This window comes from Pteronotus mesoamericanus, unplaced genomic scaffold, assembly GCF_021234165.1.
Source record: "Pteronotus mesoamericanus isolate MK-2021 breed Mesoamerican mustached bat unplaced genomic scaffold, CSHL_Meso_final contig_68, whole genome shotgun sequence".
Taxonomy (NCBI): Eukaryota; Metazoa; Chordata; class Mammalia; order Chiroptera; family Mormoopidae; genus Pteronotus; species Pteronotus mesoamericanus.
In genome coordinates, this window is record NW_026555234.1 from 24,664,740 (window position 1) to 24,908,532 (window position 243,793).

Here is a 243,793-nt window from a genome sequence, read left to right on the forward strand (position 1 = left end):
TGGTATAATTTGCCAAGTGTAGTTCTGGATGCACTATTTGAAGAAAATTTGGCTTCACACATATATGTACTTAGAACAAAGAGAAGTATTTTAATAGCCTTTTCAGATCATTATGGATATTTTTATTTGATAGTACTCCAAAAATTGATGTTATCGTTTCTTAAAGGTTAGTTGCAATGTGGAATTGAAACCCTATGAATAAACGTTTTTGAGCTCTGTACACTTGTAGAGAATGAGTGAAGTAGACAAATAAAGCCTTAGTATTATTAGAAAATAGTTTTGACCTCATGGTCCCCTGAAAGTGTCTTGGAGAGCTCCACTTTGAGAAAAGTCGCTGTGTTCCACAACATTCATTTTTTATGTCTTGTTCTCAGATTGTTTTATATTCATGCATTCAGCAAATATTTGTTGAGTGCTATGTGCCAGTCAGTGTTCTAAAATTTGGAGTTCTAAATGTAACTGATCCCACAACCAAATTATTGAAGATTGAAGCCCCAATTTCAGGGTTGCCTCTAGTTTCAGGGTTGCTGCGAGGTCATTTGGCACTTTCATGTAAATATAGAAATCACTTCCTCTGAAGAGAGGCATCTTATGGGCCCACGCTTCTGCAAGCACAGCCCCCTCCTTCAGGTGCACAGAAGCCTGCACTGACCACAGGGCTTGGTGAGAGCAGTGTGGGCAAAGTTGTGGCTACCACTCGCTCATTGGCTGAGCTACTTTTATGCAATAAGCAACTTATGCAACTGCTCATGGTAGCCTTATGTGGTTTCCATTTCTCTTCTTCTCTAAGTTGGTAAGTCTCAGAGCCAGAATTTGAAGGCAAGAAGTAAAGTTTCAGAAGGCTCCAGTAAGTCTATGATCTTAACCATAAGACTATGCAATTCCTGATGCATAGTGGACTCTCACCAAATGGCAGAAGTGTGGAATAGTAATTGATAATATTACATCCTCTTAGGATTAACAGATTTTTTAAAAACAGGTTTATACAGATTTGGTAAACTTGGTGTGTTCTAAAGGCAGGAGAAAAGCTAAGTTGGCTATTTTGTGACTACCAGTCATGAGGGTGTAAGGAACAGCATAGGAAAAATAGTCAATAATATTGTAATAATTATGTCCAGTGCCAGGTGGGTGCTTAAAATATCCAGGCACCACTCTGTGAGGTTTAAGATTACCTAACCACTATGTTGTACACCTGAAACTAACACAAAATAAAATTGAATGTGAACTGTAATTTTTTTAAAAAAGCTACATTGAGAAAAACTGAATTTATTTCATAGAGAGACCTATACAGAGTTAACTGAAGCACACATATATATTCAACAACTACAAAGAATGTTGGTCCTTTTTGGTGTTAACCGCCAAACCTTTGTCACTGGAGCATTGATGAAACTCTTAGCCAAGTAGCATTATTATTATGGTCACTGACCCTGTCTACAACTAGGTCAAATGCTACTGGTGTTCAAGTGGAAGAGAGCTAGTTGTCTGTTGGATTTTTAATGAAGTAGAGACCTTATCAAGAACAGTTTTAGCCAAAGGGTGATGGCGAAAGTTTGACTGAGGTGTGTGCCATTGAGGATTTTCAGTTTCGGTCTAACTGAAATGTTAAAGAATGGGGCCTTCATAAGCTGTATTTCCATAGATATCTTTATTTTATTTAGTTATATTTCATTTCTTTGCTGCTACATGAATCTGCCCAAAGACTGGAGATGTAGTTTTGCAGGTATCTCGGCCATGGCTGCCTTCAAATGGGGTAACACACTGTATAGTGGCGAATAGCTGGGGTCTGGGGGAAGTGTCTCACCGCTTAATCACGGTTCACATCTGCAGCCCTTCCTGCACCTGTGTGCAGATCTTTGTGACAGCGGGAGGCCCAGCCAGCACAGACAGATTGACCATGACCCAGGGGCCCAAGGATGTGGTTGGTGGAGGAGGGAGTGAAACAGGGAGGGAAAGGCAGGTGAGTTTTTCAATCTTCCAAGGACCATCTGAACAGAGATTAAAGCTCTGTGGAAGGGACCAGGAGGAAACTAAACGAGGTCTGGAAAAATCAGGCTTGGGGTGGAGCTGCGTGTGGCCTTGCCATGACCCTCTGCTCTCCCTGGCACAGTGTCTTCAATCATGAAAGGAAGTGACTGGTTTCTACGACCAGGGAGGTTCTTCTGGTGCCTTGAGCTGGTGTCACAGGACTGCAAGTTCCATGGATTGAGAGTAATTTGAAAAAAACCCCCCAAAACGAACACACCTTTTTTTGTTTTTCTTCTCAACAAGTAGGGAAGAGTGTTTTGGAAACAAAGTTTATTTTGGAATCCAATACTACATACCAAGAATAAGATAAAATTGCCCTTTTATTACTCTTCTAATATATGTCTTTCGGCCATATTAGATATTTAACATGCTTCCCTATGATGGTTTATAAATTTATATCAAGGACATATGGCATAAAAGTTAAAAGCCTTAGTTTTAGCATCATTGGATGGATCTGAGTTTAAGTTCTTTCACGGCTCTTTGTTAGCTGTGTGACTAAGTGCAAATTATGTAGCTTCTTCAAATGCTATTTTCTTAAATGTGATTTGGACATAATACACATACCTCTCCCATGGATTTTTGTGGAGGCTGAATGAGATAAGTGAGTGTTAGGAGCTCAGCAATGGGTCTGGCGCACAGCAGACGTTCATGAGCTGCAGTCACTGCCCTCGCCGCCACCACCACCACCTGTGGAAGTAGGAAAGGACAAAAAGAATCAGCCCATTTTACAGAAAGGAAAACCAGAGTCCATATCAACTGGCGAGATCCAGGAAGAGAGCAGAGTCTCATCTAGCTCACTAATTAAGCTGTCTGCAGTCACTAGCCCCCTTTTTCCATTGCTAATCTAAACCCCCAAAACATCCCAAATCTCTAGGAAGAATGTGGGAGTGTAGAGAGGGACTTTCGCTCAGTGGCAGCACCAGGAAGGAGGCAGACGTTCCATTCTACATGCAACCAGAGGTGTAGGTGCCCAAATTTGAGTGTGACTGTGACGTAACATGTTGTCCATCAGGCAACATGGAGCCGGGGGGGGGGGGGGGCCCTGGGACTGTTCTGTTCTCCTTGGTTGGCTGAACGCAGCAACATGCTCTCAGTGCAGAGTGATTCTGAGGATAAACCTCTGTTCATTTCCCCTAAAATCATCTGATCTGGAGTAGAAGTGTTGTAATTGTGTTTTGTTCTGTTTGGCTTTAACGACAAGGAGGGATGAATGCAGGTTGGGGAGCGGGAGTGAGGGAATGACTTTGAGTTGTAAGTATTCAGATTGCAAGTTTTAACGGAAGGAAATTCTTTGCTCATATAATAGCTCTTCCTTATGTCTACCAATAAAACATGGTAATACTCAATTAACTTGATTGATGAATACCAATAAAATGAGATATTGTGATTTACTTTGAGTAATGCCCTACAAATACCCTTTTTATGATAGTGGTGTATAACAATCTATATTTTCCAAATTTTAAAATTATAGTATATTTGTTAATAATTTTATTAAAATAGTATCAACTTGTAATGGCAATATTTGTATTATCTAATATTTTCTCCCAATCATTCTCAACATATAGTTTTATAGAAATGGAATTAATGTGTATATACTATTTTGTGTATATATTTTTTCATTTACCATTATTTTCTGAACAAATTTCCATGTTTCCCATGATGATACTGATTTTATGGTTAAATATTCCATTGTATGAATGGGTGCTGTAAATATCTGTGTGCCTTTTGCCTTTATACTATTTCTCTGGGATAGTTTCAGAAGGTGTTTATACCTTGATCAGTGGTATAAATATTTTATAATCATTATAAAAGCTATTAAATACTCAGAAATTTGACATTATTTTGGTCTGTCTCAGTACTTAGAATATTTCTAACGTAATAATCTCCTTTAGAGTTAGCTTTCATTGATAATAACTTACTAGAACAATATCAAGATGAGAAATAATTCTTCCGTGGATAAAAGACTAAAGGAGCTCTATTGAACATCTATTAGGGGCAGTTTGCATCCGCCTAGGCACTGTGCATGAACCTGGTTAGCGCATGGCCAATCTGGGACTTTAACTCTGGCTGTTAAGCTCCAGAGTCTGTGTGCTAAGCTGCTGTGCTGTCTGGCTGCACCTAACGGGATTCCTCTGAGGTGCTGTATTTAACACCACTTTACAGAGATAACTGAGGCTACGGGAGGATAAGTCAACAGCTCAAACTGAGGTATATAAAAATGGAGCCAGTGTAAGGAGATTATTTTTTCCCTCTACTTTCTCATTTTGCTTAAAATGTATTGCATAGCTATCTCAATCCTTATTGATAATCATGGTTATAAAAACTCTTTTTGTTTACTCTTAACCCAATGGTGAAAAAAAACAATGGCTCAAGAATGATATTAACGTCAGCTATTGCTCAGCTCCTTTGTCAGAGAGACAATAGGGAGCAGTGGCAGGAATGGTGGCAAGCTGCAAGATCCACACCTCTTCTCAAGAAGCTGCTCACCCAGCTAAGTGTTGCCTTGGGAACAGACAGCAGGCCCACCAGGGCCAGGTGTCTCAGTTTGCTATTGCTACGTAGCACATTGCTCCAAAACTCAGTGGCTTCAAACAATAAGCATTTACTATTGCCCACAGTCTGTGGATCAGGTGGTTGGTTCTACTAGTCTTGGCTGGATTCACTCATGCATGTGTGGTCAGCTGGCAGGTGAGGTTTTGCTGATCTTGGCTGTACAACAGAGACAACTAGTCTTTGCTTGATAAGACCTCTCGTCCTCTGGCAGGATAGTCCAAGCTTATTCACATGGGGTCCTGGCAAATTTCTAACAAGGAAAGAAAGATGTATAAAACCTCTTAGCTCCAGGCTAAAAACCAACATTCTGTCATTTCTGTCACATTTTATTGGCCCAGGCAAGTCACAAGGCTGATCCTGAGATAAAGGGTGGGGATACGAACTCTTACTCTTTACGGAAAGAACTGGGGAGTAACATTGCCAAGTGTGTGGACAAAGGGCAGGGGCAAGAATTGAGGCCATTTTTGCAACCTGTCCACCACATCAGGTCTTCCAAGTTTTCAGGATAAGCCAGAAATCCAGATCTTTCTGTGAAATCACCTGTTTTAAGTATTGTCAACTAATTTACAAACTTTTAACACTCTGTGGGCTAAACAGATTCTGTCTGTGTTGGATGTGGTTTGTGGACCATCTGTGTGCAACCTCTAGGTAAATAGTTTGTTCTCGTTTCCACAGTAATTGGCCAAGAAGGAGATCTGAACCTAGGCCTGTCTGGTCTCTGGGTCCATATTCAGTCTGCAGACATTTGCATGCTTTTCTAGTACAAGGCTTTGGCAAACAAAGATAAATAAAGTACAATTCCTTTCCTCAAAAAGTTTCCAGTCATAAGTGGGAGACAACATGTAAAGGGTTAATGTACGTGATTAAGTGCAGTAGATGTTTGTTAGTAGAAAAACACTTCTTTCTCACTCCTGATGCTGCCTTCCTGGGAAGGGAACTTGATTAATATAACTCTGGATCTCTCTCTCTCTCTCTCTCTGCCCTTTTATACATTCCCACCCTGGTGGTGAGGGGCCTGAACTCATTGGTAAGATTCAGGAGAATAATTGGGTATGTGCAGCTCAGTCCTTCTCTATATTCTCTCGGGGCTGGACCTGGCCAGAGAGAGCGTATGTTTGCCTCTGATCCATCAGGCCGGAGGTCCTCCCAGAGCAGGTACTTCAGTGCTGGCCCCTCTCCCACCCCTGCCCCTGATGAGCACTGCTGAGAATGGGCAGAAAATCTGCCTCTTCTGGGTTGAGGAAGCAAATTCATTTAGCTTTCACGCTAAGCCATGTCTTCCCACTAGCCTTGTCAGGAACGAAGGTGACATCTTGGCCTCCAGCTTTCTCTTCTATTTTATGTCTTAACTTGTTCAGGATCCAGATAGGGAAGAGAACTGTTATTTATTGGGGGGCATCTGCAAGGACCTCACTGGTGCTATATATTCTAATATAATTCTAATATATATATAATTAGAATATATATATGAGCCTTCTATATGTATGCCTATATATAGTCTCTCTCTCTCTCTCATACACACACACACACGCGCGCGCGCGCGCCACTGTGGGGGCTCTGACTGCTTGTACCCTTCAATAGGCTGCCTCCCATTACTCAACCTTCAGTTTGAGTGTACGAAGTAGGGATGTAAGTCTCACATTCAGGCAAAAGAAACAGTAATGTTCTTAACCCACATAAAAGCTGGCATTGAAGACATGGCGCCGTGCTTCCTATCACATTACAGAATTGCCCGTTACATTTTGGCTCATACCTTTCCTTTTAGGAGTCTCTCTCACAATCATCTGCTCTGGTCCCACTCTAGTTTCTGGTCCCACATTGCAGCCTGTACATTCATAAGCAAAGGGCCTATGTTTCCCAGGAGAAAATACGTTTGATTTCAAAGGACTCTTTAGGCTGCCTTCTCTGTCTCAGAATTTCATTAGTTTTTTCATTGAGAGGGTCCTGAGCACCCAATATCTGGTGGGTGCTGTGCTCAGTGCTGGGGAAATGATGGAACATGAAGCTACTACATTCTTTCCCATGGGAGGCTCCCACCTCAGAGGGAAACGTGAAGCCAAGAGTGGGCTGCAGAATCTTACGTAGATCCTGGGGTTTGTAGTAAGAGACTGAGAAAGAAAACTCAACGTGTGGCCAAAAGAAAACTCATTTCTTCTGACAAGATTCTTACCTCACAGTGTTTATTTTTCTCCTAGTAGCGCTCTGGGTCCGTTGTGTTGTGAAGACAGCTCGAGAGGAACCGTCCAATGCTTCATGTATTTTCCATCTGTCAAATGTGAGTGGAAGATTGTCAGGTTGTACAGCTGGGGTGCCCATCTTCCTTAAGAGCTGCAGCTAGAAGCTCACCCACATGCTCCCCTTAATTCTCTTTGCTTTCCTTCCTCCTTACATGCTGCAGCCAAGAAGTGTAGGAATTTAGTCCAATGGAAGGAATTTTATTTCTCTCTAGCTGTTTGGCGAGATGAGCTTGAGAGCAAAGCCACATCAAAGACGGAGGCTGCTGTCACCATTTAGTATCTGCAGTGCACATGAGTCAGTGAGGGCTCTGGTTTCCATGAGCACACGCGGCAAGCTTAGGGACAGTTAATAGTTTCCATTCACAAAGGCCTCTGTGACCATTTTACAGTACACGTGTAATAATCCCCATGACATAACATTACCCATGTCCCTTCACGTTGACAAATCCATTCTGGGCCCTAAGTAAACTTTGGTCTAAGCACCACTGTAATGATCGAGACCAGGAGACAGTATCTGGGGAAGTAAAAGCCATGGTCAGGTAACCTGAGTTTAAAACCCTGAGTGACCCTGGGCAGGTTATTAAACTTTCTAAATATCAAGGGCTTTTTTGTTCCATTAAATAATAATTTTTCATTGGCTGAGATAGTATACATTTTCTAATGTAATTAAGTTTATATGAGGTAATGCACTTAGTGCATAGGTATTCCATATGGAGAATCAGTAAAAAGTCCACCTCCGGTATTTCTGGGGCATCCTCAACCTTGTTGGTGCCGTGAAATAAAGGGAGTGGGAAGTTGCGCCACTGATCCACAGCAGGGTGCCCATCGCACAGAAGCACCTGGCCGCCAGGGTGCTGGAAGCTTCCCTCCCCAGTAGGGTCTTAGTGAATCGAGTCAGGGCACAGAGCTGCTGTTGCTTTTTCTTGTCCTGGACGCAGCAGCTGAAGGGAGGCTCCTACGGACCTGACACACCTGCAGGAAACAGGAGAAAGTGGGCAGGTATCCCCTGTGTTTTGAGTGTTCGCATTACGTTACCACTTTTACAAAAGACCTACATTAGGACTCGTTTGCACTAACTGAAAGAAACCAGAAGAGGATTTTCAGTTTTATGAAAAAAGGCAAAAAGCGAAAATAGTGTTCAGTGTGTTTGGCCGCAGCCATTCTACAAGCAGAGGCACCCCCAGCGGTGGGTATGGCCCCACCAAGCTCCTTCCCTGGGAACTACACTCAGCATCTCGGTGTCAAGCTGCCTGGGCTGTGAACTGTGTCTGTGAGCATCTGGCTTTCTCTCCTTTCATTTCTCACATCCCTCAGCAAGATGTGCCCTAAGGCAATTGCTTTTTTGCTTTACACCATTTCAGTCATGAAAGGCTTTGTAGGAACGCTCTACTTTTGGATAACACGGGAAACCGTGTTTCAAATACTTTAGGCCACAATGCCAACAGCAAGGAGATCCCCAGAGACATCTTGAGGGGAAGTCTCTGAGGTCAAGTTGTTGGAGAAATGGCGAAAGGGAGAGAAAACCAAAAGCAAGAAGTTTTGACCCCAATCCTCTCCCTGTACCCACTCTCCTCTTTCTCTCAAAGAAACTGGGCAGGAGACAGTATCTGGCTGGGATGGGGCTGCTTTAGGAAGGTGAGTACAGCATGCGCCTGACCCCTCACTTAGACCCTTACCTACCTGGGGAGAGAACCTTCTCTCAGAAAGGGAAGTGGGGCAAGAGTGCACGGAAGTGCTCACTGGTGCTTCTGCTCTCACAAAAAACAGGGAGCAGTTCGGAAGGCCAGCCTGCGGGGCATCGCGGAGCTGCTTGCAGCACCTCAGGGTGCTGGGGGAGGATGGAACCAGCTGTGCTTGAGAGAATGGAACATCTCTCCTCCTTACATTGATTTAGGCTGATTTTCACTGTTCACTCTTTAATAGAAGCCCTGAGAGCGGGTTGCCATGGTTCTGCTGCTTTTAACAGTTAGGGAATTAAGGCTAAATGGCTTTCCCTCAGGCCCTGCGGCTTTTAGCAGCTGTGTTTGGATTTTTTTCTTCTCCTGGGAGACTGAGAGGTGAGGGGTGGGGGGTGATGAGACTTGCAGATGAGTGTGTGGGGCGGGGAGGGGGGGGGCGGGGGCATTGGGAGGTGGGTGAATTCGATTTGAAAGAATTTATGCTTTGTCCATAGACAAGAGGAAGAAAAGGGTGAGGGTCAAGTGAAAGGGCTTTAGAGTCAGCATCTTCTGAAGCCCAGCTTTGTCATATACCACCTATGTGACCTTAAGCAAATGGCTTAACTGACCCCTTGGAGAAGTGTGTCCTAACTGCATGCCTTTCACAGTGCCCTCTCAGGGTTAACTGAGAAGATGGGTGGCCTTTGGGAGGCTCCCAGGTCCTTTCCCTCACGTTCTCTCAAGAGCTCCCAGCATAAAGACGGGGATATGGGGACCACCGCCATCCTAATTTGCCAGAGGAGGGAACGGGCGCGGGAGCTCAGGGACTTCCTACCGTGGCTTTTAAGACTGATGTGTGCCTGCTTCTCTGGCTTCCTCTCCCTTGGGTGGCAAGCCCAGGCCGGCCTTTTGCTGTTCCGTCTCTTCACCAACTTTCCCCTGGTTTCTCATTAGACCAGCTCCTTCTCTTCCTCTGGGTTTCAGCCAAACTTGGGAGGCCTTTTCCAATCACCTTAATCAACTACCCAAGCTATGGGTTAATGTCTATGACTTTATTTTTTTTAACGCTTCATTATTATCTGAAATTACTTTTTTAATGTCTTTAAACAACTCATCACAACCTGAATTATTATGTTTATTATCAGTCTTCCCCAACTAGAACATACGCGTCAGTGTTTCCTACAATATTCCCTGGGTTTAACTTGATCTTGGGGACCCTCTGGCGTCAGTGGATAGGATTTGGGCTCTATGAATTTGGTTGGAAAAGAATTAGGTATTTGTTTTCACTAACCACTAACTGAAATTTAGCATTTCCTTCCATCATGAATGTTGGCAACAAATCACAGTTGTACGAATTGTACAGTGTACTTTGTCACACTACCATTTTACAGATATATGGAAACGTCATTTATGCTGATCATTAATATGAAGTCACAGTATTTTTTAGAACCACTGCTGGATCTTGTTATTTAATGCAATTATTAAAAAACACACAGGGCGGTCCAAAGGTAGATTTACAGTTATTCCTGTCAAAAATAATACTTTAATTAATAAAAATATAAGAATAAACAGTTTCACGTACTCATAATAGTAAACTTCTTTTTGCCCCACCCTGTATGTTACAGTATCAAAATTTAAAAATATTTGGGTAGCTCTATCAGTGCATTTGGTTTTTAAATAATCCTCTGTATTTATTTTATGCATTTCAAAAGCGTTAACCTGGGACACAGTTCAACCCATAACAAGCCTCTCCCTCCATCCTCCAAGCCGGCAACGGTGGGCTGGGCCCTCCTCATGTTTCAATGTCTCCTGCCCCTCCTGCCATCTTCTCTCTCTCACCAGCTCTTCTGTGTCCCTTCCTCTTCCACTTCTAAGGGCTCGTGTGATTACATGGGTCTCACTTGGATAATCCAGCATAACCTGGACAATGGAGCTACCGATACTTGGTCCAGCGCACCCACGCGCCAGAGCCACACCCTCCCCCCACCTTCTCTCCTCAGGTCAAACCAGAAACATTTAAACGCATGACCTTGACAAAGGTGGTGGCTTTTCTCTAAGTCTTGAAAAATAGTTGGGGTCTCATATTAATATTATGATAGAATTAATAAATATTATTATTAACAATAAAAGCTACTCCATATTGATCCCTCATCATATGTCAAGTACTCTGTGTTATGTACACTATTCCTGTTAATTCTCTATGATAACAGTATGAAGTAGATATTGTTATTCTACCGAATTTGCAGATGAGGGTTTTTAAAAAATTTTTGTTGTATTTATTGGGGTGATGTTTGTCAATATAATTTAATAGGTTTCAAGCTTACAATTCTAAATATACCATCTGTATATTGTATTGTGTGTTCACACCCAAAGTCAAGTCTCTTTCTGTCACCATTTATATCCCCTTTACCCTCTTCTACCTGCCTCCAGCCCTCGCCACTCTGGCAATCACCATGCTGCTGTCTGTGTCTGTGAAGTTGTTTTTTTCCCTTAATCCTTTCATGTTTTTCACCCAGCCCCCCAGCCTCCCGCCCTTCTGACAGCAGTCAGTCCGCTCTCTGTATCTATGAGCCTGTTTCTATTTTGTGTGTTTGTTTATTTTGTTCATTAGATTTCACATACAAGTGAAACCATATAGTATTTGTTTTTCTCTCACTGGCTTATTTCAGTCAGCATAATACTCTCCAGGTCCATTCACACTGTCGCAAAAGGCAAGATTTCCTTCTTTTTTACAGCTGAGTAGTGTTCCACTGTGTAAATGCACCACAGCTTTTTTATCCACTCATCTACTGGTGGACGCCTGGGCTGCTTCAAAATCTTACCTGTTGTAAATAACACTGCAGTGAACATAGGGGTACTTGTATGTTTTCAAATTAGTGTTTTGGGTTTCTTCAGGTACATTTCTAGAAGTGGAATTGCTAGATAATAAGGCAGCTCCATTTTTAATTTTTTGAAGAAACTCCATATTGTTTTCAACAGTGACTGCACCAATTTGCATTTCTACCAACAGTGCAAAAGGGTTCCCCTTTCTCCACTTCATTGCCAGCACTTGTTGTTTGTTGATTTATTGATCATTTAAGTCTTTAATCTATTTTGAGTTTATTCTTGTATATCATATAAGAAGGTGATCTAGTTCCTTTTTTGTTGTATGTATCTGTCCAATATTTCCAACACCATTTATTGAATAGACTGTCTTTACCCCATTGTTATGTTCTTGTCTCCTTTGTCAAACATTAATTGACCATATAGGCATGGGTTTATTTCTGGGTTATTTTGTTCCGTTGATCCATGTGTCTGTTTTTATGCCAGTACCATTCTGGTTTCCATAATATGGCCTTGTAGGATAGTTTGATATCAGTCAGCATAATACCTCCAACTTTGTTCTTTTACCTCAAGATTGCTGAGGCTATTGGGGTCTTTTATGGTTCCATATACATTTTTGGAATACTTGTTCTAATTCTGTGACATATGCCATAAATCTAGGAGGAAACAATCTAGCAAAAGTGTTTATTTGGGATCAAAAGAATTGTAATTCTTGGAGTCCTGATTCAGACAGAAGCCCAAATAATGTCCCCCTTTGTAGGAGAGGGACTCAGGGTTTTTCAGGGAAAGAGGGAGGAAGCTGAAGTAAGTAATAATAAAGAGAAGTTCATTGGTGCTAGATGAGGTAAGGTTAGATTTGTGCTTCATAGATTGGCTTGAGATTCGGTCATCAGGCAAAAGGCTAGATTTGTACTTTAGTGATTTGGTCATCAACAGTCCAATTTCATCAGTTCTTATAAACAGGATATTCTCATTCTTACTGACTTCTTAGAATGTTGGTATTTTGATCTAGTTTGTAAGATAAATAGAACAAGACACGCAGGGCAGTCCCTCTGAAATGGCTCACTCAGCTCTGTTTTAATACGGCTCCGCTCCCATCGTTTCTCACAGGACCATCCTGCACGTGTTCTGTCTCCGATCTGTGATCAGTAGGCGCAGCTATGGACCCAGGTCTCTCCTTGATTTTTGCTACACTTCTCCCTCACACAGGCCTTTATATTTGTAACACATTTTGCGAAAAGTCAGAAGATGGAGAATTTACCGCACAGAAAAATACAAAATTAAAAAATTGAATAATAATTATCTCCGTTTTTCAAAAGCATGATGTGCCATTTTCTTCTTTAAGGTTTAGGCTAAGCTGCTGAAACGAGATCCTCCCCTCAGCCCCCCACCAAAAAACTACTGTGACTTTCTCTCTCAGTCCAGGCTGAATGGCAGCTTTGAATTTCGCTTCCTACCCACCACTCCAACCAGTGTTCCTTCTGTCTTTTTGCTGAGCCATCCCCTGGGAGTGCCTGTGTCCTCATGGTCACAGCTGGGTCAAAGCATATCCACAAAAGCCCTTTGAAAGGGTAGAAGAAGAGGGAATGGAGGCCAAGGATTTCCTTCTAAGCAATTGATTGCACACGTCATTTTCATTCTTATTCCACTGATGGGGACAGAGTCATGGGACCACCCTGGCTGCAATGAAGTATGGACAATGTAGTCTTTAGCAGGGCAGGCAGGTGCCCTGATGGAACTCTGTGATTATGCAGGAAATGGAGAACAGGATCTTGAAGAAGCCCTGGAGGTGTCTGCTACAACCAATCTGGTTTCCAGCCTCCTGCCCTTTGATTAATCTTTTGCTCTTCTTTCCCTCTTTCACTCCCCTTTAATGTCAGCTCTCTGGGCTCTCGCCCTCTGCCCCCTGCCTCTGCCCCCATTCTTATTTATTTCTAATGCAAAACAGTTTAGGCATCTCTCCCCCGCCCCTCCGCCTATTCTCCCCTGTCTTAGGGTCTTGCTTTCCATCACAAATGACCTATATAAACTGTTATCCTAAACAAAGACATTTTATATTAAGATTGGGAGTCTGGCACTAGCTATTAAGATATTTATTTTTCTACTCTGCTACATTGCAAAAATAAAACAAGACATTTTAAGATGCTTTCCCCAAAAACAGAGTTAAGAGTCAAAGAAATCCATTGGTCTGTAATGTAAACATCCTAAGTCATAAATGATTTCACAAACTCTCAATAAACACAGGCTCCTCATTGCTTAAAATGAAACAGTTTCACACTACAGCACAATATAAAATTTGGACTTCTAAGTAAAGGTTTCAGAAGAGCCAGGTGTTACTCTTATTACTTGGAAAGTAAAACAAGCTTCGTGAGAGAGTTCTGCTCTCTTCTTCCCCATCTTCCTAGATGTCACTTGCCCTCAGTCCAGCCAAACCACACACCATCTGAAGTTTCTGCGGGGATGAGTAGATTTCACATCTGATTATATTTCATCAAGCAAAGCAAGTTCTGTGCCCAAGCCCCAAGTCCACAAAGCAGGGATCTATTTCCTTCTTATGGGGGGGGACTGTAAGTCACAGACAATGGATATAGACACACAGCCTTATTAGCAGAGGGAGTGAATACTGGTGCGCAATAACCAATTTACCGGTTGTAAGGGGTAGGACTGGGAATAGACATTGAATCCAGGTCACAGAGAGGCCTGAACATTAGACCATGTAATTGGGGCTTTACTGGGGGGCCATAGAGAATCGCTGGAGATTTTGAGCAGGCTGCTGCTGTTATCAGAGCCCATGTGATAGGAATGCCAATTAAGAGCATGCATGACCTGCTTCTCCTTCTGAACTCACCATTGTGGGAGGAACTGTGGTGAAGTTGAAGTAATAAATTATTACGAAGTACCTTTTCCTCCTGCCTCTGTCCCTGGCTAGCTGGACAGTGGGGTACGCCGCTGTCTGCGTCAGAGTTCTCCAGAGAAACAGAACCTCTCCTCTTGCCAAAGCACTCACCTGAGCACACACATTTCCCCGACAAAAGCCCCTCCGCGGAGCTTCACTGCAGTCCTACAGGGGCGGAGCGCGTTAGACTGCCCGGGACCTGGCCCCAGCCCGCGGCGGCAGCAGGGTCTCCCGGCCTGTCCTCTGTGCAGCGGCATCTCCAGTCCTACCCCCAGCTGCAGCCTCGGAGCTCTAGGTCGTGCGAGGACATGCCTCAGGAGCCGCCCCTGTAGAGAGGTGTCCGTTGCTGCCCCCGACACAGCTAATTTATTGTTTTATCTACTGTTTTATCTGTTGTTTTAACATAGGATTGCCTGTTCAAGGAAAGGATTCTGTGGGGGGTAAACAGTTTGAAGAGTACTCTCTTGGTGATACCGAACTGCTCGTGGTTTGTTGCATACACCAAGTCATTTTATACTGCTGGTCCTGCTTCTGAGAACGCCATCCTTCTGTGCCTGGGTTTCACTCTTCCTTTGCTACAAACGGAATGGTTGTGCCCCGCTCCCAAATTTACCTATCAAAGCCATAGTTCCGCAGGTAATGGCATTAGAAGATGCGGGTTTTGGGGAGGTAATTGAGTGTAGATGAGCTAATAAGGGGTGTTTCCATGATGGGGTTAGTGCCCTCATAAGAAGAACAGACTGGAGCTCCCACATCTGCCTTCCACCAGGTAAGGATATAGGAAGAAGGCGGCCATGTGCGAGCTGAGACGAGGACTCTCACCAGACACTGCATTGGCCAGGATGTTGATCTTAGACTTCCCGGTCTCCAGAACTGAGAGGAATAAATGTCTGTTGTTTTAAGACACCCAGTCTATCTTCCTATAGCAACCCAAGCTGACTAAGATAGTCCTCCACCCTTAGCTCAAGAAACTCTGCTTCTAAGAAGCCAACCTGAACCCAAAGGTGTGTTAGTGTCCTTTGTCTATCTTCCCCTTGACACCTGCGCATGTAGCTATGTTGGTATTCACTATGTTAAATTGAAAGATTACTTGTTTACATGTAAACTTGAACCATTGGGCAGTAAACTCTCGAAGACAAAGATTGTTACCTTTAGTAACTGGTATAGTTGGAGCTCAAACTGTGTGTGTGTGTGTGTGTGAATGGAACCAGTCCCGGGGGAAAGACCCCCATTCTCCCGTGCCTACCTGAACCCACCCCGCCCCCCGAAGCCTCCGTGACCACTGCAGTCCTCACTGATCTCTATCTGAACATCTAACAAAATTCTACAACACGACGGCTCCTTGATTTCGTATTACATGGCTGAGTACAGGCTCAGCCTCCATCTTCACTTTGGTAGCCCTAAAAATTCTACTGATTAAGTCAATTTAAGAACATTAAAACACTAAAAAAGTAAACTTAAAACATTAAAAAAGTTATCCATAACCCTACTGTCTTTGCAGTAACCACCTCCATTTTTTAGGATTTCCTTACAGTTTGTACTGAAATAATGTTTTTTAAAAATGAATAAAAGAAAAGCTGACTGGGAGGTACCAATAAACCCAATAAAAACTGAAAAAAATTAATAAAAGAAATATAGGTTCATTATAGGGTGTTTTAAAAATATAAGATAGTATACAGAAGGAAATAAAAACCATCCATAATCCTTCCACCCAAATATAGCCACAGTAACTCTGGTGAAATTTATTTCAGTCTCTTTTTGTAATCACTAATATTTGTTGAGCATGCTTTATTCTACTGCTTTAATTCTAATATTCTAAACTCATTCACTCTTTAATAACCTATAAGGAAAGTATTATTATTATTAACTCCATTACACAGGGAAAAACAATGGAGAAGAAAGAGGTTAAGTAGTTTGTTCAAGACACACAATAGGCAAGACAGTGGGGACTTGGGTATGTACGAGTGTTTGTATTGATGTTCATAGAGATGCCCATTATTTTCTGGTAGCTACCAAGGACTGGAAGTTTTATACCCACCAGCGTAGAAGACAAAGTTCACTCCTAGAAAACACTTGGCAGTTGCTGATGGTCTGCAGAGAACCTCTGTGTTATTATTACTTCACAGCCTGATAGGCTGAGGCTGCCTATGGATCATGGCTTTGCTCGCCTATTAGCTCCAGTCCTGCGTCAGAGAGGAATGCAAAGCTCAAGTCATTCTAAAGCTTCCCCCATTTTTGATGGCTTATGGAGCTAAAAAATCCTTCTCAGGCTTATTCTAAGGAAAGGCTACCTAGCTGCTTTTCCCTCAGGAAAACATATTAAGTGACTCCCAGTTCCAGTTCTTATTATGCAATTTTTAAAAAGGTATTATTTATTTTTTAGAGAGAGGAAGGGAGAGAGAAAGAGAGGAGAGAAACACTCAAGTGTGAGAAAAACATCAATCCCAGCCTGGACCTGGACTGCAAACCAGGAATGTTCCCTGATGGAGACTCGAACTGATGATCTTTTGGTTTATGGGATGACGCCCAACCCACTGAGCCACACCAGTCAGGGTTTTGGAGATATTTTTAAATAAATTGATTAAAGTGCTTACTGTCGATCATAAAACTATTTGATAAGTACCCAACAAAAATTAATTATTATGCATCATGAAGATGTGCTAAACTGATAGTTTCTAGCAAACAACAACCAAGAGTAACATAAAACTCATGGTAGCAAATGGTGACCCATAGACAGGGCTTTGTGAAACACATTGTAGCATTCTAGTTATTTATTGCAGAATAACAAATTGCTCCAAATGTTATGACATATCTTAACACTCATGTATCTCTGTCTGCGTCCAGCAGATGGTCCTCATTTGGAGTTGCTCATGAGGTGGTGGTTAGATGTGACTGGGTCTAGAGTCAGCTAAAGGCTGTCTGTTCTCTAGGCCTTCACGTGGAGTGGAGGACCAGAGCGCCTACACTTGGCCTCTCCTTTGTCCTTTGGGCTTCCTCATGCATGGCAGCTGGGTGTGAAGAGCAAGAATCCCGAGGGAGTGTGGCAGGCTAAAATACCTCTTATAACCTCACCTGGAAGTCACACAGTGTTACTAGGTCCACTCCATATTCAAGAGTAAGAGAGTTAGACTCCACCTCTTGATGCGAAGAGTGTTAAAGAATTCACAGACATATTTAAACACCATCATAGGTAGGAATTCTACGCACTTTATGGTTCTCAAAGAATGGTCATCCTTCAGTTCCCTTCTTACAGTGGGCTCGTTCTCTCAAGTGTCCTGGGACACGCAAAGACCTTCGGCACCATTTGACTTGTTCTCAGAGGCTCCCATGTTAGGTACCTTACCTTCTATGACAAGCAGCTCTGTGGATTTTGTCCGTGCCTTGAAAAATCCTTGATGGCTCTGGAAGCGCTTGGTGGGGCCTGCCGTGGCTCCCTGCATGCAGCTCCAAAGGGAGAAGGAAAGCGGTGCGAGGACGATGGATGAGTTTCTCTTTGCCTTACGTCTTTCTCTCTCCAGGTTAGCCACGTGGGCTGGCTAGGTAAGGTGGGAGGCTCTGCTTCAGTCAGCAGCTGGGAGTACCTGGAAGGAAGACAGCTATTAGAGAAGTAAAGAGGAGGTGATCGATCCGAGGCACCATTATGTTGCTAATAATACTCAACATTTATTGAGATCATTAGCCTTAAGTGGCAGGCACTTTCTAGATAAGAAAACGGTGGTCAGAGTGGTTCAGTGACTTACTTGCCCAAAGTTGTACAGTGACTGGCAGATACAGCCTGGATGTGAACTCAGGTATATCTGACTCAAAAGGGAGCGTAGTGATTATGAGTTCAAACACTGGAGTCAGAGCACTTGGGCTTGAATCCTTGCTTTGGGTGAGCTTGGACAATTAACCTTCGTGTTTCGATTTTCTCATTAGCAGAGAGGGAACAATCGATCTATCAATCAATTAATCAATTTAATTAAACATTAAATTGGAAGAGGTCTTCAAGGTGTTTAGCGCTCAGCAAATGTTAATTATTCCACCTTCTCCTCTACAGCTTACATCTGCTGGGGATGGTGATTAATTCAAAAGAATAATATGCTAAAGATCCAGAAGTCTGAGGAAGTACAGGATGAGGAATCTGCCACAGAGTCACTGTCAGACTTCAGCATTCAGCCACTCGATTCAGCCTCTATTGACTCTGAGTTCCCATCTGCAGAGTGGACACAAGACTGGGACTTTGTGACAAAGAATGGGGGACTCAACACTCCTGGACTACAGGCATCCCAGTCCTTCCTCTGTTTCCAGGTCCAGCTAAATTTGCCAACCACTTTCCAAACCATATACAAATGGTACATAACGGAAATTGATCCAGGAACAGAGTCAGAAGGGAGGGCTGGCGACAAGCCCTTTTCACCTCATTGCTGGGTTCAGAGCACTAATTCACTGAGGGGCCAGATGCTGGGCTCTTCTTTACAGGATAAACCCTAGAGAGAGAAAGGCAGTATGATTTCCTGAAATGTGTTTACACTGCAGTGAGGCTGTGCAGCCTGTTACAGTGGGATCTCATCCGTTGTCTCTGTGAGTAAACAGTACATTGCTCTATGTTATGGATTGTTGGGCTCGAAAGGGCCCAGGGAGAGCCCAGCAGATGGTGTGGCCTGCCCTTTGCCCTCAATGTTGCTTAGCTCTGGGTCAGCACTGTCCTCCAAACCCGGGAGGTTTTTACACAGGCCCCGCTGCGTCGCTGTGTGGTTCGGCCCCTCCTAGGCAGGCTGATTTGTGAATGTGCTGAACTCCAGTGCGCTAGGCAGCCTAACCACAGAGCTGTGTTTTGTTTCTCTACCGGATACACCTGCCCAAAAAGCCGAGTTCACTCACGCTGCAGGCACCGGTTGTTTTACTTTTGAAAGATTGTACCCTCCAGATAAACCAGAGGGTACAATTGCGTGCACTGAGAACCTGAGAGAGCTGAAAAGTAATAAAATTAATTTCTTCTTTTGAGGGCAAGGGACAATTACATAAAATTGGTTTTTCTCCGCATTCCAAATGAGGATTCTCCACTTTCACATCAGTCATTATTTCCTGAAGCAAGTCACAGTTTTAGGGATCCATGGACACAGAGCATTGAGTCACAGATTGAGAAGGTTAGACCCTTTTTAAATTTTTTCAGTCTTCCCGGTTTTGTCAAGAAAAACAATCTTCATTTGAAGCAAGTACTTCTTTAACATCTAACACTTGTTTATTTCTCTTTAAAAAATAAAACTACAAAATGAGAGGAGACCTCAGATTTGATTTTTTTAGTTATAGTATTTATTTAAATGTTGTACTATTGTCTAGATAAAATTTGATAATATTGTTTTTATTGTGATTATTCTTAGGATAATCTTTAATTAATGGCTGGAGATAGCAATTTAGTACTTTTAGTACTAGGGATATTGTGTTTCTTTTTAAAATAAATATATTTAACTTTTTAAAATCAGTTAAAGAAAAATATTATGTAAATAATTGTACAGGAGCTATTCATAAATAATAGGTGTTGTGAGGGTGGTATGTAGTGATATTTCAATATGGTAGAAACTGGGAAGGGGTTACCAAATATATGACATATGAGCAATGGGGCCTTGGAGTAGGATGAACTTGGGTTTGAATCACTGTCTATAACCTACTAGCTGTATGACCTTGAGCAAGTTATTCAACCTCATGACACATCTGTAAAATCAAAACATTTTACTACGTACCTTAGAATTCTTGTGAAGACTACATGTAAAGCTGTAATGCATGGCCCTAGAATATAGTAAATGCTCAATAAAACTATTAGCATTGCCAGGGAATCTATTTCTACTCTTCAGAACTGTGCTTGTGTAAGCACAGTGTCTGGTACATAGCATGCAGTAAATTATAACTGCTCCTATAATCACTGTTGTTATCAGTGCCATGTGTTAGGGTTCGTGTCTGTTTTGAAGCAGATATCAAGGCAGGATTAGACAAGCAAGGGACTTCTAAGGAGGGAAGCCCGTGGAGGCAAAGAGAGGAGGGAGCGAGAGGGAGTGGGAGAGAAGTGCTGCCACCTGTGAAAGGAAGGGGGGTGGATTGGAGGGGCCCCCGATCGCAGTACAGGTACAAGGAAGGTTTGGCCAGGAGATGAGGAGCCCTGGAGCCAAAGTCAACCACTGGAGAAGCCCCTCTTCTGTGCTCAGTCATTGGTTGGAGCTCTCAGGAAGGTGGCCTTGAACATGGCGGTGGATCCAGAAGGCAGCATCTAGGGCGACAGCTAATTATGCTCCCCAAGCACAGCAGGAGCTCTGAGCAGCACACAGGGTGGGGTAAGAGCAGGTCTGCAGTTATCAGTATGCAAGTTTATTCTTGTATTATTATGTATTAATTATTGTGTTATTCTCCATACGAACAGCTGTAAGCCTACATTTGCCTCACCCTGTATTTGTGGCTGCTGCACATGTTAACTCCATCTTACCCATGAAAAACGGATCCTGAGCTTTTCCTCCCAACCATTTCTCTGGTTAACTAGCTACTTGATCATTACAACCCAGAGAGAGATTAAAATGATTTCACACCTATAAGTGAAATATGATATTCAGAGGATGAAAGAAAGTCATGGGTTGGCTCTGAGTTTGGCCAAGTCATGATTTTCTTGTCTCAATGCCCAACTAACAAGCCAAACATATCATTTACTTTAAAAGAGTTTATCTTGATCACAGCTCTTTATTAGCCTTATTTGCCTTTTAGCTCTAACGTTGGATTTCAAAAGTTTCGTGTTTAAGGCAGAATTAAGCACATTGACCCTTTCATGCAAATCCCAGGGCCCCAGATGCCAGTCCACAGATAAGTTTGACCCATGCAGTGTTTAGAAGAAATATTTTTAGTTAACATTTTAAAATTGTGATATACTTATTTATTTGAATGTTGATTTCTGATTTCTCTTGAAAACCAACAGATCTGGAACACTGAACACACATTTCTGCATGGCAGTATTACCTGGGTAAAAGTGGCTGCCCCTCAAAGTGGGGCTGTCCTGCCCACTTTATGCTCTACCACCCACACAAAATATGCATATGTCCTTATACCCAGCAGGCTTCACTGATTTATATTCCTATCTTATCCTTTGTTCAGAGAGTGCTAACTGTCCCCCAATATTACATTCTTCCCTTCTTTTATAGTTATGTTCCAGCTGGACTCAAGACTACATTTCCCAGCCTCCTTTGCAGCTAGGCATCATCATGTGACTATATTCTGGCTAATGGTATGAAAGTGGAATTGATGTTTGGAACTTCCAGACTGTGCTTTTGAAGTAAAGCAGGGTGCCCTCTCTTACTCCTTTTCTTCTTCTTGCCAGCTGGATTGGGACATGTTGGTGGGGGCTGGAGCAGCCATCTGACATCACCAGACGGAAGCTGTGTAATGAGAATAAGCAGAGCAAAAAAGAGGAGGAACCTGGGTCTCCCACAAGGAGCCCCATACCAGCTCCGGAAAGCTTATGCTCAGACTGTTACACCAGAAAAATAAACTTCCACTTTTGTTTTCCTTTTGCACAGTAGCATCAACTGTATCTTAACTAATATATCCCTATTTCGTAGTTTTTTCCCTTGTAAACGGGACTCCACGAAGAAACTATCAAGTCAAATTGCACTGAGAACTGACATAACACAGAAGCCTGTGTCTCACAGGCTTCGTTTGCAGGCGATAACATTTTTGGGCTGTGGATGAGTTTGTACACATGGCTCCTTAGGGGCCAATATTCCCCACAGCTACCATTCTCGGGTTCACAGGCCACATTTACATCTCTGCTTGTCTTTGACGGCCACGCTTGAGAAGATAGCCCTCCTACATTTTCTCAGTAGTGCCCTCTGAGTGGAAGAGAAGTAGGAAGTTTGTACAGTTCTGGCTCCCAAGGGGCCCACAGAGGCTTCCCAGTGCTAAGTGTGAAACCGCTGAGGATCCTCACAGTTTCAAACTGAGCAGACCCTGCTGTGTTCTGTGAGGCTCAAAGACCCGCTATGGAAATGACTTCTGACAAAGAAGATGTTACTACCTCCCCAGGGGCAGGCACCAAAACAACATTATCGTGTTCCTTGGAATGGTGAATGAAAGTACTGAATGAAGTTCAGGTGATAACGACCCCAAACTCTTTAGTGTAGGCTGTGACGATGAGTCCTCCACATCAGGACTACTTTAAGGGAACAGAAAGGGGAAGAAAAGAACTGCTGTTTAATGAGGACTTAATGTGCCATAAACGTTGTGTACATTTTCTCATTTAGTCATCTCAAAAACCCCATGAGGAAGTACTATAACTATTTTTTCTTAAAGCTGAAATGCTGAAAAGTAACTTGCCAAAGATAGCACAACTGGGAAATAAAAAGAGAGGATTTTGATGTCCTGGTGGTTTACGTCCCCTCCATATCACGCAGCCTTGTGGACTCTTAAAGGCTGGCCTAATCAGAAGGCGGAGGCAAGCGAGATCATGGACAAAACGGCCGGGGAAGGAAGTGTCGGGATGAGGGGGGTAGTTTGTAATGGATGAAGGAAAGCAAGAAAGGAAAGTGGCGGAGAGACACAGTGAAAAGGCTGGCTACCCACCTCGGATCACCCTAATGCCCCACAACTTAAAGAAGACATCAAATAAGTGCAACTCACTGGTCCCTGAGGGAGAAGGGGTTGTGGAAGAGGCAGGTGGCAGATACGCATAGGGAGAGCTGGCCTGGCAGCAAGATGAGATAAATCTGAAGTCTAAGTTATACTATGTGCTGTACATCGAAGGTTATTGCTGAGTAATTGGTTGGTAGGATAGGAAGTAGAGAAGGTATTACAATGTAATAGTTGGGCAGACAGAGGAGTTACTCTTTCTGCATATTTAAATACACGTGCTATTCTCTTTGCTGGAAAATTCTTTTGCCACATTTCCCCAGGTTATTCTTTGATATGGATGGCCTCTATGTCCACTCATACCGTTCTGCAAGATCAAAGGGGAAACAAGTTCCCAAAACACTGTTCTGGGACACCGAATGCCATCAAGCATCAGACAAAACTGTGTCAACATTCCTTTTGTTATTATTTCTTACCTTCTGCCTCTCCAGAGAGGCAGTTCATCTTTATTGTCATTTAGTGGTAAAATATTTTCTGACAGCAGCAGCGAAACCCCATTCAAAGTCAAAGGCCAGCTTTTTAGACATAAGACAAATGTGAGCTCTGTTTGACACAAAGTGGCTGCTAAGAGATCTTTTAATATATTTCTTTCTCTCTCAGCCATGGATGGGTGTCTGACACTCCAACTTCTTCAACATGAAGCCAATTTGTTAGATAAAATCTTCAGAAATGGAGACGCTGTCTACAATGCAGCAGTTCACACTTTAGTAGTGGTGGTGGTGGGGACAGGCTGGGGTCCCATTTATCACATTCCAGCTGTAGCAAGAATGATGTCCTCTGCCCTGGGTCAGTCGGGCTTTTCCTACAGAATGGGTCTCTGGTGATGGAATTACGTTCTCTGGACAAGAGCAGGAAAGGATATAACATAGAAACATTGATGAGGCAAAAGAAAGATGCTTCCAAGGCTCTCGGTGGTTTTTGAGCACTTAGGTTTCCGCAGCGTTTGAGCAGGGTGGGGGTGAGAGCCACAGGGAGCTCCAGGGGGCGCGTGGTCCGGAGAAGGACAGAGACATCAGGTGTTCAGAAGGCTCCTTGATGCTTTCATCGTGCACAAGCTTTCCAGAGCGAGCATGTGGCTCCATGATGCTGGGGACCCAGTTCCCTTCTCTCTTTCTTCTCCACTATTTGCATAGGTAGCTTACCTCTACGGAGGTCAGAGGATAGCGAGGTAGTAATCAAGGGTCGCATCACTCATCGTTCTTTACGAATGTTGCTTATAGGTGGCTTTTTAAATGAGAAACGGACAACTGCTAGAGTTGGGATAAGAAGACAAAGAAGTGCAATGAGATACTAGTGCAGTTGGCGGCTTAAAATTTATTGTATCACCAAGTTCTATGAGTTCAGTCCCTTGCTTGTCTGGCATTGATAAAATCAGAAATGCAGCCATTGGCACCATAGACAGTGGTTCTCCTCTGCTGTGACCTGGCCTGGCTGGGAGGAAGTGAAACTAATTTGAACAAAGACATGTCCTGTCTGCCTGGTCCACTCTTCCTGTGAGGCCCTGGCTCAGAAGCAAAGGCTTCCACATGCTGGGCTAGAACATTAGGGAAAGAGGTAACAATGTGTGAAGTTTGATGTGGTCAGAGACAGTTGAAAATGTAACAATTTCCTTTGGCTTTAAGAATTACTCTATCACCTCACTTTTTTTTTTTTTTTAAGTGAAGTTTCCAAGTGGAAAAGGCAGTATTTGTCAAGTACTGCAATTTACTTTAAGTCGATTGGGTTCACAAAATGAAGGCCCTTTTTATTCTCACAGTAGTTAAGAATAATAATAGTAGTAGCATGTTTTAGCGCCAACTTACAGGTTCCTCATTGAATGCTATGATAACCCTCTAAGACAGAGGATGGGGAAAGTGAAGCTCAGAGAGGGTAATGGCTGGTCCCACACTGTTGGTAAGTGGCAGGGTCCGGGGTTTCTCTCTCTACCATACCTGGTACCATAATTCTCAGGTATGAGCAGTCACTGCAGATAAATGTTCGGCTTTCTAGTCCCAGCAGTCGTCCGGGCTGAGTGTGATACATCCACTTTGCTGAGCTTCCCACAGGTACGTTGAGAGACTCCCCAGAAACCCCAGTTCTTCCTCTCTCCCGCTGCATCCAAAACCACAAGCAGCCGAATTTCTTTATGATCGTTTTGGAAGTGATAAAAATTCTCAAAGGGAATTTTATTTCCTATGTGGAGTCGGAAGCCTTTATTCGTAAGGACACATTCCAGAATGTTCTGTTTTGGTGAGAGGGAGACATTCTTAGGAATGGGAGACAAAGAAGAAACGGGAGGAAACAAGAGGGAGCTGAAGGGAGGATGTCACCTCACCCTGGGAGCCTGCTCTTCTTGAGCTTTAGGCGTCTCTGCCTGCCTCCTTGGGAGAAGCCGTGGGCCACACTGCCTTTCCGTCATTAAGACCTTGTTTCAAATCTCAGCTCTGGTGAAAACTCTTCAGGAAGCCATTTAACCTCTCTGAGCCTCAGTTTCCTCATCTATAAAATGAGAATATTATTAGTCCGTTCTTTATTAGGTCTTTGCGGGGGCTGAATGAAATAATGCGGTGTTTCTCCAAGCATGACATGCATGCCACTCGTGATAGCAAGACAATTTTCTGGTGATACAGACCTTTTTCAGTGTAATAATTATGGCACATATATATATCCAGCACACCAAACCTGGCATTTCACAGGTCTTATTGCTTAGGGCAAGGTGAAGCAAAGAAATTAACATTTTAATAAAATGTTAAACATGTGATACAGACATGACAAATCATGGACCAGAGGGAGACAACGACTGTTGTCAGGGAACCTTGATCTGATGTGTATGACAGCGCCTGGCCCAGCCTCCTCTGCTCAGGGAATAGACTCCTCCCCCACCCACGTCTGTGGGTTGAGGACGGTGACTTGGGACAAAGAAAAGCAGAGAGACCCAGGTTGGAAGGGAAGGCTGGTGTACACTGAGGACTGGAGTTAACCTCCCTGTGCGTGGTCCCGGGATTTTGTCTCCTGTTGCTGCCCTCTCGTGGTCATGGGTGGTCCCAGGGTCCTCAAGACACGTCAGACTCACCCACGGTGATCTGGCGCCCAGCACCTGTGCACTTCCCTTTCTGGCCCCTTTTCCACCCTCCGTCAGCCCCACCTGGCCTTCCCCGAAGTGTCACTTCCTCTTCCAGCCTCGTCCCACCGTCCCCCTTCCCCAAACTCCCTAAGTATCAGCAGAGCGTGTTCTGATTCTCAGGTGTGCACCGGCAATGGATGCTTTCCCAGGAGACATTTGATTTAGAAGAGGGACTGTTTTAATACCCAAATGGAGCCAAATGAGCAGGAAATGAGGTGGCTCTATTTTTGCACTTAGTGCCCACCTTGCTCTTCAGGCATCTAGGTCCCTGGAGTGAAATCATATATTTTTTTTCAGGAAAATTCTGCAAGAAAATTTCAAAATACTATACTTTTCACTGCTGGCATAAGTCAGTTACCTTATTTTGCTGAGGCTGAAAATCCCAGATTACAGTGGTGTAAGGAAGATAAACCTTTATCTCTCATATACAGAGAGGCTCCCGCGAGCTGGAGGCTCCCTGCTCTCCAGGTTCTTTGTTCCACTCTGGAGATCAAATTGGCTAACCTCGTTTTAGAGAAACTGAGTCCCTGCAATGTTAGACTTCAAGGCCTTGACACTGGCTGGCAGCAGGGCCAAAAGTAGAAGCCCAGTGTCCTGGCTGTGGGTCTAAAGCATTATCCGCCTGTGCCAGTGGCATTTTCACGATGGTAGAGAGAAAAGCGAGAGCCTGATTTGAGTCCTGAAAGCAGCTCAGGTCTGAACTTTTCCCACAAGTCCAGCAATAGGCTTGTGGAAGAGCCGCTAGTATTGTCTCCAAAAAGTCTCTAACTTGACTTTACATAACACTATTTTCACATCTAAAATCAAGCAGTTAAATAGGAAACAAATGCATTCTCTTTCTTTTCCATTGTGACCATTAAATGCTGTGGATCATTAAGAATAGATAACCAACTACTGGCCCCCAGTATCTTTTCAACTTCTTAGAAAATAGACACTGACATGTTTAGGAGTTAGCTCACAATATATGCCCTTATAGGTAGGTACCCGATAGAGAGAGAGAGAGAGAGAGAGAGAGAGAGAGAGAGAGACAGAGACAGAGACAGAGAGAAAGGGAGGGAGAGAGATATGGCAGAGGTAAAGAAATAAACAAATGGCAAATAACTATCAGAGGTCTGTCAAGAAGGTATCCAGCCATGGGATATGAAAAATTAAGACATTTATTGAAGAAGATACAAGATACAAGAAACTTTGTACATAGGACAATGATGCCTCAGTCCCCTTCAAAGTAAGCACCTTGGGATCTCACACAATTCTCCTACTAGCCATCAGCTGCCGTGTCATATTTCCCTGAATCTCATGAACGGTCTGAAATCTCTTCCCTTTCAAAGGTGATCTTAGTTTTGGGAAAAGCCAGAAGTCACAGGGCACCAAGTCTGAGCTGCAGAGGGGCTGAGACACCTGAGCAATTTGATGTTTCACAAAAAAAACTCTGTATGAGATATGATGCATGAGCAGGGACATTATTGTGATAAAGCTGCCAGTCACCAGTTGCCCAGAGCTGCAGGCTTCTGAATCATCCGAGTAGTTTCCATGGAGTAATGTTCAATCTTAAAGAAAAATCGGATGCAGATTCGTTGCTCTACTGGCTCAGTCATTTGAATGTGAGGGCCACACAGTATGCATGCTCACTCAATGGCATCTACTGTCCCCACTGACTAGAACAGTGAAGTCATCATTGTTCATGCAAGTGCATTCCAGTCCACTCTCCTTAGCTGCCAGGTTACATAGATGGCATGCAAACCATTCTCATTATATTAACAATGGCTGGACTTTTTCCAGACATACCTCCATAAGTATATACAGGGTAATAGAAAAGGGTGTTTTTAATACTCTTTTTATTCTTGCAACTTCTCCATAAAGTTTGAAATTTTTCCAAATTAAAAAAAATACAATTTTTAAAAGGCTCACACATATGATGATGCAGAGATTATGGAGGGGGAAGCACAGAGCAGAGCAAATGGTCAAGGTCACAAGAGAAGAGACAGGAAGGACCAGTTTCTGGATATGTCCTGAAGGTAAAACTAATAGAATTTGCTGACAAATTCCACATGAAGCTCAGAGAAGTAAAGGAGGTCAGGAAGAGACATAAAGTTACTGACGATCTACTGGCACGATGGAGAGGTCAGTGACTGAAACAAGGAAGATGGTAGGAGGAGGTGGTTTGAGGTAGAAGATTGAGAGTCTGGTTTTGGACAGGTACCTCGTGGATTTATGGAACAAATGATCTAATTTTAATGAAGCAAAAGCTTATAAAATGGGTAACTAGCTTTAAAAGCTATATCCAAAGTAACTGTGAATCAAAAAGTAATCTTAACAAGGCAAGCACAAGTAAATTTCCAAAACAACTTTGTATTTTTGGTGGGCAGGACTATAAATAGGGCCCGCAACGTGCTTCTTCCATTTGGATATTCATATATTTTTGAGGGGTCTCTTCCTGTGATGTCAGCCCTTCAACCATGGAAATAAGCTGAACTTAGAGTTAGATCCTAGAATAACTGTGATACAAGATGTTAAACCAATGTTTTTAAATATAATAACACATATTGGATCACATTGCTCTCATCAAAAAGAGTATGACTTTATTATTATTTATTTTTATGTAATTAATTATTTTATATTATATATTTATTTTGGGCATTACGTTAAGTGAAATAAGCCAAATAGAGAAAGATGAATACTGCATGGTATCTCTTGTATGTGCAGGAAATGGGGAGAGATTGGTAAAAGAATACAAACTTTCAGTTAAACAAAAAAAGGAAAAAGTTTGGAGACCTCTGTAGATCGTAATACTGGTGAATTCCAGCCAGGTAAGGCTGTCATTGCCTTTGCCAGCACCTGTCCCCTTTGTCAGCAAAGGTATGGGGTGGATGGAGCAGTGTAGATTCAGACCCACTGCGGGGAACCCAGCTCACTGAACATGTATTCAGGGCATCAAGAAGTTTTGTTTAGGGCAATAAATGATAGGATACCATTTAATGGAATACTGTGCAATTTCTAAAAATAATAGATCAGTTTAGATTGATGTAGAAAACTGTTCAAGATCCAGTAAGTGAAAAAAATGCAGGTGGGTTAGAACAATTATAGTATCAAATAAATAAACAACGTATGTGTTTCTATAGTCATAGAAAACTTCTGGTAGCAGTGGTTATCTATAGGAAATGATGCTAGATAGAAAAGGGAGAGAAATTTACTTTTTTTAAAATTGTATTTATTAGGGTGACATTGGTTAATAAAATTATACCAAGTTTCAGGGGTACAACTCTGTAATACATCATCTGTCTTTTGTATTGTATGTTCACCACCCCAAGTCAAATCTCTTTCCATCACCCCCTTTTCCTACAGCAATCACCACACTGTTGTCTATCTATGAGGTATGTGTGTGTGTGTGTGTGTGTGTGTGTATAGATAGATATATTTGCTTAATCTCTTAACCTTTTCCACCAAATTGTAAAAAAATCATAAACATGTATTAGTTCAATTTTTTTATTTCAATTTTTAAAACTGTCCAGGCTTCTTAGAATTCCTGTTATGACTTTATCTCAAGGAGATAGAGGTAAGTGAATATTTTCTACTAAAATGATCATGACATTTATTCAAATGTGTAAGGTTGGAAATAACCCAAATGTTTAGCATTAAGAGAATGGTTAAGTAAATGCAGGAAAATGGACTGTAATATAATGTAGTCATTGAAAAAAATCAGGTTTCTGAAAATTTTAGTTACATGAGAAATGCTGACAACATGCTAAAAGAAAAAAGACAATCTATGTAAATTCAGCATTAATATCAATGATATTAAAAATGCATAGAAAAAAAAACTTGGAAGAAATACCCTCAAACAACAATAGTGGCTGCCTTTGATAATGAGGTTATAGGGGATTTTTCTTTTTCTAACTTTTATTTTTTTTCTGTTCAATTTCTCTTTTCTTCAATGAACATGCATTATTTTATAATGTGAAAGAAAAAGAAAGCAAAAGACTACGAAAACTATGACACGCATTCCTGGCATGAGTCAGGAGCTGAATTTTCATGTTTAAAGCAGTTTCAGAAACACAGGAGTGGTTTCTAGGCAACCTGCTTGGGAAATCATGTTCATTTCCATTGTTGCTGGGAGTGTGCGTGAATGTCTCAAAGGAAATGTAACCGATGAACTCTTGGGAAAGCCCAAGCTTTGCCACCCAGTTTTGGTCATGGGCAACTGAGTTATCCTGATCTCAGGGGCCCAATGGCAGCCTGAGGGGTTTATTTACTAATTTCTTTATTGGCCAATGAGTTATTGATTTTAATGAAGATTGCTGTAAGTATCTAAAATCTGATAGATATTCAAGTTTCTGCTTATGGCTGTGGGAAACTGGGGAGCGGGGAACAAGAGCCCCAACCAATAACCCCAGCGGATGGTCCTGCTGAAAATTCAAGGCTGAAACTCAGACTGTGGCAAAGCTCAACAAGATGGATGGCAGCTCAAGATGTGAAAAGATTGCCTTATCATCATGCGAGCCATTTACTATCATTATAGATAATCCTGCTGAGCCCCAGGGCTTTAAATCAGGAGGCAATACTGAAAAATGGTATCGGAGTTAAGGCACCCTTGGCCCAGCCTGATGGGATGCGGAGAATGGGCTGAGCTAAGAATGCTTTTTAGCCTCCGGGAATCCTGTTCTTTAGAAAGAGGCTGCAGAATGTGCAGAAAGTACTGTTCTCAGCCCACCTGTATGTCTTCTTGACTTTGCTACAGTTTCCAGCAAGAAGGAAAGGCCCAATTAATGGGATCAGAGCCCAACTCTCATTCCTAAGTCCCCCAGGGGTTCTATTTTGCAGTTAAATAGATTAAATAGGAGGGTAAACAGCAGGCCTTTTGGGCAATGATAGCAGGTTACTGCCTTAGTCCTGGGCTCCCCACCCCAAGCCTCATCACAGCTCCAGGGAGAGGCTGCATTTCAGGAGCTCTGGCCTCCGGAACCACAGACCCACCCCCTAATGGAAGGTGGCACAGGAGGCAGGGATCCTTCAAAGGGGAGGGTGAAGAAGAGCTTATCCTGTCTCCAAATTTCTGACCCCACATCCTGCATTCCACTTATTTATGATCCACTGGGTCTGGTCACCCTTTGTTTGTTTATTTATTCTCACCCAAGGACATTTATTTATCCTCAGCCATGGAAGGGAGAGAAACATCGATGTGATAGAAAAGCATCAATCGGTTGCCTCCCGCATGTGCCCAGACCAGGTACCAAACCCACAACCTAGGTATATACCTGGCTGGGAATCAAACCCACAACCTTTTGGTTATGGGACAACCCTTCAACTGAACTGCACCCGCCAGGAATGCACCGCCCCCCCCCCCCCAGCCCCCGCCAGCTCCTTGAAAGCAACAGACACCTGGAGGGTAGAGAAAGAGGTGGGCCAATATTTACTGACCCCTTGTCATATGGTAGCTCTTGAGGGCTGAACACAACTATTTGTGCTGAGTGTTTGCCGCCTGGAGCCCATGAAGCAGGTAACATTATTCTTGTTTTTCCAATGAGGAACTGAGGTGCAGAGAGAGGTTTACAAATGCCTGACATCTCTAGCTAATAAATGACAGAAGACAACTCAAATCCAAGTTCCAAAGGACCTGTTCTTTTCTTTCTACCAAGATGCCCCGCCCCCAGTGGCCTCCCTCCTGCTGTCAAGCGGGAGTCACTTCATCTCTGTGTCCTTGAGTCAGTCTGCCCTGGAGGCTAACACCTTCTACCTCCTCAGAACCTCTCATTTGGCAGTGAGTCACCTCTTTGGGGCTTATTCTTCTAACATTGAGTGTTTAAATGTTTTTATATTATTACTCAACTTTTCTTAGAAGTATGTCTTTTTTCTTCAAATAGTTCATAAACACCTTGAAGGAAGAGACAATGTGTTAATTCTGTAAACTCTCTACCCAGCATTCAGTAAATATTTGCAGCAAGAGTGAATTCCCCAGCAGAGTTCTAGTCAGCACTTAACCTCCCAGGGCCTGTTGGTACTAGCAAACAGTTTTAATTTTTATTTGAAAACATGTATTCTCATCCAAAACACCTAATTAAGTGACTTTTTCCCCAGATGGGGGCCTTGCAACCTAACCAGTTAAATACAGATCTACTTCTCTAAAAGTTTAGAATCTTGATCACATACGTGGCTTGGCTATTATGACAAAGGATTTGGGCCAAAGGTGGACTCTAATTTCTTCTGTGCTATCAGCTCCTTCTGTTCTAACTGGAATTGGTCAGTTCCCAGGCCAAGCACAGCGCAACCCTTCTGACCCAGGGCTGTGCCCTGACAAGCTGGAGCCCTGAAGGACGCGGGACCAGGTAACTGGGTTGCCTGCCCGGAGCACTAACTGTGGGCTTGTTTCATCTTCCTGTGAAGGCTGCCCTCTAGGGAGCCATGCTTGGCACAGGTACATGCACAGAAAGATTAAGACCGAAAGGACTCAGCTGCCACCATCCTCTCCCAGGAGATAGCAGACAGTACCATTTCTCAGGGGACACCATCCGAGGTGGCCTGGAGAAGTGTGGCATGGGAAGGGGCCCACTGGCAAGCAAGAGACCACCCAACGAGCTCTTACCGCCACAGTCATGTATTTCATGAGCACCTATTAGGCACATAGCCTTTGGGAGGTGTTCAGTCGGGTTAGGGGACAAATATGTAAACAATCACACAATGAGATAGGCGTTAGAATAGAGAAGCACATATGAGAAACCTCAAGAACATGGGAAGGAGTGTAAGTGTAAGTTCTGCCCATGGAGGTGGGGAAAAGCTCCATAGATTAGGTGACTCTGCAGGGTAGGGTGAGTGTTTCAGGCTGAGGGAGCAACGCGTGTCTGGAGGCGAGAGGAAGTGCAGCCGATTCCACCTCGATAGTGAAGTGCTGTGGGCGCGGCAGGAAGTGAGTTGAGTGCGGAAGGCGGGGCTGAGAATAAGGGCCTGAGATGCTGGGTCTTAGAGTGCGACTCTGTCCCGTGGATGGTGAAGGAAGCGGAAGGACTTCAAACCGGGAGGGGGGAGGGAGGTGTGACGTGGTCAGATTTCAAAAGATCTGTGTGAGGACACTGTAAAGGAGGGACGAGCGGAGGAAGAGACTGAAGTAGAGGGACTAGAGGACGAAGGGACTGAGTAGAGGGACTGGCCGTGGGGTGATTTGCATTAGTCCAGGTCACGCTACCTTGTTTGGTGTCAGGGGAGATAAGAGAGGCAATGTAGAAGGTAGAACCGATCAAGGCTGGCGAGAGATGAGCTGCAGTGATGTGCGAGGGGAGTCGGGGACAACTCCCAGCTGTCCCGTGGGAGGTGGGAATGGTGGCTCCATTCAACATGCTTCAGGAATGAAGGGGGTGGGTAGGGGAGGCCCATGGAGCGGGGTGAGTTAAATTGTGGCCACGTCTACAGTGCGTGTGGGCTGTCCAAGTACAGCTCTCTGTCCAGTGAGTGCTTGGTGTATGGGAGTCTGAGCTGACAGAAGACTGTGGTTTCTGATAGAAGAAGGCTGAATCAGGCTTCTCACTCTGTAGCCGTTCAATAAACATTGTTTTGAGTAGCTAATTAATGATTACAAGGCACTGGGAAAACAGAACGATGTTGCAGTGTAAATGTGGATGCTCTCACAGTAATGGACTGATGGTTGCAGAAAAGCTCCAGCTAAATAACCCTAATTTTTTCGAGCTATAAATAACCTTCTCCTGCAGTCGGGTTTTCAATTACACAGTGAAAAGGAATGCCGCAGTGGAAACGAGGAAGAGGGGCGCGGGAGGGCACATCAGGGCTACAAGGTAAAAATATTGGCAAGTTCCAGCCAAAATGGAGAAGGCAGTGATCTGATCCCGTGGAAAAGAGATGGAATTCTAATGTCGTGGGTTCAAGAGATGATTCCTTAACTAACTATTTAGGTATAGTAAACATTTGCTACCATGTTTAGAGATACAGTAACAGTTTTAAGCTCTTTACATGCATTTGCTTGTTTAATCCTCAAAACAACCTCACGGTAAGTCCTTTAGAATGCCTGCGTTGATGATGAGTAAGCAGAACACAGAGGGTTTAAGTGACTTACCCAAGACCACTCAGCTAAAAAATGGCAGTTCCAAGATTTGAACCCAGACAGTCTGGGCCCAGAATCTTTTTAGAGGCAATTAACTACTGTGCTACTGTGCCTCTTCACATAAGAAAAGTTAGGCACGGAAACATGGAACAGACTGAAAGTGACCAGAGGGGAGGGGGCGGGGAAGGGTGGAAAGAAGGGGAAGAGACCAGACAAAGAACATGGATGAATGATCCATGGGCATGGACACAGTGTGAGAGTTAACTGCGGGAGGTGGGATGGGTGGAGGAGGGCAAGGGGGGAAAATTGGGACAACTGTAATAGAATTACAACTTAAAAAATGATTTAAAAAAAGTTAGGAAATATCACTTGCATGGCCTTCAATTTCTTATTAGTACATGGATTATAAAAGGTCAGGCGACATAATTTATATTAAGGCCTAAATTGTAGCATGTATTTTCATTACATTTTCCCCTAACTGGTCCTCCAAGGAGGCAGTGTTTAAAGATTTGTCTCAGCCTTTTCGGGGACAGCTCTGGGAGTTTCTGCAGTTTTGTGGCTGTGTGTTTGCAGACCACAGCAGACTACTGGGGCAGCGTTATCATTCGGCACTAGAGTCCTGTTTATTGGATTCAGGATAATAATAATGTCATGGCCTGGCGAGGAAGAGAAGCTTTGGTTCCTCCCCAGCTCTGTTACTTGGACATGTCACTTGAAACTCCCAAGCCTCCTTCCTCATCTGTACAGGGGATAATACACGCACCATTTTAGGACTATAAGGACTGCAGTGGCCCTGAGTTCATAGCCCAGGGTAAGAGAGTCACTAAGGATACAAAGACACAAATGGACGTGTGAACACTGGGGGAAGCGCTTTCTAGGAAGCAGGAATTACAGAAGTCTTGCTTTGGTGGGGAACTTGGAGTGTGGGATACACTAACAGGACAACAAGATGGTCTCATAAATTTATTAAGCAGTTAGCATTCTTTTACATATTTAATGATCAGCGTCTCTTTATATAGTATGTGTATACCTAATAAACAAAATTTATGATTTTAAGAAAATAACATTCTTGAAACATTTGAGCATTGATTGCAAGCCTAAATTAAGTTCTTCTATCCATTTAATTAAAACCACAACATGAACACATTGGATTTTCTTAAATACATACATCAAACACCTTAAAAAGCTGGCAAAACACACAATAATTACCACAATGATTACAGAAATTATGAAAAATTTATTTTAAAATTGCTACAATCATGGACTTAAGGTTGTTTGTTCACCATACCCATTGTTATCCATATTTTAATTCTTACTTTTATTTAAGGCCTTCCTGAGTTTCTTATTTCTACATTGATTTATGGCTGCAATAATCATACAGATCACTCTTCCTCCAAAAAAAGTTTCAGGTTAGCCAAAGCTCCAGGTTCTGAGTTACCAAGTCATTGATTCTTGGTGGGGATCCTGGGCCTAGCCATTCAAACCTGTACAATTAGTCTTCAGATTGAGCCTTTTTAAAAATAATCAAGCCTCATTGTAGGTGTCACAGAATGTTTAAGCCCCTTTTAAGTTCAAATACAAATGCATTTTGGGAATCAGAACCATGTATTCTCTAAATTTTTCACCATCTGTATTCCCCATCCCACAATTCAGCCATTATTATAATTGACCTGGTCCGTTGGTGGAGTTGACAACCTAGGTATGCCTTATGAGTACCTCATTATAACCAGAGAGCCTTCTAGAGCCTTGCTACTCAAAGTGTGGTCCACGGGCCAGCAGCGTCAGCATCATGTGGGATGAAGAATCTCAGCCTCGCTTCAGACAGATTGACTCAGAGCGTGCATTTTACCAAGACATTCTCATCCCCCATCTCCACGTGTGGTTAGACTGCGCTTTAAAGTTGAGAAGCACTAATGTAAAGATTTCATCTACTTGGAGATGAGGGATCAAGCCTGCAATGGGCACTCCTGTTCCAGACACGCAATTTATGTATTGAAACCCACTACAGCTTCCTCTTTCCTTAGTGTTTGAGACTTTGTTTTAAATTCTGACTTTTTTGCCACATTGACCAAGAGAAGAGGCGTGGGACTGAATCGGAGGACTCAATACCGAAGAAGAGGGTAGAGGAGGAGGAGTTGCCCAGAAAGCTAGGAGAAAACCGGGTGAGATTAACGGTCGTGGAAGCCCAGGGCAGAGGCCTTTCAAGGACATAACATTTGTCAGGTCCTCTTACCACACTGACGAGCACGCAGCGAGCGTGCCATAAATGTTAACTGTTGTTCCTGTTGTGACTACTGTCGGTAGTAATTTAAACACGAAGAGCCGAAGCCGTCCCGGGGCAAGCTGGGGAAACTCGTGGAACATCATCACAGAAGTTTCCCGCAAAGAGTCACTTTCCCGGACTCTTGGAGGAAGCATCTGTGGTCCCTCCTGGGTGTTGAATGAAGGAGGGCTGGTTCGCAGAATAAACAGAAAAAAAAAAAGGTCAGAGGAAGTAGTCTGTTCACTGTTTACATTTCCTTCTGAGGGCAGGGTGAGGTGGCGTGAAGGGAGAGGATGAGAACACGCCTAAATGGACTTATTTTAAAGAACGGTACAGCTTGCCCATCGTTTGGTTTTCTGGACCGTGACCATAGCACTTCCGGGTTTTTAAAAAAGATTTTATTTATTTATTTTTGGAGAGAGAGGAAAGGAGAGAGAAAGGGAGATAAACATCAATGGGTTGACTTTCACATGCCCCCAACTGGGGCCCCGGCCTGCAACCCAGGCACAGGACCTGACCGGGAACTGAACCAGTGACCTTTCAGTCCATAGGCCACCGTTCAATCCACTGAGCCACACCAGCCAGGGCCTTCATGAATTTTTTTTTAACATAAACAAATAGGTTGAATACTGTTTTCAAAATCCCCTGCCCTAAAGGAATGAGTAGAGAGATCTAGTCCTAAAACTAGGTGAAGATAGTTCTGGAATGCTCCTGGAATAGTCCGTTTTGGTCTTGCAAGGTTGCGTTCAGTTAGAAATTAATCTGGCAAAGGGGTAGGGGAAGAATAATGCGGAAACATTCTAGGAAGTATATTGACAAACTGACCTATCTCATAGCTTAAATCTGTTAAGAGTTATTAAAATAAGCATTTAGCTATTAGCGAGAAATCCTGGATAAATGGATGGATCTCTGTAGGTTTGGTATTTGAGCCTGTTATATTTCAATTTTTTTTTTCTTTTTTGGTTTGTTTGTTTGTTTTTTGTGTGTGCCATTTCTTAAGAGCTGGTTAAGACCTCCGATTTCACATGTGATGTATGCTCAGCATCCTGTGCAGGGGCCTGCAGGGAGTTTGCAGAGACACCTGGTGGCTGGCAAAGTGAAGTACCCGGGCCTTGTTAGAAAAGAGAGAATTGGGATTGTGTCTATAATTTGGTTTAGTTTTGTGGTGGAGAATTTCATTCTTTCCCCCATTTATTTTTGTAGGACTAAAATTGCATATTTAAAAATAGACTTTGGTTCCTTTAGATTATTTTTATAGCCTCCAGCCTTTCTTTCCTGAGGAAACTGTCAACCAGGTGACAGGCAACATCAGCTGGGAGAACTCTAACCAGGGCTAGGGCTAGGCCGAGGCAAGCGCACATTTAAGGATGTGCCAAATTCTCAGTGATGAGTATAAGCCATATTTAATGCACTATTTTAAAAAGTCAAAATTAGTGCAAAAAAAGTCATGATAAATAAAAACATCAAAATTGTAAATACAGGGTCAGTATTAGTGATTTTCCTGTGTATCTCAGGCTCCACTATGGCTCCGAAAGGCACTGGAAAGAGCAAATGTACCTGATGATCTAGTCCCTGGCCTGGCTCATTCATGATCAGTGAACATGTGTCCACCCCTAGACACACACCCACCACGGTTTCCCTTGTCCTCCCTGTGGCTTGCTCGGTCTCTTCTCATTTGGGTCAAGTGTATGGAGCCTAGGTCAATAGCATTGGCAGGTGAAAAAAGAATCAGAGAATAGAACATTTACAAGTGGCCTTGAGCCCTGGCTGGTGTTGCTCAGTGGATTGAGTACCAGCCCGTGAACCAAAGGGTTGGTGGTTCAATTCCTAGTCAGGGCACATGCCTGGGTTTTGAGCCAGGTCTCCATTAGGGGGCACGTGAAAGGCAACAATACATTGATGTTTCTTTCCTTCTCTTTCTCCCTCCTTTCCTCTCTCTCTAAGAATAAATAAGTAAAATCTTTAAAATACAATTAAAAAGTGGCCTTCAGGACCCTCCTTCTGCCTCCCTCCCAAACATGCTTTTCATTCCCACGGAGCTGTTGTACGCCAGGCGGGCCTGAGCCCGACACAGACACTGGGACAGGTGGGGATGGGAGATGGAGGGGCCTGCTGCTGCGGTGACAGAGCCCCTTCCTGCTTCTTTCCTGTCTGGGACCCCGGGCACGTGCCACTTTGTTGCATGGAGGGGACATCGGTGGGGGATGTTGACAGCTGGTATAGCCCCAAAGAGCCTGGGAAGGACATGTGTTCGGTCTGCCTGGTGCTGTCTCCGAACCTCCGCGTTCCTTTTCACGAGCTCAGCAACCTGGAAGTGTAACTACTGTTCATAGAAGAGGGGCCCCCTCCTGCCTCCTCCCTAAGTCTGCAGGGCTTGTTTTTCTCCTAACCCAGGCGTTGTCCTCAGCAGGATGGTGACTGCAAATAGCAGGAAAACATTGTGCAATTGTAACCACACAAGCTGCTATGAAAAGCGGAAGTAACAGATGGGGGTGAGAAAGGATCAGAAACTCAAGGACAAAGGAAAGTTTCATTATGGACATGGACAACAGGGCAGTGGGGGGCGGGCAGGGGGAATAAGAGGTAATGGAGAAGAATACAATATTTTAAAAAAGAAAATTTCAGAAAAGCTTCAAGAAGCAAGTGGCCTAACAAGGAGGCCAAAAGGGTCTCATGGATGGGGCTCCTCAGCATACGGTGAAGAAAGGACCCAGAAATAAGAGGAAGCCAGGAGGACTTGCCTATACAATTGTGTAAACTTTTATGGCTTTCAAATATATTCTCTTAGGGGATTTCAGGGAGAAGAGTAAGTGCCCTCTGACAAACCACAGACACCAGAGCCTGCCGCAGTCCCGGATCATTCACCTGGACACATCGGATACCCTGTATCATGTGTCAGCTCTTCTTCTGACCCAGAAAACTGCCTATCCTTTATCACCTCCTCATGACTCTTCATGAACTTGGCTCTTCTGTTGGCAACTAATGGGTCTCTTTCTACCTGTGGGGGTTTTGCTGGCTACTGGAGCCTGTGTGGTTCAGCAGGGGTGTCATATTCATTTTTACAGAGAGCCTGCTATATTTTAAGCAGGTACCTGGCATCTTCAACTTTCTCTTTAATCCTCACAATACCCTTTTAAGTAAATATTACAATTAACATTTTTTTTTTTACCGAGGAGAAAACTACAACCTGAAAAAATTAAGTGATCCCTCAAGCTCACCCAGCTCGTGAGTGGTGATTCCAGGACTGACACCCAGACCACAGGACAGCTGCTGTGTCTTTATGCTCTTCCTGTTGCATTAGGCATTAGGCCAGCAGGGACATAGGAGATGCCTCCAGACCCGCCTCCTATATCCATGGCAGATGCTGCTAATTGATCTTGGTGTTTATACCTCTTGAGCTAGGACTATGAGTAAAGCACAGGTTACATATAGAGAAGTAGAAATTATGATCCATGTTCTCAGGGAATTTTGCTTTGACATCAGTGAAAATATAATTCAGCAGTAGACTAGCACTGCAAGGCTATAAAAAACACCCTAGTCATAAGTGCTAAAAAGATTCTGATAAGCTTATAAATCATTGGAAATATATCCACCTTCTTTTGTCTGAAAGCTGGCCTTTCCCCCACTTTTTGATGCCTTAGATTTCTCTTCCTCGTTCTAGATATTACTCATTCATTCGATCAATAAATAATCTTCTCTGTATCTGAGAGTACAGCATGGAACAAGGCCAAGTTCCCACTCCCATGGAACTGGATTTCTAGTAGGGAGATTAGACAATAAACAAGCAAGGGCATGCACATGCACATACATCAGCTGGTCCTAAGTGTGGTGGGAAAGTGAAGCAGGGAAGACGGACAGAGGGGGGTGGAGTGTTACTTTACGTAGGGTCGTCAAGGAAGGGCCTTCTGAAAAGGTGGCACTTGAGTTAAACCAAGAAGGAAGAGAGAGGGGAAGCCAGCAGGATGTGACCAAGGGCAACCCAGGCAGAGGAAGCAGAAAGAGCAAAGGTCCTGAGCAGGAGTGGTATATATAGTGTGTCTGTGGACTAGCAAAGAGGCCAGTGTGGCTAGAGTGCAGTAAGCGAGACCGAGAGTGTTAGAGCCGGAAAGCCTGGGGCCTTGTCGTTACGGGCAAGGTCTTGGGTTTTACCCCGAGGAAGGTGAAAAGCCACTGGAGAGGGCTGAGCAGAGTGGTGACACAGTTAGACTCGTGCTCTAAAACAAGCACCTGGCCCTTATATGGAGACTTGAGTGAGGGCAGCGTTCGCTGTGAAGAGGCAAGCCCAACGGTGCGGGCGGGAGCGGGCCATGGCTTGGGCCAGGACGACAGCGGTGAAGCGGGGAGAGGTGGCTGGATCCCAGGCATGTCGTGAAGGCTGTGCAGCCAGGATTTGTGGACAGATTGAATGCAGAGCATTATGAGCTGAATTGTGTCCCCAAATATTCATATGTTGAAGTCTTAACCCCTGGTACCTCAGAATGTGATTTTATGTGGAGATACCAACTTAAAAGAGGTAACTGAAGTTAAGTGAAGTCATTGGGGTGGATCCTAATCCAATATGACTGGTGGCCTTATAAGAAGAGGAGATTAGGACACAGACACGCACAGAGGGAAGCTCGCATGAACACTCAGGGAGAAGGTGGCCATCTGCAAGCCGAGGAGAGAGGCCTTGGGAGAAACCAACCCTGCTGACCCCTGATCTCAGACTTCTAGCCTCTAAAACTGTAAAAAAATAAATTTCTGTTGTTTAAGTCACCCAGTGTGTGGTATTTTGCTAGGACAGCCCTAGAAAGCTAACACGTAGGGTATGTGAGAGAGAAAGGGGTCAGAGACGATGCCTGTTTTATGCCATGGTTAGAAAAGTCCAGAAGCTAGCACTTTCTTCACCCTGCTCCGAAGCACCAGGAGAGGTTGTGCTGCTGGGTTTTGCCACAAAGGGTTTTCTAGTGCACTGCACACCTCTAACGTTGGCAAGAGACCACGGGGAAAGAATGTGACCCAGACACATGCAGTTACAAGAGGAGGGATCGACCCACACCAGCGTGAACGCTTTTTGGTGCCAACGCCACACTGAGCCACGGAGCCCACTGTTCCTGTTTTCTAGGGGGTCCTGCAGGGCTGCTGCGTGCTCTCCAGTTCCCATGTGTTTCTGGCTCTCCCGCGGAAAGGCCCCTTTCAGGCGTGACAGCTCCCTCTCCCGAGGACTCTGGCACGGGGCCCCTGGGAGGCTGTGCGGGGACACCGTTTACGTGTGACTGGCTGAGCTTCAGTGCGGCCTCGCCATGAGTCTGCCCACTTCAGGCTGGGCTCCTGGCTCTCCCTCGGGCCGTACTCTGCCTTCTTCAGGAATGCTGAGCCCTCCTGCCGTTGTCTTGAGCCTGTTGAAGGGGATTTAAGGATTTGCAGACCTATATCAAGGACCAGCACACCATGGCCGGGCACCTATTTCTGCAAATAAAATTTTATCAGAGCCCAGCACACACACTCACTTTCATAGTGCCCGTGGCTGTTTTCCCAGCACCACATGGAGAAGGGTGGCTGCCGCAGAGACCATATGGCTTGCAAAGCTGAAAATATTTACTATCTGGTCCTTGGCAGAAGAAGCCTGCCAACCCCCATCATAGGTTTAGATGGGCTAACTCTCACACAGTGGGTAAGAGGAGAAAAACATGACTCCAAAGCTAAGTAAAGACTGTGGGTGGACAATAACATTAACATTGCGATAAAAAAGGACAGCAAAGAAGTGCCAGGACCGATATTCTCCCACCCATAGTACAAACTGCTTGTCGGGTAAAATTATTATCCTCTAACTCAGCGGTCCTCCACCGTTTTGGCACCAGGGACCAGTTTGCTCGCTCGCCCGCCGCTCACCTCCTGCTCTGCAGCCCAGGTCCTAACAGGCCATGGACCTGGACCAGTCCTGGCCTGGGGGCTGGGGACACCTGCTCTAACTGGTCTTCCAAGAAGTTAGAGAGACGGAGAGATAGGAGAGAGATAGGATGGAGTTGGAGGAGAGTGAGAAATGGATGGATAGATAGAGCGAGCTGTGGCTACAGGTTACATGTCCATTTTTTAAAAATGCTGATGTACATTTCCCGCTTTTTAAATATCACTTCTTTAGCATTTTTGGTGGCCAAGCGCTGTTCTTAGGGGTTCTCATATATTAACTCATTTAGTTCTCAAAACCACCCTAAGAGGCATGCAGTATTATAATTGTCCCCATTTTATAGATAAAGAAACAGAGGCACAGAGAGGTAAGTTATCTGCTCAAAATTACACAGCTAGGAAGAGGCAGGTGGGCTTGAATCCAAGCAGTTTGATTCCGGGGTTTTAAACTCGACATGATATTTGCTTTTCTTGGTTATGAAAACAGAGGCAGAAAGCAGCTCTGCCTTAGTGAGTCGCCCTTTGGACACAGCTTGGCATCCCAGCCACCAGCCCTTGCTCCAAACCTTGGCATATGGTGAAAGAATCGGGAGACCACTCCTTGAAAGAAACTTTGGCTTTTTAATTTCAAGGCACATGCCCAGCATGAATCCAGCAAACTTAGAAGGTAGCAGTGAAGTAGGTCATGGGGCACGGAGGCGCATGGGGCACAGACGCCTGTGGGGAACAGCTGAGACTTCAGCAAGCCGGGGAGCTGCGGTGAGCAGTTGTCACACCTCTGAGCTCCCAGAACAGCTCCCCTCTGCCGGGAGCTCGGCCTCGTAGGGGAGGCTGTGGGTCTCTGGCTGGGCTCTCAATAGGGAGTCAGAATTCTATATTTTTTTAATATTTTATTTATTTATTTTTAGAGAGAGGGAAGGGAGAGAGAGAAACATCAGTGTGTGGTTGCTTCTTGAGTGCAGGGGACCTGGGCTGCAACCCAGACATGTGCCCTGACTAGGGATCAAACCAGCAACTCTTTGGTTCACAGGCCGGCGCTCAATCCACTGAGCCACACCAGCCAGGGTGAGAGTCAGAATTCTTTCCCATCTATCCCTTCTCTGGGCCTCAGTTTTTCCATTTGTAAAATGAGGGAGCTCAACTAGATGGTCTCTAAGAGCGCTTCATGGGTTAAAAATATTCTGATTGTAGCCCTGACTAGAGTGGCTCAGTTGGCTGGGCATCGTCCTGCAAAGTGATAGGTTACAGGTTTGATTCCTGGTCGGGGGACGTGCCTGGGGACACGTAGGTTGCAGGTTCAGTCTCTGGTTGGGACATGTGCAAAAGGCAGCTGATTGATGTTTCTCTCCCTCTCTTTCCTTCTCCCTCTCTCCTCTCTAAAAAATAAGTTTAAAACTCTTTTTAAAAAATATTCTGATTCTAGATATAATGAGATGGAAAAAAATGTTCATACCGTATTAATTTGTGGGGGAGGGGATCATTTATAAAACACTATGCTTCACTTTGGCAATTTTTGTTAAAAAAATACAGGTAGCAGAACGAAAGTATTTGTCCTCTTCACCCCTTAGTCCTCCCCCTTCCTGCTCTGCTACTGGGAGAGGGTCTCTTAGCAAAAGAATTCATTAGGTTTCTTTGTCAGGCAGGGAGTCTCTTCCAAGGGCCTGGAACACTGCCATCAGCCTGCTGGGACGGAGCCAGCGGTGCTCTGGGGGTCGCGACCCCAATGGGCAAAGGGTTCTCAGCAGCTTCAACCAAAAAGTGCTGAGCAGGGACCCCCAAGGGGAGGAGAGAGGGCCAGGAAAAGAGTATTTAGAAGCATCCTCAATACTTCTATGTGCTCGTGATCCGTACAGAGCAAGACAGGTTCTGCTCAAGGTCTGTCTCTGTCCTTCCAGATCCGAAGGACATGACAACGCAGTCCTGTAAACAATTTTAAAAGATGTTTGCCATGTAAACCCTGGCTCTCCCTGCCTGGCTGGATTCTCCTGGGTGACCTTTCTTTTCCTGCATTGCGCCTTTCTGTACTTTCTAATATTTCTACACTGGACATGAATTGCTTATATAATAGAAACTGTGTTTAAAAAATAGTAAGATCTTATGAAATGTATCTGATACCCTAACATCATACTTAGCAATAGATAAGCGCCTTTCGATCCATAGGGGAAGATTTGGCTCTTTGCAAATCTGAAATGGTTGGACTGCCCTGTTGTGTCAAGGGACTGCTGCTCCTCAAAAGGCGTAGACCCTGGAAGGATTCTAGAAATTCTCTGAATTGTGGGTCTCTTTTTTCTGGCCAGAGTACACTCCCTCAGGGGACGGTTTTGCACAGCCTGCGGTGAAACGCTGTTCAGAAGTCCTACCCGCGAGCTGCTGGCACGTGGGGGAAGGGGGCTGCCGGCATGAGGGCCATGAACTTCCGAAGTGAAGCAGTTCAGTGCTCTGCGAACCTGAAGTAACACGCCAGTAGAGAGGACCAACCCTAAATTAATGGGTGCTCAGGAAACAGGGTGCACTTAGGAGGTTCCAGACTTCTGGATGGCTGAGGTTTATTCAGATTATTGTTATTTTTAAATTAAATTAAATTAAATTAATTTTTTTTCCATCACCATGTACCCCCCAGACCCTCTCCCATCTCCGCCCGCTGCCCCCCGCATCGCCACGCTGTTGTCCACGTCCATGAGTCCTTTCTCTTTTTTTTCTTTTTCGCTCAATTCTTCCACCCCCAGCCCCATCCCCGATACCAAGCTGACTGGGCCTACACTTTAGAAAAATCAGTCTAAAGCATACCTGCCTGATTTTTAGCCTTATTGAATTCTGAATAGTGAATTCAATGGATTTCTTCTTCCATTAGTGTCTTGCAAGCTACGGGACCACTATATTACAGGCCTCTCTCTCCCTCTCTCTCTTTGTCTCTCTCCGCTTTGGAGCCGAGGAAAAGCTAGTAACTGGGCATCTCTGGGCCTCAGTCTCCTCATGTGAAAAGGAGATGTTCAATTCAATTTCAAAAGCATCTTCGGTCTCTGAGATTCCAGAGTAGACAGTTTGCTGAAGGAGGCCTGAGCATGCGTGGGTGCTAGGAACTGTGTCATTTGATGGGTGAGTCAGCCTAGGGCGTTGGGAAGATAATGCTTTATAATCAGCACGAGGGCACAGGCAATTAAGAAACGCATTCAGCTGGCAGCTTGAGTGTCTGTTCCATTCGGCGGATATATTCCTGAAGAGGGACAGCGTGACTCATCTGCCAGCTGTAACCTGGCGAACTAGAGTTATCCACTTCCCTTGCTTGGATTCCAGGCCACTGAAAGAGCCTAATTTGGTTTTCCAAGGGAGACTCCCCAGGCATGAGGAGGGCAGGCTATGGCAATTGAAAACTGACATTCTTTTGTGGGAGCAAAATTGGATCGCATATGAGAAAAAGCTGTAAAATTATATGAAGTAACATTCAATGCAAAAGGATATCATCCTTGGTAATATTATCATTACTTATGCATCATTCTCATGCTGATTTGGTTAGTAGCTTTTGAACCATTTCTTAGAGCTACTAAACCCTGGGTGACTTGGTAAATATGAAAATTATGGATCTGCGAGGCTGATCAGAGGTGAAAATCACCATTTACCTAATGCTTTACAATTTTCAAAATGCTTTTGCAAGCAGTATGCCAGTACCTCTGAGAGAGAGGGCACAGCATCTTCTCAGTGTCGAGTCCAGGAAGGCTCAGTGTTACAGCAGAGCTCAGAAGGGCCGGGGCTGGCCGTCCAACGCGAGAAGAAAACACTGTGCTGCTCTCCCTGACGGGGTGGGTGCTGTTCTCCCTCCCCACACAGCTGTCACACATAGACTCACACGTACCCCACAGGATCTGTGCCCAGTGCGACAACTGAAGCAGGGGTGAGAAGCGGAAGGCAGAGAAGAAAGGCAGATGCCAATCTGTTCTTGAGATCACGGAACTGCTTCTCTTTTTCTCTTCAGTTGTTGCTCAAAGCCCGCATGGCCTTTCCAGATGGCTGCCCCGTGGCTGGGCCTGTTCAGTTTCCCTTAGCCTCAGGTTGAATGTGTTTGCTGCAGGTGTAGAAAGTATTCATCCTTTTAAGATGGAATCTCGAAGGTGTCAGGTGCCTACCTGTATTTCCTTGGCAGTTTGGTCTGGATATTCCTGCTGAGGGTGGCTAGGGACCCTCAGCTGTGATGGCCCGCCCTGGGCAGCACGGCCTGACCTGACCCCCCGGGGACTCCGGGCATCTCAGCTGCTGGAGCCGCCAGTCTCAGATTACAGGAGAGGAGGGATCTCAGGCCCTCAGGCCCTCTGCGCAGTGCAAGCCTGAACTCTCCCACTGGCTGCTCTAAGACGGCCCCAGAGTGGGATCTTTGTGCCCAGGCCCTTCCCATGCACTGAGGGAAGTGGAAGCTGCACTGGGAATTACAGAGGCTCAGCGAAAAGATGAACTGGCCCCGTTCCTGCATCTCCTTCTGTTGGATTTACTTCTCTGCCTTCAGACTGAGAGGTAAGGGACCAGTGGGTGGGTAACCATCTCTGCTCATTTGGGACCACTTCTTTTGTGGGAGGTGGGGTAGGCCAGCAAACAGAGCCAGTGATCAAAGTGTGAAGAAGTGTGCCCTGCTTCTAGCTGATCCCGGTGGATCATGCTAGAAGAATAACTCTTGCCCACCAAAAGCTTGTCCCTAGTGGATGCCGACTCATAACTGAGGATGAGTCCTCAGTCTGCTCTCCTTTGTCTTGGAACATACACGACATTCAAGGTTGATCCAGGACTCTCTTTTCGAGCAGTTGCAGAAACAGCAGACGGCAAATATGCTCAGAAGTTGTTTAATGACCTTTTTGAAGATTATTCCAGTGCTCTTCGTCCAGTAGAAGATACAGATGAGGTCCTGAATGTCACACTGCAGATTACACTTTCTCAGATTAAGGACATGGTGAGTACCATAAAGTAGTGACTCTTTGGCATATTGCTTAGAAGGAAACGAATAGTGTTTTCCAAAGGGATGTTTTAGCTGGGGATCTGAGAGAGAATGAGAACAGACAGCTCTGGGTTTAAGCTGGTGGTGGAAGAGGACACCAGGGGGAGGAAGCGTTCTACAAAATTAATTTCACTACCTGTCACCTGTCCTGGCCATTATCAGTACCAGCCTTAGATCAGCTAAGGAAAGATGGTCTTACATGTTGTGTGATTACATTTCTATGAAATGTCCAATATAGGCAAAAATCATAGAGACCGAAAGCAGAGCATGGGCGGCCGGGGGCGAGGGATGGTGGGGAAGGCGGTGAGTGACTGCTCGATGGTCTTAGGGGGTTTTTTGGAGAGGGGAGCGACAAAATGTTCTGGAATTAGATAGTGGTGATGGTTGCATAATATTATGAAGATACTGGAAGCCGCAGAATGGGTAAACTGTAAAGCCACTTTAAAATGGTTAAAATGTTGAGTTTTATGTTATATGAATTTTATTCCAACTAAAAAAAAGGAAGGTGGTATTTTAAGATGACATATCTTATTTAGTGCTTATATCTGTTTAATTACACAAAGCTATGGAACCTGAAAGACTTTTCTTCTGTCTATTGTAAATAACATATCCTGACTTTCTCATTCAAAATGAATCAGCAGTTGATCATTTTTGGAGAATTTTGGGCAGTTGATTCATTCATGCAAAGGTCTGATGACTTAATTATTTTCTCACTTTACATTTTGAACACTAAATGAAGCAGAAAAAAAAAATGGCCTTGGCAGTCAATCAAGGGCTTAAACCAAGAAAGCTCTCACTTATTTACTGAAAACAGAACAGTGCTCTTGGAATTCCTGTGTGAAGAACAAGTGTTCTAGAGATGAAGGGCATTCAGCTGAGGCGTCCACTGAACAAAATTATATCTGGGTTCATTGTGCAGGATGAAAGAAACCAAATTCTAACTGCCTATTTATGGATCCGCCAAATCTGGCATGATGCGTATCTCACGTGGGATCGAGACCAGTATGATGGACTGGACTCTATCAGGATCCCGAGTGACCTGGTGTGGAGGCCAGACATTGTCCTGTATAACAAGTAAGCACAAGTCAGTAGTTTCTCAGGAATGAACTTGTTGATTTAAAAGAATGTAAACATAATTTTAAAATGAATATTTAAAACATGTCTGGGTATCAATTCCTGTTTCTAGGCCCTGAAATGATGGTCATAAAATCTTAGATGACAAAATAATAGCTCATAAAACTTAGAGCTACATTCTCCTTTTCAGGTAAGAACTGTACTAGAGTTTTCTAATACAGTTTTATTTAATTAGAGTTTTCTAGGGCTACTGTAACAACGTGCCACACACTGGGGAGCTTAAACAACACAAATGTGTTAATTCACAGCTCTCAGGCTAGAAGTCCATGATCAAGGTGTCAGTCAGCATGGTTGGTTCCTTCTGAGGACTGTGTGGAAGACTCTGTCCCTGGCCTCTCCCCTGGCTTCTGGTGATTACTGACCGTCTTTGTTGTACCTTGACTTGTAGAAACATCACCCCAACCTCTGCCTTCATCTTCTCATGGCATTTTCTCTGTGTCGTCTGTGTCCCTATACTCCCTTTTATAAGGACACCAATTGTGTTGGATTAGGTGTCCACCCTACTGTACCAAGGTGACCTCATCTTCACTAATTACATCTTTAATGACTCTATTCTGAATAAAGTCATATTCTGAAGTGTGGGGGGCTAGGGTTTCAACATATGAATTGGGGTTGGGGAGCACAGTTCAACCCATAATAGTGGCGTTCCCTTCTCCAAGATCACATGCCCATAACAATGATACTACTAAGATTAAATCAGAATGGGCCGGCTAGAAGCTGGCCTCCGAATTGTGGACTTGCATGGAGTGGAGGATGAACTAGATTATAAGGTCACCAGCTGGCTGGTCTCAGAGCAAGGGGCCTTGAGTAAGTGCGTAGGTAAGGCTTACGTTTCTCAAACTGTAAAGTGCACATGAATCACCTGCAGAGCTGGTTAAAACACAGATTCTGGCTTAGTGGGCCTGGGTAGAGTTTTTTGTTCCGCGTTTTCATAAGCTCCAGATTTTAGCCCTGCTGGTTCATGGACCACATTTTGAGAAGGGACCAGGTTGGTCTGTCACAATTCATGCTCAGTCACTCCACTCATTGTGAAAGAGGCTCTGCCTCTTTTTATTCTGGAACTCACGTTTCTGTGGGTTGGGGAAGGTTTGTCTTTGGCTCAGAACAAGGTGAATGGCAGGTAGCTCCTGAGCTCCCCTAAGAGAGACACAGCCTGCTAGTGGGCATGAGCGTCCCTTCAGCAAGTGGCCCTGGGGAACTGCAGCCTGGATTATAGTCTTGCCCTTTACTCACAGAGATCATCTGAGGGTCATGACCTCTTGAATCATAGCCCTGATCCTGCTGACCATTCCCCACCTGAGTGGCCAGAAGAATCTTCCACATTCCTTCCCAAGCAAGATAACATCCAAGTGCTTGCGCTTTATCATCCCAGCTCATTGCCTGCCCATGATCCCGTGTGCATACACAGATAAGGTGAGAATAAGCCATGTAGTCCGTTACCTCCTCTCACCCACCGGGTGCAGGGGAGTGATCAGAGAATACAGTTTATGGAGCGCACTTACAGCATTCTGTAAGTTCTAACAGTTCCTCATGGAGAAAACCCAGGCTGGGTCTCCTTTCCTTCCTGCTTTGATTGGCTGAAGCAGTGACTGACTCGTATTGAAATGCTTTCATGCAAACTTGCATGGTGACCTGCGTTAGGCCTACCCCAGATCCCCCTTATCAGAGACAGCAGTTACATGCTCATGGGCTCCCACAAACCTACTGTGGCTTTGGTAGGTTCTGTCCCCATTCTCCTTCCCTTGAGATGTGTGGGTTCTGATCCCTGTCCTTTCACGCACAGAAACTTTCACCACGCAGGTTAATCAATGCGGTTCTGTTCCTCCAGGTTGACTCTTTAGTCTTCCCTGCCCTCCCGTCACAGGCAGTTCGGTTGTGTTCTCTTTCTCAGTAACACCAGAGTTTTACTATTTAGAGAAAACTCTAAATGTAGCTATGGCTGGATGTCATTTGTATTTTTTTTCAACCAGTGAAATGAGAATAGAAGAGAGTTACATGATTAGGTGAAGGAGGGACCCCCAATCATAACCATTTCCCCGACCCTGGTTGTTCTAGCAAAATCCCTGGACCTACAGAATCTTCTGATCCCAGGGGATAATATTACTCCTTTCCAGAAGCTGGTACAGAACCTTGTAGACCACAAAATGGGCTGTCTGAGCAGTTGTAGGGAGAGGAAAGAGGCATATAAGGCAGGTGATGCAGGCCGTGTGATAAAGATAGTTCAGGTAGGAAGACAGCTAACATCCAGATTCACGGTTAGTGCCTAAATCCGTGGAGCTAGACTTTTAGGGAGTGGTCAGGGTGCTCATAGGCCTGGAAGCTGCTGCATATGAGTTGAGGTTGAATTTATTGATGCTTAGTTTGGAGGAGAAAAGTCCTTGGGAAGACTTGATGGCTATCATAGGCAATCACAAAGGAAATAAGGCAGGGAAAAGAGAGAAAATTGCCCCAGAGGATAAAACCCAAGACAATGAAAAGAAATTAAAGGGAAGATAAGCAATTAAAAAACAATAACTAATAACTTGAGCAATAAATTTTCCCAAGAAGTAGTGAGCTCTTCAGGAAGATAATGGTTTGAACAGATACTGACTCTGTTACGATATCAGCAAAGGAATAAGTAAATTGGGGGGTCAAAGTTCTGGTATCATTGTAGTGTAAGTGTATGGCCAATATAATGGTTAGTGTAAGTGGCTACAAGAATTTCTGACATTTTTAGATTTGGGAAAGAATGGATTATAGAAATTCCAAATGGGCATTTATTATGAGAGAGTTCTAATTGTTGGGTTTAATAGGTAGTTTTAATACTTGAATTGTAGATCTAGTGAGGAATTGGATGCCCTATTGTATTCAGAAAAATTTTCTGCAGTTTAACCTTGAATCTCAGTTAAGTAGACTGGATAAGTGATTTTTAACTGGTGTCCTGCAAGAATTTCTAAAACATGCAATACCTGACTATTTAGTCAGGGGCACTGACTTCTTTTCCCTTAGATTGTCAAATAAAAAAAAATGACAACAGCCAACACAATAATAACTGTCTAGTGTGAATGAATCAAAATTATACCTATTTTTTGTCAGATCGGCAAAAAATATAATATAATTTTGGGCGTGCCACAGAACTTTAATAATTAGTTTACATGTGCTGCTAGATGAAAAAGGTTGAAAATCGCTGGCCTAGATGACTGAGGGGACAGTGAAGTTTTTAGAGGAGATTGCGAATAAGGGAGTAGGAAGAGGAATAAGTTTGGAAAAAAAGATGACGAGTTTGGTGTGAGACCGGTTCAGTTGCAGGGACCAAAGGAACATCCACATGGTGATGACCAATGAAGAAATTGCAAAGGCAAGACTTAAACCTGGAAAGGAGGTCAAGAGCAGAGATAGCAGAAGCTCTTTAACCCCTTGTAGAACTTCTCAAGGAAGGAAAGAAGATGGCTGAGGATAAAATTGGGGAAACTCTTCATTGAAGAATTTACAGAATACAGAAGAAATGGATAAAGGGAGGAGAAGGAGAACTGAGACAGAGCTGTCATAGAAACTAAGGGAGAAAGGATGTCTAGGAACAAACCACAGTGTGAAATGCTTGAGAAGAGTTGAACAGGATAGGGACTCAGAAGCTGTCCTTAGATTTGCCCGTTTGTAAGTCATGAATGACCTTTGAAAGAGATCCCGCTAGGAGGAAGCCAAGTGGCAAGAGAGTAAGCAAGATGGGGAAGTAGCGGCAGCAGGTATCCCTTACTCTTGAGAGCAGTCTGTGGAAAGAGAGAAAAGAGGTGGGAAGTATGGGAGGAAGAGAAGTTGGTAGTAGATACTTGGGAACAGAGTTGGGAAAGGACTAGAAGAGCCAGAGAGAGTAAGAGAGACCAAGAGAAGCGAAATCCTGAAGGAGACTTGGGAGGAGAGAAACCACAGCACCCAAGGGAAGTTAGCCTTGGAAGAAAAGGGGGTTTCTTTTTAATGTGGAAGAGGAAAAAAGGAGATTCTTGAAAGATGGAGACATTGGAGGTGGACAAGGGATGGGTTGTGGGCTGAAATGAATGTACCCGTCTGTGCTGAGGTTCCAGGCTCTCGGATGAGTGAAACCTTGCCGACCCTCACTGTTCTCTCCCATACAACCCCGCACCTCCAGCTCTGGGGATGGGATTCTTACAGCCCCCTCTGGGGGAGGCCCCCTCTTGTCTGCCTTTCTTATGTGCAAGGCATTCTGTAATGTGTTGAGGGATAAGTTAGGATTTAAAACTCACTCTGTGGACTCAAGGAGCAGTCTAACAAGAAATGTACGTAAAAACTATAATATAGGGTAAAAATGTAAGTTCCTTATAACATAGAAATGAAGTGCCATGGCCCTTCAAAGATGGAGATTTCATTTGACTGGAGAGAAAGGGAAGGCTTATCATAGGTGGGTCTTTTTAAAAATGCATTTTTATTTATTTTTAAATTTTGTTATTCAATTGCGGTTGACATTGAATAGCATGTTAGGGGGCGGGTCTTGAACAATGTATTAGATTTCTGCATGCAGAATATTATAGATGGAAGAAAGAGTTTGAGTAAAAGAGGGAAACACAGGATCTGTTATGGTTTCAGCCTTGGTTGGTGGAGTGTGAGACCATGGGAGACATGAGGCTGGAAAGGGGGATGGGAGTAGATCATGGAGCATCTAGAATAGGACATTGGTCATGAAGTGAATAAATAAGAATGTCTTTAAACTCCTTCTGAGATAGTGGGCTCCTTTGTCCTCTGGCTTTGGCAAATAGGGAGCACCAGTGGGCAAGTAAAGGGAGAAAAATTGAGGTCAGGATATGCATTCCCTTGCTCCCTTCCTAAAGAGTTACTCTTTGTCTGGCTGTTCCTGGACAGGAAGTCGTAACTCCTATTATGGCTTCATCAACAGTCCACCTGCCTTGCAGTGGTGGCACAGAAAGAGTAATTTTCTAAAGGGTAGTAAAAATTCTGTACCCCAAAATGCCAGGCATAAATGTCCACAAAGAAAATTTATCCAGAGTAAGTGATTATCTCTTCATCTATGGGTGAGTGAATTTTTTCTGTTTTCCAAACGTTCTATAATAGACACATACAAATCTTTCGACAGCAACAAAAATTTATTTTAATGTTCTTGTGCTCAAAGTTAACAAAATCAGGTAAGCAGAGCCTCCCTTTTAGATTTTGGCTTTGACAGGCTTACTTTTGTGTAAACATACACTGGTTGCGTAAATCACTGCACCTGGACGAAGAGAGTGGCACTGGGACTGGAGAGGAAGGGACATAGAACAGAGGGGCTTTAAAGGAAGAATCCAGACAACTTGCCCCTCGCTAGTCACAGGAGACAGAGGAGAAGAGCAAATTAGAGTTGATCTCAGATTTTCAAGACAAAGTGATAAGGAGAATGGTGGCCCATTGCCAAAGACATTAAAGTGATGGACTCAGGCGGCGAGCTGTCTGGAGTGGAAAGTTGGTGGGTTCCTCTAGCAAGCTGCTCTCATTTTCCTCCTCTAACCTCCAGGGCCGACGACGAATCTTCCGAGCCTGTGAATACCAACGTGGTCCTGCGATATGATGGGCTGATCACCTGGGATGCACCGGCCATCACCAAAAGCTCCTGTGTGGTGGATGTCACTTACTTCCCCTTTGATAATCAGCAGTGCAACCTGACCTTTGGCTCCTGGACCTACAATGGCAATCAGGTGGACATCTTCAACGCCCTGGACAGTGGCGACCTCTCCGACTTCATTGAAGACGTGGAGTGGGAGGTCCATGGCATGCCTGCCGTGAAGAATGTGATCTCCTATGGCTGCTGCTCGGAGCCATACCCTGACGTGACATTCACACTCCTTCTGAAGAGGAGGTCCTCCTTCTACATCGTCAACCTCCTCATCCCATGTGTCCTCATATCTTTTCTGGCTCCCTTGAGTTTTTATCTTCCTGCAGCCTCTGGGGAGAAGGTGTCCCTGGGAGTGACCATCCTGTTAGCCATGACTGTATTTCAGCTCATGGTGGCAGAGATCATGCCGGCCTCAGAAAATGTCCCTCTCATTGGTGAGTTCAAGCTTCTTACTCTTCGAGCCTAACTTCGTGGTGACTGGGGCTGTATCTGTGCCTTTAAACCTGTAAAAATTAGGCCAGCTTCACACTCCACACAGTGGAGTGTGTCCCATGCTTCATCTAGTGTCTTTGGTTGAGTTCTTTGAATACAGACGTGGCTGTTGGAAACAAAACTGGTCTGTGGTCTCCAGAGTGACCCAAAGGAAGACTGAGGGGCAATCTAGTATAAAGCAGTGGTTCTCAAAAGGGGGTCCCCAGACCCACAACATCAGCATAGGTTTAGAAAGGCAACTTCTCGGGGCCCACCCTAGACTTAGTGAATTAGAAGCTTTGGGAGTGAGGGCTGGCATCTGTTTTAATAAGACTCCTGGGTGATTTTGAGGTGCTTTGCATTCACATCTAAAACCACTGGTTTATAGTTTAAGGCCTTGATTTTGAAGTCAAAAAAATCTACATTTGAACTCTGACTTCCCTCATTCCTTGGTCAACCTTAGACAAGTTACTTAATCTTTGAGTCTCTGCTACATCGTAAGCAAAATTTATGTAACTGCTTTCTCATGTGTCTGTTGTCTAGTGCAAAACCTGGCATATGGTAAGTGTCAAGAAAACAGTGACTGTTTTTATCTTTTCACTTTGCAAGGGGTCTCTTCTTGGGAATAGTGGCAAACATAATAGAAATGATAAACTGGATTTTTAAGCCTACCATCTACTTTTAATGGCATATTTCTGTCGGGTCTAATAGGTGTGGAAGGGCTTGTTAAAATGCAGGTTCCTATACTGAAAGAGTTTAATAATCTTGGGCAAGATTTGAGAATCTGAGGTGATTCTAAAGTAGATCACATTTTTATCAATCTGCAATAATGAAATGTCCCTCTAAGGATGGAGTGTAAACAGGGGACTACTGTGGGGGTTTTTTCCCCCTCAGATTTTATTTATTTATTTTTAGAGAGAGGACAAGGAAGAAAGAAAGAGAAACATTGACATGTAAGAGAAACATAGATTGGTTGTCTCTCACATGCCTCCCAACTGAGGACCTGATCTGCAACCCAGACATATGCCCTAGCTGGGAATTGAACTGACGACCCTTTGGTTTGCAGGCTAGTGCTCAATCCACTGAGCCAACCAACTGGGGGTGGCTTTTTTTTTTTTTTTTTTTTTACTTACCTTGTTCTGAGATCTCCCTAACACTTCGATACCCATGCCCTGCCACCAACAATGCCACTCAGCTCCAATGCCTCTATGTCACTGCTGTGTTGTTGTAAAAGATGCTCACCTAAATCAAAAGGTAGACCTAATTTTTAGTTCCTTAGAGTAGGCAATGAGGAGACATTTCAGAACAAGAGACATAGAGATCGATATCAAAGGAATATTGCATTTCCCTTTTACCCTCTACTGAAACCTATATTATCTGATATTTAGGCATTACTACATTGGCTTCTCTGTTTGGAGGTTTGTTTCTTATGTCTCTCTAAGCAAAACACAGACACACATGCACCTTTTAAAAAAATAGACACAGAAGTTTCTCTACCCCCTACTCTACCAGTAATAAAGAGGAAGAGGTGTAATGGCATTTTTATTACCTCTTCTGAGAGGCAGAAATGATGGACAGTGATGGCATCCAATCATAACCCTATCTGAAGCAACATTAATTGGTAGATCCCTCTCTCTTCTTGAGCAGTGACATTCAACGGCAAGCTTGCTGTTCCTAAAGAGATGTCTCAGGACATGTCTGAGGAATTCTGCAGGCATTACCTTTGTTTCTGTGCTAATACAAAATGTATATTTTTTAGGAAAGGTGCACACAGATCTTGAGGATATGTATTAACAATCATAATTTATTTGTAACACCTATGAAATGTACTTCCAGTCTTATACAAATGTGTTTTCTTCATTAATTATGACATTTGATCTAGGTACCTGGCTCTTAGCCTTTACCAGACTAAGAAAAGTTCTATTGATTTTAGTTTTACTCAGAGCTTTTAACAAATAATAAACAAATGATGAATGTTATTAAATCCATTGTTTTTGTCTACTAAGATAATCACAAGAGTTTTTTCTTTCACTCCATTTATGTGGTGAATTAGGTTTTCTGATGTTGAACTAAACCCTCCTTTATCATGATGAATTAACTTTTTAAGACACCAATTGGTTTAGTTAGCTAATAATTGTTATAGGACTTACTCAAATATGTCTGCAAGTGAAATAGCCTTAATATTCCCTTTCTTATTATTTTTGGAATCAAGGTTAAATTGACTTCATAAAATAACCAGGCAGTTTTTCCTCTTTTTATTTTTCTGTGACAACTTGAATAAAAGGAATTACCTATGTCTTAAAAGTTTGGTAAGATTCACCTATTAAACCTTTTGGCCCTAGAGTATTTGAGGGGAGGGTCATTACAAGTATTTGATTAATTCTGTTCCTAGTTAAGTGTTCCTTCTTCTTACACTAAATTTGACATCTGATATATTTCTAGAAATTTCATCTAGGATTTTTCAAATGTATCATCGTACAGCTATTGATAAGATTATTATACTGTTTTCTAAATATTGATTTTGTTATTTCCTCTTTTGTATTGTCTCTCTTTCTTTCCCCACTACTACGTCCTTCTATTTTCTTAGTGGCCTTATCAATACTTTATCAATTTCATTACTTTTTCAAATAGCTTGCTTTTGATTTTGCTCATCTTCTTGGTTTTTTTTGTTTTGTTGTTGTTTTATATTTAAATATTTTTACCCTTATTTTTGCTGCTTCCTTCCTTAATTTTTTTTACAGGAATATTTGCTTTATGCAGTCACATACTAATGACTTAGTGACATAGTGTCTCTTCTTATCTAATAGCAATGACCTTTCACATTAATGAGGTCTGAAGACAATTCTGAAAACTGGCTGACATCACTTATTATTTGTTTGTTTGTTGAAAGTGAAAGTTTTTCAAGTCATGATCTAAGCAAACATTCATAAACCTTTTAACCTGGGACAAGGGACAGTGCTGAGGGCTTTACATGGATCGCCTTAATTGAGCCTCACCATATTCCTGTTAGTTAGATACTGTTGTTATACTCACTATTACAGAGAAAGAAGCTAAAGCTTAGTGGGGTTATGTGTACAACTTATATCAGGCCACAAGTCAAGTGAGCGATAGAGCTGGAATTTGAACCCAGGGAGTTTGATTCAAAAGTGTATAATGGTACCCATTAGTACATATAACTTCCTTAGAAAAAGTGTTTGTCTTTTGAGCCAAACATAGGACAGTTTTAAGCTGACATGGTTGCTGATGTTTTCCAGGAAAATACTATATAGCCACTATGGCCTTGATCACAGCTTCCACTGCCTTGACCATCATGGTGATGAATATTCACTTCTGTGGGGCCGAGGCCCGGCCAGTGCCACACTGGGCCAGGGTGGTTTTCCTGAAGTACATGTCCAGGATGTTGTTCGTCTACGACGTGGGTGAGAACTGCCTTAGCCCCCGCCGCGACAGGGAGCGGGACCACCTCACGAAGGTTTATGACAAATTTCCAGAGCCTAATCTGAAAACGGCCAGAAACAAAGGCTTCCCCAGAAAGAAGGAGATGAACAAGCTCGTAAAGAATGACTTGCGGTGTCAGGGAGAGAACCCACAGGATGCTGACAGTTATTGTGCGCGCTACAGAGTGCTGACGAGGAACATCGAATACATTGCCAAGTGCCTCAAAGACCACAAGGCCACCAATACCAAGGGGAGTGAGTGGAAGAAGGTTGCGAAAGTCATAGACCGATTCTTCATGTGGATATTTTTCATTATGGTGTTCGTGATGACTGTTTTGATCATAGCAAGAGCAGATTAGTAGGCATTTGGTGTGTGGAGGATAAATTAATAGAGTTCCCTGTGATCTACTTTAGTAATTCTTCCAAGTCATATATATCATATATACATGAATATGATATGTAATATAGACACAAATATATATAATTAATAATTTAGGTGTTATGTTGTCTTTTAATTTTTAACTTCAAATCAAGAAGAAAGAGAAAGAACTCATGGGCACGGACAACAGCACGGTGATTGCAGGGGGCTGGGGGATGGGTGGGAGTGGAGGAGGGTGTGGGGGATAAATGGAAAAGGGGGGAAATCGGGACAACTGTGACAGAAGAACAATTAAAAATGATTTAATAAAAAACAAATAAATAAAAATAGTAATGGAAAAAATACAATAAAAAATAATGTATAAAGAGAGAAAAAATCAAATAAATATTTTAGGAATCTGTCAGGTTAAATTAAGCAGGAGGGCCAAAATTTCACGGATAGGAATATGGAGGAAATAGGCAAGGACTCCTTCATAGCCTGCCACAGTGGGAAGTGGCTGGCGTCTGGGTTCCACAGCTAGTATCCCCTTTAGCAATACAAATAACGAGGTAAACGACATTGCTGTTTAAATAAAACTGATTTTCCCTTTATTCCCTATTAAAACATGCTTTTAAAAAAGAAAAATAGTCATATATTCCTTAATGTGGTTTAAGTCTTGATGTTATCTTTCTCAAGCATGGTGCATTTTAAGCCATATCTCATATAATGGAGTTAAAAGCATTGTCCCATGTAAAGAAAGTCTAAGGATCAGCATCTCGATGGGGAAGAGAGTTTTCTTCATAACGATGATGTTGTGTATATTGGTGGTGATGTTTTATACAAACTCTAACAATGAAGTTGTTCCTGTATTTAGTCTGATTTAAATAAGACTGTCAGCAAACTGAGCTCACTCATCCATCCATTCATTCATTCATTCACCAGGCATTTATTGGGTTTCTCCTACACATCAAAGCTACACGATTCACATTTACATTGTCATAGCAAATCTTATGCGTAAGGCTGATCCCTTTTGATCTTCACAACATTCTGTAAGTTAGGCAGGGGGGTGTTTCTAGACTTGTTTCTCAGAGGAAGAAACTATGTCAGAGGAAGGCGGACATCAGTAGCCTGCCTCCTCCGCATTCAGCCCGGTGGTGAGCGGAGCTGGGATTGCAGCCCTCAGCACCGTGACGTTGAGCTGGGGCCAAGCTTGCTAAAGCCGCGTTGCTTTTAGCCATGGCAGATCATGATTTAAGATAGGGGAGACAGAGAGATCCTCATTCTGAATTCTGAATTTCTGCCCTAAATTACTTCCTTTGCTTCTCAACTTTTTTCCTACTTTGAATAAAATGTGTTTTCAAAATTTCTCCCACTATCCACTTGATTAAAATGATCCAAGTGCTAATACCCACTTCCTGACTTCCCACTCGTCAACTATTCTTTTCCCAATTAAAAAAAAAAAGGAAGAGAAGTGGAGAGAAGTCAGGGGTTATCCCAGGAAACAGAGGATAGTAGTTGGTTTAAACATATAGACATTGTTTTTTTTATTCTTCTATTTATTTATTTATTTGCAAAACATTTACCGTGCACCTACCGTATACTGAGTGCTATGTCAGTCTTGGAGGGAACAAATACAAAACATGGTTTAACCCTCCAGTTGCTCACATGTTGCTCTCAATTAAAGAAGACAGTCAAGAAAACAGACAAATACAATGTAGTGTAAAAAGTGCTATCACAGAAACATGGACAAAATATCATGGAAATAACAATGACGAATGTGCATGAGGGAGAGCTTGGGAACAACTTTGTGGGGTTATAACATTTGAGCTGGGCTTTGAAAGACGAGTAGGAGTCTGTTAAGGAAACAAGCAGGGTAGGCACCAGAAGGCATTCAGGAAAAGGGTGGGAGCAGAGCTTAGGAGGCCAGAGGCCCTTAGTCTACTCGTGGAATAGACCACGAGCAATGTAACTTGGAATCTGACAATTTTTCTTCTCTATTTTAATTACAGAAGTACTTTTATCAGTTACAGTTGCATTTGGCTGCAAATAACAGAAAACCTAGTGGCCCATGTCTTAAACAGATGGAAATTATTCATCTACACAAAAATAAGTCCACAGTTACAAAGTCCAGGGATCTTTCCATTTTTTTCCTCTGTTGTTTTAAGGCATTAAATTTGTGATAATTTGTTACAACAGCAATAGAAAACTAATATAGGACCCAATGAACAATTCTGTATATATAACTTCTTCCATATTTTAGATTATTTGTTTGGGATAGATTTGTCTTAGCCAGACTGAAACAATTTTATTGAGGCATGCTAAATAAATTGAACTTTGTCTTGAAAACATTGGGAAACCATAAAAGGATTTAAAACTAGAGAATGATAGATAGTGTCAGATTCTTGTTTCAGAAGTGACTGTGGTGGCGACTACAAGATTGTAGAGAAAAACAGAGAAAAGGCAGAGGGATCTGTTGGAATGTTTTTGTTTTTGTTTTTACCAGTTCAGGGACAAGATAATGAAAGTTTCACCCCAAATGGTGGGAATCAGAAAACGAGTGACAAAGGATTTATAACCTAGAATACACAAAACTTGGTGACTAGTTGGAGAAGGGGTTAGGAAAAGAGTGGCATTGAAAATAATTCTGAGTTTTCTATCTCAGACAACAGAGGTGAAGAATAAAGGAAGACCAGCTTTTGGAGGAAAGAATTCTCCAAATGTTTAAGGCATCGTGAGCTGGACATGCTTCTAGGGCATCCTGGTGGGATATCTAATAAATAGTGAACATCTATTTGGAACTTTGGAGAAAAGTGAAAGTTTTTAAAAAAGATTTACTCTCAAGTTAATTGTTAAAGTATTTATTAAGTGATTTCAGTGAGTAGAACACAGTGCTGCAAACAGCGAGAAAATCAAGTGAATGGAAACACATTCTTTGCCAGAATTCCAGAAGCTCAGAACCATCACGCATCATTAAAGCGTTCACCTTGTTAAACTGTCATTTCTCCATTCACACAGCTGCTTCCCTAAGAATATTTAGTTCCTCTCCAGGCCTACGGCCCAGCAGCTCTGCCATTATTCTCTTCTTGTCCTTTGTCATAAGGATATTATTCTCTTTTCAGCCTTTGTGTGCAGTAACGGGCATAGCACGAGGTCATTAGTCATTAAGCAACTGTTGAATGGACGCGTCAGTGAAAGGACGGGCTGTAGGAGGGTCCAGCGAAGGGCCAGGGAGGTGCAGGCCGTGACAGGGAGCCTATCGCATGCAGGAGATTAAAGCGAGCGCCAGATGGATGAGAGTTAGATGTAAAAACAAACAAAGTCCGTAAGAAAATACCGGAGGCTTTCTAAATATATTCTTTACCTCACTAAATTTTAAGATGCGGCTGCTAGGAAAGAGGAGCTCAGGGCCCTTGAAAGGAGAGGAACGAAGGGGACTGGTTTGGACTGCTTAGTTGACTGAGGAGGAAGGGGTGCCCGCGGGAGGTCCGAGGGGGAGACGGAGTTGCCAGGATGAGTTGGGAGAGTGCCAGGTTGCAGGCAGCCGGAAGGACAGAGTTCAAGCTTAAGGGCAGAGCAGGGCTTATTATTACTGAGAAAGAGAAAGGAGGCCTGAGAGGCGGAGCGGTACGATGGAATCAGTGACCCAAAAAGACGCAAGAACAGGGCTGGGTCAGGCTGAGCCTTGCGACGTTTAAAAAGCACCCACGACTCTGTTTAGTCTGACTGTCGTGGTGCACCGAGGTGTGCCTGGGTTTGCTGAGGTCCTGACCTTCGTTCTTTTTCCTTCATTAAACTCTGCCTACTTTTCCATCAGCTCATTGCTCAAACCAGCACTTGCCAAACCGGCCATGGGCAAACCTGGCAAACGGACTGTCTTGGTCAAACTGGAAACACAGGTTTTGGAATGTCTTGAGCAACAGCGGTGAGGCCGCTTGCAACGTCGTCAATGCCTGAAGCTTGCGAAGAGCTCTCTGCCTATTTCTTCCTTCCTCTCAGATCACACCTTTGAAGTAGATCTTAGCTGTGAAGACTTTATAAGCCTGTCAATATATCCAAGCCTCTTTTAATCCTTAAAAAATAAACCCTGGGATAAAACCTCCCCCGTCTCTGCGTATTTCTCTCTCTTTACTCTCCCAGCCAAGGTTTCTCTCCGGATCATTCAGGGTTCCAGCAAGGCAGGGATGGTGTGTTCAAATTAGGATAATTCAAGAAAAGTTTAATAAAGAACTCTTTGTAAAGGTGTGGGCAAGATGTAAAGAAACACAAGGGGCGGTAGAAACACCAGAACTGGAAGAGCAGAGTTATCACCACTCCGAGGCCTGAAAGCAGGCAGAAGGGGGTGGTTACCTGAACCCAACTGTGATCTGGGGTTGAGTGAATGCAGTGGACTCTGTAAGAAAGGAATTGGGGGACTATACATCCCCAACTCACTCTCCGTCTTCCCTCCAATCTGGTACCAGGGCTTACCATTGGCCAAACTCAATGGAGTCATGGGAATTTTTTGACGTTGCCTTGTATCTGGGACAAAGAGAAGGGTGGCGAAGGAGAGAGTGTGGATCTGGAGGGACAAAGGAGAGACATCTGACACATTCCTTCACTCTGACTTAACTCTACATTTAAAACCTAATTTCTTTTCACCCCACCCAACTGAAACTGCTCTAGCCAAATTCACTATTTGGTGATTGCCAAATCCGCTGGATATCCTCTGAGGCCTCTCTGTTGACTTCAGTGCAACTGACTACTTCCTCCTTCTTAAACCTTTTCTTCTATTACCACTTTCTGCTTCTTAAAAAGCTCATTCTCAGAACCCATGGCTGGCTCCAGGTCCCCCTCTTCTGGTGAAGTTTGATGTCCCTCAGTGTCCCATCCTCAGCTCTCCTCCTTCATGCCTTTTACTACTACATGTATCCTGATGGTTCTCAAAAGGACTTGTGCAATCGTGGGCTCTGCTCAGCTCCAAACCCAATGCAATCTTCATGCCAACTGAGTACCACCACTTGAACATCTCACAAGCTTTCAAATTCAACATATTTCAAACAAAGCTCATTATCTACATTGCCACCCAAGTCTACTCTTCTTCCTGTGTTTCAGTGTTATTTAGCTGTACCAACACCAATTCTACCACTGAGGCTAAAACTCAGGCAGTCATTCTAGATTCTTACCTAATCTAACATGAAACCAGTCACTGATTTTGATCCTGCCTGGTAAGTGATTTTCAAATCTGTCCTCTTCTTGCTCTACCCCTGGCAATTGCCTTATTTCAGCTCTTTGTCATTTTTGCCTGGACTATTGCAGTAGGACCTTAACCAGGCCTCCTGTCTCCAGTTTCTTCCCTTTCTATTCCATCTTCTTCATCACTGCCAAACTGATCTTGTGACTCTACAACCTAAAACTTTTAAATGGCTAACTGAATACATATGAGTTGGATGAAGTCCAACTTCCTTAATATGACATAGCAGAGATTAAAAATGTGAATATATGTGTTTTCTTTTCTGCTGCTCTATTAAGAGGTGTTCCTTTGTTCACTCTGAGGGCATAAATTATCTTCTTGGCATAGAAAGTAACCATCTTACTATCTCTTGCAAGAGCAGTAATCAGACCTTTTCTATTGTGAGAGTCTGAGCAATTGGGGTCTTCATCATGCAAAGAGGGATAGAAACAAGACTTTTAGTGTTTGATGATTCAAAAAGGAGGAACAAGACTGGCTTTTCACCGTGGGCGTGTGACTCAGGCTGAACTAGACATACGCTGAGACCTGGAATCTTAAAGTTTACATGGAAGGATGAATTCTAAACACCAACAGCCAAGAAAAATCTGCAAAAGAAGACCTTGAGGGGTACTTGTCTGAGAAGGTATTGGAGGCCATGATAAGCACATAAAATTAGGGTTAGATGTGGTAGAAATAGACAAGAGCAAACAAAGAAACAAATAAAAGTCAGTAAAAATGAATTGAGAATTCAGAAATTCTCAGTATATGTGAGAATTTGATACATGATAATAAGGATAGTTCAATTCAGTGGGGAAAGGTTAGCTATTAAAAAAATAAATGGTATTCTATCTTAAATAAGATACAAATATTAATTTAAAATAGATTAAAGCCTTAAATGTAAAAAACAAAGCCAAACGATATGAATTCTGTAAGATAGGAGATCCCCTCCAAGGATCTCCCCTGAGCAACAGCAATTTTGGAGCCATTCACAGCCCGAAGTGCCTTTGTGGGAGCCTTGTGGGATCCAGATGAGACACTGTAAAACCCTGGAGGAGTCAAAGGCTGAGGAGAGCCATTTTGAAAAGACAGACACATGTCCAGGTGGCAAACTCACCAACTGCGCTCTTGGCTACAGACCTGGAAACAGGTCCAATGCACTTGGCCGTAGCCTCACTTGGCATTGGCCTTGGACTTGCCTACAGTACCATCTGCCAAAGGACCCTGCAGGACACACACCCATCTGGTAAGTATGGCCTATCAACCTCAGTCTAACTGCAGATCCTGCAATGGGCTTGTCACTGGGCTCCAGCCGCTCTTAGCCATGGGCCAGGGACCCACCAGGAGACATGCCTACCTGTGCCCCAGGAGGTAGGCCCACTTTCCTGAGTCTGACCACAATCCTGAAGCAGCTCCACGACTCTGTCTGGCCCCTCAACTTCAGTCCAGGAGCAGTCCTGCCTGCCCAAGGATCCTGCGGGAGACACGTTCCTCAAAGGCAGGTCCAGCAACCTTGGTCCAAATGCAGATTCTAAAACAGTCCTATGGTTTGGTTCCCGCTCTTCTTAGGCATGGTCTGGGCCACTCCTGTCTGCCCAGGGACCTGACACCCCAAGGAATTTAAAAGAACAAACCAAGCCCAAAGTTAGCAGAAGGAAAGAAATAGAGATTAGAGCAAAAGTAAATGAAATAGAGACTAGGAAGACAATAGAAAAGATCAACAAAACTAAAAATTGTTTTTTTAAGAAGATAAACAAAATCAACAGTCCTTTAGCTATGTTAACCAAGAAAAAAAGAGAATAAATAAAATTATAAATGAAGGAGGAGATATTACAAGTGATACCATAGAAATACAAAGGCTCATAAGAGACTACTATGAACAATTATGCACCAACAAATTGAACAACCGATAAGAAATTCCTCGAATACCAAGACAGAATCCTGAAGGAATAAATAAACTGAAATAACAATAACAAGTAAGGGGATTGAATCACTCGTAAAAAAACCCCAACAAAGAAAGGACAGGACCAGATGTCTTTACTGTGAATTCTACCAAACATTTAAATAAGAATTAATATTGATCTTTCTCAAAACTCTTTCAAAAAGCTGAAGAGAAGAGACCTTTGCCAAGTAGGCATTACCTTTATACCAAAGCCAGATAAGGACACTGCAAGAAAAGAAAAATCAGGCCAATATCCCTGATGAACATAGATGCAAAATTCCTCCACAAAATACTAGTAAACTGAATTCAGCAGTACATTTAAGAGATCATACATCATGAACAAGTGGGATTTATCCTTAGGATGCAAATCAATAAACATTATACACTGCATTAACAGAATGAGGGATTACAGTCTTCATATTGTGTTCTCACCACACACACGCACCCATGCTACTGGTAACTGTGTGAGGATGGATGTATTAACTTGATTGTGATAATCAGTTCACAAGGTTTACATATATTAAATCATCACATGATATACTAAAAAAATCATGAACTACCTAAATGTATATATAATTTTCACTAGTTAATTATATCTCAGTAAAGCTGTGGGAAAAGGAAAATTTATGAGGTTACATATAAATGTCACAGGAGACTTTTCTTAATCAAGGTGTAATTGACATATAGCATTATATTAGTTTCAGGTATACAACGGAATAATTCTATATTTGTATATATTGTGAAATGATCACCACACTGTCTAGTTCACATCTATCACCATAGTCATAAAATATTTTTTCTTGTGATGAGAACTTTTAAGATCTACTCTCTTACCAACTTTCAAACATGCCATGTAGTATTATTAACTATAGTCACCATAACATTTGTTGAGATCTTAACATCAGAAGTTATAAAATCTATTACAAAGCTAGAAATCAGGAGTTTAAAAAGACAGGCATATTTGGTTACATAAAAACTAAAAAAAAATATTTTTATTTTTAATTATACTTATTGGTTATGCTATTACAGTTGTCCCAATTTGTCCCCCTTTGCCTCCCACCACCCAGCTCCCTGCACCCCCGCAGGCAGTCCCCCCACCTTGTCCACGGGCCCTGTGTGTAGGTTCTTCGGCTCCTCCATTTCCTACACTGTACTTTACATCCCCATGACTATTTTGTAACTACCTATTGATCTTCTTAATCCCCTTACCTCTTCGCCCATTCCCCCATACCCTCCCCCCATATATGGCGACCATCAAAACGCTCTCTGTAGCCGTGATTCTGTCCCTGTTCTTCTTGTTTGCTTAGTTTGTAAAAACAAAAAATTTTATATGACAAAGGAATAATAAACATAGTAAATGGAAAAGTCAAATGATGCATAATGGACTTGGTTATACCATTAATACTGCTAATAGTCAAAACACACTTCAAGATTAATTAAAGAGTATAAACAACCCAATCAAAACAATGAAAAAACAATATAAAAGGGCAATTCACAGAAAAAGAAATTGATGTGGCTAAAAAAACATAGAAAAAGTTGCTAAAACACAGAAATAGCCCAGGAAATGCAAATTTAAGGAAAGCTATGTCAGTCTTTTCCCAGCTGGCAGCAAATATTAAAAAAGATCTTGACATCACAGGCTGGTGGGGTTGGGGGTGGGGAGGGAGAGCCGCTCTCACACATGGCAAGCAGAAATGTGAAACGTTATAATATTTCTGAAATACATCCTGGCAACACTTTTAAGTATTAAATATATGTCCTTTGCCACAAAACCCCCCTCCTGGGAATTTAGTGCGTAGAAATAAAAGCAGCAGCCAGCAAAAATATACGTCCAAAGATGCTTACAACATCCATCAACAGGGAAATGGCTGGGTAATATATGGTATACTTACAGGACTGAATATTATGGAATAATATCAATAAAAAGAATGATTTAGAGCTGCAGCAACTGAAATGGAAGGGTTTCTACAAGGTTTTATTGAGAAAAGGAAGGTACATAAAATATTTACAATATGATCACATTTTTGTAAAATGAACGATAACAACATATATATCTATATGAATGTGATTAATTAGCTAAACTTGGAGGAAAATATGGAAAAATAAATACCAGAGTATTAACAAGATTAACTGGGGTAAGAGGATGCTGATAGATATGGGTTGAAAGGGAAAAAGAAAAGGAGCTAAAAAAAAAAAAAAAAGGAGAAAAGAATTCACTAAAAAGGCCACTGCTTTTATATATAAAAAAAGAATTCTAAAGAATTCTTAAAATTCATAACCTCTCCTGTACTCCCAGTTTGTTAATTACTCCTTTTTTGTGTTGTCTTTATACGTGTGTACAGATTTCTATATTTACATTTATGACACGCTAAAAATTTGTAATTTTAAAAATGCCCCCAGCTGTGTCCTCTCTTATGTTGCAAAGACCTTGGTGGCAAAGCTGCATCTTATTTATCTTTATATCTTGTCATTATGTGGTGGTTGTATTCCTGTTCAAAGTACCACAAACTGGGTGGCTTAACATAACAGGGATGTACTGTCCATAGTGCTAAGAGGCTAGAAGTGAAAGATCAAGGTGTCTGCAGGGCCCCGTTCTCTGTGAAGTTTCTAGGGGAGACGCCTTCCTGGCCTCTCCCAGCTTCCAGTGGTTACCTACAATCCTTGGTGTTTCTTGGCTTGCAAAGCAACACCCCGATCTCTGCCTGTGTCTTCACATGGCAGTCTCTCTGTTTGTCTCTGTCTCTGTCTGCAAATCTCTCTTCTCATAAGCACACCAGTCTTTGGATTCAGGGCCCTAATTCATTATGACCTCATCTTAACTTGATCACATCTGCAAAGAAGACCCTATTTGCAAATTAGGTCACACTCATAAAATCTTTATATTAAAAGAAAAATTCATAGAATAAGCAATAAAATTTTAGTGATCTAAGGGAAAATGTAATAAAAGCAAAGTGTGCACTGATTTGTAGTCAATAGTTCATGCTAATTGGTGGGAGGAGAGCAATAATAATAAAATAGGTAAAGATGAAAGAAGTAAGGACGGAGGTAGGAATTATGAGAGAGGCAACAAAAGATCTCTTTCTTTCCTGCAAGTTTTCTTATCCAGGTCAGAGAAACCCAAATATAATAAAATTTCTACTTTACACAGTATGAACCTTAATCACATTGAGAAATAAATGACTCACCACAGGTTGAAAGTGCAAAGATTAGGATTATTCAAGGGTAGAAAATACATTTTCAAAGGGGGAAGGGGCCCTAAGTCTAGGGAACAGAATGGAGAAGTGTCTTTGGTTCAAAAAAGATTATTCCATATAGCTATTGTTTTCCTAAATCCAACCACAAGAAGCAAACCTGACTAAATCTTGGCTGATAGAGATATAAAAAATTCAATGTGAGAAAGATTTGAAGGGGGTCTGAGTGGGAAAAAAATGAGAAACACTAGGCAAAAAGAAGAGACAAGAAACATCATTCAGAATCATAAACTCTAGACAACTCTGTGGGCTCATGGAGACAATGAAAGTCTGGGTCCTTAAGTTCGAGGGGAATAGTACTTTGACAAACTCTTATCTATGAGGTCCCGTTTCTGACTATAAACCAAGAAAAGGTTTTGTTAGCCCTGGCCTGAAGGCTGTGGTTGGTATCTTCTGACTTCCGTCATTTACATAATAACAATTCCACTTGCAGGTCCCAAGGTTAGAAGATTGATATATAAACCCAAAGGCAACTGCCTTGTTTCTTGGAGATTTAAAGCACGGCTTTTTCCCGACACACAAACCCCTCTTCTCCCAACCCCTCCTCCCCAATCCCAGTCTTGGCTGGGTTTAAATGAATTCCAGGCCCAAATTGATGCTATATTCCATTTTTTCTTAAGTAATTCAATTAATAACTGGCACATAACTGTGCTGATAATCGAACAGTTCCAAGTATCTAGATGTAGCCTACAGGGGTCCCTGCAATCCAAAAAACATAGCTATATATAGAGATTTATCTTGTTCTGCATCAGCTACATTAAATGCTTAATGGTTGGGTATGTGGCAAGTTCTTCCAGCTGTAAGACTCTCTGAGCCTTCACATGTCATTTAGTGGTAGAACATATGGCAACTGAGATTCTCACATCAGATAACTGGGTCAAGACCTATGTGCCAGCTACTAGGCAGAGAGATGATACACATCCAGATGTTCCCTGTCCCTAGGAGCAGACCCTGAGCACTCCAATTTCTGCCCCATCTTGGATAATAATTGTAGGGTCAAAACTACAACACTCCAGGCATCCTATGTTTCTGTGGGGACTAGTTCTAACATTTGATTCAACTCTTACTGAGAGAATTAAGCAGCAATTTTTATTATTCTAAAAAAAAAATGTTCTGCAAATATAACAAAGGCTATATAAAGTTTGCCTTTTTTAGGCAAAAATGAGAAAGAATAAGTAGAATAGTTTTCTTTACTTTTATCAGGGAACAAAATGTTCCCCGGAAGCTCCAACAATGTTCTCTTATCTCTCATTGGCTAGAACTTGGTGACATGTACATCCCCAGGCCAATCACTGACAGCGGTTAGTCCATACTGCTGCATGGCTGGTTTCAGAAAAATCAGATTTATTCCCTGGGGCTGGGGAAGGGGTCCACCTTCTCTCACCACACCGCTGCACTCCCAATACCTGAGCAACAGTAGAGAAAGATTTGATTGGCCAGAAAGATTTTGGTTGGATAAACAACAGTGTGGACCACAACAGTAGAAAAAAATAGAAAATAAGGCACCAATTAACCCAGGTATCTATGTACAAATATAAACTTTTTTTACAGTACAAATAGAAACTTTTCCCGATCTCACCAAACTAGACAACAACCTTGAATGAGGAGCAGAAACTCTTCTTTGGTTCCATACATGTTACAAGCTGCTCAATTGCACACCCAACCATTCTGAGGTCAATCAGCCAATCATAAGAAGAAGTTGGTTCCTAGAGCCAACTGAAAGTCTGAAATTAAATCCCTGCCTAGTTTTTCGGAGAATTTGTCTGATTTGATAAATTGTGTAAGAACATAGAAGAGGGAAAAAAAACTTGAAAACAAAGGAAATATTATGTCAACATGAAAATTAGAAAAGAAAAAAGCAGCAAACTTAACAAATGTTGAACAAGACTTTGAACTACACCCATTAAGTCATCCTTAATGACTGTGAATGACCAAATACTACCCAGTTACAAGTGACAGAAATAGGACAATATGAAAGGCACTGCTGCAGAGGTAAAAATGTTAGGCTATAATCAGCATTGGGGATTCATACTGTTTTTAAACATAAAGATATACGTGTGTGTGAATTTGTGTATAGTTCTATTAATAGAAAATCTATTTCCACCATCTCCACTACAACAAACAACAGACAAATATCTACTGAATATTGCTGTGAAGAGGTGCCCAACTATCACCCAGCCTGGAACACCCCGTATAGCTCTGTCAGTGAGGCAGTGGGGTGTAAAAGACAAGGGCTTTGGCATTCAGAAAACTGCTCTTGAACACAGGCTGCAGCAGTTGCATTTCTGTGAACTAGAGCAGGTCCTTAATCTTGTCGATTCTTAAATACTCAGTTGTAAAATGGGCACAACCTCACATCATGTTCTTGTAAAGTGCTTGATTTATTGTAGATGTTCGCGGCACAGTAGTTTCCTTTAACTCCTTGTCCGGAGCAGTGCTTTTCAATGTGTGTTTCCCCGACCCGCAGCACAGCAAACTTAGGAACGTGTTAGAAAAGCGAATTCTGGAGTCCCACCTAAAAACTAAGTCAGTAGCTCTGGGTGGGCCCAGCCATCAGCGTTTGAACAAGCCCTCTGGGATGCTGGTGTGCACTCAGGTTTGAGAACCACTGGTGAGGAAGAAGAGCAAGGAGCAGAATTACCTAAGTTTGAAGCCAGCTCAGCTTCCTACCATCTGTGTGATCTTGAACAAGTTACCCAACTTCCCCGTGTCTCAGTTTTCTCATCTGCAAACGAGGATAATGGTCATATCTGCCTCATAGAGTTGCTGTGGGGATTGAATGAGTTAATGCACATAGAGTGCTAAAATGGGACCTAGCTCACAGTAGTTTGATAGTGTTTAATAGATAATAGCTGGTATGATTAATTATTGATAATCTTACTGTAGTTCTTGTTCTGCTGTGAGCAGTTGCAGGTCAAGGGTCATTTGAGGTGAGGTGACAGGCACACTGCGATGATGTTTTGACATCCTTAAACCTGTTCTGCAGCTTCTGCTCCACCTCCCCCCACCCCCAAAAAGGTTTGAGGAAACCTGAGATTGGCAGGAGTATACCGAAAATACGTCTCTGCCAAGAGATTGCAAAGTCTTGTCATGACAAGACATTTAGTGAGCTGATTAAATCATGTTTGAACTGTTTATTGTCGTGCATCATGGGATTTTAACCAAGTGGAACTGGTTCTTGAGTTCAGTTTATTTTGTAAATGTTAACAATCTTTTTAAACTTAAGAAGGGACTCATAAAAAAGACAAATACTGTGTGATTCCACTTATATGAGGTACCTAGCTAGAGTAGTCAAATTCATAGGGACAGAAAGGAGAATGGTGGTTGCCATGGGGCTGGAGGGAGCGGGGAGTGGCGGGGGAGTGTTTAACGATTTCAGAGACTCAATTTGGGAAGGTGAGAAAAGCTCTGGAGGTGGATGGCGGTGATGATTGCACAACAATGTGAATACACTTAATGCCACAGAACTGTGCACTTAAAAGTGGTTAAAATGGTAAATTTTATACTATGTGCATTTTACTCCAATAAAAGAAATGAAAACAAATTGATAGAAAAGTAATACATGGATTTGGGGGGAAATATCCAGACCAAAAGGTTTTGAAAATAAGCTCATGATTCTTGGGTGCAGGGAATATTCTATTCTTTCACCTAGTTACATAGGTGCTAATTTTGTAACAGTTTATCAAGCTGTTCATTTATGCAATTTTAGGCCTTTGTTTTATATTTCACAATAAGAAGGTGGGTCAAAGTGTGGGAATGATAAATACTTAACCACTGTCATCTCTTGTCTGGGTTGTTGTGATAACCTTCTAACTGATCTCCTGGCTTCTGCCCTTGAGAATCTATTCTCAACCTGACAGTGAAAATAATGCTGTTAAAATGTAAACCAGTTTTACAGGTGAAATGTGTCCCCTTCAAATTCATATGTTGAAGCCCTATCCCCCAACACCTCAGAAAGTGACTGTATTTGGAAATAGAGACTTTAAGTTAAAATGAGGCAGTAGAGTGGGCTCTCATCCAAAATGATTGATGTCCTTGTAAGACTAGGAAGGGCCCTGGTGGGGTGGCTCCATTGGCTGGAGCATTGTCCTGTGCACCAAAAGGTTGTGGGTTGGATCCCTGGTCCGGGCACATACCTAGGTTGTGGGTTTGGTCCCCGGTCGGGGCGTGTATGGGAGGCAACTGATCGAGGTTTCTCTGTCACATCAATGTTTCTCTCTCTCTTCCTCTCTCTCTAAAATCAATAAGCATATCCTCAAGTGAAAATAAAGAGGAAGAGACATGAGGGTACACACGCAGGGGAAAGATCATGTGAGGACCCAGCTAGAAGGCAGGCCAAGGAGAGAGGCCTCGGAAGAAACCAAGCCTGCTGACATCCTGATCCTGGTCTTCTAGCTTCTATAACTGTAAGAAAATAAATTTCTGTTGGGTCAGCCACTCAGTCTGTGGTATTTTGTTATGGCAACCCCAGCAAATATATCGGATTACACCATCCTCTCCCCAGATCTTCCCCAGCTTCCTGTTTTATTCCAAGTTACAGCTGAAGTCCTTACAGTGCCCAAAAGAGCCCTGTGTCATCTGAATCGCCACAGTAGACTAGTAACATCTGTCACCTCACATAGTTAAAGTTTTTTTCTTGTAATGAGAACTTTTAAGATCTACTCTTGAAGCAATTTTTCAGTATACAATGACTATGAATAAATGATTTGACAGGCAAATAATTTTTAATTAAAATTTATTTAGCTATCAGTGATGTAAAATATTTTTTCCATGTGTTTTTATCATTTATATTTACTCCTCTCTGTTTTATCTATTTGTCTTGTTTTCTCCGTATTATGACTGTCGCTCCTATAAACATTACAAATGTGTATGGTTACACATTAAAGAGATTAAACTCTTTGCTATATTTTGTAATATGTATTTTTAGTTTGTGGTTACCCTTTTAATGATTTTTTAAGCAAAATAATTTAGATTTTTTCTCTATAGTCAAATCTATTGTGAGTTCTTCCTCTTATGAAAACTTAAGTCTTAAAACAGCAGCTTTTAATTATTCTGTCTATTTTCCAGGAAATCTACCCTTATCTTACTTTCCGAGACCCCTCTGATGCTCATTCATCTAATACTCACTCACCTGGGACAGGTGACAGAAAGCTGTTTACCTTTAAGAAGTGACTATTATGGAGTTTTTATAGCCATAACCACAGGTAGATTGTGCCCTCATGAAATCGTAATTGTCAGCAAACAGTCATGTGAATTTAGGATTATTTGTGGTGTCATCCAGGGCCCAATCTAACCAGTTAGGCCTTGGGTTATATGGCTGGTGGTCTATCTCAGCAGGAAGGTACAGAGCTGTCTCATTTTCCAAATTTCTTCCTGTCCATCTTCAGATGCCAGTTACTGCAATAATTCCCTCACCTACTCCAAGCAAAGGGCTTTGCGATCTCTGGGGAAAAGATGAAGAAAGTGAAGCACAAAAATGCTTAAGTAACGGGCTAAAATTTACACATAGAGGGTGATATTCAAAATGTTTACCGGCATCCTGTTAATAGCAAATGCTCAAAAACTGACCAATCAGAACAGACGCCAGCCGGCATTCTAACCAATCAAAACAAGAGGCCACTGTGAACCATCCCAAAGGTCCCACTACTGACAGCACTTTGTTTTTAAAACATGGAAAATACTTGTATATTGTTTAAAAAACAAAACATTAACGCCAACATAGCTTTGTGTAATCAAACACATACATAAAATAGAGTAGGAGGAAACGCATTAGAATCCTAGCCATTCTACCATTGCCTACAGGTAAAATTATAAATACAGTAAGTTTTTTCTCCTTTTCCAAATTTCCTCTTAAGAAGACATTATTACTTTTATAATGGCAACATTTTATAGTTTTGGTAAGAGACAGTTATGAAACTTGAGAGTTCTTGAGAGGGGCAGCCTGTCCGAAGATGCGCGGCTTTTACTGCACGGCTGCGGCGGGGGTGGCGGGGGGACCGTCAGGGCGGCCACTCAAACATTCATTCTCAAAGCACGGGTCTCGGTTCGCCCCCGCTTTTGGGCAGGGCGACACCAACAGGAGTCAGCGGAGTATTCCCGAGAAGGTTACACAGAAGTCACTGTCCCTGGTTTCTCATAAAGAGGAAGCGCAGCAGCTGGCTCTTCAGACACTGGAGACAGCACGCACCCTATGTGAGTGTCCCCGGCAGTCACCCTCCTCTAGGGGCCCTTCTCAACACGAGCATTAAAAGCCATTCAACAAGCCACGGCCCAGGTACTGGCCTTGGGACCAGCTGGTCCTGGGACAATAGCGCACACCACACACACTGATCTTGCGCCATCCCTCTTCCTTTCTGAGTAAAGCACCGTTCCAACCAGGACGTCGTGCGCCAAGCCCTCCTTGGGGACCTGGAGCCCACAGGTGCTGCAGCGGGCTGACGTCTCCTTCTGGCGGTCGGCATTGTTCCGCTCTTGGCGGTTCTGCATGCGGTGGGACCCCTCCCCTAGGACCAGTAGGTGCGTCCTCCTTCAGGAGGCAGGCCTGATGCACCACGAGCCCTCCTGCCCCCAGCGCCTGGCTCCGCGCTGGCCCCGCGGCAGGACAGATCCAGTCCACATCGCCAAGGGGGCCAAACAAGGGGACCGAGGCGCAAGCAGCGTGGGTACAGGCCCCGTCGCCCATCCAGTCTGCTAACATTTGGGCTCCAGAGGCCCTGCTTTTGAATACACCCGACTGTACTGTCTCATCACCAGACTTCACAGGTGAAGTCTGATAACCTCAGGCCGTCCTGTTCCGTTCAGTAATAAACTTCTGTTTCGCCCACACATTCAGCCAAGTGGTCTATACCCAACTCAGGGTGTAGTGGTGTCACGGAAGGGGGAAGCAGAGGGAAGCTGTGGGTGCAATGGGACCCAAGGGGTGTGTGGGGTGCTGGGGGTGAACCGCAGCCTGGAGAAAAGCTCGGTGAAGGCCGCAGTGAGCCCCAGAACAGCCTGCAGCAGCCGTCTGCAGGGAGGAGACACCGTTCTCCGTTCCTCAAGATTCTGAGAAATCTTTGGAAGGGAAAGAGATTTCCTGCTAATATATAACATGTGATTTCAAGATGTGATGGTGATGGTGGTGATGATGATGATTTTATTAAAAGGATGGTTGAGTGAAAATGTTGGAATGCTTGACATGGATACACCGAAGACCTAGAGGAAGGTTTAGGAACATTATCTTCGGAGGCAGACATTGCTCTAGGTGTGGCTCTGCCCCTTACAGGTTAAGTGTCCCAAATCAAACCTCCTTCCCTAATCTCCTTATTCTATAAATGGTTATAATAATAATACTGCTGAGCACAGCGAGTGGAAGGTTCAGTCCCTGCCAGGGTCGCTGCAGAGAGTCGGTGTCATCACCACCATCACCATGATCCCTGAAAGACTTGGAATCCTTAAACACACACATACACACACACGAAAAACTCCAGGGTAGGGATGCTCCCATTTTTTCCCCTCATCTCCAAATGAAAAGGGAAGGGAAAGAAATGCTGTAGATCAGGAATGGAGGAGGCCAAACTGGAGACCTCGTGAGGGCACCGGGCTCTGAGCTCAGGATATTCCCGAAGACGTAAAGCAGGGGAATGAGAAAAAAGGAGAGCAATCCCACTGGAGGGAAGAAGAGAAGCCCTGGGGCAACGGCTGGTTGGCCGCAGACCCAGTAAGAGACCGGGGAGACGCGAATACAGGCTCTAAAAGGCCAAAGCAGATAATGAGAAGTGTTTTTTTTTTTAGACTAAGAGGGCAACTCAATCTATCAAATTTTATCCTTTGCCTTTTGATTGCCTCTCTGGGAAGTTTAAGGTGGTCGGAGGGTAATGCCAGTTGATTTCATCTTTTCACACTTTTTTTCTTTAAAATGATTTCATTTACAGTTGACATACACTATTATATTAGTTTCAGATGCACAACATTACACTATGTTGAGGATAAGGCAAAATAAAAATAAAAAACCTATCTGGGAGGTTTCAGGGAATGTTGGGAAATCCTTATGTATTTGTTTTCAACCATCTAAAGAAGTACTCACTTCCTACAAATCCCCTCTTACTTAGTTCTGGAAAATTCTTTCTTTCTGATTAAATTGACTTAAGAAAAAGAGTAGGCATTCAACTGGGAATGGTAAAAAGAGCATCAGCTCTTTTATAAATCTGTGTTTATGTTTACATATGTGTATGTACATATGTGTGTATATTCTCAAAAAGAAACACCAGAGAGACAAATCAGATATTACTAGAAGTCATTTATTAGGAAGTGAGGGGATGGGAAGAAGAGACAAGGATGGGGGTGGGCATTATAAAAATAAAATAAAATTTAAAAGAAGAGCACCAGATATAGAATCATATAAGCTTGGGTTCAGATTTCAATTTTGCAGCTATCAGTTGACCTTAGAAAAGTTACTTATGCTTTCTCAGCTTCAGTCCCATTAATAAAATGCATTGTGTTGTTAGGAATATAAAGTGAGCCAACACGAGCTAAAACCATTAGCCCAGTGCCTGGTGGGGGGTAACTCTAGATAGTATTGTCTTGGTTCAACATGCAAGAATCAGGACTATGGGAAGCTTGTCAAACTCTTAAGCTTTCTAACTATCCCTTTGTATTTTTGTTGCCCCCTGTTAGTTTTTCCTGAATGCTTAGGAAGAAAACCCTTGAAAGAATAAGAGCTTATATTTTTTTGGGGTGGGGGGCAGATGGAATGAGATGTTCTTACACTGTAGCTATTTTAGGGTGAGATGGAGGAGTGATAAGCAGATGGGAACAGGGTTAGAGAGGAAATGGAAATAGGCATTAAAAAAACCAACCAAACAAAATTAAACCAAGTAAATTTAAAGATGTAATTGGCTTTACTAAGTGATGGACGAATCGCGCAGCACCCCACCCGTCAACTAGAAGGGCCTTCCAAACAGTGGCACAACACAGACGGTTTTTATAAGAAGATGTATATGGAAGGGAATCATTAGCAAAATGAAAGTGGACTATTTTTAGATAAGAGCATCTTCTTTTTCTGGGGGGGAGGGGGGAAGGAAGTCAAGGATTTTACCATAGAGATTGCCTCTTTTTATGGGGAAGGGAGAGGGCCTATGTGAGGGAATATATTACTGGTGCCTGACCACAAAATTCCAGACTGGTTGATTAAGATTATGTTTCTGGGAGAGGCTGAAACTGCAATTAAATCAAGTATTAAATCTAGGTTTGATATCATGGGCTTTGGCATGAGTGATGTCATTCTGGGCCTGTGGTTTTCTTTTTAACACAAGGTAAATCCCTGGGACCTGTTGCAAAGAAGAAAAGGTGAGCCCAGGGCCCGGACCTCGAAAATGGAGCCTAATAGAAGATCAGAAGGTTATTTTTCCATCTCTCCCATGGATTTCTTCCTTCTTCTTCTTTTATGATCAGCGTGGAGAAGCCGGGACACAGTACGGCTATGTAACTTTCTCAGCGGGGCTTAAAAATCCTAGAGTTGTCTTCTTTGTTCCAATCAGGAAACAGCTCTCCACTCCCTCCCTCCTTCAATCAATGCTTCATTGTTTATGAAGCTTAGTAAGTCCTTGGTACGGAGTGTATAATCCAGACCAGACCTTTAGCATCTAATGCTTCTTTTTAAAAAGAACCAAAGCCTCCTTTCTTCCTGACATTTCAAAGCTCAATGGAACCCAACAGCTTTCAAGCACTCTGCCACTTGGCTACCTGTGTGACTCTGGGCAAGTGTCTAAACCTCCAGCTTGAATGTGGGTCTGTCCCTAAGGAGAGCAGCAGAGCCAGCACTGTCCAGCCCAATCTTTCCCCAATATCGTATACATGGTTTTAGCAAGTACGACAGATGGTTTTAAAATGGGTTTCCTCGGTGTGTGTTCTGCTGCGAAGCTTTTTTGCCTCCATCGCGCTCTGACATCTTCTGCCTTCATACGATTCACAGCTGAGATAGGCACGACCTTCTCAAAGCCCTTGGCTTCTCTTGGTGCAGGTGAGAAATGGTGCCTGCAGCCCATCCAGGTAGCTGTGGTTGGGTGTTGGCCAACAATGGCAGAAAAGAAATGAATAAAATGCAACGAGAATGCCACCATTATTGCCGACCACGATCACTACCCTTGGACATTGATTTTAATGCCAGACCCCCTCCGCTGCCGCTATGGATCCAGCATCACTGTTCCTTTGACTTTGCATAGTTCACAGCCTTCGGTGGTGGTGACCTAGGAACTGTGTGGTCTCTTTGGCAGTTGAGGGCAAGAAGGGCAAGGATTTCTGCCTTTTTGCTTCTCTACTATGTAGCCATTGGTTAACCATGAGAAGATAGAGGCATAGTTGCCCTGGGTTCATATCACCTGGTTAACTCTTGAGATGCAGGTGCAAGAAGACTGCTCTGACTCACAATGGGGGTTCCTCACAACTAGGATGGGGGACTTAGATATTGGGGAGCAAGAGGAGAAAGAAGGTGCATCACTAATGTGATACAATTATACAGTGTTGTAAAGGGAGATTTTCAGCCAAACCCTTTGTTCTACCCTCCTGCTGAGGTGAAGGGCTGCCCAAGTCCTGCTTTGCTTCGGCACCTGAACAGGTGCATTTGCTCCCTTCCGGTGCCTGGAGTCCTGCCATCCATTGCTCAGCTCCAACCTCTTGTTGTTTTAACATTGGGCCTCCATCCCCAAGGCCTCCTTCTGGCTGTAGTTCTTGGAGTCAAGTTTCCTTTCATGAAGCTGCTAGTTGCCAGCTAACCAATCATCGGTCTTGGGACTTGGATAGAAAAAGCCCTTTTTTCCCCTTTCTTTCTCGGCTGTTCTCTCTGAGGTTCTCCTCTCTATTCCCTGGATAAGGAAAGAGTGCTGCACAGAAGCCGGGAGACCCAGATTTGTTAACTGTGGACTTGGGCGAGTAATCTGACTTTAAGGGCCTCAATTTCCTTATCTGGAAAATCAGAGGCCTGCTGACTGTAAAGAGTCCTTCAGCTGCCGAATTACAGCGATTATGGTTCTAACTTGAGTGTCTTTATTTTTCTCGATTCTACTTCCTGGGTCCCTGAATTTCCCGGTTTTCTCGCCCCTGGTTCTGCATTATTTCTATCCCTTTTGTTCATTTTTAACTCACCAGTTAAGGAGCCCCAATAAAAATGGGAATTTTCCATTCTTCACTCAACCCAGATCCCTCCCACTCAGTATCAGGCATAGATTGCCCCAAATCACTCAGCCCTCAGGCTGACTTCCCAAGGGTCACGAGAGACAGTAGAGGGGCTGAGCTCTCAGCCTGTGATCCTCACCCTGCAGTGTGGGGTCAAATACCCTTGTCATATTTTTAGTAAAAACCCAGATGATACTGGTTACATTATGTTCATTTATGACATGGGCTGCAACCTCAGAATCACATCTTTGCTCCTTGGTTTTACCCTGAAGGAGGGGAAAAAAGTCATACAAAGCTCTCTTTTGTTTATTTTATATTCCAGAGGATCCTCTTGCAGGTTTTTCCAGTCTCCCTTCCCTGTATTGTTTTTTTCTGGGTTTCACTAAAAATAATGGCAGTTGTGAAACAGCTATCCTTTACTAACAACTTACGATATGTTAGGCCCTGTGCTGGGTGCTGGTTCTACGTTTTCTCCTGTAACCGGCTCAATCAGTCCAGGAGGCAGGCACCAATGATCTGTTTCTATGGATAAGGAGACTGAGGCTTGGAGAAGCCGAGTGATCTTGCTCTCTAGAGCCCTGCCTATCAGCCCCCAGAAAGTCACCAGGCAGGCCCTTTGATGGAGCTGGCCCACTCTCCCCGGGGTCCCGATCTCCAGGGGTAAAGGGATCTCTGTGGCTTTTCTAATTTTCTTCTTCCCCAAAGTCTCTAAGTCTCCTGAAGTTACCAAGCTTTAACCCCCTTGCTAAGAGGGATTTCACAGGCTCTCCTTAGAACCAAAAGCTTTTTGTCCCCATAGTATTCCCGCTCTCACAGAGGCCACCATGCTGACCCCTTTGACCACAGAAATACATTGGACTCTAAAAAATAAACAAACAAAAAGACTCTACCAGCAGCTCTGGGCCTTCTTAGGGCTGGAGAGCAGGGGTATGATCTAGAAGGGATTTGCCGAGGTCATGCCGTTCATCTCTTCATCTTTGGCGCGATGCACCTTCCTGACTCCAGTTCCCAAGTGCGGTTACATGCCCATCCTCTCTCAAACTGCTCAGAACAGCTTCTATTTCAATTTAGTCCAAATTTTCCTTGTTCTGTTCTATTAAAACAAGGCACAAGTAGTTACTACCTTCAAAATATTAATTTTATTCCTTCTTTTCTCTTCCATTTCCTAAAAAAACCCAACATTAAGCAAGTGTGTCGGGGAGTTTTCATTTCAGGTACACACACTACTACAGTGAGAGAGGAGATTAATGTGCTTTCCCTTTTTTCTTTCTCTCTACTGGCTGCAGGGCCCTTTTATCTGGAGAAGCGAATACAATGCTTCCTGAAGGAATTCAAAGAGAAAGAGAGTTAATATTCAGCTTCTGACATTCAAAATAGGGTTTCCCAGCATGACCATGACTTGAATGCTAGGCTTGGGGTGAGAGAAAATATTTTTCTAAATAACTTTAGCTCCCAGTTGGTCTGGATTATAGAATTTCTCTGATAAGACAGAGATGGTAACTGTTTATGATTTAGGCTTAGGTTAGAGCCAGGGAACAATAAAGCCGAGGAAGTAAATGAAATCACAGGGTCTCTTCTTGTCCCGGGGCATTGTGGGAAGAGGAGGCCATGGAGGCTGAGTCAGGAGGGGAAGTTGTGAGATACGTGCTGTGATGTCCCTTTGAAAGGCATGTCCAACAAACTGAGAGACACAGAGAAGACAGGTTTCTTCCCTGCTCCCTTTTTGTTTAAGACTGAGGAGAACTCTTGCAGCAGTTTCTGCCCTGGGACGAGTCAAGCATAGAGTGGGCAATCCTACGTGGTACATAAGACAGGCTGCATCATAGGTGGAGAGGGAGGTTTCACTTTACAGTCCCAAGCTCCCCTCTGCTGCCATTGGAGAGCCCGTGAGCCAGCCCTGGTATCCACTGCACCAGGCGGCGGGGGGAGGCTGGGGCAGAGCTCTGATGGCTGCACAGCTTCAGAAGGAGCTGAGGGGAGGTGAGGAGCCGGAGTACAAGTGACAGGAAGCCCAGACCAGGAGCTACATCAGTTGCAGGCATCAGTGGTGGGGCAAGCTGAACCCTAAGAGACAAGGATCCATCTAAGGGCTTGCATAAAACCAATGTGCCTTTTACCCCACAATGATGCCATGAGCCAAAGGCTCAGACACCGCCTTAGGGAGTATGGGGGAGAAGCCTGCAGAAATAGAAGACCCCAAGCAGGACCCCAAGGGGCCAATTAAATGATTGATTTAAACAAAGGTTGAAGCTGGGTTGGGCATTCAGTTATATTTCCCCCTTTCCCTAGCAAATAACAATAGATGGCAACACAAAGAAAGTATTTTCTCTGCACATCCAAGTTGTATAGTGAGCACACGAGGTCTAACCAGGAAAAGTCCAGCCATTGTTAATATAATGATAAGGGTTTTTGTGACATCAATGCAAACTGGCAGCCAAGGAGAGTGGACTGGAATGCGTATGCATGAACAATGACAACTTCACTGTACTAGTCACTGGGGGCAGTAGACACCACTGAGTGAGCATGTGTACTGTGTGGCTGTTGCATTCAAAATGACTGAGAGAGTAGAGCAACAAATCTGTGTCAAATTTTGCATTAAGCTTAAAGATTCTTCCACAGAAACTATTAGGATCATTCAGAAGGCCACAGCTATGGTCAGTTGGTGATTGGCAGCTTTATCACAACAACGTATCCACTCATGCACCATGTCTTGTGCAGAGTTTTTTGGAGAAACATCAAATTTCCCAGATGACTCAGACCCCCTATATTCCAGATTTGGTGCCCTGCAACTTGTGGCTTTCCCCAAAACTAAAATCACCTTTGAAAGGGAAGAGATTTCAGATCATTGATGAGATTCAGGAAAATATGACGGGGCAGCTGATGGTGATTGGGAGAACTGTGTGAAGTCCCAAGGTGCCTACTTTAAAGGGGACTGAGGCCTATGTACCATGTCCTATATGCAACGCTTCTTGTATTTTGTATCTTCTTCAATAAATGCCTCTATTTTTCATATTACATGGCTGGATACCTTCTGGACAGACCTCGTATTTGAGCCTGCCAAGTATATTTCAATAAAAGAAAAACAGCTTTTTCTATTTCAGGCCCAGTGATCTGAGAGCTTTTTTTGTATGTTTGTTTTTTTTACTTTTCTTATTTTACATTCTTGGTTCTAGCTACTGACCTCTGGATAGTTCCTGAATATTTATGTTCCTCTGAAATTTTAGAGTATGTTCTCCTTTTCCTCCTCTTTCTCCTCAAAAACAACAAAAAGGATGCAGGAAAGCTCACTGCTGTGGGCTAAAATGTGTCCCCTCAAAATTTATATGCTGAAGTCTTAGCCCTCAGTACCTCAGAATGTGACTGTATTTGGAGATTAGAGCCTTTAAAGAGGTGATTACGTCGAAGTGAGTCATTAGGAGGGCCTAAGCTCAATCCGATTGGTGTCCTTGTAAGAAGACAAACTTTGGACACACCAAGAAACATCGGGGCGCACGAGCACTGCGGAGAGGCCAAGCGAGGACACAGCCGGAAGAGAGCCACCTGCAAGCCGAGGAAAACGCCCTTAGGAGAAATCAAGTCAGCCAACGCCTTGATCATGAACTTCTCGCCTCAGAATTGTGAGAAATAAACTTTATTGTTTAAGCCAGTCAGTCTAGGGTGTTTTGTTATGGGTGACTTAGAAAACCAATACACTCACCTTTCTTGGTTTGTGCCCAGATAATAGAATAGTGCAAGTGAGAGTTCCATGGTAAAGAGAGCCCCCACCACCCCAGAGCTCGCTGTGGGCACTCTTTAAAAAAAATTTAATTTCTTGGGATAACATTGGTTACCATTATATAATTTTCAGGTTGGACACACTTTTTAAGGTGGAAGGACATTCAGTTAGACTGATCCTCCTGTTCGAGGGTATGCTGAATGCATTGCCATTACTTTGCACAACAGTGTGGCTGTGGTGTAACGGATCAGTGGACAGGCTGGTATTAAAGGTGAACACATAATCCCTAAGGTCTCTTGCAGCTCCCGCTCTTTTCAGTTTAGGCAGGAGACAGAGTGACAGAGGCAAACAAAGATGGCCACTGGATTGTGGCTGGGTGCAGGGGTGTCCCGTGCCCACTCAAGTCATTTTTTTTAATCCTCACTGAGGATATGTTTATTGATTTTTGAAAGCAAGAGAGAGAAAGGAAGAGAGAGAGAAACATGGATGTGAGAGAGGAACATCAATTGGTTTCCTCCCATATGTGCCCCAATGGGGGATCAAAACCGCAACCTAGGTATGTGCCCTGACCAGGAATCAAACCCACAACCTTTTGGTGTATGGGATGGCGCACTAACCACCTAAGCTACCCAGCCAAGGCTCAAGTCATTTTTCTGTGGCAGGTACTTCTTTCACACTGACGGGGACGTTTGGAGTTAGTGGCACAAAATGGGAGACAGTATAAAGAACTGAAACGTGACCTTCAAAGTTTATCTCAATACGACATGTAGGGAAAAACTCCAGGAAGCCTGCCATTCAGCAGAGCCCTTCCAGCTGGGAGGGTGACAGAAACCCTGTGAGTTATCATCCAAAGGCCTTGTGCACATTCTTAGTGAGCAATGCTTTCTGCCAGCTGGAACCCAGCTCCTTAACTGACATCTGGAAACCACTAATGGAAATTAGGGAAGGCCCCAAAGAAATGAGGCTCTAGGAAAACACAGATCGTAGAAAATCTGCCCTACATAGAATCATGCAGGGTTTTTTTTTTTTCCCTTTCCTCTCCTTCTCTATTATTATTATTTATTTTTTTTATGGAGATGGGGTTGAACCCAGGTATTCTGGAAAAAAGTCAGCTTGAACGCCTTAGAATCTTGAGTTAGAGACCCAGGTCTAAGGAAAATATTTTCCTTCTGTCCTGTATCCAAGGTATTCAGTCCTTGTCTCATTATGTACATTAGTTAAGGACATTGGGACAACTGGAAATATTAGGCAAGGTTAAGAGCATTACCAGGGTCCCATCTGCGTTCAGCCCAGCCCTCTGTTGCCTCCAACCCACAGATTCAGGCTTGACCTCATTCACCCATTTCTCTCTGTCTCAATTTATTTTAATCATTCATAGGCCTTCTTCATTTGGGGAAAAAAACCAAAACAAACAAACAAAAAAACCCTGTTGCCTCACTCAACCAAAGTCTAGAGGGGAGTTTTATTTTAAGAGAGGAGCGATGTCTCTTCCCCTCTGCGCCACCACTGCTGTGGGCGTAGAATCCCAGAAGATGATGCCGGTCCCGAGCAAGTGCTGACTTGTCTGTCCTGATGCCCCTCCAGAGAGCGTTTTGGGGGCATTGTCTTCACTGCATTCCCATGCGTCCTGCTGCTTGGCACCCCGCCTCCTCTCCTAATCCTGTGGTTAGAAAAACACCCTGGTCTGCTCTTTGTCCCAGAGCCTCGGAGCTCTGTTCAAGGGGAGGGGTAAACAAGCCTTCTGTCAAAGGTCTTTGCTACCTGAGCATTGCAACAGCAAAAGCAAATGGCCTAATCTCTTGCTGTAGACAGGCAGGGCCAGAACCACGGCAAAGGATCTTGTTTGTCATGAATAATAGAATGTTAGAACCAGGGACGCCTCTGAGATCATCTGGCGCACAGTACACACTTGAGGACACGAAGACCCAGAGACATGGAAGAACTGGTTGAGGTCACGCAGGCAGCAGTAATGCACTCCAATTTGTTAAGCACCTACTGCCACATTACCTACTATTGGTATTTTCTTGCATTATGTCACCCCACATTGATCTTGCAAGGTTATTATCTCTGACCAACAGAAAGGATACAGAGCCTAAAAAAAGCCATGTGCCTTGCCCACGGACCCCAAGCTGAGCACAAAGCCAGGCTTCCCAACACACTCTTGGCCACCATTCACTGAAGTAAGATGCTGTTTCGGTGGCATTGTCAAAATGCTGAATTTTCCATACCTAAAACATGATTGACAGGTTGCAACTGCTGTTTTGAAAGTGACCTGTGTTCGGCGGCAGGGGGGGGGGGGGGGGCGGGAACCACCTGGCCTCCCCCGGGTGAAAGGATTATACCTCTCACTCAGCTCATCTTTCCACAGGCCTGTCCAAAGAGGCTGCGAAATGTTGACAAACGAGTTGAAGGTGGATCAGGTGCCGACCACTGTATGGTTTACTTCCTGATTAACCATATCCCTGGCACTTGCAGGCGAGGACACAGGAAAGTGAAGAAGATGGTAGCTTTCTCACAGGGTGGTTCAAAATCAGAGGCTCCAGCAGCTCTGGGAGGTGGGGCAGAACTGGTTTTGTGTCTCATTTTGACCCTTCCCTCTCACTGCTGCTTGGTATCTTTTCCTTCCTTCATGCCCCAACAGCCCCCAGCAAAGCCCTGCTCCACGCCAGAACTTTTGACCCAGTCCTCCCTCCCCCTCCCATAACCACCTGCCTGCCCCACGTGACATTCCTCCCGGCCGGCTCCTGCCTTGCTGGCTGACTCATAGCTGATCTGTGATGCGCTTGGGGCAAACCTTCACTCCCTTTAGGTAGAACATTTGAAATTTAAAAGGTAGAATGGTCAAGTTTTTGAGCGTCTGTCACGAATATATTGGGAGACCCAGGAAAAGCTCATAGCGGGACACACGATCACAGTCTGATTATGTCACAACCCAATTTCTAAAGTTGCCAGGAGCCTGATACTTTGCTTCCTCTCCTCGCAAACTCCTGGGGGCAAGATTTTCAAGGCTCTGCCCATGCACAGTGTGTAGAGAGTGAAACTTACTTGCGTGTGTCCTCACACAGGAGATATACCTACTGCTGGCCTTGGTAACTCCCATTTGAACCCTGGGTGACTCTCAAGTCTCTCTGTGTACAACAAAAAATTGAAGCTCTGCTTAAAGCTATGGAAAAATCTTATTAAACTAGCATTTTTGAAGACCTTTTAGGGATCAGACTCTGTATTCATTTTTAATTTTTACAACAACCTTGAGGGAAAAACATTATCACCCATTTAATTGATGAAGAAACTGGGATTCAGTGACTTGCCTAAATGTCTCAGAAGAAGGCAGCCTGAGAGAAGTCTGCCTGTCTGACCTCATCGCCCACGCTCTCCTGTTGGCGCAAGGACCCGTGTCCCTTCGCTCAGAGGATGCCTCTAGGCCAGGCTGAAGCTGACTTGGGCTAGCCTGTGAGCGCTGATAGCTTAATTTTCAGAAATTTTGTGAGCCCAAATGTTAAACATAGCCATTATTAAAAGTCATCTTCTATTACCTTATAATAAAATAAATCACATTAAAAGCAAAGGTAAAAATATTCAAAACTTGCCACTATTATTTATGTTTCTATATACGCCCATTTCGTCTGTATGGTGGAAATACTGAAGAAAGCTGGACTCTTCACTCTCTTCCGAACTCTGCATCCAGTGATGGCGCCTTGGTGTCTTGAAATCAGTCACAGTGGGGCTGTTTATTCCAGAGAAATTGGCAAAGGCTACAAAACAGGGCCTTTTCCTTCTGCAGAGCCAGTTTTTAACATTTACTAGCAAACCACTGCCCTATCCCAATACCTCCTCATCACAGATACCAAACCTTTAAGTCTTTGGATTAAAACAGCACATCAACCTAATTTAATGATCTCCAGACTTATTTTATATTGGGCAAAACTATGTTGTCTTCCCACAGGGGAAAGCAGACATGGCTTAGTTGTTGTTTTAAACCTTTAAGCGGCGGTGAATTCTGACACAGCAATAAATAATGAAACACATCATTTCCCTCCTATTTTCTGACTGTAGTTTCTCCGGACCCTGCACAGTGACTCTTCTTTCAACTGCCCCCTAATCACTGGTGTTCACCAAAGTTCTATTCTTCACACCTCCTTTGTCCTTGTACATGCTCTTCCTGTCTGATCTTCATTCCACGTCTTAGCCTACCAAACATATGTGTATAGTTGTTGGTTTCTGAAAGGGTCCCAATAAATAGCGCCTCTTTTTCCCTGCCATGTTCTGTATGAACTAAGAAATTAAACAAAGAGGACAACAGAGTGGGAATTGACTATGGGAGTAGGGGGCGGGGGGTGGGATGGGTGGAGGGGGGATAAAAGGGTAAAAATTGAGACAACTGTAATAGAATAAACATCATTTATAAATTTAAAAAAGAAATTAAACAAGGAGTTAATATGGATATTACAAATATATAAAAATCAGGTGCATTTCTATACACTAGCAATGAACAATCCAAAAATAAACAATTCTATTTACAATAGCATTAAAAGGCATAAACTACTTATGAATAAATTTAAGACTTGTACACTGAAAACAATAAAACATCAGTGAAACAAATTTTAAAAGACCTAAATAAATGGAGAGACATCATGTTCATAAATTAGAAGACTTAATTTTGTTAAGATGGCAATATTCCACAAAGCGATCTACAGATTCAGTGCAATACTTATCAAAAGCTCAATACCTATTTTTGGAGAAATAGAAAAAGCTGATCCTAAAATTCACATGGAATTGCAAGGGACCCCCAAAGGGTCCCACAATCTTGAAAACGAAGAACAAAGTTGAAGAACTCACTTTTCCCAATTTCAGAACTTATTACAAAACTATGGTAATCAAGTCACTGTGGTACTAACATAAGGGTAGACCTATAGATCAATGAAATGGAGTGGAGTATTTAAAAACACACCCACACATGTATGATTAATTGATTTTTGACAAGGGTGCCAAGACCATCCAACAGGGAAGGAAAAGTCTTTGCAACAAATTATGCTGGGACAACAGAATACCAGAACGAATAAAGTTGGTCCTCTACCTCATACCATATGCAAAAATTAACTCAAAATGGATCAAAGGCCTAAATGTAAGAGCTGAACTAGAAAAATCTTAGGAAAAAAATAGAAAAAATCTTCGTGACCTTGGATTTGAAATGTATTCTTATATATAACACCAAAAGCACAAGAAACAAAAGAAAAAATAGATAAATTGGACTTCATAAAAATTAAAAATTTCTGCCATCAAAGGACACTATCAAGAAAGTAAAAAGACAACCCATATAATGGGAGAAAATGTATGCAAATAATGTGTCTACATGGGTATCAAGAATATATAAAGAACTATTATAATTCAGCGACAAAAAGACAACCCAATAAAAAATAAGCAAAAACTTGAATAGATATTTCTCCAAAATGATATAAAAAGTCAATAAAAATTAAAAAATAAAAATAAAATAAGTAAATAAAAATAGTCACTAAGGACATAAAAACATTCTCAACATCATCAGTCATTAGAGAAATGCAAATCAAAACCACAGAGACATACCACCTCATACCACTAGGATGGCTGTAAGAAAGAGAGGGGAGGGGAGGGGAGGGGAAGGGAGGAGAGGGGAGGAGAGGGGAGAGAAAAGAGGAGAGGAGAGAGGAGAGGAGAGAAAAGAGGAGAGGAGAGAAGAGAGGAGAGAAAAGAGGAGAGGAGAGGAGACAGAAGAGGGGAGGGGATGGGAGGGAAAAGAGAAGAGGAGAGGAGAGGAGAGAGGAGAGGGGAGGGGAGGGGAGGGGAGGGGAGGGGAGAGGAGGGGAGAAAAACAAGTGTCAGCAAGGATATGGAGAAATTGGTCCCCACATCCACCGCTGGTGAGACATGGTGCTGGTGCTGTGCAAAACAGTTTAATGGTTCCTCAAAAATTAAACATAAAATTGCTCTATGACCCAGCGTGTAAAGATAAACTTGTACACGAATACTCACAGCAGCACGATTATACTAGCCGAAAAGTAGAAACAATACAAATGTCGGTCAACTGTTGGACAAATAAAATGTGGTATGTTCATAAAATGGAATTGGACAAATAAAATGTGGTATGTTCATAAAATGGAATATTATTCAGGCATAAAAAGAAATGAAGTACTGATACATGATACATGCAGTACTTGAAAATATGCTCAGAGAAAAAAGCTAGTCATAAATGTTTACATGTTATGATTCCATTTACAAGAAATGTACAAAACAGGCTGTCCATAGAGACAGAAAGCCAATCAGTGGTTGCCAGGACCTATAGGGAAGTGACTGCTTAATGGGTATGGTTTTTTGGGGGGTAGTGGGGAGTGATAAAAATGTTCTGGAATTGTATCATGGTGATAATGATAAAATATTGTGAATGTAATAAAAGCCACTGAACTGTATAATTTAAAATAAAATGGTGAATTTTATAACAATGTGAATTTTACCCTCAGTTTAGAAAATGGAGGTAAAAGTATCATGTTTGTTACTGATAGAGGAAATTGCAGGAAATTAGAGGGTGTTGCAGGCCTTAGGTTGGGATGAGAGCCAAATAGATCTGAGAAATGAGCTCCAAATCAGGCAGATTTACCCCATCCAATCATAGCAACGCTGGGCCTGGGCGGGTTTAGGAGAGGGAAGAACGGGCTGTGGGGGAGGTGGGGACTGACCTACTATTAGGCTCCCTGACAAGAGGAAGAGAAAATTATTTAGTCTCAAAGCCCAGCTATTTCCCTATTTACCAATCAGGTGTGAAACTTTCACCCCAAGAGTGAAAAGAAAACAGGCAAACAGAGAGAGGCCAGGTGTTGTGTTCACTACACATACAAGGAAACATCAGGAGAAAAGATACTTTCCTTGTAAATAATATGCACTCAGAAGTAGAACATAGTTTTCTTGCTTTATATAATAGTTTGCATCTTTGTTTTCCTGGGTAGCCAGGATAATAGCAACACTTGGTCTTGCAATTAAAGGAACCTCAGGCTTTTTTGGCTAACATTAATCTCTTTTAGATTAAAAAGTCTCTTTTGGGTAAATATTCAATCAAATTAAAGTTTACCTCCCTGCCAGAGCTCTTTCTCCCTTCTTGCTCCTCCTCCTTCAAAATGGCGCTGTTTTTACAGGGAGCTCAGGTAGCATCATGGCAGGCGTTGAGAAGCTCTGGATCTTCATGCTGGTTTCTGATGCAGTGAATTGATATAATCTGATCCCCGAGTGCTTGATCCTGTTGCCAATAAATGAAGTCTGTGGCCAGTGAAGCTGTACTTGGTTTTCTTGACCATGAACAGGATGGTGAGCTAGATCTAGCTCACCAGAGCTTTTGATGAAGCTGGGGCTGCAGACCCTTAGAGTCTCAGTCACATTCTTCACCAGGCCCCTGCCTTGGGTGTCCATGACAACCTTTGCTGTGGGTCACCCTGGTGACATTATCTTTCCCACTGGTGGAGGGTGGGGAGGGAGCACATGGAAACACATCATCAGAAGATCGTGGAGGACCCAGATCTAGTAGCACTATCTCACGCATGTCTATCCAGTCATTCTGCCTCTCCACGCCTGCTGGATGTCCCAGGAAAGCAGAACACTGGCTACGACGTTTTTTGACTGTCTTTGAACACTTCTCTCTTCCTGCTCCTCTGTACCAAAACATTTTTAAAATCCACGCTCATCCATTTGTCAAATTTCTTTGACACTGGACTGGGATTTTTGCCACCGGCTTCCTGTCTTTTCTCCTAGATTTTGCCTCCTCCTTCTCCTTTCCTGCTGGGTAGTCATGATACAGAATCCACCAATCAGAATGGATGCCGACCAACCACAGTGAATACTGCCTAATACCTGCGTGCTCTCAGCCAAACAATCATGATAATGCTCAATGGTCCTACTTGACAGGACTGGCCCTTAACAACGGAGCTGCCACAGTTCAGAAATTCTGCTTGTCTTTTGATATGATTTTCAAAATCATCTCATTATGGACTAAAGAGAAACTGAGAGTCAAAAAAGCTGAGGGATGGCCTGGACCTCTAGCTGACCGCCTGCTCTCCCTTAAAGCATTGAATCCCAGGTGCGCAACCGGTCCCAGGTGCGCCAGGACACCTTGATTTAAGGCAAATGAAAAATGTATCCATTGAAGTTTTCCAAAAGTAACACTTTGTTATAGAGGGTCAGACTTTTAAAACCCCTTGTTTCAGCAACACCCCTCTGCCCTCCCCCCGCCCCCCCCCCCCCCCCCCGCTCCATATATCAAACTATCTTCTGGAATCTGCTGGGACCCTCTACAGGCATCTCACGCTTAACTGTCCCAAAATGGCCTTGTCCTATGTGTAACCAACTTTATGACTCCCTCTGTACTCTTCACTTCAGTAAATTGCAACCCATTCATGCTTGTTAAGAATGTGGGTTCTGTACTCAGGCTGCCTGAGCCTAAATCCCGATTCTTTTATTTACTAGCTGTGTGACCTTGGACAACTTATTTACCTTCTCTGTGCCCCACTTTCCTTGTCTATAAAATGGGATGAGAACAATACTATCTCACTGGAGTTAGGAGGATTTAGTGGGTCGAATCATATAAAATGCCTAACTATATAAAATTGCACCATTAATCATGCAATTAACCAGGCCAGATACTTGGAAGTTATTCTTCATTTCCCTTTGCCCGATCACCAACTGGTCACTAGCATTCATTGACTCCAACACCTCTTGGGTCCGTTCTATCTTTCACCCCTTTGTTAGTGCCTTCGTCTAGCCCACTGTCATCTGACACACAGTAGAAGCTCAGAAAAATGCCTGATGAATAAACAAGCGAATGAACAAGTGAAGAGGAGGAGGAAGAGCCGCAGAATGCCTTCTGAGGCTGCATGAAGGGCTGTCATGGGGAGGAGATGAAGAAAGCCTCTGGTGGTCAGGGAAGCCCGTTCAGAGGTAAGCCGATGAGGTGAGTGTTTTAGAAGAAGGGAAGTCCCTTGATCAGAGTGTCCTTCCAGGATTTTATTCAGTATGTCCCATATTTAGGTCACTGCTTGTTAACATTCTTAATTAACTCTCCAGAGGAGCTAATTATTTGGCCCCTGGCAAGTCGGGATTCCTAAGCCGAGCTCCCGAGACTGGGCTCCTTTTATGGTACAACGTCACGGGCAGGGGGAGGACCCCCGACCCTTGAAGCAATTCTCTGTACTTTACTGGCTGTGGCCTTAAATTCCAAAAGTAGGCCTTTGTCACTCAGTTCATTGAATAAGGGACTTAGTGAAACATGTGTAAGTCACCTCAGTGTGAATTAGTTCATTCCTTCCTTTCCCGAGAGCAAAGTTTAATAAAGGGGATGTGAGAGTGCAAGAGATTTGGAAACCACTGCGAAAAGATATATTTTCCTTGACATTCCAGGTTTTGTACCCCATCTTCGGCCATGTATAATTTTTTTTTTCTCTCCTTCCCAGTGACTTCAAGGTCCAGTGACCTTTACGGTGAAGTGACTCTTTTAGGAGATCAGTGTAACTTCTAGAACAAACAAATGACTTTAAGTCCTTACAAAATGGATGGTTTATAATTACCCTTCATCCCCATCCTCAGCTCTGGAGTTATTTTTGTTATTGTCTCTTATGCTCAGAACACTTCCTTCTACAAATGCTAGAGCACACTTAGAATCAGTTGCATTTCCAGAATTTCTCTTCTTTGGGGAGCATCTTATTTGGAAAAGGGAGCGTAGAGGCCTGACAGGAAGCTAAGTTTGCATGGCACTTCCTGTAAGAGGGACAAAATGTCAAATGACCATATTTGGATTGGAGGGGGGGTGGGGCTGATAGAAATCCCACTCCCTGGTACCACCACTATTTGCAATAAAGGTTCTGAAAAAGGAGAGGAAAAATCCCAGCAAAACCCCAATTGCATGGCCCAGTGTTACCGTAATACCGTAAGCTCAAAACATCTTGCCCCAGCGGCCCAGCAAGGTCAACTCAGAAACAGTTGAGCTTTAGCAACGTGCCTCACCTGTCTCAGAATGAATGACTAAGGGCTGTTTAAACCTCGTGGTTGGTTAATCATCAATGAGGTTTTTTGACAAACAAAGCAGTGCAAGCCAAGAAAGAAGGGTAGCTAAAAATTAGCTCAGGAAAGGTCATATTTCTTGCAAAATAAGGGTTTGGTGTTGCTTTTGATTGTGGGTGTAATTGTGTGAAATGGAGTTACAAGGAAGTATAATCCCACTGAGGAAGCCAGTGCGCCTCCAAAGATTTTGCCTGGGAACCTCCTCCGCCCTCAGGGTCATCTGCGGGACTGTAGACCTCTGTTCACCTTTGTTGGGGTGCCTGCATTCCTGTAGGGCTAGGAGGGAGAGTGGGAACACCCCGGCCAACACATGTAGCTGCTACCCGAGGCTGGAACCTGGACCTAAAGGGTGTGGGAACTGGAAGAGCCTTGGCTGCCCCTACAAACTTTCCCTCCCAAGATCAGGGTTGGCAGGCATCGCCCAGGGCCAGGAAAGCCAAAGGGAGGGAGTTGCCCACTAGGGGGAGCACTCAGATGCATGTGCTGTTGATTCCTAGGCAATCCCTCAGCTTCTGCAGTCGATAAATGCTGACCTCTGCCATTTTCAGAAAGAAACTTGAAGTCCTAAGGAGAAATGATTTAGGGTTCTTCCCACTTCCCTGTTATAGGGACCAATTCTGTCTGCTCCACAGTTAACACAAACCCATGAACCACGTTTTCTATTGAATGGAACAAAGGCTGAGTTTCTTCCCTCCACGCCCTTTCTTTCTCCTTTGAGGCAGGCACACTTTTTTCAGGGGTTGGAATATACCACGTATTTTCTTCTGGACCTGGCACCTTTTGTTCGCTCTCTTTCCTGCTTATCTGCCCTAACTCCTACTCATCCTGTAGATCTTGGCACAGATGCCACTTCTTCCTGAAATCTTTTTTAACCCCTTGGCCAAGGCTGTGTGTGTCCCCTAGCATTTCATAGCACTTACGATGTTGTCTCAACACATCTAGGACTTTCTGGAGGGCTGCGAGGTCGATGTTGTTGATCGCTGTCTCCAGTGCCTCACACTGTGCTTGCAAACAGCTAGCACTCAACAATGTTATTGAATAAATGGAAACAAAAGGAATAAAAAAGGCATACAACTAAAAGGCTTACTGGAGTTACTATAGCAGTCACGCTACAGTCTATGAAGAGGGGAAAGGAAGTATTTGTTGAATACCTGCAACATACTGGACTTTTTTAAAGATTCATTAACTCATCTGATTTTCACAATAACTTTCTGAAGTCACGATTATTATCTCTACTTTACCAATTAAGAAATTGGTGCTCAGGCAGGCAGGACGTCTTTTACAGTCACGTGGCTGGAAAGTAGCAAAGCTGGGGTTTCACCTCCCAAGCACCATGATTGCAAACCCAGCCTTGTTCCACTAGGCCATGCACGGTGTTTGCTCGCAGATGTATTTGGGCAATCACATTTCCCCCCAGGTTTATTGGTGCAAGGAGCTGGGAAACAAAGTAATGAGGGGAAAAAAGGACAACGAAAAGGCTGTATCCAGTCTGATAGTTTAGTACTTGGAATTAGCAAAACACCTTGTGGATATGCCCTGAATCTCATTCTGTATTTCAACCTAATCCTCCCTTTGACCTTGGGTAGTCAGAGATGGGCAGAATGTGTCAGGGATGTAGTGGGACAAGGATCAAGTGGGTATGTCTGTATCATCCTACCCAGCAATTTTTTTAAAAACTGATAATGTGCATGTGTATATATAAATATATAGATTTATATTTTCAGGGCCATCATGTCAAAATGTCATTTCATCATAACAGCCATGCCATTTTGTGCTTAAAAAAAAACTGATATAAAGACTCAGTGTCCAACAAGACTATAAAAAATATAATATCACTTAATACTTAAAGTAATATACCTTTCTTTAAAAATGTCAAATACCCTAATGCCCTTAAAACTGGGTCTGGGAAGCCAGTGAGGTCAATTATAGCTAACAAAATGCATGTGGCACAGCATAGGCAGTCCTGACGAATGCTGGACTGTCCACAGGACTATCTTTTGCTGGAAAAGAAAAATCAGAACTTGGTTTTCTAATTGTTCTTTCAACTAAATAAGTGCTTATGTATGTTGTCATGACAGCTATTTTTGGAATAAAAAAGTGGGGCTCCTATTTGAGTGAAGAATCAGAGGGCATAGTTATCTCCCCATGACAGTCCTTGAGCCCCCTCCCTCATCCCTGGGACAGGGGTGTAGACAGAACTCCTTGTATTTACCGGCGTACGTACACGTTGGCTGCCTCGCTCACAGCTGCTCCGTCTTCCACGCTGAGAGCTGGCATTTCAGCCATTCTACCTTCAGTTCCCAGCCCCCAAGAAAGGAGGCTGCATATGAAAGCACACTTCTTAGCCAATGAAAAAGAAGCTACTCTTGTAGAAAAGCTTTTCTTCTCATTTTTAGGGCTCTGAAGCAGTCCATTGGCATGACTAGTTTTATCCATTTCCAGGGTAGGTGTGTAGTCAGAAAAAATCTGGGATTTGGAGTCTGAGCACATACAGCTCCCAGTCCAGCCTGTTACCAGCTGTGTGACCTTGGCCAGTCACATTATCTGCCCTGCCTACTTCACTGCGTTACTGTGAGATCCACCTGAGCCAAAGAGCCTAACGAATCACATAATGGTAGCGTTTGTCCCCACCTGACATGCTATTTACCTGCTCCTTTGGTCCGAGTTTTCCCCCTGGAATGTAAGCTCTTTGTGTGCAAGATTTTGTTGGTTTGTTCACGCTGCAGCCACTGCAGCACCTGGAACAAAGCCTGGCACCTGGTGGAGTGCAACCCACATTTTCTATGACTGTTCGTTCTTTTTCTAACGGGCTCAGACTCCACGATTCCGCAACCTGAAGGGCATCTGTGCTTTTCTCTCAGGACAAGGAATCAGCAGATCTTGTTGCCCTTGAAAATACTGCCTAATGATCTGTCATCTGGGCAAGTTTCCCTGCCTCTTCTGCCTCTAAAAAAGGCCTTTATATTTTAAGAGGAATTTCAAACAATTTTGGTGGGGAGGCCATAACTCAGGCAGCTCAAGGCTAAGAAGGCAGAATTTTTCATCTTAATGGCAAAACCACGTGGGGCAATTTTTAGCAGAAGTAGTTCTATTGACCGCTGATCGCTTTCTCTCAAATCATCTGGTTGGCTTTGCTGATGGACACTGTCTGAAGTTACTGATGAGCTTTACAGAAAAGGGAAGGAAGTGTTCTGCTAACTTTGCTGTGCACCGTGAAAAGGAGAAACAGAAGGCCTTGGCTTCCTACACAGGGACCGACATATAGGTCACCCCAGCACTTCATGAAACCACCAAACAACTCCATGTAACATCAACTGCCTCCATTTAGAGTGGCGTGTAAAGCTGCTGGGATCATAAACAAGCTTAAGTAATAACAGCCATGACAGGCTTTGCCACATCCTATTCCAATCCAGATGCCGAGCAGCATTTGAGTGTCGAACTTCCAACCACCTGAGCTCAAGAGTTTGATGTAGTGGTAATTCACATTTTTTACTGTGTACCCCCTCTTCAGTAGCAATTCCAAACCAAAAACCGTGAGAGCAACTTGCTGGTATCTCCAGCTGAAAACACTGAATTAGTTCGTTTCTTCTATGCTGTTAAGGGTTTTTCTAATTTTGTTAGAAAAAGAAAATCAGTATAAAGAAAACACAATTTAAAATACGGTCTTGAAACTGCTTTAAAGACGGCTTTATTTACTACATACATCCTAAGAATGTGTTGTAAATAGAGCAGGAGCTAAATAGGTTTAAAAGCTTCTCAAATACAAACCACCTAAGGACAAGACAACTACTAGCATGTTTGAAAACAGAACTCTGAAGTGTTTTTTTTTTTTAAACATTTATATAGTTTGTTCTTAACCCTAAGGAAAAAAAAAAAGTTCACATTTCAAGTTATAAACTTACCTCAGTAGTGTATGTGAAATGGGTTTGAAATAGAAACAAGTAAGAGGCTCGCTGACACCTAACTGGCTGTCACCAACATTTGTTTTTAAGGTAGTTTGGTATTTGCCATGTTATTTTTCTTCTTCTTCTTTTAACTTTCCCCCCAAATAATTTACAGGCACATGTAAAATACAGTAAGACCGCTGGGTCAGAGTCTCATCCAGGGAAACCCTGTGACAATCCTACACTGGAAGGAGACCATTTCTTTCACACAAAATCAAGGGATGAGGATCTGGTCCAAATTGCGTTTCGTTGGATTATTCATTCCAACAGATTGGAGTTTGGATGCAGCTTGCTGGTTACCTCATCAGGAACATTGCACAATTACTTTATGTTATTTAAGAATGATGGAAAGAAATGTTAGGAATGTTTAAAGGCCTTTGAAGGCACTCAAAAATTTTACACAATAAATAAATATTGTTTATACATAAAAAACTCATCCCACCGTAAGCTGGGGTGGGGGGGGAGGCATTTGGGAATCTTTTAATTTAGAATTTAAAAAAACAAAACTAAAATATTTGCTAGAGGCATGATTCTAGTATTAATTCACAAATAAGAATTCAGCCATCAGCAAAAATGCAGTGAGTGGATTTTATGGATCAACAATATGACATAAAAACATAACTGTGTTACTTGCTATATATTGCACACCTCACTTCCTTGATAGAGCCTTTAAAAAAATTCCAAGTTGATGTATTTCATAAAATAGATGACAATCTTAGTATTTTACTGTATTTTACATTCACTGTCCTAAGCAAAAGCCTTTAAACAGGCACAAAACACTGCAATAATATATATACTTCCTAATAAAACAAAACTTTTAATAATGTTGAAATAAAATGGTTTCATTTTGCATTAAACTATATACCATGAGCTTCTGAAACATAAAAAAAAAAACAAAACCAACTAAGAGCATTAGGAGATATTTACAAACTCTTAACCCCTGCAGGTCTCTCCTCCTCCTCCTCCTCCTCACCCCCCTCCACCCCTCCTCCTCCTCTCCCTCCTCCTCCTGGGTGTGCCTGGCCCCTGTTCAGCTCACCTGCCTGTCCCATGCACAGCAATGGGCAAGGGAGGAAAGCCTTGTTCAATAAACATAACATTTCCAACACCCACATTTTGCAAGAAACATGATAAGGAAACTAGAAGCATTAACTTTCTGCAACAAGAGTCTCTGGGGGCCTTGCTACAATCACATTCATCGTCTCTACAAACTCCTACTTCAAAAACGAATAAAATAAAAGCAGAAATGGAACTGAAGTTTTATATTGGACAATTAAATAGCAATGCAAAGCTGTCTTATGAAAACTATTGAAGTCTTGTGCTTACACATCAGTTCTACTGAAAATACACCCCCAACCCAAACAAAAAAGCCCAACAAAACCCCAGGAAGAAGTACAAAAGCCATAATGCTTTCTGTACCAGAGGAATTCATTTGCTCTAGACTTGCCACACAGGGAGGTGGTGGTGTTGGGGACAGAAGGAAGGGGTGAGGAGGGGAGTGTGGAGGGACCAGTTTAAGAGCAAAGTCACATAGAGAATGAGCAGGGCCCAAGGCAATGGTGGCAGGTGAGAGCTTTCCAGTGTCTGGACTCAGAAGTGTGACAAGTCTTTTCACTGTTGGCTTAAGGCGAGACTGAGTGTTTAATTTCTTAAAAAAAAAAAAAAAAAAAGGACCATCATGGATAGCACATGGTAACACCGTCAATCCTTAATGCCAGCAAAAATAGAGGTTTTACTCATTTTAAAATTGCACTTTCCAGTATAATTTTTAAAATAACATTTTCTGTAGTATTTTAAAGCACTATTGTTTGTATCTTTAAATATTGACTATATTTTTCAAAATAGTTCCCTAGCTGCTCAAGTGTGCTTTTTAATATATAGTTGATATATTATTGAAGGTACTACAAAATAGAAATCTCTGGAGTGCAGAAGTTAAGAAAATAACCTTCATACTGAAAATATATCCTTAAAAAATACAAAAACAAAAACCTCTATACAAACGTACTACAGCATATAAACGTCTAAGAGATGGTATTAAGGCACGAACCCAACGCAAGTCTCTTGGAAATGTATGAACACAGGCCTGCTACCTTGAAAATAGTCTTAAAAAACTAGTGAAAACTTCATGTATATAAAATATTTCAGTATGATATTTGATTACATTCTTCACTTTCAGGTTTTGTATGTGTGCTAAGCCACCATGTTCTTTCTTCATAAATAGTAAATGTTCCTTCAGTGGTAGTCTCCTGGTCTGTCTCCGCTCACGTCCCCACCATCAGTACGTCTGGTAGACGTCGTGAATGGGGACCTGGATAGCAGCAGCAGGGAAGGCCTGAGGTATGTAGCCTGCGTATCCTCCGTAGACGGCGGCGGCCGCGGCCGCGTTCTTCTGTAGTGTGGCAATCGTGGCTGTGGCCGGAGCAGCAAATGGGACGTAACTGGCCCCATAGATCCCGGCAGTGGGAATTCTTTGCACATTTGGGGCCACGGTGTAGACCGGAGTTATTGGGCGGCCCTGAGGAGGAGGAGAAAAAACAATCCTTACTCATCACAGTGCCTTCCCCGTTTAGTCCTCCCTTCCTTTAACAACTCCATTCATCTGTTCAACTCCCAGAGGTAAAAACAAAGGTCTCCACTCTCAGGGTGTGGACACAGAAGGGTAAACAAGTAACAATGATTTGTTTAAAGGGCATTAGAAAAGAGCCATTATGAGTTGTGTCCTCAAGGCTCATTCAACAGGTGAAAGTCAGAGAATTAAAATGCTAAAGGAGAGTTGAATGTTTCACTAACCATTCACTCAATCAGCATGTGCCCCAGAGGGAGCTAGAGGAGGGGGTAAAGAATCTATCCTTTACTTCGTTGGTCTCACTGTAATTAAGCATTTTCCTAACACAGGGACCTAATATTCATACCAACTGCCTCAATTCATACATAACTGAAGGAACGTGGTATTTCAAAAACAAAGAGGAGAACAGACTTGACAACTGTACGGAACAGAATTGATAGGTTTCCAAAGGGGCAGCTTCTGAGGCTGCTCTTAAAAATATTGTGACCACCCACAATCGTCCACAAATGTAGTGATTTCAATCATCTCCAACCCCGGCTATAACACCACTGTACACACAGACTGTTGCAGACACTGACGGAAGAAACCAAGTAGTAACCTGGGAAGAGACAGAGACGGCCTCTCAGAAGCAGAGGCATCTGGGGCTGGGTTTCAAAGGATAAGGAGGAGTTTTCACAGGAGGAGGAAGGGGAAGAACAAGCTCACTGAAGCTGCCTCACAGTCGAGGCCACGCTGACTGTAAAAGTCCCTGCTACTTCCTCCTCTCGAAAGTGTCACAGACGATGTTTTCAGGGTGGAGAGGGATAGAGAGGGAGCACTGTGGTTCAGCATTTCCCCAAGTATTCGCAACGGACTTGGGGATTTTTGGTAAAGACGTACATTTAACAACATATCTGGTACAAATGCTGCTGTGGCGTCTATGTCTATGTCTTAATGCCTTGTCAAATAAACAATTCAGGATATAAGAAACAGAGAATTAGATTTTAAAAATTATTTCCTCCTGGATCTTTTATAAAGGAGCAAGTTTTCATTTCTCCAAAAAATCTGCAGATCAGAGTCACAAAATTATGTTCAAAGGAACTGCATAATCTAAGAGTCATTTTTTCAACTGTAACCAAAATAATAATTATACGAATGATAATAATAACTGAAAGCTTATGGTCTATCAGAAACTATTGTTAAGCGCCTTATTTGTATGACATTATTGAATCGTGCCAACCACTAAGGAAGCTGGTACAGTGATTCCACGGACAGGTTCGGATGTACTAAACGACTTGCACAAGGCAAGATAGCTTGTAAGCGGTGGCATCGTGACTTCTGGAGCCTGCAGTTTTAAAAGCCAACATCATCTTGATTCCTACAACCTGTAACGATGAATATCTCATTGCCCACATTTTATAACCAGGGAGAGGAACTTCAGAACTGGGAAGACTGTGGTTCTCAGCAAGGCAAAAGCAATCCTTTCTAAATGTGTGGACATACATTTAATGGCAAACGCACAAAGGGAGGTAACCACAGTGAAGGTGGCACCGGAGAGGAACCCTCCGTGTGCTACAGCCTGGCCTGACTCCTGCGCTCAGGCGTGTGAGATGGGCGGGGCGGGGGGGGGGACCTCGGTTTTCTATCCCCTCAAGGACGAAAGAGTTGTCCTTGCTCTACCTGCACCACAGATTTATTGTAAAGACTAAGAACCCTGAGGCAATCAATTTGAAAAATGACCATCTACACCAGCAAACATTTCCTGTATTCCTTATGAAGGCTACATGAAATTTTGGATATAAAATGGCTACACAGGAACATCCCTGAGCACTTGGAAGACAGAGGCTGACTGAAGGTGTTCCACAGGAAGGTTCTGGAGGCTGTGCTGGGGACTTGTTTCCACTCAGAGCTGTGTTCTATTCACCAAGCAATAGTACTTAAAACGCGTCCTCCTCTGCTGCAGTTTGGCAGAGAATACAGAGGGGGTGAGGACTGCACGTGGCAGGGAATGCCAGGTCACAGACCTCTGATGCAGGGATCTCAGAGACCTCAGAGGCCACAGAGAACGTAGATCTGAGGGACAGTACCAAGGCCAAACCCACTCACAGAAGCCATTCCAAGGTTAAAACGTAAGTAGCACCAGACATTCTGCAGGCGATATTGAAGGAGGGAAAATTCTCCAAAGGAATCAACTGATTATTGTACATCGAGCAAATTCTTAAGCAAAGACTTCACATAAAGACCCTGAGGGTGAAAGCCAGTGCGGACCGACAAAAAACAGCAGCAGGCTGCTATTCAGGCACGATTACGAGGCCTGCAATTTGGGCCTGACCACAACTCCGTGGTCAAGCTCCATGACAAGAAAAAAGTTCACAGATTTCTCAATAAAGAGGAATTAGAAATTATAACCAGACTTCCACCAAGGAACTGCAGGTTACTGTAGATATTTACAGTCCACAAGAAGTAAGGACACTTACCTGTCCTTCTACATTGCGAATCAATTATGACCTATTCCTGCTTTGGCTGTAGGAAGTCCTGAGTTAAAGGCTACTTGATGATGTATTGGTAGACAAATAAACTTTACCCTTTCTGAATAATGCAGTCAAGACTGGTGCTCAAGTGGGAAATGCAAGTAGACAGCAGCCTACTGCAGTGGTTCGCAAGACTGGCTCTGTGTTAGCATCACTGAGGAGCTTGTACAAAATAGGGATGCTGAAGCCCCAGCTCAGCTCTGTGAACTGGAATCTTCTGAGTCTCAGAATCTCTGTTCCTTGGGTAATTCTTATCCAATTAGATAAGGGACCCAGGCCTGAGTATTCGTGTTTGTTGACTGGTGAGGTATTTGAGATTCACTGTCTTATGAAGAATAGCTATGTACTGAAGATATAAAGAAATATAAGATATAGCTCCTGGTCTGGAAGAGCTTCATTTTATTTTATTTACTTTTAGAAATATTTTTATTTTTATTTTTTAGAGAGAGAGGAAAGGAGGGAGAAGAAGAGGGAGAGAAACATTGATGCAGGAGAGAAACATCAGTTGGGTGCCTCTCTCATGTGCCCCAACTGGGGACTGAACTGGCAACCCAAGCATGTACCCTGACTGGGAATCGAACCAGCGACCTTTCGCTTTGGGAAATGATGCCCAACCAACTGAGTCATACTGCTCAGGGCTGGAGGAGCTTCATTTTAATTGGAGAGGTAGAATGTATTGGCAGTCATATGCCAAGTAATAATGTAGGTAATGAGAAGTGCAGGGGAGGTGATTTCCAAACCTAGGCGGATGGGCAAGATTCCACAGAAGAGATGGAGGACACCACAGGTAAGAGAACCCTATGAGTGCAGGTGGGGGAGGAGGCTGGAAGGGCGAGACTGGACTGGGAGCGACCCGGGGACAGCGGGACGTGGTCAGAGGAGGTGATTCAGGGCAGATTTTATAAAATGTCACAGATCGCTACAGCTCTTTCTTTCTCCATGTACATGTACATACATGCTTATATATGTATACATATATACATATGTGTATATTCAGAGAGAGAGAGATTTTTTTCAAAACAAGTCTTCACTGAACTGCAATTTGGAATGTGAAGATGGGAACTCTCTCCCTGGACTTTGGTTGTCAGCACCTTAACACGAGTTAAAAATTATCCAGTGTCATTTAAAAAAAAAATTAGTAAGTACAATTCTGTGACACTGAGAAATTACGCATGTCATTTTTGCATACTGCTTCCCGTCTCTGATTCAGTGATGTTATTAATGTAGTACAATTATTATTTAAAATTTTTGTGTCATGATTTATATTGAAAAATTTTTTTCACCTGATTCCATAGTTCCAGCAGGAAGCAGGGCACACAATGAGCTCTCCTGCTGGACAGTAAATGGGCCCAGGAAAAGGGAGCCCCGCACACAAACCGCAGTGACCGCGGCAGGAAGCCTACCTGGAAAGGCGGCGGCGTCGACACGGCAGGAATGACGGCGGCTGCGGCGGCCGCGGCAGCGGCGGCTGCGGCCGCGGCGCTTGCTGGGTCTGGCTGCACCGGGATGGGGCTGATCATGTGCTCCATTGTGTGGATTTTACCATCGTCGATCATTTTAGGAGCGGGAGCTGCCTGAAACATGGAATACTGGGCCCCTATGGCAGGGATGGCCACTGCAAGACAAGAAAAAGGGAAAAACAGGTCCATCACTTGGTCTATATTTTTAAAAACCCAGTTTGGGAGACGTGGGCTGTTCCCTGCTAATTTATGCTTCCCCAGTAGAGGTGAGGAAGGGATGGGGGTGGCATGTGCTCCCCTGCTAGTCTTTCAAAGGAACCACGTGGGCATGGATGGAGGCCCCTAGAGATCATCGTGGAAGGAAAGTCTAGAGTTATGTTTCTGCACCATTTCCTACAGCTTCTACAGGAAGGTCTTTTGAATTTTACTCTTGATGTCCTACAGAGCAAGAAAGGGCCTCTAACTGAGAAAATAGGCTCAGAATGAGAAGTGAGATCAGAGCCAGAGGCCCAAAGCTGCGAGAGTAAGCCTCCCTCCTCACCCCGCTCACTCCCCGGCCTCCTGCCCTTGTCACTTTCACGGCGTTTCAAGAAGCAGCTGCTGTTGAGGGTTTCATTCTGAGAGCACTCAAGACTGGTGCTCAAGTGGGAAATGCAAGTAGACAGCAGCCTACTGCAGTGGTTTGCAAGACTGGCTCTGTGTTAGCATCACTGAGGAGCTTGTACAAAATAGGGATGCTGAAGCCCCAGCTCCGTTCTGTGAACTGGAATCTTCTGAGTCTCAGAATCTCTGTTCCTTGGGTAATTCTTATCCAATTAGATAAGGGACCCGGGCCTGAAACCCGCGTTTCAGATTTCAACATTACCGATTGAAGAAAAGCTACATAATAAAAAATGAAAGATTCCCTACTTTTCTAATGTCCGCTTATAATAGCAGAGCAGAGGTGACTGGTTTTTCAATGGGACCTGCCAATTCGAAGACGTGTTCCTGTGAGTTAAGTCCAAAGGACTCATTTCCGTCAGAGATTCAAACAGACAGGAGTTACTCAATGTCAGTGTATGATAAAGGTAAAAAGGAAAAAATGCCAGCCCTGACTTGGGGGCATCTGTGGATGTGAGTGTATGTGGGGGCGGGGGGGGGGGGCGGGGAGGAACGGGGGTGGGGGTGGCACGCGTGTGTGTGTTGAGAGGAAAAGCAAGGATATGAAATGCATACACAAAATATCCTTTCATTTCTGGTTTTTTTCCAACTGGAGGTATATTTATTCTAGTAAAAACTGTCTTCATATGAAGTAAAGAGACAAATTTGACCGTAGGCTAAACTATGGCATGGCCATTCAGTGAAATCTACCTAAAACATTAACCAAGTCTTTAACCGGCCTTTCCAACTACATGGTCTTGAGCCTAGACACTTCACTGTGCTGGTGGTTCTCCTAAAATAAAAAGTTCTGATTTTCTATATCACTGAGAAATAGAGGCAAAGGGGAAGGAACCTATCGCAGGTTATGAGTTTTAACTACATTGCAGTTGTGCTAAGTAACTCTGGATTGTTCTGGTTATCAGCCAACAGGAATTTCTACCTTGGGTCCCAGGACAGGACTATGCACTTGAAGATGGTTTAAGAGTTCTTTTCCCTAGTTAAATCTTAAGCTACTTCAACTTGCTAACAGGAGCCCCTTTTCCAACAAGTACAAGCAACAACTCTTGTTTCCAGGCTCTGTTATATGGAATTACAGAGATATGGGATCAGTTTTACAGCGCTTCTAACATCAATAGCATTTATAAGGAAATCCAATCTGAGTCACTTACCTGCAGAATTTTTTCACAATAAAAAAAACAAAAAAAAAAACCAACCCCAAAACAAAAACAAAATAACCCCCCAAACCAAAAACCCTCAAAAAAAAAAAATCCCCCTCCCTAAAAAATCAAAACCCTGAATAATTCAAAAGGAATGTCTGCTGGGAAAATTCTTTCACATCTTATGTGGCCTATGCAAACCTACGCCCCGAATGCGCAGATTCCTTGACTCGGTTAGCCAGAAGGAGCATACAGTTAGCTAGAAGGAGCACACAATCCTCAACCAGAAGAAACTCACAAACTTCGAGGTGAGGATTCTCTCAAAGCGCCCTTCAATCTACCTCAGTGAAACCAGAAGAGGTCTGGAAGAGGATCACTCTGATTACCCAAAACTGGATTTTCTGTGGTGTCTGCTAACAGGGACTTTGTGCTACGCTCACACCGTGGAGTTACAAGTTCCTTGCAGGTTAGGGTCAGAAAGACAACCTGTCTCACCAATGGGCACTAACAACACCGGCAAACTGATTTGTGGAGCCTGGAGGTGAAAGCGAAGTTCAAGGTTCTTGGTTTGAAACACTCGAGCACCCCCAACCCCAATCTACTGATCCAGAAAGAGGAGGAAATGAGTGCTGGGAATTGGAATCCAGGCAATAAGTAGCTGCAAAAATTTTCAACACTGCCTTGTTCCCTTGTTCCTAGGTGTTGCTGATGTGTTAAGTTCACAACAAGGGACAAGTTGTGCTATTTGCTCCAGAAGGGGACTTTTCTACAACTCTCAGAACGGCAGTAAGCTGCACCCTCTGGCTTCCGATGGCTGGAGTAGAAATTGGCTTGAGTAAGGAAAAGACAGTTCTTAGCTGACAGAAGACACAGAAGAGCCTCATGTTTTTCCATTTCCCACACCCCCCTCTCAAGCATAGATTGAGAAAAAGCCTAACAACTGGTGACACACATTTTGTAAAACACACTATTGGAAAGTCTGACTTGAACTAGACCATCCTTTGAAGTTCCAGATTAAGAACAGCCAGGAGGCCACACTTTGCCTATTCTGTGGCTGCCTATGAGAGGAGGGACCATGTGCAAGAGCCCAAGGTAGGCTTGGGGTCACTTCAAAGAGAGGGCTGGGGTTTAGGCTGAATGGATGCATTCTTGCTCTGGTTTATACTGACCTGCACCAGGTTTAATGGCAACTGGATTGACAGTAGAGATTTCCAAATTCTGGACAAGTTCGTATCCTTTTTCTTGCTGCTTTCCTTTCCCTTCATGATATCGGCTATATATACCACGGCCGGCAGAATATCCCCCGAGGTAGGAGCCCCTGGGGCCTGGGGCTCTGTTGCCAGCTGCACCTCGACCCCGGCCTCTTATGCTGCCTGCTTATAATAACAAGACAAAAAAAATGATGAGCAAACAACAGTGACAGTCCAGGAGACAGACCTTAACTCAAGGTTCTTGGCATTTAGGGGTCTTCCTGGAGTCTAAGTGCAGGGGGCTACACCTTTGCTATTCAACGAGCTGATAAAGATACTTCAAACGTTTTATTCCAACCTAGGTTTGCATCCTCAGTGTGTCTGCTACCTGATGCAAGAGATCACCTTGCAGGATGAGTTCCTAGCATTGCAACTGCAACTTCAATAAAGAAACATGTCACAGGTTGTAAAAAAGTTAGAACTGGAAGGGAACTGCTGGTTTACCTTCCTCATTTTATGCGTGAGAAAACAGCCCTAGGGAAGATGAAGAGACTGAGTAAACTCACAAACTCAAAGTGCTAGTCAATCCGTTAGCAGGACCCAGAATCTTAGAATTTTGTTTCCCCGTGTAATATTCAGTTTTATTGTACCCTAGCCAATGATTTTAAAACAAACAAAAAAGCAAACCAATAACATTGTGCCCTCTATTCCCCAACATTCTAAAGATAATTTCACAAGCAGGTTTTAGGTCCCAACTGGGTAGATCTTGAAAAGGCAGCATGCAAGAAGAGCTTGCCTGCTCCCATGATTTTACCGCTTACTCCATACACAGGCAGGATCTGCGCTTCTCTCAATGCTATAGAAGTGAATGCCTTTAAGTGCCAGCAAAGAACAGAACCCAGAGCTGTCCCCCAAATGAGGGTGGGTTAGGGGTCAGGTCCACCAACTCAGTTACAGCCACAACACCCCTGACAAGGCCCGCCTAGCAGACATGGCTCTTGGGGGCCTGCCCAGGAGAACTGCCTCCACTAACCTTTCACGAAGTAGTCCCTGTTGGGCCCGATGAGCGCGTTGTAGGGGTAGCTATAGTAGGCCAGCGTGTAGGGGTCGCAAGAGTATACGTAGCCGGGCGGCTGCACAGCTGCCCCCTCGACCACACCGCCACCCTTGGCCGCCTTCTGATAACGGGAGTATTGCTCCTTGTCCACCGGCTTGGCCAGCGTCACCTCGAGGCACGAGCCCTCCAGGTCCGTGCCATTAAGTTTGCTCATGGCGTGCACGGCATCCTCCCGGCTGGCAAAGTGCACGAAGGCATAGTCGCGGATCTTCTTGACACGCTCCACGCAGCCTGGGTTGAACTGTCCAAAGATTTTCTTGATGGTGTCCTCTGTGGTCTCGATCATGAGGTTCCGCACATAAAGGATCTTCACGGTCTCCATCACATCCTCATCCACGTCGATCTCCGGCTCAGCCCAATCCACAGCGATCTGGTGGCCCCACAGCTGGATGCGGCCAGGCATGAGCTTGCGGCGCGCCATGGCTGCGGCGCGGTGGCTCTCGTACTCCACGAAGGCGAAGCCGCGGTTCTTCATCTTGTCGGCAGCACTAGCGTAGACAATCACATCGAGCACGCCCTCGGTGACCTTGGCGATCTCCTCCAAGATCTCCTCACGCTTCTTCATCTTGGGAATGCCTCCGATGAAGAGGCGGCAGTTGTCGACGCTGCAGCACACGCCAAGCAGGCGGCCCGGGCGGATCTCGTAGTTGTTGAGCTCGCGCACGGCGCGCTTGGCCTCGTTCTTGTGGCAGTACATGACGAAGGCATAGCCCCGGTTCTTGCCATCGAAGTCCATCATGAGGCGCAGCTCATAGATGCGGCCCACGGTCTCAAACACGGGCACCAGCTCATCCTCGTATACGTCGCGCGGGATCTTGCCCACGAAGACCTCGCAGCCACGCTGCGGGTGCGGGCCCTCCCAGCCGGGCGGCGGGCCTCCGTACTTGCGCTGCCCGTTCTCCTGCACCATGGTGTAGCCTGTGCGCGCCAGCAGTGCCAGCAGCGCGGCCTCGTTGGGCGCACCGGCCACACCCTCGGGCACCTTGGCTGAGGACGCAGGGGCCGAGTCGCTGCTCATGGCTGCGGTGGAATCTTCTGCAGTCATAATGTCAAAGGCATCCACGGCTGGTGGAAACCTAAGGGAGGCAGAGAGATGGTGAGTGTAGAATCAAGTGGAGCCGGAACTTGACTCCCCACCCGCACCCCCTTTTTTGAAGACATACAAGACATGCTTATCCATCAGGTGGTTAAATGAGAAACAAGATGGTGACCGCTCTGGAAATGGAGCAGCTCTAAAATAGTCTAAATTACTCAAGTGGTTTTGCATGAAAAACCAGAAGTGACTCGGAAAAAAAATGAAAATGAATGAGCAAGTACTTCCGCTTAATCAGCTTTGAGGCAGAGAACCTGCTGTAATTGTCAGTGAAAACCTCATGATCTTGCAGCAAATGGCAACATCTTTGACTTAATTCCTGCACTGTCAACTCAGAGAGATTTCTCTTTAGTTAGGCATTTAACCCCCACTTATTTCTTTGGCAGACAAAGCCTCTTTGCTTTCTTAAGACAGTCTTTTTTCATTTAGGAATGGAAATAAAGCAAAGTATTTACATTGTTAAGAAAAATTCTGGGATGTTACACAAGATAGATACAGAGCTGTGTGTGGAAGCTTTTTACAAGATAGAAATGGAACATCCACATTGCCAAGGATTTGGCCTAGGAGCTGTGGTAAAGAACAGCATACTATGATTTTAATGGTGCCATTCAAGCAAAACTCTTGGTACAAACCGTTCATGGATTCAGAATCAGTCCACAAAGAGATGAAGCTCAAACTGGGAGGTCTGTGAAGCAACAGCTATCTGGTAAACCACACTATAGTTTTCAGAGATGTGTCACATGCATTATCTTATTTAATCTTAATTGCCTTACATGGTAAGTGATATTATCATTAGTCCCAATTTGTCTATGGAGAAGTAAGCTCAGAGAGGCTGACTAAATTGCCCATTTCAGATAGCAAGTATCACCTAGTACCAGGACTCGATTACAAGTCACCTAGCTCCAGATTCCGTGTCCTTCTAAATCGGTGCTGTGCAATAGAACTTGATGTGATCATGGAAAAGCTGTCATTAGCCACAGGTGGCTACTGCGCACTTGATATGGGGTTGGCATGACCGATAAACTGAGTTAATTTAGAATCGCATATGACAGTACAGGTCTTAACTGTGCCGTCTTCACTCATACAGCTCAGGGGACTGTGGAAATGATTATTTTTAATCCTTTTTCCCTAATGGAAATGATTTTAAATTAGACAATAAGATTAGCAGTAGAAGCTGTGTACTGTGCTTCTGTAATGAAAAGCTCTGATAGGCCTTTTGAAAAATGAAGCTATTACATTATTTCAACTATAAAAGTATTCGAGTAAATTTTATTTCATTTTATAAGCATTCCTCCATGGTCTTAAAACTCTTTGTAAAAACATAAAAATTAATGGCTGCTAAAGTTTTATCATTTAGAACCTGGAACATCATATTTTTAAAATATATACCACTAGGAATTGTATATAAGAGTATTAAGGGACATTTCAAGGATAATTAAATTCATCTAAAGAAAAAAAACCCCAAGTTATAATGATACAACAGAGATCTGAGATGTTCATTTGCCAATGGGCCAAACCAACACTCCTCTGGCTTATCGGCTATACTATCAAGATGCAGCATAGCGTAGTGGGGAAGGGCGGCAGGGCCTCTGGAGCCAGGCTGCAGGGTTGTGTATTGATTCCGGCTCTCCCACTTCCCATATTGCTGTATGACCCGGAGCAAAGGTACTTAGCTGCTCCCTGCCCCAGTTTCCTCACCTGTAAAATGGAAATGTTGATGATGGTATTAAGTTTAGAGGAGTGATTTAAAATATACAAAACACTCGGAACTCTGCTCAGAACATTGTAAATGCTCAGCAAATGTCATTATTATCTTTTATCCAAACTTCTGAGTAAAACATTATACCAACTCTCTCAATTTTAGATAAATTTTGACATTTTCTTAGTTCTTTAAAAACATCTGTTTGATATGGCTTCTGTTCTTACTTTTTCATTTTCTTTGCTGTTCACATGCTTGAAAGCTGGTTTGACAACATATCCAGTTATCCTGAAGGTTTTTTTTAGTGTGCATTTGAAAATGATACATAAGTTCCTGTAGTTTCAACTTGAAACACAAATTTTAATATCAGATTTGAATATGAAGATCTTTTCCTCCTTTCAAATGGAAGGTAGGATATATTCTTAAGAACACTATTTGTAAAAAGACATAGGTGTTTATAATCTTTGTCCTGGGGAGAAAATGCTAAATACACACATAAACATGTATGAGGAAATTCAAGGTCCAAAGTGTTGTCCTACTAAAACACAGACTAAAGTACAAAGAAATAGATGGAACTATCACTCTGCCAAGATATGGGGTTTTCCCAATTGTGCATTGAAACTACCATTTTACACACTCACAAAGTTTTATAATGGTCAGGCTATGGGAGTCATTCCCAATTCCAACCCCATTGATTTCACCAAAAATTGTTTGCTTTTAGTCTGAAATCTTTGGGTATTGGTAACATAACTATCTCATTTAAAACAGTTATAGCTTATTTCTTGTATCTATGAGCCAAGAAAAATCTTTTTTTCCTGAACTTTCATCACTAGAAATAAACGAATCATGTTACTGGTCTTTCTCTCTCTTCCTTGGCCATTAGAAGTTTAGGGTTGAATTTGTCACCTCAGTTTTAGTATCTGTATAAGACATTACAACACACTTTCAAGCTCATCTAATTTTGGCTATAGTTTTTTTTTTTAATCTTTTATATTCCCAATGCCAAAAATTTAGCTATTTATATTATTAATCTTATTGTTTACACATTCTTAAAAGCCATCTCACATAATATAGAAGCTAGGAGAGGAATAAATGCATACACACACATACATGCGTGTATAAATCTAATTTGCACCAGATGTTAGTTAATGTAGTATCTAAACTGTCTAGTACATTCACTACAAATACTGACATAAAAAACAAGTGAGAACCACAATGAGATACCACTTCACACCCATTAACATGGCTCTTATTTTTAAGACACCCAAAATATGTATTGGCAAGAACATGGAAAAATTGAACATTTGCACATTGCTGGTGGGAATGTAAAACGGTGCACCTGCTGCAGCAAACAGTGAGGCTGTTCCTCAAAAACACAAACACAGAATTAACATGATTTACCAATTCCACTACAGGGCATATACCTGAAAGAACTGAAAACTGAGACTCAAACAGATATTTGTACACCAATGATCATAACATTATTATTTACAACAACCAAAAGGTGGAAACAAACCAAGTATCCATTGTTGCATGTGTGGGTAAACAAAATGTGGTATACATACACCATGGAATATTATCAAGCCTTAAAAAGGAAGGAAATTCTGACATATGCTACAACATGGATGAGCCATGAAGACATTATGCTAAGTGAAAAGAGCAAGACACCAAAGTACAGATACTGTATAATTGCACATACATGAAGTACCTAGGATAGTCAAATTCAGAGAGATAAAAAGTAGAATGGTGGTTGTCAGGAGTTGGGGGAAGAGACAATGGGAAATTAACGTTTACTGAGCTTGTTAAAGATGATGAGAACCATGATGTGAATGTACTTAATGCCACTGGACTGTCCACTTAAAAATAGTTAAAATGGGCCCTGGTCAATGTAAATGTGCTTGGGAGGGGATTAAAAATAAAATGATTAAAATGGTTAATTTTGTTATGTATATTTTACCACATTTTTTTTAAAAACTAAAAAAAAAAAAAAATCTCTGATTTTGCATCAGATTTTGTATCAGAGATGCAAAATGGACAAAAATAAGATTCCATAAAATTAGAATTTCATTGGAAGCCAATAAAAAATGGTACACTGAGTTAGTTTAACATAGTCAAGAAAATTTTATGGTTTACAAACTCTATTCTCCTTATCTTCATAGCTAATATAACATAGTTGAAAAATTATATGGTGTGCTGCAATGAATTTGAGCCTAAAGGCTTAGGTACATAAAAGATCATTTATTTAATGCCTTAAAAAAGGGAACTACATACAGCTAACATGACCTTTCTCTTAGAGATGTAATAGAATGTGTAACTACAATTAGACATGCTTTATACCAGGCCTTGGCCTCCTGTGGCCGTGGGCCAAATAAAGCCTGCCATTTGTTTCTATAAATAAAGTTTTGTTAGAAAACACAACCATATCCCATATGTGTGTGTGTGTGTGTGTGTGTGTGGTTTCAAAAGAGGCACAAATAGAAGAGTTTGTGTCCATTCATTCACTCATTCATTCATTCATTCAACAAGTATTTATTGAACACCTACTGTGTGCCAGATGCTGGTACACCTTGTCCTCAGGGAGTTTTACTCAGAGTTAACAGAACTAAAGAATTATGCTTCAAATATAAAAGAGTTAAGAATTTAGGCATTTTGTACTCATGCTCAATGACCAGAGGCTGCTTCAAAAGAGTACCTCAATATATTAATGATTTGCTTCTCATAAGGATAGAGCTCCTCAAGTTAAAATCCAGCCACCATCAGAATTAGGCTTCAAAAGCCCTCTTTAGAAAGGGGGATGTGTAAACACGTGTGTGTGTGTGTGTGTGTGTGGAGGGTGATTGAACAGTAGTGAGAAATAAAATAATACTATCTTTTTAATGACAATATTCTTCTTGGGATAGAGGTATAGACATAATAAACAGAGTTCATTAGTTGAAACTTGTATGTGACTAATAATTTAAAATACCTGGATAAATGGCACAGAATTACCCAATTTCATTCATTCGGCACATGACAGCTTTTAAATGGATTGGATAGTCCTTGATTTGGGCTGCCCAGCCCACTGAATAAATACAGTTTCTGGAGTCAGAGAGACCTAGTTCCAATTCTTGGTTCTTTTGCTTCCTAGCTGTGAGCCTGGGAGAGAGCCATTTAACTACTTTAAGCCTCAATATTCTCATCTTTAAAATGGTGATGAAAATAGCTAATGTTCATTGAATGCCTATTATGTGCCAGGTGGTGTGGTAAGCTCTTTATATGTATTTAACTCACTTCAATCTCATAATGTCTGTATGGCGTATCAGGATGTCTACCTTATAAAGAAACTTAGGCACAGACAGATTAAGCAGATTTTCATGAGCATCAGAGCTGGCATTTGAGCCCTCATAGTCGCTTAACTCTGTTCCAGCTGCCACTGAGTGATTCTTACCATAGGGCTGTGGTGAGGAGTAAATGAAAGGATCTGTGTAAAACTCCTAGGTAGAATCTAGCATAAAGTGCTCAAGAAATCCAACTGTGAGAAATTTGAGCTAAACTAAAAAAATTTTTAAAAAAAGATATTTGAACTTGTAAGAATCTTGCCCTTACGTAGGATTCTTCTGTTTATGGGGAAACAGGCAAGAGGTTATTTTAGTCATCTTTAAACCAGCCAGTATGAGAAGCCTACGCTGTGAGTTCTGGTATAGGCTGGTGTACCAGTCTCCCAGAGCCCCTTCACAGCAGGTGAGCTGTCTGGATGTGTGATTTCTCCTCTGGTGATGTGGCTCGGGCATCCAAGCGTGAGCCTGTTTCTCATTTAACCCTTGGCCATAGCAGTTTGCAAAGGCTCTTTCAGAATGAACCTGAAGACTTGCTGAATTGGATGTAAAAGGTCCAATCAATTATCCTTGGGGATGCCAAATCCCCTGAGGACCCTCTTAATCCACAGCCATTCTCTCTCTCTTTCCCTCTCTCTCTCTCTCTCTCTCTCTCTCTCTCACACACACACACACACACACACACACACACACACAAAATATGCTTTAACATTCATGGAAGACTGCTAGCATTAAACAAACATGGCAATATATTTGAAACAAAGCACTTATGCAGTTTGACATATAAAACAGAAAAACATATCTTTTCAAATCCAGCTTTATTATTATTGTGAACTATTTGAATTCCTTACTTAGTACTGGTTCAGAGTATCTTTCAGCAAGATTTTAACTTTGAACTAGGATGTTTTAGAGGGCAAGGGATACCATTGTACTGGGAAATATTTCTGATACCAGTCATTACCTAGAATCCAAACAGGCGTGCATTTACTCTAGAATTATCCAAACTACTAGTTAACTTTTGTTCATTTCTCGTGTGTGTGTGTGTGTGTGTGTGTGTGTGTGTGTGTGTGTTTGAGTTTGAGGTTAATACGCTATTTGGAATTCTTGGGATAGTTTTATTTGCTAACCAACGGACATGTTGCAATTTGAAGATATATTCAGTGGGGAGCGGTGTCTTCCAGCATTAGCTGGAATTTAATTCAATGGAAGGTTTTAAAATGCATCTATCCAAGAGGTAATTCTATCTCTGTTTGTGATTAGATTTCTATTTTGATGTCCCTTATTCATACCATAATTCTGTTGTCTTTCCTAATAGTCACTTCTTAGGCATGACCTGGCACACACAATGCACAGATGTAATAGAATACATACTATACTGGTTAAGAGCAAAGACTTTGGAGTCAAAGAAATATAGGTTCAAATCATGACTGCCACTTACTACCTGTGTCAAACAAGGTAAATTGCCACTTCTACATCTCGACAATGGTTCTAGTAATAGCACCCAATTCAGATTATTGGTTTCAGGGTTAACATAGATTTACCACCACAAACCGACTTGGGGGCGTGGAATTGAGGACACCAGCTCCTGCAGAAAGTTTCCAGGAGTCGGCCTCACCCTGAGCCGTTGGTTATCTTGCTGCCTTGTGCCAAGCTGCCACCACCCACTGGAGTAAACAGCAGGGAGGGCACTCCCACCAGCCGGCTGGCCCCTGGCAGTGGGACATCTCTGTTACCTCAGGGTGTGAAAGTGTAAAAAGAGTTCTGCTCAAATGGAGGCAGAATACTCGGATTTTACCCGGGGGCCCAAGCAATAAGCTGAAGATGGAAGTTCAGGATCTTCCTTCTATCTCAGCTGGCAACCTTATTGTATTTGAGGGTATGGCCCTTGAGACACACGAAAACCCTTCCATGATTTTCTTGTTTAGGTAAAATCCTGAGAGGATAAAGAGGCAGTGGAACACCGACCTTCTGGGCCATACCTTCTGTCCACTCCTGGCTCATGTGAGAAGAGTTCGTTCATATTGGGTCTTAAAGCGTGTGGATGCTGGTACAGATTTCGTTATGGCAAACCGTATCATTCAATGAATAGCTGTGTTTGATAAACAGATGCAGAGCCAAGGGGCTCACTTTTCCCAGGCATTTCTATCAACACATCCCTGAAAAGGAGGCATTTTGCTGTGGGTTTCCAGGGATAAAGTCACTCCCTCAAAAGGGGTGGAGGGTGTTGTCTATGGGTGTTTGGCAGTACACCAATACCCGTTAATAATCTGTTATTTTGTTCCCTTTAAATAAGCATTACACACTTACACTTTTTGATGGGGTAATGCTGAAAACAACAAAACCCATAAATTCGGCGCACATCTGCCTACTGGATTAACGATTTCCCAAATTCTGAACAAGCAGGAGGAGGAACTTCCAGTTTCACCCCTTATTTTAGTGCCTGTGACCTAAACCTTGGAGGATTGAGCAAGGAACAGAAAGGATGACCAGCAGACAGACACCAGAAAGGAGATGGAAGAGGAGAAGCAGCAACAGCTTGTATAATAGTAGCTTAAATTCACAGTGTTCCACAATTTATAAAATGATTTCACATATACATCTCATTTCATAATATCCCAGAATCTGAGCTGCAAGTGGACCTTGAGTATCATTTAATCCAGGGTCCCTTAATCTCATTCCCTACTGACGTTTTGGGTGTGATAACCCTATGTCGTCGGGGGCTGTCCTGTGCTCTGTAGCATTCCTGACCTCTGCCCCAGATGACAGAAGCCCCCCACCCCATTTTGATAACCAAAAATTTCTCACTGTTGAGAATCCCTGATCAAGTCTTGGAACTATAAGCAGATGATATAGTTGCACTTGGCAGATACTAAATTAAATAGTTGGAGAGGTTGTTATTTTATATATCTCCACCCCCAGCATGGGCTCAATGTCTCGATCTGGCTCTTATTGTCAAGGCCACCAAGATGGAGAAATGTGCAACTTTTCAAAGTCTTGGTAGGTCCTTTTCAAAGGTCCAAGGCAGTGTCTCTATGATACCAAACTACTCATTTAATTTGGTTGAAAATCTACCAACTTAAAATTTCAAACCAAATGACTACCACCATAAAGCTCTATCAGACTGATTCTGGTGCCAAACTGATTTGTCATCACAGAAAAACTGACACACCTGGGTCACACAAACACCACTTTGGAAACCAGGCCAAGGATCTGCCAAGCTGCAGAAATGCCTCATTTAAAATCAGACCCCTATGCTTTTTGGACACATGAAAACTCTGACAGTCTGGTTTTAAAGTCTTGGACTTTGCTCACATGTCATTGCTGGTTTCTTCAATAATGTGAAAAACCTTGTTTAGGATTCAGAGGGGGTTTTTTTGTTGTTTTTTTTTTTTAAAGATAAACTATGAATAATCACTAAAAATGTGCCCCTGGAACACAGTCAATTCACTGGTACTAAAGCCAACCTCCCCACCCCTTAGGCAAAATGGTCTGATAAGACAAACAGTATTTGTATATACATCATTCACTCATTCATTCAAACCCTGACTGAACATTTGCAGTATGCCAGGCCATGCCAGGGGCTTGGGGCTACAATGGTGACTACTACCCAGTCCTTGGGGTGGATGAAGGAGGGAGAAGGAGACAGAGCAGAGGGACCCCCAGAGAGGAAGCTTCATAAGGTTACTCAGCCCTAAGAGGCACCATGTGTTCTTTCAACGAACACTTTACTGAGTGCCAAAGCTACAACAGTGGCTTAGTAAAGTGTACAAGCAACAATGGACCATGGGTCAAAACAGAACCCAAGGAGTGGCTCAGCTATAAATAGGTGGACAAGGACTGAACATCAGCAATGAGCCTAGTTTTACTGTTTAGAGATCGAAAATCTGCAAGAGTAGAGCTCTCCTTAGCCTCCCACACTTCAGAACTCGTTAAGTTATATGTCACATTATTGCAAATACAATACATAAGCAATGATGCTGTAATAGAGTGAATTAATTAAATCATGGAAATGAAAATCCATTTTATAGCGCATCTTCATGAGCCAGACACTTTGCTGACTGCCATCGTTTAGTACAGTGAGGTGACTTGAGAGGACACTATTCATGGCATGTCCCGTGTTTCTGGAAAAGTGACTGTAAGGCTGTGCTTCACTCACATGCCAAGAAGAAAGTGGCTCTAAGGGTACAGATGAGTAAAATGTAATTCCCCCAGTGGGAAAGAGATGGACTAGAAATAATTTCTCAAAGAGTTTCCTTAATGTACAGTCTAAAAACTTGGGTTAATGATAGCTACCACTTTTGAGCACTTATTATATGTATAAAAACCCTAAGGAAGTTACTTGATTTTTATGACATCGCTATGAGTTTCAAATGTGGATTCTAGAGTGGAGGATAAGCAAACTATAGCCCGTGGGCCAAATTTGACCCTTTGGCTGTTCTTACAAAGTTTTATCAGAACACAGCCATGATCCTTTGGTTGCATATTGTCTATGGCTGCTTTCGTGCTACAACAGCACAGTTGAGTTGATACAGCAGAGAGCATATGGCCTGCAAAACCTAAAATATTTTCTGCCTGGGATAGATGGATGAATGAATGAATGAATGAATGAACAAACGAACCAATGAATGAGGACTGTCTTTCATAAGAAACATGGGAGGACAAAATTAAAAAATAATTTTATCATACACACACACACACACACACACACCAGTAAAATATACCAGTAAATTGCTTTGAAAATTTTTTTTATGTATCTATTTATATTTAAGTTTTGTGGCTTACTTGCACCCAGAACTGGGTACAAACAGTCATACCAAGTATTGTCCAGCAGTGTATCTGTATGACCAAAAAGGACCCATTAAAGAATGGACAGGCCAGCACTGGCATGGGAGCTGGCGTTCCTAACACATAGCTCAGGCACCAGCAGGGCCAAGGGGGAAAGCCACACCAGCATTGACGGACTACAGGGAATTCAAAGGTTAGCCTCCTTGGGGCCTCCTTGGTGAAGCAGGCACTGGTCAGACAGCTGGAGAACTCTGTGACTTTTTTGCCTTAGTTGACATGCTGAGCTTTTGCTACACTGCCTCAAGGGTTTCATACAGATTTTATGTCACAAGGAACTAGGCACAAGATGGTGTCTGACCAAAGGCAGCTTCCAAAGGCCCTTTTACGTGCAGGTACTTTGAGAAGCTGGGTATTACAGTGCTTGAACTGCGCAGGCACATTGGGAAGGATGCTTATGTCCCTGGTATTTCTCTTCCCCTGGACAGTCAGTTCTCTGCCAGCGGCGGCGGGTCTTGATGAGTTGCAAAGTAGATCAGAAATTAATCTGATACTAACAATACAACACGGAAGTTCACAAATGTCTCTCTATGAATCCAAGGTTCTCAATCTAATAATGTCACTCACGTATCTCTTGTTCCACTTTCTACACAAGAGTGCCTCACAGGGAAGCAACTTCTTGTTGCAGAGGGAAAAAGATCGGGAAGCAGCACACCTTTTAGTGGAAAAAGGCATTACCACTTGTCATTCTTCCTCCTTATTCGTGTTTCCCCCCCCTTTTCTTTTTCTTAATTATTTTTTCTCCTTCTCATCTTAAATTCTCATTTAATGACTTTGGTTAATAAGTACCCCAGAGTAATACATAGGAATAGAGCAATGCTACTTTCTGACTGGCTGTTTGCTTTAATCATTGTTTAAATAACACACACACACACACACACACACACACACACACACTCCCACACAGTTTTTAACAGGTATTCACCACTTGAACAAAACGCAGTAATATATGGTTTAAAACTAGGGATGGGAAAAGAGTTTGTCAATTATAAATCACTTAAGTGCTAAAATTATAATTTTTCTGAGGTAGAATTTGCAGGTATTTGGAAAAGACAAAGTTATCCTGTTCTGAGGAAAGATATTTACTTTAAAAAGAAGAAAGGGAAGGAGAGGGAGGGAAAACAGTTTTCCCAGTCTCTATAATTTAACAGTTAAACTGAGTTGAAAATTTACATAAAAGTTGCATAGAAAGCAGAACCAGATTAATAAAAGAAGCTCATAAATGTAGACTTAAATTTTAAGAATGGAAAAGAACAGAGCATTTGGAATGAAACTTTTAAGTGTCAGGAAGCTAATGGTTTTTCAGGTATATTAAACTCCTGAGACTAGTGTTGGAATTTAATTGCCTTTCACGTCTTATGTACTCTACTTTCATTGTGTGCACTTGAGTTAATATATCAGTTGAAAACCTAACATACCAGTAAAAATGTCTCTGATTTGTGCTAGTCATTTATTCCCAGTCTCATAGAGAAATATTGGATATTTCTTGAGTTAATAAAGTGTGAAATGACTTTAATGCTTCAAGGGAAATAGAGTATACAATATCAGTCTTGCAAAATGTTTTTATAAAGTATGATTTATCTTATCCCACCTGCATCAGAAAATTTAATTGGCTTAGTTATTTCTCCTATCTCAAATCCCCTTATATGGCAAAGAGAAAATGAGGACCTACAGCAGCAAACAAGAGTTTCTCTCTCATAAACCTGTCCTCCTGAAAACCAAGAGGGGGTGGATTGGGTCACAGCTCCTCACAGGTCCTGAAGCCAGAGTCTTAGTAGATTTAACACTAATTTGGGATTTGGACATCCAATTGTTAATACCATGTTCTAATGCTGAGAACCTAATTCATGTGGAGAATCCTGCAGCTCTGAGTCATATTCATGGGGGCTCTTATCTCCAAACCCGTCAGCGAGCAGCCCACCAGGCACCGGCGCAGACATTCGGCCCTGGCGATCCTGGGAGGCCGCCGACAGCCTGGGAGTTCCTTCCTACTTCTCAAGATTCTGCAAGCGAAGGCTTGGCAGACCTACCCATTCTACACTGTCCACAGTAAAACAGAGCCAGGATAACTATTTTAGAAAAACTGTTTGAAAACACAACTGTGGCACATCTAGCTTTGTTTCTCGAAAGCAGCATGGAATCTATTTTTGTACAAAAACAAATAAATATTGACTGTAGCCCATAATTCACAGCTACGTTCAGTGTAGAGTGTCCTCTCTCTTTTCCTCTGCTGCTAAACAGGTATACATTATTATCACATACCCTTTTTTCTTTTTAGCCTAAACTGCTATCTACCTCTGTTGTTCTTTTGTTGAACATACTTTGGCAACCCTTGGAACGCGAGAAACTAATCCCCTAAAATTTTAAGGAATTAATATCCAGAATGTGTAAGAAACTCCTGCAATGCAACAACCAAAGAAATCAACCAATATAAAAACGGGCAAAAAGCTGAATAGGCAACTCTCTAAAGATGATACCCAAATAGCCAACCAGCATATGAAAAGATGCTCAACATCACTAATCATCTGGGAAACACAAATCAAAATCACAATGTTAAACCACTTCATATCTATTAGGATGGCCAGTATTAAAGAAAGAAAGAAAGAAGAAAAGAGAGAGGGAGGGAGGGAGGGAGGGAGGGAGGGAGGAAGGAAGGAAGGAAGGAAGGAAGGAAGGAAGGGAGGGAGGGAGGGAGGGAGGGAGGGAGGAAGGAAGGAAGGAAGGGAGGGAGGGAGGGAGGGAGGGAGGGAGGAAAAAAAATAAGAAAGACAAGTGCTGGCTGGGATGTAGAGAAATTGGAACCCTTGTGCATTGTTCATGGGAATGTAAAATGGTGCAACTGCTGGGGAAAACAGTACAGTGGTTTCTTAAAAACTTAAACACAGAATTAACACATGATCCACCAATTCCACTGCAGAGCATATATTCCAAAGACTTGAAAGCAGGGATTCAGTTATTTGTACACCCATGATCATAGCATTATTATCCACATAGCCAATGTGAAAATAACCCAAATGTCCATCAATACATGAATATATAGACAAAACATGGTATATATGCACAATAAAATAGTATTTCACCTTAAAAAGGAAGAAAATTCTTACACATGTTACAACATGGATGAACCATGAAGACATTAAGCTAGGCGAAAAAAGCCAGACCCAAGAGGATAAATATTGTATAATTGCACTTATATGAGATAACTGGAACAGTCAAATTCATAGAGACAGGAAGGAGAAAGGTGGTTGCCAGGAGCTGTGGGGAGGGAAGATTGGAGAGTTACCGTTTAATGGGTACAGAGTTTCCATTTGGAAAGATAAAAAAGTTCTGGAGATGGATGGTGGTATTTGCACAACAATGTGAATATATATAATGCCGATGAACTATACACCTAGAAATGGTTAAAATGGTAAATACTATGTTTTACATATATTACCATAATAAAAAGAGTATCATGAAAAAAGGTTATTTTATGAAATGCAGAATAAAAAGAAATGCAGATTTTTATGAGAAAATGGGAAAATGATCAGAAAAATGAAGTTCTAGGTTATACAGTTTTTTCTTCATGTTTGCAATTCAAATTGCAAAGAGAACACAAAAATTATCAATATATTAGCAAGTGAGACTTTTTATCTGTGAGAAATGTTGTCAAAAAAGTGTGCTGTTTCAAGATTAAGATTAGAGCTATTTGGGGGAACTATTAATTTCTTCATACTTTTAGAGTTTTGGAAGTTATCCCAACATAAATGTAAATATATACTTTTTAACATACAAAGCAAGCTGATATTACAAACTTTCAAAAAGTCTGAGTAGAGAGGAATCCAAAAAATATTTACGAAGTATCTACTCTATGTTAATATGCAAGGGACAATCTACCTCAGAGAGAAAGATCAGATGGCAGGTGGCAGACTTTCTTGCTAAAGTTTGGCCCAATCTCCCTGAATTGCTCAGTACAGCTCAGTAGTGTAGTCACACAATTTTTACATTTCTGGCAGGTGTAGGTGTAGGTGGTAATCGTGAAAGCAAGCTAAGTATTTGTGAACTTATTAACCCCTTAAACTTGTTTGGCGTGTTCCAAAACTTGAAAATCTGATTAAAAAAAACAAAAGTGAACAGCGCAAGTGTAGACCTCTAGGGTGTTTGTGTTTGGGGAGGCAACAGGTACCAGGATGAGGATGGAGAGTAGACAGAACAATTCTATAGAATCAATTGCCTTTAAAATTCTAGTCATGATTCTATAAACCCTTCTGTGAAGCCACTGACCACTCCTTTGCTTTAGGGGTCCTTGGCCTTTGGTAGTTTATCAGTTATTTAAGAATTATAGATGTGAAAACTAAAGAAAAACTTAAAGGCCATCTTGAAGGATTTTCCTATTAGCTTAATTTTATGTTTAAAAATTATCAACTTGAAAATTTTTCTTAGTATCGAAGGCAGGGAAATGTTTCTCTCCTAAAGAAATCAATGTGCTTTCATTACTGGATAATGGAAGTGATACAACACATCATGTTCACAGTTAAATTTAGATATCTACATAATGAGCTTTATTGTTGTTTTCACTACCATGTATACTCACATCATTTTTCTTTTAATCTAATTTAATTTTTGATTTTAGAGTGAGAGGAAGGGAGGAAGAAAGAAAGAGAAACATCGATTGATTGCCTTCTGTACATGCCCTGACTGAGGACTGAACCCACAACCCAGGCATGTGCCCTGGGAATGGAACAGATGACCTTTTGCTTTGAGGGATAACTCCCAACCAACTGAGCCACACCAGCCAGAGGCTGTACTAACATCTTTTTACTAAAAACAACTTACAATACTTTCTAGATATAGAGAAACTGAGCCTCTCACTTTAAAGAAGAAACACACCTTGGAAGATTAATTGACCTACCCAAGGTTAAGTGTTTTTAAGTTTGTCGTTTGGACTCCCAACGGAATTAAGCTTCTCACAAACAATGAAAGGAATGTTTTTTTTTTGTTCTCCTGAAGCACATAGTACTGAAATAAACAAAAGCAGTGATAATAAATACCTAGTGAATGAATGCAAGCCTCATAAATGCTTTTCCCCATAACAGATCCAAGAGATTGATGTTGATGCACAATTTTGTTCGAATGACACTATCTTCTACTTTAGAGGCCTGGCATTGATTAAGGCTGGAGTAGGCCAGGGGGAGGGAACAGGCTTTTATTTCCTGAGCTTCTGTAGAAATACTTGTGGTTTTAAACCTTTTTAAAGTGATAGAACTTAATCATAACGCGCATGCAGTAAAATAAACATTGTCATATGTAAAGGGAGAACAAGTATAATTTGGTACATTTCTGGAAGACAGTTTGAATATCAAGATCTTTACATTGTTCACTAAAAATAGTTCGTTTTCATTAGCCCAATGATTCCACTTAGGGAATTTACCCCAAGAAAATAATAAGACCCTGGCTGGGTAGCTCAGTTAGAGCATCAAGGTTGAGGGTTAAATTCCTGGTCAGGGCACATACAAGAAACAACTAATAAATATATATATAAATGGAACAACAAACCAATGTTTCTCTTTCTCTCTCAAAAGAAATAATAATAAAAAAAAGAAAATAATCAGAAACACAAGTAAAATTTATAGTCAAATATGTTCACTACAGTGGTATTTATAATTTAATTAATATAATAGTATACATTTATATTCAGTGTAACAAACAATGTTCAACAGTATGGAGACAGCTAAGTAAATTACACATAGTTTTGGGCTAGAATATTAATTTCATGTTCTCAACTATGTTAACCTTGTTAAATCACATTTTAGAACGTATATGAAATATTTTTAAAAATAAAAAAAGAATAAATATACCATAATGTTAATTGTGGTTTCTTTGGAATGTGGAATTATATGTAATTTTATATTTTTTCCTTAATTTCCAGGATTCTTTTAATAAATACGCTTTCATAAAAAGAAAAATATATCGTTTTTTAAAAATTGGCTCTCCAAGCCCCTGAATTCAGCAGACTATGTCCAGATCCCAGCCTAGAGGATATGAAAAGAAGGGATTTCGGGGGTAGTTAGGGGTGAGTTGATGGGACACATCCGTGTCACCAGGACCCCTGTGACATGCGAGGATCGACTGCCTCCACCTGTCAGATCTACGTGAGGGCTGCGGCTGCGACTTGGGAGGCCTGCCGTGCAAGGTTCCAGGTGCAGCGGATACAAGTCACCTCTTTCTTTAATGCTTCCTGTCCCCACCACAGCGTACTTAAAATTACCACCCGCAGAATAATGATGCCTTCTATCTGTAAAGAATTATATAGCCGTCAAAGTGTATTTACATATGTTGTAATTCACTGTATTGCCATGAGTTAGAGTCTGACATGACAATTACTTTTACCTCATACGACAGGCAAGGGAACAAATTAGAAGAGACATGAGGGCTGTTCAAGAACATACAAGTATCTTCTGTAGCTGGCAAAAGGCGCTTCCTTGTGCCCAACCCTTTCAAAAGACAATGCTGATTGAAATGTCCTTGACCACTTTTGGGGGTATGTAAAAGACAAATTATAAGCAATACGTATTATTCCTCATCTCTTAACTCCTAAGATGCTCACACATGCACAGCATATGGCAGCAGTAATTTTTCCTCTTGAGCCACAAACATGTTAACTAAATAAGAAATAAGAATTTATATTGTGGGTTCGAAGTGACTTATTTTATATAACCACTCATGTTGCCACATAATGACACACCAGGTGCACATTGTCTAAACAGCAGATATCTTGGTTGATAGGAATGAAATTTAAATTGCCCTTAAGAAGAAAAGGACTCCAGCTTGTGTACTCACCCAAAACCACCAATTTGATTTTTCTGGTCCTTTACAGGATGTGAAACAAGAATATGCAGGGCTATTCAGGCAGCTTGCTTGGGGTTTCTTGGTGCAATTTGGGGAGTACCCTTTGAGGCAAATCCTATGGGGGGGGAAAAAAAGGTAAAAATTTTTTCTATTTCAATATAATTTTCATACACGCATTACAAACTTGGGGCCATTTTCTTTAAAAAAAAAAAAGGACTATCATTACTCTATCATATTCTCTACAAACTAAGAAATGCAACCTTTTTTCTTCTTCCTATTTTGGAACAGTAATAAGAAAATGACCATTTTCTTCCATTTCTTGTAGGTTTCCTTCTGCCTTCTTTAGAGCACCCATGACATCAAGATAAACAATACAATGTTGAGGAAGGAATACAGATATAGCTCATATTTTGTGCATATAGGCCCTTAAAGGATGAAGTGGTTCCCTTTGCAGGGAGGGTAAAATCTAGGTGCCCCTCCCCATGTGGGGGCTTACAGCACACATCACTGATAGGCCATCACACTCCTTCCTGCTGAATCCAGAGAGGGTCGCAAACACCACTGAAGCAGGAACCACCACCCACTCCCCACTGATTCGAGTTGCTATGAAAGTGACTTGATACTGTGCCCTCAAGTGTGTAATTAAGACTCTACTGAGAATGTTCTTTGCATGGAGAGTCCTACAAAAACAGGATATGGGGCCTTAGGATAAAGGGCCTTTAAAGTCATGATACAGAATATATTCAGATCTAGGAGAATTAAGTTTAAGGTAAGGGTATTTCAGATGAGACATTAAAAGACATCTAAGCACAAAACTTCTACCTTTATTTCACAGCTGGATACACAACCTGCCCAACTTTAAGAATGTTCTCTCCCAGCTACTGAGAGGCCTCACTGAGCCATTCAATGTGGCACCGGGGCTGCGGCACCAGGCTGGGGGCTAGAAGGTTAGTTTTTAACACTTTTTTCCCCCTCAACTTTATTAAGGAATAAGTAATTGACAAATATAATTGTATAGATTTAAAATGCAGAGCATGATGGTTTGATAGGTGAGCTTTAATTCTAGCTCAGCAGTGCCTTTTTCTTTCTCAGGCCAATCATTTCACCCATTTGAGCCAAAACCCACTCCACAGAAGAAAATAAGGAACTAGATAACCAGTAGCTTTCAAAGTGGTTTCAACTTTTGTTTTGCTTCTTTTTTTTTTTAGGTGTAGCACCCTTTCTTCCACCAAAAATTTACACAGGTGCAGAAACAAAACCAATAAAACAGGAGCTGGCTGCCGTGGAGGCGGGGATGATATGTGGAGGGGCCTCCAGCCCAACACAGATTCTGCTCCGTCATCCACTGGGGCCCTGTGGGGCCCCCATAGGACCTTGAGGACTATGGAGAGCACAGTTGGGAACCTGTTAATTAAATGGCTTCTGAAGTCAGTTACAGCCCCCAAAGTATTCTTCTGTAACTATCTTTATATTGCACTGACTGGCAAAGCATTCAAAGGGATCCATAGCCTTACGGGAATACACTCAATAACACTAAACCAGGAGCTGCTCTTCATCCTTATTATTAATGATTTACTGGGGGGAGGGGGGGAAGCACCACACCCTCACATAAATCACAGAATAACAGCTGTTAAACTCTTTACTGCTTAAAGTAGATAATCCGCACCCAAGTCTGTGATGCTAATTTCCTAAATGCTGCATCCTGGAAGATACCTAATGATCAACATCACAGTGTTTGATAAGTAAAAATAAACGCACAAATTACAAGCTGTGCCCTAAAATTAATCCTACCCTGTTGAGGCAACAGAATAAAATTTAGACTCCCACATTTACTAGCTAAGTGAATCCAGACAAATTTATTCAACTTTTCTGAGTCTCTGTTTCCACATCCATAACCTGGAGATAATTCCTTGCAGAACCGTACGGAGAACAGAGAAAATACTTACAAAGCACCACTCCCGGCATGTGTTATTTGTACAGAATTGTGTTTTCTCTCTTGGTGTAATGGCAAGATTTCCCCCTTTAAAAACGAGTATTATGGTAATGGACATGTAAACTCCATGAACTGAATGCAAATTATTAACATATACATCAAATTTCAGGTTTTATATAGTTTTGTATTCTATCTTTATGAAGGAGAGAAGGGTTGCTGATGTGCATCTCATGGCTATATAAGAAAGTAAATTTCCCTACAATGAGATACTTAGGTTCAACTGTTTCCACAATGACTCCAAATACATTTCATAAAAATTTTAATACGGTTTTGTCATTAAAATCTTCAAACAAAACCCACATGGCACTTTTGTCCCATGGCTTTGCACTCCTCCTGACGCATTCTCAGGCATTCCATGGAACCCACTTTGAGAGGTCGAGCTCTATCCAAATCTTTGATTTTACCGTGGAGGAAACTGTTTACCAAAGGTCACATAACTTGGTATATTAATAAGAAAATGGTTTCCAGGCATTAATTGGGTTAATTAATTCACTCCAATTCCCTTACTCATTCTGTAAAACAGGTATGCATACTGCTCACTGTATCATGGATTCTTTTTGTGTTTTTTTTTAAAGATTTTATTTATTTATTTATTTATTTATTTTTAGAGAAGGGAAGGGAAGGAGAAAGAGAGGGAGAGAAACATCAATGTGTGGTTGCATCTTGCACACCCTCTGCTGGGGACCTGGCCTGCAACCCAGGCATGTGCCTTACACTGGGAATCGAACTGGCGATTCTTTGGTTTGCAGGCTGGCGCTCAATCCACTGAGCCACACAAGCCGGCTATCTTTATGGAATCTTTATGAAAACCAAATGGGGAAAACAGTGAAAGGAAAAGCTGTTCTGAGCAGAATGCTTGTTTTTATTTTGGAGGGTGGGGGGCATGTTAATCTTTAGAGTTGATTATGAATCCCTCTTTAGCAAATGATTGTTGGGCTTAAGACACCTGTGGCATCATCTTAATTTGCCTACACCGATATTTTACCTTCTCTCCTCATACCATATGTGTTTTGAAAGTTGTTTCAAATCCATGTTTTGGAATGAGGCAGGGTATAAATAAATACATGAAATTAATAAATGCATCTTTTTCCAAAAAAATGCTCCAGCTTAGTATCAAGTTCCATGTCACATTGTGCTTGCTTCTCAACTTTCAGTCAAAAACCTAGGCTAAAACTGACTTTCTCATCCCTACCTTCCACCACCAAGGAATGGGAATTCTGTTTCTTAAAAGCAAACCCTTTCTTATGAGAAATCAATGGCCCACACCCAGGGATGCTGGTACATGGGCCTAAATGCCATGTGCACCATCTGACCATGGGTATGTCATTTAACTGAAGCTGATAGTAACACCTTGCATAAGAGCTGTTCTGAGATAAAATAATATACCACAGTGGAGTGCATCCTGTAAACTGCCAACCACCATTTCATGCCTGGGTGCCGGCAGGAGCCTCCCAGCTGACTTCGGCCCATCCGCTCTCGCTCACGGCACTAAATCCCACTCTCACGGCGGGGAAAGGGATAGCTTTTTGAGAACACATAATTTGATCATATCACCCTCCTGTCTAAGCCTCTGAACAATCTTCCCACTGCCATAGAATAAAGTCAAAATTCTTAGTGAGTCCTATAAGGAAGACTTTGGCTCCTTTTGTTAGCCCCACCTTGTGTCTCCGTCCCCTTTACACATGCTGTTCCCTCGCCAGCTCCTTGCCTAGCCTGCTTCTAGTCTTCCTTAAACCACACTCCTTGGAAGTCATCCCTGGAGCCCCGAGATACATTCCCATAACATCATATAATCCCTGACAGCACTCCTCGTAACAATGGGTTGAAAGAAATTGGCACTATGGAGGGCAGAAATGGTAGACTATTGGCAATTTTATCGTGTTTAACCTTACAATAATTGGTATGATAGTGGTCATGTCCAGTCAATTGTAAACTCCACCAGGGGAAAATCTACATCTGACTCACTCCTATAATCCCAGTGTCCCATACCCCATCCTAGCACACAGTAGGTCTAATTTTTTAAAAATAACGTTAGATGTTTCTACCTTTTTAATGCTAAGCACACAATTTTTATATTGTTATTGGTAGTAAAAATTATGTTTTTCTTCAAATGCTACTTCCATGTGCCACAGGAATAAAATGAAAAAAATTACTTTTTAAGATTTTCATTTCTGGTGTTTCTGGAAGGCATGAATCCTAGTAAGTATAATACATATCATCAGGAGTAAAATTAGCCCACTGGTGTGGTATCACTTGAATTTTTTTAACTCAAATGTTTCTCACTGAAGGGCAGAATGAAAACAACTCTGAAAGGAAACCAGATGGTTTGGATTTATCTCTTCTTACAGCTTTTGCATGCTACAGCAAATCAGCTAGTGGGGGAAAAGATAGCATCTAAAAGAGTGCTAGACTTGAGACAGGAATTTTAAAACACACTTCCCCATGACATTCAAAAGGAGTGCCTCCTCAAACTTATCCAACTATGCCATATCTGGTATCCCTTGTGAAATGAAGAGAGCAAAGACCAAGTCTAAACCAAGCTGGAATGATATATGGGATAGACTAGGCTTATTCTCAAGCTACACAGTTTAATAATATTAATAGCATCAATAACAGCTGACATTCAGTGAGTGCTTATTATACACCAGGCATTGTGCTAAGCACTTCTTGTATGCTGTCTTATTTAATCACTACCGCAAACCCATGGCGCAAATTCTATAGTTATTTTCATTCTGGAGATGAGGAAACTAGGGTGCAGGGAGGCCTCCCATTGGCTAAGGTCCCTTAGCTGTAAGTGATGAAGCTGGTATTCAAACCCAAGAGGTCCAAGGCCAGAATCTGCACTCTTAACTCTTCTGCTGTAGGCAAGAATCCAACTGTTTCTGCACCTGAGTCTGGAAGAGCAGAAGTTGTGCTATAACACACACGGTGAATTACACGTATTTATAGTGCAGCTTCAGAGTCATTTATGACTCAAAACTGTGAATGGCAAACCCATGGATTGTCAAGGCCCCTCATCTTAGAATTTTTTCAAGAGCGCCAGTATTCAGTTTTAAGCAGTAGAAGAGATCCTCAACCTGGGTTAGAAATACAGGAGTTCAACTTTTTGGTTGAAGAGTAGAGAATGCCGGATACTCATAAATATAAATATCATAAGTTCAGAAATCCCTCATTATCCAATTTATTCCCCAGATTCTTGAATTGCTCTTATGTTTTGGAAGGCTTTTGAGAAATCTCAAGACACCCACAAAAGGAGTAAACAGAGCCTGCAATTTGACTTTCTCCTGCTCAATCTCTAATCAGACCTTTCTTTCTTGCTACCTTTAAAAAAAATTATTTACCCCTTTGAATAGCATTCACACCATATAAATAGTATTTTAAAAATAAATACAAATTACTAATTTTTTACATGATTCACAGGTGGTGGTTACTGAGATATCACACCCCACTCCCCTCTCGGTCTTTGTGCCTTAACATTTGACCCTTTTTATAATATGCACCTTGTACCAGTGAAACCTAAGGCACCAGCTAGTTACTCATTAAACTTGGGTGCCAAGGGCTGACTTGTACAAATTACATTGTTAACTGCCTGGCCTGGCCTGTGTGCAGAAGTGGAAAAAAAGCAATCATCATAGCTGTGAAATTCTGTCATATCGGCAGAATTGAACTACAAATTGCAGCAATTCATGCCTGACCTCTGATCTGTGAAGTTAGTCTAAAACCTTTGACCCTCAGCTTGGAATTGAGAAACAGCATTTACTTGGACTGGAAAGATGGCCAGCAAGTATTCTCCGCTGTGAATAGTTAACTCTGTGACTACTGGTCAATGCACACTTCCTCCGCCAAGGAGTCAACCAGAGTAAGGGACTACGAGGGAGATCTTGAGAGTGACTTACCCAAACTTGGCACTTTGAACAAATCTAATAAAAGTAGAAAGTTTCAGAATGCAAACCTTTAAAATGAGTATTAAAAATAATAAGAGGGGGAATCTGAGATAACTTAAATCATTGAGCACTTATTTATACTTAGTGATGTGAGCACCAAAAAATTCTCTTTACAGGTTAGACAAAAATGGAATTTTAACTAAATACTTCTGAAAATTTTACCGAATGGCACAATCTCCTACATGTTAAATTTTTAAACAAATGTATTATCTAATTTTTTATTATAAAATACAACCATATTAAGCCATCTCTGGGGAAAAGGAACAGTGGGAAACCAGTTACACTTTTCTGAGAACCCAAATTTACCTTCTAGTACTAAACATTAGATGTAGACTAATGGCAATAATAACATATTTCTTATGTATACGTTTTTGTTGCAACATTGATTTATCATTTTATTCACGATGAGGAAGGTTTTTCTTTTGAGGATTAGCTTCAAGTGCTATTCAAATTGCTCCATATCCATGTAGAAAGAAGCAAATGATCCAATGTCCCTTGTATCTTTGATATTAGAACAAATCTCAAATAGCACATAAAATATAACTAAACTAACTTACTTGTAGTCTTTAAAGCATATAATCTACACATACCTAATTCCATTTCATAAACTTTACTCTGGTTTGAAAAAGTGATTGATACAAGTCTTCCTATTCCAGAACTTTTCTCAGCAAAAACCCCATTATTGCTAACCTTCATGTAGTAATTACCATAATGCTAATTCCACTAACTTTTTTTATTTTTTCATTATCTCCTGTCTTAAAATTTCTTCTTTAGCGGTAGACTCTGAATGACTGTGGAAAACAAATGTGGACCTTATTGATAAATTCCTGTTTTTTACCAATAGTTTAAATAGCAGCAATTTATGAAATAATGATTTTGTAAAGACTTAGCTTTTATAAATGTGTAGTAAAGAGGTGCTAGATGAACTGATTTTTCAAAAAATGCTTATAACTTAAGAATTTTGGTTTTGCTGCTAGTAAGGCAAACGGTGCAGTATTTAAAATTCTCAAACTTCGTATTTTTTGTTTTTTGGCCTTCAATAAAAAGCAAACAAAACAGATCACTTGTTTATTCAACCTGATCTAAATTACTTTAACCAAACACAGCCATCCCCTCCTCTCACACAATTAAAACAAATAAGGTGTCCCCTACCTTTCCAGTCCTGAAAACTGAATGCGACAGGCTAATAGCAACAAAAGCTTTGCTCAAGCAACCTTCGCTCCTGATCCCAGGAACTGCGTAACTCTGTTACACACGGCACACATCTCCTCATTGGTCAATGAGCTTTGGCCACTTAAATGCCTTGGGAGTCATTTGCTAAGGGCACCTGGAATGAGCTTTGAGTGGGTGGTACAGAAAGAAGGGAGGTGTAAAAATTGCCAGATGCAAAAGGCTCAACAGTACCCTGAAACTTCATGGAAGACCCACTGTAACAAAAGGCCCAAGAAGACAGAAGCTCTAGTGTTTCACAGAGAAGGAAATTTAACTGAAATATTTTATTCAAACACCAATACTGACTACGAGGGAACAAATGGTTTTTAAAATCCTTTTTCCCAGAATAAGATGGGTGCCCACTACCTGTACTGCTTGATGGAGACAAAAAATAAAACAATTCCTACCTCGGCTGGGTTGCTGTAGGGATTAATGAATACATGTACAGTGCTTAGAAAATTTCTTGGCAAAGAGAAAGTACTCAGGAAATGTTACAATAGTTTCTTAAAAATATTACAGTTTTAGCAAATAGTTTTTTTCTCCCTTATTATTCCTGGGGTAAATGATCTGACTTGGATACCCTTTATCTTTCCTCTTTATCATTACCAACAATCATGTTTATGATAAGCCCGGAAGAAAAAAATATCGGCAAAAATAACACATGAACTAAACTTTGATTTTGTTTTACTTATCAGTTTGGAGCTGGAAATGGATTTACTCGTAAGAAGTGGAGAAAAATAGAGGGGGCATAGAAAGAAAAAGAAAGGAGTGATCAAACATGATTCACTGATAATAAAAACAGTCTCTACCTAACAATGGACCAGAAGGACCTGAAGCACTTGAGCAGAGTAAATACACTCCTTTTCCAGCAGTTAGGAGATGGAACCTCATCTGGAGGTTGAGTTTATGAGTCCAGGTGGGGAGATCAGGGGACAGAGGGCTCCCGAAAGCAAAGTGACATCTGGGATTAGAAACCTGCTGAACCAGGAAAAAAATGAGCTCCGTAGTATATAAAGAGAGAAATGAATCTGTAACTCCTCCTAAAACAAAGATGTCAAAGTAGTCATCTCCACTTTTCCCTTTCGGGTTATTCTGTAATTGTTAACAGTATTAAATTGTATAAACTGTAGCAATCTGAAGTAGCCTGATGCGAGGTAAAAAGGCCACAGTGAACAAGGAAGGCTTAAATCTACTTATCTACCTATATTCTTAAAACAGAAACAGCTTTATTACTCACAAATAATATAATCTAAAGCTATCAATAGTGGCTAGAAAATACCAGAAGGTTAGTACAGTGTTAAAATCCAAAACAAGTCTAGGATTATAATTATGTTCAATATTATATAAAACTAAATCGCTGGGTTCTGATTAAAGAGATGGTCTTCATAAAAACAATGTACACTAGTTATAATGAATTCAAACAATATAGAAAAGTACACATAAAAAGGGAAAGCCGCCGTTTCTCCAACTGCCACTGACATCGGCTCCTACTACATAGTCCTTGACGGAGGGAAACGTATAAAACAGCACATCAAGGGCACCATAGAGGGCATGTCGTGCTGCATCTGCTGTACTAACTTGTGATACACCTGACTTACAACAAGCTTAGGTCATCCCTGGAGAAGTGGCCCTTTGTCTTAACAAGTCACCTTTGTTTTTAGAATGGAGTGACAGCAGGCAAATCTGAAGACTGAGACTAGGAAAAAAGAAAAAAGAAAATATAGACACAAAATAGAAGTTTGAGCCCAGAGAAGTCCTAAGGTAGATTAAAAAAAAAAGGAACAATATTCAGGCACCTCTGGGAAAAGAGGAAACGAAGCCTGGTGAGTACATAATATGAAAGTGGGAAACTGTTTTGTGGTCTATTTGATATAAATAATAACTAGTAAGGTCACCTTTACATCCTACTAAGAAAGCATTATATTTTTTTTAGTATTGTAACTTACCTAAAGGTTAAGATATACTGATGTAAAGATAAAGTGAATGTGTGATTGCTTTCTATATAACAGTAGTATATAATTCTACAGATTGTATACTATTTAGAATTTCAAAACTTTTCCTGAAATTTTTTTATCTTATTAATGTATGACTAAAGAATAAGAGGAAGATACCACATGTGTGCATGCACACACATACACTGAAGTACTAGCCTCCTTCTGAAAAGGGGTCAATGATAGGCACTAAAGCCAATAACTGTACTGGCGGTACTGGCACTAATAGTTGACCATGAGGCTAACTAACCAGCACTGGAAGAGTAAGCTCAAAGAGATGAGGGCATGCTATCCATATGCAAGTCCTGAAGAATGTATACGACACACAAGACCCACCAGAAGAACGGCAATATTATAACAAAGACTTGGCCTCAGCGATAAGCATTGTTTTCTTATTTTAGATTTGATCTCTTTTACTTCATTCAGTATTCTAGGACTTTCACTGAATTTCTGCACTGTGCTATTTCCTATTTTAGGTATATTGGATGCAACATTTAATAAGAAAAAGTCCCTGCCCTCTGGAGTTTTATTCTGGTTGAAAGACAGACAATAAATAAACTCATAAAAACACAACGCTAGACAGTAATCGCAGCCATATGCATCGTTCACATCCCTTTACCTCCCTCTTCCATCAGTACTACAGACTGAAAGTCATTCTCTGCTTCTGTGAACCTGCATTTTATTTCATAAACCTGAAGGATTAAAACCACCATAGTATTCTCTTTTGGTTAATTTGTTAAATTTCCCATTAATGGTATCAGCAGGGAGAATTAAATAATGGGCATTACCATATCTGGGATGAAGAGTTTATCCTATCTGGACATTAGGAAAGGATCGGAGAGCTTTCATTTTAAATTTTAAAATTGTATCCTCTCAATTGGTACCATGGTTTTAAACAGTAAAATTGTAAGGGTAACATTTGTGTATTTCATTCACTCAGTCCATATTGTTAAGTACCTTTTAAATGTCAGACACTGTTCTAGGCTCTGGGGCAACCGCAGTAAGCAAAGCAGAGAAAAATCCCTGCCCTCATGAACCCTACAGACTCGTAGGGGAGAAGATATCGAATGAATAAAGCAGTAAAACATATACTATGTTAGGCTGTGAAGGAGCTAAGGAGAAATAACAGCAGGAGAGGAGCATAGAATGTGAGTGTTGGAGGGGAGGTGTCTGCATAGAACCTGACTTACAAGGGAAAATATATTAGTTATTATGTATTAGAAGAATTAAGCTTGTGAATCCATTCGATTCCTAGTGGGTGATGCTTTTAATCTAAGCCTATATCTACACTAGTTTAAATCGTATGTCTAGTACTTCCCGTGCATATAGTAGCGGCGATGTACTGCAGGCATAGGCAAAGCAGCAGGAGTCTTATACACAGCAGTGGGAGCCAGGTACGTGGTACTGTGGAAATGAATCCCGAGGGGGAGAATTGTTCAGAAGTGAAAGTAAGGCTGCATTACTCTCCCGGGCTAGCAGGAACTTCAGAGGGTTTACGCTGGCCAGGCTGGGCTGCTCTGGGACCTCCAGGCACCCTTGCTCATTCACCCACCTTTGCCCCTTATTAATCACAGCCTTTAGGCCCACCCTCATTGCAGACACGACTGAGTCCCTAACCTTTTGAAATGCTCACCTTGACAGGGAACACTGACTCAGAGAGAGGGAGAGGTCAGAGCTGGGAGCGGATCGGGACTTCTAACTTTTCTTCAGAGTCTAGGGCTCCAGCGTCTGATCCTGGATGAGTTAACCCACGAGCTTTGTAATGTTACATGATATTGTGCCTATCGTAGAGCCTGTCTGGAACTTCTCCAAGTGAATGAGAGAATTATCCAATAAATTAGAAGTATAACCACACCCCGTTTCCAACCACCTCTTTCTCTCTCAAGTTTTACTTGAGCAAGAAACATTTAAATGTGTCAGAGAAGCACAGTCGTTCTAGTGGTCTCTACGTTCCAGTGAAGTGGGCAGTCGTGAGGAGCCCGCACACATCAGGCATCCGTGTTCATGACATACAACACTGACAAGACTACAGTGAGGCAGCCGATGAGGAGGCACAAGGCAATCTTCACTTAGATTCATCACCTCCATCTGTAACAAAATGACTCTAACTCCTCTCTATAACCCTTGTCAGATACAAGACACTCGTACTATGTGCCTCACATACATTAACACATGCAATCCTCATAAACACATTTTGAGGGACTGTATTTTGCCATGCATAATACACACCCATGTTTTTGTGCACTTAATACATGGGATTGTTATACCCATGGTATGTAATCATTATACCCGTGTATAATGCACATTCTAATTTTCCCCTCAAATTCAGGGGTGGGGGGCGGAGTGCACATTATACACAGCGTAATATGGTAGGTACCAGTATTGTCCCATTTTACAGATAAGAAAACTGAGGCACAAGAAATAAAGTCACTTGCCCAAGACAAACAAGTTAGCAAACAGAGGTGTGAGGGTTTGAATCCAGGAACTCTGGCTTGTAGAGATTACACTTTACCACCTCTAGGTAAATAGACTGTCTTTCTTCCTTCTTCCCCTATTCTTTCTTCCTAAACTTGGCTCTCTCTTTACCTACCCACCCTTCACCTTACTTCTCTGACCTCACTAGTGACAGGCATTTCTGTCCTTATAGGAAGAGCTTGGACACTTTGGAGATGGTATCTTGGGAGTCGGGTAGGAAAACCTTTAATGCTTGGTGAGTGAAACCGAAACTTTAAAAAGCCACAAAATCTAATTTAAATCTAAAGACAATTCTCTTTGCGTTTTCTCCCCAAACTCTCCCTCTATTCTAGGCAGCATTCATCATTAATTCTCAGAAACCTGCTAGATTTCATAGTGGTTCCCTTCTGCGCCTCTAACATAGCAACCATAGTGTCTTATAAGCTAAGCAATTACCAGTCTTTATATATCCTGTGATAGTTTTACAGACTATTTTTAAAAGAGGAAGTTCAGAATAAATATTGAATGTAGGTGGAGAGGAGACACCTATTACAAAGTCATAAATAATGTGTCCAAGTCCAAGCCCTGTATTCCATTCTGTCTACAAAAAAGCCAGTGACATTAAGTCATAATATAAATGCAGATACTCCCTCCTTAGAATGGGCAGTCAGGTTAACGAGGGCTCAGGAAGTGTGTGGCTTAGCCAAGCATTATGTGCTTTGCTCCTTAATAATTAAATAGTCTTTTGCTAGTTTCCTTGAAATTGCCACAGAAATCTCCTAGCAGTCTATATTTACCAAGTATAGCGCTTTTCCATTCCAAAAAGTGTGTACTGAGTACTTTCAGCGATATTGCAATAACTCCAAGGTGCATTGGGGGGGCGGGGGGCGGGGGGGGCGGTGAAAAATGCAGCCAAAGCTCTGGACTCTGATGTGGTCTCTATTAACGAGGAGCTAATAATCTTTTTGGAGAGACAATTAAATGTCAAACAATTAGGACAAGTAAGATACAAGGCGAAAGGATTACCGAAGAAATGTCGGCGCCCTGCATTCTGGTTTACGGTCCTATTAGGTTACAGTCACGGGCAATCCCAACCCCCCAACTTTAAAATAGGCGGTTTTCTGTTCTATTCACTTTGAGATTTAAAAAAAAACAAACAACAAAACCCTAATTTTTCCTGAACAATTTTAATTTTTTTATTTCAAGAATGTTATTATCAATGTTGGTTAAACATAATATGTTTTATAAGTATGACATCTTAATCAACCAGGAAATTGGATCTTGTCAGATGCTTGAATAGCTAGCAAGGTGCTAAATAAGTTATGTTGTCATTAAAAGACTGTGAACACTTTTTTCTTAAGATCTTTGGGTTCAGTTCTTGTTTAACCTTATCTGTGGAACATATTCTTTTGCCACTTTCTAAAATGAGCTCTTACTTTGAGAACATAAAAGTAGGTATTCTAAAGAAATTTAAAAGAAATATAGAAATAATAGAAACCATGGAAAAAATCTAATGGATTAAAACTTCGGCTACTGTGGATCTGTAATCACAGGCTAAGGCATTAATTAGAAACATGAGGACATATTTAAAATATCAATTACAAGGCTGGTCAGTTTAAATAGGGTGCTAAAAGAACAACATAAAATAGTACTGAAGCAAATTTTTGGACATAATGAATCTAATTTACTATGAGCAAAAGGTAACTTTGTAAGATACTCGATTTTCAATTCGTTTTATGAGTTATTCAATCATTGAACCAATGGTTACCGATCACCTGCTGTGCGTGGCTTTGTTCCAGACCCTGGAGATGGAGTGGTGGCCCGGAGAGAGAAGGTCCTTCCCGTCACTTTGGGGAAACACAAAGAACTAGAAAATACATCTGTTTTGGGAGAGGAGGGCGATGAATGCTGTGAGGAAGAATGAACCAGGGTCGGGAGGGAAACGATGGGGTTGTTTTGGTTAGGGCAGCCAGGGAGGCCCTTTATCTCCCAAGCAGAGATTCGGGGGACACAGAACTAAATGCATTGCAGAGAAGGGAGGAGATGCTGTGGCAGGGGCAGGGGACTGGGATGGGCAGGGGACCGGGGCTTGGGGAGCTGAGGGACAGCAGGAAAGGGCAGGGTGGGGGTCAGGCGAGGGCCTCTGTATGAGGACCCCGGGTTCTGCTGGGCTCATTGGAGGGTTCTGAGCAGAGAAGTGGTGTGATCTGATTTTCTTTTTCTTGAGATCACTCTGGCATGGAGAAATCAGAGGCATGCAAAAGAGCAAGCCGAAGGGTAGTTTGGGAGGTTACTCTGGTCACCCAGGGATGGGGTGATGGGGTGGCAAGGAGAAGAGAAAGTTGACTTTGAGTTGTCTTAAAGGCAGAGCTGACAGAACTGGTTAATGCAGAATGCCAGTGTCCAGGTGCCTAATATTTTCAGCCTGAGTGTTGAGAACGGTGATGCTATAATAGCACATTGATAATACAGGGAAACACTAAAAAACAACAACAACAACAACAACAACAAAAAAACCACTGCATTGCATTCAGTCCTAAGCAATAAAAACACAAACAGGTATATAGTGTGGGTGCTGCTAATTATCAGGCAGCATATTAAAATGTTTTTAAAAATCTAGGATTTAAGCAACCAGTGCCCTCAGTTCTTAACTTTATTGCTATATTTATTGCTAAATTATATTTATTTCTAAATATATTGTGCATGAGCTCATTGGTCCGCAACACTTCCAGTCTTCTCTGGTATTTTTTATTGTTTTTTAGTTCAAAAGAATGTATACATTATGGACAACTGATTTCAGGGCCCAGAAGCTAAATTAATTAATTAATTAATTAATTATTTTCAGGGCCCAGAAGCTAAATAGATAAATGAATAAATAAATAAATAAATAAATTTCAGGGCCCAGAAGCTAAATGAATGAATGAATGAATGAATGAATGAATAAATTCAATACCAAAATATAGTGACAGTGACTTAGATTATTAAAAGGGATAAACAACAAATTTAAGAGACATACTGGGTGGGTGGGGGTAAGGGTTTATGTTGTAGAAAAGGTCCATATTCTGGACTCTGCCAAATTTGAGAGAAACAAAGAGCGACATAAATAAGAGCCTGCCTGCAAGACTCTTGGGAAGCTCCCCAGGCCTCACGGAAGGTAGAGGTGGGGGTGCAACAAGTGTCCCCGCCCCCCATTCTCCACTCTGCAGGCCTCTTTCCCCTCTGCCCATTGTCTGGCCGTTAACTCAACCCTAACCCTTCTGCTAATTTTCTGCTTTCTCTAGCCCATACTCTTTTCATCTTGGACTTCAAAACTCTGTTCTTAATTATGTTCTGCTTTTGCAGAGTTTTTGTTATTGACTTCCCTTCTCTCTGACCCCAGCACTGACTGTGGTCTAAGATCTTCGTTTGTCCCTGCATGTCACTCCTCACAGTTACATTATTTGGCCTTTACTTTCTATTCTTCCATTTTAAAAAAATATTATTCAATCAATGAGATGTCCTATTAGCTAATAACATGAACTATGCCAATTAATTTTCACATCATATATATGTGATATTTATATTTTAATGTCTCTCTTCTAGGAATTACAAATGGCTCCCAAACCCAATAAAATGTTCAATCTCACATTGGTAAACAAATAATGTGTATTAAAGCAAAATATTATAAACAATATCACTTTTAACCAATAAAATTAGCAAATATGTTTAATGAATAATGCTAAAATATCAGTCTTCAGCAAGACATATATAAACTAATCAAAAACATTCTTAAAAAAGGTTTATAATACATATGAAGAGCCTTAGAAAATGTTCACCGTCTCCACTTAGCAATTATGTCTTTGAGAAGCTATCCTAAAGTCCTAAAGCTCTGACCAGTGTGGCTCAGTTGTTTGGGTGTTGTTCCGCATAACCAAAGGCTACCAGTTCAATTCCTGGTTAGGGAACATGCCTGGGTTGTGGGTTCGGTCCTTGGTCAGGGCACGTATGGGAGGCAACCAATCGATGTTTCTCTCTCACATTGATGTTTCTCTCACTCTCCTTCTCTTTTCTTTCCTCTTCAAAAATAAATAAATACAATCTTTAAAAAAAAAACTCTCCTAAAGAAATAATAAAATGAAGTTTACATACAAAGATGTTTTATCTTAGAATTTTTTAAATAAAAATTTGGAACTACCCAAATGCTTGACCTTATAGGAACAGTTAAATAAATGGTAGTACATAAATCACTACAAATTATATTCATGAAGAATTTTAATGTCATGAGCAAAGGTTTTATATAAGATTAAGAAAACTACATACAACTGTATGTATCATGTGATCTCAACTGATACCATAGAAAAAAACTAAAAAGATATAACAAAACATTGACAGTGGTTGTCTCTGGGTAGTAAGAACATTGAATACGGGCAATTTAAAATTTTAACTTTCATCTACTTCTGGATTTTAGCATTATACACACATACAGTTATGCTACATATCTTTAGCATATATAACTTTGATCATCAGAAAAATTAAAATGATTTGATAAAGTAAATCTCTTTGTCCCAGCCCCGACTTTTTTTCAGCCCAACATTAAGTTCTGCCAATTCTTTTCCCTTCCTCTCACTGACTGAGTTAGCACCACCCACGCGCAGCCTCCCACCTCCACCTCTTTGCCTTCCCCCGTACCACCTTCCCCGCAAGCATCCCGAGTGAGCGCAGCAGGAAGTGTCTACCTTAGGTTGGGCTGGGATCATGCTACCCCCCAGGCAGGGGATTTCCTGTGATCCTTGGTCATCCATAACAGGACAAGCTTTTGATCATGCACTGTAAACCTCTGGTTATCTTTGACTACAAACCACTTCATAATTTCCCTTTGTTCCTCCCAAACTCAACAGACACACCCCCACATGCAAAATCCCTAGAACTACCATTCTGTTTTCTCTAAACTTACCCTTGTTTTCCTTCCTAACTCTCCTCTAGAATCACCATCTTCCAAAAGGTTTCTTACCCAGGTATCTACTTTTCTGTAAACAACTTTATTGCCACAATGCTTAGAGCATTCCTTCCTTTTTATACATTTGGTAATAGTGTGTTGGTCATTTGCAAGCAGACTTGCAAAATGGATAGAAATTCCTGTTTCATCACAACATTGCCTAAATAGCAAATACATCTAGTATACATAAACTCTAAGTCCCCATTTGAAAATTAAAACCTAAACACACAGTTTAAGACCAGCTTGTAATAGATGAGACATATCAGTAGTCAGGTTTTTTGTTTGTTTGTCCATATTGTTGTCATTTGCTTGCACGACAAGATAGCTCCTTCTGAAGTATATCTAAGGTGCTTGCTTTCGGCCTCTCTCCCCCACCCAGTGAAATACACACAGACATTCTTGGGTGCTCAATAACTGTTCTTGACAAGAATTCTGAACTATTGGTAAAATATTTTTGACTTATAACAGGGAGACATAAATCATAGTAAGAAATTTTAGCTTATTGAAGTTCAATCTCTTTAGCTGTTTGGTAAACAACTGTGGAAATCATTAGGAAGAAGGAAAATCACATTAATAGTTGTGATCCCTAGTTAGTAGGAATAGGATGTGAGGGCCTCCTCAGTTCTACCTTATGGTGTTCAGGCTTCTGATTTGAAATCCATACATACCTATGAGACCTCAGTGCTTTAACAAGCCCCTCGTTTCTCCAGTTTTGTTTTACATTACAGAAATAGCAATGAAGCAGCTTATTAATAGTGTGTTTTTAGAAATGCCAACACTGAAATCATCAGTTCCTGAGTTCCAGCTGAAATTATGAGAAGATTTATATGACAATCACTTTGATCTGGAGTGTTATAATGTCATGACTCCTTAAAATTTCTCAAATGGACAATTTTTAAAATTGGAAATACATATTACTGTGAAAATACACTGTTATAAAAAGGAAGTAGATACATCCCTCCAACATAGAAGCATGTGATTAACAGTAACTGCTTATGAAAGTCTTTTGAGTGGTTGTTACTAATGCATTGACTGGAAGTAACACTGAAAAAAAAATCATGATTAATAAAGAAACAGAACACCATGAATGGTATTTAGTTCTATTATAGAAATGAAAAAGTAAAAATTATAATATTAAAAATTTCCATTTTTGACTCATTATATGTACCTACATATGTGCCAGAAGACATATCAGTTAATAATAGAAGTTAGGTTGAAAAATTAAACAATCAAACCTACTAGCTTAAGGTTGAAACTGAGAGTTTATCTAAATTTCTAACTGAACTTTTCTATCAAGAACTGAGCATTAAATGGAACTTAGAAGACAGCTACAAACGAGTTCGATTGCAACACCTACAATGAAGTCAATTTTCTTAATATGCAAGATCTCTTACAAAAATAAGAAAAATATAACCCAATAAATATGAGCAAAGATATGAAAGGCAATTTGCAGAAAAAGAAAATTCTGTGGCCAACAAACATAAAAATATGTTCAACTTTATTCAAGTTGAAATTTTAAATAGAAATCTAAATAACAAACAGGGATTTGGGTTCATTGGATCTCAGGACTCAATGCCAGCACTTCTTTAAGCAGTCACTGGAATAGCAGAATCCTGAAATTCCAAAAGCCACCAAAAATTATTCTCTGTGCTCTCCCGGGAGGGGAATATACCATGAGCAACCTTAGGGTGGTCAGGGGTCATCTATTAGCTCTCTCATGCCCCAGTGAAACTTCTACTGAGGATTGGCAGATGAAACCTGATAATCCAAAGAAGAAACTAGAATGAACCAGATTCTTAGGAACTAAGATGTTCCTTGTGGTTAGTGATTTCACCTCTATATCATCTGTTTCTTTCCTGTCAAAAACCAGTGTCCAGTTATGATGTATAATTCACACACACACCTCCCCCTTTACATCTGTCGCAGTGTGTGTGTGGCTTAACCTGATGTCTCAGCATTCTTTAAAAATAATATAAAGTGCTTAAAGTTTCTGAAAGTTTTGGAAAACAGTAGATAGCCAATAAAGCTTACTGATTAATAATGTCGAACTACATTATTAATCAGTAAGCTTTAGTAAACCCAGAGCGATATGTGCGCTGCTGATCCCTGGCCACTCCGTCTGACATAGAGCCCACGGCCCGGCCGTCCCCGGCAGTCCCCCCCGCCCCCACACCCCCGTGCCCCGCCTTCCCCACCCTTACACAGTCATTGCAAGCATGGCTACACACAGAACAAGAGTGGCATGCTCCATGTAGGAAGACGGCAGCGAAATTTAATTGTTATTATTAATATATATTTTGACGATTCATAATAAATTCAGTCTTCCAAAAGACAAATATACTTTTCACCAGTCTTAGGATAAAATTCATCTTCTTTATTTACATACCAAAGAAAGCGTATTATCAATTTGTAAACTGAGTTCTTTCCTTCACGTTTCCCCTAGTATTTTCTAATTTCTCTGTACCTACAGGGCTCAAGAAAAGAAGGGGAATCCACATCCTGTCTTCCACTTAATGATGCTTTCCATAAAAAGGTTTAATGGTTAAAGAAAGAGCGAAGGAGAGAAAGAAAGGGAGAGGAAGAGAGGGAATGAGGGAGGCAGAATAACTGAGTAATTGAGTGTTGATCATACTTATTCTTCTAAACAAAAGATCTTGGAAAAAATTTCTTTAGAATATATTATTTCTTCTTCCTAATGGTAAAACAGAAATAACTATTTCCTTATTACAACCTCAGAGATGTTGTGAGGGGAAAAATATACAGTTTGCATGAAAATATTCTGCATTTTCTAGAAGACAAGTAACATATTATTAAAATAATGAATGCTGCTTATTTTAATATTAAATATTTATATGTATATTCATTTGGTAATAACATAGCACTATTATATAGCTATAGTTAATAAAATATTGCTTTGCTTGAAGGTTTTAAGATTATCCTAGCTAATACCATTCATAAATAACTAGAGGTGGCTATATTTACATTTTAAAGGAGGCTAACTCAAGGTTCCAGAATCCATACCCTTTTTCTTCTTGTAAAAGTAATGACCGTTCTTTGGCTGAAGGATAAGAAATGCCCATTAGGCACATAACTGCAGCCGTTGCCTAGAAGCTGCAGTGGGTGAACAGGCGACTCTCATTAAGACTTCATGTGCCTAAACTTTTATGCGGACTTTATGCGGACAACAAGACTTTAATGTTAGCTCCTCTGGGGAGTTCAGAGAAGGGCATTTCTACCCCTACCTCAAGAGGAGAATCTGAGGTACTATAAAACTGAAATTATAATTTTTTGGTGATATCATTTTCATAATTTATGATACTCCCATCCTGAGTTTGTTTCAAATTTGTTAGGAAAATGTATTTCCTGCCATTGTTCTCATATGATCATTATTATCTGGACAGTTGATGAAATAATTAAAGTCTGTGATCCTTCTGAGAAAGGATCTCTTGTTTGAAAGCAACACCCAGAGCTGCCACACCCCAGCAGGAAATGTGTCTTAGCATCTGGTAGCAAATGCAGGTGAGGTTCATCCTGGTAGCATATGCGCGTGAGGTCGTGGATGGACAACAAATAAGTACAAACTAATGGAAACACCACTTGGGACTGTGTAGCTACCTAACACAGAGTTGGCTCAGCATAGATCTGACTAACAACAACCACAACAACAAAATAACAATAGCTTATCCTTACTGAGCATTTATCATGTACCAACTCTGGGCTAACCACGTCACATGCTAGCTCATTTTTCCTTACAACAACACCATGACTTTGTAACAGAGCTTTCTGCTTATTTAACAAATGTGTAAACTCAGGCCCTTCAGTGGCAGAGAGGGGATTCATACCCAGGCGGGCAAACTGCAGAGTCCATGTTTCAATCCTAGAACTCCAATGCTACAGGGACAACACCATAGTAAGAGGCCAGTGCTTCCTCCGTTACTCTGTGTACCTGGCTTTCTATCTTCAGCTGCCTTGTCACTCTGTCCCCAAAGAAGAAGGTCTGAAGGCAATGACTCAGACTGAACACTGGTCATTCACTCACAAGCTGTCTGGTGAGGCAGAGAAAGAAGACAACAATTACAATGCAGTCAACTTCCTAACCTTCCACTTTAGGAAACTAGAAAAAGAGGAGCAACTAAACTTAAAAGAGCAGAAGGAAGGGATGGAAATAAATAAGGGCAAGGATTTGAACAGAAACAAAGGAAATGGAGAATAGAAAAACAATAAAGAAAATCAATGAAACCAAAAGTCGGTTCTTTGAAAAAAATCAACAAAGTTGACAAACCTTTAGTTAGAATGACTGAGAAAATAAGAGAGAAGACTCCATTTACTAAAGTCAGGAATAAAAGAGGGACCATCACTACTTACCCCACAGAAATAGGAAAAAATACTATCAACAGTAGTATAGCAGAAAATTAGATAGCCTAGATGTACTGGACAGATTCCTAGAAAGTCACAACTATCAAAACAGATTCGAAGAAACAGAAAATCTGAATAGACATATAATGAGTAAAGAGATTGAGTAATAAAAAAAAAATTCCACAAAGAAAAGCCCAGGAACTAGCTTTCAGTGAATTCTACCAATGTTTAAAGTATGATTACCACCAATCCTTCACAAACTCTTCCAAAAAACAGAAGAGGATGGAATACTTCTCAATTTAAAGAGGCCAGTATTACCCTACAGCAAAATCCAGACAAAGACATCACAAGGAACCTACATCAATATTTCTTATGAGTACATATGCAAAAGACCTCAACAAAATGCTAGCAAATTGGCTCTCAACCAGCCAAGCAAAACCACAACATGAATTTGCAACAGGGGAGAAAAAAAGAATAAAAACTTCCAAGGCCCTGCTCTTTTCCTTAAAAGTACTTTTAAAAGGAAAATATTTGTATTTTTTAATATTAACAATACGTACAGTTTATATTTATGTACATACTCTTAGGGGTCAGCCTTTTTTAATGATTTCAGGATAACCAAAGCAGCCTTTGGAGCATTTTCTATTCCACTTCTGACTTTACTTGTGGCATGACCATGTTCATTATAATCTCAAAGGAGACAAAACAAACAAACAAACAAACAAAAAACCCTTGTTAAAAAAAAGCAAAAACAACAGAAAAAATAACTTCATTCTAGGCGTTCCCACAATTTTTTGTGTATGTACTTAACTGTACTATAAGTAGTTGGTTTGTATGATATGTTTAAAAAAAAAGATAAAAGGTTGCTTTTTCTTCCTTTTTTTGTCTATGCAGTTGCTGTTCATTTTTTTTTCAGGGGGAGGACTGTTTGATGTATATGTGAAACAATGCTATCCAACCATAAACCAGAATTTTATTTTGCTGAGTTGTTCTAACAACAACAAAAACTACGAAATTGAATTCAGCAACATATAAAGGATTATACACCATGACCACGAGTGATTTACCCCAGGAATTCAAGGTGTTAACATGGGAGAGTCGATCAATCCAAGATGCCATATTAATAAATGACAAAAACTATACAATCGTTTCAGTAGACAGAAAAAAATTTGATAAAAGGCAACAACCTTTCATGATTAAAACATTCAACATATTAAAAAACCAAGGAAACTTCTTCACCCTGAAAAAGATCATCTCCAAGAAACCCACAGCTAACATCACACTGCCATGGCGAGAGACTGAATGCCTCCCCCGCGCCAGCCCCTCTCCCCCAACATCAGGAGCAAAGCAGGAATGCCCTCTCTTTGCCACATCTATTCAACATTGCACTGGAGATTTTAGCCCAGGGCACCAGGCAAGAAGAAGACATAAAGGCCATCTCTGTTGGGAAGGAAGAAGTAAAACTACATATATTTACAGGCAACATGACCTTGTATGTAGTTTTACTTCTTTACTTCTTCCTAGAAGTCCTAAGGGATCTACTAAAACACTATTAGAACTAATAAACAAGTTCAACAAGGCTGCAGGACACAACACCAACACATAAAATGAGATAAACAAACCCATTTCATTTAAAATAGCACCACAAAGAATATGAAAACTATAAAATATTTGTTCAAAGAAATTAAAGAAAATCTAAGTAAACAGAAAAAAAATCTCATGTTCATGGATAAAAGATGTAATATTTTTGAGATGGCAGCTCTCCTCAAAATGATCTACAAATTCAACACAATCCCCTCAATATTCCAGCTAGCTTCTCTGATGAAGTGGATAAGCTGATCCTAAAATTTATTTGGAAATTAAAGGGGCCCAGGATAGCCATAACAATCTTGAAGAAGAACAAAGTTGGAGGACTCATATTTCCCAATTTCAAAATTTACTACAAAGCAAAGTAACTAAGACAGTATTGTACTGGCATAAGGACAGACATAAAGATCAACTGAATATAACTGAAAGTCCAGAAAAAAAACAAACATACATCTATGGTTAAATGATTTATGACAAGGGTGTGAAGTCCATTCACTGGAAAAAGAATAGGCTTTTAAAGAAATGATGCTAGAACAACTGTATATCCACATATGAGAGAATGAAGCCGGACCCCTAATTAATACCATATACAATAATTAATTTGTAGTTAATCAATCACATAAAGTTAAGAGCTAAAATTATAAAACTCTTAGAAGAAAAACATAGGTGTCAATCTTCATGACCTTAGATCAGGAAACAGCCTTTAGATGTAATGCCAAGAGCACAAGCAACAAAAGGAAAAAATAATTAAATTGGACATCACCAAATTGAAAGATTTTGTGCCTCAAAGGACATGATTGAGGAAACAAAAGGATAATCCACAAAATGGGAGAAAATATCCGCAAATTATATATCCACTCAGGGACTTGTAGTTAAAGTACTCTTAAAACTCAATGATAAAAAACACAATTTAAAAATGGGTAAAAGATTCAAATAGACATTTCTTCAAAGAAGATATGCAAATGACCCAAAGCACATGAAAAATGCTCAGTATAATTAGACATCAGGGAAATGCAAATTAAAACCACAAAGAGATATCACTTTACAGCCAATAGGATAGCTATAATCAAAAAGACTGATAAGTGTTGGCGAAGATGTGAAGAAACTGGAATCCTCATACACTGCTGGTGGGAACGGGAAATGGTACAGCCACTTTGGAAAACCGTCTGACAGATGCTCAAAGGGTTGAACATAAGAGTTACCGTATGACCAACAATTCTACTTCTAAGTGTATACCCAAGAGAAATGAATACTTATGACCACAAAAAAATTTACACAGGAAGATCATAGCAGCATTACAATAGCCTCAGAGTAGAGACAACGCAAATGCCCAGCAACTGGTGAATAATGCATAGATAAATAAAATGTGGTATATTTATACAATGGACTACTACTCAGTAATAAATGGAACATGCTACGACATGGATGAACCTTGAAAACATTAAACTGAAAAAGAAGCCAATCACAAAAGACCATACATTGTATTGATTCATTTATTTAAAGTGTTCATGATAGGCAAATCTATAAAGACAAAGTGGATTAGTGGTTGTATAAGGATGGAGTAGGGGTGGGAAGAAGAGGGAAGAGATTGGGAATGGGCACAGGGATTTTCCAGGGAGGTGATGAAAATGTTCTAAAATTAATTGTAATAATGGTTGCACAACCCTGTGAATATACTAAAACCCACTGAATTGTATACTTTCAATAGGTGAAGGATATCATATGTAAACTATATCCCAAATAAAGCTGTTATTAAAAAAAGATAGCCAAACATGTGAGAGTAGACATATGGCAGAGACGGCCACTCACCACCCCTTCTTTTCAGAAGGATATATTTCAAAGGCTTCCCCTAACTCTCTCCCATTCCAACCGTCATGCCCAAGAAATAAAATTCAGGCATGCAACTGTGGGAGCTGTGATGCTCACGCCACATGTTATTTCCTAATTTCATTTCTGACTAGAGCCTAATAGGTTAAAAATCCCACCACACAGGGCAGCATGACAGAGAATGTTCCATTATGACAGGGAGATTTTTTATGTCCTGGTGGATGGCTAAGTGCCGCAGCTCTTTGCTACAGCTTTCCAAAGAAATGCTTTCTCTGGTCGCCACTCACTCAGCAGCCCGCTGTGACAGGAGCCCCGCCTAGTCTAATTCACCTCCCTCCCAGCCCCAGCAAGCAACAACCCTCCTTTTTCCCCTCCTCCATCGTCCTCATCACCCCAGCCAATCTTGCTTCTCCAGAGCAGGTTAGCAGAAAGAAAATAAGTTTTAGAGTCTGGTAGATATGAGTTCAAACACTAACCTTGTCACTTTTTATTTAGTAACTTTGAGCAAGCCTCAGATGTCCAATTTGTAACATGAAGAACACGTATTTCTAGAGTTCTCACTATGAGCTGGGTACTGAAAACACACCTGAATGAGACACAGGCTCTGTAGATGAAAAACTCATAGTCTAGTAAGAGGCACAGAAATATATACAAATAATGATTACAATGTAGTGTGATAAATGCCACGACAGATGGTATAAAGGAGAGAATGATGAATTCTTCTACTGAATGGCTGAGAAGGAGTCTTAGGGTGCAGTGGCGAGACTTAAATACAACAATGTGTCCACAGAACACTTGGCACACAGCAAGTGCTCAAGGAGTGTGAAGTTCTTTCCCCACAAAGAGCTTAGAAGAAAAAAACTGTAAGTTTTGGCGAGAGGTAAGAAACTGGAAAGGACTCTTCACTTCTCCAGCCAGAGTATTAATTATCAAGGCCCAATTCAACTAAAGAAAGCTGGGCATTGGGTTTTATTTGTGAAGATATTATAAGTATATTATTTTAATATGTAGGTATTATAATATATAGATAGGAAGATATAAATTATAATAAATTTATATTATAACAAGTAAATGTGGATGTTCTGGGGTTAATGTTGTAAACTCTCAACTTTAGTTCTAATTTTGGCAAAATTAAAACATCCAGTAAAATGGTAAAAAGTTTAAAAATCCTTGAATCTTCCTTCAATCATGTCTTACATATTTACTCAACTCCTATTAGGTGGTTACAGGCAACAGAGACATAAAATTGAACTTTTCGATAAGTGTGCAAATGACTAGGGAAGAAAAAACAAGTTCTTAATAATCACAATACATGGCAGAATACCATGGTGCCTTTATTTCCCCTCAATAGTTGCTCAGGAGCTTTTCTTTCTCTTGAAACAAAACCAGGAGATAAAGTTAAAAACATTGGTTCCTTCCTGATCAGACCTATACTCTGACACTGATTTCTAGAAATAGATATTTGCAAATGGGCTTCTCTTCGGTAAAAAATGAAATGATAAAAGTTCCTCAGTGGAGACAAGTCCAGTACTGGGTGTACTAAGAGCAAAATCTTACTGAAATGATAAAACCTCCACCAGTTATCAAGAGGCTTAGCTGCATAGATAAACAACCCTACGAGTCAGTAAATCCATGCAAATGCAAGGAACATGGTGTAACTGAACTTTGGAGTCCATGGCACAGGATGTGGGGATTCCTAAGGCACAGACCAGGGAAGCACCGGCACTGAAAGAAGGAAGAACAGGAGCAGAGCAGACGGCTGCCTGCCCCTGCCTTCCACTGTCCCACGTTCCGGAAGACACTTCTACGCCCCAGAACTCAGATGCGGCACCATGCGGGGGAATCAGAGTCCTTCTCATGATGAAAAAGAGAAGGGGTGTTCCTTAGGAATGAGAGTTGTATGAACAATATAAGCCTGAAGTTTCCAAAAAATAAAATCATCAGAAAGGACAACAGACCGAGAATATATGTATATAAAATCCTGATGACCTCTTTTGAATCCTTTAATCCAGTCGTGGTCCACCCTTCGGAATTTCTAGTTAAGTAAATATATACAGGGTGAGGCAAAAGTAGGTTTACAGTTGTTCGTATGGAAAACAATACAATACTTAATAATAATGCAAGAATAAACTCTTGTTTTGCATACTTTTGCCCCAGCCTGTAGGTATGCATGTAATTTGATGTACAGAAATTAATTCGGTATGTTTGTTGATTCTTTAAGCTATTTGGGATTGGGTTTCTGTCACTTGTGATCAGGAGTCCTAATTAACAAATGGTCTCCTGCACTTCTCCTCTTTGGTATATATTTTCATAGGGATGGGTTAACCACGAAGGCCACACAGTATTCTCACCTGACCCATTCATTCTTCCTATTCTTTCCAGTCCAACAAACATACTCTCCAGGTCTCATTATCAGCTGCCATTTTCCCTCCTAGTAAAATTTTACTTTACACTTCTCTGTCCTTATTGAAAAGGACATTTTATCATTTTTGATTTAGCAGAAGAGCGGTGCTAACTTGATGTATCTTTGAAGAGAAGTACCAGCATTCAAACAAAATTGACAAAGGACACTCTGATTAAAGAAGGCTCCTCCTAGAAATTCCTTATATTTAACTTCTGAAAAGTGGTCAGATCTCTCTCTCTTTTTCTGTAGTTGAAGCTTACAGAAAATTCTCTTGTTCCTGGAGAGCGCCTGCTTGCAATGATCATAGCCCAATACCACTGAAGTGCAGCCTCTGAAAGGCCCCGTCACCGGCTGATACCAGGTCTGTGTCTGCTGTCCTGAGCCGTGTTGACTGGGATTGCTCAAAGGACTCCTAGGTGCAAATACAGTTATGTGATTATTTTAAAACTAATGAAAACTAAGAGAATACAAATTCATAAAAAGTTCCCTTCATGTTGTATTATAAACTGTACATGCTCCTTATTTTAAAACAATCCTCTAATTCGAGAATGCAGAGACAAATGTCAAGAGCTGTTACCAGCCTATGTTAAAAGCTCTAATGTCCATTTTCAATTTGAACTTACTTCATTGAGCAAACTGGTTTTGCTTAGTCTGCTGAATATACATTTGGTTTGGGCATATAATCAGCAGCAAACCTTCCAGTAATATATATCCCATGACAACAGTTACCTAAAATTGATGCCTCTTTCAATCCCCTTTTCTGAATATACTTAAGTTATTGGTAAATCTGGTTATTCTCCTTAGGGATTCTTGGAAAGCAAATAGCACAACATTCTATTAAAAATTAAGTATGGCTTTGAGATAATAGCCTTTAATTGCTAGGTAACATAAGGCGCACGCACATAAACAGGGGTTTTCTTTCCTAACACAATGCATAAATGTGACTGTGATGGGTATCTTTCCAACCTGAGGCGGTTGTTACAGTTGGCTTCAGATAAGTCCTGTTCAGTTAGTTTACATGGTGTTACCCTCTCCATGGCATCGCCGTCTCATACCTTATGTTAATAGTAGGTACTCACTAAACACTTACTAAATGAATACACAAATAAGGGGAGATAGCATTGCAAAATTTTGCAAACAGAAAAGCACACTTCATGGTCATTAAAAAATAAATCAAAGTGGGTGAAATTTAAGGTCAATAGCATATGGATCTTATACATGAACAAGAGGCCTTTCGATTCTAAAATATATCATTTATTTAAATTTTCAGGTGCATGGAAATAGCACAGAGAAGTTTTTCTACATCAGAAATGCAACTTACTACCATCAACAAAATGAAATGGCCACCAACTGAATGGGACAAAATGTTTGCAAATCATATGTCCAGTAAGGGATTACTATCTGAAATATATAAAGAACTCAATAGAAAAAAAAAATAAAATAAAAATAAAAATCTGATTTCAAAATGGGCAGGGGCTCTAAATAAACATTTTTCCAAAGACAACATACAGATGACCAATAGGCACATGCAATGTTCAACATTACTAATTATCAGGGAAGTACAAATCAAAGCCACCATGAAACATCATCTCACACTTGTTAGAAGAGCTATTATCAAAAAGACAATAAAGAACAAGTGTTGAAGAGGATGTGGGGAAAAGGGAACCCTCATACACTGTTGGTGTAAATGTAAACTGGTGCAGTTGCTATAAACAAACAGTATGGATGTTCTTTAAAAAATTAAAAATAGAACTATCATAGGACTCAGCAAGTCCACTTCTGGGTATTTATCCAAAGAAAATGAAAACACTATTTTGAAAAAATATATGCACCTTTATGTTTACTGCAGCCTTATTTACAACAGCCAAGATATGGATACAATCTAAATATCCATTAATGGATGAATGATAAAGAAAGATGTAATATATCTATCCATAGAGTAGATTATTACTTAACCATTAAAAAGAAAATCTTGCCATGTGTTACATAATGGATGAATCTTGAGGGCATTATGCTAAGTGAAATAAGTCAGAAAGAATAAGACAAATACCATATGAGTTTACCTATGCATGAAATCTAAAAAACAAAACAACAATCAAGACAAAACTCATAGATACAGAGAACAAATTAGTGATTATCAGAGGGGAAAAGGGTTGGGGAGAGACCAAAATGGGTGAACGGGGCCAACTGTTCGGTGAGAAATGATAACGACTCACTGTGGTGATCACTTTGCAGTGTATATAAAGATTAAATCATCATGTTGTGTACCTGAAACTATTGTGTTACATGCCAATTTTACCTCAGTTGGAAAAAAGAAATGAGACTTGCTGTTTATTTAGACTCTTTTCTCCCCTAAAAACTATGAGGGAGCAGTTATAACTTCAGAATCCCATCTCATTTAATCATTTCCCTCCATTGTTCCCCAAGCACACTGAATCTTTATTACAGCAGACAGTATATTGTATTTACATTAGAGCTGGTTATAGATACATAAGTGACCATAGACATATTATAAAGTCTTGGTATTACTTCCATCCATTCATTCATCTATTGACTATATTGTGCTTTGCCTGACAGGAGGTACATAACAAATCAGCGATATAATAGACACTTCATAGCTGGAGAACACCATCTAGCAGCTTTGTAGTATAAATACTTCGTAGACCAAAAGATATGTCCTATTCCTATCTGTGTCCTCAAAGCTTAGCACAAATTTGAGAAATGTCTGGTGAACTGAACCACACCCTATAGATCATCTAGTTCAACACTTCATTTCCTGGTAGTGACTGGATTATTTCACAAGGTGACAAAGCTACTAGTTCGAAGTAGGGCTGGGACTAAAGGTCAAAATTCCTTTCTCCCAATGCAAAGTTCATGTAAAATTCATTTTATGATTGATTCCACATTAATCTATAATTCAAGTGGCACTATGATGGCTATTTTCTTTTAATTCAAAAACCCACTAATGTTTTTAGAATCAAGTGTCTTTAAAGCTTCGATTTGTTGATGAAACACTGCAATTTCATGGACACACTTCAAAATTGCGCATTATGACTTTTTTCAGTTAGATGAAGTTTTTAAATATCATAATAATGAAGATAATTAGTTATGCTATATGTTAATATTCTAGTTAGAGAAATAAAAACATACATTCACAAAGTCTTGTATAAGAATGTTTATAGTAGTGTTATTTATAATAGCCAAAAATTCAAAATATCTTAGTCATCTATCAATAAAAGAATGGATAAACAGACTGTGATATGTCATACAGCGGAATACTACTCAGGAACAGAAGGAAATAAATTAGAGATACATGCAATATCATGGTTCCCTAGCTCACTAGTATAGAACATTATTGGCAATAAAAGAGGTCTCATACAGAAGAGTACATACTAAATGAATTTACATGAAATCCTAAAACAGGAATAAATTCACGCCAATGGCTGACTGGGAGGTAGGGGGCAGAGGCAGGGATTGACTTGGTAGGGACATGAAGGGAACTCTCGAGGATGATGGTAAAGTTCTTTATCATGATAGGGGTTTGGGGGTACACTTTCGTTCTGGCTCAGTAAATGTATATCTAACACTTGTGCATTTCATTATATGAAACTTTATCTTTAAGAAATTATAAAGAAATATTGAACTTTAGTTAATGAAGTGTTTTAGGGGAAGTGTCCTAATGTTCAGCAATTTATCTTGAAGGCCATCAAAAAAATATGATGAATTTGTGGATAGAGAAATGGACTGTTGGTTAGATCTGTGATAAAGCAAGTACAGCAAAATGTTAATGGCAGAATCGAAGTTCAAGATATGTGAGTGTTCAATGTAAAATTCAAATTTGCTGTATGTTTGACATTGTAATATTAAAATGTTGGTGAAAAGAGACTTAAAATAGGCATTCTCTAGTAAGCCTTAATGAAGAAACCAATTGTAAAGAGAAATTAAGACACCTGGGAAATACATATGAACTGGGTGTTCGAAGACAACAAGGTATTACTGTTCATTTTGTTAGGTATGGTCATAACATTGTGGTTATATAAAAATTATCTCCACATTTTTAAAGATGCATATTAAAGTACTAGAAATAAAAATAATAGATGTCTTTGATTTGCTTTAAAAAAAAAAAACCCTTGAAAATGAAAGGGGGGAAATGATGTGACAGTGTAGCAAAGTCTTAATAGCTATTAAATCTGTGGGCATATTGGAATTTATTATATTTATTCCCTCTAAACTTCAATGTATAGTTGAAATTTTTAAATGTTCCTTTGAAACTCATTAGTACACACATATGACTACAAAAATCAAATGCCTAGTCCTAAAAATTTGAAATTACAACATTCTGTGATTAATGTATTATCACACTTCTTTCATTTAAAGTACTGTTACAACAGATTTCCTTTTATAAAATTAAAGTGAATCTAAATTCAATTTGTTACGAAAATTTTAAACGTTCTAATGACTCCTTTAAATGAATCAGAAATACCCAGGTAATAATTGCATGTCTTAGAATCAACAGATTAATCGTATTAAATTAGAGATACCATTCATTCATTCATTCATTCATTCAAGCATTTAATGTCTCTTTTGCAAACTCTATAGTGGTATAATTATAACTATCAATGAATATTTTTTAATATAAAGATGGTATAATACCCTAAAACACCTTTAGGGAAAAAACATTCCACAGCTAATACCTATGCCTAAACGTTTCTAACACATAATGGTTATGGCATTAAGAAATACAACCAGAAATTTTTTCAAAAGAGAAATATAACCAATAAAATTTTAATCAACTAGATTTAACTTTGTATTTAATGAGCTTAGCCTTACTAAGATAACCATACATCACATGAGCTTCTGAATTTATCAGGCAGATGAACTGGAAGGTAGTTTTTAGGTCATCCAACTACGTAATCCTTTTCTTTACAAAATGATCTATCTCAATATTCCCTTATGCTTCTTCAATACATTTAAAACTCAATTGGTTTACTGTGTTTCCCTTTAACCACAACTTTCCAGGAACAAAATCCATCACAGAAAACATGAACTATGGTCCTTGACATTCTTTGGTTCTATACCATGTCTTTTACGCGGGGTTCACTTGTTTACAAATTTCAAGTTCTAACTTTTGAAGAAATGTCTGCGAGGTTAATATTTAAACTGGTTTCTGGTAACAATTACGTTCTTCATTGACTTTCACAATGTCAAAAAAAATAACAGCAGCTTACAGTTCTAACTTCAGAGGGTAAAGGGGTGCATTGCCCACTTCATGTTGTCAGATCCCGAAAGCAAGTGTCTATCAGGGCTGTCCTACCTTTTGGCGTCTCTGGGCCACACTAGAAGAAGAAGAGTTGTCTTGGCCCCACATTAAATACATTGCAACACATAATCTCTCTCTCTCTCTCTCTCTCTCTCTCTCTCTCTCTCTCTCTCACACACACACACACACACACACACACACACCCCCGCATGTTTTAAGTAAATTTACGATTTTGGGTTGAGTCCCATTCACACCCATCCTGGGCTGCATGTGGCCCATGGGTCGGAGGTTGGACACCCTGGTAGATCATGCTGTCCTGATTTTCTGTGATGAGGGAAACATTTAAGATCTTCAGTGTCCAATACAGTAGCCACTAAGCACATGCAACTGAACATTTAAAATGTGCTCCATGCAAACAATGAACTAAATTATTTATTTCATTTAATTTTAATTAATTAAATTGAAACAGTTGTATTGCATGTGGCCATCAGCTACCACATTGGAAAACACAAGTCTAGTTAGATTCACAGGATAGCTCCTGGACAAGAGATTTTGGGCAGAGTTAGATCACTAAGTCTTAGAAATGTATTCACTTTGGTAGAGGACAAAGAGCTAATGCAATCGATACCCTTCCCATTTAATGCACTTAAAATTTTTGGCTGCCTTTTTCAATAGAGAGTCAGATGAGTGTTACATGAAGCTTAGTAGCTGAAGTGATTTTTTTTCTTCAATCTTTTAGCTCTTCCTCTCCAGAGGCAGAATTCCTTTCCTGACACCAACATTAAATGCCCACAAAACCACCCCCGGCAACTACATAACATACCTTCACTACAAGCTCCACTGTACACACATACTCTTCCACACAGATGCCTCTTGCCTCCCTCAGTTCAAAAGTTTCCATCCAGAGAGTCTTAAATACTAACATGGTCTACGGCAAAACCACTGATTCTGGCCAGTAAACTCATAAGAATGAACATAAACAAAGGTTAAGTTTGGGCATTTTGTAACTTTTTGATAAAAGTTTTAGGCAGGTTTCCCTGCAGGGCTTCTTGGGTGGGGAGGCCAAATTGGACAAATCACCTGTTTTATTGTAACCACTGTTGACATGCTTCCCAAGTATATTTGTTTGATGGGTCCTTCTTACTCTGTTCAGGAAAAGGAGCACAGAATTTCATTTGATGAATTCAGCCTGGTCTCAACTGAGAGGAAGTCAAGCATGAAGGAGGAAGTAAACTGGACTCCCCAAGAGTTGCTGAAAAATGTGCTCCCCAGCTAAGATGGTATTTTTCCCATCTCGGGTAGGGAGAGAGGAGAGAGGCAGGGAGAGAGGTTAATGACTGCAAGTGGATCAGTTGGTGTTCAATGACATAGAACTAGAAAACAGTTGCATTTGTTAAGCTTGAACAGGCCTACCAGTGACTACAATCTGATATGTATACCTTCTTTCATCATTTACTCCTTGTCTTTGAAACAAGAACTATAAAGACTTGAAATCAGAACCTAAGGCTGAGGGGGCAGACAGATGTAATACAAGTATGATGAGTCTGCATCGGGCAGGGGAATCCTCCCTGCAAGGTGGTCTCAAAGCAGGAGGAGGCTAGGTGGAGGTGAGGTCTGGAGAGATTTTTGGTGGTGCTGCTAGACAGCAGCAGCAGGCGACAGGAGGTGGGAGAAGGTGTACTTCAGATCATGCATGAGGATCACTCATGACAGGTGAATTGCAGTTTTGTCTTTGGGAAAGGGGATAGTGAAGGGGCAGACAAGTAAAGCCAGTCCTGGACATTCTGAAAAAGCTCAAGAGGATCCAAGAGCCTGAAAATTCCTACTAGCTGAACATACAGTCAGAAGGTCAACAGCCTCCCCGTGGTCACTGTTTGCTGCCCTTCACCTTGGACAGTGTTTACTGTCATTATCTTGTGCATGCGCCAGCAGATTACTCTGAATTTCTGTAACTGTTTTTAGAAATAACATTTTTATAAGCTTCTTCTGATAATATAAGAAATCCATGTTCACCATGGAAAACAAAGGGGATGGGGGGAGAAACGCACAAACATACATGGTCTTTCTCTCTCTCTCCCCCTCCCCACCTCTGTCTTCTCTTCTATAGCTAGAGGATTTCTTATTAAAGACCATAGGGAAGAAAGAGGAGATGATTTGGTAATACGAGTAATGAAATATAAAATTGTAAACCCTCTCTTCATTGGTGGACATTTGGGCGTTCTGATTCTACAGGACTTCCTCTGTTTTACATTATTTCTAACAGAATCCCATTAGTGTGATGAATGGGTTAAGCATTTCTAAGGTTCTTGATAGAGTATAATGTGCGGGCACTACAGAAAAGGCAGTGGTTAAACACATGAAGAAGTTTCTCTAAGTTGCAGGACTAGTTCTGAGAAAGGCCCAGAATGGATCAATTCTTTGATTTCTGGTCAAGTGTTCTTTCCACAGCACCTCCTGCCCTCAGAGCATGATGGGTTTTTTCCTATGAATTCTATTTCATTTTAAAATTCCAGTTAAAATACTTATCCCTATCATTTTATGGGGCAAGTAAGGCCCTCATCACGTTGGAAATGGGATTATATTCAATCATTTGTGTGTGTGCGCATGTGAAGATGCGCATGTTTTATACCCTCATTTTATGATCTTTCCTTCTCTGACATATTTGCTATTAGACAACAGCAGGGGCTGTACACACGAACTACTCTAATATTTTTTATTTAAAAATGAAAGAGTAGGTATTTCTATGGCTTTCAATAGGAAGCCATTTTATTAGAAAAGTAGAATGAAAACCTTTGTTCCTACTCAGAGTCCAAGTTTGCATTTGTGATTGACACAGAGGCAGCACCTACTTCAACAATGGCTAACTTAAATGTGGATGTTTCACAATCCTTAAAGAAAAAAAGTCACACATGACAGTGTTCAATCTTTTCAATTCACTGCTAAGAGTCCAGTTCCGTTCACATGTGCAAACTTCCTTCCAGGGAATCCTGTTTGAGAGAAAAGTAAACGAAAACTACTGGACACCCAAGACGTGACAGACACTCACGTGCGGCACATTATCTCCGCCCTAACCGTAACAGCCAGGTGTTGGTCAATTTATGGAAAAAGTAAGTGCCATATGGAAAAAGTGTCTTTATTTCAGCCTTTTCATATATGAAATGAGTATATTTAACATCTGAGAATATTTTGAAAAGGTAACCATAAAAATTATTTGAGAAAGTATTTTTAAAAGTACACAAATACAAGGTATTGTCCCTGTGGTTTTTCATTAAGTTAACAAAAATCAAATCAAACCTTTGATGACTGCTCTGAAGCATCCCACATGAAAGGGGCTTCCTACTCACTGTGACAATTGTAACAAAGCTTCATATTTGACTGAGATGCTATCAGGGTATTTTCTCATCTTCCACTGGGCAAAGGGTTGGCTACTCAGCTTATCTGCGGCCTCCCTGAAATGATGGCCCGGCCACGTTTATGTGCCTAATGATATGAATGCAGTTAAAAACCTAACTTCTTTCATTTGCAACTAGGAAAAATATGAAAGGTATATACTTCCTTTTGCTATTCTAAATGAAGGATACTCTGAGCAGGTGTATGATAACTTTTGAAGTAAGAAGAGAATATTTGTGAATGCATCTATTTGTAGAAGGGAAAATCGAAGAAGGTAGTAATAAAAAGGACATTCTGAAATTGTGTTCATTTCTGAGATGTGCAGTTGAATCAGAGACTTGGATGACTGGGTTAGTATGCAGGGCCTTCTGTGAGTTAGAACTGAAAGTGTTTCAAACCCCAGCAAAACGTGACATTTGCCTCCCAGAAAATTTCTGAGCAATTCTGACTTGAAATTCACCTATATTTCTTATGGTGATTGAGTATTCCTTTATACAGAGATATTACAGCCTGATTTTTAAAAAGAAAAACCTCAAAAGTTGCTAAGTACAAATTTTAGAATATACCACGTGCATCTGAAAATAATACTTTATTTGCTTATACTTTCATAAGCAAAAGGATATATTCATAAAGAAAGGTAAGAATAAAAATGCACAAATAGCCTCCTTTTCAAAACAAGACACACTTTGAAGGGAAAGAGAGAGCGATGGCCTCAGAACTGCCAGGTCAACGTCAGGCTTTTGACATGGGAGATACATAAGCCTGCACCACTGCACGAAAGCCCAGTCTTTGTTAACAAGGTAGCACGGCCTCAATAGCCGTCTGGTATGATCTTTGCCAGGACTGGATTTCTGTCTGTTGTAACTAATAGCTTGTGTGTTTAGTTCAGCCCAATTGTGAAGTCCTGAATCTTTTCTCGGGTTCAGTTTCCCCATCTGCAAAATAGTGGCAGCCACCCTCATGGGCACTGGTTCCAGTCTAAATGAGCAGGCTGTGCAGAGCACTTACCAAATACACTCCCAGGAACAGACTTCTTTCCTTCCACCCTTTCAGGAGATAACATTCCCATCCTACCCTTTATGGGATCATTTAACTTTGAAGAGCTGGCACACATAGGGAATGATTTTCAGCTCAAATACTCATGTTTTTAACTCCTCCCCAATTTATTAAATTGTGGTCTATTCTTACAAAGGAATACTATGCAGCAATGAAAGAATAAATTACAGGTACATGAAACAATGTGGATTAATGTCTCAGACATAAGGATGAGAGAAAGACGCCTGAAACAATGGAGCATCTACTGTATGATTTCATCTTGATGAAGTTCAAGGACAGACAGAGCTAATCTATGGTGACAGAAGCCACCTGTGATGGGGAGAGGGTTGTAACAGGGAGAAGAGGCACAAGAGAGCTTTCTTGGACCCTGGAAATGTTCTGTACCTTGATCTGAGTGGTGGTTACACAGATGTATGTATACACATGTGAAAGTTCATCAAGCTGTATACTCAAGAGTTGTGCATTTTATTGCCTTTATTCCTCAATATATATGTTTAAAATAACATTTTTTCAAAGCACTTATTTAACTTAATCTTATTAAATGAAGTTTTTCTCTTATGCATTCTTCAATCTCTTTTGGAATTTACATGAGTGAGAAATGTGTTCACTGGTGCCTCATAATTATAAGAATACAGCACTAGTCACATATGAAATTTTCCAAATAATTAAATTTAACCATTTTAGTAAGAAAACTATTGCTTTCCTGGATTAAAAAAAATCTTTAAAATGATTTGTAGTCCTCACTATTATTTTAAACAGATGCTATTGAGCATATTACATTCTTCTTGGTGAACCAAGGTTATCCTTAGAAATGTATATGGTCGAGCTGGGCTGAAATGGAAGGAGAGCCTCAAAGGCCATTGCTCCTATACTGGGTGACTGTGGTTTTTGCCCCTTCCCTGTTATCTGGGGTTATTTTTCACTATTGCATGCCTGCCCTCTAACCATCCCAGTCTTTCTCACTTACTTTCTTTTATTCATTTTTCATATATTTGATGCACAATTTTTGAATGCCTAAGATGCGCTAAGCACTGGAAATATAGTGGTGAATGAGATATTCATAACCAAAAAACAAGTGTGACATCTTAAAGGGGGAAATATTGGACCTAATTTAGAGGTTTTGGGAAGGTCGCCTTGAGGAAGTGACATTTAAGAACTGAGAGATGAGATCCTAGCCCAGAGTGAGACCTAAGTATCTGTTAAATGAATGAATCATGCATGAATGAATGATCATTAGCTGACTAAGAGGAAGAGAGTCCCGTTTTTTGTGCCCTGAGAAACCTGGAATTTTATTCAAAGATGTTTAAACCAGAAGCTAACAGGTACTGAGCAAGGCCCTGGTGGACTTAACTGCGTTAATTTCAGCTGCTGTGAGCCCTGCTTTTTGTCTTACTTAAGACCTTAGGTTATTAGACAAGTGAAGGACTTTTAGCCATTGCTCAGCTAACCTACACATAGTCACCCTACCCGAACAAAACCAGCCAAAAATAGCCCAGGTCTTTATGGCGATTCCTCTGCTTTGCCTTCATAGCTCACACGAATGTGACGCCTCTGGCAGTCACCAAAACCACCTTGAAAGGCTGTCACCTATCTATGCCTGTGCATGACAGTTCTGTCCAGGCCTAAACTGCCCTGACTCTTTGGGTATTAACGCATGGTGCAAACCACCACCTAATCTGGGGCCCACTGTTGTCCCCAGAGAGTTCACCTTCATGACATATTATGAAACAAGAGCTCACAGTCTAAAGGACAGAAGGAACAGATAACAACCACCTTTGTCGAGAGAGTTGACTCAATTATATGCCTTATAAAACCAGCCTGATATAGAAGCATTACTACCATATCATTTGTAATAAGCAAAGTTTAAAATGCCAGAGATATGGGCCAAGTTATTCAGGGCTTAATTTGATAATGTGGCTTGATCTAGCAACCGACCATCATGTAAGTGTAAGAATCCCTACTAAGAGGTATAAATGTAGCTTTTGGTGATCTCAGTTTCTTAAAATTCCGTATAGATCTTTGAGACTTGAAATTTGAAAAAGCCAAACAAAGAAGTGGCACTGAATAAGGATTTTTCTCAGTGAAAAAAAGGGAAGTGAGGAATGACAAGTATCTAGAAGTGGTTTATTTTTAGACTTTTTTCCAGAGTCTTGCTGTTCCTCTGGTAAAATTTCCAACTTCAAACGGCATCAATCTCTTTTAGAGACAGTGGAATTGATGCATGGGTTCCTTCACTGGTCCAGGGTCTCTATTTTGAATGCATGTTGTTTCACAGAAGGTCAGAAAATGAAGCAATCTATGTGCATCTATGGGATGCACTTAGTAAAAAGCACATATTCTTACCTCTGTTTCGAAATCTTCGAGGGAAAAAAAGTTAATTTGCTTGTCAAACTTTCAGTGGTCAGGGTAGTGAAATGACTCTCTGCTAAACTCAATTTTCTGACGCATATACACAGGCAATCAAACATGCTACCCTTCGGGTGTGCTTGATGTCTTTTGACCTCCACAGTTTTGTTGATTTAGTCCTATTTTCCTAAATACATAAAGCCACGATGAAGTTTTTCCCAGGAAGGAAGTTTCCTCTAATTTTAAAACAATCATTTCTTCTAGCCATTTTGCAATGACTGTGGACTCTTCAGGAAAAAGACTTATTAGTTTCTTTCTGCCAGTGTCACTGGGCAAAAATGTACCAAAATCAAGTTCTTTCATAATCAATGGGCTCTTAAACTTTAGTACCATCTTCATACTTACGTCCCCTGCCATTAGACACAGTAACCAGGCCAAAGGTTCTACGCTTGCTATACTGCACAGACTACAATGCGGCTCCTTTCCCCAAGGAGTGACCATGACAGAAATAGTTCAGAGCTATTCTTTTTTCTAGATTTTCTTATTTGCTGTTTGGGTGTTAGCCACTAATAACATGGCTGAGGTACCTGTGCCCAGGATGTCATTACTGCAATTGCTCAAAGGCAAACATTTGATTAAGGCTCTAGTTTTATCGTATATGCTCATATTTCCTACAACAAAACAAGCCAAAAAATAAATACTTAGTATTTCCAAGACGTATGTAGTCATTAGTTTCTATAAAACTATCTATGACCAGAGCATAGTCATTGCTACCAACTGAATGTGTTCCAAAAACACAGATTCAAATGTAAGAAGCAGTCTTTCAAGCTGACCTTTAAGTTGTTATCTAGTCAAAATTTAACAGAACGGGGTTGGGGTGCGGGGGAGGAAAGAAAGTTTGAAAGTATTTTCACGAAACAAGAGCCACCATTTAGCAAAAGCTTTTAATGGAAGGAGCCGCGGGCACACTGAAGTGCAAATCACAAGCTTACACGTCGCCTCCTAGAAACACCACACCAGGTCTGTTCTGCGCTAAAGCAAATGCTAACATCTGATCCAAACAACGGGCAAATCTCAAGCACAGGTAGATTTTACTTCACTCTCCATGACACACACACATCCCTCTAGTAAAACTGAAAACAACATTTGACTGAAACCAAAGATTACAATTATCCAGGGACTGTCAGCCACTGAAAAAATACACTTTGCAAAGAAATTACTTTTGCCCCTCCCCTCCCTCACGCCTTCCTCACGCCTTCAATAGAAGCGGCCTGGAATCACACGTAATCTGAAATTTTAAACATTTCTAAATACTAAAGTGTGAAACAAGTACCTGGCAAACACCTGGAGCTCTCTTTCCACCGCTCGCTCTCTCCTCCCACAGTCTGGCAAGGGAATGCCCTTCAAAACCATGGCTCAGTGCTTTTGGTAAATGTTTTACAAGACACTGAACAGCCTTGTGTCCCACCCTCAGAGCAAACACCACGGGGAGAACACAATATAATGGTCACAAAGATAGCGTGTGATGTACAATAATGCAAATGAACAGGCAGGCTCTATGAACAGAAAAAAACCCACCCAAACTTTCAAGGGGTGGGGGTAAGCCAGCAGGAAGAGCTTGAAGAAGCAAACCCTGACACTGGAAGTGTTAAGAGTTTTGTGTTGTTGTTGTTTTTTTCTTAAAGCGGCCTTATGATAAGCTTATTGTTCTAATCCCGCGAACAAGTCTCGGCTTGCCGGACTGACAAAGTGTCAAAGGAAGAGTTAATAAAGGGCAGGGTTCGCCAGTGAGTCTGTAGACACAGTAGTAACTATTCAGTTACCATATATTTCTATTTATCAGGGCAACTGGAGAGCTTTTCACAAAACGTCTTCCACAATAAACAAAACGCACTCCCCCATTTTCCATATCCTTCAAGCAAATACACAGTTAAAAGCCAACTCCGCTTCAAACCAGAAGTTTTGCATTCCATTCAAGTTAACAATTACAACTGGAGGATAACAGAAACTTGCTGGCACCGAATTATTAGCATACTCAGAATGTCAGGTGCCTCTTGGTACCACCAGGGTTAACACAATAAAGACAGGGCGTCCGGGATCACCTGCCTGGTTTTACAGAAACACCATATGGAGGCTGCTGGCGTGTGAGGCCCCATGGAGCGCTGCCCTGCTGTGAGCAGGGCAGTCTGAGAAATGAAAAAGTAGAATTATTCAGCAGCAGTCAAACCTGCTCGCTAAAGGGAGACCAAGGCCATCTAGAGAAGGAAGAACTGACTTTGGCTTCAGAAATCACACCCAAGGTCAGGTTCAGCAAGTGAGAAAACCCATTCTCTTGTCCCCACCCCTCTCCAGGGAAAATATTCCAAAGAACTGATAGCTCTGCCAATCCGAGCACCTAGAAAATGGCACAGGGCAGTTCTTTACCTTTTCAAAACATTTTAATTGTTGTTGCAATTTTCTGGGCCCCCCTACCTGATATATGTGGGTCCCACCTCGTTTTCAGTTTCCTCGTTTACAGATGCCTCAGCTCAGTGCTGTGACTCAGGGCAATTGACTTCACTTCAGTCTGATTGACTAATCTGGCTTGGGTGGGACCCTAGATGACCGTTTATCTGCCTCGCAGGGCGTGGTGAGGGGCCTCCCTGGCCTCCAGCCCAGGCTACCATCTCTTTTGCTTTCACATTTTTCCCTCCTGCCTTCTAACCTGCCTTCTAGTCTCATCCTGGCCTCTCCTTCCCTCCTTTTTTCTCATTTTCTTTTCCCCCTTCTTTCCCTCCTTCCTTTTCTGCCTTGCTTTCCTCAGACACAATAGGGATGTATTCTCATCGCCCTATGTCTTGTATTATTTGAGGCAGCATATCAAACAACCGGGGGAGGGAGGTAAGACAGAGGTTCTTATCAGACAGATTCCGCTCTAGTGAGACCCGAGATCCAGAAAGCTCTAAACCTGGCCCCGGTCATGGGGCAGGGCTGGTGGAACTGTGACTGAAGCTCCGCTTTCCTGAAAGGCCAGAATCTCCCTGCGGCCACTCCAATGTTGACCCATTCCCTGTCCTCAAATGTGCCACTTTTCGAGGCCCTACCGTTCCTACCTGGTCTAATCAAGTCTCAAGGCTGATTGCGACAGTTTCCTCTCAGATGGTTCTTCTTATCTCCTTCTTTCGCCCTCAGGGCCCGTCCACCTCCCGTCCTGCATTTAGTCTATCTCACTTGACCCCTATAACTCCTACTGCTGCCCCTGGGTGCCTTTAGGCAAACCAATAACCAGAACACATCTCCAAAGTGACAAACCTGCATGACTGGGGATAAGTATCACTTCCTAGAAGTCTTCCCTGACTGGTGCCTCTTTTGGTCACATATTTGTGTGCAGGTCAGCTGCTGTCTAGGCCACAGGTTCCCCAACCTTTTCAGCACCAGGGACCGGTTTTGTGGAAGACAATGTTTTCGCAGACCGGGGTTGGGGAGGGGGAGGGGTGGATGGTGGTGGGATGATTCCATCACATTTCATTCAAGCTCACCTCCTGCTGGAAGGCCCGGTTCCTCACAGGCTCAGACCAGTGCCGGTGGGTACACAGCCCCGAGGCTGGGGACCCCTGGTCTGTGCCACCAGAGCATCCATCTCTACAACCCTTAGCATGGAGTCCAGTGCTCACTGTTAAGGAACATATTTGAATTTTGATGAAAGAAAATGTGAAGACAGAGCAGCGCCTCAGTGGATTACACACTGAGAGTATAAGCGGGGACTAGAGAGGTTTAGCATTGCTTTGCCTTTTTTGATACGTGATCTCTCATTTAATTCCATCAAGCAGAGGCAGAATGGGTTCAGACAGGCTGCCCAAGAACGCACAGCTGGTGGCAGCAGAACTGGTCCAAATCCAGGCCCTTGCTCTTTGCCTGAGCTGCACTCTCCTGCCTCGGGCACGCTGCAGCCTGCTCATCCACACACCAGTCTGTTGCCCAACTCAACAGCCACCTGTGCGTTTTCTGCCGCTCTGGGCTCGGGCCTTGTTTGGCCCTGCTGTCTCCTCTGGTCCCTTTCCTTGTCCTCCCTACCTCCTCTTCCCCACCTTTCCTTCTTATCCCAAAGGCAATCTGTCCTGTTCACTTTGAAATCTATTAAGAAATCTATTAACAGGCAGTATGGATTCCCCCACTTTAGGTAAGCCTTTATGTTCATTGTTCCTGTGACCATAAATTTGATGTTTGATTTTAAGCACTATAGGTGATATTAAAATTCCTTGTGTTACATACAGCACTTGCTGTGCTATTGTATTCAAACATTATATCTCATGCTGCTCAGAGACTCAATTCAGTGGCCCAGAGAAAGAACTGTGCCTTCTATACACCATGAACGTTTTCTAATAGCATTTTCCCACTCCTAGGCATGCAGCTCTGAGTGGCGTTTTCGCTCCACTGTGTTGGGTAGCCAGCGTGCAGGTATACACACCCCTGGAATTGTAGCTGCAGAGTTCTGGCGGGGAAGGACAGCCTGCCTCGGGGGAGTGCCACTCCCTGGGTCTAGGCCAGAATCTCGGTCAGTTCCTGGGCCCCCTTCTAGTTTGGACATCCTTTACCATAAATTTGGTCTGCAGGGTGATTCCAGATTCTGAAAGGGATTTTGATCTCCTCTGGACACTAGGAGATAGGGGAGGAGGAAGCAGCAGGAAGTTAAGAATTTATTTGGAGCTGCTAAGACTCCCTGAACCTGCCGAAGGCGTTGGCACTCCCCTGAACCACTCAAGCCCCTTCAGCTCTCTGGGGAGAGCTTCCGAGAGCCCTCCCCCCGCACCCCCCCACCCTACCCCCTACACCCCACCCCCCACCCCCATGCGACCTCAGAAACTGCTCATCACCCATCCGCTCCAGCCTAACCCCAGACCCTAATCTGGGTCCCAGAACCCCTGGTGTTTCCCCACATTGCCCAAGGAAGGAGAGGCAGGGATGGGCCCAGGGAACAAAGATGAATCTACACTGTCCAGCACTGTGTCTACTGGGACAGAACCCGCTAGACCGGCAGGTCTCCAAGCGAGGTCCCGGGATGTGCTGGGGGGCTGTAAGCCTCTTTCAGAAGTCAGCAAGGCCATAACTATTTTCATAATAATTTTAATATTTTTGCCTTTCTCACTACATTGGCACTTGCACCAATGATGAAAAGACAACGGTGGGTAAACTGCGGACATGTCAGCACAAAATAAGGCAGTGGCACAAAACTGGATGAGAAATTAGAGCATTTTTTTACCACCAGGCCCTTAAGGGTTTTACTTTATCTCTTTAAGAGCTAGTTCTCCTTAAGAATGTACTTGAGGAAGCAGGAAAATATTAATTTTATTATGTCTTGACGCCTGCATGTATCTTTTTGGTATTCTCTGTGATGAAATGGGAAGTACGCATGAAGCAGTCTTGCTGCACACCAATTTACGAGGATAGTATCAAGGAAAATCATCGTGTTACTGTTGGAGATGCAGAGTGAACTATACTGGCCTCTGTCATAGAAGACCATTTTTACAAATGACCAACAAACAAACTATAGTAATTCAGACTAAGTATTGGGCAGGCATTTTCTGGAAATGAATAACGTCACTTCAAAGAACACAACTGGTAGTATTTGTTTCCAATAATAAAATTTGAGCTTTCAAGCAAAAGTTAAAATTTTGGAGAACTTACACTCAATACCATAAGCTTGACAGCTTGCCAATAATTAGAGGCTTTTCTGATGACATTAGTTGTGATAGTAACAACTGTGATTTTTTAATATTGTGTAATGAAATGTGTCAATATTTGGAAGAGCTTTACAATTCAGTAAGCCAATATTTTCCAAATGACCAATTCATGGTGTTACAGAATCATGCCATGCATAGGTAAATGACCCATTCAAAGCACACGATAAACCAGTGGACTTTAAGGTAACAGGGCATGAAAAGTTCACTGATCTACAGTGCAACTAACCTTTAAGAAATTCTCTCTTCTAGAGTTTGGGTTTAGTATCAAAGAAGAATGCTCACAATTATCTAAAAAGGCTACAAAATAATCCTCCCTTTTCCAATTATATAGCTTTGTGAAGTTAAATTTTCTTTATATACTTTGATGAAAATAACGTATCTCAACAGACTAAAGGCAAAGCAAATATAAGAATACAGCTGACAGCGCACTCTCCATCCCAGAACCACGCCTCTGCCTTTCCCTCCCCCCTCTTCTTCCCTCTCAAGCACACATCTCCTCAACTCTAAGGGCCCCCACAAGACTTGCAGCCAGGGGAGCAGCGGGCAGTGGCAGCTCGTCCCGGGATAACCGACCACACCCGTCTCCAAGGGCCCCTTCTCTCTGACGTCCCAGTGAGCCCACTTATCCCTGCCTGGGCTCTCTCCTGTTGCTTCTTCTGTCCTAAGCCTTTCCTTGTTTCACTGTCACCAGCTTTAATAAATGTACTCTCAAAAAAAAAAAAAAGGAATATGGCTCACTTCTATCAAGCCCATCAAATAGTGTTCATTAAAATGCTCTTTATGTCAACATAAATTTTACTACTGTTCTTTTTGAAAGAATTAATATTTTTAATTTCATAATTTGAATTTCTAATGTGATAAGTAGCAATAGATATTACCCACATAAATAAAAGCACTCTGGGTTCCTCAATAAAAATTTTTAAGAATGTAAAGATTCGGTTGTCAAATTTAGCAGTAAAAAATGTAGGGCATCCAGTTAAATTTGAATTTCAGATAGACAAAAAAAATGGCATTTTAATCTAAGTATCCACGCCATATTTGAGACATACTGATACTTTAAAAACAACAACAAAGTATTGCTTATCTTAAGTTTATATCTAACTGAGCATCCTTTATTTCACTTGCCTGGTAAGATGTGCTGAGCCCAGAACATTTGAGAACCCTGCTCTAGATCATGCCCCTCACATCTGTGCTGAAACACTAATCATAGCATTTACTAGGCGCCCACTCTGTACCAGATCCAGCACCGAATTCTTGACATATATTACCTGTTGAATCACCTCCAAAATCCTAAGTGGCAACTACTACTATAATCCCTATTTTATAAATGAAGGCAACAGAAACTCAAATAAGTGAAGCTAATTACTGGTGGAAGGCAAGACTGGAACCCACCTGCTCAGACACCAAAATCTTAGTTTGTAACTATCAGGCTTACACCGAACTCTGAATAATGGAGATTACCCAAGATGCTGGATTTTTTTTCTTTTTTTGCATATTTGCATCTCAAATGTTAGTAAGTCAATTTCCGTTATCTTCTCTGTCTTTCTCACAGCTGTGTATTCTGCTATCACAACAATAGTGAAAACCAAGGCTGTAAGTACAGTGTGAGGGAATTCTATCCAGAACTGACCATTGGCATCCTTACTTGGAGCTGAGTTTCCTCCTGGATGCCTCTTTGGGCATGACAAGAGCATTATTCTGGGCTGGGAATTCTGGAGTGGAGCAACGGGGCAGAGGCACTGCTCATTATTATTTGGAAGCCACTGGGAACTTGGTGCTGAGCTACAATCATCCTGGAGAATAAGCTGGGAATTTCTCCACAAGAATCTGTACCGACTGAAGCAAATGCATCCACTGCTGTAAGTGAGCCAAGGCACTGTCTTTGGTATGATCATGACCCAAGGCCACTGGATATGTTTACTGAGCTCAGGGTCAACAGTAAATAAACCAGGGAAAGTAAATGTTTTTTTATGATCCAACATGGGGGCAAGGGCATGCACTCTCCTCTGTATCACATGATCTGCAAATACAGGAATGAATTCTACTGTAGCCAACTAGGGGGTCCTCCGCCAACTACCAACGGGGATAATATAATGTAGAAAATGATAAGACATATAAGGCAGGGCGGGAGATACTAGTCTTTCATATGGGAAAAATTTCTTTAACAAAGGAAAGATTTACCTTTCAAATCCTTTTTTGTTTTGTAAATTTGGATTTTTAGATGAGGCACACTGGGTTAGACTAAGGGCAGTTGAGTGCACAGAGGCCCAGGGCAACTTTAAAAAAAAAAAAGATTTGTAAAAAAAAAAAATCCTTGCAAACTTTGAAAAATAGCCTAGAGGAGTGGACAAGGGGAGGAGAAAAGGGGATAGATCAGAAAACAAAAGATGTCAAAAGGGAGTGTTAAATAATTACAGAAAAGGTGCATTTTAGAAACTGAGACTTGGTGAAAGAGGAGAGGGCAGGTCTTGGTAGAAAGAGGGTTTGGGGAAACCCAGCGGCCAGGACACCTGTCCAGGGGGCACTCATAGGAAAAGGAAAAGAATCACTTTTTACTTTTTTTTTTTAAGATTATTTACTTATTCATTTATTTTTTGAGAGGGGGAAGGGAGGGAGAAAGAGAGAGAGAGAAACATCAATGTGTGGTTGCCTTTTGCATGCCCTCTACTGGGGACCTGGCCTTCAACACAGGCATGTGCCCTGACTGGGAATTGAACTGGTGAATTAAACAGCTTCCCTTTGGTTTGCAGGCCCACACTCAATCCTCTGAGCCACATCAGACAGGGCTCTCATTTTTTACTTTTAAAACTGTCAAGTTTGGAGTTCGTCTCAGACCCACCTGGCAGGGCTCTGGTCTGGGTTGAGGTCCTAACCCAGCCCTGCCCTGCCCTAAGCCTCCCCAGTTAGGCTCTTTTATCTGCCTATTCCATCTAGATCCCTCACGAGCTGGAAGGAGTGTCTGCAGGAGGAATAATAGATTGAGATGCAAGACGGGCCTCCCTCCTTACATAAAGTTAGGAGGCCAAAGGCTCTTGCAGCTCTCCCCTTCAAAGGCCCTTCAACATTTATTCTTGTGAATGTTGAATGTCAAGGAGGACCCAGCCAGAACCTGACTCATGAAATTTCCAAAGGCAAGACCAGAGCACACAGACTGGATCCAAGGACTCACTTTCCACCTTGAGGACAGAGTCAAGGGTCGTCCTGCTTCGGATACAAGCGATCGAGCTGAGCGGCCTGGCCTGAGCCCCTCCAGACCACTGTCTTTCCCTGTCTGTGGGGTTCTCTGAAGCAGACTACCAGGGAGATGCATGTCACTGTGTTTGAGCCACAGCCCTGATGACATTCCACAAAGCAACTGCCCTTGAAAAGTTTGGATCTGTACATGAGGGTCATTAGTCACTAGTGTCAAGCCAGATAATAAATACTTTAGGCTTCGCAGGCCATACTGGTGAGTGACCTGCCTACAGTTTGGTTGACGATAGTGTTAAAACGTCAGGTAGATGTCACATCACCTCCTCACTGACAAATGCTACCTAACCCTCCACTGTACGTGCCCAAGTCTGACTCTACTTGTGGAGTCATCTCACCTTTGCTATGATCCTCTTCAAAAAAAATAATATGGCTATAGATCTGAAAGAGAATTAAACCCTCAAATGAAAGTCATGTATTTAGAAAATGAGATAAACAGGATTTAAAATAAGCTAGAATATTTTTTTAACCTGCTGGTTTTTATTCTGGGTGTGGGTTTGTGTGTATGCACTTTTGTTTAAAAGTGAACGTTCCACACGTATCACAAAATTCCAAATCTGGAAGACTCCTCTGATATAGTCTAACCTATAACTGTTTACACTTGAGGAAACTATGACCTATTTCGGTTAAATGAGATATTCCAAGTCACATACTAACTGGCAGAAAAACTGGGGTCAGAAACTTGGTTTCCTGACTTCCAAATTAGTTCCCTTTCTACTACTCCACATTATAGCACATTCCAAATTATTACTAAAAATTAATTTCAACTAATATTTATAAAGTGTTTCCAACATGCCCAGCACTGGCTAGGTGCTCTAGGGATACAAGAGAAGCGTGAGAGGATTCCTGCCCATAAAATGCTTTTGCTCTCACTGAGAAAATAAGGTACACACACAAAACAAATAGGCTGTTATGTAACTATTTGGTTAAAACAAATAGTTTTAACCAAAAATAGGGCTAGTAAAAGTTTCCGTAATGGTTCTCTACCTTTGCTGTACAATACCTGCCCATGAGCCACATGTGGTTATTGAGCACCTAAAATGGGGGTAGTGCAACCAAGGAGGTGAAATTTGATTTGTATTTAAAGTAATCTGAACTTAAACAGCCACATGTAGCTACTGGTCTGAAAGAATGGTTACAGGTCTGAGTGGGAAATACGTAGCGCCCATTCTGTCATTCTCCCTCTCGTGCCTGTGGCAGAAACCACTTGTGATCACAGAACTCTTTCCCTCTGAGCACATACAGCCTCTCGGGAGTCTCCATGCAACATATTCATTATTTGCAACTGCCTGGACCTGATATAAACCTATCTGCCATCCCAGATACAGATAAAAGGTGACAAAAGTGAGCTAGCTGGAGGAGGAAGTACTTGAACTGAACCTAAAGAGACAACATTTGGACAGGCGAAGAGGAGAGGACAGTGTGTGGGCTCTCCAAGTAGAAAACAGCGTGGGCAAGGGAACTAGATAGTGTTCTCCTGGTTCTCTGATGGGGAGATGCTGGCAGGCAAGAAGGGAGGGTTGCGTTGGGTGTTGCAGAGATAAGGGCACAGGCAGAAGTTGGGGCTAAGTTAAGGAGACCTTTGGATTCCAGGAGTTTGGACTTTTCTCAAGAGCAACAGGAGCCACTGAACATTTAAGGAGGATAAGGACTGGAGAAAGACAAATTTTAGGAAGGCAAATCTGATAGCGAGCCACAGAATGGGTTGCATGATGGATCTACACATCCAGAGACCGGTAAAAGGCTATTCCACTAGTGGTTTTCGGTTCTCCTTTAGGAAAGTAATACTTGTTTATTGAAAAATATGTATAAATCACAGAAAAGCAAATATAAAATTAAAACTAGACGTCTACCATTCAAACTCAACCACTACTGGCATTTTGATGTGGTTTCTTCCAGGTTTGGTTTTTCCTCTTTCCACAGATATTACAATAATTTAGGAATAAAGTTAGGACTAGGACAGCGATAGTGTGAACAAAGAGGAAAGGCTACAAAGGAAATCTTTAAGTAAGGCAGCAGGGTAAAGAGAAGAGGCCATTAGCATTGAGGGACCTGCGTTCTAGACCTGGATGTGTCCATGGACCTTCTCTTTTTCAATCCCCAGACTTGGTTTCCTCATTTTAGAATCAAGGTACTGGTCTAGAGCAGCCTGCAGTGTCTTATTAAGGGTCAGATGAGATTTTTCAGACCTCCCCTCAAGGCCTAAAATGGAACTAAAATACGCGTGTGTGTAGGTCTACGTACACTGTAAGTGAACATCATATATAGATAGCAGGGGCTGTCATAAGACAAAATGTTCCCTTGATCTTTAAGCTGCACCAAGAGCATATAAGCTATTGCAATCTACGAGATTTTAGGTATAAAATAATTAAACCATATATTCTGAGCAGTGTTGCAGGGGGGATGTGCAGATGTAATCCCCAGGAGATGTAGTAGAGTGGTAGAAACGAGGAATCCATCCTCAGATAGACCTGTGTCAAGCAGGGACCGTGTCTTCCAAGGAGCCAAAGATTTTTTTTAAGGCCCAATCTATCTTCTCAGATCATAGGACACACACACACACACACACACAGCTACTACAGAACATAAATTTTGCTCTCTGAAAAAAGGAGTACATAGCCAATCACCTGGTAATAAATAAAAGTATAAACTGGTGGTTGTCCACAAGGGATTTACATGAGACTCAATTATGGAGTTTTCAAAAAATACTGATGACTGGGTTCCTCCTCCTCAGACTAGTTAAATCAAGAGTTCAGTGAGTGGGTTGTGTGCTTGGTGTTTTTTCAAAGTTCTCTAAATGACTGAAGCCCGAAGCTCAAGCAGATGTCCCAGAGGAGAACACTTCAGGATCCAGATTTGACCAAACGTGCTGTCAGCCACCTGGCTAAGAGGTGAAGCCAGTGCTGTAGTGAGAGGGAAATGGAGGCCAACACAGAACCCAATGTTAAACTATATACAGTGTCTATGTTCGAGTGGAAGTTCGGTCATGTTCGGTGCATCCCATTGTTATTTTCACTGAACCATGCACTGGAGAACTCCTACGGACTCTCACCAGTTAATGAACTCGGGTCAGTGAACATGCCTTTCCTTGAGGATCACTTGGCCCTCTAAGGGGCTAGTAGTTAAAAAGTGTAGATTCTGGCCCTAGCCAGTGTGGCTCAGTTGGTTGGGCCTCGTCCTGTAAGGTGAAAGGTCACTGGTTGGATCCCTGGTTAGAACACATGCCGGGGTTACAGGCTCGGTCCCATCAGGGTGTGTACAGAAAGCAGCCAATTGATGTTTCTCTCCCTTTCTTTCTCCCTGCCTCTCTCTCTAAAAAAAATAATAATAAATTTTTTAAAAATTCTCTTCTTAAAAAAAATAAAAGTATAGACTCTGGCCTCAGACTGACTTAAGTGTGTTGTACCACCTTTGCCATGCACTAATTGTACAACCTTGTGCAAGTGACATATTCTATTATTCCTCAGTTTCCTTATTTGACTAACATCTCCTTTATGGGGTTACTATACAAATTAAATGAGGACATACAAGTAAAAGAGACAATGTAAGAAAATATTTTTGTGCTTTGCACATAGTGAGCACCCAATAAATGTTATCATTATTTATCATTTATTTTCATCATCACCCCCAGGATCCCGTCTAACTCCAACATTTTATGATTCTAAGAATCATTTGGTGACTGCCTGCACAAATGGAGATGAACAAAATAAGTAGGTACTGACATGCCTAGATTTACTTATATTTTTTGAATTTTATTTTTACTTTTGATTTTAAAGAGGGCAAGGGAGGGAGAAAGAGAGGGAGAAAAACACCGGTGTGAGAGAGAAATAGTTGCCTTCTGCAGCGGGCTGACCAGGGACCAAGCCCGCAACCCAGGCTTGTGTCCCGACCGGGAATCAAACTGGTGACCTTTCATTTCGCAGAAAGATGCCCAACCAAATGAGGCCACACCGGCTGGAGCCTGACTGACAGGCTTAGATTTAAAGGTTTGTGTTCAGCCCTTTTTCTCTCTAGCCTGAGTTCTCCCACTTCATTTTTTCCATACGATGTCCCTTATATTTTGCTGATCTAGGTCTTAGTTTCAAAAGGACCCCACTTATTTTGCAGTCAGAATTTTTCTTATTCTTGATGAAAGCAATGTGGTGGCTCTGTCACTATTATTTCTTGGCAGCACAGACACCCCTGCATATGGCCAAAGTAATGTCAGACACTCTATTCCTGTCTGCCCTCGCTGAAGCAACTGCTGACACCTGGGGGCAACTTGCATGAACCAACACACAGCCTTGGATGCGGCCCCAACTCAGCGTAACTTTGATGCATGTCTAATGACTGGTTTGAAGACCTTGTTCTTGGAAACTTCAAGGCTGACATTTGAGTGTTGCCCATGAAATTTGCCTAAAGGTTTGACGCTGACTTGAGCTACAGATTTCAGCCTCGTAACCTTGGAGTATTCTTGCTTTCCACAGAACCAAATATCTTCCTACAAAGCACAATGCCACCATCGATCTGTTATTCTGCCAAAAGACACACACATTTCATTGATGCCCACAGCTTTCTTTTTCCTTGTCCAGGGTGGGAACAAACCTCTTTCTTTTAGGAAGACAGTCCTCCTTTTGTAGCCGAACATCCGCTTGTCGGCCATATTGTTGGTTGAGTCACGGCCCACAGCCACCGCTCTACCTTTTCAGTTTTGAAAATGGGTTAGCTTATTTTGCAAATTGCAAGTCATCAAGGAGCACACTACCAAAGGAACTACTGGCTCTGTGAAACTTTTGCCCATGTGAGTGAAGTAACTTTAAAAAAGGGAAATCATCCAGTTTGTGATTAACCACAAACTCCCTGCAAAAACTTATTATCCTCTATGAAAACCAGTTTTTCCAAACCTATGTTCATTTGGATCTGGAAAACAGACCTCCAGATCATCTCAGTAACAGAACTGCCTTGTTATGAAGTCACTGGTTGACTGTAGCCACAAATGGCTCTAGGTCAGTTGGGCCCAATTACTCTGACACCAAGTCATTTTGGAAAGTTCTTCAGCTTATTGTCACTGTGTTAATTGCTCATGGATCATTATAAACTGCAGAAGACTTCAGGGTTACCTTTATGTAAGTTCTCAACACCACTTGGCTCCTTACATGAATTAGCACTTTTGTTGAACTGGATCAGAGACCAGAAAAAAGCGAGAGGTGATGAATTTGCTCTCTGCTGCATCTGGATACAGATGAGAAGAGGTCCATTAACTTCTACTGTCTTTTCAAACATGCTTAAATATCTGAGTTACGATGTTGCTGGTTCTAACTGCTTGTTTTATTGTCAATATTTCTTCTTAACAAGATGCTTAAGCTCTCATTCTTAAACTCTTCTAGGGCAAGGATCACTTTTGAATCATCTGTGCATCCTTTATATACCCGCCCTGGCATCTTTCATATGAGGCTCCTTTGTAGGTTTATTCAAATTAAATTACAGGCCTTTGTTTTCCCCCTCTGTGTAGAATTAAGTCACGTGTACCAAGTAAATAGTAAGAAGTAACATGTGCTGGAAAAACATCTCTTCTATTTTCAGGTGAAAAAGCAGAAAATTTATTTATTTTTAAAACCTGCTTTTGGGGATTGCCTTCAGCGTCCTGGTGTCATTTTGTGACAGGTCCCTATTAGCAGCTGACTAAACAAAAGAAAATCTGTTTCAACTCATTTGCTTGACCTTTGTGTTTATCTGATCTTCAGTAAGTTTTCTTCACATGGATGTAGCAGTGCAACGGTGCAAAGCTTACCTTAACTCTCATTTGAGTTACAGTCTGCCTTCCTGGCAGGGTGGGGGTGGGGGGGGAGGAAAGTGATAGGAAGGTCATTTTCTAATCTAAAATAAATATCTTCTGGTAAATTTTAGAAATTTGGGGGAAGTTTGTTTCTAAGAGATCTCTGACCACAGAATGACAACTATAGTTCAGAAGCATGAAGAGCTATCCCCACAGAAAACAATGTCTTTAAGTAACCTACCTTTTCCTCCTTATCAAAAACAACTTCCATTTTCAATTTGTAAATTAAATAATATCCAGTTCTTCATGTATTAACTTACTTGGAATGGAAATCTAGGCTTCAATGAGTAGGAAAGGGTCAGCATTCAAAATGTTTTGCTATTTTACTGTAAGTGTCCATCAGGAACTCCATGATTTTTCCCTCTTTGCCTTTCCTAGGAATCCCTGCCATCTGACTTCTGAGGCTGTATCCAGAGGGAGGGCCACAGATTTTCTGTGGCTTGAGAAAAATCAGGCAATGATCTAGACATTAACATTTTAAGAGGCCTGGTCAAAGGGGTCACCAAAAGTTCATACTAAAAGTTCAAATTTCTTTCCATCAGTCATAACCAGTGATTCTCTTCCCATCTGTATGAGGAAGACAGACCAAACTTATATCAGACTGTGGTAAATATCTCTCCCTCACCACTGCCAAAAAATAAAAGTTCTGTTGAATAGATCTGAGGCGGGGGGCGGGGGAAGAGATCGTTCTAGCTCTGGTCATCCCCTACATTCAAGGGACCTGCCAAAAAATGAGCCATCAAATTCACTCATGATTAAGAAACCAGCACACCTGCGATGGCCAAGTCACAGGAATCGGGGATCTGTGTGTGTGTGTGTACATACATGGACATGTGTGAATTTCTGAATGTCAGTTTAGTTACTGGTCAAAGTGCCTCTCAGCTTAGCAGTACTCTTGATAGAAAATGTCAACAGGGAGCATGAAAATTTGAAACCCGAGACTCTCATAATGATCCAAAAGTGGAAGCAGGGTCAAGTAGCTCTGTCTGTTCTCTATAAACCACCTATTTTTTAAAATCTGGCCTTTGGGTGGGGGGAAATCATGCCAGTGGTCACCCTTCCCTGATGCCATCAAGAAAGTAAGAGTGAAAGAAAAACAACACATTTGTTGATGAAAACAATCTCTCACTAGAAGCTGATCATCTCCCTATGGGAGGTAGGTGACAGATATTCAGAACACGTAATTGGAGAGAATTCAAAGGACTGGCAGGAAAACAGGACTTGGGATCCAGCTCTGGGAAATAAATCATCTAAACATGATCAGCTGAGAGAGAATAAAGAATTTATACCTGAACCACAAAAAAAATAAAAATAAAAAAAATAAAATTCCATTATCAGTTTGAAATCAATCTGTCAGAGGTTTTAAAGATTCCTCTAGACATTTGACCAAGTCCTTACAACAGAGGGCTGTTTATCTGAAGTCACTGTCCCTTTCCCCTTTCCCCCATGAGGTTCATAGTTAATTCTTGAACCTGACACTCTCCCTTGTTGAGACCCTCATGAAAGGCTGTTTCTTGTTTGGTACCGTCACTACCACCTGCCCCCAATCTCCCTCTGCCTAGGAATCCATTCCTCCTCCTTCGGGTCACAGTTACAACACCACTTCAATTCCAACTGAGTCCCCTGATGGCTGCCCCTCCCACTAATGATTAAGTTACGGCTTCCGATTTTAAGGTCCCTTAGCTCCTTACACTTCTTCAATTCACTCACGGTTTTTTTATTCCTTACTGTCTGCCTTGACTACTAGACCAGCTTCCAGGGGGCAGAAGTCTAATCCTTTCTGTCTTTATGTCTTAATTACCCCGTACCTAGCACAGAGCCTGGCACAAAGCAGGTGCTCAGAAAACATTCATTAATCAATTTACCTGCCTCCCTACTGATTTCAGGATTCGTTTTCTATCCCCCATGGGGCCCTACAAAATGGAAGTTCTGCAAATCTTCAAGCCTCTAAAAACCTGTGGCTTTGGGATTCTTGCCCATTCTGTGGCATTCACTCTATAAAGATGCTCTTTTCCCCTACGTGTACCATGAATGTGGACTTGAACTCATTCACAGATAAATGAATGCTAATAAATCATTTGGAAGGCACAGTGCAGTATTTTAGTTGCAAACCCTATGATGTTGACTGCTGGAGGGGAACACCACTTCAGGCAACAGTGTCTGATTCCGGGGTCTGTTGCTCTGGAGGCTGCTCCATGATCTCACACGGCTGATCGGAGAGCCATCGCCACTGCTAATGAGGCCCAGGGCTACTAATCTCAGCATTGTCACATGAAGGCACTGAGAAAATTAGTTTTTCTCTCAGTATTAGAATCCTAAGTTCTTTCTTTGGTAAGTACAGAATTCTTATTGATTCGTTCTTTAACAGAAAAATACTCATTTCCCACCTTAAAAGTTTAAAAGCCGCATTTGTATTCCGTGAAAAATAGAGGAGGTAGAAAACACTTAACGTTGGTCATTTGGGGATTAGCAAAGGAATGCTGTGTTTCACCAAATCTAAGTCTCCATAAGATGCATTCCAATTTTGGACATTTTAAATTGTTGGGGGCGTGGTGGAATGCATTCTAGCATTGACAAAATGCAGTGAACTCAATACCAAAAACTCGATATTGAAAGAGCTTATGCAAAGCCATTCAAGTATAGATTCTGTCATTCTTTGTGTCTGTGGAATCCTCTGGAGACATTCATGCTTATAAATCTACAGAGCACTGTGGTCTAATAAATTGAGCAAACACCCAGAAGCAGAACAATATGTGTTGGTTTAAAAAAAAAAAAAAAAAAAAAAGGAGGGGATTAGCGTTTGAATGTCACTATGTAATGTTCACCTAATTTTCTCCACCCCTCAATTATGTTCATTTGAACTGTGGTGCAGTTGTAGCCAGCGTGACTTACCAGACCTCTCTGGTGAGCCCAGGAATGGCCGATCTCTGCTGGGCAACCTGACACAAGGTGTCTGTCCTTCCAACGCCTCTGTTACATGAACTGTGACATGGAAAAGATACCACCACTGAACCAGAGACCTCTAGTAAGGAATGTGCGATTACTGACTGCTAAGCGTAGTAGAGGAGGAGGGGGAAAGAAGAAATACGGTGCTTTATTATTTTCACACGTCTCTGTGTGTGCATGGGTTACAAGGAAAACCACATAACCGGACAGTGTAGGAAATTTCCACTAGCCCACATACACGGAGAAAATAGGTCAACTTGCAAGGCAGGTTCATATTAGTTAAAGGGCATTCAAGGAAGAAAATCTTACTCTGACAAAGAGAGAAGAGGGAAATGTGTAAAGCGGTGGTATTAACAGGAAAGAGAAGACCACGGGTTTTGCCCAGGTGCTCAAAACTCATGCTAGCTAGCTGGCGGTCTTGGGCATTTTACTCAACCTCTCTGAGCCTCCTTTAACTCATTTAACATGGGCCTTAGGTAACCCGCCTGTTATGCACATTGTGGCAATAAACAAAACGACAGACATGAAGTCCTTGGGGGCCCCATATCAAAGCAAACACTCATGAAGGGCAACAGTGATGATTATATTCATTTAAGTATCTTTCTGCAGAGGCACATTAAATTGTGGTCTTTCAGGGTAAATCACCAAACACTCAAAACTGTTTAAAGCATTGTGAGCTGTTAGTATTTTAAATGTTCCTTTACCTTTGGAAGACCTTTATAGCTGGCTTTCCTGCTCATATATAACTAATATTCCACAACTATTCAGCTCACCTTTACGTAAAAATGCTTGGTTAGCTCGGCTCTGTACAGTAAATGTCCTTGTGCTACTTCCCCATGAAGAGTGAACGAAATCCCGTAAGAGTCTCACTCCCACCCTCTCCAAGAAAGACCATGAGTCCACAACTTACCTCTAGGAAATAAAATACTGAATTCTGCTAACTCCTTGGTCCAACTCAGTAATCATTTGTTCCAAAGTTCTTCCCAGCTCAATGGCCTAATTAACTAAGGCCGAGCTTTTGATTAACATGCAGTGCTTGAAGGAACTTTGGCCCACAGAAACTTGGCGTTTGACTTGCTTCTCTGGAGTCCAACCTGTGTCACAAATGCCAGTTTCAAGGGTAATAAAGGACCTAGCTGTTTGCTTACAGCAAACGGAGGCGGGGCCCTGACATTATCTGGCTTTTACCTCTGCTGTGCACTGAACCCTGGACAAAGGAAGTATGCGGCCTGTGTGTCGATTTTTAGAGTGGACAGAATGAAAGAATATATATTTCCAAACCGAAAAGTACCTAACTTCTACCTGGCGTATTAACTAAATGTCAGCTATTGGAAAAACATGAATGCGGTCCCAAGATCAAAGTGCTCAGAGTACAGATCAGGTGTTTGAGCAGGTGCACGTATGTCGGTCCTAATTCTGCCTTGGTGAGCAAAACTGCTCTCCCTGATTGTTTGAGTTCCTCTTTATTCATGTGTTATATATAACATGCATCAGACACAAGGCAGAGGCCACAGTACTTGAGAATTCACGTTCCTTTCCATTAAGAGATTAAGAGTGTCCCCCAAAATTCATATGTTGAAGCCCTGGCACCCAGTATGTCAAATGTGACTCTCTTTAAAACTAGGACCTTTAAAGAGGTTATTAATTAATGACATAAGGTCATATGGATGGACCCTAATCCAATATGACTGATGTCTTCATAAGAGGAGATTAGGACACACTCACATACAGACCAAGGGACAAGCATGCGAGGACACGGTGCGACCTGCAAGCCAAAGAGAGAGACCTCAGGAGAACATAAACCCACTGACACCTTGATCTTGGACTTCCAGCCTCCAGAATTCCAGAACTGTACGAAAATAAAGTTTTCTTGTTTGGGTCACCCAATCTGTGGTATTTTCTTGTAACAAACTAGTGTACTGGCCCACTCCCTACACCTCTCAACCTCCTGTCCCGGGACCAAGCAGGCAACAGATGAGTGAAGCAGGCAAAGGGCAAGATGATAGGAATGGTGCAGACAGTGGCAAACAGGAGAGGATATGTTCTATCTACAGCCATCAAATTTTAAAACTTTGAAACACTGTAAGGACATACAAAATACATGCATGGCTTAAATATGCTGGTGACTCTTCAGTTGCAATCCCTGGGCTAAACCATTGTGATATGACATTTAACAACAATTGATGTTTAAAAACACCCACAATTCATGCTTTCAACAAATTTTAATTGAACAGTTAATATAGGCCAGGCCCTTTGCCAGACACTGGGACTAGCAGGCGCTGAATAAAACAGGTGTCTTTTCTGCCTTCATGACATATACTGGTCTTGACAGGCAGTCCAGGCATTGAGCTAGGCTAGAAATACCAAGTTGAAAAGACAAAGTTGCTGCCCTCTTGGAGGGGTACAGATTAGCAGAGCACAGAGATGCCACGAGAACATTATAAAACAACGCGACGCCAACTTAGGGCGCAAGAGGCCACGGAAAGTGGGAAGAAGACAATTCCAAGTCTGTCAAGGTTAATCAAGGAAGACGTCAGCCAACTCCTGAAGGCTGAGGTGCAGTCTGCCCGGCAAACGGGCATGACAGACAAGGAGAAGGGACTTTCCAGACAAAAGGAACAGCCAGTTCCTGGGCACAGCGACATGAGAGGGCATGGTATCTTTGGACAATGACAAATAACTAGACTGAGGGTGGGCAGTGTGGAGCAGCAAGGCGTGCAGCTGAACAAGGCAAGGAACCAGGAGCTCACATTTTATTGCGCAGTGAACCACTGGAGAATTTTAATCAGGAAGGTGACATTGCCAAAATTTCACATTAGAAAGATCATTCTGACCACAATGCAAAAGGCTAGGCGAAAGGGAGGGCAACCCATCAGGAGAAGATGAAGGCAGCAACCAGGGAGGCAGAGAGAAGGATGCCTGGTGGTCACGGTCAGGGATTCAGAACTGGAATCGTCATGGCGTTCAACCACGGCCCTGGGTGCCATTGCCCAAGGACATTACGTGCGTAGAGAGAAGCACTAGTTTTTTCAAGCTGGGTACTTTGATCAATGAGAACATGTATTTCTTAAGAAGCTTTTAATTTCATTTATCTTCTATTAGGAAACGACTCTTTTTTTTTAGACGTGCAAATAGCTCTTTTATATATTTTTTTAAGGTGGCTTAACAAGATGATATATGGAAAAGGTTTTTAAAAATTTAATCTTTATTGTATTTTTTTCCCCATTAGTCCCCTTAAACCCCTCTACTCACTCTTTTTATATGTCAAAGCCATATGTGAGTATACCTTAGCTTCCTTATCTGTGAATATGATAATAACGGCACTTTCCTCACAGGGATTCCTTGAGTTCATTAATACAGACAGTACTTAAGTGCAATGAATGTTTGTGATTATTAAAGCAGAAATAAACTTTAAAGAACAAATGCATAATTAATGACTGCAATTAACAGTCCTCCTTCTCAGTGGATATGAGCCAGGTTCAACCAACAACTACAGAGTAAAAGCTTATCTGCCATAACTACCTTGGAAGGAGCGGCCTCTGTTTCCTTGCTCTTTCCAGAGTTCTCCCACAGCCTCTTAGAAGGGGCCCTAATACTTGTGCATAATCATGATTTTATTGTAAATTAATAAAATCCTTTGTCTCAAGTAAAATTTTTTCAAAGAATAAAGATTCATGAGGCTCTGGGACCTGCAAGGGGAGACTGACTGAAAAAGGGCACAAGAGAACTTTCTAGAGAGATGGAAATTTCTATCTGGACTAGGACAGTGATTCAAGGCTGTATGTGTTCCAAAAATCCCTTGAAATGTGTGAAATTTATTATATGCAAATTATACTTCAACAAAGAGTGAAGAAATGAGATCGGAAGAAGGACAATTCACAGAAAAATGGATATTTATATTCCAAAGAAGGGACAAACAGATTTGTATGAAAGAATTTGCCTCAACATTTTCAATTTCCAAAATCATCTCTTTGATGGGATGAGGCTAGTTGACAATGTAAAAGAGCTTCCTTTTGCAAGAAACATTTTAAAAATTTACCCTTATTATCCTATGTTTAAAGAACAGCACTTTCTATCCCAAGTTTCACTGGACAAGCTGCCCTCTTGTGGCTTTGATATATATCCCCTGAACCCAAAAGCAGGCAGTTATTAAGCTAATCGGGTAGCAATCCTGGCCTGCCCACAAATATTTCTCAAGGTAACTGAGCCGGGGCCACTTTCACACAAGAGAGCGCACGGGCCATTACGGGCTGTGTCACAGCTGAGCTTTAAATAACTTAAGAAAACAGGGTTCCCACAAAATACGTGAGGTTTGAGGTAGATGAATTCAAAAGACACTTTATCTCAATTTAAATTGTTGGTTAATTTAATTATCAATTTTATTGAATTTATTGGGGTGACAATCGTTAATAAAACCATACAGGTGTCAAGTGTGCAACCCAATAAAATATCATCTGCTCCCTGCACGATGTGCTCACCACCCAAAGTCAAGTCTCTTTCCGTCCCCACTTATGTTCTCTTTACCCACTTCCACCTCCCCCCACCCCTTTTTCCCTCTGGTTATCACCATACTGTTCTCCATGTCTGGGGGGGTGGGGGGAGAGAGAGAAAGAGAGAAAGAGAGAGAGAGAGAGAGAGAGAGAGTGTGTGTGTGTGTGTGTGTGTGTGTGTATCCCCCCCCTTTCTTAATCCCCTGACCTTTTTCCACCCAGCCCCCCAATGCCCCTCCCCTTTGGCAGCTGTCAGTCTGTTCTATGTATGTTTGCTTCTGTTTTCATTTTCTTTGTTAAATTATTTCGTTGATTGGATTCCACATATAAGTCAGATCATATGGTATTTGTCATTCTCTGACTGACTGACTTCACTTAGCACAAACTGAAAGCTTTTACACTGCAAAAGAAACCATCGAGGAAATGAAAAGGCAACCCAATGCATGGGAGAACATATTCACTAATGATACATTTGATGAGGGATTAATTTCCGTAATTAATGTAAAAAGACCTTATACAACTCAATGCTAAGAAGACAAAAAACCCAATTAAAAAATGGGCAAAGGATCTGAATAGACACTTCTCTAAATTGGACATACAGATGGACAATAGACATATGAAAAGATGCTCAATGTCACTAATCATCAAAGAGGTACAAATTCAAACCACAATGAGATATCGCCTCATGCCTGTCAGAATGGTCATCATTGATAAATCAACAAACAAGTGAGGATGTGAAGAAAAGGGAACCCTCAAGCACTGCTGGTGGGAATGCAGACTGGTGCAGCTGCTCTGGAAAACAGTATGGAGTTTCCTTACAAAATTAAAAATGGAACTACCTTTTGATCCAGTGATCCCACTTCTGGGAATATATCTGAAGAAACCCAAAACACTAATTCAAAAGAAAATATGCACCTCTATGTTGATCACAGCATTATTTACAATACCAAGATCCGGAAACAGCCCAAGTGTCTATCAGCAGATGAATGTGTTAAAATAGCTGTAGTACATTTATACAATGGAGTACTACGCAGCAGTAAAAATGAAGGAAATCTTACCTTTTGCGACAGCATAGACGGACCTGGAAATTGTTGGTTAATTTTAACGTACTATAGTGCACACTTTCACTTTTGCAACACAGAATCTGCATTATCACAAGAAAGCATATGTCTCCAACAGGGTGAGTGCAAAGAAAACAACTGAAAGTTTCAATTCTACGATCTGTGAATACAATTAAAAATTCCCAAGATATTTTTGCACAGAGAAAGAAAACAACAACAACCAAGCAAACACAACCCAAAACACTGGGTTTTATTAACATTGGCACATGGGGAATCTAGGTATCTTGTCAAACATCAAGCATTTGTTTAATAAAATAAAAAAAAAGAAGGACTGAAGGAGGGAAAAAGGAAGCAGACAAGAAGGAAAGGATGAAAGGGAGGATCAAATAGCTTATCATTCAAAAGTTGCACTAAAAAGGAAGATAAAAGATGGCAGATAAAAGCATTAACTCAAAAAACAGCAACACTTTCTCTTTAGAAGACAATGTCTTCATACAAAGCCTTTTGTAAAAGAAATATACAGGGAAAATATAAAAATACAGATTAAAAATTTGCTGTATTTCAACTGTTGAAATGTTAAAAATTCACCTAGTCCAGATCAGTAGTATGAGGCTGGACTAATTTAACTTACACCCAGAACCGCACACACTCCTGATAAATGACTGCCCAATCCACATTCTAGTAGAGTAATCTTTCTTTTTAAATCAAGTCATGCCACTTCTCTTCGCAGAACTCTCCAATGTCTTCTTCTCACACTTGGAATACAATCCAAAATCCTTCCCAGGACTCCCTCCAGAAGCCTGCGTGGTTCTCTCTGCTTCATGCCCTGCCTCCCTCCGCCTCCCCCAGACTCCCGCATTCCCTCTGGGCACACCACCAGCATCCTGGCTGTTCCTCCAAAGCCAGCTCTTTCTCACCTCCCACCTTCAGCAAGCACAGTTCTGGCCTGGAATTTCCTTTCCTAGCCACAGGGCTCTGCCCCTCCCCCACCCTTCCTGCTGCCCCCACTGGATTCAGCTCTTTACTCTAATATCACCTCCAAGAAGTCTTACTTGGCCATTCTTTGAAAACAAGCATCCAATCACTAGCTTTGCACTCTCTCTCCTCATCCCTGTATTTTTCGTCTTTGCATTTATTAGTTTCTGAAATTATGTTATCTATTCATTTTTATCACTTTCTATTATCTCTCTGCCCCACTGGAATGTGAGATCCATGAGAGAAGGGGCTTTTTCTCCTAAAAACAGAGCCCAACACTAGGCAGTATTCATTACTTGAGAAATAAAATAATCCCACCTTGGGAGATGATAAACCCTAATAAAATACGTTCGGATGTTCTATTACTATCAACAAGTCCTTCCTCCGATCCACCTCGAGTCTTTCCTATTGCAACAAGAGCCCATAATCTTTACTTGAATGCCAGAGTGATAGACAGTGGTTGGCCAACATGCTCTGTTAAGTAATTTTTAGAACCACACACTTTTGAAGGTAAAATGGGGCCTTAGTTATAACCTACTGCAGGCCTTTTGTTTTGAAGATAAGAAAACAGGCTCAGAGAAGTTGGCTGGTACCTCCAGGCAAACACAGAAATAGCAAACATCAGCTAATGCCAGACCACTTAAAGGGTGTACAGTGCCTGCCTCGTTTATCTTTATAATCCCCGGACCCAGCACGGAACCCGGCACAAAGAATGAACTCAGCACAAGTGCGCCCAGTAAACAACTGGCCTCCCTGCTGCTCGAAGTGCTCATTCTACTGAGCTGCACTTCCTCTCTTTACTGTCTCAACTGTAACTTCCCTATCCGAGGACCATTTCCAGGTACTTGTGTCATGGGTCATTGTTTCCTGTCCTCTCTCCTTTTAATGTGCAATTTGACAACGTATAAAGCAAAACAGTATTATTTGGGAGCTGGTTTGAGTCCAACATAATTCTCATAGCCTGCCTTGGAAATATTAAGGAAAAAGTGGAAAATACAAAGCAAACTAAAAAAAAGGGGGGGAGAGGGAGACAAAAAGCTGGCAGCGTACCCAGGCGCCGGGTGCTGTGACTATACTACAAGCTGGGAGCCCTGGCCGGGTCCTATTTGTCTCCTTGCAGCACCCAGCAGCGCGCCCAGCACAGAGTCAGGGCCCACTTGTTGGGAGAAAGAAGAGAAGAAAATGGCAGTGCAGATTCGGTTTATACGCAGCCTATCGCTGTTCAGTAGTAAGAGTAGCGTTATTTTACGATAACAGCTTACACATGCACAGGGCCTTCCGTTTTCAGCACTTTAAATACACCTCCTCATCGAATCCTCCCAAGACAAGCACCTCACCTGTGAGAGAGCCACTACAACTCTGAAAAGCCAAGTCACCTCCAGAAATCAATGAGCAGTCAAATCTGGACTCCAGTCTCTAATGCAACTCTGCAGACTTCCTTTTTTCCAGTGTGTCTGCATACCCACATACTCTGATACAGAAATAGTGATATGTTTGGATAGGGGACGTCGCTCCAGACACGGCTAGTGGTATTAAGCAATGTGGAGTGTATGCAACATATTATCTCTCTAAAATCTGAAATATTCTGGATTCCAAAGCACACCTGACTCAACGGGCTCCAGGCGAGGATGTCTCAGATTTACCTGAACTCAGAGAAGCAACCTGTCCAAAGTCACACACGCAGGCAGCGGCAAGGCTGGGGCTGCAATGCAGGCAGTCCGATGCTGCAGGGGTGCTTCGGGCGCAGAATCCTGCCTCTCCAATCGATGATGTCGGTGTGACCTGAAAAACAATGACTGCCTCAAATCTTTTTCTGATGTGGCTCCGGGAAATAAGATCCAGTGAGGTGAATGGCTGGGGCGGACTTGGGTCGTCACCCATGAAGACTGATTAGGATTACCAATGACCTCAGCTCAACGAGGGCTCAAGGATAGCAACCCGAGCACAGTGGACTTTCTCGGGGGTCATGGCCACATGCAGGAAAGAGGGCATGCAAGGCTTTTGGTAACCAAAACACGCACGTCCCTGAAAGCCTCCCCTGGAGGCCCCGGGAAACGCTGAGGCAAACGTGCTACGGATCTGGGACGATCTTCCCACATTCTTTGACATACCCTACGAAGTGGGAGGGGAGAGCGGCAGGTGGGGTAGGAGACTGGGTAAGTGGAAGGGGGGTGTGTTTGTGGATGCATGGAAGGCCATGCTCTTTGCAATCTGACGTCCAGCATGCAGGGCAAAGATAATTGTCTTCTGGCCTTTATTTCTATCGCCTCAACTAATTAACTGTGGAAATAAAAGATGCTAGTTCATTTGGCCCAGCAGTGTTCCTACTTCACCAAGTACCTGGGATGGACTCCCTTCTTCAGATCTCAGTTTAAATGCTACTTGGTGAAGTAGCTACTCAGGGGGGCCTTCCCAACACCCCCAATTAAATCGCGTCCCCCTTTCCCACCTGCTGGTGTAAGCCTCCTCTCGTAGCGCCCGTTGTGATCGGTGCTTAAATGCTTGTGAGTGCCTTTGTTCGCTGTCTGGCTGTCCCCACCAGACTGTGATCTCAAGGACGCCAGGCCCCTTGTCTGTTTGCTCATCTCGGTATCCCCAGGACCTGACACATCTTAGTAGCTCCATAAATATTTGCTGAATGAAGGAAGGAATGAATGAGGCTTGAGTTTCACAACAGAAAACCAGGCACTGGCAGCACCTCACCAGCAGGCACTCACGAGGTCTTCGCCCACCTCTGAACTGGGAAAGCCATATTGCCTGGGCAATTCTATTTGGTAATTCATCATATGCTGCCCAGTGATGTGTCATCTCTACAGTTTTCGGTGGTTACTTCCCTCTATCATTCTTAGTATTTACCTTTTAACCTGTTTAGATCTTGTCTTCCCAACTAGACTAAGAGCACAGTGAGTATAAGTCATACTGTCCTGAATTCCCCAAAGCCTCCCTGACCAGTGTTTGGCATCTACACCTTTATGTAGTTTTCTCAGTGCTCAAAACAGGTACTATTGCAGGCAGGGGGCAAGCAAAGCCCCACAATGCAGGATAGCGGCAAATGAGGAAATCTGAGGCGCGCACTGGGGACTTTTGTCTAAAACTTTAAAAAAATGAGTTGAGTGCCCAGGAAGAAAGACTGAGTGTAAAATATAAAACAGAGGTTCTAATTCTGTTCATGTGAGTGACCGACACAGGACAGAGAAAATTGTAATTCAGCAAAGTTCTTTCTCAGCCACATGAACTATCCCTCCCGCCATTCTGCAGGTCCCGCCCAAACCGGGAAGGCTCTCGGTGGTGCAGAAGTAGGATTTTTGTTGCTTTGCCAAGGCAGGCCCTTTATTACAAGGTAGAAAGAACACTTGTTCCTGGTTTCTCAATCCCTCATTCCTGCTGGCAGCACGAAGTATGTCCAGCCCTGACTCTCGAGCCCAACAAATCACAAATGAAATAGGTAACTCGGTATTCTTTCAAATCTATATATTTCAGACAGTGTTTTATGTTCACTTTTTTTGGCCAAATTACTTACGATAAATGGTAATGAATTAGCAAGCAGGTCTGTAAATCATTCACCTGTAGCCAGGCACTCACTTTCCCTGTTCTCATTTTCTGCCCTGACCCACACAGAAGCACAACAGTTAAAAACCAGACTAGTCAGCTGAAATGCTGTTGTCGACACACAGCCCAACCACTCAGACTTCTCACAACTGTTAGGAATGTCCTAACGTGGCCGGGGTTGCTGACAGTTTGAGGTTTCGCCCACATCCCTGCAGAATCTGAATCCACTCCATGGAAAGCGCAGAAGCCCCTCATAGGCTCTAAGCACTCACCAAGGTCCGCCTTTAAAATGCGAGGGTGCAGATATCACGAGTTGCGCTCACCTGCACAGTCCCCAAGGCGCAGGGGTTCCAGGGGAGAGAGATCTCGGTGGCCGGCACTCCCTTCCCACCCTCAGATGACCGAGAGAGCGCAGCAGATTCTTTGCAGGTGGGGAAATTAAAGTGCAGGATAGTGTCAAATGAGAAAATCATTTCTGTTACAAACTTAATTGGAGCTCACAATTGAAGCGATTCCTCGATTCCTCGGGAGGAGTGACAGGTGCCCTGGCTCTCCCAGCCCCACCCCTGCCCCGAGTGCCACACTTCGGTCACTGGTCAGCCTGAGCAGCCAGGAGGTGGTGGTCCCACCTGCGCCTCGACCCTCCCCTATCTCCCCATGCATCTCAAGGCTTAATATAGTCTCTGCAGTGTATTGACCTATGTTCTCTTAGACTGCTCACCACCATAACAAATCACAAGTTGATGCTGTCCCTTTTTCTTTCATTATTTGCCATGTCTTTCATACCGGTTAAGTGCCAGACACTATTAAAACAGACCATGTGTCTGGTTTTAATCCTGCCAACAACCAGACAAGGTGGGAACGGTGAAGCCCATTTTCAATGAAGAAAACTGAAGCTTGGGGAGAATGTCATATTAAAAAAAAAAATAGTAATAAAAATAAAATTAAAAAAGGCTTCTAAGAGGTAGGCTGAGACTCAAACCTCAGTTTTTCTGGCATTATTCAACTGTCTTAAAATAAGAGATCCTTCCTCTAGAGGTCAGAAGGCATTTGTCATTCATCCACCCATCCAACCAGTAACACTTCTTAGAGGTCCACAATGCATGGTCCTCTCTTTTATATAACTTAAAACCTGTTTCTTACACTCTTGAATACACCAAATTTTACACTTTATCATATCTCAAATAACCAATGTGTATATTTACTCATTTTAAAGGCTAATATTAAATCATTAAATTGATTGCCTATTTTACAATCTGTAATCAGATGACCACCCAGGGAAGCCCCTTGAGATATCTTCAAGATCCACAAGATTGAAAGATATGCAAAGTCCATAGAAAAAGAACACCTGCTCTGCCTGGCTCCAAGACTGTAAGATTAATGTGATGAAAGGAAAAAATGTGACTATCAGAAGGCGGGGCAGTCCTCCTCTGGAAGCCTGGGAAAGGCTGCGCAGGTAGAAGATGGCTGTGCAGCCTGGAACACAGCTGGGGGAGGAGCTTTTGAAGTCACTGTACTTCAGATGGAAGACAAGATCCGTCTACTGTGAAACAGGCTGGGGTAATACCAGGCCGAGGAGGCAGGCACTATTAAATTTTAGATCCCTCTCCCCTCAGCTCTCATTGCAGGCTCACCCCAGTGGTCTTCTGAATATGATTTGCCACTCCCCGTCGACCCAAGGTTGAAAGGGAAGGTGCTTATTTCCCAGAACATTCAACAGTCTACAAACATTGAGGGAGGGCCTGCTCCGGGCCATCGTGCAAGATGTTCCCCCAGACCGTCTGTCTCTGGGCCGTACAGTAGGGGGGTGCATCCCCACAGCGCCCCTCAGGGAGCCGCTCGTCTGCAAGTGGGGCATCCCTGCACTGCGGCAGCGTCTCTCAAGCTTGCTCCATCACCTGGAGAGCTGGTTAAACGTCAGACTCCTGGGCCTTGCCTTGCAGCTTCTGCATCAGCACCAGCGAAGGAAGGGTCTGGAAATCTCTCGTTTTGAACAGTGTCCCAGTAATTCTACTCATCAGGCAAGTCTGTCAGCCACAGTTCTCCAGCAACGGACTTAGCCTGCCGTGGGGGTGGGCCCAGTAAGAGGCAATAATATTCGGTGCAATGTGATAAACTCGGGGATTTGGAGTTTTTAAAAAACGTTCTGAGAATCGTACAACAGCTTTTATTTTCAAATCGAGGCCCTTTTCCCGCATTCCTTTGCTCAAAATCCTACTTAGTTAAGTCCCAGAAATTTAGATCCTGTCCCACTGAAATCCCATATGACATAATATTCAGATCAGTTAATGCTAGGTAGGCCAAACTGATGTTAACAGTCTGAATGCTAACAAAACCCTTCGTTCAAGACGTTCAGCAAAGGAGCACTCAGTGCTTTTTTCAACAGCCTGGGCGTTCCCTTTCCAAGCCAAAGCCTACAGAAGATTTTAGGTGCACAAAACTTTGTTCCTTACAGTAGATAACATACACACGTATACATGACTTGTCCACAAAATGGCTTTAGGACTAATCCCTTGAAAGTAAAACTTATTTCACTGATATTATGTTTCTTCATGCTGAGTAGTATTGGTTCACTATATAGGACTGCTCAGAAACAATGTTATTCTTCAAAGAGACAACATCGATAAAGAACTTACTCCAGGGGGTGGGAGTCCTATGTGGTGGGTGTGAAAACTTCAAACGCCACATCCCAAAGAGAGGTAAGTTCAACACTAAGGCAGCATAAGTGGAAAGTTAAAAATTATCCAAAGTAAATGAATCCGTGTGTTACATTAGATTGACATTCTTTCGGCCCTGCTAAATCAGAAGCACATCTTAGTGTGGTTACTGACCTCTGGATTGTTCACTCAATTAGGCGGGCTCCAAATGAATCCTTTTTGCTTCATAAATAACATTTAGGTAATGAACACTTTGATGTTCTGTGGTGCTTTTCTTTTCATTTTTAAAAAATAATTAAGTGGCTATAAAAGCTATAAAATGCTCTCCAAACTTTGTGGCTATGTGGTAATTATCCTGCAGGACCGCCAGAGGCCAAATTCTCAAAACAGTGAAAAACCTTAGATATCTACCAGCTGATACAGATAGGAAAACAGATTCAGATAGGTGACTTGCTCAAGGTCACACCACAGGTCAGTGCGACCCAGACGTGAGGCCTCTCCCACTGCATGTATCCAGCTGGCAAAACCTGGTGGACTCACCCACATACTAACCTCCCACCTGGTCTATTCTTTGGGTTTTCCTTATACGGGGACGTAGCAAACACTCCTCCCAGTGTGGCTGTGTAACCAAGGTGGCTTCTTGAAATGAAAACAAAAGAGCAGCAGAGCTGCTGTGGCATATCTCCTAAGGACGACCTTCAGAAGGGCACATGGACAAGTGTAACTGCCCAAAGTATTTGAAAGTTATGAAAAATACAAGGTGTACAGGTGATCCCTTTTGGTGGAGCACAGTGAGACCACAGTCCCCACACTACCATTAGGTTTGACTTCGCTCTAGCCAGTGGATGGAGAGGAAATGGCGTGGGTCATGATGATGCAATGTGGGCCTGGTCCCAAAAATCTCCCGAGCACTCTCCTCTGGCTTCTTCCTCCTCTGGCTGACTGCAAGTGCAACGCCTAGGCAACTCTGGACTCCACGGACTGGAAAAAGCAAAGCCGCTCTCAGCCTGGCCCTCCAAACGAGCTCTTGGAAGTGAGCGCCCCAATCAACCTTCACACTCATCAGGGACAACAAGTGTATTTCTATCGAGTAAGCCACTGACATACTGGGGTCTATGTTATTGCTACTTAGCCTATCTTAATGAAAACAAGGAATCTCTGAGGTATGGCTTTAAAGTATGAGACATAGAGCACAGGTAACATCTATTGTTTATCATCAACCGTAAAACAACTCTTGGGAAAGAGTAAAACATAGACTAACCAGTTTCCTTCCGGCATATAAGAAAAATCCCTGTCTTTCCTTCAGAACAGTCCATTTATGAGTTGCTTTTTGAAACAGAGAATGCCTCTTACAAAGAAAGAATGTTAGAAACGATGTTCACAACCACAGGCCCTACCAAAAAATCCTCTTGCCTGAGCGCAATAGAAATGATTCTGCAAGTAGCACCAGGCTAGTGGGCCTGAGGCCCGGGGATCCTTGGTGAATGGAGGGGGCATGGAGAGAGGCGCAGGAGCTTCTCAGCAAGACCCCAGGGCCTGAACGCCTAGGAGGAGGCCCTGGCACATGTGGGTTGGGTAGGTTAGGTACGGGAGTGGGGACCAGGCAGGGGCTGGGAAACCCTCCCTCCTGCAACCTCAGTCTTGGGGAGAACACAAAATCCGTTTGTCTACAGATGCAATGTTCTTCATCCTGTATTTTATCAAGGGAGGCAGTGAATTCAGCTAAGCTTCCAAGTGTGTCTGATCTGATCCCAAATGGCAGTTTCATTAATGAACTGTGAAGCTATTTTCTCATTCACCCTGAGCTGGCCCAGTGATGTTAAGCGGTGCTCAGCATGACACTTGACACTCCGTGGCAGTGTGGCTCAGAGCGGGACCTCAAGGGCGCTGACACACATCTGCTGCAGCCTTGCCGCTGGAGCAAGGTCCTGGATGCCTCTGCTGGATTGGACGTTAGTTAACCTTTTACCTGCTGGCCTGGGGGCAGGTCCAGGGGTTCCCAGAAAGGGGCCAGGGAGTCCAAGCTGGTGGTGATGGGGACACTTGGGAGGCTTGAGGCAGCAGCTATCTAGCCACCGAGAGGTACAGAAAGAGGCCAATCTTTTAAAAACCAGCATGGCTGTACCAGTGCATACAACTATAAGCCCCGGTGAGAAGTGCAAGCTCTTGAAACAGACCTGGGCTCAAATCTTAATTCTGTTGCAATTCAACTGTGTGAACATGGGTGACTTATTTCTTAAATTCTCTGAGCCTTAGTTTTCTCCCCTGCAAAATGAGGATGAGCACATGGATATGAAAGCGCCTATACGATGTCTGATGCTTAGTAGGTGTATAGTGAAAGCTGGTTTCCCCAAAGCCCCTCCCCAGCTCACATCATCTTCACAGCAAGCCCCAAACACATAGATTAGGATGAAAGAAAAACAGAGGATCAATAAGATCACAGAACGAAAAGGATAAGGGACTGAGAGAGAGACAGAAGAAAAAAAGAAAGCAAAGAGGAACCTAGAGGAGGATGCTACACATTGTTGAAGAGAAATGCTTCAAAAGTAGGGCATTCCCCCAGTGGGAGGTATTACCAGCCCAAACTAGACTTCTGGGGTAGCCAGGTGCTCATTCTCGGAATGTCGCTGACTAGAAGCTCTGTGTCACATTAGAAACTGGACTGTGGGGCCAGTTCTGAGGCCAACGTCTTAGCTCAAATCCTGGCGTCATTGTTTACTTGTTGTATGTAAATCATTTAACCTCTCTGTGCCTCAGTTCATCATTTGTACATGGGGATAATCCGAGTACCTATCTTCCGGCTCATAGAGATAAACTGAGTTAATATAGTGCTCAGACTGGTGCCTACCTGCTGAAGTCCATACACCTCAGCTACTCTCTATTCTTACTATTCATTGGCGGCACCATGGAAGGACACTAGACTCAGAAGCAAAAGCTCTGCCACCTCCTAACGATGTAGGGATTTTAGAAGTTACCTCGGTGTCTGAACCTCAGAAGTTATCTATAAAATAAAGGGACTGCATTATAAATAAAATTTGTGGAGCACTTAGCATGCACCTAATGCAGTACATACTGCAAGTTTTTTCATTTAATGTTCACAATGGTACTTTGCTGAAGATGTCTTATGATGATGTCCATTTTCCAGAGAGGAAAGCTGTGTCTTCAAAAGGTTAAGTACCTAGCCCAAAGCTAAAAGGCTGGGAAGAGGACCAGCCAAGACTTCAAGCTATTTCAGAGAAACACCAGATCCTACTCTCTTGAACACTGTGCTCTATGACGTCTGACCCCAAGAAGCTGTAACGGCTCACAAGCATGCTTGTAGGGCAACATATACTATGGTGTATAGCACAGCAAGCGCATTTTAAAAAAAGAGTCTAATCGGTGTTCATAAAAACCAAAGAAATATATGGCTAGCCCAAAAGAATCAAGACACAGCTCAAGGCTTTTGGTTGTCCAACATAACTGGGGATGGGGTCAGACAAGAGAGGTATGAAAACAGAAGCTAACGCTGGAGAATCAAGAGGCCAAAAATGTAATATCACATCATTCCTAAAGTTACCATGCTTCATAAATGAGACAATTTAAAACGATTATTTCTACATGAAATAATACCTGAAAGCTGGCTTCCACTATGCTCTCAGAGGATGGTTCTAAAGTTCCAAAACAAATACAGTTTATACCTAAGAATACCAACAACATTCTTTTTAAAGTGTTTTCTCTCCCATACTCTTGGATAGGAAGATTCAACATCACAAGATGCCACTTTGAATTAATGTATAAATTTAACATGTTCACCTTTAAAAAATACTAATAATGGAGCATTTATTTATTTACTTACTTATTTTAAGGAAGGGAGGTTTGGAAATAGACAAGTTAATCCCAAAGTTCCTAACAAGGAGAATTGTGACTGAAGGGCAACTAGCACTATCAGACATTGAAACATAGTGTAAAGCCTCAATAAACAGTGTCATCGAGGAGAAACATAAATTAATGCTGGACCTCAAATTATTTCTATAAAAACATTTTCAAATACAAGATCCAGCATCCGGTCAAAGAGAACCAGACAACATGAGTGAGAACCAGCAAAAACAGAGGAAACAAAATTAAATTCACAGGGATTCCAGATATTTAAATTACTAGACAGAGTATATGATAACTATCCTTACTATACAAAATGCAGTTATTATCTTCAAAGGACTAATAGGTAGATTGGCAACTGCCTTCTTAGCACCAACAAAGAAAGACAGAAACGAGCAGAATGTGTTCAGTGTGGTGGGAAATGAACCAAAACTAAGAACTCAGAATTCTATACTCATTGAAAACCTTTTTAAAATGAAGCTGAAAATAATGACATATTTGGTCAAATAAATAGCGTGAGTTTACCGCCAAGTAGATGGCCACTAATAGACGCTCTTTGAGCAGAAGGGAAATAGTCTGAGAGGGAAAGTCAGAGAACACAGGATAGAAAAAAGAGTAATAAAAGTTATAAATATAAATAAACACTGCTACATAAAACCTTCATGGTGATGTCTTAGGGGGTTTTAACAGAAACAAAGATTTAATAGAAACAAAGAAACAAAGCTAAATTAAAAATACCATTTAAAGAAATTAAAATACATGACAAGAGGTAAGCAGTCCAGCAACTTGTAAGGTAAATACTAAAAATATTATTTAAAAAGACAGAATTTAGAATTCTAAACTAATGGAGGGGAAAATGGAATGACAAAACACAGACACTATATACAATAATAGAATACTGGCACAGGAGTAGCTGGAGCAACGGAATGGAAAAGAAAATCCAGAAATACGTCCAAGTACATATGGCAATTCAATAGACAATGCAAGAAGAACCACCATATACCAACAGAGAAGGATTTGGCTGTTGGGATGTACAGACATTCATTTAGCAAAAACAAAGTTGGACTGTACCTCTTATCTCATACCAGGATAAATCCCAAATGGATCAAGTATTTAAATGTGAAAAATTAAACCACAAAAATTCTATAAAAAAACATAAGAGAATTCTTTCATGAGAATTCTACTGTGACCAAAAGCCTTAATGAAAGCCTCCTAATTACAAGTACATACCGTGTTTCTTAACACCACAAACAAAATCAAAGGATGGACAGTCAACAGGAAAATATCCATAATTCACAACACAAAGAGCTTGTCTCTGTAATATATAAAAAGCTTATGCAAATCAATGAGAAAATGATTAACAAGTCCATAGAAAAAAATGGGCATAAAATATGAGCAGATAGTTAACAAAGTACAAATTACTTTTAACTTTATTAAAATATGCAAATTGAAAATAACTAAAATATCATTTTTCATCTATTTAATTAGCAAAAATCCAAAAGCTGGAAGTAATGTATTAGTCTGCTAACATGTTGGCAAAGATATGGGAAAACTGATATCCTCACATATTTCTGATGGAGCTGTACATATATTGATTGGTACAACCCCTAGAGAGGACACTTATCTATTTTATTATGTACCTATTATAATTACCATATCTAATATATATCCATTGTATCCATTATAATTACTATTGCATATACTCTTTAACCTAGCAATTCTACTTTGGGGAAATTATCCTATAGATATATTTAATACTTGCAAAATGACATGTGTACAAGATAATTTATTTTGGCATTTTTTTAATAGCAAAAGACTGGAAGCAAACCAAATGTTCATCAACAGTGAATAGTTAGGTAAATTATGGTAAATGCATACAACAGAATCCTAAGTCATTATTTTTTTTAAGTCAATGTGGGAGCTCTCGATGCACTGAGATTGAGAGATCTCAGAAAAGTATTGCCAAGTGAAGAAAAACAAGTTGCAAAACTATTCACCTAATATTCTACCTTTTGTGGAAAAGGGGAGGAGAGGAGTGGAAGCTCCAAATATATTTGCATGCATAGCATAAAGATATCTGGGAGAGTAATGGGGGGGCGGGGAATGAGGGCAACTATAATTGAACGACAATAAAAAAAAGAAAGAAATCCTCAAAGGACAGATAAGAAATTAAGAACAGTTGGTGCCCAGGCCCAGTTTATTTGAATAAAACAACTTAATAAAAAAGTGTTGTGTATTCATTGTTATGCATTCTTTGTTAATTTAATTCTCCTTTGAAATGCCTTATTTATTCATTTAAAAGTATAATATATTAAAATTCACCACAAAATTGTGAATATGTTTTCTACCCCAAGCAAGAAATGAACAGGAGAAAAGTTAACCTGATAAGCATACTCGCATATTATATTATGTCTTTTTAAAAGACGTATAATTCCAACACAATTATCTCTGGGTTGTGGGATTATAGATTATTTTTATTTTCTCCTTTGTGTTCTTCTCTGTTTCTTTAGTGGCCTGCATCATTGTATAATTAAATTAAAATTTGTTCTAATAAAGTAAACATAATAAAGAGGGAATTATCTTCAGTGGCTAAGAAAGAAATTTTGACTCTGAAGATAATTACAAACTGGAACAGTTTACTAATAAAGATAATTAGAATTTCTACTTATGCAAGACCTTATAAAAAGAGTATTAGGCTAGTCCTGGCTGGTGTGGCTCAGTGAACTGAGCACCGGCCTGTGAACCAATGTGTCACTGGTTCGATTCCTGGTCACAGCACCTGCCTGGGTTGTGGGCCAGGTCCCTGGTCGGGGGCGTGCGAGAGGCAGCCAACTTATGTTTCTCTCCCTCTCTTTCTCTCTCACTTCCCCTCTCTCTGAAAATAAATTAATTTTAAAAAATAGTATTAGGCTAAAAGGTCAATCAGATGATGTTTTGTCACAAAGCTATCATAGCATTTGATGAGCAGTATTTAGAGTATTTTTTCATTAAAAAACTTTGAAAGAACAGGTGGCAGAATCTAGATTGTGCAAATGATCTTCAGTTTTGCAGCCTCTCTGTAGCTGTTGTGGGTTACTAGACTTCTGACATTTAAAAGCTTCTCTAATAATGTAAAAAGCTCTTCTTAAAATGTCTACATAGAACATAATTTTACTATATCAGAAATAGCCTGGGCAAAGCTAGTCAGCTAGTACCACGAGAGAAGCAAGCTTTCTAGTATTTAAAAAAAAAAATCATTTTAATTACAGTTTTTCTAAGAAACCTTGAAGGCTTCTCTTTGCTTGATTCCAGTGAACCTCAGGGGACCTACCCTACTGAGACAATAAAATTAAGGCAAGAAAGGATTTTCAGACTCTAAAAAATTCAAAGAAATGACTCCTTCCAGACTGTTAAACAATCGTGGAGTCTGTAGGTATGTTTGAAAATTTCATAAGTAATCACAAAAGTATATAAAACAGAAGGTGGAAAAAAGAGCAAGAGAGATATCAAAGTAACAGAAGACGATGAACTGGGGGAAACAAGACTAAGCCAGACGAGTTACAAAGATGACCGGGTGGTCATTTTCCTAAAATGTGGGGGCCATTATGGTTCTCAGCTGGGGTCATTTTCCCTCCCTACCCCAGAAGTTATTTGGCAATGCCTAAAGATATTTTTGGTGGTGGGTGCTACTGGCATCTAGTGTGTAGAGAGCCAGGGATACTACTAAACATCCTACCATGCACGAGACAACATCCCACAACAGTTTAAAGTATCAACCGTGCCGGGTAGAAAGACCCTGATCAGGGGTCGGGGGGAGATACAGGTGGGGAGGACACTGGCCCCACAGAAACACGGTAGTTCACGAAGGGAATATTATTATTCCAACTATCTACACGGATCTCACCAAGTTCCTGGCCTTGGAATCTGAGCGATGGCTTTGTCCTTCATCTGCCTTGGGCCATCTGATCAGGGCCCACGGTCCACCAGGGTGACCAACCCCTGCAGCTTTTCCTGGAACTGACCTGGTTTTAGCACTGAGCGGACAAGTGAAGCCACTCTGTTGGCCAAGAGCTCAGTGCCATTTGGTCATTTGGAATTTTTCCCTCTTGAAGCAAAAAATCTGGTTTCCTTCAGTTCGCTCTGTGCCTTGTCTCACACATAACCAGCTCCCAAAGGGCAGGCTCCAGGAGGGGAAGAAAGGGTTTCATCTCTCAGATGCTCTCTGTGCCAGGTGGCTGCTTCTTGGCAAGCAGCCCCAATGGGAAGGGTAGAGCGTCTTGGCATCGTGTTGTACGCCCACCCAGTTCCCTGGCCCAGGTTCTCCTTTGGACAGGAGCCCCAGGGAAACACTTGTGACCTGGAGGTCCACACAGCTTCCTAAGAGGCAGGGTGTACAGTTACCATTGGTTGGGCCACCTTTCCTAAACCCTGCCCGGGGCCGCAGCCCAGCCCATGAAATGCATTCCTCAAGAAGGGAGGCCTTTCCCCTTATCTTTCCTTCATTATGCTCTCTCATCAGCCTGCTCCTTATAAATGTGGAACATATTCTATCAACTCTCTATCCTCTGATCACTGGGCCATAACATATATGAAAGCATTTTACAAACTGTAAAATATAAAATAGATGTAATGGATGATCATCATGAGAAATCACTTATGTTTTAATATTAGTGTTTGATGGCTGTTTCTCTTTCTTGATAAACCTTTATATAATTACCATGTGGCAGACACTGTTATAAGCACTGTGCATGTGTTAGCCCACATAATATTCACCAAACTCTTATGAAGTAGTATTATTCTGATGTTCATTTTACAGAAGAAACTGAGGCAGAACGATAATAAATAACTTTCAGATTCTGGCAGGCTGGCTCCCAAGTTCCCTCTGGATATTACCTGTCACTCACGCCATCACAGGAGAAAGGGAGTTGCTCAGATAAGGTGCCCCTGTAATGTATGACCTTTCAGCCCACCCCATGCATTTGGGGCCTGAGGATCATGTGCTGCAGTAAAAGCTCTCAGTGAGTCATTCGTGGACACATGACTGTGCTGATAGTTCCTTCTGGGTTTGTTTCCTGAAACACCCTTCCTCGAGTGCTGAGCCAACGAATGGGACCAGTTTCAGTTCTGGGAAAGAGGCTAAACTCCAATCACTGCGCCCACACTCCAGCTCTCTGCATGCCAGTGACCCCGGCCTAACACGGCCAGCACACAGACTTCCTCAAACTGCGAAATGCCTGCTTACAAATGAGGGTCCTTGATCAACAGCCTGTTTGCAGAATACACACCTTGCAGGCAGCCGCCGAAAGATCCAGGAGTTAAGAGATTCATGAAGACACTTCTAGAAACGGTTCATGTGACAGTCCAAACAAATGCAGGTAGTATAATAGGCACATGGTCAGATTCCATTAAAAAATAAAGATGTCCCTCTCTGCCATTTACTCTCTCCTCCGGTGTCCCAATTTTTTTTTTTAATCCTCTCATGGTGTTTCATGCTTTTTTCAAAAAACGGTCTAGTATACCTTATAGTTACAAAGAGATAGGAACGATGCCAAAAAAGAAACTAAAAGCCCCAGTCTCAGCCTTAACACAGACACTTTCAAATTCTGGGGTTTCCTCCTACTTCAGCACAAATCTTATGATTAGGTAGGTGTTTGATTGTGCTTTTCTCTGGTAAAGAAACCATCTCTCTCTCTCTCTCTCTCCCCCCCCCCTTCTCTTCGCCCCCCGCATCCCAACCCCCAAACAGGTATTCGTTGAATAACTGGTCTCCCTCTGACTCCACTTTCTACTTTCATTCATTTTCCATTTTCTTAGCCTTTTCTCTCTATATCCTTACCTAGTATCATAGCCTACTTAGGTTTCACTGTTCTTACATCTAAAAGCTTATACTTTGTGGCTTTTTCTATCACTTTCTCTTTCACCTCAGCTTCTAGAGTTACCATGCTGCTTAGGGAATCAAGAGGACAAGAGACTTAATTTCTCTGTTCTTCAGTTCCTCCATCTGTCAATGGTGCTAGAACAGGCCTTGCTGTGAGACTGACAGAGATAATGCTCCTAAAATACTCGGCACAATGCCTGGTGCCCAGCGCACAGCTCAAAACATAACGGCTACAATCAGAGAACAAAAACTCTCAATTAAACAGAATTACTAGTTCAGACTGAGCATGTAGGCAAAATTTTGTAACTTTTAAAAGTAATGATGAAAAATAAGAACTGACTGCAGGGAGAGCTAAATAATTCACTGGGCCCATTTTGTGGAGGCCTCAAATCTGAGCGCTTTGTTACACGCACGGGTAAATCCACATCAACAAGAAGCTCCGGGGAAAACCAACAAAGCATTTTTCCCTATGGGTCTTTCTTTGCTGCCATTTTCCCAGTGACCTTGGGGTTACTGCGCTGGGAAAGCAAACTTTAGGGTAATTATTGACCAACAGGAATACAAAGCATTTTCTCCCACCCTGTCCACTACTGTGTAGAAATCTTATGCAAAATCTAGTGATTATTTTTTTTAACCCAGAAATGTTTTTAGAGTGCTCCCAAATCCTAATTCTGTTTAAATGCCAACATGCTGAATATCACAAGCCTCTCTCTACTAGGAAACCTTTCTCTGACTAAACAAAGTCAAATGATTCCACCTCATAGTTTTTCTAAATTTGTTTACTTTCACTTTTAAAAAGATAATCTTAGAATCGAAGTGACTTATCTGTATGCTTGAATTCTTTTCTCTTTCTCATTTTCCTCCTCCCAGTTTCTAATAGGTTCTCTCTCAGTTGTGAAAGACAATCAAACTGCACAACAAATGAGTTTAGGTTCCTCATTTGGAACTTAAATCCTCTTCCTGGATGCCAGGCTCCAAGAGTCCCTGAGAAACTACAGGACAACCTTTGGGTACCTGTAGATGAGAAACCTCAGACGCACGGTAGAGGCCTTATGACCATAAGCACAGTGACGGTTGATTTACAAGCTGGGCAGATAAGGGGCTTGAAATGCGGTGGCCAGTGTCCCCCCACAAATCAGCTGTCCCCCTTTTGGCCCTTTCCACATCTCTCATCCTCCTCCGCAGTGGTTTACTTCCCTTTGTATAGCAAAGCAAGAGAATGATTCGTGTCCACCCTCAGTCCTGTCCTCCTAGTTGACCGGCTCCATAGCCCCAGCTTTGCCCCACCTTTACCCCCCCGCAGGCTTCAAAAGAGGATCCCAGCAGTCCTTGTCTGAGGGCATCTATGCATGCAGCCAGACCTGGTCCTTGGCAGCAGAGAGATGCCAAGTATGAATCCTGAACCTACCTTTCCTGATGATGACTTAAAAGTCTATCTCAAATATGAAACTGTACTAATACAAACTACCTGAGAATACTGGATTTCATGTCAGGTGGAGTCCTGTGCCTGGTATACAGTAGAAGCTTAAAAGAGGCAGCTATTATTTTTTGTGACATTTTGGAACTCATGGTCTACATCATGAGCTCTCAGCAAATGGTAAAAAACATGGACTGTTAGAACTTAGCCTTGCCTTTTAACATTAAATTAAATCACTTCCTTTTTTTGCTCCTAAAATACATTACTTGACAGGACAATGCTGAATCACCAACCCTTTAGGAATTTTATCAGTCTCAGAGTTGAGTGAGCTGAGACAGGGAAAGTGCCCTGGAAGACTCATCAATCATCTGCTGCTCTACAGAGACACTTGTCTGACTTGGGAAGCAAATAGGGTTTTATGATTGTGGCTATAAATGATGCACTAGAACAAGCAAACCAACACACAAAAATAACCATATATCATACCCGTATGCCAGGCACTGGGGTACTACGGACAGGCTATGATGGAGGGTTAAATTGTGGCTTGTCACTCCTAAGATTTACTCAAAATCTTCTGGTTTCAGAACATTCTCATTTCACAAGTTTCAACATATTCAAGTAGGCTCAAAATTCACACATTCTGAAGAATAATGTCGTATCACATCATTCCGGGGTCTTAAAAGGAGTCGTTAGCATGTTCCCTGTTCTCAAATACCTTTCCTTCACATACAAGCATATAAAATAAGGAACAAAACAGTGACTAAGGAACAAAATAATTGGCAGGGACACCTGATATGACTTTCCCTCCTTGTACTCTGCACCCTCTTCCACTGCTGGAGGCAGATCCACGTGGACCTGCCTCCCTTGCTCTCCGGCACCCCTCTGAGTTAGGCCATCGGTGGCACACACTGAAGTTGAGAGGTTGGGAGCAGAGAAGGTCGGGCATTTATTCCCTGGGCTGCCTGACTTCCGGCGACGGCAGGCTGGCTGCAGCCCTTCCCCACAGGCTCCTGCCAAGGCCTCCTCCACGTAACTATTTTCTCTGGGTTTTTGCCAGTACTTCACAATCCCTTCTTGGTTTCCCTAAACCTTGATAATCCCTTTAATAATCTCTCAATTATCCTGTTGAGTGTACATCTGTTTCCTATTGGGAATCTGACTGATAGAGCTGCCTCCCCTTTGTCCCATAAAAGATATAGTCACTCCAGAAATTAGCATTTGTTTCAAAACAACTTAGGTGAAGTGATTGGGGAGAAGAACACCTTAACTAAGGGGTATTTTGCCAAGATTTCAAAGCTCTTAGAACAAATACCTAATGAGTGCCTCCTATGTGTCAGGTGCTAAGTGCTGGGGACAGGTGGGAACCAAGGCCCCCACACGAAAGGGGAAAGGCGGGTCGTATATAAGTAAAGAGTCACAATATTTCAGGCAGCAGTAAGTGCGGTGAGGTGAGTAAGGCAGGGCAATGGGATGGAGCCTGACAGGGATCAGTGAGACGCCAGAGATGTCTGGGCTGAGAAGGGAACGAAGAAATGAAGGAAGCCTAGCAGAGATTTGAGGGAAGAACAGCCTAGGCACACACAAGGCAAGTGCCTGACACTAATGCCCTGTAGCAGGAACAAGCTGGTTTGTATGTTTTGTTTCTAATTCCAGGAACAGGAGTCTGTAGCTGGAATCTGGCAGAGGAGAAAGAGCCGCGCTGGGGAGGTGGCCAGGGCTCCCGTGGCGAAGGGCCTAAGAAGCCATGGTCAGGAGTTTGGGTCTTATTCTAGATAGAAGGAGATGCCACTGGAAAGGGTTAAGCTTCGCAGGGGACAAACACTTGGGAAGATGAAGAATTAGAGAGCATCACGCAGAGATGGCTGGATTTTGTGGAAAAAGACTCCTTCCTGATTGGTGTGATCTGCTTGTGAGGTGATGAGAAGGGGCAGGAGCACTGAGATTAAATTATTCCTTCTTTAGAAGAGAGCTCAACAACCTACCACAGAAAGTGGTTTCAGAGATAACCCTGAGAGCACTCAGGGGTGTGTGTGGGCGGGGAGGGTTGGTGGTGGTGTGACTGGCATGTCCTACAGGAGGGGAACCATGAAGCAGCAGTGGCTGCAACAGCTGCAGAGCTCGGGGCCGAGCTGTCTCTCCTGAGCTCCAGCTGGCAGACCAATTGCCTGCTGGACCTGTCTCCTCACTGAACCTCCAGTTCACCATACTGGCCATTGTATTGGTCTAAGGTACACAACACAATCATTTGCTACTTGTATATAATGTGAAATGATTACCACAGTGAGTCTGGTTAACATCCATCACTTACACAGTTATCTTGAATCTTCATGTCTCTATCGCCACAGCCAACGTCTTAGTTCGGGCTTTCCACCCCCACTCTCACAAGAGCGCCCTTACAGGGTTCCACCCCTAACTCTAGTCCTTGTTGCCAAAGTGATCTTTGCACGACTGGGATCTGACTGCGTCACTCACAACTACTGAGTTAGCAAAGCATACCAAGTCCTCTGGGGTCGGTTCCCTGCCCCCTCTGCAGTCAAGTGTCTTGTCCCAACTGCATCTTCCTGTACTCTGTCTGACCGAACTCTTCCCTACAAACTATTGGCATTGCCTGAGTACATTATTCTGGCTTCAGGCTGTTTCTTGTGTCTGCACTGGGCCCTCTGCCTGCTCCTTCTCCAACCTTACACACTATTCTCAATTCCTGCTCATTTATCAAAACCGTTCAATTGTCACTTCTTCTAAGAAGTCTTTCCTAATCACCACCCTGCAGGATCCACTGTCTCATTCCTGCCCACGCTGGACTCTCTCCCAACTTCTATCAGGGCACCTGTGACATTTATTGTTCTTATTCATAAACGCTCCCTGGACTACTCTTATTCATATACTACTCCCTGGACTAGTAGTAAGCACCTTGAAGGCAGGAACTTTGTTATTCATCTTTGTGCTCCTAGCACTTATCAGGGAGTCTGGCACATAGTAAGTGCTCAATATGTGCTTATAAATAAAACTTCAGTAGAGATATGGAATGTGCCCACTATAGAAAAGACAAAGTAAGAGAAGAGAAACTTCAGGATCAAAGGCTAATTGCAGAATGAGACAAAGAACAAGAAAGGATAGAGGGAAAACAAAACAAGGTCAAGGATAGGCAAAAGAAGAGCAAGCAGTTTTAACATTGAATAATTTTAACAACTTGTAAGCGAATGGCAGCTCTGACACAGCCTTCCAGATACAACAGCAAGATAGCAGATAGGGTCCTTGAGGATAATGCTAGATACTTTATAAGGCCAATAATAATAATAATAAAAACGGTAAGTTTATAATCAACAACAGTTATCAACAACTGAGTGCATCCCATGTGCCCAGTACTTTACATAGGTTTTAGCTTTTAATCCTCATTACAGTGCTATTCTGTAGACCTGCTACTGTTCCATTTTATAGATGAAGAAACCAAGGTAGCAAGTTGAACATACTAGGCCAAGGGGACACAACTGGAAGATGGCAGATCTGGAACTCAGGCCCAGGTCTGCCTGACTCTAAAACCTGAGCTTTTACTATAAGTACTATGGTGTTCATAGCATGTTATTTAAATGCTTTATAATGGTATCCATGATTAGATTTAATCATACTGTTGAACGACTCTCTTGACCAGTTGAGTTGTTTAAAATCTCCAAGTTTAGATTATGAGATTTTTCCCATGGTAAGTAAAATTAAATAAATGGTGCAGCTTCGCAATCAGAAAGTATCCTACAGCTCCTCGGTTTGACAAGCTTAAAAAAAAATTACCAAGTATGTTTTATGATTTGCTAAGACTTGGAATTTGTTGTTCCTGTTTTTAACTGAGCTCATCATGTTCTCACAAGGTAAACTGGTGAGAACCCTGTGGACCACGACACGGGACCTTTTGTTCTGATCCAACAGACCAGTGCTATTCTGTATTGATATCATGAGAAACACTTATATGACTTCAAGTTTTATGGTAGCTACATTTTAAAAGTATAAAGAAAAATCAGGTGACATTAATTTTAATATATTTTCTTTAACCATAACATATCCAAAACATTATCACTTGAAAATATAATCAATATAAAAAATTACTGAGATATTTCACATTCATTTTTTTTTTTACCAAGTCTTCAAAATCTGGTGTATTTTATGCTTATAGCACATCCCAAGTTGAATGTTAAATTTTCATAGGAAATAACCTGTAAAACTGGGACAACTCTAATAGAATTATTTAAAAAAAGAAACAATCTGTATCATATAAAAGTTACAGTCGAAAAATGTAGATTCACACATCCAAGTTGCTCCAAACATACTTACAAGTGTCCCAATAAAGTTACATTTAACAAAAAAGAAAAAAGACTTTACACAGCCTGTTTTTAAATTTAAATTAATTAAAATTAAAAATTCAGCTCAGCCCTGGCCAGTGTGGCTCAGTTGGTTGGGCATCGTCCTGCAAACCAAAAGGTGGCAGGCTTGATTCCTGGTCAGGGCACATGCCTGGGTTGTGGGTTTGGTCCCTGGTTGGGACCCATGCAAAAGGCAACTGATTGATGTTTCTCTTGTATTGATGTTTCTTTCCCTCTCTTCCTCCCTCCCTTCCCCTCTCTCTAGAATCAAAGAAAAAAAAATTCAGCTCAGTCACACTAGCCCCATTTCAGAAGCCACAGTAGCTAGTGGCTACTGGTTTGGACAGCACAGCTGCAGATACTGGTTTTTGTTTGTTTTCACATGCTCAAAATGGAAACATCAGAAAGCTGAATGGAATGCTAGCTTATATGAACTCACTGCTCTCTACTTACAGGGGTGAATTAACTGTGCATTCACTACTTCCATTAAAGTTGTACAAACTGTGGCTGAGAAATAAAGGAGAGGAAATAGCTGTGAGGAACATTGCTAATTCATTACTTTGCTTTTCTAACAGGTTGTACCTGGGGTCATTAAATGAATATCTAGTCCATGTGACTGGACTACTTAAAGGTTTTATCCCAACAAATCCTCGTTTGCAAAAATCAAGAAAACTAAGAGGATTATGTGTTTCCATGTTAGTTAAACTAGGAAAACAGAGTTGCTGCTGTTTATTTTAAAACTTAATTGTGCAGAGGAAAAAAGAAAAAAAAAAACAGTATGGAATGACATTCATGAGCCAAGTAAAAAAGAAAAGGGGAAAATAAGCTCCAATTCCTTTAAGGCTAATTCGTACGTATCCTTTTCATTTCACAGCACCAGAACAAGTCTGCCATCATCAAAAGCTGCCACATTTATTGTGGAAGAAACAACTAGATTACCCCATATATACCTATTTGTCTCATTAGGCTGTAATAAACTGACCCTTAGAGGTCTTGTGTAAAGGAAAAGTGCATACATTACAAGACTGTCTATGATTTTCTTGCCTCGTCCCGTTGACAGCCTTGGTTAACCACAGTAGCCCCACTGGTAGGGTTTCTCAGGGCCAAACCCATCTTCACGTCCATACATCACAACGAAACCAAAGGAAATCCAGGCGTCTCCAGAAGACAGAGCTGTTTCAGTACATAACTCTAGTTTCTTAACCAAGCTCCTACGGTTGCTAATGAGATCATGACAGGTCATCCATCAAAGCACTTTAGGGCAGACACAGAGGCTCTTTTTATTCATTGTTGATGCCCGGCACCAAATACAATGCCTGGCAAATAACAGCATCTCTAGAAATATTTGTTGAATGAATGAATGAATGAATGATGAATGAATACACTCTGGGAACAATAGTGGACTAGCATTCTTTACCATTCTGGAAGTGGTTAATAGGATGGCATCCTTTATCTCTTTCCATACCAAGCTTCTCCGCCCACCCCAAGCTCCTTCCCTTAAGTACACCCGATGTGTCAAATCCACTCGGTTCAAGTGTTCACTGTGCTAAATGCTAACGAGGCAGGAACTCAAGAGAAAGAGAGGGTACACATCTTAGAGAATTAACGTGCTAGGGACATGTCATAAAGGCACCCGATAGGTTCATCCTGTTGAGGTTTGGCATAAAGAACACTGTTGAGTAGTTGGGAATGGGGGTCCCTAAAGAATGTAATTATGAAAAGAAGAGGCTCCTCAAACCAGAAAGAGAATCTGGAAGATAAGCCTTTGACCACCAGGAACAGAAATTCCTGCAACTTGGGGAGTTCGTTTGGGTGTGGAGTCAGACTTCTGGAGGGTGCTCCTGGGTCACAGGGGGTTAGCAGCCCTCTTGTTTCATGAAGATAAGATGGAGGGAGACCTAGAGCACAGGCCCAAGGACCAGCAAAGATTGAAAATCCTTCTCTTGTTAATCAGAGTATGTAGTCCACATGTCACTTTCTGGGTTTATTCCATCCCCTCAAGCATCCTATATCCAGTTTGGGCTCATTTTAAAGTGAGAGGGGAGCTCCTGAGAACAGCCGGGAAGGGGGCGGGGGGGTGGGGGGACGGGGGTAATGCTAACAGGTAAGAGCTGTCCAAGAATAAGGTGGTCCTTGGAAACAAGAGTCACAAGTAGGAGAACCAGGCACCCCACTCACTGTGACCCTCTCTACTGCCCATTTGGAAGATCTGAGTTCCCTTTTAAGGGTGTTCTCTGAGTTTCCATACAGAAAAAGTGCGTGCACACACGCACGCATGCACAGGCAGCAGGTAAATGCAAGATGGCAGCTTGATGGGACGGACCGGAGATTCAGAACAGCCGTGCAGAGGCAATGAACAAATATTTCAGATAACGGTGTGACCGTGGGCAGGTCACATGACTTTCTTGTGCCTCAAGGTCTTCATCCATAACATGGGGGGTTTGGACTGAAAATTTTTACCAAAGGGAATTTCCTGCTCTGAAAGGAGCTGCCAACCTAAACACTAAAGGTGTGACACACACTAAGTGCTCAGAGAGTTCAGAATGGAGGACTCTGCTGTGCTGGGGTGTTTGGGAGGGGCTTTGTGGAAAAGGCAGGACTTGAATTGGGGCTGAGGACGAGGAGAATTCGCGTATATAGCGAGATCACCAGAGGGAAAGGGACAAAGGAAAGAACAGTTTGAACACACTCACAGCCTTAAGTTTGGGAATGCTTCTGGGGGTATTTGGTGAAATCCTCCCTGCGGAGCTGGGAGGAGGGGACTGAGGGGCTGGAGCTGTGGCACAGGGTCCACCAGCTGTGCTGGAGAAGGAGCTGTGGGGCAGCGGCGGGAGGAAAGGCAAGGAAGAGCCCAGAGGCCCTGCCTCCCGTCACCCCTCCTGTGGTTCCAAACACTTACCCATTCAGTAAACATGCATTAAGACTCTGTGCCAGCCCCAGCTGGTGTGGCTCAGTGGATTGAGTGCCAGCCTGCGAACCAAGGGGTCGTCAGTTCAATTCTGGGTCAGGGGACATGCCTGGGTTCTGGCTGGGTCCCCAGTAGGGGGTCTGTAAGAGGCAACCACACACTGTTATGTCCCTCCCTCTCTTTCTCTCTCCCTTCTCTTCTGTCTAGAAATAAATAAATAAACTTAAAAAAAAAAAAAAAAGACTCTGTACCAGGCATTAAATGCTGCAGAGAGGCAGGGGGGGATGCGAGAGGCACATGGGCACTAAATATGAAGACAAAATAAGCGAAACTGCCCTTTCCTTCCACTTCTATGAATTCTTTTCCCCTTTAGGCATGTTTTAGAGTCTATTGTCACTTGATTTCACTAAATAAAATATTGGAGAGGTGGGGTGGGGCATTCTCAGCATCTTAACTCACAACTCAAAGACCTTCCCCAGCACTTTCCTGACCCTCAAAGCCTTGGTTTCTTTGCCTATAAAATGGGCACAATGACACCCTTCAAAGGCAGCCTTAAAAGCTAAATGAGATGCCCAGGGCAGGGGGTGAGGGGGATGCCCCACTATGTAGGACTGCTAATTAAATTAAACAAGTAAACAATAGTGCCCTAAACAAATGCTGGTTACTTGGTATTTTCACTGTTTGCACTTCAAGAAAGAAAAAGCTTGAAATAGCAGTCTCAAAGTATTACAGGGACTTGCCAGGCCCTAAGATTAGACCTCTGCCAGGCAGCACCATGAGTAGCATTGCATCTGCATTGTTTTTGTTTGTCAGTAGGTGCCAGAATCTCTGTTTTGCCTGGCCAGTCATGAGATCAGCTGGGACAGGGCCGGCCCAACGCCTTCCCCCACTGAGTTCCCTCCTCTTTGAAAGGTGTGCAAAGCTCTCCCAGACCTCGATTTAAGGACCTACAACTCAAAGGACCAGTGGCACAAAGCAAACACAGAGCCATGATGCATACTGGGGTGTGGCTAGAGGGATGGCAGATAAATTTGAATTTCAGATTAACAACTAATAATTTCCATTTGTTAAACACTGCAACCTTGAGCCAACAGGAAACTGAAGACTGCTTGCAAGGTGAGGCCCACAGGCTGTACAGGGGAACATTCCAGCTTCCCTGAGGCTGTATCACTTAAATTTACTGCTTCCTCACCAAGGTCATTACTGCTGGGGTGGTTTCCCTTTCAGGATTCAAACTGTCACAATGGCGGCCTACTCAGTGAGAGTAAGGGTGACACCTGGAGAGTCCTTCCTTACTATGTTTCAAATTGAATCTTTCCTCAAAGGAAGACCAGCCTTAGCAAGAAGTGTCAGGGTAGCAGAGGAAGCCCTGACACTTCCTTAAAGGCACTAAAGTATCAATGAGTTTGTTTCCGAAATTCATTTAGAAATCCACTGGCTACGATGAGAGCCTACAAGTGTCCCAGGTGTGGCAGTAACCAGTCTTTGATCAAAGAGACAGATTTATTTTTGTTCCAACTATGTCCATCCTCTCAGATGCCCATCAGAGACAGCTGTCCGGCTTGGTCTTAGAATGCAGGGATGAGCTGCTCTCAACTATAAATTGTTTTGCTAGAGTTAAGAGTTCAAAGAAAGATCCTGTATTCACTGGCCCAAGGGAGGCAATTGCCACATGAGTTAACAAGACAGTGGGCAGGCCAGAAAGCGGGGCTAGCGGGTACCCACAAAAAGCAATAATGGAAATGCTGTAGTCCCTCTCCACCACCCCCCGCCCCCCGCCCCCGGCAATGGAACGCTGTCACACTGCAATCGGAGGCTGCACTGGAATCTTCACCCGCATGGTTAGTTTGCGCACTCTTTCAATCCATCTCTTCCAGTCCCTTTGGTGAGCCATCAGAAATTCTGATGTTGGATCAGCAGTTGCTTAGGTCTGATCCTAAGTGCCTGTGGAGGCAAGAAGACAATGTGGGGAGCATCAACTTTCATTTCTTTTTCTACTTTTGACAGAGACCATCTTTCACTTTCCTGTATCTTCATTATTAGAAAAAAACAGCAATGTGAACAGTCTGAATTTTGGCCTCTCTAAGAAGGGGTGGGGCTATGACATGGGAGGGGGGGACTTTCCCCAACCACAAGGGGCAGAATGGGACAGCCCACACTCAATTCTAGCTGCCAGTTGCCAGGCGGATGTGAAAGGTACTGTCAAAGGTTTGGTTTTTGTCAAAGGTTTGGTTTTTGTTTGTTTGTTTTTGGTTTTTGGTTTTTGTAAGACAGAAATTAAGATTTGGTGGGGGGCAGGTATTTCTTAAATTTTCAACTAGGGCAACTGATTCAACTGTTAAAGATTGATCAGGACAACAATGCATGGAAGAACAAACACAACACATCTTGGGGGCCTCATTTTGCCCATTTACAACCTCTTAGCTAGGGTCACTAAGCAGTCCTGGTAGGTCCCTCCTCCTGGGCAAGGGCCCTGGTTTCCAAGCTGAAGACACATTGCCTTCACTTGGTAATCAATACTTAGCGTAGGTGTGGTTACTTTAAAAAGCAACCGCCCTTGCCCTGGCCTGGTGGCTCAGTTCGTTGGACCATCGTCCCGTACACCAAAAGGTGGCGGGTTCGATTCCCAGTCAGGGCACATGCCTTGGTTGTGGGTTTGATCCCCACATATGGGAGGCAACTAATCAATGTTTCTCTCATATTCTCTCCCGCCCCCACCCTCTCTCTTTAAAATCAATGAACATATCCTCAAATGAGGGTTAGGGAGAAAAAAGGCAACAGCCCAAAGGGTAGAAACAACGCAAATGTCCATCAATGGATGAATGGATAAACAAAATGTGGTATAGCCAGGAATGAAGTACTGATACATGCTATAACATGGATAAACCTCAAACTGATCATGCTAAGTGAAAAAAGCCAGACACAAAAGACCACCTATTGAATAATTCCATTTATATATGAAATACCCAGAATAGGTAAATGCATACATGCAGAACTGGGCGGGTAAGTGGTTGCAGGGGCTAAGGGGAGGTGAGATGGAAATAAACACAGGGTCTCCTTGGGGAGGGATGAAAACATTCGGAATGAGACCGAAGCGATGGTTGTATAACATTGCAGACTTCCAGGTTCACACCCAGGGTGTCCTGACACAGGCCTCAGGCCGCACACACTTGAGAATCCCTGCCCCTTCACATCCATGCTGAAATGGCATTCAAAACTTGAGTTTCCTTTAATAGCCTCCCGATCCAATTTAGTACCCATAAAAACAACTGGGGATATACTTTATGATAAAAACATTAAAGAATATTTTTATTCAATGATGTCTCTTCATAAACAAAAGCCTAAAGGAAGGGGACCTATGCAAGACCACTTTGGGTATAGCTGAAACCCTGACACATATAGATCCCTACAGGTCTACAGGAATAGTTCAGAAAATTATTCCTCTCTTCTCCCCTCCTCCATCCACTTCAAATATGAAAATTTCCACTCTGGCCTCTTTTTTTAACTAGAGCTGTGGAAGTGTAAGCATATTTCACTACAGTCAGGGTATTTCTCTTGATTCGAAAGGGATAATGGGGAAATGAGGGCCACTGTGCAATGCTTCGCAGGCTGCCTTTCACATTTTTTGTACTGAGATAGCAAATCAGCACAGAGTGACACTGCACCAAGATAGGAGAAGTTAAAGCCTTGTGGCATGGCAGTCTTCTAGAACTGAGGACAGAGCTCACTCAAAAAGCTATCATTATATGGGTACACATATTGCTGGTAGGAGTATATAAACTATCCTAGCTAACAAACTCCTCTACCTGGCGTCAAGGCCTCGTCCAACCAGATCTTAATCCTCCCCTCCCCTCTCCTCTCTCCCTCGCTTTCCCCTCACTTTCGGTCAAACCGAATTCTTCCCTTTTCTTCGCTCATAACCTGATTATCTCTGCCTCGGTACCACGGCTCATGTTCTTCCCAAGGCCCTGAATTTTCTTGCTCTAAATTCCATTGATCCGAATCCTTGTTGTTTTCCCTACCGCTCCTCAAGAAGCCCTCCAGGCTGGTCCCAGAATGAAAACATCTCTCCCTTCCTTTCTGTACCTCTCTTGTAAACTTTATCACATTCTTTGATTTTTTGCCCTGTAGTATTTATCATTTTCTATTGTTCATTGTTTTATTTCACTTAAAAGCACCTTAAGGCTGAAGACTGCGTATTATTATTCTTCGTATTCTGCTTTTTTCTGGGCTACACCAGAGGTGGCCATTCTCTTCTTTGCTAAGGGAACTCCAAAGCCTCACTGCTAACAGATGGACTCTGGGCTTCAAGCCGATGAAGCTCACCATTGAATTGCAGGGCACCCTGTTCATGCTTAGCACTGTTCACTCTTTAGCTACAACTGGAAAAGGAAATAATCAATTGGGACAATTTTCTGCATAATTCTGGCTTAGAAAAGGGGAAGATCCACCATTAAAGAAACAAGGGAGAGGTATTAATTATTATTATTATTATTATTGCAAAAGAAACTGAAGTATCTTCAACTCTATCTAGTTTTTGTTTAAAAGGTCATTTGCTCACTTACCCCTGCTGACTTTCACCCGCCTACCAGTTGCCAGTGTGGATGTGATGTCTTGCTATGCCATAAGGCTGGAATTGTAAGACACAGAAGACAAAGGAAGTACCAGGAAACTCACTGTGCCAAATGAGAGACATAGGCAAAGCATATGGCTAAGCCAAGAGCTTTCAGGAGCGGGGAAGGTGCCTATCCTTGGGGAAGTTCTTTCTGTCACAGGACAAATGGAATTTGCTGGTAGGCCTGAGACTGGGAAAGTAAGAGCAAGAGGAAAAGAAGCTTAAAGCAGAAGAATAAGATCTAATCATTCAGGGGATGAGGGTTGGAAGGGAAACATTCAATCGCTGTTGGTCTCCTGAGGCGAGAGAAAAGGAAGGAAGAATTTCTGGGTTATTACCAAAAAAAGCCTTGTGTCCACCTCAGCCTTCTCCTGGCCAAGGTGCATATACCTATATACCAACCTTTCTCTAGCCAGGTTATTTACTTTGTGCATGTGTGTGTGCAGATGTTAGACATGGAGTTGGCAAGTATTTTTTGTAAAGGGTCAAAGAGCCAGTGTTTTAGGCATTGCCAGCCATACAGTTTCAGTTTCAATTACTCAGATCTGCCACGTTACACAAAAGCAGCCATAGACAATACGTCTTTACACTGTATGCTGGTAAAACTTGATTTATGGACACTGAAATTTGAATTTCATATATATTTTCAAGTGTCACCAAAGATTATTCTGCTTTTGGTTATTTCCCCCAACGATTAAGAATGTAAACACCTCCATGATATTTATGGGTAAATACCGTACGTAGCAAAGGCAAGAAAACAGAACTGGGAATGATAACCCCAGCAGTTAGGGGAGAGGCAGCCCCTGTGAAGGAAGAAGCAGATGGGATGAAGTTTACAAGGGGCTTCAATTATCTCTCTAATGTCTTATTCTTTATGCTGGATCATGGACACAGGGGTATTTGGTGTTCTATTCCCTGTACTAGTAGGTCTGAAATACTTCAATAAAACAAAGAGATATAAAATGAGATTGCTCAGGTTCATTTCCACCTTTGCAGTAATGACTACGTCAGTAAAAAATAAACTAAATAAATAAACAACAGTTGTCCATTAAAAACCTATTATTTCATTTTAAATCCCCACAAAAGAGTTTCCTCAGGAGCTCAAGCACCTGACAACAATGAATGGACACATCTCATCCAAACGATCTTGATTTTACTTCTGCATACAGCATTCTCTGTTCTCTAAAACAGCACCTTTTGGTCAAGTTCGTATGCCAGCTGCAAGCATAACTCCATAAAATGGCAAAATTTTAAAGCAGGGAGCTACATTAGGTCCCCAACAGTTGATTTCTGGACATTCCTTAGTGTATTATTGCATAGCAGAGGAGTGTGACAAGGATCAAAAGATTAGAAATAATTGCAATTAACCCCTTCTGCTAATATAGGTAGAGGAATAACCCACTGAATTTTGCCTCAGTTTCTAATGGTAAACAAAGTACACGTATCACTGACCAAAATTACAGAACTTTAAAATGCTGTTTTAAAGAATCAAAATGTCACAAATGCCCTGCAGGGCTGAAAAACTGAAAATTATGTGACAGGATAAATGTATAAATTAAGCTTCTTATAAAAACCCTTCAATAAAGGGTTTCTACATTCTTTTTTCTACCTAATTTCCAGCATCCTTCTGTCCACTACTCACATGTGTTTAAACTGCAAATGAATTGTATGAGAAAGTCTGCTGTCCGTCAGTCTGAATTCAGGAAGATCTGTCCTTATAGGACTATAACCCTAATGCACTCATCTTCCTTAACTTCAGCAAATAATTACTACTGATAAAGATGATGCTATATGATTAAAATAATTACTTAAAAAAGAAGTCCCAATATTTTAAGTGTCCCAAAATAGAGAAAATAAAAAGCTCAGCAGGAAGACTTTCAAACCGAAACAGGTAGTACCAACCAAGGAACGGTGGCGGGGGCGGGGGTGTGGATTACGAGAGGCTGATCCTTAGCAAGGCACGTTAAAACTGGCATGCCTCCCATTGAGAAGCGGGGGCTATGTCCCTCCATTTGAACTGGGTAGGTTCTGCGCCTGCTTTGACCTGAGAGTGACACTGTTTCAGCTTCCAAGCCCAGGCCTGAAGAGACCAGCAGCTTTGACGTCCTTGTGACGTTGGAATGCTTAGCTGACGTGTACAATGTCCAACTGTCCTGCAAAAGAGAACTTATCGAGAGACTTGAGACTGATCCTACCAAGCATTCTGGGGCCAGATTAGCCACAGGTTTAGTGTCACCAACTGATCGCTGTTGATGCAGGTACTAAAGAAGAATCCCCCTGCTGAGACCTGTCCGTATCATGCCCAAATCATGAGCGATGATAGGTACTCACTGGTGGGTGTTTCACCTACTAAAATGCGGGGTAACTTATTGTACACCAAGAGATCATTGGAGCCCGTGCATCATTTTGGAACCTACAGACTAATGTAACCCCTCACTTTATATTTTACCGGCAAGGAGGGATCTGAAGTGGTATTACTCTTAAGAGCAAATCTAGGCCTCACAGATGAAAGTTGTGAGAAAGAGTCCAGCTAAATGTAAGGAAGAGCTTTCCTGCAGGACTTGCCACTCCTGGCCTGACGTGTCCCAGGGAAATAATGATGCGCCCCTCACTGCAGGGATTTAAGGCCATGGTGGAAGCAGCGAAGATACACAGCCATGAAACCCTCCAAATGTGGAGTCAGAAAGGCCTGTGTCGGGATCTGTTTTGCTACAACTACCTGGGTGTTTTAGGGCAAATTGCTTAACCTCTCTAAGTCTACTTGCTCTTCTGTAAAACAGGGACATCTTACATTGGAAACTTGTCAGTGCACATATTTATCAGATCATGATGATCAGTACTGCTGCAGAGGCATTTCTGCATTGGATGGAATGTCAAACCAGAAAGTCCCTGTGGCCCAGTCCAACTGAAAACACGCGAGATTAGTCCACGACCACTCCTGGAAAGTTTGTGTCGGCGGCGAGCTAACTGAAAGCAGCCAAAATGGTTTTCAGTTAAACTCAACCAAGGCCATGACATTCTTTTTTTGTTAACCAGGGGTCATTAAATTGTAGTGAAGACCCCTAATTATTTAAGCAGAAACGCAGCAAAAGGACAATGAATTTAACTTATATGTTCAAAAAAGCTTTGTTTATTGGCTTGACATAACTAGTTACAAAACTTCCAATTTGGATTTATCACGTGGATAGTTCACCACTCTTTCCATACGTATTGCCAGTCTCCTGCTCCTCTCTGTTTGTGGAGACTCATAGTCCAAGTACAACTGCCAACCCCAAGTGGCCCAGAGTCAGGGCAGGGCTCACAGGAAATGGTTTCAGTTCAGTGACTTGCCCTGTGACTTAGGGTAATTTAAGAAATCTCTTTGGGCCTCAGTTTCTTCATCTGGAGAATGGGGATAATAACGAACTCTCATAGAGATGTTCTAAAGATGAAACAGAATAATGACTATATGGTTTAAATGTTGCAAAACAAAATGCAATTGTTAGTAGCTATTACTTTTATAGCTGAAATATGGCAGATAAATATCCCAAGACAATTAAGCCAAATGAAGACCACGAGAAGCAGCTCAGGATCTGAGATTCATCATTTGCTAATCCTTTTTATGTCTTCCTATTTTTTTAAAATACAAACTTTACATTGACGTATAGCATTGTACAGAAAACACACAAGTTAAGAGAGTACCTCTCGGTCAATTTCCACAAACTGAACACCCGTCCCACCAGCACCCCAGAAGCCCCCTTCACGGTCCCTTCGTCACCACCTGCCCATGGTCGACCGCTATCCTGACTGCTAACCCTGCAAATTCACTGGTCTGTTTTTGAACACTATGTAAATGGGGATCTTACAACAGATACTCTGTGGGGTCTGGCTTATTTCACTGAACTTTATGCTTGTTCAGTGAACTCTGAGCACATTTTTACTTGCAGTAGTATTTGTTCATTCCCATTATGTACAGAGTAGTATGCCACTAAAGGAATATACCACAGGGTTTTTTTTTTTTAATTCATTCTACTATTGATAAATATCTACGTTGCTTCCAGTTTGGTAATATTTCCAATCATGCTGCAAAAAGCATTGTTAAGCTTGTCTTTTGGTGAACATATGTACGTTATTTCTGTTGGGTACATACCTGGGAATTGAGTCACTCGCTCAAAAGCTATGTATATTTTCAGTTTTACTGGAAGCTTTTTTGGCTCAAGACATTTTAATGAATGCTTATTTCATATTTATCTCCCTGCCTCGAGGATCTCACTCCTTTTTTGACTTCCGCACAACCGACCACACTTAAGTTCATTAAAAATAACTCTGATAATGTTTGTTTCAAAACATTCTATGATTTGGGAATGCTGCATTCAAGACCATATTCAAGGTCTTTACCCTTTGGTTCTAACCAATCGTTCATTCATCCAACAAATAACGTTCCTGCCTTGAGGCACCTCACAGTCTGATAGGGATACATAATAAACAAGCGAGAGAAGCAACGGTAGAGAAGACTAGCGAAGACATCTCAGAGCCAAGTCCTGGAGGAACCCAGAGGGCATGAGAAGACTTAAAAAGAGGAGACATTATTTGAGCTGGTCCTAAGCATAAAGACAGAGGAGGCAGAACCATCAAAGGAACAATATATGATGATGAAAAAGCATGGGTCCAGGGAGGAGGAAAGGTCACTGGATGTGACAGTCACATGAGACACCAATGGCCCTGGCTGGTGTGGTTCAGTGGACTGAGTACCAGCCTGCAAATGAAAAAGTCATTGGTTCAATTTCTAGTCAAGGCACATACCTGGGATGCGAGCCAGGTGCCCTTCTGGGAGCGCGCAAGAGGCAACTACACACTGTTTCTCTCTCTTTCTCCTTTCTCTAAATAAATAAATAAACATCTTCAAAAAAAAAGAAAAGAAGAAGAAAGAAAAGATACCAATGTGTGGGAACCAGATATGGGGCTGTGGTATAGACTGAAGCCAGGTTTTGAAGAGTCCAGTACACAGTGTTCTAACCTTACTGCACAAGCCCCAATTTCTCAATGCTGTATGTATTACACACCCTGCTGGTATGCAAGCTGCTTTTAGGTAGTAATGAGTAAAGGTAGTTCATTTTAATGGTTTGTTTTATTTAAATGCACATCAGAAAAATACTTATTTTCTATTTAAGGTAGTAAAGTTTCACCTTAAATAAATGTATTTAAGCAAAACAAAAGTGAGTTGATATAAAGAAAAGTATTACTTAACCTATGATATAGGTGAGCCCTGGCTAGTGTGGCTCAGTGGACTGAGTGTTGGCCTGCGAACTGAAAGGTTGAGGGTTTATTACCAGTTAGGACACGTGCCTGGGGCTGGGTCCCTAATTGGGGGCGTGTGAGAGGCAACTAATCAATGTTATCTCTTGCACATTAATGTCCCTCCCTCTCTTTCTCCCTCCCTTCCCCTCTCTCTAAAAATAAATAATCTTAAAAATTTTGAGGAAAAAAACAATGATTTAGGTGAAATATGGGTACTGGGAAAATTGTAAAAGTAGTAGAAAATGGCTGGTTTGGGGGAACCAAATGAAAAGATGGAGAAGTAGGGGCAGTTTTTCAATAGGAAGTGATATGCTCAGATGTGTCTTTTACAAAGATAACTGCTCAGTGGAGGGCACCTGGTCTCTGGCCTCTTAGGTGACTCTCTCCTACAACCCCTACCTTGCCCGTTAACCCCATCTAGGCAGCTACACAGGCTGGGCTGCCTTACCCCGTGAGCCTGCCTTTGTAGCAGAGCTGGGTAGTTGAGAGATAAACTCCAGAGCATGACTGTCTGGATTTGGCCTCTAAGTTCCCCACTTACTGGTTGGTAACCTGGGAAAACTGTTTGGCTTCTTTGTGCCTCACATGCCACCTCAGAGGGCTATAATGAGAACTCGGAAAGTTATTATTTGTAAAGGGCTCGAAGTGTGCCTGGCATTCAGTAAGTACTGTGCTACATACCACACGTGCGCCTTAAAATGATGGGTTTCATCTGCCCTAAAATGCACCCTCCCTTCCATGCCTGGCAAAACCTTCTATTTATTCAAAATCCAGCTGATATCAAATGTCCATCAACTGAATGTATAAACAAAATGTGGCATATCTATACAATGGAATATTATTTAGCCATAAAAAGGAATAAAATACTAACACATGCTACAACATGGATGAACCCTGAAAACATATGCTATGTAAAACAAGTCAGACACAAAAGATCACATATTGTATCATTCCACTTATGTGAAATGTCCAGACAAGCAACTATACAGAGACAGAAAGTAGAGTAGTCGTTGACAGGGGGTCGGGGAGAGGGAAATGGGAAGTGCTCAACGGCCATGGGTTTCTTTTGGGGTAATGAAAATGTCTGGAATTAGATAGTGGTGATGGTTTCACAACTTAGTGAATATACTAAAAACCACCGAGTGTTATATTCTAAATGACGGTATTTATGGTATGTGAGTTAGATCTACCTCCCAAAAAACAACAACAGAACAAATCCAGCTACCTGGCTGTCCCCCGTCCGTTGGGCTCCCTGTAGAGACCATATGCCTCGTGAGAGTACAGCACGTGGACACAGGCCAGCTGTCCCCACTACAGTGTGAGCAAGCGGAGGGCAGGAAGGGTGCCCCACTCACCTGCAACTCTCCAGAGCTTAGCAGAGTGACCAGTGCTCAGTCACGGCTCTAGTAGATGCTTGTCGAAATAATAAACCAGAACATTACCATAAGGGAATAGAAGCTTTGGGGTGTAATTTACTTCCTTAAGTGTGAAGGTTCTACAGTACCAACCCCATAGCAAAGATCTCAAATGCCCCAGCACAAGGGGTGGGGGGATGGGGCGGGGGGACCTCTGTTGAGTATCGAGACGGTACACAAAGCATAAAAAGCTCTTTCTTTTGCCACTGAGACTGAAACAAGCTTCAACTTAGATTTATTTTTCTCTCCTGTCAACGAAGCTTGTTTGTGCCGGGCAAACATGCAAATCCTGCATTTAGATATTGTTGGAGCAATAACAATCTCTGCTCTGATAACCACTGTCCTGCCAAAGCCATTGTTAGGAAAGCAGGTGCAATTCTGAGATCCCGGCATGGAAGCCAAACTCTGGGAGAACATGTATTATGAAGTAAATATAAGCAGCGGAAATCCCACAAACATGGCACCATGGAATGAATCTCAGTGTCTTGCACGAACACTCCTTAGAGTCAGTCTGCTGTCCCTGCTGTCATCACTCACTTGGAAAAACAAGATGACACAAAACATGTGAGCTACCTGCAACGTTTGGATACATTTCCATACCTCTTTTCTTTTTTTAATCCACCTTTGCTGGGGAGGCAGGTGTGGAACAGAAAGAGACCGGAGCTTCCATTTAGAACACCTGGGCTCACCGTGCGGCCTACGCAGTGTCCCCAGCGTCCACCTCTGTAAAACGGGGGCTGTGACTATCACGGGCGTGCTGTGAGGGTTACGTGAGGTAAGAGACGGTGGCGCATAGCGTTGCGGTACGGTCTGAGGACAACTATGGGAAAAAATGCAAACATTCAAAAGAGCTCAAAAGAAAGGTACAAAAAAGCTAATGTAGTGAGCTCTTTAAGAAGTAAGAACATAGGTGATTTTTCCTTCTTTCCATGTTTCTACTTTTCTATACTTTCTATATAAAGTACATGCTTTACCCATGAGCTCAAGCCCTTGTGATCTGGTTTCTGCCCACCTCTTCAGCCTCCTCTCTCTCTGGGTTCAGGAATTCCCCCTAAAGGGCAACTACTTGTTTTTCACAGTTCTGAGTTTTTTCCAAGATTCATTCAAGAATCACCTCTAACTCTGGAGCTAAGTTGCCTGCGTTCAAATCCTGGCTCTGCCCTTACTAGCTACGTCACCTTAGGCAGGTAACTTAACCTGTCTGTACTTCAGCCTTCTGGTCTGTAACATTAGAATAATTTTATATGTCTCACGGTGTCTTATGCAGATTACATCAGTTAATCTTTGTCAAGTGCTCAGAATAGCACAAGGCACCTAACACACAGTATATAAATGTTAAGTATATTAAAGGTCTCATCTTTATGAGGAGTTCCCTAAACATCTCCCTCTTCCCCTGCCAAGCCCTCTCAGATTGAACTGATGCTACTGATTCCCAGTAGCATCTAGAATATTTTATAGCATTCATTTTTAATGTGTCATTCTGACTATAGTAGGCCATAAGTGCCTTCAAAACAGATCTTTCCTTATTTCTAGACAGTATGTAGGCAAAAAATAAATGGTTTTCAGTGAATCCATGGGTGAATAAATATTTCCATTAAGAAAGCACAAAAGAGCAATTTTTTTTTTTTGCTTACATGTTTCACCTTGCTAGTAAGCTCCTTAAGAACCCAGAGTACTTATTATCCATTTTGTATCCCCAATACCTAATACAGAACCTGTATTCACTCAATGAAAAAATGGATAGTGTTATTACTCCCCAAAAGGCCAACGAAACACATGGAATCTTCAAGAAGAGTTTTGGTTCAAAGCATTATTCCAGCACAATTTTTCCATCATGTCAAAGATATCATGGATGAGAGATAGATATATAGATATAGATAGATAGATAGATAGATAGATAGATAGATAGATAGATAAATGTATCCAGTGTCATGAGCAGAGCAACTACAATAATCAAGCACTGGGTGTTGGCTTCTCACGCATCCAAGCGTGCCTCTTCAGGACAGATGCCGACTGAGAGGGAATGTGATTCAAATGTCAAAAGCATGAAGGGTCAAGAGAACTGGATGCGGTGAAATCAGCTGCCTCTAAAAGCCTGAAGTGAGCTTTAGAGGGAAGAAAAGGAGGCACATGAACAAGAGGCAGTCAGTTGTAGAACCAGTGGTTTCCAAAGGTAGAAAGGTAAGTTCCGCAGAATTTGAGCGAATTCACTGATCATGGAACCATCATGTGTGGGTGTGAAGTGATAATGAAATCTAGGGCCTGTATCTGACTGACATTCAAGGAATGTAGTAACTAGAAATTCCATGACTTATATTGTCCGAAATACAGCAGTCTGCCCTTATCAGCAGTTTTGCTCTCCAAGGTTTCAGGTCCTCGCATTCGATCGCAGTCCAAAAATATTACTTGGAAAATCCAGGGGAAAAAAACAATTCATAAGTTTTAAATTGTGCGCTAAGTAGCATAATGAAATCTCACTTGGACCCACTCTATCCCACCCATGACGTGAAATCCCTTTGTCCAATGAATTGACAAAATACACACTGCCCACCCTTTAATCACTAGTAGCCACGTGATTATCAGATTCAACGTCAAGGTATTGCTGTGCTTATATTCACGTAACATTTATTTTACTTAGTAATGCCCCCAAATAGCAGTGATGCTGGCAATTCAGATATGGAAAAAAGAAAGAAGAAAGGGAGGGAAGCAGGGAGGGAGGGAGGAAAAGAAAAGCCATAAAGTGCTTCCTTTAAGTAAAAGGACATGTATATGTAGGAAAAAACCACTATAGTTAGAGTTTGATACTACCCAAGGTTTCAGGCATCCACTGGGGGTCTTGGAGCGTATTTGCCGAGGATGAGGGGGGACTACTGTATAAGCCATGAAACCTGAAAGAGGCAGAAACAAATGCCCTAATCTACTTGAGCATTTGTACAGCTTCTGTGACCTTAAATGACCTGATCTGGCATAACACAAAAGGTTTTCTTTGGTTGTAATAGATTTCTTATGGAAACTAGGTAAACTCAGCTTCCCTCAGCCAGGAACAACTGCAAATCTAAATGCACTTATCTTTCTTCCCCAAATCTACAGGACATCAAATATTGACCAAAATGTTTCCTCAGAGGAAAATGTCAGCCTAGTACATGGAGTTCATTTCTAGCCCTCCGTTAAAATTTTTTTTTTCCAAAGCTGTAGACAATGTGTCTTATATTCCAGCATGTATTCATTTACTATAGCTCTTCTCTCTCCATGAAGTTTAAAGCACCATACAAAGGTTTTTAATTTTAGATAAATTTAAGATACAAACTTGATAAAGCATAGAACTTCATTTTACCTAATCTAAAACTTTAAACTGAAGTCATCTTTAGGTTTGAAAAGATTCTATTAACAAACTTCCTCAAAGCCCAGCTCTGTTTGAAATAATAGAAATACCAAGAACCTCTCAAAAAAAAAAAGTCTAAGAAATTCTGGAAGTGTCTTAGTGACATGAGTAGGACCTAAGGAAAAATTCTCAGAACCTAAGAAGGAAGGAGTGAAGCAACTGACGTTAATCACTGGATCCGTGGCAAAGGGAAAAACATTATTAACTGAGAACTTTCCTGGAACCCTTAGAAGAGAGTTCAATTTAACTTTGTCCCTGACCTCCTTCCCCAAATTCCTTCTCAGACTCTGAATCTTCATAAAGAGATGAGAGTAAAAACTAAGTTCAAACACTATTTGTTCGAGTCGCGTAAGGCTGTGGTGGATATAGAAAGCGAAGACCCAACTAGAATGGGGTTTCCCAGTTCCGCACTTTTGACATTTGGGGCGATAGTTCTTCGTTGTGAGGAGCTGTCCTGTGCGTTGCAGCGTCCCTGTCCTCTGCCCACACATGCCCGTGGCACCCTGCACCGCCCCTCCCACACTGTGAGGACCAAGAACATCTTCAGATGTCGCCACATGTCCCTTGGAAGACAACCTCCCCTCAGCGGAGAACCGCCCATCTAGAACCGCTCCACGTGCCAGCTGTATTCACCATCTTGAACGGGATTCAGGAATGAAGAATCAAATCTGTAACCACTTTGTAAGATTTGGACAAGCCATTTAACCTAGCAGTTTCCTTCCTGTGACTTAAGGCCAAGGTGACTGTCCTCCAATCCCATACCCCTAGTTTGCTCCCACTGCCCTGATCTTCCCTTTAGACATCTTATCAATAGCAATCCTTGATAGATTTGAGCCATGAAAGTAAGTAGACTTAGAAATAGAGAAATTTGGGGTTGTGCAAAAGATGTCTAGTCCGAAACCTCCGCTCCCTTCTATCTAATTTTAAGGACTAGGAAATTGAAAGACAGGAAGGTGAAATGCCATGTCCAAGGTCACTTGTCTGCTGAGTAAGCGGCAGATCTCAGGGAGAAGACTGGGTCCTGGTCCAGGGATTTTCCCAGACCTCATTCAGAAGCCTTACACCAGCCTGGAATCCTGACCACTATTTACCCTGGTCAAGTTGCTTGACCTGTCAGTGCCTTATTTCTGTATCTGCCAAAGGAGAATAGTAGGACCTACTTCTTGAGGGTGGTTTTTTTGATTAAATAAGGTCATGCCTTGTATAGAGTAAGTGCTTACTCAATGTCAGCTATTATTATTAGTCATTATTATGTTGTTTTTAACTCCCAGCTTCAAATATTTAGTTACAGACAGCAGTTCAGCAAGTACTCAGACACAAGCCTCCTCCTTTGTGAGATTATTGCAGGTACACATTTATAACAGCTCCTCACCAAAGTATCTTTCTTATTAAAAATGGAATTTGAATAAATGTGAAACCTTTGGGCACTACTATCCTTTTGGAAACTGACCCATCTTATGCAAAACCAAAAACTACACCATTTGGCTCAATTAAGCAATAATAAATTTGATTACACTTCATAGGCTCCACTAGTGTTGACATACCAGAATGAAAAGCTACAACCGTTGACAGTTTCTATACATGATTGCAAAACAATACCCACCGTAACCTCTTCTCCTATGCCCACCCACTCCTTCTGGTTTATGACTTTTTAAACCAATACTTTTTTGAACTTCGGCTTTCCATTGCTTAAGACCAAAACATAGCATTTTATTCCTATAAATTTGGAAATACGGGCTCAAACCCTCCCCCCCCCTTTTTTTTTTAGAATAACCGCTGATGGGGGAAAGGACACAGTGGTGGCACTTAAGACAGATAAAGCTTCCACTCCTCTAAACTCCAAAGCCTAGTGCTTTCTTCACCATCAGATCCCCAGTGCTTGCTCCAGAAGCTCAAAAAATGAGTTTGCTAGAGAAATAAATCAGCCTTTCACAATGAAGGTTAACATGAATCTGTACTGGCTTCCAGTTGCCACTCACATAACATGCAGAAGTGCAGCAGGCCCTTTGTAAAGTTAGTTAAGGAAAAGAATATATATTTGCATATTCTAAATGGATCTATTTTCACTGTCAATATTTACAGTCTGAATCAGCATGCCTCAGAGTGACTATAACTGAAGAAAATCTACTCTTCCACCCTGTAATATTTTCTTTTAGCTCTTATAATGTGGGTGATTTTTAGTTCGTGTGTGATTTACACTTAGTTTTTAATATCAAAGGTTGCTTAATGTATATTAAATATGTATCCTATATTAAGTATATTGAATATAACATTTAATTATCTATAAAACAAATTGTATAATTAAATATACTAAGTACATACATTAATGTTAAATATATAATATAAATATCACATATATATTTAATGTTTCAATAGTATATATAGGATTAATTTGAATTAGAAGACACTTGGCCCTGGCTCAGTTGGCTGGAGCATCGTCCGGGGCAACAAAAGGTGTGGGTTCAATACCCAGATGGGGCATGTACGGGAGGCAGCCCACTGATGTTTCTGTTTCTCTCTCTCTCTCTCTCACCCTTCCCTTCTAAAAAAAAAAAAAAAAAATCAATAAAAGCATTTTAAAAAAGATGCCCAGTGGCTGAAACTATACTTAGGATTTTTTGTGGAGGAATAAATGGGGACAGAAATAGCTTTTACTTTGGGCAATGGATGCACAATGCAGTGCGCAGATGATGCTTTGTTGAGTTGTGCACTTGAAAGCTGCACGGTTTTGTTAATCAATGTCATCCCAATAACCAACGTAAATAAATAAATATTTTTGAATGTCTGATTACCCCAGCTCATCCCCCATCACAGTTTTCCACACAGAGTAGATGCTCAATTAGCATTAAATACTATTTTGTCATTTGAGAGTATTATATAAATAAAGGTCATATATCATATCTACATGCTATAAATCTGGACCAAGCAGAAATACTGAAATACAAAACAGTTGCCTAGAAGAGGTACTTCCTTGTTCTTGATGGAGGTTCTGGATACAAAAGAGAAACTTGCAATATCAGCTTGGGATGTTTAACAGGAATCTCAGTAAACACACCCAAAACTGAACTCCTGGTTCGCTACGCCCTCCTCAAACCTGTTCGCCTTCAGTATCCCCTATTGCACCCAGTAACTCAAGTCAGAATTCGTATTGCTCTCCCTCACCCCTACATCTAGGTTATCATCAAATCTTGCTATTTCTGCCAGCCATTGATGAAACTCCAGCCAGGGCTGAACTGAGGCTGTAAAAAGGCAGTTGGATACACAGAAGAAACTGCACCCATTTGACCAGCTTCTTTCCACCTCCACTGCCACCCTCAAAAGGAACTCAAGTATTCATGCTTTGTCTGCTGCCACAGCCACCCTCCAGTCCGGTGCTCCCCCAGCAGTCATTTACTTTTTCACAAGCAAATCCTCTTTAATGGCTTGCCAGTGGCCTTGGAGTAACAGCACACAAACTGTCTTCCAAGGTCTTGAAGGGCCTACACAGGAGTCTTCATAACCCCCACAACCCTGTCTCATGCTCGTCTGCTCCTCCCTCCTGGCGCTTATGTCTCTCAACACACCAAGCTTTTTCCAGCCTTAGGACCTTTATGAATGTTCCTCCACCTGGCAAGGATCTTTCTGTCCGCCTATATCACCTCCCCGAGAAGCCTTCTGGGACCACTCCAGTTAAGAGTCCCTCCTACTATCGTTTACTACCTGTCAGTTCCTTCAGAGTCCTGAATCCCATCTCCATCCCCAAAGAAAGCCCCTTGAGAAGAGAGAACTTTTATTCTCCACTGGATACCTAGGTACCTAGTGTTTAGCACATAGCAGCTGTTCAATAACTAATAGTTGAGTCTATGTCTACATTAGAAAAGCAGGTCCTTTCAATACCTGGCTTCATTAATAATCATCTCTTTTTTTCAAATCCAGCCATTGTTAATATAACGAGAATGGTCTGCGTGATATCGATGTAACCTGGCAGCCAAGGAGAGTGGACTGGAATGCGCATGCATGAAAAATGTTCTAGTCAGTGAGGGCAGTACATGCCGTTGGGTGAGCATGTGTACCGTGTGGCCGTTGCATTCAAAATGACTGAGTGAGTACAGCAATGAATTGCATCAGATTTTGCATTAAGCTTGAACATTCCCCCAAGGAAACTATTTGGATGATTCAGAAGGCCACAGCTATGGGCAACCGGTGATTGGTACCTTTATAACCACAATGTGCCCATTTATGCATCACATCTCATGCAGTTTTTTGGTGAAACATCAAATCACCCAAGTGACTCAGCCCCCCTACAGCCCAGACTTGGTGCCTTGCAACTTCTAGCTTTTCCCAAAACTAAAATCACCTTTGAAAGGGAAGAGATTTCAGACCCCCAATGAGATCAGGAAAGTACAATGGGGCAGCTGATGGGGACTGGGAGAACTGCGTGAGGTCCCAAGATGCCTGCTTAAAAAGGGGACTGAGGTGTCATTGTCCTGTGTACAATGTTTCTTGTACCTTGTTATCTCCTTCAATAAATGTCTCTATTTTTCATAGTACACGGCTGGATACCTTCTGGACAGACCTCGTATATCCCCACCTAAGGACAATTTTTCATTGCTTTTAGAGGGAGGGGAAAGGAGAGAGAAACACCGATGTGAGAGAGAAACAGCAGTTGGTTGCCTTCCCTAAGCACTCCGGCTGGGGATCAAACCTGCAGCCTAGGTATGTGCCCTGACCGGAATTCAAACCGCAACCTTTCAGTTATGGGACAACACTCCAACCAAATGAGCCACACTGGCCAGGGCTCATTTTATATAGAGAGATTTTATGTATTTATTTTTAGAGAAGGGGGAAGGGAGGGAGAAAGGGAGAGAAACATGGATGTGCAAGGGAAACAACTGGCTGCCTTTCTCAATGCGCCCAACCAGGGACCTGGCCTGCAACCCAGGCATGTGTCCTGACCAGCAACTGAAATGGTGACTTTCAATTCGTCGGACGAAGTTCAACCCACTGAACCATACCAGTCAGGGCTCATTCTATATTTTGATAAATTTTTCTAACTCATAAGTAATTACGGCTCCTTCTACAAAGTATATTGTTAAAGACAGGTCTGATTTAACATTTATATGCTATTCATTTTAATTTCCCATTCGGTACCTATGGTAAGAGATAAAAGAATATCCAGAAAGTAGTATAAATATTAGCTGTTTATTAGGTATAGAATTTATTTTTTTTTAATTCCTCAACAAATTGCCCAGTTATTATCAATTGTGGTAATAGTTTCCAAATCAATTTAGAAGTGAAAAAATATCCAATAATTCTAAATCAGCTACAAGCCATGATCAACAAGTCAGAACGAACTATAACCAGGATCTTTATGTACTTTCAGCAGAATGTATATACTAATACTTTTTTTGACTGCAAAGAACCGCCCTGGAATAGACACTCACCTTCATGACTGGCTCTAAAGTCCCCAAGCCTCGTTGTCACAGGATTTTACCCACCATTGGGGAAGCCCTTTCCAGTGCCAAGTTATGAAGCCTTAATACGGCAGGTGGATGCAGATAGGGAGCTGTACCTCCAAAGATCGAAAAATGCAATTTTGACAAACCAAGGTAATTGTGCAAAGTGGGAGAATGTGGCCAGGGCTAGCAAACAATAATGATAGATCGGAGAATGACTTTGCCACTCAATAAAAGGCAAGACCAAGATTTTGTGTAAAGGTCTGGGGAAATATTGAAGACTCAGACAATGACACCAGCACTCTTTTTCATGCCAAGTCAAGTTAAAGTACCTAATTGAGCTCTGCAATTGAGAAAAATCTAGATGAAATCCTATAGCAGCAATTGGCATTTGGCAAAAACTCAAAAGTCAAGAGATAGTTAAAAAACAAAACAAACAAAAAAACCCCTTGTCTTGACAATTAACTCTCAGAACAATCATTAATTAAATGACAACAGGAAAAGTGATAAACAATAGAGTAACAGGAGTTAGTTAAGTATAATTGTTTATAGGGCATGCGATTCACAAGACTGAATCAAAACAAAAGGCTATATAAGAAATGGAAATCACAAAAATATTGCCAAAGACCAGGCTTTGATTTGGAAACAGAGAAGTGCTGAAATGATTGCGCCATCCCCACACTAAGACCTTCCTTGCTCATTACTTAGTCACCGGCCTCCATCAAGGGTTCCAGTGGCCCAGAAAATAATGAAACCAGAGAAAACATGGCAGCTTAATAGGAGAGGTGTGGAAGGAAATCCATGCTTATTCAGAAAGGTGTGTTCGTGGTCGTAGTTTGAGTAGAACACACAAGTTATATACCTGGGTGTTCTGCATACCTGTGCTGTGTGAAAGCCTGTGTTTTATTCACTCATTCTAAAAATATTTATTGAGTGACTACTCTGTGGCAGACTGTGCCGAGATGCTTGAAACCCATTAATAAATGAAGCAGAGACTCTAGTGGGGAAGAGACGATAAGCCATACAATTATCTAGTATGCTAAAAACTAATAAATATATTTATTTTTTAAAGATTTTATTTATTTATTTTTAGAGAGAGGTGAAGTAGGGAGAAGAGGAGAAAAACATCTATGTGGGAGAGAAACATGAATCACTTGCCTCTCCCAAGTGCCCCAACCGGGGACCCGGCGTGCAACCCAGGCATGTGCCCTGACTGGGAATTGAACCCATGACCCCTCACTCCTCAGGACAATGCCCAACCAACTGAGCCACACCAGTCAGGGCTAATAAGCACATTTTAAAAATAGAGCCTGGTAGAGAAATAGAGTGACCCCAGGTAGGAGGAATTACTGTTTAGTTGGGGGAAGAAGAGCAAAGACCTTAAGGAGGTGAAGGAGTGAGCCATGCAGATATTTGGAGAAGCTGGTTCAGGGAGAGGGAGCAGCCAGTGCAAAGGCCCTGAGGATGAATCTAGCTGGAGTAGAGTGAATAGAAGAGTGAGGGATAATAAGAGTTCAGATTAAAGAGGTAATTGGACTAGAAATATAGGGAGTGCCTCACTGGCTTTTGAGTGAGATGGAGAAACACTGTGAAGTTTTCAGCGCAGGACTGACAGGATCTGACATCTATTTTAAAAGAGTTGCTCTAGATCCTGCATCAGAAACAGAGTGTATGGGTGAGGGCAAAGATGGAAGCAGAGGAAAATGACAAGGAGATTCTACAGTTTCACTGACTAGTTCATTCACTAGCTATAGCCAATCAGAAAAGGGCAAGACCTTTCACACATTACCAGGATGCGTGAGAACATGGGTGTTCACATTTAATTTCTGGGTCTGTGTGCCTCCCACAGTTCCCATGGAGGGAGTGACTCCTGGGTTCCACAGTGGGAATGGTGCTGGAAGGATATTCCAAGATCCCTGCATTCCCAGGTTTGGCCTCAGTGCTCAAGCGATTGTGAATATAAACCACAATCTATAGAGAGTAGAAAGGCAGAAACTCCATTTAAAAATTAAATATTAAAAAAAATCAAACTCATTGAAACAGACTACAGATTGGTGGCTGCCAGGGGATAGCTGGGGGGAGGGGTGGGGAGAGCAGAAATAGGTGATTGTGATCAAAGGGTACAGATTTCTGGTTTTAAGAATGAGTAATTCTGGGGACCTAACGTAGAGCATAGTGACTACAGTTAATAGTATTCTATTGTATACTTAAAAGTTGCTAAGCAAGTCCTGACTGGTTGGCTGGGTGTCATCCCACAAAGCAAAAGGTCACCGGTTCAATTCCTGGTCAGGGCACATGCATGGGCTGCCCATTTGGTCCCTAGTCAAGGTGTGTGCCAGTGGCAATCACTGTTTCTCTCCCTCTTCTCCTCTCTCTAAAAATAAATAAAATCTTTAAAAAATATATCTTTTAAAAACTTGCTAACTGAACAGATCTTAAATGTTTCAACATATACAAATGGTAACTATGTGAGGTGATGGATGTATTAACTAAACTTATTGGGATAGTTATTTTTCATTTTATATGTGTATCAAATTATTACATTATACACCTTATTTTTACAGTGTTATATGTCAATTATATCTCAATAAAGCTGGGAAGAAAGTTCTGGGTGGGAGAGAAAGGCACAAATTTCACTCGTCAGTACCATCTGAGCTAGTTGTTATCTCACTGGTAAATTTTCAGATTCTCTGAGGTGGATCCCAGAATCCACAGTGTAGGGCAAAGGGCAAAGAAGGTCCCTGGGCCAAGCTATTGTTTGTACTAAGTGGGAAGAGCTAACTTGTTACTAGATTCTCTTTGCTCTGCAAATAGGATTTCACTCTACGCAATTCTCTCAATATTTCTTTAGCCACCTGTCCTTCCTCACCTCTTTTCTTTAGCCAAGAGAACACCAATCCATCAGAAAAACCACACCACTGGGCTCAAAGGCCTCCCATTGTTCTTTCTCTCTTGGAATTTGTTGTGGTTGTTCATTTTCCCTAATTTTGCAAATATGCACTTTTGTCTATAATTATCTAACAAATTCCTTCTGGCTTTGAGAAAATGCATTTTCCTCCTTCTCACAGTTACTTAGTAACATCTCTGAGCCTTGTAAAGATGGTAAAGAGTAGAAAAAGAGGTGAATATAAACTTTTAGACAAGATGATGGACACTCACGCACTGTAAGACAGTGGTCCCCAACCTTTTTGGCACCAGGGTCTGGCTCTGTGGAAGACAATTTTCCCATGGACCAGGGCGGGTCAGGGATGGATTTATATAGCCTGCCACCAGATGCAGCTTAATAGTCACCTGCCACTCACTGATAAGGTTTTGGTATGAGTCTGCAAGCAACTGATTTATTATGGCCTCTGTGCAGTCAAGCCTCTCTGCCAACGATAATCTGTATCTGCAACCGCTGCCCAGCGCTGGCATCACCGCCTCAGCTCCACCTGAGACCATCAGACGTTACATTCTCATAAGGAGCATGCAACCCAGATCCCTCACATGCGCCGTTCAAGGCAGGGTTTGCGCTCCTATGAGTATCTAATGCCTCCACTGATCTGACAGGAGGCAGAGCTCAGGTGGTAAGGCAAGCAACGGGGAGCAGCTGTAAATACAGGTGAAGCTTTGCTGGCTTGCCCACTGCTGACCTCTTGCTGTGCAGCCTGGCTCCCGACAGGCCACAGACCAGTTGGGGACCTCTGCCGTAAGGTCGCGACCCTCCCTGCCCTGGGCCTGCCACATCCTGCCATGCCTTCAGAGGCTGGGCCGTGGACAGAGCTTCTGTTCCCATCCATTCCTGCCTGACTTGATCACAAGTCATTCAAATAAATGTGATGTATAACACATACCCATGGAATGGAAAAATGCTGTTACATGTGTATAAGGGTAATGTATTTAGACAAAGAAACTATTGTATTGTTTGATGAGCACTTAGCTATAAACAAGGGACACTGAGAGATACAAGTATTATTCAGACACAAATCCTGCCTCTAAGGAACTTATTTTCTATCTGGTAGAGAAAATAGTATATGTACCAAAGTAAGGCACTGTAGCAATTTGGAGAAATTCCCATATTGTATATTATGATTATGACTAGTTAATACTAACCAGTACAAAACATAATAGGAACTACTTAAGTTTGATGTATTAAGCCCTTGCACAAAAAAATGTCTACTTTGCATCAACCATTTTCAGAATCTATGCTCTGTTGGCCGCCACACACTGGGCAGTTTCTCACTTGGCAGGTATAACAGAGCGTCATTCCATTTGTTTCTGAAAACATCTTATAATTTACTGAGGGGGGAGAAATGCCCCCCTTAGAATCACCTCGGTGATTTTCTCCATACACCTAAGATACAAAAAACATAAACAAATACATACACACATACATACCAGCAAAATAGCGCCTGCCTACAATGACAATGGCCACGTGGTCAAAGCCAAGGAGTCATGTAAGGAAGAGAATCCTGGATTCCAACCAGCAGAAGAGGTCACGAAAGGCAACTCTTACATGGAATAGGAGAGTGAGGTAAGGACTCAAAGTCAGAAATGCTTTCAAACATGATGTATAAGCACATTATACTGACTACAGATTGAGCACTGTTCTAAGCTCTGTTCATACCATAGATTAATTTATACTAATAATACAATGGTGTATGCCAAGTATACTTTAATAAAAAAAAATTTTTAAGATTACCTAACTACTTCAATTCTTACAATACCCTGTCAGGTAGGAGGTTTATGATTGGGGAAACTGAGTCACAGGGGCTTATTTTGCATGTTTTGTTTTTCGGTAACCTGCCTAAAGTCCCATAGCACATAAGGGCAAAGCCATGATTTGAACAAAGGCTGTCTCTGCTCTTAGCCACTCTGCCATGGAGTTTGAATTTAGAGCCAACTTTCCCCCAACTTATCATTTTCACTCTGGCTAACCCCCATTTTCTTTCTTTCCACGTGTGACCAAATTTTGCCGACTACAGCAAGAACAAACCAGCTCTCAGAGCTGAGCTCCCCTCTGCATCAGCAGGCCGCAGTTTTGGTCTTTTATACTCTAACCAAACCCCAAGGCAAATCCGCAGCCACCACATTCTTCCCTGGACAAGTCTAAAATAGTAAGATCATCTGCATGGAGAAATATAACGCAGATATTAGCTGGGAGAGTATTTAAAAAAACCAACAACAAAAACATGAGGCCATTGAATTTTCTGTTAATAATAAGTTGCAGTGCCCCATTGAGTTTTCTGTGTCACCAAATCCTCCCGGTTGTAGTTATACAAAGGCAACTTTGTCTTAAGAAGGCTGCTGAGAAGATGGGCCTAATCTTGGCAAGGGCTTGGTGTACCAAGAACCATGTTATTATTTTAAAAAATAAATGACAGCAAACAAAAAGAAATATTATTTAAGCAGTCTTTTCAAAAGTCACCGTGCTCTCACAGATATGGATCCCTACTTTTAGAAACATGGATATTTCACCTGGGCTCAAAAAGCCAAAATATACGTTTTTGGAATGGCAATCAAATTGATCTAAGAGAATGAACACCTGAAAAAAACCTTCTTCATTTTATGAAATATTAACTTTTTTCTTTTTTTGGCACAATGTGAAATGTTTTATAAGAATAATCAAGTGGGGTCTCAGTGCTCTAAAAGCTGAATGCTTTTTGTCATAATTTTTACAGGTTGGCATTTCCTTGGCCAGGTAGAGGCGTCCTGTTCCTGTTTCACATGCACAATGCCCTGCATTCATTGTACACTCGCCCGCTGCCCATTGGTACATATAGTTAACTCTTGCTCACCCATGTGTGGATTACCCATGGCTTCTGAGATCAGGGTGTCTTTCTCCCCAGCTGGTGGAAACTTCCATATTAGCAATATTGGCCATTATCCGAAGCAAAGCACAACCAGAAGGCTAAAACTGTCAGCAACTCACTTTTCCTTCAATATACACCCACTGGACACTGACAATGGTCTTGGCACTGGGCTGCCACGTTCGTAAGGACCACAAACAGTCAGTCTCCCCAAAGACATATATCATGATTCAAAAAGACCATGGATTGTTTTCTTGACTACTATGAATGGCTGAAGTTTGTAAGTAAAGTATGTATTTTGTACTACCAGGAATCTATTAAGACCAAAGGATTACTATTTTCCCAAAATCACAAAGAGTTTTCAGGGTTACAACGCTAGCACTTGCCTTCTCCTGATGTCATCTCTTTTAAATGGCCTTCGGCAAGGTAGGGATTGTACGGTTATACTTTTGATTTCTAAAATGACCCTCTCAAAACCTGATAGGGCTTACCAGAAGGGCAACTATAAACTATTATCAATGATTTCTATTATAGTATCAGTTTACTTATCTTTCATATTTTACAAACACATAAACTGTATACATCTAAACACATTTCATAAATCATTTTGCATGAACTTAGCATATGCACTAAGTTCATATGATGACAAAAACTGAATATTCACAGTAACAAAAAAGTATACTCTCATTATACACGTAGGTTATAGAAACTGAGCTGTGTGTGTTTCAGTTGTCCTCAAATCACTGCAGAAAGTAGAGGAGAGATGCAGTGGGAGTAAGGTTGAAGGGCCTGGGCCTTTTGTAATCAGTTTACTTTTAGTTGTACCAAGAGATGATATCTTAAACTCATTCAAATGAGCAATCTATTGCAGTGCACTAGGAGCATGTGAACTACAAAAGGTGGTGAGGATGAGCCTTAAATTCCTACAGTGGACAGTTCACCTTCAACATTAAAGGGCACTGATAATCCCCATGTAAGCTTTCTGGTAAATTCTACATTACTAACAGTGTTTGAAACGAACTCACCTGCTTCTTGGCTATTTATTCCTCCAGACACTCTCTTGCCCTCTACTTTCACTGGAAAATTCCTTCCTCACCTTTCAGGGCAAAATATAAGAGATTCTGAAAAGGGGTACACTGACTTCAAAGGAAAGGTAGCTTCCCCTCGCTCTCTCTCCTCTGCCCCATACAGATGCTGACAGACCAGGAGGGAAAGCAACTATGACAGTGACAGACATAGAAACAATCAGAAAACAAGCTCGGATGATCTCAGGAGTGTTCTACCGCCAGGTTGATTCAGGACCACACACAAAAGGTGGCCGGGTGCCACTTCCCCCTAAATCCCTCCAGGAGGAGACGTTTCCAAAAACCTGAGGAGCCAACTGAACAATTAATTATTATTATTTCTATGATTGTGCTTCTCCAAAGATTCTAAAGGCCCCCTATCTTATAAGACAAATCATCTGCATTGCCATTATTGAAAGTCTTTTTGTGGTTGTTCTTCGAAGCAATTACTCTGAGCAGGTGGTTGTTTTGACTAGCACATACCTCTTACGATATTAAACCAGAAAAATCAACATCATCGTAAGACACAGAAACTGCTCCCAAGAGGAAAACTATATCTCTTAATCAGGCCATCAGTTGAAAAGTTCTAATATAATCTTGAACTTAACATCACTCTGACAACCACTTTTTAAGCTGCATTACACCTTCATTGTAACTTCATAAATGTTTGGTGCACATTTCTACAGTCATGAAAAATATATCATTTTTCTAAGTCTTATGAATCCCAAATTAAAGCCCTCTTTCGAGTAAGGTGTTTTTCCCTAGGATTATGCATTCTCTAGGAAAATCTAATCAGTTTCACTTGAACCTTAGTCTGTCTTTGAGGAGATCCCCTTCCCCCCCACCAGCACCTGCATTCATTCCCCTGCCGGGTCCTGAAAATTCAGAAGGGACTTGAAATGTGGAGGTGGAACGTAGACAAGAAAGGAAACAAAACCCCAAACTTATTTCTTTCCCTTCTCCTGTTTTCTTTTTCAGATTGGGTTGGCTTTGTTCCCCTCCAAGATTTCAGATCATCAGTCTGACAAAATTACTGTTTAAATTAATAGCGACACAATCTCCAGCAAAGTGTTATCTCATTGCCTAGGTTGGGTACTTCAGTTTGTCTAAGAGGTTGTGTTTTATGCCACTGACAACCTTTCACCTTTTAGAATCAACACCTGAAATTCTCAAATGCTCTTGGTCTAGTTGCAACTGTGCTTAAAACTGTGGCCACCCCTTCATGTTTGTGTTGTCAGCCCTTTGCGTTCTCTCCTCTGAGAAAGTTCAGGTGATCCAGCATTAAAACTTTTAAAGAATACATTTCTAATCTACATTCCTGCTAAAGAAAACTGAGTCATTAAAATGTCACTAGGGAAAAAAAAGGACTTGATTATTTTTCCTTCAAAGCAGTATGGCCTATAAGTTCCTTGAGGACACTGTCTTTCAATCACTTTGATAAGCCTCAAAAAAGAAGTCATATTCCCAAATGCCTTGGGACAGTACCCAACAGTAGATGAACTTTTACCTAATCAAAAAAGGAATCATTTATCTGGAAAAATTCCATTTCATTTATTGTAGCTGATTTTTCAAATATCTGGTGACTAGTGATTGGTCAGCTGTCATAATTCATAAGTCCCACACTTTCATGTAGATTGAGTTTTTAACAAAATAACTAAGCCTCCGCTCAGTGTTACCTTTGGAGGTAAATTACTACAGGAAGACATCCTACCCTCCACCCCCACCATCCTTAACATTTAAATGAGATGGCTGTCATGTTTCTTCAATCTCACTTTAATAAACTGAGTCTAAAAAGCCACCTGTGGCTCTGCATGGCCCAGTCATGTGTTTTCAAGGGTAACAAAAATTTGTTTCTGGTACAGAAAAGGTTTCATCACCACAGGAAACATGATGCGGATGACTGAATATGATTTTCTGCTTTTCCAGAAGCTGACGCTTTTAAAATCTTTTTACAAACCATTTCCTCCCCACTAAATATACCAGAGTCAACGAAGGTGGTAGAATGAGGGATGTAAGGGCTAAAGAGAGAAGAAAAAGAAAAAAATTTCAAAATAGGGACCAAATGTAAAATGGAAGGGACAGACAGTAGTTAAAAGGATTACCAAAAACCACCTTACCTTTGTTATGTATTTGGAATCGCCCACTTCAGAAATTAACACCATTCATTCACAGCCCGGTAGCAATTTACACGGCTAGCAAGTAACCTACAACATCTTCTCGGCCTCGCTCTTTTTAATGTAAAACCGAAATGAGGAGTGTCCAGCTACTCCCCACCGCGCCGCTTAAAGCAACAGGTCGTTTCAGGCTTAACTCCCAGGCTCTGGGAATTCCAGTTTGTCACAATTTTTTAAGTTTGGAAACCTGCAGAAACTCTTACGAGGATTACTCCCCGAGCCCCGGCTTCTCACTATCCCAAACTGCACCTTCCGAAGTGGGAAGCAGGAGCGAGAACCTGAAGGCAGCTCTCGGGGGCTTAATTCCTGGCCGGAGCGAGAACTTAGAAGCGCGGCGACCCCACTGGCAGAACGGCGCCGGGTCCGCACCCCGGGGAGCCCAGCGGCCCGGGAACCCAGCTGCGTCCTGCGCTACGCACGGGGAGCGCTCGGCGTCTGGTCTCCGAGCTCTTCCCTGTTCCCTCCTCCCTCCTCCCGCTGCCCTCCCCCGCCGAGGCCATTCGCCTCACAGTAGCAAGGTTGTCTCTCGTCTACTCCCTTCCCTTAAACTCACCAAACCAGATTTTTACTCTCAACACCGGCAACTTCCCGTAAATCTGCACTGAAATTTTATCCTGTTCGTTGAGCCTCCGCTGGCTTAAGGCCAGTGCAACATTCCTGTTGTTTTAGGAGCCGAGATACCTTTGCTGAAGGTTAAAAAATAAATCTGCCTTGATCGGAGAGATCTGGGGACTCCACCGGACAGGTTTCTCTCCCAGTTCAAAAAGTCACACCCATTTCAGACATCCAGAGTTGACCCCAGAAGTGACACCTGCTCCACCTGAGGACATCTGTCCGAAACAGACGTCTGGCCCTTTTGGGCTGTTCAGAGAAACAAAGCAGAAACAGGTTTGAGGAATAAGGAACCTGCCGTTGAATCACGAGCCGATCAGCACAACCCCACCCCCGTCTTGGCTCCCAGTAAATACGTCGTTTAACCAGGTAGGATCAGAGCGAGCACTGCGGCAGACGTGCCGGAAGGGGGGACCTCCCAGAGTGTCCTTACCTGAAGCCTAGCACGGCTCGGACCAGCGCAGGAACGAACGTCACGCGGACGGAGCCTGACCTTTGCCGGGGGCCTTCGCAGCAGGGCCTAGGGCCTGGGCGCTGCTTGTTCAGAAGTGGCTTAATTTAATGCGTTCTGCTCTAAGTTACAGCTAGTT

At 41.9% G+C, this 243,793-nt stretch overlaps 2 protein-coding genes across 6 annotated transcripts; one reads left to right on the top strand and one right to left on the bottom strand.

Annotated features, from left to right (window-relative positions):
- The first annotated feature begins 46,567 nt into the window (after positions 1 to 46,567).
- On the top strand, positions 46,568 to 58,100 carry CHRNA9 (cholinergic receptor nicotinic alpha 9 subunit). Its single transcript, XM_054582253.1, has 5 exons — positions 46,568 to 46,631; positions 46,916 to 47,061; positions 48,026 to 48,180; positions 53,735 to 54,267; positions 57,559 to 58,100. Exons 1-5 carry the CDS (start codon positions 46,568 to 46,570, stop codon positions 58,098 to 58,100), a joined length of 1,440 nt encoding a protein of 479 aa, XP_054438228.1.
- Positions 58,101 to 97,114: 39,014 nt separating this feature from the next.
- Positions 97,115 to 242,879, bottom strand: RBM47 (RNA binding motif protein 47). 5 transcript variants are annotated; one of them, XM_054582083.1, is made up of 7 exons: positions 242,535 to 242,879; positions 190,489 to 190,627; positions 125,786 to 125,909; positions 107,935 to 109,094; positions 106,881 to 107,084; positions 103,859 to 104,070; positions 97,115 to 99,894 (listed from the first exon to the last, which is right to left on the bottom strand). In XM_054582083.1, exons 4-7 carry the CDS (start codon positions 109,061 to 109,063, stop codon positions 99,655 to 99,657), a joined length of 1,785 nt encoding a protein of 594 aa, XP_054438058.1. In that variant the 5' UTR covers positions 109,064 to 109,094; positions 125,786 to 125,909; positions 190,489 to 190,627; positions 242,535 to 242,879; the 3' UTR covers positions 97,115 to 99,654. The 5 variants fall into 5 exon arrangements, with proteins under 5 accessions (XP_054438058.1, XP_054438055.1, XP_054438056.1 ...); XM_054582080.1 differs by having other exon boundaries at positions 106,881 to 107,087; XM_054582081.1 differs by having other exon boundaries at positions 106,881 to 107,087; positions 190,449 to 190,627.
- Between the last annotated feature and the right edge of the window lie 914 nt (positions 242,880 to 243,793).

What these genes read in the sequence shown, in the direction of transcription:
- CHRNA9 (XM_054582253.1), top strand. Translation starts at nt 46,568, where the DNA reads ATGAACTGGCCCCGTTCCTGCATCTCCTTCTGTTGGATTTACTTCTCT. An exon ending in CTCTGCCTTCAGACTGAGAG is followed by an intron (nt 46,632 to 46,915) that starts GTAAGGGACCAG and finishes CTTTTCGAGCAG; the next exon opens with TTGCAGAAACAGCAGACGGC. An exon ending in GACATTGTCCTGTATAACAA is followed by an intron (nt 48,181 to 53,734) that starts GTAAGCACAAGT and finishes TCTAACCTCCAG; the next exon opens with GGCCGACGACGAATCTTCCG.
- RBM47 (XM_054582080.1), bottom strand. Translation starts at nt 109,063, where the DNA reads ATGACTGCAGAAGATTCCACCGCAGCCATGAGCAGCGACTCGGCCCCT. An exon ending in CAGGGACTACTTCGTGAAAG is followed by an intron (nt 107,088 to 107,934) that starts GTTAGTGGAGGC and finishes TGTTATTATAAG; the next exon opens with CAGGCAGCATAAGAGGCCGG. An exon ending in TGCCATTAAACCTGGTGCAG is followed by an intron (nt 104,071 to 106,880) that starts GTCAGTATAAAC and finishes CTTGTCTTGCAG; the next exon opens with TGGCCATCCCTGCCATAGGG.